Genomic DNA, 288,358 nt, shown 5'->3' with positions numbered 1-288,358 from the left:
CTCTCGTTCTGCACTTCCGCTGCCTGCCCTGACCCAGACCTCTGGCCTTGTCTTCTTCTTCAGTACTTCCATCCTAACCTAAGTCCTGCTGGCCCCAGCACCCAAGGGCTCAACCTGCGGGGAACGAGGGCTGGTATAGGTGAAGCTCCTGCTGGGTTGTCCTCACCAGCTCCACTGCCGGCAGTGAGATCCATTGGGGACCATCCCTCGGTGGTACCATCACTCGTACCGGTCCAAGGGTCCATAGTCATAACAGTTTGCAAAGGCCATTGACTCGGTGGATTTTTCTGATCTACAGGCCATTCCGGGTTTGGCCCAATGCTTACAGCAGCAGCAGCATTGCCTTGATGTTTTGTCCGCTACGGTCGTGCCCTGGCTAAGCGTCTGGAGTCTTCTTCCATGTCTTGGGCCGTTGCCCCTCCCCCAGCAATTTCTTCATCACATCTCCACTCTTACATTTGCCTACTCCTCCTCGTTACGCCGGAGACCTGAAGCAATGCCGAGGGTTTTTAGAACCACTGTTTCATGAGGTTCTACCTCCAACCCCACAATTCCACAGCAACCAGGTAAAGACTACATTCATTCTCTCTTTACTGGATGGCAAGGCCTTGGCCTGGGCCTCTCCGCTGTGGGAACACGGGGATACCATCCTTGGAGACCTGCCCTGGTTCGTCCAAACCTTGCGACAAGTGTTCGATGAGCTAGGACGCCAGTCTACGCCGATTCTGAGTTGCTCCTCCTTCGTCAAGAGGTTTCATACGTTGGCTGAGTATGCGGTGGAGTTCCGTACTCTGGCTTCAGAAATGGGCTGGTGGGAGGATACCCTGCGGAGCATTTTCCTCGAGGGACTGGCTTCACGTATAAAAGACGAACTGGCAGCTCGGAAGCTGCCTGAGGAACTGGAGGCACTTATCGATCTGGCAGGTTGAATAGATCAGAGTCTTCAGCAGCGCTTGAGAGAACTGAAGCTGGCTCGTTGAGCGGTTCCCTTGGCACCATCCTTCTCTCATCCCCTGGTCTCTTCAGCCGCTTCCAAGACTTCACCGGTGCGCAATGAGGAGCCCATGCACTTAGGTAGAAGTCATTTAACCACAGAGGAGAAGCAGTGCTGCAGGTCCCTAGGACTGTGCCTGTACTGCGTCAGCAAGGGCCATCTGTTAGCCCAATGCACAGAGCATCCGGGAAACTCTCGGGCCTAGATGCTACCTGGGAGCTGACCACAGAATGCATCAATCCCGCTCCTCAATGCACGGTACAAGTGACACTCCAGTTTACCAGGGGATCCTTCACAACCCTGACCTTTATTGACACCGGGGCTGGAGGAAACTTCATCCTGGCCAAACTTGTGCATCAATTGCAACTTCCAGTGATTCATCGCACCCCACCATTACTGGTTTCCTCCATCCAGGGTGACCCGCTACCTGGTCGAGTCTCCCTTTGCACTGCCCCCGTGACCCTCCGTACTGGAGTACTCCACGAGGAAGAAATATCCTTCTTCATCCTAGAAAAAGCCATTCACCCGGTGGTACTAGGTCTTCCATGGTTACAAAAACACTCTCCTACCATCAATTGGAAGACCCTACAAATAGCTGCTTGGGGTCCCAACTGTTTCTCTACTTGCATACAACAGGTGCCCCAACCTCAGCTTCTGCTTGCCACCACTACTCTTCCTCTACCTCCACAGTACGCTGACTTCTCTGACTTATTTCCAAAGAGAAAGCGGAGACCGTTCCGGAGCACCGCCCCTTCGATTGTGCTATCGACCTCTTGTCCAACGCACTTCCACCCTGTGGTCGGGTGTATTCTTTATCGCTGCCTGAGACCCAAGCAATGTACCAATACATTAAAGAGAACCTTGACCGGGGTTTCATTCGCCCTTCCACGTCTCCAGCGAGCGCTGTATTTTTTTTTGTAGCCAAAAAGGATGGTTCGTTAAAACCCTGCATTGACTATCAAGGGCTCAATGCCATCACTCGCAGGGATCGTTACCCGCTCCCACTCATTCCAGAACTCTTGGACTGTCTCCAGAGAGCCAGAATCTTCACAAAGTTGGACCTCCGCAGGGCCTACAATCTGGTTCAAATTAAGCCTGGGGACGAATGGAAGACCACCTTCAATATACACAACGGTCATTACAAGTACCTAGTAATGCCTTTTGGACTGTGTAACGCACCAGCGGTCTTCCAAAACCTGCTGAATGAAGGCTTTAGGGACATGCTCCATAATGGAGTGATCGTCCTTCTTGATGAAGTCCTAATCTACTCCAAGGACCTGACTACTCATCGTGCGGATGTTCGTCGGGTCCTCCAGCATTTAAGAGAACACCATCTATTCGCTAAACTGGAGAAGTGTCTCTTCGAACAAGAATCCCTGCCCTTCTTGGGTTTTGTTGTTTCCACCTCAGGCTTCCGAATAGACTCGGACAAGCTAGCCAGCATCCTGGAGTGGCCTCAACTGGTGGGACATCGTTCTTTACAACGGTTTCTTGGCTTTGCCAACTTCTACAGAAATTTCATCCCGCGATATTCCCTTATCGTGGCACCGCTTACTGCTCTAACTAAGAAGGGCTCTGACGCCAGGCATTGGCCTCTTGAAGCTGTCCAAGCCTTCAAAGAGCTGAAAAGGTCATTCATGCAGGAACCCTGCCTCCGTCACCCAGATCCGGCTCGCCCATTCATCGTGGAGATAGACGCATCCAACATAGCAGTGGGGGCAGTCCTCAGGGGGGCTTTGCTATCCTGCTTGTTTTTTCCCCGCAAATTCTCCCCCATGGAAAAGAACTATGGGATCGGGGATAAGAGCTCTTGGCCATAAAAATGGCATTGAGGAATGGAGGCAGTGGTTGGAGGGGGCGCAACACCCCATCACAGTATACACTGACCACAAAAATTTAGAATATCTCAGCAAAGCACAGCATCTGAATCCACGCCAGGCCCGCTGGTCCCTTTTCTTCAGCCGGTTCAACTTTGTACTGCGCTACCGACCAGCAACAACGAATGCCAGGGCAGATGCCCTGTCTAGACTTCATGACGCGGAAGATATACCGGACTTACCTCGTTACATCTTGGACCCTGCCAAAAAGATGGTGGTCTCACTCCGCCTCCAACCCAAGGTCCTAACCAGGCTCACGACTCACTCACTGCTGGACACCCAGGCAGGACTCATAGCTTGGAACTGTTATCCCGTTACTATTGGTGGCCCCGAATGGTCCAAGATGTCAAAGCCTATGTCAGTACCTGTCCAACTTGTGCACAACAGAAACCACTGCCTGGTCGACAGTGGGGACTCTTACAACTTCTTCCAGATCCTCGTGAACCATGGACCCACATCTCCATGGACTTCATAACCAGGTGATATGGGTAGTAGTCGACAGGTTTTCAAAAATGGCGCCATTTCGTACCTCTACCCAAGCTCCCATCGGCTCCTGAGTTGGCATGACTATTCACCCAGCATATCTTCTGTCTTCACGGCCTTTCCCCAGCACATCGCGTCTGACCGTGGTCCCAATTCATGGCTAAGTACTGGCGGCGCCTTATGTAAAAAATTTGGCATGCAATTGGACTTCACAACCGCTTTTCATCCACAGGGGAACGGGCAAGCCGAACGGATCAATCGGGGATTGAAGACCTTCATCTGCTCTTTCGTGGGGATGACTGGGCAATGTTCTTGCCTTGGGCGGAGTTCTCGCACATTCACACGTACATTCAGCTACTGGACTGCTCCCTTCCAAGTGGTTTATGGCAAGCAACCAGACCTCCCTTGCCTTTAACTCTAAAACCGTGCCTTCCCTGGCGGCCCAGCTCATGGCCCAACAACTGCACGAGTTATGATGGGATACTATCAATGCTAACCTTCTAAAGGCCCGCCAACACTGCCAAGCGCGTGTTGTATAGACGCCATTGGTCCTGCTTCACTCTTCCGCCCAGGGGACCGGATTTGGCTCAGCACCCGTCACTTTTGCCTTCGGGTCCTGTCGATGAGGCTGACCTCAAGGTACATTGGACCATTTCCCTGTCAGCGAGCTTTTGGGTTTAGTGATTTACCGCTTGCGTCTTCCTACCAGTCCTACGGATACATAACTCCTTTCAAGTATCCCTATTGAAGCCCTTGGTGCTTTCCTTCGTTCCATGCCACTCCGCCAAGACTCCAGAGGTCATCCTGAAGAAGACCCTGTCTATCAAGGTCCGGGAGATTCTGGATGTTCGTCAAAATCACAGATGCTAGGAGAATCTGATCTCCTGGGAGGGATTTGGTCCTGAAGAAAACTCCTGGGAGTCATCTTCGAATATCTTGGATAAATCTCTGCTCCAGCACTTTCATAACTGTTTGTGTCCGTCGGTGCCCCGTGCCCCTCTCTCCGCCCTCCTTACCTCTCTGGCGCCTCCCTCTCCGTCTGCGGGAAGACTGGCTACCGCGGCGTTCTCCTGCCACATGTCCTCGGGGCGCTCGCGGACTGGCTCGACGCTGCAACCGCCATGTTTCCTGGAGGCCTAGGGGCGCACGCACGGCACGACCCCGATTGAAGTACCGGCATTGGCGCGAAGCTCGGGGCGTCCCCCGAAGATGACGTCACCCCGCGATGGATATTTAAGGTCTCAGAATTTGCTAACACATCGAGTTAGCAAAGGGTTACTCTACCTAAGCTACTCTGCCTCCTTGGACTTACTAGGGGTACCCGCACCTTGGGGGCCTTTTTTTCAGGTGACAGTCTGGAACCGGTACTCGCTCCTCGAGGGCCCCTCATCCAGACTTACTTCATATACTCTTCTGCCTGGAAGTCTTATTACCAACTATCTCAGCTACATCAGTGAGTTACCATCGTTCTCTCTGAGCTTTTCCCTGGAACCAGGTATTCGCTCCTCGAGACCCTATACCTTCCAGCTCCTGGGCTTCATTGGGACATTGTGTGAGTGTTTCATCTGCATACCCTGCCTACTCACTATATATCAGTCTCTCTTCAGCTCAGCCTCCAGGGATCACTATTCCTGTATCTGAGGGACTACAGCCCAGTCGGGCTTGCCAGCTCACTACTGCCATCTCTGGTGGTTCAGTATACTGTCTAATAAAGAACTAGTGTGTGTTTGTCTTCTAACTCTGAGCCTGACCGGTGGTCCCTCTCGGGGTCATTCCCCGGGGGCGTGGTCATCTGCTACTGGTCCAAGGATCCACCCTCAACTATCTGATTGCTCCTCCCATCAGGCATCAGATCAATAAGCTATCTCCAAGCAGACTGTTAACTCCGAAATAACAGATTGCTAACTCCTCACGGAGAACATAACAGATTGCTAACTCCATCGATCCGGCAAAACTCAGTGCTTTACAGGCCATACCGGGCCTGGCCCAACACATTGTGGAGCAGCAAGACGCTTTGGAGAAGCTTACTTCAAGCGTTTCATCAACTACACACACAGAAGGTTCAAGGCACAGCCTCCAACCAAGAAGGTCAGTCACCGGAGGTAACTTTGAAGACTGCTGTACCATTGGCGGCTCCAATTCGCTTTTCCAGAGAAATCCAAAAGACCTGGGGCTTTTTGAACCAGTGCTGCATGCACTTTGCCTTACAGCCATTTCTATTTCCTACCGCTCTCTCCAAGACTACCTACATCCTTTCATACCTGGATGGTAGGGCTCTGTCGTGGGCATCTACCTTGTGGGAACGCAAGGACTCTATTTTGCAGGACAGAGAGGGATTATGGACTTGTTTAAATCCGTTTTCAATGATCCTGCTCGAATGTCTGTAGCCAACTCTGCTTTAGTGGATTTGAAGCAAGGCAGCAGATTATTGGCTGAATTTGCCATAGAGTTCAAACTCTTGTGGCAGAACTTTGCTGGGAACTGCAGAGGCCTGGATAACCGTTTAAAGGACGAGCTGGCCGCTAGCCAAACACCTGACTCGCTAGACGAATTAGTAGCCTTGGCCACTCGGATTGATCAACGATTCCGGGACAAGGTGAAGGAACTCCGGCCTAGGGTGTTACCCGGGTTGAAACAGGCCAGTGCTGTCTCTACTCCTCGGATGGTTCCAGATGAATCCCCTGCTGCTGATACAAAAAGTCCTTCTCCATCCCGCAGGGCTCTCCCTAGGTGTGCACGGGAGACTCCACCCTTTAAAGAGGCTGCAGCGGGAAACCTCGGCCAGGCCCCAATGGATGACATCAATTCAGAGGGGTATTTAAACCCTGCCTCAGTCTCCAGCTCTTTGCCTTTGCACCAGGTCGTCTCCTCAGAGTGCTAGTTGCTATTCCAGATGTCTTCGGTTCCTGTTCCTGATTCTGATCCTGGTTCCGTTCCTGCTCCATCTGAGTCTTGTCCTGACGTTCCAGTTCCTGCTTTCCTGCCCATGCCTCTGTTCATGATTCCGGTCTCCTTCTTGCCCTCCAGTTCCTGTGATTCCTTCCTCAGCTTGAACTCCTGGTTTGATCTCGGCTTGTCTTCTCATCTCTGCCTGCCTACTGCCCATCTCGACCCTTGGCCTGGTTCCTCGTCCTTGCTTGTCTGCTACCTGCCCCAGATTGGACTCTCGTTCTGCACCTCCGCTGCCTGCCCTGATCCGGACCTCTGGCTTTTTCTTCTTCTTCAGTACTTCTGTCCTCACGAGGCAACCCACGCCTAAGTCCTGCCGACCCCGGCATCCAAGGGCTCAACCTGCGAGGAACGAGGGCTGGTATAGGTGAAGCTCCTGCCGGGTTGTCCTCACCAGCTCCACCTGCTGGCGGCAAGATCAATTGGGGGCCATCCCTCGGTGGTAGTATCATCACTCGTCCCGGTCCAAGGGTCCACAGTCATATGTTATAAAACAGGCTACCGATTGCCCATGTGTCGAAGTTTAAGTGGGTGCATATATGGGCACCCACAGCCCGATCCTACCATGTAAATGGGAGAATTTTAAAAAGAGGCACAAGCCCAGGCCATGGCCAGTTTTACTAGTTTGCTCACCAGTTCACCCAGTTAGCAGCTAGGTCCTGCCAACCCCCTAATTATAAAACCTGCATTCTCCCTACTTAGCCCAGACCCTTTTGAACCCTTCAGATCTTGCTATTTTTTTTTTTTTAAACTTACACACCTGGTCGCTAGCAGAAGTAAATATATGTGGCACTAAACCTGGGCACGTGCTCAGGTGCTTACGCTCATCTCTCGCCTGCCCCAGAACACCCCTTTTTGTGTGCTGCAGGAGATACTCGCCTACGTAGGCGCCTTTTAAAGTACACTCGGCACGCACCAGCCCAACATAGGCACATATCTCCCAACTTTGGTATGTATCGGGCTTTTAAAATTCAGCTTTAATACTTTTACAAATATTCAAAAAGAAATCCTGGAGTTCTGTTCCTGAGCAACTTCCAATGACAGAGACCCAAATTAGGGGGCCTGTCAAATCTATATTTGGTGATACCCATACAAGAGGACTAATATGGCAATGGAACAGCTCCCCTATGAGGAAAGACTAAAGAGGTTAGGACTTTTCAGCTTGGAGAAGAGACGACTGAGGGGGGATATGATAGAGGTGTTTAAAATCATGAGAGGTCTAGAACGCGTAAATGTGAATCGGTTATTTACTCTTTCGGATAATAGAAAGACTAGGGGGCACTCCATGAAGTTAGCATGGGGCACATTTAAAACTAATCAGAGAAAGTTCTTTTTTACTCAACGCACAATTAAACTCTGGAATTTGTTGCCAGAGGATATGGTTAGTGCAGTTAGTGTAGCTGTGTTTAAAAAAGGATTGGATAAGTTCTTGGAGGAGAAGTCCATTACCTGCTATTAATTAAGTTGACTTCTAAAATAGCCACCGCTATTACCAGCAACAGTAACATGGAATTGACTTAGTTTTTGGGTACTTGCCAGGTTCTTATGGCCTGGATGGAAACAGGATACTGGGCTTGATGGACCCTTGGTCTGAGCCAGTATGGCATGTTCTTATGACACTATTACTCTAGCATGTGAAGAGCTGAGGAAGAGCACTACCCAGTGAATTCTTGCACTAACTGCAGTGGAGAGTTTAGTCTTCTTTATATCTTTTTACCCTGTGCTTCCTCTGCAGCATGCCATTTGCTGTTATGAAATAAACAGTTCACAGGAGCTGAACAGCAAGCAAGCAGCTCTTATCTGCAGCGGCGGATTCCCGATGAAGACCGGCCCGGGGATTCGCCGCCCAGTCCGGCCCAGGAGATACCACGTGGTCTGCCGAGCGCGGCTCTGTCACGGCCGCGCTCGGCAGACCACGTGACTAGCATGACCAGCCCACAGGGGGATGCCTGATTCCTGATAGGCCAATCCGACCCTGCTTGTCTGTCTCTTTTCTGAAAACAGTATATTTTCTGAAAACAGTATATTCCAATGGTATCAAAATGGATATAAATAATTTGTGTTAGCCACCCATCACATAAACACTTTGAAGTAGAGGTCTCTCTGACCTGCAAGACAAACAAAGACCAGGAAAAGCTCCATCTCCTGTGCAAATTTCATCTGGATCTGGGAAAAAAAAAAAAAAAGTTTATTAGTCCAAGTACAAATAATAATGATCAGCAGCAAGGAGAATGTCCATTCCCTGACAGTTACAAGGTACTTTTACAACAATCTGCTCAACTTACAACTTGCCAAAACACATAAATTACACCAATTTTCAAAGAGAAAATATGAGCATAAGTTGACTTTGAAATTATCTGAAATAATGTTTATAAGTATGTAACTTGTGTGTTAATTTACACGCATATATTTTTTTAAATCAAAAGTATATGCATAAATCCCAGTTATGCCCCCAAACACCTATTTTTTTGTTTGCTTAAAAGCCTACCCAAAATTGGGTTATGTGCACAAATCCCAGACAGTTTTCGAAGGAGTCATTTACATACATAGGTGTGTGTTTTATTCTTATAAATCACTTTTGAAAATGACCCCCCAACGAACCTGACCAAATTTCCCATAGGCAGGCTCTGTTGGAGCAGTTAAGAGAGAGTTACCCTTTCCTAGATCCTGTCTCCTGCACGGTTCCTCCTTCCCTGTGCTCTGGAGATCTTCATTGTGGGGCCTCTGTGGAAGCTCCAGCCTGTCCTCCTGCAGGAGCTTCCTGTTGCTAATTTGATTTTTATGCCATAGCAACCAAATTTATTTCAGGGAAATACCTAAAAAAATGTTCTGAATGGAAAAACTGCTGAGACCAACACTGAGAAATATCAATGTTGCTGTCAAATTCAGTTTTTCATAAATGCCCCTTCCCCTGGAGATGAGATTCTGTATATCCAGCCGCACACATGTACAGTGACAGCTGAGCGCTGACAGTCCTGCAGACCTTTTATTTCTCACTATGCTGCCTTATAATAATAATCAAAGCACTTTATAACACATCACATAATCATAAGTTAAAACAACCACATGCAGGTCAATATTCAAAAGCCATTTAGATGGATAACTCAAAAGCTATGCATCTACATGGCTGTAATTTCGCCAGATACAGAAAGGGTTGTTTCGGGGGAGTTCCAGGGAAGGGTAAAGATCTCCAGGTATATCCTCCTAGGTTTGCTGGATAACTTTAGGCTTGCTCAGAAGCAGCCTTGTGTGGCTGGATAACATGCTACTTAAACTAGGAAGATATGGTATCAGCAAGGCAATCCCCTCCCTCCAGCCAGCAAACTCGTCTACTGCCCAGCCTACTGAATATGGATCTCACAATAATTACACTGTTAAAATGTTAAAATAAAGTCTAAAACAATGCAATAAAATAGTGTTAAAATAAGCACATACAAAACCATGCAAAGAGAAAAGAAGATATGTAACCTGGAATGCATTGAAGGGAAAGCAAGCAGGATGATAAAGCTCTGAAGTAAAACGGTGTAATTTAAAGGCGTCCATGGCCTGTGAGAACCAGGAAGTTTTAAACATTCTTCATATTTTAGCACTGAAAACGTTATAAAAACCGGAGAGCTGTGCAGCTCTGCTACAGACCTGACGCTTTTCAAACACAATGTATAAAGTCAGATTGATATTAAGCACACAAAGCTGTAAGCAACCTCGCTACTCAGAGACGCCTCTGAAGCCTGGCTGAAGGTCCATGGGGCTGGGCTTTAACAGCGCATGGGGGCAACTCCTGGAGCGGCCAGGGGTAAGAGCAGGGATGGGGGCAACAGCTTGCTTCGTACCTGGGGCAGGAGGGAGGGCGCCGGGGGTAAGAGCAGGGCTGAAGCTATAAATCCGGCCAGCAGTGGGAGCTTGCTTCGTACCTGGGGCAGGAGGGAGGGCGCCGGGGGTAAGAGCAGGGCTGAAGCTACAAATCCGGCCAGCAGTGGGAGCTTGCTTCGTACCTGGGGCAGGAGGGGGGGCGCCGGGGGTAAGAGCAGGGCTGAAGCTACAAATCCGGCCAGCAGTGGGAGCTTGCTTCGTACCTGGGGCAGGAGGGGGGGGCGCCGGGGGTAAGAGCAGGGCTGAAGCTACAAATCCGGCCAGCAGTGGGAGCTTGCTTCGTACCTGGGGCAGGAGGGAGGGCGCCGGGGGTAAGAGCAGGGCTGAAGCTACAAATCCGGCCAGCAATGGGAGCTTGCTTCGTACCTGGGGCAGGAGGGAGGGCGCCGGGGGTAAGAGCAGGGCTGAAGCTACAAATCCGGCCAGCAGTGGGAGCTTGCTTCGTACCTGGGGCAGGAGGGAGGGCGCCGGGGGTAAGAGCAGGAGTGCGCGCGCGGGGGAAGTGGCGGTTGGGGGTAAACACTCGCGCGATCTTCGGGAATCTTAAAGGCACAGGGGGAGTGGGAGGCTGTGTCTCCTCAGGGAATGTGAAAGGTTAATGGCGTAAAACGAGGACTGGGTGAGCAGGAGACAAGTTGTTCCTCTCCGACCCTAGTAACAGAAGGGCCCGGGCGCCATTCCCCATACTGGGCCTGTGGGACAGACTTCCCATCCATGAGGAGACGAGCGCCTCTCACACTCACTGGGGACGGTGCAGTACCGCCAGCTTTCTCAATGCGCCGGGGTCACCTCAGCAGGCAGGTGCTGGGGCCCCTTCCTGCCCCGGGTACGAAGCAAATTCCCTTTCCTGACTCCTACCATGTGACAGGGGCCGGCCAATGGCAGGGCTACCCTGTCACATGCCAAGGGCAAAGGGCCATGCGCGCCATTTTTATTAGTGGCAGCCGACGGGCGAGAGCGGGAGATCTCTCCCGGGACCCCCAGGTAATTTTAAGACTTTTTTTTTTGGGGGGGGGGAGAAGCTACGGGAGCTGCTTTAAAGGGTCAGGGTGGGTTTAGGGGTTGTGTTTTGTGTGCCGTTTTTCCCGCCCTCCCCCACAAAAACGATAAGAGAACCCCACGAACAATTTCGTGGGGTTTTCCTATTGGTTTCGGGGAGCCCCCGTTTTTCTGACGACTTTGAAAATATTGTAGGATATTTCAATCGTCAGAAATATGATTCACATCCCTACCTCAGATACTGGAACAGCGATCCCTGGAGGCTGAAATATAGTGAGTAGGCAGGGTCAGCAGAGTTCATGTACTGAACCTGATGGTAACACTCACACACTGTCTCATAGAAGCCCAGGAGCTGGAAAGGGTTAGGCCCTGGAGGAGCGAGCACCTGGTTCCAGGGAAAGCTCTGAGAGAGCGATGGTAACTCACTGGTGTAGATGGCAGTGATGACTTCCAGGCAGAAGAGAGTACGGAGCAAGTCTGGGAACGAGGGCCCTCGAGGAGCGAGTACCGGTTCCAGACTGTCATCTGAAAAACAAAGGCGAGAGCGAGGACCCCGAGGAGCGGGTACCCGGTTCCAGACTGTCACCTGAAAAACAAAGGCGAGAGCGAGGACCCCGAGGAGCGGGTACCCCTGCTAAGTCCGAGGAGGCAGAGTAGCTTGGAAAGTCGAAGCGAGTCCGTAGTCATTCCCTTACGAACCCCATGTGTTAGCAAATTCTTACATATCCATCACGGGTGACATCATCTTCGGGGGACGGCCCCCGAGGTTCGCGCCATCGCCAATACTTCAGTCAGGGTCGCACCACGCACGCGCCCCTAGGCCCCAGGAAACATGGGCGAGTTGCAGCGTCTAGCAGGTCCGGGGATGCCGAGGGCCTCGGCAGAAGGACAACCGTGGCAGCCAATCTTCGCACGACGAAGAGGGGAGGGCCGCCAAAGGGTAAGGAGGGGCATAGAGAGGGTGTCGGGCACCGACGGACACAACAGTGGGAGGGCGCAGTCGGCCTGCCCCGGAGCAGAGTATGCCTCGCCGAGCAGCGGCAGAAGCGACCCGCATCTGAGGAGATAGGGGGGACTGGCCATGTCCTACCACGGCTGGGAGCCACAACAGGTACCCCCTTACGCCCCCTCACAGAAGGACCGGGCTTACTGGGATGAGTGCATAGAAAGTGCTGGAGCGGAGACTTATCCAAGATATTCGATGATAAGAAAATGCCATACTGGGTCAGACCAAGGTCCATCAAGCCCAGCATCCTGTTTCCAACAGTGGCCAATCCAGGCCATAAGAACCTGGCAAGAACCCAAAAACTAAGTCTATTCCATGTTACCATTGCTAATGGCAGGGGCTATTCTCGAAGTGAACCCAATAGCAGGTAATGGACTTCACCTCCAAGAACTCATCCAATCCCTTTTCAAACACAGCTATACCAACTGCACTAACCACGTCCTCTGGCAACAAACTCCAGAGTGCGTTGAGTAAAAAAGAACCCTCTCCGACTAGTTCCAAATGTGCCCCATGCCAACTCCATGGAGTGCCCCCCCACTCTTTCCACTATCCAAAAGAGCAAATAACAGATTCACATCCACCCGTTCTAGACCTCTCATGATTCCAAACACCTCCACCATATCCCCCCTCCCAGGAGTTCTCCTCAGGACCAAATCCCTCCCAGGAGATCAAATACTCCCAGCGTCTGTGATTCCGACGAACATCCAGTATCTTCCTGACTTGGTAGACACATTTTGTTACATCTGTAGTGAGTTTACTCTGAAAGCACAGAAAGGAGTATGACTGTGATGAACGACAGCCACTTTGCAGGTCTTCTGCAAGGTACAGAACGTGGTTGCATGGACGCCTTCAAGAATGTCGTTTGTAACTTTCTAGGCATCTATAAGGCAGCAGACTATGTCAAACAGGATGAAAATTCGCTTCAGGCATACAGTTTGATGAAGTGCAACATGTCATTGAAGATACATTTTCTTCATTCCCACTTGGACTTTTTCTCAGACAACCTTGGCGCTGTGAGTGATGAACATGGTGAAAGGTTTAATCAAGACATTGTCAAAATGGGTGACTATTCTTGGATTCTCATCCGTGAAGCGTCGGACAGTGATTACAGACGAAATCTGCGGCAAAAACATTTTTAGTTTTGTTTTCTGGTGCTTACGTTGCCATTATAGCTTATGCCGCTACAGACATGTGACAATGCTTAATGTATATCACACTTTTCTGGCAAACGGTATGTGATACAGACATAATAAATGCATATGTGTGTTCAGCTTGTTAAAATCTACTTGTTTCACCAAAGGTTATGGAGGAAACAAAATGTTCCCAGCAATTTGTTTACTAGTATAATTTGGTCTCTACCTGTGAATCAATAAAACGATCAGCTTTTCTGGATAAAAAGACTTCCTAATTCCAGTATCATTGGTCAGACTGTGAATCTGAAAGAAAGCTGTGAAAATGAAGACCAAAGAACATTCTATGGAAATTAAAGAAAAGTTGTAGACCTGTACACAATAGGAAAAGGCTACAAAATAATTTCCAGGTGCTTGAATATCCCAGTGAGCACTGTTGGATCAATTGTGAGGAAATGGAAGCTGCATCATATCACACAGACACTGACTAGACAAGGCCATCCCTCAAAACTCAGCATCAGAGCAAGAAAAATTTGTGAGGGAAGCCACAGAGAGGCCAACAATCACTTTGAAGAAGCTACAGAGTTCAGTGGCTGAGACTAGAGGTGCATCAGTCAACCATATCAAGAGTTTGCATACGGTTGGCCTGCATGAGAGGTTGGCTAGAAAGAAGCCATTACTGAAGAAATACCACATCAAAGCACATCTGGAGTTTAGCAGAAAGTATTAGCGTGACCTAGCTAAAATATGGGATAAAGTTTTATGGTCAGTTGAGACAAAAAATTGAGCTTTTTGGCCAAAATTCAAAATGCTATGTGTGGCACAAACTTAACACTGCCCAATTGCACGAGGCACACGGCAAGGCTGCCCTCTATCCCCCCTTCTCTTTGATCTTGCTCTTGAGCCCCTAGCCACTCTAGTCCACCAACACCTGGATATTAAAGGTTTTCAACTCTGCTCTAATAAGCATACCATCTCTTTGTATGCAGACAATATTTTGCTTTTCTTATCAAGCCCACGTACTTCAGATACGGCCTTAATGGACATTCTGGGGGTCCTTAATGACCTTTCGGGATATAAAGTGAATTATATTAAATCAGAAATCTTTCCCATAGGGCCCCGTACAGTTATCCTCCCTTGTATGACAGATTTCCATGTCGTTCAGGATGGGTTCACTTACTTGGGGATCTTTATCCCAAGGAACAGGAATGACTTTTTCTGCAAAACCTATGCCACTCTACTGGCCCAGACTAAATCTAGGTTACATAAATGGGCAGATCTACCTCTCTCCTGGGCTGGGCGTATCAACTTAGTCAAAATTGTGATCTTACCTAAGTTCCTATACTTTTCAGCATATCCCTTGTAATATACCTGCCAAGATTTTTGCTTCTCTATATGGGTTGATATCCCATTTTATATGGAACTATCATCAGCCACGCATTCGACTCAAGCAGCTTTGGCTTCTTAAGTGGCAGGGGGGGTGGCACCCCTCAACTTCAGAATTTACTATTGGGCGGCCAGGCTTTTAGCGCTTAAGGCCTAGTTTCGGCATATAGAGGTAGTTTGGGCGATCCCTGGAACAGTTACAGTCTGATACTGTGGATTTAGCAATGCTGCCCTTTTTGCCACCTACCTCCCTGATGTGTCGTTACTTCGCTCCAGCCCGATTCTCACTCACACCCTTACTGTTTGGCAGCAGGTTGTATGCTACTTGCAGCTAGATGCATAAAGATTCGATTGTGCATTAGTTTCATGCAGGATGTTTCTCCTGTTGGACTCTATGCCATCCCAGACTAAAGCGTCACACTGCCTCCCGAGTGCTCCTCTCTGTCATTGCGATATAATTTGTACCCCGGTATAGCACTGTCCCATTGGTTATCCTCCTTCCACCATGTCTCTGAGAAGCCAATTAAGTCTGTCATCATTCACTGCTTTACCTTCTAATTCTCCTGTCTTCTTAGACTTCTGGCATTAGCATACAAACATTTCAAAGTTTGTTTGTATTTTCATTCTGCTTTTTAATTGATAGGGATAAGTTAGAATTTTTTAGCTCAGGTGAGTTTTTAGTTACAGGCACTTGGACTACTTTTCTTATTATTGGAACCTCACTGTCGGGATGCCCTAATTCTAATGCATCATTAGTATCCTTTGAAGATACCTCCCTCCGAACCATGCGCTGCTGAGCGAGTGTTTGCTTTCCCCTTTATTCTAGTTTAAAAGCTGCTCTATCTCCTTTTTAAAGGTTAGCACCAGCAGTCTGGTTCCACCCCTGGTTAAGGTGGAGCCCATCCCTTCAGAAGAGACTCCCCCTTCCCCAAAAAGTTCCCCAGTTCCTTACAAAACTGAATCCTTCTTCCTTGCACCATCGTCTCAACCATGCATTGAGACTCTGGAGCTCAATGAAGTTAGCATGGGGCACATTTAAAACTAATCGGAGAAAGTTCTTTTTTACTCAACGCTCAATTAAGCTCTGGAATTTGCCAGAGGATGTGGTTAGTGCAGTTAGTATAGCTGTGTTTAAAAAAGGATCGGATAAGTTCTTGGAGGAGAAGTCCATTACCTGCTATTAAGTTCACTTAGAGAATAGCCACTGCCATTAGCAATGGTAACATGGAATAGACTTAGTTTTTGGGTACTTGCCAGGTTCTTATGGCCTGGATTGGCCACTGATGGAATCAGGATGCTGGGCTTGATGGACCCTTGGTCTGACCCAGTATGGCATTTTCTTATGTTCTTATGTTCTGCCTGTCTCTGGGGACCTGCATGTAGAACAGGGATCATTTCAGACAATGCTACCCTGGAGGTTCTGGATTTAAGCTTTCTACCTAAGAGCCTAAATTTGGCTTCCAGAATCTCCCTCTCACATTTTCCTATGTCATTGGTGCCCGCATGTACCATGACAGCCGGGTCCTCCCCAGCACTGTCTAAAATCCTGTCTAGGTGACGCATAGGTCTGCCACCTTTGCACCAGGTAGGCATGTTTACAAGGTGATCCTCACGTCCACCAGCCACCCAGCTGTGTACATTCCTAATAATCGAATCACCAACTATGATGGCTGACATAACCCTTCCCCTCCTGGGCAGTAGGCCTTGGAGACACATCTTGGTACGAAAGGGCAATGCACCACCTGGAGAGCAGGTCCTTGCTACCGTTGTAGCCTACTCGCTTTGTACAATGTTTATCTTTTTGTCATGATTATATTGGGCCTTGAAATTTAGAAATAAGTGTTTTTTTTTTAAACAAAATACTTAACACTGCCCATGCCTCAGCAAACACCATCACAATAGTAAAGTATGAGGATGGCAGCATTATGTTGTGGGGATGTTTTCATCAGCAGAGACTGGGCATCTTGTTAAAACTGAAGGTTGAATAGATGTTGCAACGTCAGGTGTAGGGAGATATCCCATGTTTAACCACTGAAAGCACCAATATGAATTATAATAGCCAAGAAGTATGCTGAGCAGTATGCAGACAGGCCAAAACACTGTCACAGCTAAAGAAAAGAAACTTTGTCCAGAGGAGAACGTTAAACCAGAACTGAAGGATACTTATCAAGATCTGCCTGTTTGTACGCTCCAGGGCAGAGGGACAATGCAGCATAAGAACATAAGAACATAAGAAAATGCCATACTGGGTCAGACCAAGGGTCCATCAAGCCCAGCATCCTGTTTCCAACAGTGGCCAATCCAGGCCATAAGAACCTGGCAAGTACCCAAAAACTAAGTCCATTCCATGTAACCATTGCTAATGGCAGTGGCTATTCTCTAAGTGAACTTAATAGCAGGTAATGGACTTCTCCTCCAAGAACTTATCCAATCCTTTTTTAAACACAGCTATACTAACTGCACTAACCACATTCGCTGGCAACAAATTCCAGAGTTTAATTGTGCGTTGAGTAAAAAAGAACTTTCTCCGATTAGTTTTAAATGTGCCCCATGCTAACTTCATGGAGTGCCCCCTAGTCTTTCTACTATCCGAAAGAGTAATAACCGATTCACATCTACCCGTTCTAGACCTCTCATGATTTTAAACACCTCTATCATATCCCCCCTCAGTCGTCTCTTCTCCAAGCTGAAAAGTCCTAACCTTTTTAGTCTTTCTTCATAGGGGAGTTGTTCCATTCCCCTTATCATTTTGGTAGCCCTTCTCTGTACCTTCTCCATCGCAATTATATCTTTTTGAGATGCGGCGACCAGAATTGTACACAGTATTCAAGGTGCGGTCTCACCATGGAGCAGAAGTCACGGCCAGCCAAGGGAAGTCCAGAGGTCAGAGGGACCCCTACCCTTGGCTGAAGGGGGAGTATTCTGAAATGGAGAAAATGCTGACACAAGCATACAGCTTGCCTGATAGCCTTAGTGGCAGTAACATCCCCCCCTGAAGAAAAGGGGAGGGGGAAAAGACCTGCAATATGGCAAAGACCCTCCGTCTACTACATGATCATGCATGAGCTTATGCATATTTATCAGCTAGAAAGTATAAGATGGGGCAAATAAGGAGAAAGAAAGTGAACCCGGAGGAGCCTAGCACCCCCTGCTATCAAGGAGGGAGAAGAGAGGTGTGGCCAGGAGACCGGAGAGAGGAGATGCCCTACTTGGGGGTCGGATGTTAGCATGGATTCTGAGGTGGTGAGGAGCCAAAAGCAGCCCAGAAGCTTTGCCAGTACCAGAGCTGAAAGCAAGTCCCCAGACAGCCTGGGAGCTCTGCCACTAACAGAACCAGAAGCAAGCCGCCTTCTCTGTCCACGTTCTCCAGACCTTCAGCCAGAGCCTGCTTCAGAGGTAAACAGGGAAATTGCCTGAACTTGGGACCAGGGGTAAGTAAGTTAGCCATAAGTATTAATATATTAGGCAGGCTAAGGGTTATGGCATGTGCTTAATGGCCAGGATGTTATGGACAGGAAGTGTTATCTTCTAAGTGCTAAATCCTGCCAAATCTGATAAATAAAAGTCAAATTCTGAAGAGAACCCGTGGTCTTTTCCTGAACTTAGGATAGTGAAGTGAAGTGGGAGGGGAACTGGAAATGTTCTGTAGCAAATAGGTCCTTGCACCCCTAAACTTACTTATACAGTGAGATACAGCAAGAAAACCAGCTTCCTTAAAATTTGGGAGAAAGTTCACCTTTCAGCAGGAAAATGATCCCAAGTACAAGGCCAAAGCAACACAGGAGTGGTTGAACAACAAAAAGTGAATGTTCTACAATGGCCAAGTCAAACTCCAGATCTCGATCCAATCGAGAATCTTTGGTACTATTTGAAGTTTGCAGTCCATAAGTGTCATCCAGTCTGGAGCAAATCTGCCAGGAAGAATGGGAAAAATCACTCCCAGTGTGCAAAGCTGGTAGAAACTTACCTCAACAGACTTAAAGCTGTTATTGCAGCAAAAAGTGGTTCTACCAAGTCTTCAAGTCTGAAGGGGGTTGAATAATTATCAAGTGGCATTTTTCAGTTTTTTAAATTTTATTTTACAAAAAATGCAAAGAAAGGCTGAAGAGGTTAGGGCTGTTCAGCTTGGAGAAGAGACGGCTGAGGGGGGATATGATAGAGGTCTTTAAGATCATGAGAGGTCTTGAACAAGTAGATGTGACTCGGTTATTTACACTTTCGAATAATAGAAGGACTAGGAGTCATTCCATGAAGTTAGCAAGTAGCACATTTAAGACTAATCAGAGAAAATTCTTTTCACTCAACGCACAATTAAGCACGGGAATTTGTTGCCAGAGGATGTGGTTAGTGCACTTGGTGTAGCTGGGTTCAAAAATGGTATGGATAAGTTCTTGGAGGAGACCGGGGCAGGATGGGGGGGAGGGTTTCGGCACCACATAGGGGGCGGGCAGCATAAGGCAGAAGGTACCTAGGGCGCCTAATCCCCTTGCAAGCGGCCCATCTATATAGAAATATATAGAAACATAGAAATGACGGCAGAAGAAGACCAATCGGCCCATCCAGTCTGCCCAGCAAGCTTCACACTTCTTTTTTCTCATACTTATCTGTTTCTCTTGGCTCTTAGTAACCTTTGGTTCTATTTCCCTTTCACCCCCACCATTAATGTAGAGAGCAGTGATGGAGCTGCATCCAAGTGAAATATCAAGCTTGATTAGTTAGGGGTAGTAACCGCCGCAATAAGCAAGCTACACCCATACTTATTTGTTTACCCAGACTATGTTATTCAGCCCTCATTGGTTGTTTCTTCTCCCCTGCCGTTGAAGCAGAGAGCTATGCTGGATATGCGTGAAATATTAGTTTTTCTTCTCCCTTGCCGTTGAAGCAGAGAGCTATGCTGGATATGCGTGAAGTATTAGTTTTACTTCTCCCCTGCTGTTGAAGCAGAGAGCTATGCTGGATATGCGTGAAGTATTAGTTTTTCTTCTCCCTTGCCGTTGAAGCAGAGAGCTATGCTGGATATGCGTGAAGTATGCTTTTCTTCTCCCCTGCTGTTGAAGCAGAGAGCGGATATGCGTGAAGTATTAGTTTTACTTTTCCCTTGCCGTTGAAGCAGAGAGCTATGCTGGATATGCGTGAAGTATTAGTTTTTCTTCTCCCTTGCCGTTGAAGCAGAGAGCTATGCTGGATATGCGTGAAGTATTAGTTTTACTTCTCCCCTGCTGTTGAAGCAGAGAGCTATGCTGGATATGCGTGAAGTATGCGTTTTCTTCTCCCCTGCTGTTGAAGCAGAGAGCTATGCTGTATATGCATTGAAAGTGAAGTATGCATTGAAAGCCACATAACTATCAACAAATATTGAATAAGCCTAATAATTGGTAATACCTATAGCCTTTGAACTCTCCGTTAATTTACATACTCTTACTACCCACCCCTGGGTTTGTTTTTTTTAATTTGGAGATGGCAGCCCTCCATCCTTCCGCTCCGTGAAGGTGGAACACCACCACTGGCCACTGGCATGCCGCTCCGTGAATGCCTCTGTGGCTACTGCCGCTCCGTGCAGTGTTTTGCTGCCTCATCTTTATACACGTCCTCTAGACCTGATGGACCTTATCTGTTACTCTTGGCTCGTAGTAACCTTTTGATTCTATTTCCCTTCTACCCCCACCATTAATGAAGAGAGCAGTGTTGGAACTGCCTCTAAGTGAAATACCTAGCTTAATTAGTATGGGGTAGTAACCGCCGCAATAAGCAAGCTATACCCATGTTTATTTGTTTACCAAGACTAAATAATTCAGACCTTGTTGGTTTTTTTCTGTATATAGATCTACTTTTCTTCATTCCCCCTGCCGTTGAAGCAGAGAGTTATGCTGAACGTGCATTGAAAGTTAACTATGAGACTTTCTCCCCTGCCGTTGAAGCAGAGAGCTATGCTGGATATGCGTGATGTATCAGTCTTTCTCCCATGCTGTTGAAGCAGAGAGCGATGTTGGATATGCATTGAAAGTGAAGTATCTGACTTTCTCCCCTGCCGTTGAAGCAGAGAGATGCTGAATATGCATTGAAAGTTAACTATGAGACTTCCTCCCCTGCTGTTGAATCGGAGAGCTATGCTGGATATGCGTGATGTATCAGTCTTTCTCCCATGCATTGAACGTGAAGTACCAGGCTTATTTGGTTTGGGGTAGTAACCGCCGTAACAAGCAAGCCGTATCCTGTCTAAACAATAGGTGTTTGTTCCATTAGAAGCAATGTCAATAAAAGTCAGCAGATTTGTTTAGATTATAAATTACACTGACACAAATTGTTCCAGATACTATATTTATTGCAAACCAGTATTCTCTTAATGTAAGTTTTCAAAGTCACAATTATAAGAACATAAGAAATTGCCATGGTGGGTCAGACCAAGTGTCTATCAAGCCCAGCATCCTGTTTCCAACAGAGGCCAAATCAGGCCACAAGAACCTGGCAATTACCCAAACACTAAGAAGACCCATGCTACTTGATTAATAGCCGTTAGTGGACTTCTCCAAGAACTTATCCAAACCTTTTTTGAACCCAGCTACACTAACTGCACCAACCACATCCTCTGGCAACAAATTCCAGAGCTTTATTGTGTGTTGAGTGAAAAATAATTTTCTCCGATTAGTCTTAAATGTGCTACTTGCTAACTTTATGGAATACCCCCTAGTCCTTCTATTATTCGAAAGTGTAAATAACAGATTCACATCTACTCGTTCAAGACCTCTCATGATCTTAAACACCTCTATCATATCCCCCATCAGCCGTCTCTTCTCCAAGCTGAACAGCCCTAACCTCTTCAGCCTTTCCTCATAGGGGAGCTGTTCCATCCCCTTTATCATTTTGGTTGCCCTTCTCTGTACCTTCTCCATCGCAATTCTATCTTTTTTTAGATGCGGCGACCAGAATTGTACACAGTATTCAAGGTGCGGTCTCACCATGGAGCGATATAGAGGCATTATGACATTTTCTGTTTTATTAACCATTCACTTCCTAATAATTCCTAACATTCTGTTTGCTTTTTTGACTGCTGCAGTACACTGAGCCGACGATTTTAAAGTATTATCCACTATGATGCCTAGATCTTTTTCCTAGGTGGTAGCTCCTAATATGGAACCTAACATCGTGTAACTACAGCATGGGTTATTTTTCCCTATATGCAATACCTTGCACTTGTCCACATTAAATTTCATCTGCCATTTGGATGCCCAATCTTCCAGTCTTGCAAGGTCTCCTATAATGTATCACAGTCCGCTTGTGATTTAACTACTCTGAATAATTTTGTATTATCTGCAAATGTGATAACCTCACTAGTCGTATTCCTTTCCAGATCATTTATATATATATTGAAAAGCACCGGTCCAAGTACAGATCCCTGAGGCACTCCACTGTTTACCCTTTTCCACTGAGAAAATTGACCATTTAATTGACTTCAGTGCCAGGAAAAATAGTGGAAAGTGTTCTAAACATCAAAATCACAGAACATATAGAAAGACATGGTTTAATGGAACAAAGTCAGCATGGCTTTACCCAGGGCAAGTCTTGCCTCACAAATCTGCTTCACTTTTTTGAAGGAGTTAATAAACATGTGGATAAAGGTGAACCGATAGATATAGTATACTTGGATTTTCAGAAAGCGTTTGACAAAGTTCCTCATGAGAGGCTTCTAGGAAAAGTAAAAAGTCATGGGATAGGTGGCGATGTCCTTTCGTGGATTGCAAACTGGCTAAAAGACAGGAAACAGAGAGTAGGATTAAATGGGCAATTTTCTCAGTGGAAGGGAGTGGACAGTGGAGTGCCTCAGGGATCTGTATTGGGACCCTTACTGTTCAATATATTTATAAATGATCTGGAAAGAAATACGACGAGTGAGATAATCAAATTTGCAGATGACACAAAATTGTTCAGAGTAGTTAAATCACAAGCAGATTGTGATAAATTGCAGGAAGACCTTGTGAGACTGGAAATTTGGCATCCAAATGGCAGAAATTTAATGTGGATAAGTGCAAGGTGATGCATATAGGGAAAAATAACCCATGCTATAATTACACAATGTTGGGTTCCATATTAGGTGCTACAACCCAAGAAAGAGATCTAGGTGTCATAGTGGAAAACACATTGAAATCGTCGGTGCAGTGTGCTGCGGCAGTCAAAAAAGCCATCAGAATGTTGGGAATTATTAGAAAAGGAATGATGAATAAAACGGAAAATGTCATAATGCCTCTGTATTGCTCCATGGTGAGACCGCACCTTGAATACTGTGTACAATTCTGGTCGCCGCATCTCAAAAAAGATATAATTGCGATGGAGAAGGTACAGAGAAGGGCTACCAAAATGATAAGGGGAATGGAACAACTCCCCTATGAAGAAAGACTAAAAAGGTTAGGACTTTTCAGCTTGGAGAAGAGACGACTGAGGGGGGATATGATAGAGGTGTTTAAAATCATGAGAGGTCTAGAACGGGTAGATGTGAATCGGTTATTTACTTTTTCGGATAGTAGAAAGACTAGGGGGCACTCCATGAAGTTAGCATGGGGCACATTTAAAACTAATCGGAGAAAGTTCTTTTTTACTCAACGCACAATTAAACTCTGGAATTTGTTGCCAGAGAATGTGGTTCGTGCAGTTAGTATAGTTGTGTTTAAAAAAGGATTGGATAAGTTCTTGGAGGAGAAGTCCATTACCTGCTATTAAGTTCACTTAGAGAATAGCCACTGCCATTAGCAGTGGTTACATGGAATAGACTTAGTTTTTGGGTACTTTGCCAGGTTCTTATGGCCTGGATTGGCCACTGTTGGAAACAGGATGCTGGGCTTGATGGACCCTTGGTCTGACCCAGTATGGCATTTTCTTATGTTCTTACTCTGTTTCCTGTCTTTTAACCAGTTTGTAATCCACGAAAGGACATCGCTTCCTATCCCATGACTTTTTACTTTTCCTAGAAGCCTCTCATGAGGAACTTTGTCAAACGCCTTCTGAAAATCCAAATACACTATATCTACCGGTTCACCTTTATCCACATGTTTATTAACCCCTTCAAAAAAATGAAGCAGATTTGTTAGGCAAGACTTCCCTTGCGTAAATCCATGTTGACTGTGTTCCATTAAATCATGTCTTTCTATATTCTCTACGATTTTGATCTTGAGAATAGTTTCCACTATTTTTGCCGGCACTGAAGTCAGGCTCACTGGTCTATAGTTACCCAGATCGCCCCTGGAGCCTTTTTTAATATTGGGGTTACATTGGCCACTCTCCAGTCTTCAGGTACAATGCATGATTTTAATAGGTTACAAATTTTAACTAATAGATCAGAAATTTCATTTTTTAGTTCCTTCAGTACCCTAGGATGCATACCATCCAGTCCAGGTGATTTGCTACTCTTTAGTTTGTCAATCTGGCCTACTACATCTTCCAGGTTCACAGTGATTTTGTTCAGTTTGTCTGACTCATCACCTCCCTGAAAACCATCTCCGGAACTGGTATCTCCCCAACATCCTCATTAGTAAACACGGACGCAAAAAATTCATTTAGTCTTTCTACAATGGCTTATCTTCCCTAAGATCCCCTTTAACCCCTCGGTCATCTAATCGTCCAACCAACTCCCTCACAGGTTTCTTGCTTCGGATATATTTTAAAAAGTTTTTATTATGAGTTTTTGCCTCTATGGCCAACTTCATTTTAAATTCTCTCTTCGCCTGACATTGGTCACAAAGTAGAGGCAGTGGTCTGCAAAGGTAGGATGGTTAGGCAGAGGTGGCCCATGCAGGCCAGAAACAGAGATGGTGGCAATAACAGCCCAAAAGCAACAGCAGCAGCAGAGGTGGGCGGGTTAGTGACTTGTAAGGAAGAGAGATGGCATCTATTAGGCCAGGAAAGAGAGAAAGAAGTAGGATCTGGGCTTGGGAAAGTGACAACAATAATATGCACATGCATTAGCTTGGTGGGGAGAGAATACCTATATAAGCATTATTACATTGTACAATGTATTAAGTACCAGCTTTTAATACTAAGAGGGTCATATCCTATTCTACATAATGTACTGTGTAAAAACTAAAAGCAATGGGCGCGTAACTGGCCTTACGTGTGCCAGACCTATTTTCAAAAGTCCCGGCGGCGTGCATAAGTCCCGGAGCTTGCAAAAAAAGGGCAGTCTGGGGACGGGGGCAGCAGCTCCTGGCACAACTGTTATTTGCCGCTGTGTCAGAGATTGCGTGCCAGCAATCGGCCGGCAGGCGCAAAAGGTAAAAACATTTATCTCCTCCCGGTATGTCACCTACTAGCAGGACTTGGAATCATACATTACTTATACGCAGACGATATACAGCTACTGCTACTGTTGCGATTCCTGGCCATGGCAGCCCCTGGCCAGGATCCCTACCTTCACCCAGGCACCGGAGCGGGACCCCCTCCCGATGCTGCGGACGGCGCGCGGGCCACGGCACGATTCCCCTGGCGTTCCCTCCTGCAGCGTCGGTAAGAGCGTGGCAGGCCCCGCCTCTTAAAGGGGCCACGGCACAAAGACCAGGCCGGCCCCGGAAATTGACGTCAGCACCCAGGGAGATTTAAACCTCTCCCTGGCATTCAACATATGCCTTGTAATTAAGGTTCATTGTGGTTGCCTGATTGTGTACTCTCTGTTTTGCTTTGACCCTGCCTGGACTGCGACTCTGCTTGCCTGCTGCCTGCCTTGACCTTGCCTGGACTCAGACTCTGTTGCCTACCGCCTGCCTTGACCTTGCCTGGACTTGGACTTCGCCTAGCCGTCTGCTTCGGAGAGCCTGAGTGCTGAGGTCCACCCTCGCCTGGACTTTGCTCACTCCACCTCCCGGAGAGTTCATCAGGACTGTTTCGTGGTGAGTACCCTCCGGACCAAGGGTCCACATTCAGTACAGAATTACAAGGCCATGGACCCGGTGGATTTGACTGGTCTCCAGGCTATTCCGGGTCTGGCTCAACAACTCATGCAACAGCAGCAGCAGCAGCAACAGCAGTGCCTAGAGACTCTGACAGCCACCGAACAGTTGGTAAGCCAGCTTGACTCTGTGCGAGGAGCAGAAGCTGCTGCCCCTCCTCCAGCAAGTCCTAATCCATCGACTTCTGTGAAACACATGCCTGCTCCACCACAATTCGCCGGAGAGGCTAAACAATGTCGAGGATTTCTGAACCACTGCTTCATTAGGTTCTCCTTGCAGGAACAACAATTCCCTATGGATCGTGTAAAGACCTCGTTCATCATCTCCTTATTAGTTGGAAAGGCGCTGGCTTGGGCCTCCCCGATCTGGGAACGCGGAGACGCCATCTTAAATGACTTGCCTCGATTTGTTCAGATCTTCCGCCAAGTATTCGATGAGCCTGGTCGTCTATCCACCGCCTCCTCTGAACTCCTCAACCTTCGCCAAGGCACCCGCACCTTGGCTGATTTTGCGGTGGAATTTCGTACCTTGGCGTCCAAGCTAAGATGGCGTACAGATTGCCTAAGAGGTATCTTCCTGGAGGGGTTGACTCCCCGCATTAAAGATGAGTTAGCTGCACGGGAGATACCAGACGACTTGGAGGTATTGATTGATCTCCATTGATCGATTACAACAGCGTGCTAAAGAATCTAGACCAGCCCGATGCATGGTTTCTTTAGCCCCTACCTTCTCCCGCCCCATGGTCAACCCAACCACATCAGAGACATCTTCAGAGGGTAGAGAGGAACCCATGCAGTTGGGGAGGAGCCACTTGACTACCGAGGAGAAGCAGCGTCGACGAAGGATGGGACTTCGTCTTTACTGCGGAAACAAGGGACATCTTCTGGCTCATTGTGCTGAACGTCCGGGAACTATCGGACCTAGGCGTCATTGAGAGGCTGACCCTAGGGAGCAATCTCGCTCCTCACTGTACTGTTCCAGTCATGCTACATTACCACCCTCACAACGTTGGCTCTTATCGATTCTGGATCAGGGGAAAATTTCATCCTAGCTGAACTGGTCCATCAGCTACAATTACCAGTACTTCATCGCAAATCACCCTTATACATTTCTTCGATCCAGGGGGAGAATCTTCCAGGTCAAATCACTGCCTGTACCGCCCTGATAATCCTCCATACGGGGATTCTTCATAAAGAGGAGATATCCTTCTTTATTTTGGAAAAAGCGGTCCACCCAGTTATACTGGGCCTCCCCTGGCTACAAAAACACACACCCATCATCGACTGGAGGACTCTTCAAATTATAGCCTGGGGGTCTGACTGTTTCACGTCTTGTTTGGACCAGAGACCACAACCCAAGGTTCAATTAGCCGCCACCAAACTCCAACTGCCTCCTCAATATGCAGATTTTGCAGATGTCTTCTCCAAAGAAAGGGCAGAGATCCTCCTGGTACACCATCCGTTTGACTGTGCTATAAATTTGCTCCCTAATACCAGTCCACCTAGAGGGAGGGTCTATCCGCTATCTGGCCCAGAATCGCTTGCCATGTCTCAATATATCAAAGAGAATCTTGAACGGGGGTTTATTTGTCCGTCTTCGTCCCCGGCCAGGGCGGGATTCTTTTTTGTTCCAAAGAAAGACGGGTCTTTGAGACCATGCATTCACTAAAGGTCTCAATGCAATAACTCACAAGGATCGTTATCCTCTCCCACTGATTCTGGAACTATTAGACCGTCTGCACGGAGCCAAAGTATTTTCTAAATTGGACTTGCGCGGCGCATACAACCTGGTTCGAATAAAACTGGGAGATGAATGGAAGACCGCGTTTAACACACGCGACGGTCACTATGAATATCTGGTGATGCCGTTTGGACTTTGCAATGCGCCTGCGGTGTTTCAAAATCTAATGAACGAAGTATTTCGGGACTTGTTACATCAAGGAGTAATAATTTACCTGGATGATATACTAATCTATTCCAAGAATTTGGCCACACATCACACCGATGTCCGAAGAGTTCTTCAACGCCTGAGAGAAAACCGGCTATTCGTCAAACTGGAGAAATGCTTGTTCGAAAAGCAATCTTTATCATTTCTGGGCTTCATTGTCTCCACCTCTGGCTTCCGTATGGACACGGATAAGTTAGCTAGCATCCGGGAGTTGCCGCAACCAGTGGGACTCCGCGCTGTGCAACGTTTTCTTGGTTTTGCCAATTTTTACAGGAATTTCATTCCACAATATTCGCACATTGTGGCACCAATCACGACTTTGACCAAGAGGGGAAGTGGCCTAGCGAGGCTATACAGGCCTTCGAGAGACTCAAGACAGCATTCCTACAAGAACCCTGCCTCCACTCGGCCATTTATTGTGGAGGTAGACGCTTCGGACGTGGCCGTAGGAGCGGTACTTAGCCAACACTCCAACCAAGGTACACTCCTCCCATGCTCCTGTTTCTCCCGTAAATTTTCTCAGGCCGAGAAGAATTATGGCATTGGAGGCAAGGAGTTGTTGGCAATAAAGATGGCGTTCGAGGAATGGAGGCAATGACTGGAGGGGGCACAACACACTATTACAGTCTACACGGACCATAAAAACTTGGAATACCTTAGCAAGGCGCAGCGATTGAACCCACGCCAAGCTCGCTGGTCGCTATTCTTCAGCCGCTTTGATTTTGTGTTATGATACCGCCCGGCAACCAAGAACATCCGGGCAGATGCCCTTTACAGGCTACACGAAACAGAGGACACACCTGAAACCCTTAACTATATTATAGATCCGGCTAAAGTGATACTCACCACTACGGAGACAGCGCCACCAGGGCTGACGGTGGTCCCCCTTCGTCTGCGTACTAAAGTACTCTCTTGGGCATATGATTCCCTTACGGCTGGTCATCCTGGAAGAAAACGTACGTTGGAACTATTATATCACTACTACTGGTGGCCCCAGATGGGTCGGGATGTGCGTGCCTATGTTGACTCTTGCCCAAAGTGTGCCCAACAAAAACAGTTACCTGGCCGGCCATGGGGCCTCCTCCAACCCCTTCCACCTCCTCCAACCCCTTCCACCGCCTCAAGAACCCTGGACCCATGTTTCCACTGATTTTGTAGTGGACCTCCCTCCTTCCTCCGGGAATCGGGTAATATGGGTCATGGTCGACAAATTTTCGAAAATGGCACATTTCGTGCCGTTGCCCAAATTACCATCCGCTCCTGAGTTGGCTTGGCTTTTCTCTCTTCATGTGTTCCGCCTTCATGGTCTCCCACGCCACATAACTTCGGACAGAGGCCCACAATTTACCGCTAAATACTGGGGTGCGCTATGTAGGAAATTTGGTGTGCAGTTGGACTTTACCACAGCCTTTCACCCTCAAGGGAATGGGCAGGTTGAATGGATCAACAGAGGATTGAAGTTGTTTCTTCGCCTATTTGTGAATGACCGCCAAGATGATTGGTCCACACTGTTGCCCTGGGCCAAATTTTCGCATAATTTCCACAAGCACTCTGCTATGGGGAACTCCCCATTCCAAATTGTTTACGGCAAGCTGCCACGACCTCCTCTTCCTCTGTCCCTCTCTGTCGCCTCCCCGGCAGCTCATCTTTCTGCACTACAGCTGCATGAACTATGGGAGGTCACCAATGCCAAACTTCTACGTGCAGCTGAGACTACCAAGCGGATGGCGGACAAACATCGTCTACCTTCTCCACTGTTTAACACGGGAGACCGGGTTTGGCTCAGTACACACCACATACGTCTCCGGGTTCCATCCATGAGACTCGCTCCCAAGTATATTGGCCCTTTCTTCATTAGTAAACGCCTGGGACCGGTAACCTATCACCTGTGGCTTCCAGCCAGTCTTCGAATCCATAATTCCTTTCATGTTTCCTTGCTGAAACCGGTGCTTCTCTCTCGGTTCCATGTTGATCGACTGTTGCATCTGAGGATGATCCAATTTATCAGGTACATGAGATTCTGGATGTCCGTCGTAACCACAGGAGGTGGGAATATCTGATTGCATGGGAAAGCTTTGGCCCGGAGGAAAACTCATGGGAGCCATCAGCGAACATCTTGGATAAAGCTTTACTCCAGCACTTTCATCTAACCCATCCTGGGAAACCCAGTCCTTCCAGAAGGGGGCATAAGAAGGGGGTACTGTTGCGATTCCTGGCCGTGGCAGCCCCCGGCCAGGATCCCTACCTTCACCCAGGCACCGGAGCGGGACCTCCTCCCAATGCTGTGAATGGCGTGCGGGCTGCAGCGCGATTCCCCCGGTGTTCCCTCATCCAGCGTTGGTAAGAGTGCGGCAGGCCCCGCCTCTTAAAGGGGCCACGGCGCGAAGACCAGGCCGGCCCCGGAAATTGACGTCAGCACCCAGGGAGATTTAAACCTCTCCCTGGGATTCAACAGATGCCTTGTAATTAAGGTTCGTTGTGGTTGCCTGGTTGTGTATTCTCTGTTTTGCTTTAACCCTGCCTGGACTGAGACTCTGCTTGCCTGCCGCCTGCCTTGACCCTGCCTGGACTCCGACTCTGTTGCCTGCCTGGACTCAGACTCTTGTTGTCTGCCGCCTGCCGTGACCGTTGCCTGGACTTGGACTTCGCCTGGCCGCCTGCTTCGGTGAACCTGAGTGCTGAGGTCCACCCTCGCCTGGACTTTGCCCACTCCACCTCCTGGAGAGGAGTTCATCAGGACTGTTCCGTGGTGAGTACCCTCCGGACCAAGGGTCCATATTCAGTACAGCTACCGATTGTAAACACCATTGAAGAAACAATGAAACTTGCCAATATGTATCTTGAGATAATTAAACAGCTCTTAAATCAAATGGAACTGGTAATAAACCGACAAAATGGAATTCTTACACCTTGAACGCAAAAACATACACCACATTCAACCAACACTCACAATTAAAAATAACCAAACCGTTGAGTTAGCATTAAAAGTACGAAATCTAGGAGTAATAATTGACCCTGTGCTAAACATGAAACAACACATCTCATTGAAAATAAAAGAAGGATATGCGAAACTAATGATCCTGAGAAGACTAAAACTTCTAACACTTAACAATTTCCGCACAGTTCTGCAGGCAATGATATTCGCAAGTACAGACTACTGTAACTCCCTACTTTTAGGACTACCACAATCTACAATTCGGCCACTACAAATATTACAAAACTCAGCTGCTAGAATTTTGACTGGCAAAAAAAAGAATGAACACATTACAGGAACACTCTCTGATTTACACTGGCTCCCAATTGAACAAAGAATTCAATATAAGGCTTTATGCCTAATACATAAACTAATCCATGATGAAAAAGCTGACTGGCTTAACACAGCGCTGCGCGTACATGTCCCGCAAAGAAACCTAAGATCTGCTAATAAGGCTCTACTAACTGTCCCCTCTGTCAAAACAGCACGCCTCACGCAAGTTAGGGAGAGAGCACTGTCACTGGTTGGCCCCATGCTATGGAACACCATGCCACTCGAAATAAGGCTGCAGAGAAATTTCAAAATATTCAAAACCAATCTGAAAACCTGGCTATTTAAACAAGCTTTTTTATAAAGATAAAGAGAAGGAGAAAAGCAGTTGATTGATAAGGAAGCACCAAACTAGAAGTTATTTGTAACCTACAAATACACATTAATGTTAAATTCAATCTGCCTAATATGCTCCCAACAGACAAGCTTATTTTACACACAGTTTATTGAAATAAATTGTTACCGCACTATGATGGCACCTAATTAATTTGTATTCTATACCACTCACATTTTCATTATCGTGCCTTGCTGTAAACCGTTGTGACGGTTATCTAACGTAACGACGGTATAGAAGTTTTTAAATAAAATCAATAAATAAAAAATTTTGGGGGGGGTTTAGGGGGAAGGGAACGGGGAAGTTTTATAACTTGCGTGCGCACATGTACACCCATGCGCATCCTTTTAAAATCTACCCCAATGAGTTTTGTATAATCATGATTTTTTTTCTGTGCATAAGTGCCTGCAGTGTAACTCTAGTCATGACTGAAATGTTTCCTAAGAGCCAGAGGGAAGACTAAGTGAGGATCACACAGCAGAGCTGCAGTCCGTAGAGCACATCATCTCATGGATAAAGCCAGCTTAAAATGTAAAGGTTCCCACCAACCCACTCCGCTCTCTACTTATCCTAATCATAAACTAAGTTCTAATCCCTATTGACCCCTGGTTAATCAGGAGGTATCATGGTTTTCTTGGCTATGTTTGATAGTTTTCATGTTATCTCTTATGATATTTAGAAGTCCCATGTACAGTGCTACAAAGGTTTTGAGACTCATTGCTGTTAGCCTGCACGTTATTATTTAAATGACTGAGGGGAAACGTTTAAGTGGAGATAAATATCAAGACTAAACATTTTCTATGTGGTTTGTTATATTCCTGCAGACTTTGCAAATATCTTGATGGTATGGTTTCTTTGTACCAAAATAAAATATAAATTAAAAATAAAGTGAGAAATAAACAGCTGAAATAAAATACAGACTCTTTATTGAATTTGTGCATCAAGAAAAGTAAAAAAAAAAGGAGAGGAAGAGTTCCCAGGGTGGCCAGGATCATGCCACAGGCAGCACTCACTATAAGGGGAGCAAGGAGTCTGCTCAATGAGCTTTCAGATATGAAATCAGGGTATCCATAGCAACTTGGATCTAGAATTGACAGACACTGGCCCCTCAATCCCTTCAGCAATTGCTGGCACTTCCTGCAGAAAGAAAGAAAACAGACTTCAGCTAGAATTAGAAATACCCAGCCATGTATCAATTCCTTTTGTATAATTGGTGGGAGGAAGGAAGAGCAACATTATCCAAACTATTGACAATCTTTATTTGCACTCTACAACCAGACCCCTTCTATATTACACACAATATTAATTTTTCACATTCTAGTGGTCTCACCTCCTTTTTCTGTAGACTAGGGTAGAATAGGCAGCAGTGATCACATTGTGCCTCTGTAACGCCCTCTCTCTAACAAATTTTGTTACAGAGGGTTCCACCCTCCCTACCTCATAGGAGCTCCACTCCTGCCATTCCACAGAGAGGGATCATTTATTTATTTATTTAAAATCTTTTCTATACCGTCGTTTAGTATTGCACCATCACAACGGTTTACAGGGTGGCACGCATATATGTATTTGATTAAATTCTTACTACCAAAGTGCCAAAACATTTACGGTGGATATCATGGGATATCACAGCCATGTCCACCATCCCTAATGACAGGGGCTCATCCTACAAATGCCTTCTGCCATTCATCATTTCTCACCCAGACCATCTAGGCAGCTTAGAAGATCTACCTTCTTTTTGGAATTAAAAATGTTACAATCCACTTGCACCCTCCCCTCAAAATCTCAGCTTCCAGATATTCTAATGATGGGCTTAGAGCTGGGATGTCCAGTTCCAGTCCTTGAAGACCACATACCAATTAGGTTTTCAGAATAGCCCTAATTAATATGCAAGAGATAAATCTCCATGCACACTCAATTATATGCAAATCTCTGCCATGCATATTCATTAAGGATATCCTGAGAGCTTGATAAGTTTGTGGCCCTCAGACTGGAGTTGGGCATCCTGGATTAGAGGGTTCTCTTTTCTGCTCAAACATTTTGAAATGTTCTTATGTAAATAGTTCGGTTATTGCCACGCACTCAGCCTCAAAGTCCAAACGCTGCTCAAATTCACAAAATGGGAAACATGGGGAGGTATTGGAATATAAACATGACTTATAGCTTAAAATTCACAGCAAAACAGCAGAAGATGAAGGGAGAGAGAGGCTCATTCATTAAATGAATTTTCCCACAGACACCAAATGCGAAAGGCCTTAAGCACTCTTGCTGTGTCCGTCTCGCTCACCTGGTGTGATCAACTGCTGCTGCACCGGTGCTGCCTCACTCCTCCTCCTGTTTTTGGGGAAAAAAACCGTTGCATTAGCGTAAGAACAGCACCACTTGCAAGGAGTTTTACGTGAGCGGTGGCAAGTTTTCTGCAGAATCAGAGTGCCACTTCTCCCACAGAGGTCCCCTTTCACTCCAAACAGCAGATAGAATGGTCAGACTGGTCAGCCTGGAAGTTGTACTACCACAAACCTGACAATCTTATTACCCTGCAACCCATGAGCCTGGGTCTCCATCTCAGGCTTCTCCACCATTGAGGACCCCTTCATTTATTTTACTCAATTTGTTTCCTGCACTCTCCCAAGGATGGAGGCAGGTTACAAGTTAAAACATCCAGAAACGCTTAAAGTATGGAATTTTGAATATTAATCTGGATATAGTATCTGTTAGTGTCATTTGCCAAACCTACCCATTTAGATAGGCCAAGAGTTCCCTAAAATATTTAGGAGTACACATTGGGGCTGATGTGGATGATTTATTTTCCCTAAACTATGGGACGCTGGAAAATATTATTAATAAAGACCTGAATAAATGGGATAGGGAAAATTTGTCTTGGTTGGGCCGCATTGACAGTCAAAACGAATATTCTTCCAAGGTTTTTGTATTTGTTTATAACCCTGCCTATATATCTAGCTTACTGCGACGCTCCAGCGGAAATATGTTTTTTCTTTCCGCTGGAAATGGCGGCCCCCTAGGGTTCCCAGGTCCACACTTTCATCCTAAACGACAGGGAGGCTTGGGAATACCCAATTTATTGTGGTACTATGTGGCTTCTCAACTTCGTGCCCTTAATTTTCATTGAAACTATCATCAAACCATGGGTTACTCTGAGGCAAACATTGTTAGGGGCAATGCCTTAGTCAACACTTCCCTGACAGCCACAATCTACTTGGCTTTCTCTTCATTGTATTTCTTTCTCATTACTCACCATGCTAAAGGTATGATCTCAGTGGAAATTAAAATTTGTGGGTCCTAGTTCTCGTTTTTACCTCTCTCATCTTTTTCACAAGTCTTTTCATTTGGAATTGCACCCCAAGGCGTTTGTGTCTTGAAAAGAGAGAGTGTGGCTTATTGCATATAGAGCACTTCCTTTGTATTGGTGCTGTAGTGTTTCCTATTGATAATTATGGAGAGGATAAGCTTCTTAGAATATGCCCAACTTTGGCATTTTATTGCGGTGTTGCAGACGACAGTGGCTCTATGAGAGGAACAGTCCTTATTTGAAAATTATTGCAATCAGGATGATGCCTTAGTAGGATGTGTTTGCTTAATGGTCCTCTCCTAGACAAAAACTTTCCTACATCTGAGCTTGGGAAACAACTGAGTGATGATGATTGGGACTCCATCTTTTCTTGTGCTAGTCTGTTCTCTCTCTGCTCATCTCCAAGCAAATTGATATAAGGTATTATTCCACTGGCATTTAACTCCTTCTATGCTCCATCGTATTTACTGCTCTGTGAATGCCTTATGGTGGCAACATTGCAGAGAGGAGGGAACTTTCATACATACTTGGTGGAGCTGTAAGGTCATTGCGCCATTCTGGCATCAAATTGCTGGGTGGATATCATCTATTTTGTGAGTGGGGGATGTATATGAAGCTCACTATATTTTGCTGGGGAAACCAATAGATGGTCTTACCATTTCACAACAGTGGTTATGTCAGAAAATGTTTATTGCAGCTGGATGTGAAGTTGCTTTACTCTGGAAACATGCAGATGCCCTCTCTCTTCAGAAGGTCTTATGTCGTTTATGTAATAATTACAATCTAGTTTATCTTACAGCTCTGCGTCAAACGCGTCATTCTTTAGGAAAATCTGGGACCCCCTTAGATAAATGGCGTCAATCCCAATCTCAAGGGATGCATGCCCTTTTGCTTATATCTACGTGGGTTTTGTTTTACTAAGTGTTTCCATGCACCAATTCCTTACACTTGCTCTAACTTTTAGTTCACTGTCTGTGTGTGCTCTCAAGGTGCCTTTTCTTTCTGGTTAAAGATTGGAGTGAAAACTCTTAGCATTTTGTAACTTGGTGGAGTAGAATTTTTGATTATGATAATAAACCCTGTGCTTGTGGTTAGGGGGTGTTTATTTGTTTCTTTTATTGTGTATTTTGTACGCATCCAATAAAAAAATAAAAGCAAGCCAGAAATGCAACAGTGTTTCTCAAGTGGTTTCATTAACCATAGATCCTGTTAAGATTTTAGATCATTTATTTATTTATTTATTTATTAACTTTTATTTACAGACATTCGTGCAGCACATCATGCCGGTTTACAATGAACTCAGGTGGAAAATACAGTGTAACGATAAAACAATATTTATAATAATGATAGTAAATAAATAACTGGCAATAACAATTAACAATTGTTAATTGTTAATTGTTATTCCATTGCAAATCCACCCATATCATGCCATGATATGGGTGGATTTGCAATGGAATGTTCAATGGGATGGTGTTCGAAGTTGGAAATTTCCTGCACAATTATATGAGAATGCTCTAAGGAATTTTTAGTAAAAAAAAAAAAATTGGGAAAAGTTCGAAGAATGTAATCATGAACATAAATCAAACCCAACTCTAGTTCTTTTTCCCCATCTAAGGATGATGTTATTTAAGACTCTCTGATGCTTAGTCACAAAAAAAGAGATCAGTTCACCCCATACCACCTTCGCCTTTTCCCAGAACCCATAAAAAGCGAAATGGAGTTGAATTCATTAATCCATCAGAGAATGAAATAATCAATGTTTTACTCTAAATTACATAAATATGGACATAAGCTGGGCAAATTGTTGGCCACTTTGATTAAAAAGTGAGAAGGGCAAAGATTTTAGCTGTAGTGAAGGATCACAATGGGTCTATAGTTAGTTCAAAGAAGCAAATAAGAGGTTTTCTTAAAATTTTTCAGAGATCTCTAATCCAGGGAGACGGAGGATCCAGTTGCCATGAAGCAATATTTAGATAATATTTGTAAGTCTCAACTTACGGAAGTTCAGTTATGTAGATTGAATGAGCCAATGAGCATTCAGGAAATTCAATATGATACTTAACAGGCCAAGATTTATAAGGTGCCTGGAACAGATGGATTTGGGGTGAATTGTATAAGTTACTATGAGGCCGATGCAATAAGCTGTGCATAAGAATGTGCATCCAATCTGTGCACCCTTTGGTTTTTTTTGTTAACACACTCACAGCTACAGCTCCTGGGCGCACGATGCAGTATGGTAATGAGGTGCCTGTGCTGAGGATCAATTGTGCATTCCTAGCGTGTCCTTGATATCGGGTGCACAGGAGACATGTCTGTGCGCACAGCCACGGGTTAGGAAAACAGATGCTCTTAAATTGAGCATCTGTTTTCCTAAACTGATCACCATCAAGACTTTTTTTTTCATGATGCTGCTTTCTGTGGTACCTACTACTTAATATCGCAATGATACTAAAAGTTGGAGGATCCACAGAAAGCAGGATTTTTTATTTTTTTTTTAGTGAGCCCGGCAAGACAATGCCAGCTCTGGGGATGGCGTTAAATTTGCTGTGTTAAAAAGTGTGCGTCGGGCGCACGGCAAGTTTTTGCATTGGGTGTAATAATGACATTTACATGTGATGAACGCTATTGGCTACGAGCGTTTTGGATGTGCCAACCCCCTTTTTGCATTGGCCTAGCATTTCCAAAATGCGCATCCAATCACTGGTTAAGCTGTGCACTAGCCTAGGCACACAATATTGTATTGGCCCCTATGTGGGCAAGTATTGGCTCCATATTGGAGGGTACTTTTCACTATAGGGACAATCAGGCAATTACTCTGATCCTCAAACCTGGCAAGGATATATATATTTTTATTTATTTAAAAACTTTTCTATATCGTCGTTCAGTGATACACCATCACAATGGTTTACAAATAGGCACATAAATAATTTCAAAATGGGTTGTAATTTAACAAGTAGGTGCCAAAATTGTTCAGTTACATGAATCAAATACTATACGCTATATGTAGTGTGGATTGTAATTCCATTTATGGACTATCCATACATGCGATATACTGTAATTCTTTAAATTAATACTAAGTATGATAAAATAGAAAGAACGCATATGTTATCTGGTGACTTTCCTGTTTGTCTGTGTGTAGGAGTCCTTTTCTTGCTTTAGTACTACCTATTCCCATTCTCACTTTGAAAAGCTTTTTTGAAAAACCATGTTTTTAAGCATTTTTTGAAGAGTTTAAAATCTCTCATTAATCTCATAAACCCGAATCATATAGGCCTATAATTGCTACTTATCTTTGACCTGAAATTACTAGCTTAAATAATGGTCGAGAAGCTGGCTTCTTTGCTTCCTAGACTAATTTTGGATAATCAGGTGGCTTTTGTGTGATATAGGCATTCAGTGATGAACATATTAAAGATTCTGACTTCCTTCATGACATCTGAACAGTCAAATGTAGACTCTCTACTTATCAGTTTTGATGTCGAGAAAGAATTTGATCATGTTAATTGGGAATGCTTGTTTCCTGTCTTGGACAAAGTGGAGATAGAGGGAACATTTCTCCAAACGGTTCAGTTGCTATATTTCTTTCTTAGAGCTGCCCTTTTGAACATTGGTAAACAGACAGACAAGTTTAAGCTTCAGAGAGGAACTCGATAGGGTTGTCTGTTATCTCCCCTATTATTTCTTCTCTCCCTAGAACCCTTATTGAGGATTCATTTTATGACAGAAGCTCAGGGGGTTAAAATGGGGAATTGTTGCATTCGCAGATGATATGCTAGTGCATATTACTAACCCTGTTGGGTCTTTAAAAGCCTTGATGCATGAGTTTTCTCTTTGGATCATTTTCAGGGTTGAAACTCCACTTAGATTAATCTGAGACTATGGGTACATTAGCGCGAGTTAAGACCCTATCGCGTCAGAGTTTTCCTTTAAGTTGGGTGGAGAATGTTTCTGTATTTAGGGTTTGTTCTTTCTGCAGATGTTACTAAACTTTATAATCAAATTCCACCTTTGATTGTACAGATGAGGACTAAACTGTGCCATTGGCAATCTCTTCTTCTAACTTTGGTTGGCAAGGGTTAATCATTTTAAATTAATTATTTTCCCAAAATGGCTATACATGTTACAATTACTGCCATTTAGTATTCTCAAAGAACATTTCCAGGTGATATACTGGGTTCTATCAACATTTTTGTGGCGGGGTATAAACCCTGATTTAATATAAACCAGTTAATGGGTACCTGGGAAAGGGGTGCTATTGGGCTTCCGGATTTAGAGCATGTCAGGTAAGATATCTTAAAAATTGGCTTTGGGACAGAGTAGTATACTCCCTTAGAATGGAAAGACACTTAAGCTCACCATTGCATCTGCAATTTTTATTGTATGCATGCAGTGTGGAATTACCGTTCTCAGTTAAAACTGGGGATTATTATTGATGATGTGAAAAACTTGGCAGATCCTCTGAACAGTTGGGATGTTCTTCAACAATTTCTCCTTATTTACCAAATCATGGTAACCAATCTTTCTTGCCAGGGACATAATATAGAGATTTTGGTATGTGGAGGTCTAACGATATCATTCAGCCATGACAGGTATTGGGTGTGGATGGACAAATGTTTATCTTTTCCAGAATTACAAAAAGAATTTGATGTAAGATCCAAAGATAATTTTGCATACATGCAACATCATTATATTCAGTCTAGGAGCTATATATTTAAAGGAATCCTTCTGTGACCAGTTAGAGGAATTCTTTCAGATCAAAGATTACAGGAGGTTAAGGATCTGTGGGCTTTATAAATCCTTGTTCAAAATTCATTCAATCCTGACTCTGAATCCTCTGCTTGATAAGTGGAATAGAGAACTTTCCATTACACTTACAGATTGAGTGCCAGTTTCAAACACTAAAAGCAAAATGTGGGCTTTAGAGAAATAAAATTTAAATTCTTAAAAGCAGGCTATTATGGCTCCTGCTAGAGCTTATATTTATTTATTTTAAACTTTTCTATACCGACGTTCCTGTAAAAGATACAAATCACATCGGTTTACAATGCAACTGCAACATTCGCTCAGGGGCGATACAAAGAACAGGGGAAACAATTAACCGTGGAACAGGGTCATAACAGATTAACAAAAATAAATTGGTTTTGTTGCCACTGATGTGTGTCAGAAATGCAAACTGGCTAGTGGGATGCTGGGCCATGTGTTCTGGACATGCATCACAATTCAAAAGTTTTGGGAGGGAATTAAAGATTTGTTTGAACAAATTCTTGGACAAAACATCTCCTTTTTCCCCTAAAGGTGTCTTATTTGATGACCCCAATTCTTTTCAAACTTGGGTAAAGATAAGAGGCTCTTAATATGCAAGGCTTATCTAATAGGGGTATGGAGGAATGCTTTTCATAACTTAATGTTAATGGTTTATCCATTTAAAGGAAAGAAATCTTTGTGGAGATGTGGAGTGCCTGTCTTCAGATCCGTAGTGCTGGGGTGAATGCGCTGTCCTGATGAAGAGTCATTGTTATAGGGGAGACGGAATCCTATGTAAAAGGATCTCTTTTGGTCTGACAGGTTTTGTTTCTGCTCCTAATCTGTAACCACCTCTGGAATGTGATTTTGTGGGGAGATGGAAGGGTTCTTGTTTTTATCTTGACTGTATGAACATAAGAAAATGCCATACTGGGTCAGACCAAGGGTCCATCAAGCCCAGCATCCTGTTTCCAACAGTGGCCAATCCAGGCCATAAGAACCTGGCAAGTACCCAAAAACTAAGTCCATTCCATGTAACCATTGCTAATGGCAGTGACTATTCTCTAAGTGAACTTAATAGCAGGTAATGGACTTCTCTTCCAAGAACTTATCCAATCCTTTTTTAAACACAGCTATACTAACTGCACGAACCACATTCTCTGGCAACATATTCCAGAGTTTAATTGTGCGTTGAGTAAAAAAGAACTTTCTCAGATTAGTTTTAAATGTGCCCCATGCTAACTTCATGGAGTGCCCCCTAGTCTTTCTACTATCCGAAAGAGTAAATAACCGATTCACATCTACCCGTTCTAGACCTCTCATGATTTTAAACACCTCTATCATATCCCCCCTCAGTCGTCTCTTCTCCAAGCTGAAAAGTCCTAACCTCTTTAGTCTTTCCTCATAGGGGAGTTGTTCCATTCCCCTTATCATTTTGGTAGCCCTTCTCTGTACCTTCTCCATCGCAATTATATCTTTTTTGAGATGCGGCGACCAGAATTGTACACAGTATTCAAGGTGCGGTCTCACCATGGAGCGATACAGAGGCATTATGACATTTTCCGTTTTATTCATCATTCCTTTTCTAATAATTCCCAACATTCTGTTTGCTTTTTTGACTGCCGCAGCACACTGCACCGACGATTTCAATGTGTTATCCACTATGACACCTAGATCTCTTTCTTGGGTTGTAGCACCTAATATGGAACCCAACATTGTGTAATTATAGCATGGGTTATTTTTCCCTATATGCATCACCTTGCACTTATCCACATTAAATTTCATCTGCCATTTGGATGCCCAATTTTCCAGTCTCACAAGGTCTTCCTGCAATTTATCACAATCTGCTTGTGATTTAACTACTCTGAACAATTTTGTGTCATCTGCAAATTTGATTCTCACTCGTCGTATTTCTTTCCAGATCATTTATAAATATATTGAACAGTAAGGGTCCCAATACAGATCCCTGAGGCACTCCACTGTCCACTCCCTTCCACTGAGAAAATTGCCCATTTAATCCTACTCTCTGTTTTCTGTCTTTTAGCCAGTTTGCAATCCACGAAAGGACATTGCCACCTATCCCATGACTTTTTACTTTTCCTAGAAGCCTCTCATGAGGAACTTTGTCAAACGCCTTCTGAAAATCCAAGTATACTATATCTACCGGTTCACCTTTATCCACATGTTTATTAACTCCTTCAAAAAAGTGAAGCAGATTTGTGAGGCAAGACTTGCCCTGGGTAAAGTCATGCTGACTTTGTTCCATTAAACCATGTCTTTCTATATGTTCTGTGATTTTGATGTTTAGAACACTTTCCACTATTTTTCCTGGCACTGAAGTCAGGCTAACTCGTCTGTAGTTTCCCGGATCGCCCCTGGAGCCCTTTTTAAATATTGGGGTTACATTTGCTATCCTCCAGTCTTCAATGGATGATTTTAATGATAAGTTACAAATTTTTACTAATAGGTCTGAAATTTCATTTTTTAGTTCCTTCAGAACTCTGGGGTGTATACCATCCGGTCCAGGTGATTTACTACTCTTCAGTTTGTCAATCAGGCCTACCACATCTTCTAGGTTCACCGTGATTTGATTCAGTCCATCTGAATCATTACCCATGAAAACCTTCTCCATTACGGGTACCTCCCCAACATCCTCTTCAGTAAACACCGAAGCAAAGAAATCATTTAATCTTTCCGCGATGGCCTTATCTTCTCTAAGTGCCCCTTTAACCCCTCGATCATCTAACGGTCCAACTGACTCACAGGCTTTCTGCTTCGGATATATTTAAAAAAGTTTTTACTGTGAGTTTTTGCCTCTACAGCCAACTTCTTTTCAAATTCTCTCTTAGCCTGTCTTATCAATGTCTTACATTTAACTTGCCAATGTTTATGCTTTATCCTATTTTCTTCTGTTGGATCCTTCTTCCAATTTTTGAATGAAGATCTTTTGGCTAAAATAGCTTCTTTCACCTCCCCTTTTAACCATGCCGGTAATCGTTTTGCCTTCTTTCCACCTTTTTTAATGTGTGGAATACATCTGGACTGTGCTTCTAGAATGGTATTTTTTAACAATGACCACGCCTCTTGGACATTTTTTACTTTTGTAGCTGCTCCTTTCAGTTTTTTTCTAACAATTCTTCTCATTTTATCAAAGTTTCCCTTTTGAAAGTTTAGCACGATGTGTTTGTTGACATCAAAGGTGAGGAAAAAACTCAAGATGTACCTGTTTCACATGGTATATGGCGTGCGTAAGGGTCACCGCACACTACATGCTGTTTCTTTATTGTTAATTTCATTAATAAAGAATTTGAATAATAAAACGTCCATAAAGCTGGAACAAATAATTACAATGTGATTGATACTACAATCATATAAATCATAAAAAAATAGACAAACACAAAACTAATTTGGTACAGGAAAGCAAAAATAATTTGAGTCAAATGTCAGGGTACACTGATCTTACGTGAAAGCATCTTCTTTAAAGGTGTTTCAAATCAGTGAGAAGTCTCCAGGAGAGAATTCCATAGGCACCGGCTTGCCAGGGGAGAAGCCTGAAACCTTGTTTCAGTTAAAGGTTTCACCTAGGCTCCCTCACTTATCGGCAGAGTGAAGAGAGCGAGATGGCCAATAAATTCATAAAACTGCATTAAACCAAGGAACCCTAGCATTAACTGACAGTACTTTAACCATTTAATTCTCCATAGTATTGGGAGCTAATGTGCTCAAATGAAGATGTTTCAGAAAGAACATGGGTAGCTGCTCTCAAAGCCCAGGCAGACCTAAAAAAAGGGGGTCATCATAATTAATGGAAGGAAAAATTAGTGCTTGTAGCACATGGTGAAAAACCTCTGGTCTTAATAAAGGTTTCAGTCTGCGTAGCACCCTTAATTTCAGGAATGCTGCCAATATCAAGCTGTGAAAGAATTATCGACTATTACTCCTAGGCTTTTGGCCTGGGATTGAATATATATTGAACAAGCCGTTAAAATGGGCGAGATGTTTGTTCCAAATGCCAGCTAAGCGTTGTGTGTGCAGGTGTCAGGATGGATACTCTTCCCCATCCACCCTCTCTCCCTTTGTATCCCCTTGCACACAATGCTCCTCTCCCCTCTTACTGTCCTGCTGCCCCATCTCCCCATCCCCTCTTTCCCACTGCTCATCTCTCATTCTCCCAAAGTTCCTCCTTTCTTCCACAGGTCCTCTCCTGCAGCCCCCCTCTCCCCTCATTCTTCCATTACACTCCCCTTGCACTCACTGCGCCTCACCTGCCTAGCACCCTTCTTTTCCTTATTCTCCAATTCCTCCTCCTGTGGCCCTCCCCTTTCCTCTCACTATCCTCCTCCTTCTAGTCCCTTCCTACCTTGGTCTCTGACATCATCTTTGTGCAGCTGCTAGGGCCTGGGATACAGCCCTTCTGCTGCTGGTGAGTCCATGTTTTTTTTATTTATTTATTTAATTTATTTATTTATTTATTTATTTAGAGTTTTTATATACCGGCAATCATGAAAACATATCTTGCTGGTTTACATAGAACGGGGATGCAATAAATACATAGAACTAGAACTGTGGTGACAGAAGGTACAGTTACATTTAACAAGGGTGGCCGAACTTGGAGAAGGAAGAAGAGAGGAGAGGATAGAAATGGTTAAACAATATACAATTTAAATGTAGTATACAAAATAAATGTTATATACAAACGGCAAGGTGTTTTATGTTGTGTTTTGTGTTTTATGTTTATGTTTTATGTTTATGTTTAATGTTTTTTTTATGTTTTTTTATGTTTATGTTTTTTTTATGTTTTATGTTTATGTTTTATGTTTGTGTTTGTTTCCATTTACTGTGAGGCTGACGTGCTCTCTCGCCCACGCATGTGCGGCACGTCCGTCAGAGCCGCTCTGTACTGCACATTCAGCTCTGACAGACGTGCTCTGCGGGTCTCTCTCTCGTGTGCACGCCTCACCGCAGCCCTCCCACGGCTCCATTTCCTCCCGGTGCCGCTCCGCTCTGACCAACGCGCTCCTTCGCCCGCGCATGCGCGGACGGTCGGGCAGAGCTGTGCTCTACTGCGCATTTGCGGGCCGTCTGTCAGAGCCCATTTATATTGTAGATGACCAAAGGTAAATTTAGATACTAAGTCCACTTTAGAATACCTACACATATGAACTAACTCCATTTTTTCAATATTTAGACCAGTCTGTTATCTTCCATCAAAAAGTGGCTTTAAGTAAAGTATTCAAAATTGAAAAGTTAAGGGCCAAGAAGATGTAACTGGAAAAAAGAACTGGGTATCATTTGCATAAGAGACACCTGGGGGCACCTGTTGAGTGGCTAGTTAAGTTAGTCAGATACACCTAGCTTGCTAACTGAACTGGGATATTCATCTAGCTTAAAAGTTAGCTAAACAGCTAACTCCACTCCTCCATGAAACACCTACCACCCACCTCAGGAACACAGATATACCCGGCTACAGACTCTTTCCATCTAGAATTTAGCTGAATACAGCACCAAATATCATGACTAAGCCATTCAGAAGGATAACTTTTCAGTTATCCATCAAAATGGCTTTTGAATATCTACCGGAGGGTCCTTAAAAGCTTGCAGAGTGTGATTAAATAGATATTAAAACTTGAGGCCAACAGTCATGAACCCTGTGGTACACCAGTCTCTATTTGTTGCCATAACAAAAAATTGTCTCCCAATCTGATTTGTTGTGAACGATGACTAAGAAAGAAAACAACTCAAGATCGTACCATACTACCTATTCTTGCCTCATCCAGTCGTGCAATCAAAATGATGGAACTGACTATATCAAACATGGGGGTTAAATCTAATAAAACTAGACTGTAACTTGATCTGGAATCAAAATCACTTTGTATAGTGTCTAAACTAGATAAGTAGAGTTTCTATACTGAAATTCTTTCTGAAACCATATTGCTGAAAATCTAAAATAGAATTCAGTTGGTTGTTTTAACACCACAGATTTAATTATTTTTATGAGATATGGTAATGTAGAAATTGGCCAATAATTAACAAAAATAGTGGGATTAAGTTTAGGGTTTTTTCAATAATGGGTGAACTGTCTTTTTTAGGTCTTTGGGAAATCGCTCTTCAAGTAGAGAGATACATTCACAAGTGATGTAATCAATGGGGCAAGATCTTCTTTACAGGCTTGAAAAAGCACAGTTGGACATAGGTTTCAAAAATGATTGATTCAACTTAGAAATGACCTGGAAAAGCTCAGTGATAGTTGTGGGTGAAAACTTATTGTGTGAGTTGGGTTTAGGTAAGTCTGATTGAAAACTACGACTCAAACTTGTAATCTTATTATAAAAGAAGAAGCCAGCAAAGCATGGGGCAGGTCTGATTGAGAAGAAAAAACCCCACAAACACAGTTCTCAGCATGATTACATCAAGAAGAGCCGGTCAAGAATAATTCAACACACCTTGAATCCCATTCTAATATAATTTTTTTCTTATACCAGCTCTGCCGGAAGGCAGTACAATATATCTAGCACCCGTTCCACTATATGGCTTTTCCACATTTGGGATATTGGCTGTCAACTTGACAGCTAACTCCAGCTGGTTCGTGCTTTTGCAAGGGGGTTCCCCATTCCTAGGCTGAGGACTGTCCTGTTGCAGTAGTGTCCCTTCCCTCAGTGACAGAAAAGCACGACAAAAACCTCAGAGAGTTGCATGTTGACAAAATAGAATGAAAAACCCACCTGTTCTTCTGGTTAAACTTGCAACGGCACTTGCCACCTAAAAGTAAAAAAAAATATTTAATACACAGCAGCAATGTCTTGTAGCAGAGTTGAAAGCTCCTGACCTGATGGGAGTGGGTTCCTCCAATGTAACCTAGTTCTTTGAGATAAGATGTTATTCATCTATCTACTGGAAGAGAAACTTGGCTGAAGGTATCATGTCCTTCTGAAGGCACGCTACACACATGCATCTGTGGTACACTGCTTCACGGCTAGTCTTAAAATTCATAAGCAGCAGCATCAGGTCTTAAAATCCTGTCATTCTTTTCTGAGCCAGGCTGCTCTGGGATCTCTCTGAACCTGGGTGATGTAAACACTGTCTTTCCAGCATCCCCAGCACCCACCAATCTGAGCAGCAGAAGCAGTATCCAGGAACAGCATCTGGACCTGCAGCATTTATAACTTCTTCACAATTTGTATAGCAGAACACAGTTAAGGACTGGTTGGCCTATGCACTCCAACCAGTTGTCCTCTCTGGTTATCTATGACTTTGGATAGATAAGCATATACATTTCTCCATTGCCCCTTGTCTTTCACTTAACCCTGTTCCCACCACTGTTGAGGCTTGCCCAGAATCCACCCACCACTCTCAACTCAAAGTACTTCAAAATCCTCTTCTCTCCTTGGGGCAGATGCAATAAAAACGGGCACTTGTAAGGATCACCCATTGTCTTAATGTGTACACATCCACATCCCCTGTACATGTATGTATTTGATTCAACCGGGAAAGGTATCCAACTGTATGCCATGGAAACACCCCAATGAAATATTTAAATAAGAGGTAACATTAAAAAGGACGTGTTTAAAGAGAATTGTGCATCTGTAGTGCCCAATAGTTTATTGCGTTGGGTGACCAATTGCAATGAGCGCTCAATACGAGTGTCCATTTTCATCATAATTCACTTCAGTAACCTCAGCAAAAATATTAGACATCCCTTGCTATGGACATTTAAATTGTGTGGCCATAAGAAAAGTAGGTTTCTTTTAATCAAGTCAAAATATACATTTTTTTTCTCCACTGCAAGCAGAAAATTAAAGTGTCACAACCTTACTAAAGAGGACACACTTATCACAACACAGGGAACACTATCTTTTTTTTTTGTGTGAGCTCTTGACTGCGAGTTGACTTTACTCCACCTCCAAGGCTGGAGTAAATTTGTCACGTTAAAAAGTGTGCATTGGGTTCCCAGCACCTTCCTGCATTGGGAGTGGGGGCCAATAGCCTCACCTTCATGTGATGGGCACTATGGGCTATGCATTTGTTAGGGCACGAGTTTTGGACATGCTAATCTCCTTACTGCATCAAGTGCTAGTCTAGCGCTTCCTAAACGTGTGCCCAACTGTGCGTAAATCCATGCACTAGGCTGGGCTCACTTTACATCGGCCCCCTTGTGTTTCTGCTGAGGCTAGAGAGGAGATCATGAAGGCAAATAAGAACCAATTGGTCCATCCAGTCTGCCTAGCTATTCCTGTCATGCTCTAGGACTTCTTATATTAACATCCCACACCCCCCCCCCTACGAAGCAAAAATAAATGAAAGGTGGAGAAAAAGCCAGCACTTCCCCTATTTCTGTCTCACCCCTCCTTAGCCTAGCCTGGATCCTGCACTTTGTTTTTGTGCCTCTTCCATGTTAACGTCTCTTCAGCTGCAGAAACGTACGTATTTCATTCACCAGAAGAGGTATCCAACTAAATGCCATGGAAACACCAATTTTTGGTTCTCCCCCAAAAAAACCCTAATTAGCTGGAAAATAAATAGCTACATTGACAAATTTTAAACACCTGCAAATCATAAACCTTAAATATATCGCAGCTGTTCCCTGTAGAATGCTACTCCTTCCCCAAATCAGTTTTTGCCATCTTCCTCTTTGGGTCTTACAAGTCTCAGATTTAACAAAATACCCAACACCCCCTCCCTCCCACTCTTACCACTATCAAAAACTAATAATGCTAGCGTCCTAATATTGGGCAGTCAGCCACATGAGTGTCGATGTTCAGGCTGTACCTATGGCTGCTCCATACAGATTACCAGATACTTTCTACACACACTGTCTTCTTTTCTCTAGGGATAGACTGTTCAAAATGAAATAGGAAATGTTGTTGACATGTCCCATTCATTTCAATTTTGAAATGAAAGAAAAAATGAAATCAAAATGGTCGCCTCCTTTTTGTTTCGTCTCGCCACCAGAGTCACATCTATCCCATTGGTCAACATGATCTGAGTTCAGAAAGGCACAGACACTGCTGCTACTGCAGCCCAATGGAGGAAAAACAGGAAAGGAGGGGCTGAGTTAGGGAGCAGGGTAGCTCCCCCTCCCCTCCTATTCCCTACAAGACATGAAGGGAGGGGCTGACTGACAGCTCGATACAGTAAAGTGGGGCCGCGGTTACCCCGCTCCTAACCCGCTTTCTACTCACTTTCCAGCCGCGTTAGCCCTTCCTGCGATACACTATCCCCTTTAACCCATCCTTACCGCCTCTTTAAATCCCCGGGTAACCCCTTCCGCACGCGGCATGTATATCAGATGTAAATGATCGAATTAGCTATTCCCTCCCATACAGTAACACGCGCCCCGACTATCGCTATTTTACCCTGCCATTTTGCCCCACGTTTAACTTGCTAACTTATCGCCTACCCTTACCCCTGCGTTAGAGGTAGGGGTAATGGTAGACGGCAAACTTTCCCCCAAAAGGAAACCTCTAAAAACCTAAAATCCCCTCCTCCCGAAGCGATTCGACATTACTTTGTTTTCTTACCTTTTGTTGCTTTTCAGCCCCTTCCCTTCTTTGCCGCCCTCCGGAGGGGGCAGCCGGCGGTGAAAGCGGCTCACAGCGGTCCCCCCCGCGCAGGTCCCAGTTCTCCTGGCTCGGCAACAGCAGTACAACAGCTAGGGCTCCATCTACCCCAATCCTTCCTTCCTTCCTGGCTCGGCCAAATTGTGAAGCGGCTTGCAGTGTGTGTCCCCCCCCGCGCAGGTCCCGGTTCTCCTGGCTCGGCGTGAGGTGAGAGCCCACTGTTCTGTGCCCTCTCCGGCACGAGCGGAGCGAAGCGTTCTTTCGTTGGCCGGAGCGCCCGTCAATTTGGGCGCTCCGGCCAACGAAAGCACATAGATGGGCGCACGTGACGCACGCCGTGACGTCCAGCGCGCCCGTCTATGTGCTTTCATTGGCCGGAGCGCCCAAATTGAAGGGCACTCCGGCCAATGAAAGAACGCTTCGCTCTGCTCGTGCCGGAGAGGGCACAGAACAGTGGGCTCTCACCTCACGCCGAGCCAGGAGAACCGGGACCTGCGCGGGGGTGGGGGGGTGGAGTAACGCTGCAAGCCGCTTCACAATTTGGCTGAGCCAGGAAGGAAGGAAGGATTGGGGTGGATGGAGCCCTAGCTGTTGCCGAGCCTGGAGAACCGGGACCTGCGCGGGGGGGACCGCTGCGAGCCGCTTTCGCCGCCGGCTGCCCCCACCGGAGGGCTGCAGAGAAGGGAAGGGGCTGAAAAGCAACAAAAGGTAAGTTGGCACATGTCGAGCCGCTTTGGGAGGAGGGGATTTTCGGTTTTTAGGTTTTCCTGGGTTAAAGTTGGGATCCACTTCCTGGTGCCTGTCATTTCAAATGTCATTTGAAATGACAGGTACCAGCGCACACAGGATACTGTGTGCGTTAGGCCCCCGCAACCCAGTAAAATGGGTTGCGGGGGCCTAACGCTTCGCCTAACGCTTTGCAGACGCGGCTTGCATTTGCAAGCAATTTAAATAGTGTATCGAGCGGTATGTGATCAGAACAGTGCATGGGGCAAACGAGGGTGCGCCCGGCACTGCCACACTCTTTCTAACGAGGCATTACTGTATCGACCCGTTAGGGAGCAGGGTAGCTCCCCCTCCCCTCCTATTCCCTACAGGACATGAAGGGAGGGGCTGAGTTAGGGAGCAGGGTAGCTCCCCCTCCCCTCCTATTCCCTACAGGACATGAAGGGAGGGGCTGAGTTAGGGAGCAGGGTAGCTCCCCCTCCCCTCCTATTCCCTACAAGACATGAAGGGAGGGGCTGAGTTAGGGAGCAGGGTAGCTCCCCCTCCCCTCCTATTCCCTACAAGACATGAAGGGAGGGGCTGAGTTAGGGAGCAGATTGTTTCTATTCCAGCCTCTATCTCACCTAGAGAAAGTGGTAGAGGAAGGAGTGATGGGATAAACTCTGAAAGGGAAGAAAAATGAGAATGTGTGTTTGATAGAATTAGGGACGCACGTGGAAGAGAGAAAACTGATGCATGCACCCCTTTCTCCAGTCCTCACTAAATTTTACAATGACCACTCACAATGTTTGCAGAGAGGTAGCTGGGTGGGGAGGGTTTACTGCTTCAGACTATATACACTGCACACTCAGAGCTTGTGCAAGAGTATTAGGTGCTCTAGGCCAAACTGGTGTCTGCTCCAGCACAGTAGTGCTCCTTACAGCTGGTGGCGTGCGCTCCAGCACGGTGCTGCTCCTTACTGCTGGTGGCGTGCGCTCCAGCACAGTAGTGCTCCTTACTGCTGGTGGCGTGCGCTCCAGCACAGTAGTGCTGATCCTTACTGCTGGTGGCGTGCGCTCCAGCACAGTAGTGCTCCTTACTGCTGGTGGCGTGCGCTCCAGCTCAGTAGTGCTCCAGCTCAGTAGTGCTCCTTACTGCTGGTGGCGTGCGCTCCAGCACAGTGCTGATCCTTACTGCTGGTGGCGTGCGCTCCAGCACAGTAGTGCTCCTTACTGCTGGTGGCGTGCGCTCCAGCTCAGTAGTGCTCCTTACTGCTGGTGGCGTGCGCTCCAGCACAGTAGTGCTCCTTACTGCTGGTGGCGTGCGCTCCAGCACAGTAGTGCTCCTTACTGCTGGTGGCGTGCGCTCCAGCACAGTAGTGCTCCTTACTGCTGGTGGCGTGCGCTCCAGCACAGTAGTGCTCCTTACTGCTGGTGGCGTGCGCTCCAGCACAGTAGTGCTCCTTACTGCTGGTGGCGTGCGCTCCAGCTCAGTAGTGCTCCTTACTGCTGGTGGCGTGCGCTCCAGCTCAGTAGTGCTCCTTACTGCTGGTGGCGTGCGCTCCAGCTCAGTAGTGCTCCAGCTCAGTAGTGCTCCTTACTGCTGGTGGCGTGCGCTCCAGCACAGTAGTGCTCCTTACTGCTGGTGGCGTGCGCTCCAGCTCAGTAGAGCTCCTTACTGCTGGTGGCGTGCGCTCCAGCACAGTAGTGCTCCTTACTGCTGGTGGCGTGCGCTCCAGCTCAGTAGTGCTCCTTACTGCTGGTGGCGTGCGCTCCAGCTCAGTAGTGCTCCTTACTGCTGGTGGCGTGCGCTCCAGCTCAGTAGTGCTCCTTACTGCTGGTGGCGTGCGCTCCAGCACAGTAGTGCTCCTTACTGCTGGTGGCGTGCGCTCCAGCTCAGTAGTGCTCCTTAATGCTGGTGGCGTGCGCTCCAGCTCAGTAGTGCTCCTTACTGCTGGTGGCACCCATTCCAGTACAGTAGTGCTCCTTACTGCTCGTGGCGTCTGCTCCAGCACCGTGCTCCTTTTTTTGGTGGCATTGGCTCTGGCACAGAATCCCCTGAATCTCTTCCCTTACGCTCTGCCCAGCATCCCCCCTGCTCTCTTCCCCTCACATCATTCTCCTCCTTCCCCCCTACACTATACTGAGCATTACTCCAATCTTTGCCCTCTTCCTACCATGCCAGCATCCTCTCTCACAATCTACCCTCATCCACCTAGCATCCTCTTCAACACCTTTCAAACTGCTCAGCACATACTCTCTCCTCCACCCCCCACCTATTTAGTGCCTGCTAGTGGAAGAAGTTTGCTTTGCTGTTAATGAGATCTAATTAGTTTAATATAGTACAAACATAATTTAATAAAAGTAATAAAGGCATGACATTATTATAACTTAAAAGCAAACACTCCCTTTTCAATACCTACTAGATATAACTAATTAATTGGTAGAGAGGTTAAGAATTAGTTCTGGCAGAGGTTAAGGATCACATCCATACAGACCAATGGCCATATTTTTGAGACCAGATTATACTTGTGTCTACTTATAGTTTAGAAACAGCAGCATTATGTTTTAAAAATAAAACTACCCCAGCTTGTGGTGTTGTGTATAAGGCGAGGGCACACTTTTTTTTCACTTTGCCGTAAATGCCAAATTTCCTGGCTATGGTTCTGCTTGCCAACATTAAAAAAGACAAAACCTGGCTGCCATTTTTAAATAGCTTGTACAGCCCTCCCTCCTCGCCCCGGACTCCCTCAAACCTTATGATGGGTCGGCTTCAGGTGCTTCTGTCCCACCTGTGCCATTTCTTATAAAGGTGCCGGCACCATTTGATTGTATAATAAAGCCAGCGCCATTATGGTGAAATGGAACTGGTGGGGCAGGTGCAACCAAGATTACTTCTGCCCCTACGGGACTTACCCCATTGGACAACCTTTGAGTGGGCTAAGTTATAGCCCAAAGGTGATATTTTAAAATGGTGGCCAGGGTCTGGTTGTATTGCACTCTGATTTTCTAATGTGTGCTATTTTATAATAAACAAAAAAGGTTCTCTCCACACCCTCATTTATTCTTCCCTCTTTGGCCCTGACTGAGCAAACACAGGCCCCCTCCCTCCTCTCTTCACGTCCTTACCACTTCACACTGTCTGTCCCAAGCATTTTTACAGAAGAGCTGGCATGCAGAATGGATCAGCCATGCTTCTCTGTAAAACCCCCACAGCTGGGCTGAAACTTAGACCAACCACTGTTACTTACTCAGCAGGACAATAATTCCCATGAGGCACAGCACAGCTGCACAGATCAGTCCTCCAACCCGCAGGGCATGGTAATCTGCGGAGAGGGAAGGGGCAGAATGAGTGAGAAGATCAGCAGCACAAATGGATGCCATAAAATTGCACAACAAGATTTAGTTCCAAAACTGACTGAAATATCTGCATGCCAATTTTTTTGGGGAAAAAACCCCCCTCAGATCTGTTTCTAGCAAATTCCCCCTCTTTTTCACCATTTATTATTTATTTATTCTAAAATACTAATATTCTGCTACTTCCAAGGAATATGTTCAGCACGGATTACAAATGAAAATCCACAATGAAACACAATAAAAACATTACAAACAGCAGAAAAGAAACACATATAAAGCAAACATGGATATTTGGTGGGAATCCTAGTGGCCTTGCTGATTTTAACTATTGTTTTTTCTCTTTTTGCTCAGTTAAATCGATAGATATAAAGAAAACTATTCCCTACCTACTTGGAGCTGCTCTCCACAGGGCAGCACTGGGCACTGTATCAAGAACAGCTTCACTCTATAGCAGTTGGTAAACATCGCCTACTCTTGCTTCTGCTTCTTGGAGAGGAGCAGGAGGAAGCCTAAGTGTTCTGATTACAGAAGTCCTCAGACTTAAGACACAGTTTTCAGGAATCGTAAGTGGACACACGTAAACTGAAACAGATTTTACCATAAAGGAGCATTCAAAATGGTAAAAAGACCAAATGATTGCCAGTTAAGAGAGGACGTGAAAGAGGCTACTGAAAACAAGTGAGCATCTTTCAAAACCTGGAAGGTAGGACCCAATGAAGAAAAAGAGTGATAAAAGCAGTACTAATACAGGTGAAAAGAGGATTTGAAGAGAAGGCTATCAGAAGGCAAAAACTCAAAATAAAAAATTGTTCAAGTATATTGTATTTGAAACCAAAATTTTGCAAGGGAGTCAATTGCACTGCTAAATGAACGCGGGATAAGTAAGATGCTTTCAGAGAAGACAAGGCCATAGTGAAAAACTAAATTCTTTACTTCTCTCTTTACTGAGGAGGGTATCAGGGAGACACCTATAATCAGATGCATTATTTGAAGACAATAATTCAAATGAACCAAATCAAGCCATAGAGAGCCAGGAAAACATAAAACAGAGCAAAATCAATAAACTAGAGTAATAAACCAAAAGAACATAAGATTTGCTCTACTGGGTCAGACCACAAGTCCATTAAGCCCAGTATCCTGTTTCCAACAGTGGTCAAACCAGGTCACAAGCACCTAGCAGGATCCCAAGAGGTAGATAGATTTCAAGCTGATTATCTCAGTGACAAGCAGTGGATTTCCCCAAATCCAGCTTAATAATGGTTTATAGACTTTTCTTCCAGGAATTCATCCAAGCCTTTAAGCCCAGGTAACTAACAGCTTTCACCACATCCTCCAGCAACAAATTACAGAGCTTAATTATGTATTGAGTAAAAAAAAATGTATCCTATTCGTCTCAAGTGTATCACCTAGTAACTTATTTATTATTTATTTATTTGCTTTTTTATGCTGACATTCAATTCAAAATATCACAGCGGTTTACATTGAAACAAATTGTCAACAAATATTATTGAAGACCTAATACAGTATAACGGTTGAAAAACAGCATGTGGAATAAGGAAAAAATAACTTCATTGTATGTCCCCTAGTCTTTGTACTTTTTGAAAAAGTAAACAACCAATTTGTGTTTACCTGTTCTACTCCACTCATTTTATAGACCTCTGTCATATCTCCCCTCAGCCAACGCCACTCCAAGTTGAAAAGTCCTAATCTCTTTAGCCTTTACGCAGGGAAATAGTTCCATCCCCTTTACCATTTTGGTCACCCTTCTCTGTACCTTCTCCAGTGCAACTATAACCTTTTTGAGATGTAGTGACCAGAATTGTAGTGACCTGAAAAAACTCAAGCCACTACTACACTCCCAAGATTTCCGCACTGTGATCCAGGCGTCCCTTCTCTCAAAGCTTGACTACTGTAACTCTCTCCTTCTAGGACTCCCTAACGCTACAATCAAACCCTTACAAATATTGCAAAATGCTTCCGCCAGAATCATCCGTAATGCTCGGAAATCAGACCACATCACCCCAAGCCTTAAGGACCTTCATTGGCTCCCCATACCCTATAGAATAACTTACAAAACTCTTACCATTATACACAAATGTATTCACTCTCACAATTCCCTTTGGCTTGACACACCATTCAGTGCTGTTCATCATAACTGACCCACAAGAACTGTCCTTAAAGGCACTTTGCATGTGCCTTCTCTAAAAATGGCACACCTTTCCTCCACCAGAAACCGCGCCTTATCTATTGCTGGCCCAATACAATGGAACACTCTGCCCACGACTCTCCGCTTGGAAACCTGTGCAATCAAATTCAAAAAGAGACTTAAGACATGGCTCTTTCGGCAAGCCTTTCCCCACTAGTCTCTCTTCCCTCCCTCTTTCATCCCCTTTCGCTGCCCCACTTCTCCTCCTTCAAGTATCCTATCACTGCCTGATCCCTTTTCTCCACCCTCCAGAACCCCGTTCCCATTCCATGCCTATCCCATTTCCCTGCTCTATCCTGCTCAGTCCCTGGTATACTTTACTGCTCTCTGCAGTGAAACGCTCAAACCAGCCCTCTACCTGGAACTCTTCTTTCCTCATTACCGAGATACTATCTTGAAATACTATTTAGTCTGATACAGTATTTTTTAACTTAGTCACTATTTGTAATTTATTGCTCATGCAGTCGTTATGTTGAAGTTGTGTTAGTTACACCTTGTTATACTCATGAGACACTTTTTGTTGTTTATTTCTGAACTGTATTTCTGTGCTTCACTTTGTCGCCCCATCCCTCTTCCCTGTTATAATGTAATTTCAATACCTTTTGTTATAATGTGAACCGGCGTGATGTACCTTTACGAACACCGGTATAAAAAAGCTAATAAATAAATAAAATAAATTGCACACAGTATTCAAGGTGTAGACTCACCATGGAGCGACACAGAAAGAAGCATGACATTTTCTGTTTTATTCTCCATTCCTAGCATTTGCTTTCTTGGCCACTGCCACACAACTGAGCTCATGATTTCAACATTTATTATCCATGATGACTAGATCCTTTTCCTGGGTGGTGACTCTCAATATGGAACCTTGCATTGTCTAGCTATAATTTGGGTTGCTCTTCTCTGCATGCATTACTTTGTACTTGTCCACATTAAATATTGTCTGTCATTTCAGTGCCCAAGTTCCCTTGCAATTTGCACAATCCCAGAATTCTGAAAGAACTAAAAAATGAAACTGCAGACTTCTTACTAATAATTTTTAGCGTCTCATTCAAATCTGGTACCAGAGGATTGTAAGGTGGCAACGTAATGCCCATGTTAAAAAGGGCTCCAGGAATGATCCAGAAAACTACAGACTGGTGAGCCTGGTATTGGTGCTAGGCAAAATGGTAGAAGCTATTTTGAGAGACAAAACTACTGGCCATATGGATAGACAGACAAAATATATATTTAGCAAAAGGAAGTCTTGCCTTAAAATTTTTAGAATTTTTTAAGGCGTTAATAAGCATGTGGACAAGGGCAAGTTGGTTGATATAGTGTATCTGGATTTTCAGACAGCATTTGACAAAGTCCCTTATGAGAAACTCCTCAAGAATGTGCCTCCAATTCCGTGATTGTTCAATGTCCTATTGTGGATTGGCAACTAGCCAAAGGATAGGAAAGAGTAGAACTGAATGGTCATTTCTATCAATGAAGAAAGGCAAAGAGTGGCGTAGCCCAGGGATCTGACATTATCTGGGAGTCACAGGATTCAACGAGTGGAGTAGCCCAGGGACCTGATGTGATCTGGGAGTCACAGGATTCAACGAGTGGCGTAGCCCAGGGATCTGACATTATCTGGGAGTCACAGGATTGAAAGAGTGGCATACCCCATGGATCTGTACTGATCTGAGAGTCACAGGATTCAATGAGTGGAGTAGCCCAGGGATCTGTACTGATCTGGGAGCCACAGGATTCAAAGTGTGGAGTAGCCCAGGGATCTGTACTGATCTTTGAGCCACAGGATTCAACGAGTGGTGTAGCCCAGGGACCTGACGTGATCTGGGAGTCACAGGATTCAACGAGTGGAGTAGCCCAGGGACCTGACGTGATCTGGGAGTCACAGGATTCAACGAGTGGAGTAGCCCAGGGACCTGACGTGACCTGGGAGTCACAGGATTCAACGAGTGGAGTAGCCCAGGGACCTGACGTGACCTGGGAGTCACAGGATTCAACGAGTGGAGTAGACATGAGGATTCTCTGCTCCTGGGGGCCACCCCACTTTATCCACCCCAATCCAATATAACTGGACCCCTTAATAGTGTACAAGTGAAAGAAATTGGGTCATGCAGATGATGAAGTGGGGTGCAGACAGAGTTGCTCAGGAAGACCCATTTTTTAAAATCTCCCCTTCATGAATCCTATCCCTCAAATCTTTTTAGCTGGGCTAGTGGTAGCCATGGTGCCCCCCCCCCAAACACAAAACACACCACATTTTAATCCAAACAAACTTGTTGTTTTCTGGGGTTATCAGCGAGCAACTATTTATAATAGAATAGAGGATATACTTGGGGAATCTCCCCCCTCCCCCCTCCCCCAGATGTCACTGTTCCTGTATTGAACACACTACTAAGGAACCATCCATTCCCCTTCAGCCCTTACCACTTGGATGCTTCAATATTATTTAGCCCAGCCATTTTGGGACTCTGGGATCAGTTTGAAGAATCCGTTGAACAGTAAGGATGTTTAAGTAAGTTTTACACTCTGGCAAGGCCTCCCAGCTTCACCCAGATGGAGTTTCATTTAGATCTGACACCTCATCATGCACTTCCTGCCAGAGGGTCCTTCTACTAATTTACAGAAAAGAGATTTGTACCCTTGATACCTTTTTGGGATGAAAGGGATCTCACCAGAGGACCAAAGACCTGTGAGCCCACTCTAAACCCGAGGTGGGCAAGCACCAGTGATGGTCCTGCTGCAAGAGACAGTGAAGGCAGAAGACATAGCCAGTTTAAACTTTAGATTTTTTGGACCTGAAAAGCGTGGGGAGGTCTTTAGATCCCCCTCTCCACTGGGATTGCAGTGCTGAGGTAGTCTGATTCCACTTCACTTTTTCCCATGAGAAGTCCTCCCAGAAATATCAACTAAAGGAAGAACAAGATCGGGAAACCCCAACCAGATCTCTGCCATGGGACCAGGTCAGGTGGGACAGAGGAAAATATGACCCAAGGTAGATTTTTTGCTGTGAAGTTGGGGTCCCCTCCACTAGGATTCTGGATAGTCACTGGATGAGCTTTCTGTCATATCTCCCCCTCAGAGAGTAGGTATTTGGGAAATTACTTACCTGATAATTTTGATTTCCTTAGTGTAGACAGATGGACTCAGGACCAATGAGTTATGCTCCCCTGCTAGCAGATGGAGACAGAGTCAGGTTTCAAAGGTGACATCACCTTAGATGCACCCCTGCAGTGACCTCAGCCTTTCAGTTACGCTCTGTCTCCTAGCAGATGTGGATGTGCTTTCCCTATGGGGATCGCTGTACCCTTTTAGAAGAAGAAATTCTACTTTTAAATTGCAGAAAGATTGAGCCTCACTCTCCTGCGGTGATATCTAAAGGTCCCTTCCCCAGCTGAGAATTCCTGAGGTGATTTCTGAGATCCCTCAGAAGTGGGCCCTGGTCTGGTAGTTGGTTCCCGGCGTGGACCTTGCTGCTGAAGCAGCTGAAAGGCAAGGGGGGGGGGGGGGGGCCAGGAAGCCGAACGCAACAGAGACGGCCAAAGACCTCTCCCCCTGCAGCCGGAGACTGTCTCTGTACTCAGCAGGTAAGTGATGAGCCCAGGTAAGTGGGGGAAAAAAAGTACTCAGATGTTGGAGGAGTTTAGTAAGACTTCCTCTGGTCTCCCTGCTCGGTATGCCATACCGACGTTGTTCCCGATCCCGTTGTGGTAAAGGGAAGTGGGGTTGAGCGGCCCCCACTAGGCTAGGCCCTGCTTTAGGCTCGTTAGGCACACCATGTGGTAGGCCGCAGCAGCACCATCCTGCGCACATTTTTGTGCGTCTTCCATTGCCCACCATTTAGCATCAGTAGGCGTGATGTGTGCTGGCTCTGTGCGCATAATGCCACACAAAATCCGCACGTAAATCCGGCCGGATTTACGTGCGCCGGCACGCCTATTTTGCATAGGCCGCCGGCGAGCGCAAGTCCCAGGGCTTCGTACAAGAGGCGGGAGGGGGTGTGGTGCCAGCCCGGTGGCGTGGCCGAGGCCTCCGGACCAGCCCCTGGGTTGGGTGATGGCGCGCCAGCAGCCCGCTGGCACGCGCAGATTTACGCCTGCCTCGAGTAGGCGTAAATCTGCCGACAAAGGTAGGGGGGGTTTTAGATAGGGCCAGGGGAGGCGGAGGGAACAGGCAGCGCGCACGGGGTCGGCGCGCGCAGCTTGCACAAATGTGCACCCCCTTTGCGTGCGCCGACCCCAGATTTTATAAGATATGCACGTATCTTATAAAATCCAGCGTACTTTTGTTCTCGTGTGAGCTGTTTTTGAAAATGTACCCCACAGAGTTTAGATAAAGCCGGGTGCATGGGCTGTGTGTGCGTGCCTTGCTGTGGCCCGCATAGGCACCCGAAATCTGTGTACACAAATTCTTTTTTAAGAGCGAGCCGGTTGAACGTGCAGCTACCATCGCTAATGTCTCTGACAACAAAGAAACATAAGTACCATTCTCTTTGCGCTGTTTGTCATATTAGGGCTGCACAGTCTGACCTGGATTCTTACTTATGTCAGCACTATGAGGAGGCCCAGGGGGACTTGGCCTCCCCAGACTTACTAAGCCTGGCTCCTCCCAGTCAGAGGATGGGTCAGCCACATCCTTAACCAGAAGTACCCTGGATCAGATTAATCCCAGGGCTGGGTCTTCCATGGGAGAGGATAATCCAGCGGCACCTAACCCAATACTTTCTGGGCTAGGCATGGACCCAGCTGCCTTCTCTTGGGTGGAATTTTTTCAAGGCCTTCAAATCTTCATACAGGTGCAGTCTGCTTCACTTGCAAATCTCATCTTTGTGTCCCTTTCCTCACTCCAAATCACATCAAATCTTCACTGATGTGTACTGTGCTGTTTGTACCTCTGACTATGCATTTAAACTGCTCCCCAAAACCTCACCCCAAATTACTAGTTGCCCCTCATACAGTGGTATAAAAAGTTGACTAATATGTGTGCCTTCCAGAGCTCTCTCTCCTCCCCCCTCCAAAATGGGATTTGCAATTTTTAACACAAATCCCATTTCAGACATATCGATCAGCATAATGCCAGGAAAAAAAAAAAAGTACTTATTTCCGACGTTAAAAACGTGTGTTACACTGTTGCAAGCCATGCTAAGCACCCCTCATTTTAATTTATTCTGCCTTAACTCCACCCAAATTCCTCCCATTTGGGAAAAATTTAAAACTTGCATACACATCTCGCGATGCGTTATCACGGACATTAGGGACCTATCGCCTGTGATGAGGTCCTAACAAGATTTGATAATGACCCTGTTATCTGGGTATGTCTGCTTCTCCCTGTAACATACTTACTTCACCTGCCAAATTAGCTATTTATGCATATAACTAGTTATCTGGCTGAATGGCCGCCCTTCAGCGGGGCCAGAGATTCAGTCGCAGCTACTTAGCCAGTTAAGTCCTAACTAAATTAAATTAAAACACATAATCATACAAACACAAAATCAAAAGATACGACATGACATAGTCAGTATAGGCTTGTTGGAAAAAAAAAAGTTTTTAATAAATTTTCTAAAATTTTTATGTTCCCTTCTCTTCCCATTGTGTCGCATGAAGTGGAACAAAGTTGGTGAGAGCTCCTTGATAAGAAATTGGGAGCACTGGAAGTTGTAAGAAAGCGCCACTAGGATGCATCTCCTTGGCTTTCCCCCTATATTTGCCTGCATGGGTGGTGCACATCATGAAGGCCAGCAGCATCTCAATTAACGCTCCTGTGTTTTTAGAGAAATCTGCATGTATGTGTATATAACAATATAAATAAAGTGTGCGTGGGAGGGGAGGGACGCTTAAAATGATTTGTTCAGTTTCAATTATCAAAATCTCGGGATCTGAATTCTGGATCTTTTAAGTACATAGCAACACCTCTAGGGACTATCCAGAGTTAGCACCCTGGGTGGGTAAAAATGTATTTCATCACTCAGTGCTGACACCTGCTGGCCATGCTTAGTGCACACATGTAGTGGGGTCTGTGGCGCCTGGTCAAAGATTATCAGTCTAATTGCTGGGGAGTTAAAAGGTTCATGGCACCGTAGCCAATAGGAGGTTCTATTTGGAGGTAGAAGCCCAAAGAACAGGAGGAAGTTATTGGGCCAAACCCCCCCCCCCCTCCAAAAAAAAAAGATATTCCCAGTGTCCATGTGGGAACCATTTTAATAAGTAGAAAACCATTTCCTTTTCAAAAGAGATGGAAAACCTGGAAACCAGAGAGGAACTGAGCTTTGGCAAAACACTCTAAACCTAAAAAGTAAAGCCCAAATTTTATCATCAACCAGGGTAATGAAAGAAACGTATCCTCAGATTGCCAGTGCTATTCTGGACTGGTGCATACAGGATCTGTGCAGTTGTTCAGCTTGGAGAAACCAAGCTATTAAAAAGCAATAGTTCTTCAAAATGTAAACTACGTTTCATGCTCCTCAAGCAACAGTCGGAGCTACAGGCCTGGGGATTGTCTCTTTCTAAAAGGGAATCTCATTTGTTTAACACAGAATAAAGGTTTAACTATTTTATTGTGCTTTTAATAAAAGTGCATTAACAATCAATTCAGGATTATTTAGAAAGGAATTCCAAATCTAGGTATTCTGAGACCATGACAGAGCTGGACCTCTCCAACACTGACCATGGCATAATACAAATGTAAAAAGGCGAGGTGAATGGAAGGCAGGCTCTTACCATAGAAAAATCTGCTGTCCTCATCTGGAAAGGAGACAGAAAATAAAACAATTTAGTCACTGCACACACAGAAGGCTCCAAACACCTCCCCTACCCTCAAATCTTTGAGTCCAGCAGATGGAAAATGTAGCCCAGATCCTATAAACTGTCAGGGACCTTCTATTCCAGTGATTCTCAATCCAGCCCTTGGGGCTCACCCAGCCAGTCTGGTATTCAAGATCTCTCATGCATATCCATTATGAGTATTTGCATATAAGAAAACAATTATTGCAAATACATCTTTATATATACACATCTCAAGACACAGATTTAGAACCACTGCTCTGGTGATTGTATCTGCTCGAGAGAAACTAGAGTCCTTGTAGTTTGTCATCCTTTTTAAGCAAAAGAAACTTTATTGATAAAATTCACAAAAATATTAAAAAGCAATCATTTATTCCACTATAAACACCAGAAAGGGCAGTTCTAATACTAACCGAAATGACTGCAGTGTATCAGATACTTTGCAATTAAAACAAAGAGATCAATTACTTAACTGTTATAAGGAATTTTCATACTGAAGAGTTGAACCAAAAAAAAAAATCAAAAGCATCGGAGACTTCATTTAAGAAAATCAATTAAAAATCTGTTATTAGTGGCAGGGCTTTATAATAAACTTCTTATTCAGTCTCCATTCCCTATGCACAGTTTAATCAAATAGCTTAATTTGGTACTCTCTCGCAGACAGAGACCATTTTTTAAACTCCAAAAACTTTGACAGATAAAACAGAGTTTTACTGTGCAAAAACTGTAAAGAACAGCAACCAGCATAGTCTGGGCCCAGAAATAAGGGCAGGTAAAATGAGAATAATTCTGCAGGATTGGTGAGATTAGTTGCTAATGGCACATTGACCAGAGATTATTGAAAACATAAGGCAAAAACTCTCAGGAACTCCTGGTTCCAGTTAGAAATCAGTCATTAGGAGCCAACTGCACTGGATACAGCAGAAACATTGAACATGCAAGGTGACCACCATGAATGCAACAGAAACAGAAAAGCTGCTCTGGAAGCAGGACACTAATACAAAGCATTTACATATTGTAGATTAGCATATTAACATAGTGACATAGGCTGGGCCAGACCACTACCAATCCAGCTGGTTTCTGAGGTGTTATAGCCTGCAAGTACCAAGCCAGGTACATTTTCATTTATTAAAATTTATTAATCGCTTAACACTGCAATAGGTCTAAGCGAAATACAAAGGAACATTCATAAAGGATACAGAAAACAAAAACAAACAATATCTATATTAAAATTCAAGAAGTCATATAAAAAATAAATTAGAACAAGCAAAATAAAATCAACAATATGATAACTTAAGAAGTTTTTAAAAGGCCCCTGAAAAGTTTCGAGGACTCACATAGTCGCAAGCTCAATGGATAGGGAATTCAAGAGGGCTGGGCCTGCAACTGAAAAAGCGCATTCCCCATAATGTGAAGGAGCGCAACCTTTGGTGACAGACTATCTAAAAAAACCTCTTTCTGAAGAACGTAAACTTATGGAAGGCGGATATATTTTCAGTATGGCATTGGACCAAGGACAGGAGTGATTGTTGATGAGTTTGCAAATAGTCTTGCAAGTTTTGTATTTTTTTCCACTCGTTGATTGAGAGTCAATGCAGATTGATGTGATCATAACGCCTTAGGCCAGCAATGACATGGGCAGCAGAGTTTATAAGCAGTTGCAGTGTTTGTAATGTGGAATAAGGAAGGTCCAGTAAGAGGCTTTTGCAATAGTCAATGATTGTGAAGATGGTAACTTGAATCACAGTATGAAATTCAGAAGAATTGAGAAGCTTCTTAAGACCAGTTAGGACACATAATTTGAAGAAACCCTGTTTGACAACCGATTTGATGTGAGGGTGAAAAGATAAAGTGGAGTCTAACAGAACTCCCAAACTTTTAACATGATTTTTAATTGGAAATTAAATGTCTAGATGAATGGTCTTATCAGAAACAGTAGTGTAAGGACTGTGAATAGTAAGAAATTCTGTTTTGGACATAAGAAATTGCCATGCTGGGTCAGACCAAAGGTCTATCAAGCCCAGCATCCTGTTTCCAACAGAGGCCAATCCAGGCTACAAGAACCTGGCATGTACCCAAACCCCAAGAAGATCCCATACTACTGATGCAACTAATAGCAGTGGCTATTAATTGCATCAGTAGGAAACTTGATTAATAGCAGTTAATGGACTTCTCCTCCAAGAACGTATCCAAACCTTTTTTGAACCCAGCTACACTAACTGCACTAACCACATCCCCTGGCAACAAATCCCAGAGCTTAACTGTGCATTGAGTGAAAAAGAATTTTCTTTGATTAGTCTTAAATGTTCTACTTCCTAACTTCATGGAATGCCCCATGGTCCTTCTATTATCCGAAAGTGTAAATAACTGATTCACATCTACTCATTAAAGACCTCTCATGATTTTAAACACCTCTATCATATCCCCCTCAGCCGTCTCTTCTCCAAGCTGAACAGCCCTAACCTCTTCAGCCTTTCCTCATAGGGGAGCTGTTCCATCCCCTTATCATTTGGTTGCCCTTCTCCATCACAACTATAATCTTTTTTTGAAAGTTTATTGTGATGTAACCAGGGCTTAATGGTAGAAAAGTAAATGTTTAGGTGTTCCTCAGTGTTTTGCCAGGTGGAATGTAGTTGTAAAATGAACTGAAAGTCATCTGCATACACTTTGTAACTATATGAAAGATTATAAAGAATTTTGCAGATTGGAGTTAGGTAAATGTTGAAAAGTACAGCAGAGAGAGAAACTTTGTAGAACATCTGTGTTGATAGAAGAAAAAGAAAAGAAGACACGTCATTCTTGAAATTGATGAATTGTGATTGATTTGAAAGATAGGATTGAAACCATTTAAGAACACACCCTGCCAAACCTAATTTATGAAGATGGTAGAGAACAATGTCATGATAGACTGTCAATTCTTCTTCATAGTGTATCAGTGAGGGACAGTAGGGAGGATTCAGGGCAGAAACCAAAATTGATGAGTCTAAAAGTTCATGCTAATCGAGATGGTCAGTAAGTTGTTTCAGAATGGCATTCTCCAGTACTTTAGCTAAAAAAGGCAAAGATCAAATAGGCCTGTCGTTAGGAATCGAATTGTCCAAATTGCATTAAGTTTTAAGAAGTCTTCATACCTTATTCTGCTTCGGCCAATTGATGTGATACCTTCTCATAGGGCCAGCACAAAAGAGGTTGTTCTACACGAGTTTTTGACTACACATGCGTCTTACTTTGATGTAAAGAAAACTCAAGAACTTTACCTTTTTCTCTGCTGATCTTTTACAAGTGTAGCCCAGAATGTATATTATCCTTATGTGTAGGGACGGGCCACATGAGAAGATACAAATAACAATATGAATTACCTCTGGGTCTATTTCCTGAGAGGGGTAGAGATAATATCCTTATCACCCCGATACCACACCAATATTGATCTTTATAGCCCCTTACTTATTTAAGTACTTATAACATTTACTACACCCACAAGCACAGAGCAACCCTGTAATTTTGGCAGACCACCCCTGTGTTCTACATCATAGTATGGTTCAACATAAGCTTAACCAATAAAACTACCCTGTACCAGTCATGGTCAGTAAGAACCATAACAATGTTATATAGAGAAAGTACAGGTGATTGTAATAATTAAATCATTTACTATTATTATCATTAGCCAGAATATATCCAGCAAGAACCTCAATTCCAAACCTAGGTTTATCCTCAATATTTAAACAGTCACTTGACTGAAAGGTGCACACGAATAGGGAATTCAAAGAAGAGAAAAAGATATAATATCCCATAAAAATTAGGAAAGAAAAGTATGTCTGGTTAGGGACCTTGTAGAGATTGTTGAAGTTGCGGTGTTGGCCACAGGGTCGAGTAGAGTTTTGAAAGGAGGAAGATTGTCTCATATTCCTGGGGAGTTGCAACCCCCCACGAGGATGGTTTCAAGCAAGGCAGTGGGAAGAAAAATCTGATTACACTAACTATTGTCTGAAAGGCTGAGCCTCTTCTAAAGTCGGCTGAAACACACGCCAAAAAGGTAAGCCAACCCTCAGAAAGCCTCTTCTTAAAGGTTGCTTAGATTGTGAGCTAAATATTTTATAACTGTCTTGCAGAAGACCTTACAGTAGAGCAGAGCTTTCCAAACTTTTCATGTTGGTGACACACTTTTTAGACAAACATAATGTCGTGACACAGTAATTCAGTCTACCAGCAAACCAGAAGTTAAAGGTTAAACGAACAAAATGTATTTCAACAATTTATGTATGTTTCCTTAAATATATACATAAATAAAATGTTTCACAACACAACCTATCTCATAATAAATATTTGCAGGCTTCCACTTCCTCCATGCTGATCTCGTACATTGTGAGATCGGCATAGAGAAAGTGCTACTCTTGCACATTCCCAAAGATTACATGTGCCAATCACTAAAAGTAATTTTTTTTTTACCTTTGCTGTCTGATCTTAGTTTTCTAATCGGTTGGTCACAGGCTTTTTTTTCCACCTTTCCTTTCTTGTTTTTTTGCCAATTCCTTTTACAGGGTCTTTTTTTCTATTTCTTTCTCTCCATCTGTCTTCCCTCAAACACACAATCAGGTTCTCATTCTCACACGCTATCTCACACATTCTCACACACACAGGCTCTCACTCACATGCAATCTCACACATCCACAGCTCTCACTCTCACATGCCTCTCTCTCATACATACATACAGTCTCTCTCGTGCACATGCTGTCTCACTCTCACACACACAGGCTCTCTCACTCCTACATGCTCTCTTGCTCAAGCACAGGCTCTCACTGGCACATGCTGTCCCTCTGCACGGGTTGCCGAAGGATGGGCTCTTCAGAGGCCCTGATCTTCCCTGGCCGTGACATGGGATCTGCAGCGGCCCTGCTATCGGGTTTCCTCCTCTTCTCGGGCTGCCGCGACGTGGGATCCGCAGTGGCCCTGCTATCGGGTTTCCTCCTCTTCTCGGGCCGTCGCGACGTGGGATCCGCAACGGCCCATTAATGCTGCTCTTCTTCTATACGCAGCAGATGCTCCTCCTCCTTCCTGCCCACGCGGCTCCGGCAACGTTTTTCTTCCAGGGCTGCACAGGCAGGAAGGAGGAGGAGTGAACGTGACCCTTTTCTTCGGGCCGTGGTGATGTAAGCTCCACCACTGCCCGCCGATCTTCCTGCTATAGTTCCCTGCTTCCGCCGGCCCTGTGGACCGGGCGACACACCTCCACACTACAGGTGACACACTAATGTGTCCCGACACACACTTTGGAAAGCTCTGCAGTAGAGGATCCAGGCAGTGGGATGTTTGGAGGGGAAACTCATGCCCTATGCTGAAAGCTTCTGTCTTCCAAACTCGGCTTTCTGAGACTCTTGCAGGAAAGAACCTGGGATCTCCAAACACTGATCCCCACTTCTGCTAAAACAGAAGGGAACACACCACAAAACCCTCAGAAACTGCTCTGTCTCTGGGCAGGAAAAGGAAACGAGGACAGCAACAAACAATTTCTCTTTGTTAAGACAACTCTCAAAGGCTGAAACATCTGATGTTCCTCCTCAGTAATGGGTCCTGATTGGATATATGTCAGGCACTCTCTAGCCAATCGTAGGGCAGCTTAGTCTTGCAAACCTGTTTGATGGGCAGGTGCAGCAGTGAATCACCGAAGGCGGTTCACCGGGACCAAAACAATAACAGTTTTTCCAATGTCCTACAGGCCTGCATCCAGTGGGTTACTGCACTAAAGAAAGAACACACAGTCTGCTCATCTACACAAATGCCCTGGATAGTTTTTTGGCATTTGGAGGTCCTCTTCTGTATGAATACATAAAGGCTCTCTTTAAACATCCTACCCTGGATAGTGTTTGGGCATTCTGATAGATTCTCTCTCATTGAACGCCCTGCTCATCAGCAAATATGCCTTGGATGGTATTTGGGCATTTGGAGATCCTCTTCTATGTAAGTACTCTATCAATAAGTCTTTATCAGTGTCCAACTAGTCTTCAAGGTGCTTGAACAAGAATCTTCGGGGTGACCCATTGGAATTGGTGCATAGGAAAAGGTTGTTTCTTCTAGATGTGCAGCAGCAGTTGATAGGTAGGGAGAAGGGGGTCAGAATAAAGAACATTCTGGATGGCACATGTGGGAGAATTCTTTGATGATGTTATTTGTGACTACCCAGTAGTGCTCAGTCTGAATTTTAGTCCTAACTTCTGCTTTGAAGATGGGCTCACAGCCACTTATTCTGCCTCCAGCTCTTTCTTCCTCCCTCATGCATCTAATTGTCTGCTTCACAGTGGCAAGGAGGAAGTTCACCAGATGGACGCTGTGTTTTTCTGCTGGAGATTTTCTGATGGGATGACCATAGATGAAGAGGTAAGATAAGAATGTAAGCCAGAACTTCAGGAACAGATTTTTTAGGAAGTTGAAGAAGGGAGTTAACCTGGGGCAGCTCCAGTAGATGTGCTGTACTGACTCTTGGGATGCGCAGAAAGGGTACAGGGTGGGGGCTCCTGAGGTGGCTTCCAACATGCTCTCCGAACATATCGCCCCATGATGGTCCCCACATCTGGAGTGTCAGAATGTCATTAAAAATAAAACAAAAAAAAAACATACCAACTCTTCCATCTCGGCCCTGCCATGTCCTCTAAAATGGGATGCCAGACTGTATACAGTTGAGAGACCAGGGTGAGAAAATTTATGATATGAAAACCAAGTTGTATAGATTTTGCTCGAAATCCCCTCATGATACAGCAGGGATTTCTTGAAGCCTACCGAGGCTTTGGGATAGGGATAAAGGGGTGGACAGGGGAGGGGCTCTGGGGTTGGGACCTATCTGCAGGTCCGGAGGAGGAGGAATGGAAGGAGGGTAGGGACCTCCGGTCTGAGGAGCCTTTCCCAGTAGAGTGGACAGCTTCATGCGTGCCCAGATGTCAATTACCTGAATGGCCCTGGCTATGGACACTAAGTCTCTTTCCCTAGTTTGTCATGTCAGTTCAGTGGGCTACACCCATGAAGTACGGTCAGCTGACCTTTGTGATTCCAGCAGAAGCAAATCGATGGCATACCACAAGGGACTCCCAACATCTCCACGCCTAGAGTGGGTTTGTGAAGAAGAGTCTCTTCCTACTAGTCCTCCGCGGGGACTGCAGACCCCCTGGATGCAAAATTCATATGCAAAAGACTTAAGGTCTCGATAGAAAGACAGCAATGCTGGAAGGTGACAGGTATACTCTTCCAGTTTGATTACAAAAGAGCTGCCTATCATACTGCAACCCACCCACCTGGCGAAAATAAAAATTGGCCAGGGGGTGCCAAGGAGAAGGGTCTGTATACAGAAATCTCTGCAGGGCCTGTAGCCGGAAGGTATGTAGCTGGCACTTCAGGCACACAAGACCCTGTCTGCCTCCCTTTACAGTAAGGGAAAGGGCTCTTGCAGAGACCTAGCGTCTCTTCCAGGTCCAGAAGAAGTCCAGCAGCTTCCTCTGTATGCGGGCGAGGAACTCCTCGGGAGGGCTCAGGGTGGTCAGCAACTGATTCACCACCAAGACTCTCCAAATGGTAGAATAGCAGATGTAGCAGCTTCGACCTTGACCCCAGGCGAGCATCCAGTTCGCTCCAATCTCAGAGCGAGTAAGGAGCCAGACCTCAGAGGCACTTATAAAGGCAGCTTTACAAGACATGTTAGTCCATATGGAGAAGAAGTAAAGACATACAAACAGCACATGGAGGGGGTTAGAGCAGCTTACCTGCAGGATCATTAGCCTTCAGCACTGGAAGAACTTAGAGAGAGAAAAAACAGATGTGGTAAGTTTTCAAACTGCTGGATAAATCCACATTAAACACTTCTATGGCCTCCTCAATCCCCCACTGGTTTTCCTGTCCCAAAGAGAGGCAGGCACCACAGGAAAGAGGAGAAAAGCAGCGAGGGAGGAGAAAAGCTGCTCCTGCTTTCCCCTTGGGGTCCTTGCTGCAGGCGGAAAAATCAGCCAGGGGGCAGCTGTGCTCACCATAAAGAGGCAGAGGACAGAGAGAAGGGTTTAAAAAAGGTAGAATAAGAGGATGACAAGGAACAATAAGAACAAAAGTCAATGGGATGGAAGCAGAGTACGGGATGAGAAGAGAAGGAAAAGAGAAAAAAAGTTAACAAGGTCAAGTACTGCTCTATGTCTTTACATTAGACATTTTTAATATATGTACATAAGATGTAATGAATAGCAATGGTCTACAGTTAACATTTACAGTCCAATTGTCTGTACATTTCTTTTGAGGTGCTGCCCTCTCCCCATAGATTTGGGCTGCCTGCTATATGGATTGCCTTTGCAGACAGAAACCTTTTATCCTACTTGTCATATACTCACAGTAGGATGGGCTGCAGGAGCACTATCCATAGGGGAACTCACAGCTCCTGTAGTCCCAATCTCTCCCAGCAAGAGGAGCACTGGCTGTCATGGGATAGGGGTAGTGGTAAGGGGGCTCTCAGCTCCTGCAGTCTCCATGTCCCCAGCAAGAAGAGCACTGGGGAACGCTCAAGAGCAGTGGTTGTCATGGGATGGGGGTAGTGGTCAGCTCCTGCAGTCACCATGTCCCCAGCAAGAGGCTCTGTAGGAGCTTGGAGGACCATGAAGGATTATTTGTGGGAGAGGCAGAAATGATAGTTGGCTGTTTCTCTTACTTGTTAGAAATAAAAAGAAAGCTCCTGTAACTTTCTGCATCCTGTGAATTCTTGTTGAGCCCTGTAAGAAAAAAAAAAAAGTCAACATTTAGAGAAAATAAGTTGAATTTTGTAAATGTAATCCTACAAAACTCCTCAGAAGTAGTCACGTTTTAAAATGATAGCAGCACTAGTACTGGAAGCTTTCATTCTGCAAATCCTGCAGGCCAGGACTGAGATGCACTGGCAGAACAGGTTAATTCTAGTTAAACATATTTACAAGAACAGGCAAAGCATCCTGAAATCATCATCATCATCATGTAACAATGCAATACTCTCAAGGGCACCGAGGCAAGGTCATAGTTTGAACCTGTGTGCAGGAAATTGTTCTGCATAGGATATGCTATTTCATTTCCTGGGATTTACATCCCCCTATTACATCTTGTGCTCCCCCATGTTCTCCTCCTTTTTTCGGTACCTACTCTTAATGGGCAAAGACTACCTATTCTCACAGACTATTCAGCCTCTCACCTGCCCGTCCTCCTGACAAAGGATCAGTCTCCAGCAGCCATGCCCATCTGGTTCTTTTATTTCCGGTGGCCCCTGCCTCCTCACATTCTCCAGCAGCTGTGCCATGCTGGTTCTCTTATTTATTTGTTTAGCATTTTTATATACCAACTTCCGTTTGCACATCGTATCGGTTTACACATAACTTGAAACTCTGACAGGGGAAACTGTCAGTTAGGCATAGCCTAACTGACATAGCCTCTTATTTCCAATGGATGACCATTAAGCTTGCTGTCCTGCTCACAAAGGATCACGCTCTCCAGCAATTGTGTCACTCTGGATCTATGACTTATCAGCAGCATTTGACAAAGCGATCATACAATGATGCTACAATGTTTAAGAGAAACTGGAGTAGGTGATGTAGTTTTAAAATGGTTTAAGTCTTTTCTTGAAGATTGCAGCTATAAGGTGGTATCTTCAGGTAAATAGGGAGGACGACTAGCCATGGGCTATGAACCAGGAGACCAGGGTTCAAGTCCTGCTGTCACTCCTTGTGACCTTGGGCAAGTCACTTCACCCTCCATTGCCTCAGGTACAAAACTTAGATTGTAAGCCCTCTGGGGATAGGGAAATACCTACAGTACCTGAATATAAACAGATGTGATAGCTCAGATCAAATGTTGGTATATAAAAATAATAAATAAAATATCTAGTTCCTTCAAATTGAAAAAAAGTGGGTGTTCCTCAAGGGTCCTCTCTATCAGCAATTTTGTTTAATAACTGATTGGCCCCTATTGGTCATGCCCTCGCTGATCTGGAGACTGGATATTGAAATTTCACTGACATACGTTCTTTGTACCTGTGAGTGGGACTCAAGAAAATGTGTTTGCTTAAAGTATTTGAATCTGTGCTTGACAAAGAACAAACTTGTCTTTAATAAATGTTGTACCTTGCAAGATAAGCTACATGGAATTTCCAAGAAATTTAGACGTTGATGGGACATCAATTGCTATTAATGATAAAGTGAAAAATCTGGGTTTTATAATGGATACCAAGCTATCACTTTGTCCTTAAGATTTAAAAAGAAAGGTAATACAAACCTCATACTTTAAACTGCAGATACTTAGAAGAATTTGACCCTTTTGGGATGTTTCAGACTTTAAAAGTGAGTCACTCCATAGCTTTGTGCACCATTGATTATTGTAGAGCTCTTTGTTTGGGTTCTCCAAAAATGCCATTCAACAATACGCACAAAACTCTGCCGTGAGAATAATGGAATTTGCTCTATTTTCACATTACGCCATATCTATTAAAACATCCTTGGCTTCCTATGGCCTGGCGGATTACATTTAGAGTTTTAATGATGGCAGACAAAGAGTGAAAGGCATTGCACCTCATAGTATGAATACTGCTCTTAAGATGTACGGTCAGGATCCCAATTCAACCTAGATGTTCCTTCGTTTAAGTGTCTTAGTCTAGAAGAGTCTAGGGATCGTCGTTTTTTGTGTTCAGGGACCAATACTGTGGACTACATTATCTAAACAGTTAAAAAAAAGAAACAGTCTTAATTGATTTTAGGAAGATGCTAAAGGTCTATTTACACAGGCTCATCAGTTATAACATTTAAATACCTCGCATGATTAATTGGATCTATTAGATAAATTTTAATTTTTGCTGTTTTTTTGACTATGTATATTTATTAATCGCCTAGAATTGTAGATAAGCCAGAGCAGGAAAAACTCAGCAACTAAAGTACTTCCCTATCTACTGATCCCTAGCCATCATCCTCTTGCAGAAGGTATCAATTCCCAGCATGTAGAAAGCGGGTAATAAATAGTTTTAAATAAAATATACATTTTGCGATAGTAAAGTTTAGTATTTGAAAGTCTTGGAATTGTGAATTAGCAGAAGTCACGAGCACTGGTTCCTAAGTAAGGAGTCACTGGTGTTTGATGGGAGAGGGTGTTAAAAGGCAAGTGTTATTAGAAAGGAGATTAGACGATAAAGCCAAGTGGTAATATATTTGCAGCGAATCCTTAGAAGCACAGATAAATAGGAAAGCAAAAAACTGAGTAAACCTCAATCTAGAGGGATTGCTGACAGCAGAATCTTCGTCTGCTGGTGGGAAATTAGACTTGCTGGAAAAGAAAAAGTTTAAATTTTGAATTTTCTTTTTTCTTAAAAGGGTTAAACTGGCCTGTATATTGCGTGTTAGTTTTTGGGTTTTTTCCAGAATAATTTTTATTTTGCAGTGCATTCAAAATGAACAGAGTATGTGGCATCATTGAGGTGGAAGACAATGATAGTATAACATACTGTGGGGGAAAACCCCAGAGTACACAAATTGGGAGAACTTCCTCCCCCAAGACACCAGACAGTGTCATAACCTCACGGCAGGTCTCCGTTTTGTAAAAGTCAGACCCCCCCTACCCTTACAAACAAACCAAGCAGACCTCCTTGCTCAGCCATACCAACATACAGTCCACTGACCTCTCACAACACAAGCATACCCAGGCACACAATGCATTCATCCTCTCACTTTCACACGATCCCTACCCATTCCACCCTACCCCTAGAGGCCAAAGGAGACTACTGCCAGGTTAAGTTAACAGAGGAAAGTCGGGTGCTGCAACGGAAAGAGGGCAAGCCCATGGAGCAGCCCCTACACTTCAAATATATTACAGCCAACACATCTTATAACACATCTGTAAGCAGGCTGCAAACATGCCTAGCAAAATAAAAGGATATCAAGGAGCAGAAATGATGACCATTTAGTTTGATACCCAGTAGCAAAGAGATTGGTTTTGTATATCAGAAAGTAGTAATTTAAAACAGATAGCCCAGGGGAGATCTAAGATGGCGCAGAGATGAGAGGATGCTGAATTTAGAGCTCCCACAGGCTGGTTGTTGAAAATTGCCTTCAAGAAATGCCTCATACCAAAAGAAAGGGGAGAATTAGAGAAGGTTCCTCGGCCTCTCAGAATCCTCCCCTAGTTCAAACCACCATCAGAGGGTTTTACTCACCAGCAGAAAGGAGAACCCCGGAGCGTCCCGCTGAAGCAGTTCGTGGAGAGCAGACACCTCTGCTTATGGGAGAAACAACTCTTAGTCCCAGGGCACAGACGCCCTCCTCCCCTCCATCAAATGCCACAGCAGCTGGCCCGGAATCACTTCAGAGACAGATGGCGTGTATTGAAGTGAGGACCTCCGAGGAGGGCCAGGCTGGGAATATCAAGGGTGCTGCTTTGGAGAGGGGAATGTTAACTTCTTTCCCGACGAGGGGAGGGCTAAACATAGAGGGTTAACGACCCGTTGGGGGTATAGGTACCACCCGGAAATAATCATCGCAGGGACCAGTAGTCCAAGTGGATCCAAATATTTCAATGCAAATATTAACTTTTTCTCTTCCAAAACTGTTAGAGAAACCAAATATAATAACTTTAGATTCTCTGTGGTTTGCAATCTCTAGTCTGCAAAATTTGATTGTGAACTTAACTGAAGCAGTAAAAGGAACACAGGTGCAATTTAATACCCTGATGCCTGTAGTTACAACACATACAGAAAAGTTAGAACAAGTGGAAATGAACCTCAAGCAAGTAAAATCTGTTCAAAGTACTATGATACAAGGGGAAATGATACTGAATAGAAGAATTGAGACCTTAGAAAATGAAGCAAGATACCTCAATTTAAGAGTATTAAACTTCCCAAAATGTAAAATGATATCACCTAAAGAGCAATTCAAGCATTATTTGAAGGAAGTTCTATTGATCTCTATGGAAGAACAACCTCCACCAACAAAAGTCTATTTTTTACTTGGATTTAAAGTGGAGTCTGAAAAGCAACAGGATATTAAGGAAAGCACCTTAAATATAACTGAGTTACTGAAGACTTCATTCGAATCTCAAGTAGAAGAAAGGAGCACGTTACTTGTAAATTTTGTGTTACCCTTAGATAGGGATAACAAAAGAGAACCTCCCCATACTTGGGACAGAGAATATGGGTGTACCCATCGAGCTGTCAAGCTCGCAAGCAGGCCAGCTTCACAGTGAAATTATCAACCAGTGAGCCATTCCCCCACAAAACATAATTTCTGGCACCCCCCTGTCTCCCTAGAGCATTCAAGGGTCCGATAATTTAGTCGTGCCCTCTTACATACCCAAATAAATTTCTGGAAGGCAGACTGAAGCTATTGCAAGTCTTTACCCAGTAGCCAGCAAGGGAACATATGTAACTTGTACGGAAGTTTGGGACAATCGTCATTTTCAGAAGGGCACAGCATCCAAATAATGACAGGGGCAGCGATTGCCGTGCCACTAACTGCGCCCCTATGTCTGTGAGCGTTTCCCATATGTGTTCAACTCATAGAGAGCAGTTAAATCTCTGGGTATCTAGACCCCCAAATATTTGAGCTTGTTTGGAGCCCAGGAGAAGGGAAACGTTCCAGTGCAGGTTTGTTGTAACTGGGGGTCTAATGAGTGCTTTCTATTTCAAAAAATTGATGCATAACCCTGCTATGTCATGAAATTGAGAAGACATTTTTATTATAGCAGGAATACTACAGTGGGGACGGCCCACAAACAAAAGGATATCACAGTGAGGGCGAACTCCAGTCCTCGAGTGCCACAAACAGGCCAGGTTTTCAGAATATCTACAATGAATATGCTTGAGAGTGATTTGCATGCATTGCCACCATTGCGAGTATAGTATTCAACCGGGCTGCTAACACTGCCGCTAGGATTTTGATATCGACATCGATTAGCGAAATAGGGCAATAAGACCCTACTTCGTAGGGATCTTTACCTTTTTTGGTAGGAGAACAATAGTGGACTGGTTATCTGTCAGGTTTATGGATTTACTAGAGATAGAGACTATTGTAGTAAGACACTAGTGCCAGCAGAAGAGGGAACTTCAATATTTTGTAAAGTGCAGGCCCCAGACCATCTTGGCCTGCCGCCTTACCAAGCTTCAATCCCTGTATTACTGAGTATATTTCCCCATCTTTAATAGACGCATTTAGTGTCACCATTTGATCACTAGATAACTTTGGCCAGGGGAGGTCATGAAAAAAGGTACTTGAGGTATCGATACCCCTAGACTTCTTGCGGTATAAGGCATTGTAATACTCTCACACACATTCATTCTCACTTGCACCTTTACTCCTCTCATTCTCCCAGTGTTGCAGGACTCAACACCGTGCATTTCTTCTTTAAACCCTTGCGGCTCGATGCATCTCCTTCAGCCGTGTGAGCCCGATGCTGCTGCTTCTTCTTGGCGCACGTGGCTCCATATTCCTTCTTCAGCCGCAGCCCAGGATGGTGTTCACAGCAGTCTTGATTGTCTTGGGCTGCCATGGGATAGAATCTGTGGCAGCTTCTTTGGCCACAGCCCACGCCCACCTTCTGACCTCACAGATGCTGACCCTCATTGCTCCTCCTTCGTGCCTGTGCGACTCCTGCAATCTTCTTCATGGGCTGAATGAGCAGGATGTTGGCCCAGAGATCCAGCAATTTCTCTAGAATTGGGAGAGTTCCCACGTACGACTTCCGGTTGGCAGAATATTGGTAATTACTGTCCCAAGCTTTTTGATTTGCTAGGAGAGGATCTTATCTTTGGTCTCTGTTAGAGAGATAGTTAAAGCCTTTGGTCCCAAGGTAATAAATCAATTTAAAAAAAATGATTAAAACAAAACCAAACCCCACCCAACCTCTTATTCTCCCATCGTGTATGTACTGGAAGTGATCAGGTTGCTGACGTGGGACATCTCTGTTGCAGAAATAAGAATGCAGTTCTGAGGGGGGACAGGGGGAGAAAACACCTGTACCAGATCATTTGGAAAGGAAACATTTTAATTCTCTCAAGCTGGTAAAATGCCCTGAAGTCTCTAAAACAAAAGGATTCACTGACTCACTTTTCATGGAAAGTTGTATATGACAGCGTAATAGGAGCACAGTCCTATCTTACATATAAATAAGTTTGAATTTGTAGCTTTTGTAAGAAGTCTGGTCTCTATTAAGAAGCTGGGAAAAAAAACAATTTGTAGGCAGGCATAACAGAGGAACAAAACTGAAAAAAAAAAAAAAGATTTGAAAAGATGCTGTAATATTTCTCCAGTATTAATGTAATTAGATGTCTTGCTTTGCTGCTTTGTCATCTCTTAACGATGGACTGCTATTTTAACTCTTTATGCACTTTCTGGTCAATAACCTATGCTAATATACTCTGTTACATCCATTTGTATATAAACTTGAATATCTTTACAATTAAAAAAAACAAACAAACTGGAGAGCAGTAGTGAGAGAGAGCTGCATGTTGGAATGGCAGAGCAGCCCTTAAATAGTTTGGGTAAAAGTCACAGTATTTTTGTATCACTTGTTAAATGTTCATTAAAAAGTAATGAATGTCTGAGCTTGGATGAAGCAAATGAAAGAAGGGAGGGCTTCACTGACTGACTAAGAGTCTGGCACATCTGCCCCAGCAGCGGGATCCCAGCCTTGTGCAACACGTTGGGGCCTGCAGGAAGCAGGCAGAGGCAGAGTCCCAGGGCAGGAAGTTGCTCTCACCGGCCTGGACAGAGTTTCTTACATTAGCAGGGATCACATGCTACCATACAGCATTATGCATGATTCACACAACTTTTTCACAGCCTTGGAAGGCACTTAAAGTGCCATTTTGCATAAAGACACAAAAATAACCCAATCCATGCTTTGAAAGAGGAGGAGGAAGGCAGAAGGGTTGAACTGTGCTGCTTATGCAGCCTCAGTGCATGCTGCAAATTGAAATCATAGAAAGTTGTTTCACCAGGGAATTAGTCGTCATTTCATTTATCCAGCACACATTCCCAAACATCCCACAAAAGGAGTTTCAGCAGCTGTGACTGGTACAGCAGGGAGTCCTGTGGAACCGCACCCAGCTCTGGCAGAATCCAGCCTATTCCTCCCCCTCCACCAGGGAGGGAGAACAAAGATGAGAGGCAAGGCCTTTCCCTTAAGCCATTCACACTCAGCCCAGGCAGGGGCAAAAAAATACAATCAAAGCGAGATCATGCATTCAAAACATCTGGGATGGGAGGAAACCTAGTCAAGAGGGCTTTAATTTACCTGTGTCTGCAATTATTTTAAATTTCATAAAAAGAAATACAAACAGCTCAGAAAAGGGAAGTAATTAAAATACGGTGCTCAAATGATTCCATTAAACCTTTTTCAGGCTGCCATTAGCTAGAATTGCACCTCTGTGAAAGGAGTGGTTTTCTATAAAGTTAAGTTCTGTAGGTAGAATATGGCACTGAAAAGTCACTGGGTATAACATATGATGACTGGGCCACCCATTGGGCAATTCTGAGATGGGAAATGCTGGGAAACCTCTGGTGCAGTGAGACTCCCTGTGCAGAACTGCCCCAGTGCTGACCTAGCACCATCACACATGCTCTGCACAGTGCATACACTTTTTCCCACACTGGAGGGAGGCACAATTTTCAGAGGACGCATCTGAGTGGATAAACACATGCGGCAAAAGTCCTTCCAAAGATTGCTGTAAGTTTTAAAGGCACGGGGGAGGGGAATGAGGTGAGGCATGGGGGTATCTTGCTGGTGTGGCAGACAATACCTCGGCAAATGGAGTTGCCTCACATTTTGAAATCTATCATTGCTCACTGCTTCAATGGCAGGGAGAAAAGAGGAAAGGAAGAACGATTCAGACAGCAACCAAAAAAAAAGACATGAACTGTAGGGTCTGGGAAAACACTCGAGCATGGGGGTAACTTGCTTGATGCGGCGGTTTCTGCCCTTAACAAGAGGCTCGATGGAACGCCAACACTGCTCTCTGATTCAGTGGCAAGAGGGGAGGGAAACTGGTCTCAAACAGTAACCAGCGAGAGCCCTGACCTTGGCGGTCTGATAGGAATCGGAAACTGATAACTATCAGGCCGGCATTTGGACGCGCGTTTTCGACGCGCTAGCTTTACCCCTTATTCAGTAAGGAGTAATAGTGCGTCCAACCCCCCCGAAACTAATAACGCCCGCAACATGCAAATGCATATTGATGGCCCTATTAGTTATGCCCGCACGATTCAGAAAGTAAAATGTGCAGCCAAGCCGCACATTTTACTTTAAGAAATGAGCACCTACCCAAAGGCTGGCGTTAATTTAGGCCGGCACCAGGAAAGTGCACAGAAAAGCAGTAAAAACTACTTTTCTGTACACCCTCCGACTTAATATCATGGCGTTAGGGTTAGGACAAGATTCTGAGACCAATGATTAAAAAAACAAGGGAAAAATCATTTAGAGCGGATCTTTGTGAAATCATTTATATCCCTAATCTGAAGGTCTCTTTATAAGCTCCATTACCTTGGGTTTCTTGATTTCTGTTAGTGTGTTTTTCACCTGGGTATTTTCTGGTTCTGATATTTTATAACACGTGCATAAGTTATACATTAGCAGTGTCCCTGGGTGTAGGCCAACGCGCACATGCACCAGTTTGAAAGTTACTGTCCCTAACTCTGGGGTTAATGAAAGGGGATTTGTATCTCTTTCTCTCTCAGGGAGGACCTCCAGAAGGAGCGTGCCCTGGCTTAATAGAAATTGGTGAATTGTGTCACTCTCTCTGCAGTCTGCAAGAGCCTAGCTCCAGAATCAAAGCAGGAGATGCCAGCAGGGAGGAGCTGGCTGCTGAAGGATTAAGTACTCCCTGGCATCTCTTTTCAGGAAGGAACATTCGTTTTTACTTAATATGGTACAGGAGAAGCAGCATAGAGAGGCAGAGCCATTTTAAAAGGATGTGGTGTTTTGTTGGTGTTAATTCGTAGCCCTGTAGTACATGGAAATCCTCCGTAATCAGTGATTTTTAAGACTTTTTCTTTGACTGCTGGAACCCTTGAAACAAAGGTTTTTTTTCTTGTTTGAAGAAGCCACTGAGTGAGGCCCTTCTTAAATCAAGGAGTGGATTTCTTGGAGGCATTTGTCAGGCAGTAGCAGTCAGGCTGGGAAGTGTTTGTGGTGTTGCTCTTACAGTTCAGCATGAGAAATAAGGTCCTTACGTCTGGGCCACCAGCATCTGCTCAGCCCCTACCCAGCAGTGGCGTAGCCACGGGTGGGCCTGGGTGGGCAAGTGCCCACCCAACTTAGACCCAGGCCCACCCAACTAGCACAGGAACTGCAAGGCTGTCGCGGGATCCCATCCCCGCGACAGCGAACAAGAGAACCCACGCCTCGCGCGCCATCACGGCACACGTGGGGAAGCGCTGCTGCGGCCGTATGGCCACCGGTCTTCCTGTCGGTGGGGGGGAGGGAGAAGCGGACGTTGGTGCGCTGCGCTTCCGCTCCCCCCCCCCCCGACAGGAAGGTCGGCGGGCCATACCGCCCGACGCCCGAAGAAGATAGCAGGAGGCCGGTGGCAGCAGGAGAGGCAGCTGATCTTCCTGCTTTGGGGGAGAAAGCGGAAGCTCTGCGCAGCGCTTCCGCTCCCCAAACAGAAGTACGGCTCACCGTTTGACCCGAAGATAGCAGGAGAACGGGTGGCAGCAGGAGAGGCAGCTGATCTTCCTGCATTGGGGGGAGGAAGCGGAAGCTGTGCACGTGCTTGAATGTGTATGTGTGGATGAGAATGGGAGTGTGTGTGGGTGAAAACTGGAGCCTGGGTGTGTATGTGGGTGAGAATGGAAGCTTGAATATGTGGGTGAATGGGAGCTTGAATGTGTGTATATATGGGTGAGAATGAGAGCCTGGGTTTGTGTGGGTGGGTGAGAATGGAAGCTTGAATATGTGGATAAGAATGGGTGCTTGAATGTGTGTATGTGTGGGTGAGAATAGTACCTTAAATGTGTATATGTATGGATGAGAATGGGAGCTTGAATATGTGTGGGTGAGACTGGAGCATGGGTTTGTGGGTGAGAATGGGAGTCTGGGTTTATGTGTGTGGGTGAGAATGGGTGCCTGGATGTGCGTCTGTGTGTGCATAAGAATATAAGCCTGGGGAGGGGTGAGAAAGTGAGAACTTGAATGTGAGCTTGTGGGGGGGGTGGGGGAGAGCATATGAGAGTGACAGCTTGAGTGTGTGAGAGGGAGTCTGTGAGAGAAAGCGTGTATGTGTGTGTGTGTGTGTGGGGAAGGGAAGAAGACAGTAATAGAAGAAAGACACTGAAAAGGAATTAGGAAATGAGCTATAAGGGAAAAAATGGGAAAAAGAGACCAGGACCAACTGATTAGAAAAATACAAAGATCAGACAACAAAGGTAAAAATATATATCTATATTTTGAGATGTTAGCAATTTAAATATAAGCAACACAACCGCTCTCTCAAAATTTATGGACAGGTAGGTGCCGTGTATAAAATCGTAATAATAAGAAGGCTAAAGTACCACAAATCACCGTGAATTATGTTTGTATCATTAAGTAAACCTCATACTTAGGCGTAGATGTGAATGCTATGCTGCATAATTTGCCATTATTTATCAGTAAAAAAACAACTAGTAGACCTGCATGCCTACAGCCCACCCAAAAAATCAATTCTGGCTACGCCACTGCTACCCAGGCATCAGAATCTCTAGCATTTCACGTGCCCCAAAGGGGCTACAAACACCCACAGAACAGCCCTGCAGTACCTGAAGTGGCGGAAAGGTGCACTAGGAATGAAATAAATACAAGCTTGGGAAACTTTCATGTTTTACTTTAGACAGGGCCTTCTGACTAAAAGATCCCAAGCCTTTTCAGATCTTTGCCTGATGTAAGGTTGCCCACGCCTGACAGTCTGACATATTTGTCCTGATAACTCCCAACTTTTTATGCAGGCATCTCTTTTACCTAAAATGTACACCCTTCCAGCCCCCCTACCAGATCCGTAGCGATTTAAGGCACCTCCTAGACACAAATACATACAGCGTTCCCACCAAGAAAGCCTGCGTGGAATACAACGCAGTAAAATATAATAAAACAGATTTTAAAATAAGACAAAGCCACATAACTGTACACAGCTATTTGCTACACTTTAGGATACATCTATTTTTATTAAATTACACAGGCTTCATTCTCCTGAGAGCTTTATTAGAAGCCAAAGCAGCTGCAAAAACAAAAAAACATCTAAAGCAAAGTTTGAGCCAGAAGCCCTAGCAATTACCTCCTGGGGGACGGACCCATGTTTTTCTCCAGGATGTTTAAATCAGCTGAAAGTAAAACATAGTAAAGATCTCATTTAACCAAGCACAGACTTACCCCAGGAAGAGAAAATCCGTGGCACACAAGGCAGAAGGAAAAGATAGATTTGCCAGTTCTAGGCAGCAGAAACAGGCGGGGACACACCCAATGCAAACAGACAGAGGTGAAAACAGGTCTGACTTGTCCCTGTGCCTCCTTCTCCCCCAGGATGGGATTACAGGGCTAGGACAGCCTCCCTCTCTCTTAAAGACACATCCCTGGCGAGTCCTGCATTCTTGGGAAATATTTTCCTTGTCTTAACAACCAAATTTCTCCATCTAAATACAGTTGTCAGCTCAGGCGATGTGAGAGGAATAGGCTGAGCTGCGCCTGCTGTGAGCAGAGGTATTTGTAGAACTGATTTCCCTGGCAGAGCCTGTGCTGTGTTCGCCTTCTGCGCCTGCTGCACAGATTTAAAAAAAAAAATAAATTCAGATATTTAGATTTCTATAAGCAGTATAATTGTGATTTATTTTAGTTAAGTTGTGTTGCAGTATCTGTCTTCATTTGTATTTAATTTTATTTAATTAGACTTTTATATTATTTATTTTATAGGAAGGCAGCTGCTCCATAAGTACTCTTCTCCTCCCCCCATTTAATTTGCTCACTGCTTTGTTTCTGATTATGGACACTTTTTTTTTTTTTTTAGGTTTAGGGTGAGTTTTATTCTAGGCAGGGTTAGTTTTAGGGCACATTTCCTTTGTTTGCTTTGCAGCTTTACATTCTTTTGCACGCTCCTTTTTAGTCTTCCAAAGGAGACTGAAACAAAGTTAACTAAATCTAATTATAGGGGAACGATATAGAATAATGTTTTTACATTTTATTTGAATGTTATAGGTTTAAAGAGCTCTTACCTTTTATTTTCTTGCTGTGCTAATCAATCAGACACCTGCTGCAGCAGCCCTCTCCGTGTAGCCAGGAACCCATGCACATTTTTTAAGTGAGTTTCATTTCTAGGGTTGCCAACTTTTCCACAGACCTGACTGGACACTTGAGTATGCTGGGGGGGCGGGGGGAGAGGAATCACAAGGAGGTGTGTTTGTTCCCCCCTCATTTGCATTAATTTGCTTTTTTTTTTTTTTATCATCCACCTTGATCTCGTATCAGGCCTAGTTAAACATGCATTGTTTATGGGCTTGGCCCTCAGAAAGCCATGAATAAATTAAATTACTATTACAAAATTTTAAACTTCTCAGACAAAAACAGGATGAACTGCCAGCACTCAAACAGTAACAACCTTACTCATAAAAAGGCAACACTACAAATGTTACAGCAAACCTTAAAACACCAATACACTTCCTATTATGGAAAAAGAACAAATCAAGCTGCAACAGATTTCCTGCACAGTAGCTACATGCTAGCATGCTACTGCCTCACTTTAGTCACACATGTGGAGTCAGGTACTTGCCAAAAATAGAATAAAGAGACCATAGTATAAATAAACACATATGACAAGAACTGAACTGGAAATGCAACTCTACATGCAGTGCAATAATGGAACCTCTAATGTGTAAAAGCTCATTTAAACTTAAAAACTTTATAAAATTTCCCAACCACCAATAAAATATTTAAAAACAGCAAACTAATCAAATAACACCCAATATTTAAGGATTTATAAACCTCCAACTCTCTATACCTGGAAACTTTTGATTTTCAATCATTCTGAGATTATCATGGATTACTGGGGAGTGCAAGGAGGCGAGGGGGATGCATAAACTTTCTTCTTTCATATACACACGTTTATTCTCTCATACACACGCTCCCTCTCCCTAATATACACACGTTTGTTCTCTCATACACACACTCCCTCTCTCTCAATGGATGCACTGCCACACAGACTTACTCTATCACAGTTGGTCACCCTACCCTTCACAGGCTCCCTCTGTCCTCTCAATCACACACCCTTACACAGGCTCCCTGTCTCTCGCATACACATGCACCTTCAGATAGGCTCCATCTCTTGTGATTGTTTTATTGTAATCCTTGCTGAACAAATTTTTTCAGACGTGGCAGAGGAGTAGTCTAGTAGTTAGAGCCGCAGGGAGGCCAGGGTTCAAATCCCACTGTCGTTCCTTGTGACTTTGGGCAAGTCACTTTTCTCTCTGGTGCCTCAGGTACAAACTTAGATTATGAGCTTTCTGGGGACAGATAAATAACTAGAGTAGCTGAATGTAATCTGATTTGAAGCTGCAAGGACTTCCTTCCTTCTGAATTCCACTCCTCTTGAAGATGCTTGCTACTCTGTACTTCGTTCCTGAACTCCGGTACTTGGACGCTTTAGGTACCCGCTCCTCGGGGGCCTTGTCACGTTCTGGCTATCCGCTCCTCGGAGACTCCTGCCTGGAGACTCCTTCTACCTGATTGGGACCTAACTATGTTCAGCCTTGTGAGTACGCTCTTCTATTTGCTACCAGTTGCTGACGGAACCTCCGGTGTACCGTGATCACCTCAGCGGACCACCTTCTATATCATAATTGTGAGAATGTTTGAATAAACAGGCTTTTTTTGTTAAAAATAAATTGCTTATTGTTGTAATTTTAGAAATATTAGTGGACTGAGAATAATGTGACAAACTATCCAGTGTGTTTGATTATGTTCATAGATGTCTTTCTGTATTTATTTATTAATATACTATTTAAAAAAGTTATTTAACTTATTAATAATAATTATTCCTAAATTAAATAGTATGGTACTAAATTTCAGAGAGCAGACATGTACATATTATAATCCAACAAATTTCAGTGTTTTTACTAGTATGGCACTCAGTCATACACTTTAATAAAACATTCAGGCTGGTTGAATTAGCACAAGTTGTATACTTGTGAGCAGTAGCGCCAATATCAAGGCTTCAACCATGGCTACTGACCATTCACACATCTTTCAACCTGGCCAATGCAATATTGTGCAGTGCACTGCACTCAGGCTACTGCAATGAGTATACACTTCGATGCCAAAAATTGCTGCATGACCAAGACAGCCATTTGAAGCGGCAAATGTAATGCTTGTGATGCTAAAGTAGGAATAAGAAAGCAGAATCATGAAAAAAAAAATTCTTCAGAAATGTACAACTGCTGGGCGCTCAGTTTTTCTTTTTTTATTATTATTTCTGAAGGTCTTTTGTTTGTTTTGCTTGATTCTGCTTTCTTACCAATAAGGGCTGTATAACATAGTCTGGGAAAAAACAAATAAGCATGGGTGTAGCTTGCTTATTGCGGCGGTTACTACCCCTAACTAATCAAGCTAGATATTTCACTTGGATGCAGCTCCATCACTGCTCTCTACATTAATGGTGGGGGTGGAAGGGGAATAGAACAAAGAGCTAAGAGAAACAGATAAGAATGAGAGAAAAAATGTGTGAAGCTTGCTGGGCAGACTGGATGGGCCATTCGGTCTTCTTCTGCTGTCATTTCTATGTTTCTATGTTTCTATGTTAGTCCTAGTACTTAGTACTTTACTATTAGTATTGCAGTGAAAACAATACTGGGACTGGCAGAATCACAGTATTACAAGCATTAATACATTCTCTGCTTTAAATAGGCTCCTAGGACACAAGGCAATTTTTGGTATCGAAGGGTTTCTGCATACACATTAACAGAACACACACTCCAGGGTGTGTATATTTTTAATTTAATCAATGTATTGTTACAGTGGTGGGATATAACAGGCATAGCTAGCCATTAGTAGCCAGCAAACTCTCTGCACACTGTAAGTGCACTTTATTACATTGGCCTGAAATTCTTTCCTACTTCATTCACACAATTATTTTGTTTTGTAAATGTCTGAGACTCATGCCTCGGAGGTGGATGCTGAGGCAGAGGAACCAAGCGGGGATCTGCCTGCCTCGGAGGTGGACGCTGGGGAAAAGGAGGCAGAGGAACCCAGTGGAGCATTCATGTGTTGTGACTCCCGGACTGGCTTCTTCTGGGGGCCATAAGAGGAAGCAGCAGCAGTGTGGTGGTAGTGGCACTGCCAGGTGCCCTAGCGGGTGGTGCAGGGAGCACAGCTGCGTAGAGAAAAGCCTCTCTTCCAGCCCTCAACCTTGCATCTCGGGTCTGGACAGGAGGCAGGAGGCAGGCAGGAGCAGCGCTCACTGGTGGCAGGCTGTAGTGCACCCCAATGGGCGGTGTTGGGGATGCAGAAGGATGGAGCATTCATGTGTTGTGACTCCTGGACTGGCTTCTGGGGGCCACAAGAGGCAGCAGCGGCAGTGTGGTGGTAGCGGCACTGCCGGGTGCCCCAGCAGGCAGTGCGGGGAGTACAGCTGCTCAGAGCGAAGCCTCTCTTCCAGCCCCCGACCTTGCATCCCGGGCCTAGACAAGAGGCTCACTCCTCTTCCCAGTCACAGGGAACATCCAGTTACCCAAGCAGTGGAAAGTTCATTTTGATGAAAAACCAATTACTCTACTAAGTTTGGAGACAAATGTGCATAGTGTGGACTCACAATGTTCCCTGTTATTGAAAATATTCTTTCACTTTGCACACTGGTTGGTGGTCAGGAAAGAAAGTGCTGTGCTTCTATGGCAAAATCAAGCCACATTGAAGCTTTCTGTGCCCAATATCTCAAGGGAACTGAGTCCATGCTCTGAATTGGCTCAGACAGAAAACTCTTAACCTGAATTTCTGAAAGCTTCTCTTGCAGGTATTGCTGGTGGTCAGCACCACTCACAGTTCTGCCAACAAGTGATGCGCTTGACTAGTACATGATACCCAATTCATGTAACTTGGGATGAGATTGGTCTCTCATGGCAGGGGAGCAGCTGGTGGAAGCAGTTGAGCAGGATGGAGTTGGAGACTAAGAAGAAGATGATCTTAATTCATCATCATCATCCTTAAAACTGACCTTCTTTAACATTATATTTTCAACCATTGCAATCAACTTTTTATTCCAGTGTGTAAGAGCAAAACTACCTTTCACACGTGGGTCACACACAGCGGCTAACATATAGCAATCCCTTTGCATGACAGGTTTCAACCTTTTCTGTACTTGCTCTTTTAAGGATTTCACAAGCAGTAACACTTCCTTCGAGAACTGTGGCTGATGCATACATTTCTCTAATACCTGCTCCAGAAAGTATATTGCAGGGATGACATCACTAACGTGGCTATAACTGAACTCATTGCATCAGACTATTCTTTAAAAGGCTTGAGGACATGCACCATCTGTGCAATGTTTGTCCAGTCCTGACATCCAAGAGGACTTTCCAATCCAATTTCAGATGCCATTGCCAAATCATGAAGAGGTGTCTGCTGTTCACACAACCTGGTAGGCAAATCCTGAACAAGGTTGTGCACAGCTGCCCCAACTGCTATTTGCCTCTCTCTGAGTTGCTTCCCACTTTTCACACTGCGGTTGAAACGTCCAGCTATTTTGCGACACTTTTCAATCAACCACTTCAGGACTTGACTAGTACCACCCTCCTTGGCACTAAGCCCCAAAGCATCCCTCACTACCAGGTGCAGTGTATGTGCAAAGCATCGGATGCCCTTAAATCCACCATCAGCCAGAGCCTTAACAATACTGGCACCATTGTCAGTAATGAAATATCCATTTAAACTTTCCATATCACTGCTTCTAAGTACCCCATTCCATTCCTTCCATCATCCCCTGAATTGCCTGTAAGATATTTTCTGAAGTGTGGCTCTTGTCTAGCACTTGAGCATGCAGTAAAGCCCACCGGTATCCTGGAGAAAGCTTTTTGGAGCTGCTGGTGCTACTGCTGCCACTGCTTACAGGTATTAATGCCTCATCCAGCTGCCACCTGTTATTGTTTGTAAGGTTTTGGGTGGACCCTTGGACACTGTGGCAGCTGACCACGCCCATGGGGGAAGTCCCGTGAGAGGCCACAGGTCAGGCTCAGCTTTGGGACACACAACACAGAGTTATATCTTTTATTAGAGGTGGCAGTAGTGAGTAGAGATGAAGCCCGGCTAGGCTAGGGTTCCTCAGGATACTGGAACAGCGATTCCCTCTATGGCTGTGCTGTAGTGGAGAAAACTGAGATAGTGAGTACAGTGGAGCATACACAGGGTTCTGGTATAGAGACTCATTGGTTGATTACTCACACAGTGGTTTCTCCCGGAAGGTAACACAGAAGCTAGAATAGAGGCAGGCCCTTGAGGAGCGAGTACCTGGTTCCAGGGAACAGCTCTGAGAGAATAAAGATGGTAACTCACTGATGGTGTAGGCAGCGGTTTCTTCCAAGCAGAAGTGAGCTCAGGCAATGAGTCCGGGAACATGGGCCCTCGAGGAGCAAGTACCGGTTCCAGACAGCGACCTGAAAAAAAAGAGAGGCCCCCAAGGAGCGGGTACCCAGGTAGAGTAAGTCCAGTTAAGGAGAGGCAGAGTAGCTGGGTACAGAGAGCGAATCCCATCCATAAGGAGTTCCTTCACCTTCCTAACTTGATTAGCTAGCAAACAGAGTAGGCTTTTGTATCCGGGATGCGGGACGTCATCACAGGGGGACGCCCCTGAGGTTCACGCCAAAGAAGGAATAAGAAGAACATGCACTGGAACCCAAGGGTACCAGGAGATTTGTTGCTGAGGTGCTGGCTGGCTGCAGAGGAGTTCCTTATATATTCATGGAGAATCTGATGTTATGAGCCGGTGCCACTGGAAGTCCAGGAAGGAGATTTATAAGGAAATCTAAGTTTACAGGAAGTTCTATCCCTGATTCTTGGAACAGGATTTGGGTCAGGAGGACCTTGACTGGAGACTGGAGCATAGAGGCAAGATGATGAGAGACATCAGCATGGAAGCAGAAAGACAATGAGACTGAGGAATGGAGGCAAGAGAATGATGAGACAGCAGTATGGATGCTGGAAAATAATGAGACATCAACATGGACTGCTGCAACATGGAGGCAGAAGGACAATGAGACCACAACATAGAGGCTGGAGTTTGGGGAATGCATAGTGGAGGGTGCATAAAGGAGGCTGGAGGACAATGCTTGCAGACACAAAGCTATCTCGGTCAGCAGGCTGGTACAGGGACTCTTCAGCCAGGACAGGCCCAGCAATCTCCCATCTTAATGACACGGCAATTCTTCAGCTAGGACTAGCCTGGCTCAGCACTCCCTATAGTGAAGACCATTTCTTGGTTTCTGCAGTCTCAGGTGCCTTTGCTACCATGAGGCTTCTTGCTGGCCAGTGGCAGTATAATCTTCTCAACCCATCCCCTGACCTGTGCTGACAGATGGGGACTGCTGCAAGAAGTGGGTGATTCCTGCAAGGATGGCAAACTGCTTGGTGCTGGCTGAGGCCTGAGTTGGCATATTTGGCACAGAGTGCTATTTAAATTGTTTATGGCCATTGACAAAAATTGAAGCCTTGGGAGGCTGTCAAGTTCAGCTGTTGGATGGCCCATGTATGCTGCATCTGATCCCTCCTCAATCCAATCATCTCCCCCTGTATTCTGCGGAGGTGGACACCATGCTTTCTTTTAATGTAGTCCAACGTTGCTCTTTCTTCTACTGATGGTGCTGCTGGGAATGTGCCCGCGGTCTCAAGACGTTGCTTCTCTGCCTGCAATTGGTTGCCTTGCTGTTGTTCGGGTGCCAGTGAAACATCATGTGGCAGCAAAAGTGGAGTGTTAGAGCCATCTGCTGCTTCTGGTGCCTCAACATCCAAGCATGAAAGCACATTCTCATCCATAAAAGTAGCAAGGGTTTAGCTGGTGTCTACGGGAAGGGAATCTGCCAGCAAGTCCTCTTGCTCCTCCACCTGCTATTCCTCTACCTTGTTTCTGTGCATCTGTGGGAGAGGCCAATGGAGCATCCCCCTGGCAATGGCTGACTGCATGTATCTATGGAAACAAAGATAAAAACATAAGTATCAAGGATAACAAGTGCAAGTATACAGTTTTGCATGAGATGTTCACAATGATTCCATCACATGTGAGCATCCTATACAAAGGGTGTTAACTTCTGTAGCATACATAATATTTTTGGTTGGTTTCACTTATTGGCTGTGGTGCAAGTAGTGTCCAGGGCCTTGTTCATACCCTAGAAGATGTTAGGCACCATCCATTTGAATAATTGCTCCTCCGGGACAATAAGACAGGGTATCTCTGTAGCGATGGTAGACTTACTTGCTAGTCCTCTATATCCTGCTGAGTCTCGAGATCCTCTGTGCGATGATCTTCCATATGACTTCCTTTGCAGTCCTAGAGGTTTTTGCTGCTTGGATCACAAACAACATGGCATGGATTTTCAGACACTCTGGATCAGTAGGTTGTTCTCTGCCACACTGAATTTGAAGGTGCAAAGCTGCTGCTTCTTTGCTACCTGGCTACCCAATGATTGGATTGCCACTTTCAGAGGGGTTGTGTCACTCTGTTCCTGGCTTTGATTTTCACCCCTAGTTCCCTGCCTTTCCTCCCCTCTAGCCTCAACTACCACACTCTCTGTCCTATGGGCCTGCCCTGATGGCCTCCTCCCTCCAAACACTCCTGCCTAGGCCCCTCCTTCTCCCTCATCCTCCTATCTCTTTTCTCCTACCCCTATCACTCCTGCTCACCTTCTGCCTCTCCTCCTACCTCTACTCCTGCCTCTCCTTCCTATCTCCATGCAAATGCCTGTCATGCCTATGCACACTCCTTTTACCGTCTATGCTCACACCCCTCACACCCACACACTCTCTCTTGAGCTCTCTAAACAGAGACATAAGAACATAAGATATGCCATACTGGGTCAGACCAAGGGTCCATCAAACCCATCATCCTGTTTCCAACAGTGGCCAATCCAAGTCACAAGCACCTGGCAAGCACCCAAACACTAGGAAGTAGAGATGTGAATCGTTTTCCATATCGTCTTAACGATAGAAATCGTGTGGCAGGGCAAGAAAATCGTGTTAGGCACGATTTTTTAGTTAAAAAATCATTAAAAATCGTTTTTTCCGATTAGTGCGCACTAACTCGAGTTAGGGCGCACTAACGGGAGTTAGTGCGCACTAACTGGGAGTTAGTGCGCACTAACTGAAAATGATACAATTTGACACTTTTCAGGTCAGTTAAGGTCAGTTTAGGAATGAATATGTATTCCTATTGGCTGCCCTCTTATTTATTCATGTTACCAAGCTTCCCACTGACAGTATATGGGGGATGGGAAATGGAAACAGTTGGTAGCTTGACAAAACAAGTAATGTGATCAGTTAATGTGACTAGAACTTGTGCCCTAACCCTGATACCAGGGGTATTGTGATCTTCCTGCACACAGTGCCCTATCCCTATTAATACCAGGAGTGTTGTGATCTTCCTGCACACAGTGCCCTAACCCTGGCACCAGGGGTGTTGTGATCTTCCTGCACACAGTGCCCTATCCCTATTAATACCAGGAGTGTTGTGATCTTCCTGCACACAGTGCCCTAACCCTGGCACCAGGGGTGTTGTGATCTTCCTGCACACAGTGCCCTATTCCTATTAATACCAGGAGTGTTGTGATCTTCCTGCACACAGTGCCCTATCCCTATTACCAGGGGTGTTGTGATCTTCCTGCACACAGTGCCCTATTCCTGATACCGGGGGTGTTGGGATCTTCTTGCACACATCCCGGTATCAGGGATAGGGCACTGCATGCAGGAAGATCACAACACTCCTGGTATCAGGAATAGGGCACTGTGTGCAGGAAGATCACAACACCCCTGGTATTAGGGATAGGGCACTGCGTGCAGGAAGATCACAACACTCCTGGTATTAATAGGGATAGGGCACTGCATGCAGGAAGATCACAACACCCCTGGTTTCAGGGATAGGGCACTGTGTGCAGGAAGATCACAATACCCCGGAGGAGTGAGGGTCAGGCAGCTCCCCCCTGTCTGTGAAGCCAGCCTCTCACTAGTAATGCAGGGAGGGAGCTGTCTCAGACTTCACCATCCTCCCCCCCCCTCACCCACACACCATTCACTAGCCTGGACATGGGGGAAGTCAGGAGTGAGGGTCAGGCAGCGCCCCCCTGTCTGTGAAGCCAGCCTCTCACTAGTAATGCAGGGAGGGAGCTGTCTCAGACTTCACCATCCTCTCCCCCCCCCCCCCTCACCCACACACCATTCACTAGCTGGGACATGGGGAAAGTCAGGAGTGAGGGTCAGGCAGCTCCCCCCTGTCTGTGAAGCCAGCCTCTCACTAGTAATGCAGGGAGGGAGCTGTCTCAGACTTCACCATCCTCCCCCCCCCCCTCACCCACACACCATTCACTAGCTGGGACATGGGGGAAGTCAGGAGTGAGGGTCAGGCAGCTCCCCCTGTCTGTGAAGCCAGCCTCTCACTAGTAATGCAGGGAGGGAGCTGTCTCAGACTTCACCATCCTCCCCCCCCCTCCCCCCCCCTCACCCACACACCATTCACTAGCCTGGACATGGGGGAAGTCAGGAGTGAGGGTCAGGCAGCTCCCCCCTGTCTGTGAAGCCAGCCTCTCACTAGTAATGCAGGGAGGGAGCTGTCTCAGACTTCACCATCCTCTCCCCCCCCCCCCCACCTCACCCACACACCATTCACTAGCTGGGACATGGGGAAAGTCAGGAGTGAGGGTCAGGCAGCTCCCCCCTGTCTGTGAAGCCAGCCTCTCACTAGTAATGCAGGGAGGGAGCTGTCTCAGACTTCACCATCCTCCCCCCCCCCTCACCCACACACCATTCACTAGCTGGGACATGGGGGAAGTCAGGAGTGAGGGTCAGGCAGCTCCCCCCTGTCTGTGAAGCCAGCCTCTCACTAGTAATGCAGGGAGGGAGCTGTCTCAGACTTCACCATCCTCTCCCCCCCCCCCCTCACCCACACACCATTCACTAGCTGGGACATGGGGAAAGTCAGGAGTGAGGATCAGGCAGCTCCTCTGTGAAGCCAGCCTCTCACTAGTAATGCAGGGAGGGAGCTGTCTCAGACTTCACCATCCTCCCCCCCCCCCTCACCCACACACCATTCACTAGCTGGGACATGGGGGAAGTCAGGAGTGAGGGTCCGGCAGCTCCCCCCTGTCTGTGAAGCCAGCCTCTCACTAGTAATGCAGGGAGGGAGCTGTCTCAGACTTCACCATCCTCTCCCCCCCCCCCCTCACCCACACACCATTCCCTAGCTGGGACATGGGGGAAGTCAGGAGTGAGGGTCAGGCAGCTCCCCCCTGTCTGTGAAGCCAGCCTCTCACTAGTAATGCAGGGAGGGAGCTGTCTCAGACTTCACCATCCTCCTCCCCCCCTCACCCACACACCATTCACTAGCTGGGACATGGGGGAAGTCAGGAGTGAGGGTCAGGCAGCGCCCCCCTGTCTGTGAAGCCAGCCTCTCACTAGTAATGCAGGGAGGGAGCTGTCTCACTTCACCACCCTCTCCCCCCCCCCCCCCCCTCACCCACACACCATTCACTAGCTGGGACATGGGGGAAGTCAGGAGTGAGGGTCAGGCAGCTCCCCCCTGTCTGTGAAGCCAGCCTCTCACTAGTAATGCAGGGAGGGAGCTGTCTCAGACTTCACCATCCTCCCCCCCCCCCCCCTCACCCACACACCATTCACTAGCTGGGACATGGGGGAAGTCAGGAGTGAGGGTCAGGCAGCTCCCCCCTGTCTGTGAAGCCAGCCTCTCACTAGTAATGCAGGGAGGGAGCTGTCTCAGACTGGTATCAGGGATAGGGCACTGAGTGCAGGAAGATCACAACACCCCTGGTATCAGGAATAGGGCACAGGTTCTAGTCATATTGACTGATCACATTACTTTTTTTGTCAACTACCAACAGTTTTCATTTCCCATCCCTCCAACCATCACCTCAGTTGGAACCTTGGTAACATCAATAGATAAGAGGGCAGCCAGCCAATAGGAATACATATTCATTCCTAACTGACCTTTACTGACCTGGATAGTGTCAATAATTTGTATCATTTTCTGTTAGTGTTCCTGAGTTTCCATTTCCATTTCCCATCCCCCCAACCATCACCTCAGTGGGAACCTGGTTAACATCAATAAATATGAGGGCAGCCAGCCAATAGGAACACATATTCATTCCTAACTGACCTTTACTGACCTGGAAAGTGTCAATTTGTATGCGCACTAACACGATTTAACGATTTTTAACGATAAATCGTTAGAATTTCTATTGTATCGTGTTCTATAACGATTTAAGACGATATTACAATTATCGGACAATAATTTTAATCGTTAAAAAACTATTCACATCCCTACTAGGAAGATCACAAGCTACCAATGCTTGGGAGGGTTGGGAAGGGGGTCCCACTTGAATCTTACAACTTGGAATATCCAGGGGAGGGCACAACTAGGTATTTTTTTTAATGTGGAGGTTCAGACTGCCTGTCCTGTTATATATGGAAAAGAGGGTGGGGAAGGACCTTATCCCGGCTATTTTATACTTTTTGATTGGGTTCAGGTGGGCTCCATCATCACGCAACCTTTGACATATTTTTAGGATTTGGATGTTTGACCCCCCGCACACTTTCTTCTTATTTTTTTTCCAAGGGTTTTTTTTCCCCTGGCCCTTTAAATCTTACATGGGAGCATGGGGATCTGCGTTAGGGTCTCGATGCTCCTGCATTAGATTAACGTTTTCTCAGGTGGTGTAGTTAAATTAATGTGACTGACAAGTTTCTAAGTCAACTGCGTTAATTTATTTACATAGGATTATCTATGCATGGATTTGCAAAATTCATGCATGCAAATCCCATGCAAAACAGCTCATTGGCATAGGGGAATCTAGGCAAAATATGTAAATTACCATGTATATCATGTGATATCACCGTAATAGGGTGTTATCGTGCTATAGCTCTCCCACGGCTTGATACATCACCCTATTAGATGGATAAGTTAGATGTGCCCCCATAGCAGGGCTAAAATTAGCTAGATAAGCTTATCTGGCTAACTTTAATACTTATCTGCAGCATTGTACTGCCACTGAATATCCCATGTGAATTAGCAGGATAAGTCTTTGTGAGGATGGCTGAACAATATCTTGTGGGCTGGATCAATCTTTTTACATCCTTTGCTGGCTTCAGGTTCAAATTCCACCCCGACGGAGTTTTTTGGACTGGCTAGAGGGCATCGGTTGTGAGTTGCTGGCATCTAGTGTCTCCTCTCTAGGATTCCTCTCAGCAGTCTCTGGTCATTCGCCCGCACCGGTTTTACTGGCTTCTTGTTGCTGCCATGCATTGGCTCCACTGAGCTCCCTTTTGCTAGGGACTCTGCTGACTCTTCAGTAATTTGCACCCTACAACACCTTCCTCCGGCCTTGCTGTAGTGCTGAATTCAGGCCTCCCTGCAGCTCCCTGCTCAGGCCTTTACTCTGCTGCATTTCTCAGGCCTTGCCATACTGCCTCCTCCTGGGCAGTCTGTATTGCCCTTCCCAGGGGCTCTTTACAGCCCCATTCTCTGGGCTCGTGGGAGTTGCTTCTTGGCTCCCAGTGGTATTTGGGCACCCTACAGGGTCTGCCTCGGGACCACCTGCAGCTAAAACCTCAGGAGACAGTCAATGCAAAGGCCGCCTGGATTCCAGCCCCAACGCTGCTTTCTGCTACAAACAGCTTCCAGGAACCCTTCTGCCTTGCCTGGCTTTATTTCTGGCAGCTGGGAGTTTCTCTCAAGTCATTCACCAGCATAATGTTCTTTATGGCGAGTTTCCTTAGCTCCCTCTCCATTTGGGACAGCTCTGCTGCAATTTCTTGTACTTCAGTGACCAGCTGTCACCATTTAATTCTGCATTCCTCTCTCCGAGTACCTGTGGCATCTGACTATGGCTCTGCTGGCTCCGCTGGCCCCACTAACCTAGCAGGACTTTCCATTTGCCAGACCTCTAGTCTCAGCTTCTCCTTCTCAGCTGGCTCTTGGTACTGGGGAACTCCCACTACACAGAATTACATGGTTACTCACCTCAATTAAGCACACGGACTTCTCCCTTTTTCACCTGCACTGCAGGAACCTGCATTGGATGCAGATCAGGTTTTCCAGGGTACTGCCAGGCCTTTGGTAGCAGTTTCACTTTCTGCTTGGGCCATGCCCTTGTCCAGCCACAATGCATAACTGCTTTTCTCTCTCTCTTTTTTATTTAAAAGGAAAAAAAAAGTGAAAACAATTCTGCCTCACCAGCTCTGACTAACACAAGCCCTAAACCCCAGACAGAACTTGCCTCTTTAGTTCACAAAACAAACATAATGCTGCCTGTCGTCTAGGCCCCACAGGCCACTCACTAAGCAGAGGCAGTTTCAGTTTTGTTTCTTCTCTGTGCGCTGCTACTCGAGCAGCATTGCTCTCAGAGCCACACCCTTTACCTCCAACTGCCTGGCAGGCTACACGGCAAACTTTCTGTTACTCTCCTCCCCTCTGGAGGCTTTGGGCTTTTCTCTGTACCAAGTGTTAGAGAAAAAAAATCCCACAAATGACACCATATGTGAGGTTGGCTGAACAATATCTTGTGGACTGGAGCAGTAAACACGCTGACTCCAGCCTTTTCTCATTCAATATATCCCTAATGAATTGCCTACCTTTTGCAATAATTTCCCAGGCTAACTTCCCAGAGAGGGACAGCAGCTCCACTTATTCCTCCCCTTCTGGGCCCTGCCCACAGAGCTTTCTCTCTTTAGGGGAATTAAGGTGGTCCTGGCATCTAGCCTGGTCCTGCCCAGGTTTAAGGGGAAAATAGGGGCACTGTGTCGCAGCCTTTTTCAGTTATCTTTAAATATTAGCCTCTGAAAGCGTAATAAACTGCCCATTTCACAACCACCACTTCAGTCACTGCATCTGTTGGTACTTGTGTATAATATCCTGTAACGATAGGCACAATTTCACAATCTTTGCATATAATCTGCTAAACATTCACAATTCAGTAACAACTCCTCAACTCATTTTGGACCATTCAATAACTTTTGCATAGTACTAAATAGCTGTTTAGTATTATTTAAAGATGCATTTATAGTCCGCGAAAAATAATTCTGTCGTCTCCCCCAAACCCTATGTTTATACATATTAAGGCATTTTACATATTTTCTCTGTTTCAATCTTCTTATTTTTTTCTCCATTTCTTTTCTGTATGACAAACATCTGCCCTCAAGTCAGGTAATTTAGTAAACCACAGATTTTTAATCTTCTTCCCTTTTACCTCGTATTTCTTTTTGTGGGGCTACATCATTATAAACCTTATTTATTTAATACACCAATTCCATACTAGTCATTCTATTTCAATATTTCTCATTTCTGACAACCAAATTTCATAAAAATCTCAGAATTGACCTTATTTCTTATTTTCTCTTCTTTCATTTTATTATCATGTGACCTTTGCTTCACTATTGATAGACTAATTACAAAATGATTAGACCATACAATTTCAAAAATATCGTTTATTGTTAAAAGGTGTTGCTGTCATATCTTGGTAGAAAACCAAATAAAAAATATGGCCTTTTTTGTGTATCAGTTGCCTAAAAACTTGCTGTTGTACCACTTTCAGCCATCAAATCAATACATTCTTTCACAAAATTATCTATACATGCATTAAAATCTTCCAATATTATTAACTTAGATGTACTTAAATGCAAAGCTATTAATTGCTCTTCCAGATATAATAGATCATCAACAGAAAATCCCAGGAGTTGATAAATTAAACAGAATGTGCAATCCCCAATCAACAACATCAGTCCTTCAATATTCCCATCTGTATCGGTAACCTAACAACTTTTAACATTTCCCTATATATTGCCAACACTCCCTCCCCTTTTACCAGCCCTACTTCTTTTATTGATTAAATAGGACAAGCCTGTTTAATCAATAAAATACCTTCATCCTGATTCAGTTAAAAATAACACATCACATTGTCTCTGCAGTATCATGCCTAGCTACCCAGATGAAATAATAGGTCTCTTACCCATTCAGTCTGAATCCTGCTGTGGTCAATAGTGCAAATTCATGTACTGCTTGTCAGGTATGCTGGCTCTGCTTGCTCAGGAAGATGGGAAAAAATGCACTTCATACAGGCATGGATAACAGAGTCTTATAGTTTTATTTTTGCTCAATAAAGTCCTTGTATAGATTTCTCTCTATGTGCAGGTCTGATTTTTATTCAGCTCTCAGCAGAAGCATATTTTCTTCAAGCAGGCTAATAATTATGCTGTGGGGAATTGCTCTCCTATCTGTAACAAGTTCCCATCCTTTCCTTACCACAGCTGATGGCTCATTTTGTTTGCTGTACTGTGCTTTGTTCTTTATCATTGATAAGCATGTCCCTAGACAAAAATTCTTGTAGCCGGGCAGTATGCAATGGATGTTCTTGAGATGGTCAGTGTGTGCTATTGTAGAGCAAACATTTTTTCTCTAACAAGTAATTGGCTGTTGTCAGGATGTTAACCAGAAGTGTTCTTGCTGTTGACACAAGCATAAAGATGAGTACTCTAGTTTCCCTTAGGCCTCACTGTGCTAACTTTTTAAAATTCTGAAGCAATTATATGACAAATGTGCAAAATTTTGCATAGATTCACACCTCCCACTCTGCAAAAACAGTCAATTTTTATTGAAAACCAGTCATGTTGTTTGTTTTTAAGCAATATTTAAACTATATACAAATATACAATTTACTAATTATAAAAAATCAACAATTTATTAAGATATAGGGATGGTAACTTTCGAACTGATGCAACGGTGCACTTTGATGCATGTATATTGGCGTGCGCCCAGATACACGGCCATTTTATAACTTGCGTACATTGGGGTACATTTTACAAAACAGCGTGCATGTGTACTTTTGTTCGTGCACCAGGTGCAAACAAAAGTACGCTGGATTTTATAAGATACGCGCGTAGGGAGGAGGGAACATTCCTTCCACCCCCCCCCCCCCCCCCGCTCCTTCCCTTCCCCTACCTAACCCACCACCCCGACCGTATCTAAACCCCCCCTTACCCTGACCTGGGGGCTCTTCCGGAGGCCTTGGCCGCACCCCCGGAATGCCCCCGGGCCGGGACCACACCCCCCGACATGCCCCCGGAATGCCCCGAACGTCGTGCCGCCCACCTGACACGCCCCCTAGCGAAGCCCCGGGACTTATGCGCGTCCCGGGGCTTGCGCGCACTGCCGAGCCTATGCAAAATAGGCTTGGCGTGCGCAGGGGCGTTTTAAAAGGGTTACACACGTACCTTATGCGCGTAACCCTTTTAAAATCTACCCCATTATAAAATAGCCTAGGCTTGCATACATCTGAGCAAAGTTTTAAGTGGGCGTGCTCCTGGGTGCACAAATCCCGATTCTATGCTCAAGTCAGGGTATTTTAAAACTGGCACATGTCCATGCATTGCCAGTTTCATCAGTTCGTCCACCAATTCGCCAGTTAAGAGCTAGGTCCTCCAAAATGCCTGGTTTGATATCTTGCACTCCCCCAGTTAGCCCAGACAGAAATGGCCAATTTGTTTTACTTATTAAGTTACAGCTCTTCCATAGCAGAAGTAAAGTTACATGACAGGAGACTGAGCAGTGGATCTGGGCATGTGCCAGGCACATAAGTATTTATTAGGGATGTGCATTCGTTTTGAACGAATGCGCAATCTGCAACATATAGGTCCCTATTCGTTGCATTCGTGGAGTTCCGAAATGTATGGCGAACCCCCACGAATGCAACGTATCATTAATGAATAAAACCCTCACCCTCATGACCCCCCCAAGACTTGCCAAAAGTCTCTGGTGGTCCAGCGGGGGTCCTGGAGCATTCTCCTGCACTCGGGCCATCGGCTGCTGGTATTCCAAAATGTGCCGATAGTCTTTGCCCTTACTGTGTCACAGGGGCTACCGGTGCCATTGGTCGGCCCCTGTCACCATTGCTCCTACCATGTGACAGGGGCCGACCAATGGCACCGGTAGCCCCTGTGACACAGTAAGGGCAAAGGCTATCAGTGCCATTTTGAATACCGGCAGCCGACGGCCCGAGTGCAGGAGATTGCTCCAGGACCCCCACTGGACCACCAGGGACTTTTGGCAAGTCTTGGGGGGGTCAGGAGGGTGGGGGGTTGTAGTTAATTAAATTTAAAGGGTTGGGATGTTTTTTTTTTTTTTTTAAACTTTAATGGGAAACGAATACCATATGTAACTAATGAATGAATCGGAGTCCCCCGAAAACGGATGTAACGGATTTGGGTCCCGCTGAATACGAATACCGAATCTAACGTATCCGTCCCTGCTGCACATCCCTAGTATTTATGCACATATCTCACTCAGGTGATACCCAGACCACGCCCCTTTTTGAATCAAAGTGAGATGTGCACGCTGCAGAAGATACGCACACATCTGGGAGGCTTTTAAAATTCAGTGACTTGTGTGTGCCTCTCCCGATATTGGTGTGCGCCAGGCTTTTAAAATTCACCTTAAGGATTACAAACTTTTAACTATGAAATGTCATTTTTGTTTTGAATTCAAACAGTCCTTGTTGTCTTTTCACATATATTTATTTTTTATTTAACTTAGATTTTTATATTCTGCTTTTCAGCACTTCAAAGTGGATTACATTCAGGTACTGTAGGTATTTATAAGGTCTGTAGATGTATATAAGGATATGTATGCATCTGCAGATAGTCAGAATAAGTGCACATATATTGGGTAACAGATACATCCAGGAATAATATCAAAATCATCTTTGGTTTGATTTAAGAGATCTTTGAGGGATCTCTGTATCGCTCCATGAGTATTGTGTGCAGTTCTGATCTAATTTCAAAAATTTCAAAATGATAAAGGGGATGGAACAATTCCCCTATGAGAAAAGGCTAAAGAGGTTAGGAGTCCAACATGAAGAAGAGATGACTGAGGGGAGATATGATAGAGGTTTATAAAACAATGAGTGCAGTGGAACGAGTAAACGTTAATCAGTTGTTTACTCTTTCAAAGAGTCCAAAGACCAGGGGACACACAATGAAGTTACTGGCAATACATATGAAACTAATAAGAGAAAATATGTTTTTTACTCAACACATAATTAAGCTCTGGAATTCATTGCCAGAGGATGTGGTAAAAGCTATTATTGTAGCTGTGTTTAAAAAAGATTTGGACAAGTTCCTGGAGGAAATGTCCATTAATCATTGCTTATTCTTGGGATAAGCAGCTTGGAATCTCTCTCCCCATGGGATCCTGCCACGTACTTGTGACCTGGCTTGCACACTGTTGGAAACAGGATGGACCTTTGCTTTGACCCTGTATGGCAAATCTTTTGTATTTATGTATATATCCTGCTTTCTTAGTCCACTCCAACTTCACCCCTCCCCTCTTGATCTCTTTAGGGCAGGAGGAGAGGGAGCAGAGTACCTCATCTTTCATCTCCAGCCTCACAATCCCCTTTCTATTCCTTGCTTGTTTGTGAAGGGAGGGGCTGGAGGCAGGCATCCTATAGTGTTCTTCAAATGACTGGAGAAGCTCAGGAATGTTAATTGTGAGGCAGGTTATAAATTATGCAATTTCTCCCATGGCTGCCAGGAGCCTGGGGGCACTGCCTTTCATGTCCATCCCAGCATTACATGCTATACTAACATTTATACTAACTTATACTATATCTTTTCATTGGACTAACTTTATGCATTTCTTGACTAGTTTTGCAGCTTTTACCCGCTTCATAAGGTCAAGAAATGGCAACTATACTACTTTAAACTTCCAGTTGATCATACAGCTAGCATTTTCCAAACGTACTGTGTAGATTTACTCCCTCATTCCCTGTGTATGCTCTCCTTTGCATGGGTACTGGCCTATATCTTTTTATACACAAAATAAACTTTATTGATATAATTTTTACAATGATAATCATTAATGCAGCATCAGATACATCACAATTAAATCAAAAGGGGTTATTTTAATAACTATTGCAACTGGGAGATTGCTTAAGGCATTTCCTTACTGAAACAGTTGAAATGAAAAGTTAAGCAATCTGTAGCATTCAGTATCAGGGTATCAGATTCTTACACTTTAAAAAAAATCACATCTCTGGAAGATAATACAGGGTGGCCCATGGAAAAGTAGCCCGCCTCCAATACCAGCGTAGTTTTCCATGGGCCACCCTGTATACGGCATTTTCAAAATGTAGATTACCACATTAACTAACACTCGCATTATTACACCACGATCCAACCAGCTGAGCTAACTAGCCACCTCTTGGCTAATTTTGACTTTTCAGTTCATTTCATATTTTACCAGGCTCCGACTCAGGAGCAATGCCACTGAGCTCCAGGTTTGTGTCTGTTTCATACCCAGCAGTTCTCCCTGCTCCTTCTGAGCTTCTGGGTCAATCACAGGGCTGGGATCCAGCACCATGACCCTTGAGGTTCCTATCAAGCCGTGCGTCAGCCACAGAAGAGGAGAAGCAGTGGCAGGAAGAGAGGTAACCAAAGACACACCCAGCTTCTTCCACTCAACAAGTGGGCATCTGGGAAAAAAAGGAAAAAGGTGTTGGGAATGATGGCAACATGCTCTCATGACCTATTGTTTTGGCCTGGCCATGTTCTCCCTCAGTAGCCAGGGCCAGAGTTAAGATTATGGCGCCTGTAGGCCGAAGACTGGAGGTGGGGGATTTGTCCCCAGAAATTAAAGAGTAGCAAGGGGAATCCCAAGTTTGGGGTGCCTTCAGAATCTGGCGCCCCAATGCTTAAATCTGACCATGACAGTAGTCTGCATTCAGGGAACGTATACATGGCTGGCAGGTGTTTAGAGTCATTTACTTCATGCAGCTACCTCTAGGGTAGAAAGTCTTCTGCTGAGCTATTTTGGTGCCTTGAGCTATATAACAGTTTCCAAGGCCTTGGGACTGTAACCCGCAGTCATTTTCAAGGAGAATTACCTGTCACTGCACCATCATCTCTCACAAAAGGGCCGACTGACACGACATTAGAGGGGTCTTCCATTCCCACAATGGAGACCTTATCCCTTCCGCAATGCTGCAGATAAAAATAGAGGAATGAAAGATTCCTTTATCACTGGTACAGATTAAACAAGACATCTGATAAACAATTCCCTTTGCTTTCACATTTCATGCTCGTTTACGGCCGGATTTTAAATCCACCGTGCACGTAAAGGCTGGTACGTGCATATATGCTGGCCTTCCTGGAAGGGGCAGGGCCGGGGGCCATGTTCTAGGCGGGGCCGGGATAGCGGCATTGTCCGCTCTGCTGGCGCGCATAACTTACTTCAGCTCGGAAACGGAAGTAAGTTGCTCAACAAAGGTAAAAATAAAAAAAAATTGGATTTAGGGGTTGGGGAGGAAAGGGGAAGGGGAAGGGAAGATAGGTAGGGGTAGGGAACTGGGAAGCCTGGGATGCATTGCTGCGCAAAATTTGCAAAACTGTACCACCCCATGCACGCGCAAATTACAAAATCCAGCACGCATGTTATAAAATTGGCACATCTATGTGTACGTGCCGGGAAGCACACGTGCACCTTTCAAAATCTACCCGTTAGTAAACTTTACCAATCATACCTTTTTATATACAGTGTCATCTTCCGCAGAGCCAGCCTAGCAGAAGATCAAGCTGTGTTCAATCATCTTTAGAGCATTGCCATTCTAGAATAAGAATTTTGTTTCTCACTAATGTGCTAGGGGAGGGGACTTTTCAGAATCCAGAAGAAATTTAAAAAAAAGTTTTACATTTATAAGCTATGGGGTCAATTTGCAAATGGTTTAGCTGCCTAACGTTCAAATCGACTCATATGAAAACCAAGCCAGGCTATACCCATCCCTACATCTAACCATCTAAGATTTTAGCTTAGCTAGATTTAGGACTTCTCAAAGTGAAGCAGCTAATCTTAGACAGTTAATGCTAAAATTCAGCACTAGCCAGACAACTCCTCCCCCCAACCCTGGGAGCACCTTTCCCTTATCCTTCTAATTATCTGTTGTATCTGGAAATATTTTATTGGTATTTGCAAAATTTATAATTTTTTTAAATTAGAAGTTATTTGGAAATTTTTTATTATTAAATGTTTTATTCATTAGCTGTTTTGCAATATTTATTCTTTTCATTATTATGATTTTATTATGATTGATGCTTAATATTTCTTAATTTTGTTTGATATTATGTGAGGAGTTGTAATGTTTCTGTTTTTCTGTTGTTACACTGCTTACAGAGTCTGGCTTGGGCGGTTTCTAGTTCAGGTTGTTTTTTTTTCAATATCTTTATTCAATTTTAATATAAAGGATACAGAACCAACAGCTGAAAAAAATCACTGTCAATGTTACAATTTCAAGGTGCCCACCCTGCAGAACTGTGACATAAATTCCCACTAACGAAATCAGAAAGGGGGAACACCGATGCGACCAGTTGGTTCCCTCCCCCTACCCCCCCCCCCCAACTCAGTGCAGAATTACAATATGATAAAAACACAATACTAATGAAGGAAACATATTACAGTAAACAGCTTAGTGGTTGAAGGATGCAGAGAAAGGACTCATGATGACGCGGTTACAGATTTTGGCCCCACTAAACCCCAAGAATCTAGCTTGTCTCAAATGGGGTAAATATGCTATAAATGGCCCCCAAATAGACACATTTTTTTAGCTCACTTGCCCCCCCATACCCAAACACCATGATTTGTAGTCCATCAATAGAAGGTCTAACATCTCTGCGCGCCAAAAGGCCAGTGTAAGGAGGGGGGGGTCCCCCTCCATCCACCTGGCTAGAATACAGCACCAAGCAGCACAGAGGCCCCGAGTGAGTAAAGCAACTTCCAATTTAGTGCAAGAGACAACATCAGGTATTACCCCCAATATACATAATCGTGCCTGAGCTGAGATACAGATATTCAAACGATCCAAAAAAAAAAAAAAAGACCAGATATCAGTCCAGAATTGTTGGAGAACCGGACAGTCCCACACACCATGGCTGAGGGTTGCCCTAAGTTCTGGGCACCTCCGGCAGTTCATATGGGGCACTAACTGCATTTGATAAGCACGATATGGGGAAATTATCAGCCTATGAAGTATTTGCATATGTTGTTCCCAGATAAGAACAGAGGTTACATTGCACTTGAGCATAGTTAGGCTGTCTTGCAAATCTTCCCCATCTATCTCAGTCTCCAAATCTGCTGCCCATACCAAGGCCAGCGTTGATAATGTGCGATAAGCTGCTGTAGAATGAAGAAATTTATAAAGGTTGGCTAGCAACTGTTTCCCCTTTGTATAGAGTTGTTGTGTCCCGGAAGTGGATCCTTAGGCCGACCGGCGAAGAGAGACGGTCGGGAGGCAGATCATGCACAGCCGAAGAAGGATCTTCACCTGGAAACCCGAGACGCCCCCAGAGGAGCTGTCGACGCCCGGGTCGCTAGGGCTTAGGTGGCTTCGCCCTGGAAGTCCGAGGTCCCCCCAGGAGGAGCCCGTAGGGACCCGGACCGCTGGGACTTAGGTGAGACTACGAGCCGAGGTCACAGCAGGCAGCAGAAGACAGAAGCATGGAAACGTACCGAGGTCAAGGCAGGCAGCAGAAGTCAGAAGCGTGGAAACGTACAGAGGTCAAGGCAGGCAGCAGAAGTCCGAAGAACAGGAACAAGAACAGGAACAGGAACGCTGAAACTGGCAGGCAGGATCAGGAACAGCAACTAACACTCAGAAGCGACCACGTTGCAAGGCAAAGCAGGAAGGAGCACTACAGGCTTAAGTCCCCCGCCGGCGCTGACGTCAGGGAGAGGGCGGTTCAGCACTTCCGGGTGCTGGACCTGTAAAAGGACGGCCCTCGCGCGCGTTCCCTGCAGGGGGGAGGAGTCGCGATCGGGCCTTGGCAGCGTCGGCAGCGTCTCCCTCGTGGAGACGCCGCTGCCATGCGGCCAGGCCGGCCCCGAATCCCGCGGCTCGCGGCAGTGCGGAGAGAACCCCGGTGGAGGTAAGGACCCGGTCGCTAAGGCGGCGACCGGGGCTGCAACAGTACCCCCTCTCCTACGCCCCCTCCGCAGGGGTCCCGGCTTCCCAGGGTTGTCCTGATGAAACTGAACTAGCAGTGACTTGTCCAGAATGTTCCGAGCAGGTTCCCAAGAATTCTCCTCGGGTCCACATCCCTCCCATGCTAGAAGGTACTCCCAGCGGCGGGCATGGAAGCGTACGACCAGTACTTCCCGTACCTGATACGTGGGTTCCTCGGTAGAAGAGGTTGATATGGCATCTGTTGTCGGATGATGAAAGCGTGAAAGCACCACTGGCTTCAACAGTGATACGTGGAACACGTTGTGTATGCGAAGAGATGAAGGAAGACGAAATCTGTAGGACACTAGACCTATTCGTTCCGCTACTTGGAAAGGACCACAGTATCTAGAGGCCAATTTCCGAGATCGGCCCGGCAGCTGAAGATTTTTGGTACTCAACCAGACTTTGGTACCAGGTAGGAATACTGGTGCAGGACGGCGGTGGCGATTGGCACATCTTCGTGCCCTCTCTGCAGATGTGATAAGTCGTTGCTGGATTGTCTTCCAACGGTGATGAATCTGATGGGCTACTGTTAGTGCTGCTGGTGAGGGAACGGTAATTGGAACAGGTACTGGCGGTCTTGGGTGGCGTCCAAACACTATCTGAAAGGGGGACTGACCAGTGACAGAGTGAGTATGATTATTATAGGCGAACTCGGCCCAGGGAAGAAGAGGAACCCAATTATTTCCCTTCTCGGAGACGAAACTTCGAAAAAAAGTCTTCAGTGACCTGTTCATCCGCTCAGTCTGTCCATTACTCTGCGGATGGAAGGCAGTGGATAGATTTAGCTGTACTCCGAATTTCTTGCAGAGAGCCCGCCAGAATCGAGCGGTGAATTGAGGCCCCCTGTCGGATACTATACTTTGCGGAAGTCCGTGAGTCCTGAAGATTTTATTTATATTTATTTATTTAAAGGATTTATATACCGGAGGTTCCTGTATAATATACATATCACCCCGGTTTACAATGAACAGTAAATATCGCTTCAAGTTAGAGGCTTACAATGAACATTGTTCATGCGTGAACAGGATTGCCAGTTCAGGCGCCGAAGGAAGCTTGGGTAAGGGTACCAGATGCACCATCTTGGAGAACCGATCCACGGTGACCCATATCACAGAATGTCCCTCAGACAGTGGCAGGTCCACCACAAAATCTGTGGCGATGTGAGCCCACGGCTTGGTGGGAATGGGTAGTGGTTGTAAGAGGCCCCACGGCTGGCCGCTAAGAGGCTTTTGTCTGGCACAGACTGGACAAGAATCCACGTACAGGCGTACATCTTGCCTCACCTTGGGCCACCAGTAATAGCGGTTCAACAGATCGAGCGTCCTCTCCCTGCCGGCGTGGCCCCCTGAGAGGGAGTCATGGGCCCACCCGAGGACCCTCCTGCGATCTCTGCGGGGAACAACCACTCTCCCAAGAGAGGATACAGAGGTACTGGCTACTTGAATCTTGGCGGGATCAATGATGTATTGAAGGGGTTCCACCTTTTCTTCCTGAATGTCATAACGAGACAAAGCATCTGCTCTGACGTTCTTAGAGGCCGGCCGATACTTGAGGACGAAGTCAAACCGGCTGAAGAAAAGCGACCAACGCGCCTGTCTGGGATTGAGTCGTTGGGCCTGATTCAGAAATTCCAAATTCTTATGGTCTGTGTAGATTGTGACAGGATGAAGAGACCCCTCCAGCCATTGTCTCCACTCTTCTAGGGCTAATTTAATTGCAAGTAACTCCTTGTCTCCTATTCCATAGTTGCCCTCGGCGGGTGTAAACTTCTTGGAAAAATAGGAGCAAGGTAGTAGATGTCCGGAACTAGAATTCTGAGACAGGACCGCCCCAACGGCTATGTTGGAGGCATCCACCTCCACGAAGAAGGGCCGTGTCGGGTCTGGGTGACGTAAACAGGTGTCATGGAGAAAAGCCTCTTTCAAGTCCTCAAAGGCTTTACATGCCTCGATAGGCCATAGTCGAGCGTCCGCACCCTTCCTGGTAAGAGTGGTGAGCGGCGCCACCAGCCGTGAATACTGGGGAATGAAATGCCGGTAGAAATTTGCGAATCCTAGAAAGCGTTGCAAAGCTTTCAGACCCACCGGCTGGGGCCAATTTCTGATGGCAGATACTTTGCTGGGATCCATGCAAAACCCTGTTGCGGACACAATGTACCCTAAAAAGGGCAGTGACTCCTGCTCGAAGAGACACTTTTCAAACTTCGCATATAAGTGGTGATCCCGGAGAATCTGAAGCACCTGTCGAACATGTCGCCGATGGGAGATCAAATCGGGGGAGTAGATGAGGACATCATCAAGATACACAATTACACAAGATTGTAGTAGTTCCCGAAGGATCTCATTCATTAAGTGTTGGAACACGGCAGGAGCATTGCAGAGTCCGAATGGCATAACCAAGTATTCATAGTGCCCGTCCCGGGTATTGAAAGCGGTCTTCCATTCATCCCCGGGACGGATACGGACTAAATTGTAGGCACCCGGTAAGTCCAACTTAGTGAATACTTGTGCTCCCTGGAGTTTGTCTAATAGCTCAGGAATTAGAGGTAACGGGTAGCGATTCTTCTTAGTGATGGTATTGAGTCCTCGGTAATCAATACATGGCCTCAAGGACCCATCTTTTTTGGCGACAAAGAAGAAACCCGCCCCTGCGGGAGACTTCGAGGGTCGGATGAATCCTTTGGTGAGATTTTCGGTGATGTAGTCCGACATGGCTTGAGTTTCAGGTTGAGACAAGGGGTACACTCTTCCCCGAGGCGGAGTAGAACCGGGAAGCAAATCAATCGCACAATCAAAGGGGCGATGTTGAGGTAATAATTCTGCCTTTTCTTTAGAAAAAACATCGGCAAAATCTGCATAAGGTGACGGCAGTAGAGGCCCAGTATGTGCCAGCGGAATTCGTTGCTCCTTCTGGGATTGAATGCAAGAGCGGAGACACTTAGGACTCCATCGAGTGATCTGTAGATCGTCCCACCGGATCTCCGGAGAGTGTTGCTGCAGCCAGGGTAACCCGAGAACCACTGGGTGGATGGACTTCTCTAAAACCAGGAACGAGATTTTCTCGGTATGGAGCAGACCAGTCTGGAGGGTGAGTGGCGAGGTCATGGATGAGATACTGCCGGACAGTGGTGTACCCTGGATAGAGGTGACTCGTAAGGGCGGTTCCCGGAGTTGCGTGGGGAGCTGAAGTCGTTGCACTAAATCTTTCGTGATAAAGTTCCCTCCGGCCCCCGAGTCGATGAGAGCCTGCGTTTTGAAGGAACCACGTGGGTATCTCAAAGTTACTGGTACTACACATTGAGGAGCAGCGTTAAGACAACCTAGGGAACACTCCTCTCTTAACCCTAGGCGCGGGAGTTTTCCGCCCGTTCCTTGCACTGAGCCAGGAAATGGCCCTTACCACCGCAGTACAGGCATAGCCTCAGATCATGACGGCGTTGTCTCTCCTCAGGTGACAACGAGGACCTGCCCAGTTGCATGGGTTCCTCCGTGGAGGTCTCTGCAGAGTTACTGGGGCTACGAGGGCTGGAATTCGATGGTCTGGAGAGGACTGCAGGTAGGGGAGCCATTCGACGAAGAGGACGCCCCTCCTTTGCTCTTTGTTGTAAACGTCGATCAATGCGACCTGCCACGTCGATGAGGGAGTTAAGATCCTCCGGGAGGTCGCGAGCAGCCAGCTCGTCCTTAATCCTAGCTGCCAACCCCTCCAAGAACACGCCTCGGAGGGCATCATCTCACCAACCAACCTCTAGGGCGAGCGTACGGAACTCCAACGCGTAATCAGCTAGCGTCCGTGTTCCCTGCCGGAGTTGGAGTAACTCTGAGGTCGCTGAGGTCTGGCGTGCAGGCTCGTCAAAGGCTGCTTTAAAATCCTCCACAAATCTGTTCAAGTCACTCAAGGCGGGGTCATTCTTTTCCCACATGGGTGACGCCCAATTCAGTGCCCGACCGTCTAGCAGCGAAAAGATGTATGCCACCTTGACGGCATCCGATGGAAACTGATTGGGCAGCAAGGCAAAGCGTACGTAGCATTGGTTCAAGAAACCGCGACAAGCTTTGGAATCCCCGGCGTACCGTGATGGAGCCGGAAGCTGAGTAGGAGCATGGATTGTTACCACTGGCGCCGGTGCGGGTGTGGGAACTGGTGCAAGGGGTTCAGCGTCCATGCGAACCGCCAACCGTTCCACAGTGGCAGCCAGCGAATCCAATACCTGTTGCTGCTGCACCAGGCGTTGGGCAAGTCCGGGGATGGCTTGCAGGCCGGCGAGGTCTGCCGGATCCATGGCCTTGCAAACTGTTGTGTCCCGGAAGTGGATCCTTAGGCCGACCGGTGAAGAGAGACGGTCGGGAGGCAGATCACGCACAGCCGAAGAAGGATCTTCACCTGGAAACCCGAGACGCCCCCAGAGGAGCTGTCGACGCCCGGGTCGCTAGGGCTTAGGTGGCTTCGCCCTGGAAGTCCGAGGTCCCCCCAGGAGGAGCCTGTAGGGACCCGGACCGCTGGGACTTAGGTGAGACTACGAGCCGTGGTCACAGCAGGCAGCAGAAGACAGAAGCGTGGAAACGTACCGAGGTCAAGGCAGGCAGCAGAAGTCAGAAGCGTGGAAACGTACCGAGGTCAAGGCAGGCAGCAGAAGTCAGAAGCGTGGAGACGTACCGAGGTCAAGGCAGGCAGCAGAAGTCCGAAGAACAGGAACAAGAACAGGAACAGGAACGCTGAAACTGGCAGGCAGGATCAGGAACAGCAACTAACACTCAGGAGCGACCACGTTGCAAGGCAAAGCAGGAAGGAGCACTGCAGGCTTAAATCCCCCGCCGGCGCTGACGTCAGGGAGAGGGCGGTTCAGCACTTCCAGGTGCTGGACCTGTAAAAGGACGGCCCTCGCGCGCGCGCGTTCCCTGCAGGGGGGAGGAGTCGCGATCGGGCCTTGGCAGCGTCGGCAGCGTCTCCCTCGTGGAGACGCCGCTGCCATGCGGCCAGGCCGGCCCCGAATCCCGCGGCTCGCGGCAGTGCGGAGAGAACCCCGGTGGAGGTAAGGACCCGGTCGCTAAGGCGGCGACCGGGGCTGCAACATAGAGTACCAGTAATCTTTGAAAAGGCCCAGATGTATAAGGCCCGTGCAATCTGAATCTGCTTAGAGAGCTGGAGGTACAACAAGAAGTCTTGGGCCTGAAACTGAAAGTTCTCCTGACCAATTTGGAAAGAGAACATGCTCTTGCTGGGATGATCAATGAAGTCAAAGAAACATATTTGTGCTGCGAAAGGCCACTGAAAAAATAATTTACTTGATGCTCCCACCGGGAATCTTGGATTCCCGCAAATCAGCAGCCAACGGGTAACTTTCCACAGCAGCTTCAGCAACTTCCTCAATGAACGCCAGCCATATTGCATGTATTAGACAAGAATATTACTGGCGATGCTGTTCGGACATGCTCCCTTCCCTGCATGTTTTTATTTATTTATTTGTTTTTATATACCGATATTCAAACATAGGTATCACATCGGTTTACATAATAACTTAAGTGATAGTGTGACAACAGGTCATATTATCTTTACATTGTAACATAGTAAAAACTGCATCTATGTATTGTTCTAACAATTATAACATTATTACACTGAATAACAAACACGTCTTAATTCTTACCATTATAACGGCTAACATTATTGTGAAAAGTATGGACCTTTGGTTGGAGATGTTTTGAGTTCTCTAGTGGGTTATGTGTGGGGTTATAGAGCTGGTTGTTTGGGGTTGGATCTCGGTGGCGAGGGTTAATTGTTGGCGGGATAGGCTTTTCGGAAAAGCCAGGTTTTTAGTGCTTTCTTGAAGTTTTGTGATGAGGATTCTGTTCGGAGTTTTGCTGGTAGTTTGTTCCACAATGTGGGGCCTGCTATTGAAATTGCGCATTGTCGTGTTGAGGTGAGGTGGGCCTGTTTGATGGAGGGGATGGTGAGTAGTCTAGTGTTTTTAGAGCGCAGGTTTCTTTGTGTGGTTATGGATGAAGGGTGTCCTTTAGCCAGTCTGTTTTTTCGTTGTTGATGGATTTGTGCATGAGGGTGAGGGCTTTATATTGAATTCTGTGGGTTATGGGGAGCCAGTGTAGGTCTTTTAGTATGGGGGTGATGTGTGTGGAGCGCTTGCAGTTTGTGAGGGATCTGGCTGTCGCATTTTGCAGTAGCTGGAGTGGCTTGAGGGTGGAGTCTAGGAGTCCGAGGAGAATGGAGTTACAATAGTCGAGTTTCGATAGGATGAGGACCTGGAGTACTGAATATATAATAAAAAGCTGAGTCCAAATGGGTAAACGGATACAGCTTCCTCATCCACATATGCAAAACTGCAGGTGGCCTCCAGCCAGTCACCCAAAGCTTGCAGGGAGCACGCCAAGTTATAGTAGCGGACATTTGGGAACCCCCAGTCCCCCTCCTCCCTGGGGATCATTAGTTTTTTTGATGACACTTGTGCTCTATGCTCCCGCTAAACAAATTTGGAGCAGATATGTTAGGATTTGTGGGTTTCATGGACCCTTGGCCTGAGGTGGAGGTTGATACTAACTGAGGGGTGGAGCCCCACAGGTCCTCACCGTAGGGAGGCGAGGTCAGCTGCAGCAGGGGTCACAACTGTAGTTCAGTAGAGTGCGAACGTCCTGTGTCACTGCACGTGATCGCAGGTACCTGCACTGAGATATACTGTGAGGCGTCCCGAGGAGCAGGGCGAAGAGGCACAGTGCAGAGGAGTCACAGTACTTAGGCAGGATTGAGGAGGCAGTGTAGCAGAGCAGGAACCTTCAAGTCAGAGGAGCGCTAGGCAGGCCCCGAGGAGTGGGGAGCACAAAGACAGGAACTTCTGGAGGAGTGATGCGGAGACTGTCCCGAGGGGCAGGACAGCGTAGCAACAGAATCTCTGGTGTGACGACATAGGGGCTGCCCCGAGGAGCGGGGAAGCGCAGAGTAAGCCACTAATGCAAGATGTAGATACTGCCCCGCGGAGCAGGGAAGTGTAGAATCAAGTCTCAGATAAAGTGACGTAGAGGCTGCCGCGAGGAGCGGGGAAGCATAGAGACAAAGTCTCCGGTGTGGTAAGGTAGAGACTGCCCCGAGGAGCGGGGAAGCGTAGAGATGGAATCTCTGATAGGCAGTTCTTGAGGCAACCTAGAGAAGCGAAGAAGCGAGCAGGCAGGACCTCTGGTGAGAAGCGCAGGAGCTACCCCGAGAAGCAGGGAAGCCTGGAAACCAGGTCTCCCATAGGAAGCGCAAGCAGGCCCCCGAGGAGTGGGTACCCGAGCCAGAGTCCAGAACAGCAGATGGAGATCCAAGGCAGGAACCACGGGTCCAGAGAAACAGGAACAAGCACCAGTGAGGCGAAGGAACTCGTTGCCAAGTCGGTTAGCGTAGGCCAAGGGAGGTACTTATGAATCCCAAACTTGTTAAGTCATCAGTTGGGGATGCCCGGTGGCATGCGCATGCGCCTAGGAAAGCCCGGAGTTGGCGTGAGGGTCGGCAGTATCCCAGCCACCATGAGGAGTCCCGAGAGCCTGGAGGTACGCGATGGTTCACCCGGAGAGAAGAGCAGGGCAATACATGACGTGAGTTGGGTTAGCTGCGGCCGACCGCGGCAGACGGTCATAACAGTACCTCCCTTCCTAAGGCCCCCTTCCCGGGGGTTTCGGTTTTAGAGGATGTGGCATGGAACTGCTTGATGAGGTCCTTATCAAGGATATTGGTGGCAGGCTCCCAACTGTTCTCTTCTGGCACAAAGCCCTCCCAAGACAGGAGGTATTCCCACTTCTTTCCACGTTTCCTCACATCAAGGATGTCTTGGACTTGGTATATCACATCTGCTTCAGATGACAGTGTTGAGGCTCTGGTGGTTTTTTGGAGAAGCCGGACAATACCAAGGTTTTAATAGCGATATGTGGAAGGTGTTGTTGAGAGAGTAGGGCAGCTGCAGTTTGTAGGTGACTGGACCTAAATGGTGGAGCACCGGAAAGGGGCCAATGTACTTGGGAGCAAAGTGAGCCGAAGGCAGCTTGAATCAAATAAACCGGGTGCTGAACTACACCTTGTTGCCCAGTTTAAACTAGGGAGCTTCACGATGATGTGCATCAAACAACCTTTTTGACCTTTGGGCTGCGTGCTGTAGCAGCTGCTTCGTGCTGTTCCAAAGTTGATGCAACTCCTGGGCAGTCGACTGGGCTGCTGGTGAGGGAACAGATAGTTGAAGCAGAAGCGGTGGCAGAGGCTGATGTCCATAGATCACCTGGAAAGGTAATGAGCCGGTGGATGCGGACTGATGAGAATTCAGGGCGAACTCCGCCCAGGGAAGGAGGTCAGCTCAATCATTCTGGTCTAGATTAACGTAGGCCTGCAGAAATTGTTTCAGAGTCCTATTCGTTCTCTCTGTCCATTGGCTTGAGGGTGATAAGCCAAGGTGAAATCTAACGAGATGTTGAACTTTTTGCAGAGATATCTCCAAAATCTGGCAATAAACTGGACTCCACGGTCCGAGAGAATATGTATGGGAAGGCCGTGGAGCCGGAACACATGACGAATAAACAATTTTGCGAGCTGTGGTGCCGAAGGAAGACCAGGCAGAGCCACGAAGTGGGCCATTTTTGAAAAACGGTTGACAGTGACCCAAATGGTGTTGTTGCCACCGGAGGAAGGAAGGTCCACGATGAAATCCGTCGTGATATGGGTCCATGGCTCACTCGGAATAGGCAGCGGTTGCAAGAGTCCCCAAGGGTGACCCACTGGAGGTTTAAGGCAGGCGCAAGTGGGGCAAGACTCTACATAGGCCCGTGTGTCCTTCTTCATGGTAGGCCACCAGTAAAACCACTGGAGTGTGGAGAGCGTTCTAGACTGCCCTGGGTGTCCTTCCATCAGAGAGTCGTGAGCCCACCGGAGGACCCTCCGGCGTAATTGACGAGGGACCACAGTCTTCCCAGGTGGCACCGGAAAGGTGGCAGACAGGATGACCTTAGCGGGGTCAATTATGTGCCGTGGAGTGTCTGGGACATCCTCCGGAATGAAGGATCTGGAGAGAGCATCGGCTCGGCAATTTTTGTTGGCAGGTTGGTAGCACAGCAGGAAATTAAATTGGGTAAAAAAAGAGGGCCCAACAGGCCTGACGATGGTTCAAGTGATGAGCACGGTGTCAATACTCGAGGTTGTTGTGGTCGGTACACACTGTGATCTAGTGTTGGGCTCCCTCGAGCTAGGGGCGCCATTCCTCAAAGGCTAGCTTAATAGCTAGCAGCTCCTTATCCCTGATTGCGTAATTCTGTTCCGCCATAAAGAAACATTTGGAAAAAAGGAGCATCGATGTAAGGTATGGGTAGTTGAGTACTGGCTTAGAACTGCCCCTACTCCCACGTCAGAGGCATCGACCTCGACAATGAATGGGCGTCTGGGATCCGGATGGCGGAGACACAGCTCCTGGAGAAAGGTGGTCTTAAGGTCCTGGAAGGCGGTCATGGCTTTGGGCGACCACTGGGAAGGGCTGGCCCCCTTGCGAGTCATGGCTGTGAGTGGTGCGGTCAGAGTGGAGTAATGGTGAATAAAAGACCGGTAGTAATTGGCAAAGCCAAAGAATCTCTGTAAGGACTTGAGGCCCATAGGCCTCAAGTCCTTACAGAGATTCTCAACTTCTGGGGGTCCATTCTGAACCCTTGACTGGAAACCACGTAGCCAAGGAAAGGGAGTGTCTCCTGCTTGAAAGAACGCTTTTCGAGTTTGGCATAGAGTTGATTGTCCCATAGACACTGGAGGATGCGAGAGACATTGTGGCGGTGGCTTTGTAGGTCTTTGGAGAATACTAAGATGTTGTCAAGGTACACCACAACACATTGGTATAACATATCCCTGAAGACCTCGTTCATCAAATTCTGGAAGACTGCAGGGGCGTCGCAAAGGCAAAACGGCATCACAAGGTATTCAAAGTGGCCGTCTCGAATATTAAAAGTGGTCTTCCATTCATCGCCTTTGCAGATACGAACCAAATTATAGGCTCCTCTGAGGTCTAATTTGGAGAATATTTTTGCTCCCTGAAGCCTGACATGGTTATTGCTCAAGGATAATACATAGAGACTGGATTCAGAGACTCTGATTGGAGAGTCCGGAAGAAGCCCTAGTCCATGGTTACTACAATTACTAAGTCATATTTGTTAGTGGGGATACTTGTGAATGAAGGCTCATGGCTCCAAGTTCCCAGCTCTGGTTTTGACTAACCTGGAAGCCCCAAAGGAGATAAGGAAAGTACTAGGTTTAAAAGAAAAACCATGAGCAGTTGGTAGGTCTGATATGTATAGCACAAAGGTAACTCTTTTTAATTAAAGACCACAAAACATGAATTTGTAGCTTTGGGGGCTAGTCCCAAGCTGTCCCATGTATTTCCCAGATGATCCTCTGACATGACACTTACCCTCATGCACTCTCTCTCTTGGGCATGGCAGAGACGGATCTGGCAGTGTAGATGCACCTGAGAGGCTTCTGAGAGGAAGCGGAAAATATTAAAGGAGAATCGTCCTATGGTGGAGACTCCATCCTCCTGAATCTGCACTGATGTATCCTGGGGATGCGGACACCTGGATGAGAGAAACAGTGAAATGGAATGTAGGATAGCTCCTGGCCAGTGCTGCATAAACCCATCTGTATGGGCCATACAACACTAATGCACTGTTATTTTACTTAATGTTCCATGAGTTCTGTAATAAATTGCCATTATATCATTGCACTCTTTGTAAACTAGAAGAGGTAAGTCTGTACATCCATCATAGGCACCAAGTTATAATTTCATTAATTCAGAAAGAAAAATAAGTCTATGTCGGATCACGGCATCGGGCCAGGGCTTGGGCTCCAGCCTAGACCCAGGCATCAGAACCCACCTCCGTGTTGGATCACGGCATCAGGCCTGAGTCCGGGCTGAGGCCCTGGCACCGGGACCCAGCCTCTGGGTTGGGTTGCAGAGTCGAGTCTGGGTCTAGGCCAAGGCCCTGGCATTGGTTACCCGGCCTTCATCGGTTACTCAATGGATCAGGTAAGCTTTTTTTTTTTTTTTTTAATTTTCAGGTGTCTCGGCTGAGGTCACAGATCAGCCTATGCCTCTGCCGAGACCCCGACGTTGCACTTTGGCCTAGGCTGTGGTCCCTGTTTTGGGCCTTGGCCTAGGCCCTAGTCAAAGCCCTAGTTTCAAGTCTAGGCTGATGCGCCGGCATCGCACTTGGGTATAGGCCGCAGCTCCTGCTTTGGGCCTGGGCCTCTGCCCTAGGCGAGGCCCCGGCTTCGGGCCTAGGTCTTGGTCCAATGAAAACAAAACAAATGAATAAGGTTAGTTTCATTTGAATGGGGCCCGATTCGGTTTGGGGCTCCCAAATGAAATGAATTAGCATTATTTGTCACAATTTACACTTTCATTTTAAATAAATGCACATCTCTACCAATAATCTCAAGAGCCGCACCTATCTGCCACTGTTTCAGTTTTAAAAAGTAGACTGGAAGGGATTTTCACAACATAGTAACATATAGGGCTTTATTTACTAGGATTTTTCCCCCCATACTGTATGTAAGGGAAAAAAATGCTTAATAAATAAGGCCCATAGTAAATAATAGCAGAAAAAGATCATCCAGTCTATCTTACTCCTCCACTAGACATAGCATTGTAAATTTGTAAGATTGTATATGGTTACTAGTGTTATATGTACATATCCTGTGATGTTATTGTAGTCACATAATAAGGTTATGCTCTGTCTCTCTCCATATCATTGTTCCTATTTATTTTCCCTTGCTATCTCATTATTCTCTCTCTGCCTCTTCCACCTACTCCTTCTAGCCTGCTCCTCCTTTCCCCCCACTCCCTGTTCATTGTAATTTTCCATCCTTTATAGTTAATGGTAAACCGGCGTGATGTTTCCTATGAATGTCGGTATATAAAAGTTTATAAATAAATAAATAAATAAAATATTGCTAAGGATATATCCTAATTGCCATCTACAGAATGCAAGATTTTCTTCCTGCTGAGGAAATCAAACAAGACTTGAAAAATTGGGAGCCCTTGACTATTTAGTGGACAGGGAGAATAAAAAATGAACGTGCTTTACTTGTTTCAGCACATTCCTTATACTATCCCAGCTAGTGTATTTGATGACCTTAATGGCACATTTTTGAAATTTATCTGGCAGCATAAGCAGGCCAGAATAAAGCTGAGTTATTTATGGATGCCCAAGAGAGATGGGTGCTTGACTCTACCCAACATGCACCTCTATTACTAGTCCACATGTTTATTATGTCTGAAGACATGGTTTGGCCCAGTTGAGGACCCCTGACTTGTGATGGAAAAAGAACAAGCAGAAGGGGTAAACTTGGCAATGCTTTCCTTTTTACCATCTGATTCCCCATTTTGGAGAATCTGTAGAACATACCCTAGTATCGCTCACACCCTCCAAGAGGGGGGTCAAGTTCTCAAGTACCTGGACAAAGATAGAGAAGTCATAGTCCCCATTGCTTCTAACTATGAAAACCTCCTCTATTTCTGAGTATACGTTTGCTCCTGTAATTAAACAATGGAGAGACAGCGAACCTACTTAGTCTACCTGTGGGGTGATTTTGGGTTTTAGAACTTTCAGTCTCTTGTGCAAGTATTCGAGCTGTCTCCTAGTTCACATGCTTTTTATTTACAATTAAACGCAACCCTAGAAGCTTGCTTTGATTTGACTAGGCCCTTAAGACCCTTGAATGGAATAGAGGACTTCCTATGTGATATAGATGCTTCTACTAAGTTAATTGCAGTCATTTACAGGGGCATACTCACTGATAAATTTGGGGTTACTAACCCACAAATGCTTATAGATGCCTGGAACTCTAATTTGATTATTAATCTAGATCCTAAGACCTGGGAATCTATATGGGTGGTAGCTCATCACATTTCCATATGCACCAGACGGACCAAACGTATGATTAAACTATTACATAGAACATATTGCACTCCCATTTTTTACTTCAAAGATTTCCTAGGTGCCACCGCTAATTGCTGACATAGCTGTGGGGAATCAGGTACATATTATCACATGTGGTGGAGCTGCTGGGTTACACAGCAGTTTTGGTTGCAATAATATAGAAGACTACTGACATTTTGGGCTTCTCAATATTTATCAGCTCTCTTGGGCCGAAAGGCTGGTTCTGACATTTTGGTTAAACATAGACCCTTTTGTGAACCAGCTCCTTTTGGCAGCCCGATTCTCTATAGCCACTTTCTGGAAGTCCAGTCCTAGGGTGGACTATTTGTTAACTCAGATCCATGATATTGATGACTTAGAAATGTTGAGATATGAGCTAAAATGTGAAACTTTCAAATATGATAAGAAATAGGGCTCTTATTGTATATTTTCTGGTTTGTCTTAACCTTTTTTGCTATCTTTCAGACAGTTTTAACCTATGTCAGCTTTCATTTATTTATTTATTTTATTTATTTAACGTGTTTTGTATACCATCATTCGGTTTTGCCATCATAACGGTTCACAATAATTACATTAGTTAAACAAACGTTGAGTCGTATTAGAGAACATTGTTACATCATATTTTTCATCGATAGCCACATCCAATGGGCTAGCTTAACTACCTAAACTATATAGTAATCAGGATGCAAATTCTATGTAATTCTTGGGTTGTCTTAGATGCTTTTATGTTTCTTTGAGGCTGAGGACTTTTCTTGGTGGAAGTTTGTGTGGAATTCTTGTCGTGTTGATGGATGAGATCATTTGTGTAGGCTCTTGTAAACATCCATGTTTTCAAGTCTTTTTAAAGGTTTTGATATCAAGTTGTGTTCTTATTTCGCTTGGTAATGCATTCCAAAGGGCGGGGCTGGCGAGGGAAATAGCTCTCTCACGAGTTGTGTTCAGATGAGTGGATCTTACATGAGGTATTTTGAGGAGGCCTTTGTTCGTTGATCGAAGGTTCCTTTTTGGTGCATGGGGTATGATGTGTTTGTTCAGCCATAGATTTCGTTGTCCTGTGATTATTTTGTGAAGGATTGTTAGAACCTTGTATTCTATTCTGTATTTTATTGGGAGCCAGTGTAGAGAGATAAGGGGTGGTGTGATATGCTCGTGTTTCTTTGTTCCTGTAAGAATTCTGGCTGCTGTATTCTGTAGTATTTGGAGTGGACGGATGGTGCATGTTGTATTTTCTTTTCACTATATGGCCTGTTTCTGCCTCTGTACAATTAATACATTTCCATTGATGTAAAATGTAATATGGTTGTATGTCCAAAACGTTTTCTAAATAAAGAGTTATATTAAAGTTGTAAGGAGAAATAGGTAGAGGCTAGAGGGGCCTAGAGGTCTTCAGCTGCTAGCACATTCTGTGCTTCTATATTTCACCAGAATAGCTGAATGTAAGCCTGGGTTTCACAGGAATACTTACTGGTCTCTGATGATGTTCCACCGGATGCTAGAGGAAGAGTCCCAGCCAGGTGTGGCCCAACAAGCTGCTAGTGTCAGCACAAACCGAGTGGCATCGATGCCCCAGACACTGAGCCCCACGTAGACTTTATCGATCACTTCAAGCTGGTTGGAAGTTTTGGTGAACTGCTGCCTATATTGTGGGTCTCCATAGACCATCATGATGGTCTGGTAGGTTCCTTGGCCAGAAGGAAAAGTTGTGTTGACAGAGCTGAGAACAAAGAAGAAAATAAGCCCATGAAATCTCTCATGCTCACATTCCCTCCAGTGCAAGGCCCTTATACTCTCTCTGCTACATCCCAGGAGCAGCAATGCTATCCTGTGGCTGATTTTCCTCTAGTGAGCAAGAGTAGGCAATGCTAGTCCTCAAGATTCACACGCAGGATATTCACAAGTGTTCATCAAATACATTGGCATACAATCACTGTGAAACTCAGACCTCAGGACTGCTCTAAAGCAGTGATAAAGAACCCAAGGAAGAAATGCCAAAAATGGCAGTAACAGCCAAGGGTCTTGACTGCCAGCTGAGAAAAATTAAGTCCAGACTGGTGACTCCACATGGTTGTCATTTGAGATCATAGTTCAAAAAGGATCCTCATTAGGCTATAGCACTAAATCAAAAGGATGGTCATTTGGTTCACTGGGACAGTAAAGTAGTCCTCTCCCTCTCCAGAAGCTGCAAATATATATTTACTCCTAGAGGGGCTGTGAGCCCACAGTTACTCAGTCCTGGAAGAGCCATGAGTATATATCTGTATGCTCATCCCTATATACTCATTTCTGGAAGGCCTTGAGCACATTGTTTCTCATATTCTGGCTCCTGGAGAGACTGTGAGTATATGGTATCTCTTTATACTCACTCCTGGAGGGCCCATAAGTGCATGGTATCTCTGTACACTTACTTCTGAAGGGGCTCTGTGTCCCAGGGGTGTAAGATGTTGATGCTCAGGGGATACGCACAGGAAAGCTGTAGGTAAAGATCCTGGCTCTTGCTGGTCTTCCCTCGCTGACTTTGTACTGCATTCCAGTAGATGGTATGTGTGGCATTCACCTGGAAAGCAGACGAGAGTTAGTAGTGTTCCCCAAGATTAAGCAGAATTGCTTACCTGTAACAGATGTTCTCCTAGGACAGTAGGATGTTAGTCTTCATATACGGGTGACATCATTGGATAGAGCCCGGCACAGAACTTTGATCTCAAAGATCCTAGAGCTTTCAGCATGCCCCACTGAGCATATGTGGCTGTAGTTATCATCCTGTCCACTAGGCAAAGTCCCTTAGTCCATGATATAGCTCATTCATGGAGAAACCAACTCCCAGGGGAGGCAGTAGGGTTTCGTGAGGACTAACATCCTGCTATCCTAGGAGAACACCTGTTATAGGTAAGTAACTTTGCTTTCTCCTAGGATAAGAAGGATGGTAATCCTTACATATGGGTGAATACCAAGCTACAGGCTGTCCGAGCAGGACAAAGCGGTAAACCGCATAGTGCTGGAGCACTACTCACTCCTTTGCCTGAAAGGCAGCTGACCCACCATGGGTGCAAGCTGGAGAAGAGTTGGGTTCTACAGAGAAAGCCAAGAAAAAGACTGAAACGCAAACCCTTATATGTAGCAGGGATGCCTGAGGCAGGGGAGTGATGCGAGCGCACACAGAAGCAACAGTGCATCATGGAAAACAGTATAAGCAGGGTTTCTGACAAAAAAGTGGATCTAGATCCTTCTGGATACAGGAAGGAACCAGAAATGTAAACAAGAGAGACTCTAGAACAAAAACCGCAGTTTCTTCGGTGTGAAAAAAAAAACAACCGAAAAAACAAACTGGGGTCTGAGAGCCCTCCAGAAAGAGATTGTCGACCATTGACAGCCAAAGGTCTGGAAAAAAGAGTGCTCAGGTATGGCTTGGAGGCCGAATGGGCAGAAGAAACCCAAGTCATGCTTGAAGAACAAGCAGTAAATCACAGTGGGGCCGGGGACAGAAACTACATGCCGAAGCATCAGACCTAGCATTAAGGGTTTCAGGGGTTGAGAACAATCCCCGAAACAGATCAGTAGGCTAAAGCCTCCCAGCAGGGAGATAAAATAGGTCTGGAGCTCACTCAAGAGCACCTGCCAGAACCGGTTCATCCATCCTGTCACAGGATAGCAAGGGGAGCAGGAAGACCCTTTGGGCAAACCAGAGAATGAAAAAAAAAAGGTAGTATCTCTCCCTGCAGGTATACGGAGAGATACCACGGGTTTCTTAGCTTCATCTCCACTCCCCTCGACAAACCACTCAGAAGTCGGAAGGAGCAAAGAACACAAGGAGGCAGACTGCTGTGGCAAGCACAATTCTCCTGGTTGTCTATCAACCCCAAGCGAACAACTCACTGCTGAAGACAGCAAGGAGTATCCCACTGAAATAGAGCCCTCAGTCTTCTTGAAACGGTGGAAACTGAGAGCAATTGCCCCAGGGGAGAAGTCCTGAAGGCTCTACCAGGAGATGGGAAGCCAGAGAGTCCCAAGTGCAAACCCCAGTAGAACCTGATTGTGTTACCAGCCCGGAAACCCAAAGGGCATCAGGACAGGCCCAGGGCGATCTCGGGATAGAGTACCAAACCAACTGGGTGCGGTATCATTACCCCAGCCATGAGTGCAAATACTTCCCCTCCTAAGGGAGCACGTGGCCCAGCAATGGACAACATTGTATGACCCAGGATTGCTCTGCCCACAGACAGGATGATCCTGAAAACAGGGGAAGAATAGCTTCAACGCTACTGAGAGCAGAGGGTAGTGCCCCTCATGCGGGGTACTCGGCCCCCAACTCCCTCTACCATGGACAAGGCAAAAAAAGGTGAAAGTCACGATTGCCTAGCTGATGGACCAAAACACTCTTCACAGAGGACGGTCCCTCAGGCAAGAATGACTGGCGATAGCAATCCGTAAGAAAGACGCCCACAAAGCCCAACAGATACCAAGGTAACTCCCGAACCGGGGGAAACCTGGAGAACCACCGGGGAGCAACACTGGAAAGGTTCCCTCAAGGTTAGACATGCTGCACCTCAAAGCGTCCAAGGGAGAGTGCTACTCTCGACTATTCTTGGGACTGGCCCCAGTCAGAACAGTGGCATCCCTTGTCTGGGAACAGAAACATAGGAACACCCCTCAAATGGGTGCACAGTGGGGCGTCCATAGGGGAACTCAAAAACCTAGTTGAATCTTTCCTCCAGGGGGGAGAGGGAAGCAGTAGAATTGGGGCCTCCCAATACTGAAAGACTAGCAGCTCCCCAAAGGAGAGTTGAGGCACAATCACTGCTCACTGAGGCACCGACGCAAACAACTCACCACAGGCAGCCAGCCTCGGATAGGGGAGGTTGCCACTGCAATCCCCAGAGGGGCCCCAGCTGAAGAAGGTCCAATGACCACCGCTGCCACTCCCCAGCCCTGGCCTCCAAGGAGATGCACCGATTCAGAGGATCAGGGCTCTGGATCAGAGAAAACAATTGCTCAGAGACATGGTAGAGGGCGAGACATATTCCTCTGCTGAGAAAGGAAAGGACACGAGCCATTCTAGCCACTCCCGCGATGTCTACTCACCTCAGGATCTGACCAGGAGTGCAGTGCTAGGTCAGTCCTGTGGCTACGGAACACAACCTGTTGTGATCACCCAGAGGGAACACACACTAACCCCCAGGCTACAGGGCAACTGGAAGCCCTTCACTGCAAAAGCATGCTGGGTAGACTCATGCAGTGGTAACCCATCCACAGATGGTTGCACACCCCTGATCCTGAGCATTGTGCATGTGGGAGAAATCCCATGCCCCAGCAAGGACAGAGAACCACGTGCTAGAATCAGTGGCTACACGCTGCCCAATGACCAAGCAGAGTGTGTAACGACAGCTCGTCTGCCAGTGCTCCTCAGTGCTATACAGTACGGATTGACGCGGAGGCTGAGACTATGCCAAAAGATGGCAGAACCCTAGTGTGGCTGAGGACTGCACAGCCAGTGAGAATGCCACCTGCCAGCGTCCGAGGCCCTTGGAACAGATGCCTTATCTGTCCCAACAGCATAAGCTGCGCATCAATGCCACAATAACTGCAGCGGATGATGGTGACCCTAGCACCACTGGTGCTCTGGGCAAGGCATGATGGTGGGTGGTGGTCTAAGGCTTGCCCCCTTCATTACCTGAGAACGCTCCAAGAGACAGGTCATCGAAACTGTGTCGGAACTGACTCGCCTGCAAGTCCCACAAGGACTGTAGCGAAGTCCCTGGCGAGTGCTTATGGAGGATTGCAGACAAGTCCTGTGATCTATAAGCAGTTTGCTGGTAATTAGCACCATTCCTGGCACCACAGGTACCCACAGATGTCGACCGCCTGGGGGCTCCGACATCCAAAAGTATGGACCAAAGGTGCCGTGGGCATCTGCAGGGAGAGGCCCCAGAGCCCCCTGATATCAAAACAGCACCGACAACAGCCAGTGCAGCAAACTCCAATTCCACTGATGTCGACAGCAGAGAAGGCCACTATGACATCATGGGTGGTCACACACCTCGATGACAATGAGGGTGACCCTGGACCTTGACAGCGTCAAGGGGATCACAGGATGGGTCCTGCCCCTGAAACGGTCCTGACATCAATGCATCGGACGAATGGTGCGCTGGTCACAGCTGTGCACAGGCAACTGTTCGCTGGCATGGCACCAAGGTGTGGCAGCAAATTGCTAGCCCAGGCTCTGCTCACCCTCTCTCCCAAGGAGATTGCATTGCCAAGCGTGGCAAGCAGGAGGGAAGGCAACATCATCCAGGGCTCCCGCTCATGGAGACTAGCTTCTTGAGGCATGGGGAGGATGAGCTTTCCCCCTATAGGAACAGCATGGTCCTCGATCCTTCCACCATCTGAATCCATCGATGCCTAGCAATTGGTGAACTGCATGGAACTCCAGCCCGGGTAGAACTCAGGCGAGTCCCCAGGCTCAGTGGCCTACACGGAACATCCTGGACTGCATTCTGTCAGTCCTGTCAACACTGTGGAAAAAAAGAAAAACAGACAGAGCAAAGAGGACACAAATACAAAATCTGCAGGAGCAGTTTTTTTTTTTTTTTATTAACAGACTCTGCCAGGCTGCACAGGGGAGAACCCACTATGCAGCCGGCAGACATTTGGAAAAAAGAATATCTACCAGAAAGAAAAGCTGCAGCTCTGGAAAAACTCACAAACTGTACATAAGAACATAAGAAATTGCCATGCTGGGTCAGACCAAGAGTCCATCAAGCCCAGCATCCTGTTTCCAACAGAGGCCAAACCAGGCCACAAAAACCTGGCAATTACCCAAACACTAAGAAGATCCCATGCTACTGATGCAATTAATAGCAGTGGCTATTCCCTAAGTCAACTTGATTAATAGCCGTTAATGGACTTCTCCTCCAAGAACTTATCCAAACCTTTTTTGAACCCAGCTACACTAACTGCACTAACCACATCCTCTGGCAACAAATTCCAGAGCTTTATTGTGTGTTGAGTAAAAAAGAATTTTCTCCGATTAATCTTAAATGTGCTACTTGCTAACTTCATGGAATGCCCCCTAGTCCTTCTATTATTCGAAAGTGTAAATAACCGATTCACATCTACTCGTTCAAGACCTCTTATGATCTTAAAGACCTCTATCATATCCCCCCTCAGCCGTCTCTTCTCCAAGCTGAACAGCCCAAACCTCTTCAGCCTTTCCTCATAGGGGAACTGTTCCATCCCCTTTTATCATTTTGGTTGCTCTTCTTTGTACCTTCTCCATCGCAACTATATCTTTTTTGAGATGCGGCGACCAGAATTGAACACAGTATTCCAGGCGCGGTCTCACCATGGAGCGATATAGAGGCATTATGACATTTTCCGTTTTATTAACCATTCCCTTCCTAATAATTCCTAACATTGTTTGCTTTTTGACTGCTGCTGCACACTGAGCCGTGGATCTTTTTCCTGGGTGGTAGCTCCTAATATGGAACCTAACATCATGTAACTACAGCAAGGGTTATTTTTCCCTATATGCAACACCTTGCACTTGTCCACATTAAATTTCATCTGCCATTTGGATGCCCAATCTTCCAGTCTTGCAAGGTCTTCTTGTAATGTATCACAATCCTCTTGTGTTTTAACTTCTCTGAATAATTTTGTATCATCCGCAAATTTGATAAACTCACTCATCGTATTTCATTCCAGATCATTTATATATATATATATATTGAAAAGCACCGGTCCAAGTACAGATCTCTGAGGCACTCCACTGTTTACCCTTTTCCACTGAGAAAATTGACCATTTAATCCTACTCTCTGTTTCCTGTCTTTTAACCAGTTTATAATCCACGAAAGGACATCGCCTCCTATCCCTTGACTTTTTAGTTTTCTTAGAAGCCTCTCAAGAGGGACTTGGTCAAACACCTTCTGAAAATCTAAATACACTACATCTACGGTTCACCTTTATCCACATGTTTATTAACCCCTTCAAAAAAATGAAGCAGATTTGTGAGTCAAGACTTCCCTTGGGTAAATCCATGTTGACTGTATTCCATTAAACCATGTCTTTCTATATGCTCTACGATTTTGACCTTGAGAATAGTTTCCACTATTTTTCCGGGCACTGAAGTCGGGCTCTCTGGTCTGTAGTTACCCGGATCGCCCCTGGAGCCTTTTTTAAATATTGGGGTTATATTGACCACCCTCCAGTCTTCAGGTACAATGGATGATTTTAATGATAGGTTACAAATTTTAACTAATAGATCAGAAATTTCATTTTTTAGTTCCTTCAGTACCCTAGGATGCATACCATCCTGTCCAGGTGATTTGCTACTCTAGTTTGTCGATCTGGCCTACCACATCTTCCAGGCTGACAGTGATTTCGTTCAGTTCGTCTGACTCAAGCTGAATATTGTGATAAACAACAATTTCTGATAAAAAAAAAAAGAAGAACACAAGCTCCACAACCACGAGATGACAGCTCAGTGGAAAAAAAAAGAGACTGAGGGACTGTGCCTAGGGGGTAAGAACATAAGAACATAAGAAAATGCCATACTGGGTCAGACCAAGGGTCCATCAAGCCCAGCATCCTGTTTCCAACAGTGGCCAATCCAGGCCATAAGAACCTGGCAAGTACCCAAAAACTAAGTCTATTCCATGTTACCATTGCTAATGACAGTGGCTATTCTCTAAGTGAACTTAATAGCAGGTAATGGACTTCTCCTCCAAGAACTTATCCAATCCTTTTTTAAACACAGCTATACTAACTGCACTAACCACATCCTCTGGCAACAAATTCCAGAGTTTAATTGTGCGTTGAGTAAAAAAGAACTTTCTCCGATTAGTTTTAAATGTGCCCCATGCTAACTTCATGGAGTGCCCCCTAGTCTTTCTAGTATCCGAAAGAGTAAATAACCGATTCACATCTACCCGTTCTAGACCTCTCATGATTTTAAACACCTCTATCATATCCCCCCTCAGCCGTCTCTTCTCCAAGCTGAAAAGTCCTACCCTCTTTAGTCTTTCCTCATAGAGGAGTTGTTCCATTCCCCTTATCATTTTGGTAGCCCTTCTCTGTACCTTCTCCATCGCAATTATATCTTTTTTGAGATGCGGCGACCAGAATTGTACACAGTATTCAAGGTGCGGTCTCACCATGGAGCGATACAGAGGCATTATGACATTTTCCGTTTTATTCACCATTCCCTTTCTAATAATTCCCAACATTCTGTTTGCTTTTTTGACTGCTGCAGCACACTGTACCGACGATTTCAATGTGTTATCCACTATGACACCTAGATCTAAGGTGATGACTACAGCTGCACATGCTCAGTGGGGACTGCAGAAAGCTCTAGAATCTTTGAGATCAAAGTTCCATGCCGGGCTCCATCTGATGATGTCACCGATATGTGAGAACTACCATTCTGCTTGTCCTAGGAGAAGTGCTGTTCTTGAGCTTAGATTCTGTAGTCTTCATCCAGATCCCTTCAGGCAAAAGTAGAGGGGAAATGCAATGGAACATAGGAAGAGACAAGAAAACCCACTCTTCCAGGTACTGAGAGATATAAAGAAGCATCACTATCTCTTTCTGTGATCTTAAGCAAATAACTTTAACTCCCTCTGCCTTTAGGATCCAGCTGAAAAGCACTTGCTGCTTAACCTAATTTTCTCATTTACAATGATTTATTGTGATTTTTATTAGATCTGTAACTGTACTAACAAACAGCAAATAATGGAAAACCACAATCTGATTTTATGTCCCAGAAACTATGCTTCAAATCTCCTACCTCCCTGCAAATCCTCATTCCCTTTACCTCTGCAGAGCTGGCTGCATCCCTTCATCTCTGTCCCTTCAGTGCCTGCTGCCTATAATGGGGGCTCTTGGGGGAATCTTGCAATCCCAAAGAAGAACAGTTCTTCTTTGGGATTGCAAGATTCCCCCAAGAGCCCCCATTATAGGCAGCAGGCACTGAAGGGACAGAGATGAAGGGATGCAGCCAGCTCTGCAGAGGTAAAGGGAATGAGGATTTGCAGGGAGGTAGGAGATTTGAAGCATAGTTTCTGGGACATAAAATCAGATTGTGGTTTTCCATTATTTGCTGTTTGTTAGTACAGTTACAGATCTAATAAAAATCACAATAAATCAAACAAATGCTGTAGTATTTGTTAGCAGGAATCAACAGTTGATTCCTGCTAACAAATACTACAGCATTTCTTCTTAGGGCTCCTGCCAATATCTTCCTTTAGCGCAGGCTCTACCAACTCTGAGGCAGCTTCACAGATATTAAGAAGTAAAACTGTGCATTTATTTATTCTATTGAAGCTTTAATGAGGTGAATCAGGAGATGAGCCTACATCCAGCACTCACATGTAGGGCATGGGTGCTCCAGGGCAGGGCCAAGAGACGTGCAGACCAGTACCTTCCTGCCTAGGCCCAGTGCTGCGTAACTTTATTTCCGCTATGGAGGTGGTGTAAGTTGAAAAAAACAAACAACCCAGGCATCCCTGAGTGGTTTAAGGGGTATGGAGTAATGGGGGGAGTGCAGGCTAAAGAATTGAGGGGATCTAGAGGACCTAGCTCTAGATTGGATGAACTGGTGAAATTGGTCATGGCGTGGATGCACTTGCACAGCTCCTACCCAACTTTACGCGTCTCTGAGCACCACATACACACACCTAGGCTATTTTATAACATATGCGCATACCGTCTAAGGGAGTACATGAGGCAATGGGAGATTAAGTGACTTGCTCAAGGTCACAAAGAGTGTCAGTGAGAGAAGCGGGATTTGCTACCCTGCTTCTCAGCCTTTTGTTATAACCACTAGGCCACTGTTCCTTTCAGTGGCTGACTTTAAAGAGTGTCCATGATATCACTGACAAATTCTTCTTCAGGCTGATTCATGAGTTAAGTGTCACACTATGGTGAAGAGGGGAGGAGGGGAAACATTGCATACTGTAACTTCCGGGAAGAATCATCCAGAGTCTGCACGTTCACATCTTTTCCTTACCTCTACTCTGGTCCCACAGGTTCTCCTAGCACTGTCGAAATTGAGAACCAGCCTGTCCTGGATAGTGGTTCCTGTACAGGCTGCGTCAGCCAGATGTACCATCCAAAAGTTCTCTGTGAAGAGCAGGCACCGTGAGAGTGACACAGTGCCCCTACTGCCACTGCAGGCAAGGTCATAATCTGAAATCGAAAAAATATTACATCTTAACACTGGCTCCTGACTGCTTGATAAAAACATGTTCATTTTTGCATGTCCACAACTGCAAGTTATTTGGATGATCAAAATCACCCAAACAATCACAGTATGCATGCCAGAATGTTCCTTTATCATGATCTGCTGAAGACAAAAGATGCAATAGTCCATCTCTCGACACAATATGCCTCCATTTTATGGCCCTCAAAGGCCCGATGGCATTAAAGTCCTGGTCAGAGTCGTAAAATTGCCCTCCCCCTCTGTGGATAAAGGAACCTGTATTGTACTGTGGAATTCCTGACATCCTGAAATGCTTTACTACTCACCTCTCTGGCCAGTCTTTTCAGGTGGAATGGGACAATGAAATTTCAGACAAGGCTCAATGCTCCGCAGGGTTCCATTCTTACTCCACTATTATTCAACATCATCGTGTCCCCATTGGCCAGTGGCCACCCCTATTCAGGACTGTAGTTTCCCATGCTGATGATATCCAGATAATTTGGTATTTATGAAAGCAGTTAAGTTTAACTATTGTCTTCATTGAGTAACCCAATGGCTCTTTGATTATGGGTTAAAAATCAATCCGACTAAATCTGAGGTAATCTGGTTTACTGATAAGGCATCAGCTCCAACTCTGGCTTGTGAAATGTGTGGCACTCTAATTTTTCATACTGACACTGTCACTGCTTTAGATGTCCAGTTAGATGCGGATATTTCCAGGGTGCACTACATTTCATCCATAGTCCAGAAATCTTTCTTCTTTTTATAAAGATACATTCATCATCTCCCTCCTTACTTCACCATTTTGACTTTAAATTCTTAGGGCCGGATTTTATAAATTAGCGCGAGCGCGTACTTTTGTTCGTATCCTACGCGCGTACCCCTTTGAAAATCTACCCGTTAGTGCATGCCTTTATTATTTGCTGAATTGACTACGGCAACTCTCTTCTACTTGTTCTTCCTAATTATCAGTTGAAACATTTGCAATTAATATAGAATACAGCTGCTAAGAAAAGTTGATCAAGTCACTCCATCATTATAGTTATTGCATTGGTGCCAGTCAGTTTTCAAATTAGATTCAATGTCTTATGTCTAACCTGCTTATTCAGCAACAACAACAATACAATCTTTAACCCAGATAGTAGCACTATCCCATAATCTTAAAACTTAAGTTTCAGTTTTGATGTATTTTTCCCCAGCCAGTATTATGGCAAACCTGTCTGTTAGTTTGAGATCCTTCGGCTGTAGGGATACTCCCGCTCTCCCATTGCTGCAATAAGTTTTGTCCCAGAGTTCAGAATCAACATGACCACTAGCATACATTGAATATACTGTCACGGGAGCCCCTTCGGGAGCCGCTGCAGCTAGTCTCCATTCTAATCGCTGTTTGTACGCTTTATGCCGCTGCGTTTCTGGAAGCTCAGTTACCCGGTGGAAGCCGGGCCTAAACTGTTGGTAAGTCTGTTGGTAATGCATTCTCTCATGGAGAGTCACCAAGGAAAGCGGTAGACCCCGGCGTTCCCAGGGTATAACTTATGGGGTCAGAAAAACAAGTGAGAGCCTCATTCAAACTCGTTAGATCTCAATGTGAAGGACATTGTTGGTTAAGAGCCATTGAAAGAGGCCAGAGTCGTCTAAAAATATCTTATTTGGCTGGCTTTACATACTGGCTATGAAAGGTTTCGCCGTTTCCACTTCAGTAAAGACATGCTCTTTGCCACCATGCTGAAATTTTAAAATGGCCGGGTATGCGAGTTAAAATCTGATATTCTTGTTATAGAGATCGGTGCACAGTGGGCTGAATTGTTTGCGTTTCTGTGTAAGTTGTGCAGAAAAATCTTGGAATAGTCGTATCTCGGCGTCTTTATATTTTAGACCAGTGTGCGCTCTATATGCATGCATGATTTTTTGCTTTTGTGACCAGTTAAGCAACGTTGCAATAATTAGTCAAGGTCTCTGATCCCTTCCTTCCTGCGACCCAGCCGGTGTGCTCGTTCAGTGTGGAAGGTCGGCCCCGTGTCAGGCATGTCCAGGGCCTCAGGAAGCCATGCTTCTAAGAGCGCTTCTAAATTGTTTTCACCTACTTCTTCTGGAAAGCCCGCTAGACGAATATTATTCCGGCGAGCCCTGTTTTCTAAATCATCTATTTTTTTCCAATTGAGTAGAGACAACTTTTTCCAGCGCTGTTACTTTTTGCTGTGTAGTAAGGTGAACATCTTCTAGGTCAGAGACGCGGCCTTCCACTGTTTCTAGGCGTGGGTGGAGCTCCGCAAATTTTTCTTTAAGCTCTTTAAATTGTGAGGATAATTCATTAAATCTGCAATCGAGGGCAGCAACGACCGCATTTGTGACATTGATAGTAAGTTCCTTTTGCAGAGCTGCAGCAGTCGGTGTAGTTGGTGGCGAAGGCCACCCTGGGGTGTCCGCCATTTTTGTTCCCGCCCCTCCGATTTTTTTTTCTTTTTCTTTCCTTTCAGGGGCATATTACTGTCTCCCTTGAGCATAAATTGGTCTATCGACATGTAGCTGTAACACCTGGTATAGATATTAATTTTAGGTGGTCAGATGCCTGAGATTGTTGATGATGTCAGGAGGGCGAGGCATGGAGCCTGAGCTGGAGACATCTGCTTCACTGCATCACGTGACCCCACAGTTACTACTCTTAACAGAAGGTGATGGGAGAACCGGCACGGAGCTGCAGTTACTACCCTTAACAGAAAGCACTGGGATCAACCTTCATAGAGCAGCAGTTACTGCCCTTAATAGAATGCATGGGAATAACATGCACAGAGCAGCAGTTACTACCCTTATGTCATGGGAGTAACTTGCACAGAGCAGCAGTTACCACTCTTAACAGAAGGCAAGGGGAGAACCTGCATAGAGCAGCAGTTACTACCCTTAACAGAATGCACAGAGCAGCAATTACTACCCATATGTCATGGGAGTAACTTGCACAGAGCAGCAGTTACCACTCTTAACAGAAGGCAAGGGGAGAACCTGCATAGAGCAGCAGTTACTACCCTTAACAGAATGCACAGAGCAGCAATTACTACCCTTATGTCATGGGAGTAACTTGCACAGAGCAGCAGTTATCACTCTTAACAGAAGGCAAGAGGAGAACCTGTACGGGGTGACAGTGACTATCCTTAAAAGAAGGCATGGGGATAACCAGCAGGGAGCAGTAGTCACTACCCTTGACAGAAGACGTGGCTTCACCTGCATAGAGCAGCAGGCACCTCCCTTAACAGAAGGTGACGGGAGAATCTGCACAGAGCTGCAGTAGCTACCCTTAACTGCACGGATCTGCAGTTACTACCCTTAACTGAAGGCATGGGAGCAACCTTCACAGAGCAGCAGTTATTACCATCAAGAGAAGATGAGAGGAGAACTTACACAGAAAAGCAGTTACCACAATTAACAGAAGGATTGGCATTTACTAGCCTTAATAGAAGGCTTACTACTGTTAACAGAAGGTGAGGTGAGATACTGCACGGAGTAGTAGTTACTACCCTTTACAGAAGGCATGGGAGTAACCTGCATAGAGAAGAAGTTACTATTCTTAAATGAAGGTGAGGGGAAGACGTGCAGAGAGCAGCAGTTAGTGCTCTTAAGAGAAAGTAAGGGGAGATCCTGCACAGAGTGGCAGTTACTACTCTTAACAGAAGTCATGCAGAGAACCTGCAAGGAGTGGCAGTTACTACCCTTAACAGAAGGCATAAGAATAACATGCACGGAGTGGCAGCTACTACCCTTAACAGAATGCATGAGGGTAACCTGCATAGAGCAGCAGTTAATACCCTTAAGAGAAGGCATGAGAGTAACCTGTACAGAGTAGTAGTTTCTACCCTTAAGAGAAGGCATAGGAGTAACCTGCACAGAGTGGCATTTACTACCCTTAATAAAAGGCAATGGGAGTAACCTGCACAGAGCAGTAATTACTACCCTTAACAGTTACTGCTCTTATTAGAAGGCTAGGGGAAATCCTGTATGAAGCAGCAGTTATTACCATTAACAGGAGGCAGGGGGTAACCTGCATGGAGCAGCAGTTAATTCCCTTAACAGACGCCATGGGGAGAAACCGGCCCCGTCACACGGTAGGAGCACTGGATGGCCTGCGCCATTTTTAAAGATGGCACCGGCCATCCATTACTCCTACCATGTGACAGGGGCCGGCCAATGGCACGGATACCCTGTTTATTATTTTTTTTATTTAAAAACGTTTCTATACCGTCGCTAAGTTATATACCATCGCAACGGTTTACAAATAGGCACATAGACTAAGGTAAGTAAATGTAGGATATCGTACATTCTGACAGGTGCCAATAAAGTTCGGTTACAATTTCATAAATAAAATCATTATTTGAGTATTGTTGGTCAAGTCCAGGTATATTATTGAGTTACTATCTCTTTGAGATATTACTTCTTAAATGTAGGATTGAGTAAATTAATTCTCATCTGCATTACCCTGTACTTTCATTCTCTACCCTCCACACTCTTTAGTGAAGGTTTTTTAAAGAGCCATGGTTTTAAATTTTTCTTAAACGTTTTGAGATTATTCTGTAATCTGAGTTCAGGGGGTATCGTGTTCCATAGTATGGGCCCAGCCAATGATAAAGCCCTGTCACATTGTAAGGGCAAAGGGCCATCGGCGCCATTTTTATTAGTGGCAGCCGATGGCCCGAGAGCGGGAGATTGCTCCCGGGACCCCCACTGGACCACCAGGTAATTTTAAAATGTTTTGGGGAGGGGTCGGGAGGGTGGGGGAACCTAAGGGAGCAGTTTTAAAGGGTCGGGGTGGGTTTAGGGCTTGTTTTTGTGTGCCGTTTTTCCCGCCTTCCCCCAAAATGATAAGAGAACCCCATGAACAATTTCGTGGGGTTTTCCTATCGGTTTCGGGGAGCCCCCATTTCTGACGACTTTGAAAATATCATACGATATTTTCAATCGTCAGAAATACGATTCCTATCCCTAGCAGTTACTACCCTTAGCAGAAGGTGAGGGGAGAACCTGCAGAGAGCAGCAGGTACTACCCTTAGCAGAAGGCATGGGGGTAGCCTGCACGGAGTGGCAGTTACTACCCTTAAGAGAAGACATGGTGATAATCTGCATAAAGCGGCAGTTACTACCATAAGCAATTTGCTGGGCAGAGTGGATGGACCTTTAGTCTGTATCTGCTGTAATTTAGTAGGGATGTGCTTCAGGTGCCCTATCGTTTGCGCTCTCGGGTTCGTGTGGCCGTGGGAAAATCTCGTTTTCCCGCAGATCTGCATTTTCTTTTTTAGTAAAAAATCATTTTTCGGCTTAGTGCGCGCTAACGGGGAGGTAGCATGCACTAACAAAAACTAACAAAAATAAATGTTTTTTTGTTAGTGCGCGCTAAATCCCGTTAGCACGCACTAACCTGAAAAACGATTTTCACGAAAATTCGGGGGAAAAAGTGTTTGTTTCTTGTTTTAACCGATATATAACAAATTAAGAAATATTGTACCATATTTCAATTCGTTATAAAAGCGATTCACATCCCTATAATTTAGTGTTGCTATGTTAAATTGGTGTAAAACTTGGAGAAAATGTGCTTTATAAATGTGAGACAGTAATATTATAAAGTACTGACCATAGGTCCCTTTTCGGTCATACTTCTTGTGGCAGTAACAGCCGAACCTGCCATCCTCTTCCCCACACCACTCACTGCCCATGCATGCCGCTTCCTCACATGGATCTGTCAGAGCTGTAAAGAGATTAGAACAGGCTGCCTCATGCAGGAGAGAACAAAATACAAACAAAACCAACATAATGTAGGAGTCATATATATATATAACCAAAATCTAGTAGCACTAAAGCGCAAGGGTTTAGCATGATGCTAGAAAATCTGTAACATATTCTCAAATTTCATATAGCTGAACCTTGAAGCTCATAACTTATCTGACTAATCTGCTTCCTCCCAGAAATGCTCCCAGAATGCCCCGACATTATCAAGCCAAAATATTCCAAAATTAGCAGTTAGCCAGCTACCAGTAGGGAATTTTACTTTCTCCATACTGGAAATCTTAAGAGATCATTTTGTGCCAGTCGGACGATATTCAGGGGATTTGGTAATTACTCTAACTCAGTTGTGCAAATGTTCTCCCCCAGCAAACCTTTGCAGATGACCTGGGAAGTGTGGTTTTCTGCCTAGTCTCTGGGAGATCTGGTGGATGACTGTTAATTAAGACATTAGTGGCCGGGTTTTACTCCTTCCCATGAAGAGTAGCACTGGGTACACATGGGCTTATCATTTCAGACTTCTGTGAACCTGGTTCCAGACTTGGCTTAAGTCTAAGATGCTAGAGGGTCTATAGTGCTCTAATACTATTATTATTTATATGATTTATATTCTGATTGCCTTGGCTAAGGGAAATCTCCTGTCTAATATGCTTTTGAAAGATTTTGCTTCTTAGACCATTTTCCCTAGCAGGTGGCAGTAGTTTCAGCTTTTCCTTTTAGATGTCGCTTCTGTTCTGGATACAGGAGGTAGCGAGAGAGCTGAATGCCTGGGATAAAGAAACTATTATTGTTTCATCTGATGTTCCCCTAAGAGCACTTACACTTTTCAGCTTTGTTTGGAGAGGTTGGGGGATGGGGGACTAGGGCCAGCATGGACTGGGGGTCGGGAGATCGAGCCACAGGCCCAAGAGGCTGGGTTTTTTGGTTTTACAGCTTGATCGTTAATTAACTAGCTGTATTCTTTTGAATATAGTCAGTTATGGTTATTGGGTACCCAGATAACTTTGAAACCTAACCAGTGATACTCAAATATAGCCAATTAGACTTCAAAGTTATCTGTCTACATATAGCTAGATAACTTTTATCTGCAAATATTCAGCAGGTCGTTTAGCCCAGGGTTTCCCAACCGCTGTGCTGTGGCACACTACTGTGCCGTGGCTGACGTGCAAGTAGGCTGCGGTTCCAATCTTTATTTTGCCTTTCCTGCTGGGCCTGCAGGATGTCCTCCCAGCAGCAGGGGCACTGGACAGCAACGCTTATCGGCTCCTGCTTTCCCTCTGCTGGCTCTCTGTAATGGAAACCGGATGGAGTCCTATAGTATTGTGATACCTGCTGGCCCCATGCACTTCAGATTGCAGAGGGAAGCTGGCAAAGGAGGAGGAAGCAGCACTGGGTAAGCTGCTCCCAGACTTCGGCTGTTCAAGGGGGTGGGGAATGGGACAGCAGAATGTGCCATTGGGGGGAGAAAGAAGGGAAGTTGATGATGCCATGAAAAAGGGGAGAGGGTAGATGATGATGCTTCAAAGAGGTATAGATGTAGAGGGAAGATGATAGTGCCGGAGGGTGAGGTTGAGGGAAGGCAATGTCAGGGGATAGAAGGAAAAGGAAGAGAAGGTGATGACAGGGGATGGGGGAGATGGAAGTTTATGATGATGATGTTAGTGGGGGACATTAGTGGGAAGCGAGAGGGAAGGTGATGATGCCAGGAAGTGAGAGATGAAGGTAGGTGATTCCAGGGGATGGAGGGAAAGGGAAGAGAAGATGATTGGCATGAAGGGGGTGGAGAGAGAGGGAAGTTAATGATGATGCCAGGGGTGAGGGACAGGGGTGGAAGGAGAAGGATGGTGATGATGCCAGGTTGTGGAGGTAGAGGAAACTTGATGATGATGCCTGGGGGTGAGAGAAAGGGGTTGAGCCAGCTGGAAGGTGATGAGTAAGCCAAGAGGAGAAGGATAGGGATGAAGGCAGAGGGAAGATGATGACGTTGCCAAGAGGTGAGGGAGAGGAGTGGAGGCAGAGGGAAGAAGATGATGTCAGGTGGAGGAAGATGGAAGTTAAGGATGATGGGGTGAAAGGATAGGGAAGGTCATGATGATGATGTGAGTGGGTGGGGGAAAGAGATGATGGAAGGTGATGATGATGCCTGGGGGTGGGGGAGAGGGGGCAAGGGGGAGAGGGGTGAAAGGGAAGATGGTGATGATTCCAGGAATGAGGAGGTGGAGAGAGAAGGTAATGATGCCAAAAGGTGAGGAGAGGGATGGAGGGAAATGGGTAGGTGATGGCAGGGAGTGGGGTAGAGGAGTAGAGGAAAAAGCATAATGATGATAGTGGAGGAGGAGCAGAAGATAGGGAAGGAGAGAGAAGGTAGTGAATCCAGGGAGGGAAAGGGAAGGTGGTAATGATGATGCCGGGGCAAGGAGAAAGATTGAGGGAGAGAGAGGGAATGTGATGATGATGCCAGGGGGTGGGAGAGAGAGGTAGAAGGAAAGGAAAGATGATGATGGTGCCAGGGTAGGAAGGTGGAGAGGGAGGATGATAATTCCAGGGGTTGGAGGAAAAGGGAAGGTGTTGATGATAGGGGTAGAAGGAAAGGGATGGTGATGATAATGCAAGGGGAGCGGAAGAGATGGTGAGAGAGGGAAGGTGATGATGAAGATGATGCAAGGGGATGGGGGGGGGGGGGGGGGGGGGAAGAGAATGAAGGCTAGAGTTCAGTGATGATGATGCCAGAAGGTAGTGGAGAGGGAAGAGAAGAAGATGATGATGCCAGGGGAGAGGAATGATTATGATAGTGGGGAAAGAGAGAAGGGAGAAAGTGATGATGATGTCAGTGGGATGGGGGGGGCGAGGGAAGAGACGAGGAAGTGGTTGGTGTGAACGCTGTGCCAGAAAATAAAAATGATTGGGAAGCACTGGTTTAGCCCATTGTCTGGCCGATGCAATACCGATGCGTTAAAAACGTGCGTCCAAACTGGACAAACTTTTTTTTTAACATGCGCACAATCACCTCTCCTGGATGCTGGATGTTAAAGGAACATGAGCAGCTACGCTAAAAAGGTTGCACTAGGGTTAAATTGTGCATCAAGCGCCCAGGAGACACGGCTGTGTGCAGGTTAGGAAAATGGACACTCGGAAATTGAGCATCTCTTTTCCTAACCTGACTGCTTTAAAGAATTTTATTTATTTATTTTTTGCTGCTTGTCTGGTTCCTCCTACTTAGTATTGCGACAATATTGAGGAACCACAGAAAAGCTTGGGGCGCCTCAAAGCTTAACGCCAGCTCTGGGGCTGGCATTAATGTTTGAGCGTAAAATTGTGTGCGTCCAGCACGCAGTAACTTTTTACATCAGGCGTACTAGTAATAAGCTTTATCAACGCGCATTTACATGTGATGAGCGCTATTGGCTACGCACTGGCTTGGACGCGCTAATTCCGGTATTGCATCGGGCATAAGTCTACCGCATCCAAAACATGTCTAACCGCGCATTCAGCAGCACGCCGACCTTAGTGCCTGATATTGCATCGGCCAGTGAATATCCCCGATAACTTATCCAGCTAACTTTAGGCAACTTATCTGGGTTTTTCAATACTGGCCTGTAACAAATTAAGGTAAAGCAGCATCTGCTTAATCTGCCTTCATCCTCTTTATCCCTGGTCATCAGCTAGTAATTATCACCTCTGCCCTGGACTCAGTCCCTATGTCAGCTTGAGGCTTCCCTCAGTGCTGCTCATACTGAAAAATTTTTCCCCTCGGTCTTGGGCTTGGTTTCCGCCCAGGCTGGTTGTGGTGGAGCAGAAACCTTCTTGGAGTGGGTTTGCGGTGGAACTGAGCCTCTTCCTCAGAACCTATTACAGTGGCAGGAGTTTCTCTATGCGCTCCGCACCACCTTCTCGCTCTCTCTCTCCTCAGTTGCTGGCTTTCTCTTATGGCGCCCAGCTCAAGCACCACCTTAACTGTGGCTTCACTTCCAGGTTCACATTGCTGGCCAACACCACTGCCATTGTTCAGTCCCTACAGCCATAATAGCAGCAGGAGCAAATAGGATTGGTCCTGCTGCCTATCAGTGGTTCCTGTCTCTGCCTCTTCCACTTCCACAGCAGCTCTGCTCTACTCCTACTCATGGGCCCCTCCACTCCTACACCTCCTGAGACTCCCAACAGCAGCATCCAAGGGCTCCCCTTCAACAAGACGCTCCCCCCTAACAAAGGTAAAGAAAAACAATAGTTTCCTTCTAACTGGTTACATATGCCTCTTACATTTAAGACTAATCGGAGAAAGTTCTTTTTCACTCAACGCACAATTAAGCTCTGGAATTTGTTGCCAGAGGATGTGGTTAGTGCAGTTAGTGTAGCTGGGTTTAAGTTCTTGGAAGAGAAGTCCATTAATGGCTATTAATCAAGTTTACTTAGGGAATAGCCACTGCTATTAATTGCATCAGTAGCATGGGATCTTCTTAGTGTTTGGGTACTTGCCAGGTTCTTTTGGCCTGGTTTGGCCTCTGTTGGAAACAGGATGCTGGGCTTGATGGACCCTTGGTCTGACCCAGCATGGCAATTTCTTATGTTCTTATGTAAGATCACAGTGTATGACATTTAAAGGTGAAATACATTATTAACTTACGGCATAGGGCTTCTGGTCTCCAGTTGGGGATTTGCACTCCATACATGTCACAGGCCTCCTCATACGCTGCCAAGGCTGCACACAGTGCCCCATCAGCTGACCCATAGTGACACAGGTCATAGACGCAGGAGGTATAATAAGGGTCCGGGCTCTCATGCCAGTGACACTCCGCAAATGGGCCCCAAGGCCTGGTTAGAATCCCACACAGTTCCTTGGATCTCTCCAAATTGGAACATTTTGGGAGGGATCCAGCATCATCCTTACACCTAAGGGAACAAAGATTATTATTAGCAGACAGACAAGTTTGCAATACTGACTTCAGGGAGACCAGGGTGGGGCTATTCAGTGAGTGATCCTCAACAGAAGTCCCCCCCCCCCCATCACCAAACCACTGCAAAACATAGCCCCTTTGAGACATTTAAATTGCAAATACTAAGTAGAGGAGACAGCACTAGCAGGCAGATTAGGAGCACTGTCATTTCCTATAGGCAGACTTTTATGGAGAAGTACAAATGAACTGCTGTTATTAACACATTTTCATGCCTATTTGATTATGGTAAAATTGTAGGTAAATATTACTAGGCATGAGCAGAGTGCCGCAAGGGTCAGTGTTGGGACCGGTCCTGTTCAATATCTTTGTGAGCGACATTGCGGACGGGGTAGAAAGTAAGGCTTGTCTATTTGCGGATGATACTACGATCTGCAACAGAATGGACACGCCAGAAGGATTGGAGAGAATGAGACGGGATTTAAGGAAGCCCGAAGACTGGTCGAAGTTATGGCAGCTGAGAAGAGCGACAAAAAAGGTGGATGGTCTTCATAAAATGACTTAGGAGAGATTGAAGAACCTAAATATGTATACCCTGGAGGAGAGGAGGAGCAGGGATATGATACAGACTTTTAGATACTTGAAAGGTTTTAATGATCCATGGTCAACAACAACCTTTTTCATTGGAAAAAAATCAGTAGAACTAGGGGTCACAATTTGAAACTCTAGGGAGGAAGACTTAGAACCAATGTCAGGAAGTATTTCTTCACGGAGAGGGTGATGGATGCCTGGAATGCCCTTCTGGAGGAAGTGGTGAAGACTAAAACTGTGAAGGATTTCAAAGGGGCATGGGATAAACACTGTGGATCCATAAAGGCTAGAGGATGGGAATGAAGAGAAGATCCATGGGGGTGCTTGCTGGAATGGTGGCTACTACCTGGTGATTACTACCTTTACTCAATAAGCCTTCACATGGTTAATGCAACTCCAACATTGCTCTCTGCTTCAACAGAAAGGGGAAATGTGAAAAAGAGGATTTGCATTCAGCCAGCAACCAGCAAGGACTGAATTACACAGTCTGGGTAAACAAATAAGTGTGGGGTAGCCTGCTTATTGCAGCGGTTACTACCCTAAACCAATTAAGCCTGATACTTCACTTTGAATGCATATACAGCATTGCTCTCTGCTCCAATGGCAGGGGGAAAAGAGGATTTACATTTAGACAACATCCAACAAGGCATTGATCTGTGCAGTCTGGGTAAACAAGCATCGGGGTAACTTGCTTGATGCGGCAGTTACTGCCCTTAATCATTAAGCCTTGAATACACCTTGAATACTGTGTACAATTCTGGTCGCCGCATCTCAAAAAAGATATAATTGCGATGGAGAAGGTACAGAGAAGGGCTACCAAAATGATAAGGGGAATGGAACAACTCCCCTATGAGGAAAGACTAAAGAGGTTAGGACTTTTCAGCTTGGAGAAGAGACGACTGAGGGGGGATATGATAGAGGTGTTTAAAATCATGAGAGGTCTAGAACGGGTAGATGTGAATCGGTTATTTACTCTTTCGGATAGTAGAAAGACTAGGGGACACTCCATGAAGTTAGCATGGGGCACATTTAAAACTAATCGGAGAAAGTTCTTTTTTACTCAACGCACAATTAAACTCTGGAATTTGTTGCCAGAGAATGTGGTTCGTGCAGTTAGTATAGCTGTGTTTAAAAAAGGATTGGATAAGTTCTTGGAGGAGAAGTCCATTACCTGCTATTAAGTTCACTTAGAGAATAGCCACTGCCATTAGCAATGGTTCCATGGAATAGACTTAGTTTTTGGGTACTTGCCAGGTTCTTATGGCCTGGATTGGCCACTGTTGGAAACAGGATGCTGGGCTTGATGGACCCTTGGTCTGACCCAGTATGGCATTTTCTTATGTTCTTATGGTTCACCTTTGATGCAACTCTAACATTACTCTCTGCATCAACGGCAGGGGGTGGCAGGAAATTCGAATCAAACAGTTACCAAAAAGGGCCCTGAATTTGGTGGTCGGTGAAACAGATAAGTATGGGAAAATAAGTGTGGGAGCTTGCTGGGCAGACTGGATGGGCCTTTTGGTCTTTTCTGCCGTCATTTCTATGTTTCTATGAGTGAACCCTGCCGCAGGCCTGCCATGGCTGGGCTGCGCAACACTCCCCACAAGACCATTCACCGGACAGCTCAATGGGAATCCCCTCTGATGCCCCAGAGGAACCTCCGGACCACTCTTTTGCTCTGGAAGATCTCACCTATTCAAAATTTGTGAAAAAAATGTGCAATCTTCTGGGAGTAGAGATTCATAAAATTCCCAGCCCATGCCAGGAGGTGTTCAGCTTACTAAAAATACTAGATGTTCCAGCAGAGCTATCAGCTCTCCCATCTCATAAACTACTAGACTCACTCCTATCCAAAATGTGGGAAACTCCTCAATCCATTCTACCAGTATCCAGAAAATTAGACTTAAAATTCAGACTTCAGAAGACAGCTGAATACGGTGTTGTCCAGCTTCCTCAACAATCCTTCGTAGTAGAATCTGCCATGAAAAGGGCCAAAAAAGCAAGACTTTATGCTTCTAGTGCTCCAGTTAAAGAACATAAAATCCTGGACGTCTATGCCAAGAAAACTTTCAAAGTGCTATTATAACTTCAAGGATTCAACAGCACCTATTTTATATTTACGAGACCTTACAGCTTCTAAAACCATTTTTACGATCTGAACCAGGTCAACCAATCATCCCTCAACCATTCTATGACCTACAGGAGGCCCTAAGACATCTCCTTAGAGCAGTATATGAATCTTTTGAAACATCCTCACGAACAACCAGCGGCACGTCGAATGGCCTGGCTTGCTCTAGTTTAATAAGAGAAGATGTACACAAAAAGCTGGCCAATCTTCCATGTCTCCCAGACAATTTTTTCGGTGAAAAACTCAAAGATACTGTAGTGCAATTAAAAGAACAGATCATGGCTGTTCAATCACTTTCAGCGTTTTCTGACACTAACACTTCTAGAAATTATTATCAACAATACAGAAAATCATATTAGAACCAGAGGAAACCATTCAAATACTTTCCACCTTATAAGCAGCAACAGTATCAATCTTTCCAACAAACTCACACTCAAAGTCAACCAGTTCTGTCCAAAAACCATACGAGACAAAGGAAACAACAAAAACCATCCCAACCCTCAGTTCAAAAAAACCCCATCGTCTTTTTAAAAAAGGCCGAGCCACAGCCTCTTCCAGTAGGAGGCAGAATAAAATCCTTTGCCACACAATGGAATCAATCACCACAGACCAATGGGTCCTTCACATTGTTCAAGAGGGTTACCAACAGAATTTCCTTTCCTACCCACCTCTTCCACATTTTGTACCCCACTTCCAAAATGCTCAGTCATCTCTACTGAATAAAGAAATACAATCTCTTCTTCATTAGAATGTCATTCAACTGGTACCCAGGAACCAGATAGACATGGGTTACTATTCACAATACTTCCTCATTCCCAAACACTGGGGGGGTCTCCGTCCGATCTTGGATTTACGCTCACTAAACAAGTATATTTGGAGAGAGAAATTCAAGATGACATCTCTCAAACTGGTACTCCTTTTCATACAGAAGAATGACTGGATGTGCTCTTTAGTTCTCAAGAATGCTTACACACACATCCCGATACATCTCTCTGTTGGCGATTCCTTTGCTTCCAGGTCAACTCCATACACTACCAATACAAAGTTCTACCCTTTGGTCTATCCTTGGCTTCCAGAGTCTTCACCAAGTGTCTAGCAGTAGCTGTGGCTCACCCAAGCCGTCAGGGGATCCACCTTTTTCCATACCTCGATGATTGGCTGATAGTATCTCCCAAACAGATGTCTCTCTGTCAGGATCTAGAATCCACAATCTCCTGCCTGGAGTCCCTAGGTTTCCTCATAAACTATGAGAAATGGGTACTCAAACCAACTCGTCTTACAATTCATAGGAGCCAGAATAGACTTGATCCAATCTCGAGCCTTCCTTCCGTAAGAAAGGATCGATAGTATTCACCACTTCTGCAAGGCCTTGCTCCTCAATTCGAAGATCATGGTTTGTCAAGTGTTAGCATTACTCAGTTACATGGCAGCAGCTATCCATGTACTACCTCACGCTCATCTGCACATGCGCCATCTTCAATGGGGACTAAAAACACATTGGACACAATATCTGCAACCAATGTCCTCTCAAATAACCATATCAAACTCCATGAAGAAAGACATTCTTTGGTGGCTAAATCTGGAAATGCTAACCATGGCATCACCCCTTCAGGATCCAACCCACAATCTCACAAATAAATCTTTTGGAACTCAGAGCCATGAGGTATGCCCTAATGGCCTTTGCACATCTCATACAAGGACATACAGTCATGATTCACATGGACAATCAAGTTGCCATGTTTTACATAAACAAGCAAGGAGGGTCAGGTACCTGGATCCTTTGCAGGGAAGCAGTATGGATCTGGGAATGGGCCCTAAACAAGTCGATAATCATAAGAGCCAAATACTTACTGGGAATAGCCAACACCATAGTCGATGGGCTCAGCAAACTTTTTCACCCTCACGAATGGTCTCTCAACCCATCAGTAACAAACAGAATCTTTCTTCACTGGGGTCAACCTTGCATAGATCTCTTTGCCACAGAACAAAACCAGAAAGTTCCTCAATTTTGTTCTGTACACCCAACCTGTCTCAGGACAACACAAGATGCCTTCCTAATGTCATGCTTGATGGGTCTCCTTTACACGTTTCCTCCGATTCCTCTCATTTCAAAAACAGTACAGAAAATGATAATAGACAGAGCCCGTATGATTCTTATAACTCCAGCATGGCTGAGACAACCTTGGTTTGCTTATCTAGTTTAGTACTCCAAGACCAAACCCTTATATCTAGGTCAAAATCTAGATCTCCTGACTCAGGAGGAAGGATCTCTTCTACACCCTCTCCACTCATCCCTCCATTTCACAGCTTGATATTGAACGGGAAGTTTTACAATTATAAACACTTTCTTCAGATATCAAAGAAATTATAATAGCAGCTAGAAAAACATCAACCAGACGTAATTACTCTTTTAAATGGAAAAGATATGCCAACTGGTGCCCTTTCTGCTCTGAACCATCAGAAATTCTTTCCTACCTACTACATCTATCTAAAACAGGATTAGCAATATCATCAATTAGGGTTCATCTAAGTGCTAGTGCGGGTTATCACGAAAGAATAAAAAATTTCTCAATAGCTTCTCACCCGTTGGTCTCATGCTTTATGAAATGATTCTAAATCTCCATCCTCCAATCCACAAACCTCCAGTACCTCGGGATTTGAATGTGGTTTTATCAGTTCTAATGAAATCTGCTTTCGAAGTGGCTTTTCTGATAGCAGTCACCTTGGCCCGAAGATTCCGTGAGCTACAGGCATTAGTTGACTTTTTTCCCTACTTACAATTTTACCATGACAAAGTAGTTCTCAGAACTCATCCCAAGTTTATACTGTAAGTAATTTCATCTTTTCACATTTATCAAGACATCTCTTTTCCTATCTTCTTCCCTAAACCTCACAAGAACAAAAGGGAATCTATGCTCCATGCCTTGGAGAATAAAAGAGCTTTAGCTTACTATAAACAAAGAATTCAACCTCACCGCCAAGCTTCACAACTATTCGTCTCATTCAACCCTAACTCGTTAGGAATAGCAGTTTCAAAGAGAACAATTTCCAACTGAATCACGGATTGCATTCAATTCTGTCACTCCTCAGCAGAACAACCCTTATTTATTCCAGTCACTGCTCATCAGGTGCAAGCCACAGCATCCTCTGTGGCACATTGCTGTAATGTCTCCGTAGAAGACATTTGTAAAGCAGCTACTTGGTCATCAATGCATACTTTTACCACACATTGCTGCCTAGACCAACTGTCAGCTTCAGAATAACGTTCTGGGAAAAGCAGTACTATTAAATGTGCTTGGTGGAACATATATGTCCACAGAGAAATAACAAAAAAAACCAGATGGCATTGACATTTTATAAAATCTCAAGCTGCCCTCACTATAAGGAACATAAGAATATAAGAAAATGCCATACTGGGTCAGACCAAGGGTCCATCAAGCCCAGCATCCTGTTTCCAACAGTGGCCAATCCAGGCCATAAGAACCTGGCAAGTACCCAAAAACTAAGTCTATTCCATGGAACCATTGCTAATGGCAGTGGCTATTCTCTAAGTGAACTTAATAGCAGGTAATGGACTTCTCCTCCAAGAACTTATCCAATCCTTTTTTAAACACAGCTATACTAACTGCACGAACCACATTCTCTGGCAACAAATTCCAGAGTTTAATTGTGCGTTGAGTAAAAAAGAACTTTCTCCGATTAGTTTTAAATGTGCCCCATGCTAACTTCATGGAGTGTCCCCTAGTCCTTCTACTATCCGAAAGAGTAAATAACCGATTCACATCTACCCGTTCTAGACCTCTCATGATTTTAAACACCTCTATCATATCCCCCCTCAGTCGTCTCTTCTACAAGCTGAAAAGTCCTAACCTCTTTAGTCTTTCCTCATAGGGGAGTTGTTCCATTCCCCTTATCATTTTGGTAGCCCTTCTCTGTACCTTCTCCATCGCAATTATATCTTTTTTGAGATGCGGCGACCAGAATTGTACACAGTATTCAAGGTGCGGTCTCACCATGGAGCGATACAGAGGCATTATGACATTTTCCGTTTTATTCATCATTCCTTTTCTAATAATTCCCAACATTCTGTTTGCTTTTTTGACTGCCGCAGCACACTGAACCGACGATTTCAATGTGTTATCTATCCACTATGACACCTAGATCTCTTTCTTGGGTTGTAGCACCTAATACGGAACCCAACATCGTGTAATTATAGCATGGGTTATTTTTCCCTATATGCATCACCTTGCACTTATCCACATTAAATTTCATCTGCCATTTGGATGCCCAATTTTCCAGTCTCACAAGGTCTTCCTGCAATTTATCACAATCTGCTTGTGATTTAACTACTCTGCACAATTTTGTGTCATCTGCAAATTTGATTATCTCACTCGTCGTATTTCTTTCCAGATCATTTATAAATATATTGAACAGTAAGGGTCCCAATACAGATCCCTGAGGCACTCCACTGTCCACTCCCTTCCACTGAGAAAATTGCCCATTTAATCCTACTCTCTGTTTCCTGTCTTTTAGCCAGTTTGCAATCCACGAAAGGACATCGCCACCTATCCCATGACTTTTTACTTTTCCTAGAAGCCTCTCATGAGGAACTTTGTCAAACGCCTTCTGAAAATCCAAGTATACTATATCTACCGGTTCACCTTTATCCACATGTTTATTAACTCCTTCAAAAAAGTGAAGCAGATTTGTGAGGCAAGACTTGCCCTGGGTAAAGCCATGCTGACTTTGTTCCATTAAACCATGTCTTTCTATATGTTCTGTGATTTTGATGTTTAGAACACTTTCCACTATTTTTCCTGGCACTGAAGTCAAGCTAACCGGTCTGTAGTTTCCCGGATCGCCCCTGGAGCCCTTTTTAAATATTGGGGTTACATTTGCTATCCTCCAGTCTTCAGGTACAATGGATGATTTTAATGATAAGTTACAAATTTTTACTAATAGGTCTGAAATTTCATTTTTTAGTTCCTTCAGAACTCTGGGGTGTATACCATCCAGTCCAGGTGATTTACTACTCTTCAGTTTGTCAATCAGGCCTACCACATCTTCTAGGTTCTAGGGTATTCTTGTTTAAGCTTGGGACTCCCAAACAGCATGGCTAAATCAGCTTGCTTATCGACAGAAAAGAAGCAGTTTGCTTACCATTAACGGTGTTTTCTGAGGATAGATAGCAGGATGGATAAGCCATGCGAACCCTTCCTCCTCTGTGGACATGTATCCTATTATAAATTCCATCTACTTTTCTATCTTTCTTTCTAACAAACTGAAAAGATCGGGCTCGCACTTTGTGCGGGAAGTGCCACACAGGCACAGCAAATCAAAAACTTTGACTTGGAGAGACTTGGAGACTCAGATGTCTGCTGGGTGCTGCCAAGATGATGTCACCCAAACAGCATGGCAAAGTCATCCTACTATCTATGGAAAATACTGTTTCCGGTAAGCAAACTTCCAAAGGATGATGTGTCCTCCAAGTAACTATTAAATCTAAATTCTGGCACAGATATTCTTCTTTCCCCTTAACAGGATTTCTACTTTGTGATAAAAATTCAGAAATCTTACCATCACTGGTCTGGGCCACCCCTGACTCATGGCTTGAGCTCCCAGATGATCTGAGACCTCTATCTGAGGCATGCTTTGCATAGATCTTGCTCACCAATATTTTCCGGAAGCCCGATCAGCTGTAAATTATTTCGACGTGAGCAATTTTCTAAATCTTTTAGCTTTTGGTCCTTTTTCGCAGCCTCTGCTTTAATTTCCATCATATCCCAATCTATTACCTACACTCTCTCATCCACCCATGTGAGGTATGTCCCAACCTCTGTTCTTTTCAAATTATTCATCAACAGGCTTTTTAAGTCATCAAAGCACCCATGAATTTTCTCAAGTTTAACAGCCTAGCTGTCAAAATTTGGGCCTCCATATCTCCCATTTCTCCTGCATCAGAAGACAGAGATGAGGGATAATTAGGGCCATCCGCCATTTTGTTTAGCACTGGTTTGCTCTTCTCTACATACCATTTTTGTAGCCATCTGTGCATTTAGAAAACAAGTATCTGAGCAAAGCCTTTTTTTCAGCTACCGCAAGATCTGATGGAGAGCAATACAGGGAGTGGGGCCCCGGAGCTGCAGAGGATCACATACTCATGCTCTCACTATATCACGTAGTTTCAAATTAAATTGTAATAATCTCTTGTATTGGGAATAATATTGATTGTTTGTTTATTCATTGTATTCTCACAGTCTCCTATTGTTGTTTTTTTTTATTAGTCTTGCTGGCAGCTATCATGTTCCTGTGTGGTTAGTCCTTCTAACTCTATGGCCCACACTTCCTGCTGGCAGCCATCTTATTCCTGTCTGGCCAATCTGGAGATCATTTTCAAAAGGTTCAATGTGCATAAATGGACTTTAGAAAATTCCTATTTTACATACATAACTTCTTAGAAAATTCACACCATAGGGCTGGGACGAGGGATGATTCTAGACACAGGCTTGGACAGGACACTGAGCAGGGACTGGGACTGGATATGGACACAGGCTTGGGCAGTATACTGAGTAGAGACTGGGACTAAATACAGACTGGAGCAAGGCAATAGTAAGGTAAGAATGGATACTAGGAACTGGACTGGGCAGGGCAGGGCTAGACAAGACAGACCAGGACAGGACCGGACAAGGACTAGATATCACAGAACAAAGAACACTGAGGTCTGAAGGTAGCAATACAGAAGGCCCATAGGCTGCTATACATAAGGTCTGGAGGCCACTAGGTAAGGCCACAGAGCAAGGTACAAGTTAAAAGCAGGCCCAGAGGCCTCAAAACAAGGAAAGGCCTGAGTAGGCCACAAGCCTAGGAAAAGGTAAGCGTGACAGGTCAGAGAACCAAGGTTGACTCCATGAAGAGGTATCTAAGTTCTAGAAAGACAGGTTTAAATGGGGCTGGAGCTTGGGTGTGGTGTGAGCAGCTATGAGGATCAGGGCACATTGAGGCTGCACAGCAGGTGAAACTGTGACACTCTGCTTTGGTGGCTTGGAGTTGGGGATGCTGTGAAGGCAGTATTCATCACAGCCCCTGAGTGGTGGGGAGGGAGTTTTGGTCATCACTCAAGGGTGACAGTGGCCAGATCCAGGGCCCATGCTTACAGGGTTCTTCCAGTAGGAATGCAATGCCCTAGCTGAAGGACTGTCGCTGTAATGCCCAAGCTAGGTATGTTGGGAGAGAGGATGTTATAAAATAAGGGGGCAAATGCCCAGATAGTTGTAAATGACAGCCCATGGTGCCAGGCTCCAACCCTGGTTCCCAGTGAGTTGGAGACTAAAGGAAGAAGAGAAAACTGCCAACTAAAAATAATCCAGGTTTTTAAAAAATCTGTAAGATCTCTACGGGAGGACTTCTGCTCCTTAGCACTACTTGTCAGTTCTATAGTGCTACTAAACGTACAATGTTATACCCAGATTTATTCCCTAATCTCCTACCCTGCTAGACTGGTGTCCAATTTCCAAGCGTTACCAAACTCTGCATCGCTCATGGCAGCTTCCCCGTTGGGCAGGGCCTTATCATCCCTGGGATCCCTGTTGAAGTTTCCACACATCCCACATAGCTGGTTTTGGTACTCCTCGCCCACTCTAATATGCAAGGAGCCAATTCCATTGTATCGGACTTCCAAGCTGCTCATTGTCTTCACAACTACCATGTTGTTCTTCTTGGAGATGTTAACCAGTTCTTTCAGGCTTTGCGGTAGAGATATCTTCTCTCCATTTACCTGCAACAAATGATAATAATGAGCAGCGGACAATCATATTTTCAACTGCAGTGTCCCTTAGCTGTGTCAGTTCCGGGGGTGTAGCCAGAACTGTTTTTTTGGAGGGGCCCAAGATTAACATAAGTGGGCACTAGGCATACAGGTCTGAACCCTATTAATTGTATTCTTATCGATAAATAATGCCTTAAAAGTGAATTTTAAAAGCCCAGCGCATGCCAAAATTGGGAGATGTTCACGCATATAGGGCTTACACACACTTGCCGTATTTTAAAAGCCACATACATGCACGCATATATCCCACTGTATGCACATCTCACTCAGAATAAAAAAAGGGGTGTGGTGTGGGTGGGGTCAAGAGATGTGCATGCAAATACTTACGTGCTTGGGCACGCACCCAGGTCTAGTGCCACATAACTTCTGCTATGGAGGAGGTGCAAGTTTAAAAAAAAAAGCCATGCCCGAGGGGTTTAAAGGATCTGGGGGAACCGGCAGAACTGCAGGTTATTAAACCAGAGGGGTTTGGAGGACCGAGCTCTGCACTGGGCAAACTAGTGGGTGAACTGGTGAAACTGGTCTTGGCGTAGATGCACACAGGTTATAAAATTCCCTGATTTACGTGGCCAAAATCCAATTTGCTCAGTTGGGCGTGCCTACTTGCAAAATTAGGCGCACACATACACTCCCCAAGGCTATTTTATAACACACACGTGTATGTTATGAAATTGCCGGGTCCCTGGGCGCACGTGTCCCTTTGAAAGTTAGCGGTAACACACGTGTATGTTATGAAATTGCCGGGTCCCTGGGCGCACGTGTCCCTTTGAAAGTTAGCGGTAACACACATGTGTATGTTATGAAATTGCCGGGTCCCTGGGCGCACGTGTCCCTTTGAAAGTTAGCGGTAACACACATGTGTATGTTATGAAATTGCCGGGTCCCTGGGCGCACGTGTCCCTTTGAAAGTTAGCGGTAACACACATGTGTATGTTATGAAATTGCCGGGTCCCTGGGCGCACGTGTCCCTTTGAAAGTTAGCGGTAACACACATGTGTATGTTATGAAATTGCCGGGTCCCTGGGCGCACGTGTCCCTTTGAAAGTTAGCGGTAACACACATGTGTATGTTATGAAATTGCCGGGTCCCTGGGCGCACGTGTCCCTTTGAAAGTTAGCGGTAACACACATGTGTATGTTATGAAATTGCCGGGTCCCTGGGCGCACGTGTCCCTTTGAAAGTTAGCGGTAACACACATGTGTATGTTATGAAATTGCCGGGTCCCTGGGCACACGTGTCCCTTTGAAAGTTAGCGGTAACACACGTGTATGTTATGAAATTGCTGGGTCCCTGGGCGCACGTGTCCCTTTGAAAGTTAGCGGTAACACACATGTGTATGTTATGAAATTGCCGGGTCCCTGGGCACACGTGTCCCTTTGAAAGTTAGCGTCCCTGAGGGTATCTGACAATGAATATCCAAATAATCTGCAACATTTGTCATGCATAATGAGTGGCACTTTAAAATATTTGAACTCAATTATTTCAAGCACTTACCAACACTAAACCATATACACACTTATAGAAACAATTTAGTTATATTTAAAAGTGTCTCCAGAAACAATGCCCCACAACTTAATTTAAAGTTGACCATACACAAGTTTATTTTAAAGACAATCTCAATACACATCACGATATCCTGCAAAGTATTCTAAAACTCCACCTGATGTTATGACAAAAGAATTTCTATAATTTAGCATATATCCTTCAACTTTGTTTTATGACAATAAAATGGGTATTTGTATTACTAAAACAGGTAAATACCTTTGAAGTCTTATTTTATATTTATTGCAGTTTATAAAAGAATATCGTTAAAAATACAAAGAACACATTACAGAGCTATCAGATCCAATTAATCATATAATAAAACAAATGTCAATGTCTTCTTTTCTGATTCCCCTTTCCAGAAAGGCAGAGAATATTACAAGTACAATAAAATAGCAATAATAATTATAAGAACTTTAAATTTCAAATGGGTGCAGAACAGCATCAGGATAGTTCATATTATAACTCAATATGAAAAAATATATATATTCAATTCTGGTGACACCTCAGTAACAGCAAAACAAACTTCCCCCACTGCCAAACACTTTGTGAAGTATCACAAAACCGGCAAAAAAAAAAATAAAAATAACCCTTACGATACCATAACAGCACTCCCAGGATTCAAACAGCAGCAACATTATCTATGAAAAGGCAGCAATATAAATATTCCACTAGGCTCTAGAACACCAATACACCTCCTACTGGATAAACAGAACAGGCCAAACTGCTACAAATCCCTACATGGAAACTACACACTAACAGAAATACTGCACCTCAGTTGGACTGCACCTCTAGCAGCACATACCAACCCTTAGCTAATACATAATAAGGAACCACGCATTAGAAACAAAAACATGCAGACAAAACTGAAATGGAAAGCCTGAGAAACAAAACTATGAGCAGTGGAATACTGAAGAAAGAACAAAATACAAAAATATAAGAAATGCACATTCTCAAATATGGCATATTCCAGTTACTAAAAACTCAAAATAAAAAGCTTTTTTGTACCTTTGTTTGATTTTTTTATTTTTCTAATCAAGTTGGTCCTGATCTCTTTTCTCAAGTTCTTTTCAGTGTCTCTTTTCCATTTTCGGTTTCTTCTCTCTCTGTTGCGGTCCCAGTCGCAGCGCTGGCAACCGGAACCTTACCTTGTCTTCCAGGGCTCTGGGTCTGGGGTCCGTCAGCCGGTGCGCCGCATCCGGGCGGGCCTGCACGGCCCTCATGGAGACGCCGCCAAGTCTCCGAACATGGCCCCTCCTAGGCGCGCACGAGGGGAGGCAATTTAAAGGACTTTTCCCGCCGGATCGCGGGCCGCCCCTTTCATGACGTCAGACGCCGGCAGATATTTAAAGCCGGCGTCTGCCCTCAATCGGGGCCTTGCAACAAGATTACCTGCCTTCTTGTTGCTGTGTGCTGTGGACGTTGTCTGTGTCCTCTTGGGATCCTGTCTTCAGTTCCAGTTCCAGTTCCTGGCTCGAATCCTTGTCTTCAGTTCCAGTTCCAGTTCCGGGTTCAAATCCTTGTCTTGAGTCCCAGTTCCAGTACCAGGTCCAGACTCTCGTCTTCAGTTCCAGTCCCAGGTTTGAACCTCCATTTCAGTTCCAGTTCTTCTCCTCCTGCCCCGATTCCTGCCTTGGTTCCAGTTCCGGGCCTTCCTGCTCATTCCGGCTTGCTTCTCCGGTAATGACTTCTGCCTGTCTCTGACTCTGCTCGCCTGCCGCCTGCCTTGACCTCGGACCGCCTCTTCGGATTGCTGCTCGCCTAAGTCCCAGCGGCCCAGGCTCCTCCCGGGGGAGCCTCGGGCTTCCAGGGTGAAGCCTTCTTCTTCGATCACCTAGGTCCCAGAGGCTCGGATCTTCAAGGGCTCCTCCCAGGGGGATCCGGGCTTCGAGGGCGAAGAGCTCCTGCTCGCTCAACCAGCATCCGCCTCCCGGCCTGAGACTCCTTCTCCCATCATCCTCTCTCTCCGTCAGGCCGGCCCAAGGGTCCACTGCTACTCGTGCAACACTCTCCACCTGTCTTCTTCCCTTCCTCCCTGACATCTGTCTCTGACAATGATTTTCCCTTACTTCTTTTTTCTCCATTTCTCTCATTTGCTTTTCTATCCAACCATAGCTAGATTTTATTCCTTCTCCTCTTCCCCTTCTCACTTCCAGTCTTCAATCTGCATTTACCAGTTTTCCATCTCCAACTCTCACCTCCCTAATACTCTCATTCCCCCTCCATATTTTACTCCTTCTCAGACTTTTATTCTCCCTCTTTCACCTGCTCTCAAGTTCACCATTCCTACCCACTGTACTAACCCCCACCTGAGCCATCATCCACCTTCCTTTGCCTCTCATCCCCTCACCAGCTCCAACTCCTACCCTTCACTCATCTACTCCCCTACAGCCTGCCCCTCTATTCTGTCTTTTACCTCCTTCCTAGTCTCCTATTCTCCCTTTCACCTCCTCCATTTCCACCCTCTCTCATCCCCTTCATCAGCCTCTTCCTCCTATCCCTCACTTCCTGTACAGTTGTGCATCTTTCTATTGCCTCCCAATTCTATCCTAGCTTCTCCAGATCCTTAACGCCATTTTCCCACCCCTCCCCACTCATCTCACACAACAGTCCATCTAACAAAACCCTACACATACCCCACCTAAGTGCCTAGTGCTCACTGTCTTCCCAATCACAGAAATCCCACTCAAATTCTTAGTCACCACTCTTTCACCCTACATAGTTTTCACCCAAGTCCTGATTTCCCACTCTCCACCCAAGCCTCAATTCTATGCTCTTCTCACACAATTTCTGAGTCCCCACATAACCCTGAGGCCCTGCTCTTCCTTCATCTCATTTCCCTAGTATCTGCCCTCCTGCCCCTTGCCTACTTTTCCAGCAACCTTTCTACCTTTCTTGCTCTTCATGCACAGACCAGGAGAGGGGCCTTGGGGTGATTGTATCTGGTGATCTGAAGCAATGTGACAATGCGGTAGCTAAAGATAGAAAGATGCTGGGCTGCATAGAGAGAGGTATAACAGGAAAAGGGAAGTGATAATGCCTTTGGTGAAGCCTCACCTTGAGTATTATATTCAGTTCTGGAGACCGTATCTCAAAAAGGATAGAGACAGGATGGAAACGGTCCAGAGGAAGGTGACCAAAATGGTGGCGGCGGGGGGGAGGGGAGGGGTCTGTTTCAGAAGAACTGTGAGGAGAGGCTGAAGGATCTAAATTTGTATACCCTGAAGGAAAGGAGGTACAGATCTTCAGATATCTGACAGGTATTAATGATGCACAATCGTCACACCTTTTCCATTAGAAAGGAAACAGTATAACTAGGGTCATGAAATAAATCTTCAGCGGGAAGGCTCAGAACCAATATCAGGAAATATTTCTTCACTAGAAGAGGGGTGGATGAAGTGACGTCACGCTCCTATGCACGCAGCCTAACTCCTGAGGCTCCGTGCCCCGCGGTCCGCGAAACGCCGAAAAATATCGGAGAAAGCTTGAAAAAATACTGGTACCGCAACCCGAAGTCCTGCTGACCTTTTTTCTGATGGCAGCCAAAAGAAAAATCCCGGACTTGCGCCGCTATTCGTATTTGAAAGATACGGAGGAGGACCCCCACAAAATGGCGCCCGAGGCAGAGTTGGAGGAGACGGAGGGGGCTGCTAACACGGCGCGGGAGCGGGACTACGACTGCCCTTCTAGGGCTGAGATGAGAAGCTGGTTTTCTGAGCTGAGGCAAGACTTAAAAAATTATAAATTGGAAGTCACTGAAATGATTGCAGATCTTAGAGAAGAGTCTGCAGAGCAGGGCAGGAGAATTGATGAAATGGATGTGCGCCTTGATACGCAGGGAGAGGGCTGGCTGCAGTTGCAGCGTGACCACGAGGCCTTGCAGCTACAATCACAAGCCCTGACGGACAAGCTTGAGGATATAGAAAACAGGAGCCGGCGATCCAATATCCGCATACGGGGAGTGCCGGAGTCCGAGGATTTCAGTGATTGCCTGGCTTTAGTTGAGCGGATCTCCCACTTTTTTCTTGATCAGGCTGACCCAGAGAGCGAGGAAGAAAGACCTACTGTGCAGATTGACAGAGCTCATAGGTCGCTGGGGCCTAAACTTCCTAACCGACCTCGAGATATAGTAGTTTGTTATCACCACTATGTCCAGAAGGAGAAAATCTTTATGATCACAAGGAAACAGCGTTCATGGAAATGGGAAGGTCATGAGATAGGGGTGTTTGCAGATCTGGCGGCTCTGACGCTGAAGAAAAGGCAGGAGTTTCGATGCATCACCACTAAGCTCATAGCAGCCAACATACGGTATCGCTGGCTCTTTCCCGGAGGCATATCTTTTCAAATCCAGGGGGTGACCCATCGAGCAAATACAGTATCTGACGCGGCAGGAATACTGGGCGCTAATGGCATTGCTGTGGAATTGCCAACTCCAGCCGCCAGCACAGCTAATCCTGCAAAACAAGTCAACTATCTGCGCTCCCGGTGGCAGAGGGTCCAGAATGGGAAGAGGAGGCTGCAACGCCATTCAGCGGGACGGGAACAGCCGGAGGCGCCTGCATGAAGCTTATTGGGTGCACAGAGGGACACCAGATGAACACTGCCAGTTTTGGTTCCGTTGTGGATTCGTGTTGGTTCAATACCGTGAGATTGCTCCTTTATAGAACTTTAAAGTTCATGTTCTAAATTGTTCATTGGCGGGTTATGTGACATTCAGATATAAGACCGCGGAGGGAGGAGATGGGGGGTGATTCCGCTTCCTCCTACTTTAATTTTTGGGATGAAGTTTATCCCTGGAAAGTGGTGTATGGGAGGGGGGGAGGGAGGGAATAACTTGCTTACACATATACTATTCCTTTTCATTTGGGGGATGGGAGGATTACATGGTTTTGTACAGGTAGTCCCGGCACACTCTCGACGCCTATATGCCTATGGAGGCGTGACCTCTTGGGACTCACTGCGGTATGCTTCCATTTCTAGAGGATATGTCCGGTGCAGCGTGAGATGGGATAGGGACCTTTTGGGACTTTCTGGCACAGGACGGGGAGGGGTGTCAATAGATGGCGTCCCTTAAGTTTATATCTCTGAATGTGAAGGGGCTGAACACGCCCCGCAAGCGCCACCTATTGTTTAAGGAACTAGGGCGCCTCCGAGCAGACGTGGTATTTTTACAGGAGACCCATCTGAGAAAACATTATCAGAGATTACTAAGGTCCAATAAATACCAACATCAATTTTGGGCGGCTGCTACCCCTACTTCCAAATACACAGGGGTGGGTATTCTGATACATAGAGATGTACATTTTGAATTTATTGACTCGAAGCTGGATACAGAAGGGAGATATGTCTTGGTAAAGATAAAGATAGGGGGAGACTTACTTTCCCTAGTTTCGATTTATGGGCCCACAGTGCATAAAGATACCTTTTACACGAACCTGAACGCCACGTTGTCCACTGTACTGGAAGGTCAGACGGTGGTGGGAGGGGATTTTAATATTATGGTAAATCCAAGATTAGACACGTCTAGAGGCCAGAGTGCTGATTCTAAGTCCGCCAGACAGGCGTTGAAAACATTCATAAAGGACCAGGGGCTGGTGGATGTCTGACAGAACAGACATCCAACAGACAGGAATTATACCTTTTATTCCCATCCTCATGAGAGTTACTCCAGATTGGATATGATTCTGAGTAATAGGGACATGTGTACCAGGGTGGAGGGAGCAGACATTGAACCAATAGTATGGTCTGACCATGCACCAATCTGGGTGACGTTTCGCTTATCCGACATAGACAAGGGCTATAAATTTTGGAGGTTTAATGACTCCTTGCTTAATGATGATCAGTTTATCTCCCAAACGCAAGGCGAAATCATGGATTATTTAGCTCTCAATGAGACTGGGGAGGTGAGTGCGCTTACTTTATGGGAGTGCTTGAAGGTGGTACTCCGAGGGCGTTTTATAGCGCGTGCAGCTTTCCTCAAGAAGGAAAGGGAAAAAGCACGGGCTAAGCTCACCCTCCAACTCAAGGAGTTGGAAAAACTGCATAAAGGTCAGGGCTCCCGGAAGGTGTCTTATACCCAGATTGCCACCCTTAAGAATCAAATAGAGGCTATAGATACAGCAACACTAGCTTACCAACTGGAACTTATGCAACAAAAATACTTCGAAGGGGGCAATAAGGCGGGGAGACTGTTAGCACATGCTCTTAAGAAGAGACAGGCCCAATCGATTATCACTAAGGTTAAGCAAGCCAATGGTTCCATAGTGGGGGACAATAAATCTATCCGACAGCGGTTTCTACAATTTTATGCTGATCTATATGCTCAGGATGATGCTATACCTCCGGAGGGTATTTCAGAGTATCTGGCTTCCGTGACTCTACCGGAGTTGACGGCGGCCCAACAATTCATTCTGGATAAGGAGGTTTCGGAGATTGAAATACTGGCCGCCATTAAAGCCCTGAAATTGGGAAAGTCACCGGGACTCGATGGCTATACGGGGCGTTTTTATAAGGTCTTCGCTAGGCAACTAGCCCCGGTATTAGCCAAATATTATTCGGCTCTAAGACAGGATAGGGCCCTGTCTTCGGAGGCTAATTCTGCGGGTATTACAGTATTACTCAAGCCAGGGTGGGACCCCACACTCTGCAGCTCATATCGACCAATTTAATTAATCAATTTGGATTTGAAGATATTGGCCAAGATATTGGCCATGAGAATGAACGGTTTTATTTCTGAGCTGATACATCCTGATCAGGCGGGGTTCATCCCAGGGAGACAAGCTAGTGATAACATTCAAAAAATTATGGACCTTATTTGGTGGGTGAAAAAACAAGGTTTGTCTGCGTTGGCGCTATCTGTGGACGCAGAGAAAGCTTTTGATCGGGTCCACTGGCCCTACCTTTTCTCAGAATTGAGAAAAATGAGATTTGGGGAGCCCTTTCTAAGGTGGATAGAGCAATTCTATACCCAGCCATGTGCCCGCATTAAAATTAATGGTGGTTATACGGATACCTTTGCGGTGCGGAGAGGTACGCGGCAAGGATGTCCGTTGTCACCTATTTTATTTGTCATCTTTCTAGAACCTCTGGCCGCTAGGATACGGAGCTCTGCCAATATCACGGGAGTCGAAGTGGGTCAATTTTCGTCAAAGATGTCTTTATATGCTGACGATATTTTGTTCACGATCTTGGACCCGGTATCCTCGCTCCCTCATCTACTGGATGAGATGGAGGCTTTTGGTAGGATCTCTGGTTTTCGGATGAACTGTGACAAATCCGAGATCTTGAACATAAATGTGGACCCCTCAATAGCTACTAGGCTTAGAAGCCGGTATAAATTCAAGTGGGCTCAACAAAAAATAAAATACTTGGGCATATACCTCAGCGTGGATCTGAACATGTTTCAGATAAATTACGATGCTTTATGGGCTAGAATTGCTCTGGATCTGGAGGAGTGGAACAGATACCGGATCTCCTGGCTGGGCCGTATTGCAGCCGTCAAAATGATGGTGGTACCCAGGATGTTGTACTTATTCCAGTCGCTGCCTATTCCAGTACCGAAACTGACTCTCATTAAATGGCAAAACCGGCTAATGAGATATATATGGGGAGGTCGGAGACCTAGGGTTGCGAAATCCACTCTGTATCGGTTTCGAGGGCAAGGAGGATTGGGGGTACCACATCTGGAACGATATTATGTCGCAGCTAAGTTTAAACTTATTGTGGATTGGCATAGGACCCAGGAAATAAAACCCTGGATACAGTTTAGCCAGCAACTTTTAAATGACATTCCCCTTACTAGTTTGGTGTGGCAACCGCCCTCTTCCTGGCAACGGGGGGCAGGGGAGGTGTTACCACCTTCCATGGTATTGTTACTGCAGGTGTGGGAAGCTCACAGACACTTACTAGTAGGTACAAAGGTTTATCACCAAAGTACATATTTATATGCTAACCGTCAGTTTCCAGCTGGATATACTAACCCAGCTTTTCGGGACTGGAGAAGGAAGGGTATCTCTACATGGCGTTCTCTGTGGGGGGGCCGGATTATGTTAACATTTCCAGAGTTGCAGCGTAAATTTGGTCTATCCACAGAGGGCATTTTTCCTTATCTCCAATTGCGCCATTTTGCACACACCTATAAGCTACAGGACACTTTTGAACAAGGAAAATCTGCCTTCGAAGAATTATGTGAGAAGGCGGATCAAGCTCCGCATTTACTGTCACAGATTTATTCTTTATTGGGAACCCAACCTTTTCATAAAACTAAACAAATGCTAGCGTGGGAAACCGACCTTCAATGCTCGCTCTCCCAGAAAGAATGGGAAGGGATATTTGGGGGGCTGGGCAAAGGGCTCATAGCGGCATCTATGATGGAAAATGCGGTTAAACTATTATATCGCTGGCATTATTGTCCAGTTCAGCTGTATAGAATGAAGCGTCAAGCCTCGGATTTATGCTGGAGAGGGTGTCACCAGAGGGGGGATTATCTGCATATGTGGTGGACCTGCCCGAGGATTGTGGAATTCTGGCGACAACTCGAGGTGTGACTGGGACGGGTTTTTCAAATTACACTTAGACTCACGCCGGGTCAAGCATTATTAGGGCAAGGGGTCACACTTTTGGGAGCTTATGACAACCGCCTGGTATCTTTCATTCTCACAGCAGCCAGACTACATGTGGCACAATTATGGAGGGCAGATCAACTCCCTTCCTTGGAGGGAGTACAAGATAAATTAAAGAAAGTTTACACTTTGGCTGAAATTACGGCGTTCTTACATAAGACATATGGGAAGTTTTCGCAAATTTGGCGTAAATATAGACAGTGGCTAAATCAACCTCGGATAACTATAGTATAGACAGCATATCAGGTATCTGTATAGCAAGTGAATTGAATAGTATAGAATAACGGAGTCATGCTGGGGGGGGGGAAGGGGGGGGAGGGGCGAGGGATGGGGGGGGATATGCTGTGCGCAGCTGGTGAGTTGTTACCTATTTTGAAAGTTTAGGAGTGTTCAACCTGCCAGTAATGCAAGAGATATACTGTTGATGTTATAAGATTTTATTGCATAATTTCAGTGCCTACCATTTCTTAAACATATGGAATGTATTCTTTTGGTTAACATTATTGTAGTTCATCTTCAGTTTTCTGTTTGTTATTCATATATAATATGTACAATAAACATTAAATAAAAAAAAAAAAAAAAAAGAAGAGGGGTGGATACCTGAAATGCCCTACCAGAAGTAGTGATGAAGAGAAGAGGCAATGGCACAAACACTATGGATCCCTAAATGCTTGATGGTGTACATTTCTGCATGGAGCGGCAGTTACTACCATATGCAAATTGTTGGGCAGACTGGATGCACCATTTGGGCTTTATCTGCTTTCATTACTGTGTTAATCCATTCCCACTGCTTCTCCCTTCCTCAGCACTTTCCACTGCCATTCCCCCCATCTCCCCTTGACTCCTTTCCCAGCATCCTTTCCCCACCTTCCAACAATCTGCCTCTTCCTTTCCATGTCCCATCTGTCCTTCTTCTGCCAGTATCTTCCCTTACCTCAGCATCTGCCCCACCTCTTCCTACCTCTCCACCCTCCCTCAGATGAATGAAGCAGCTCAAACCTGTCCCTCCCCAGCACTCATCTTTATTATGGTACTGGCATCACCAGCCATTCAATACTTGTGTGGCAAAACAGGGGTTTTGCATGCTTTGTAGTTTATTGTTCTGCTCTGTTACATTTTTCCCCAGAGTCCCATTTTTGTGTGCTGGCCTGCAGGTGGTGTTTGACCTCTGCACTATAGTTCAAGAAGAGGGTTTGGATGCTGCTTTGATTGAAGGTGGCTTGATCAGCATACACATCCCAGCATCCCTGAGTTCATGCAATATTGAAACACCCTGCAGTGCCATTGGCCGGAAGGCTCTTACTACTGCATGCCCTGATTGGCCCTGGAGACAGAGAATTTGCCCTGAGGGTTCTGGAACTCTCCAGTCTGGGCTGGGAGTGCAGAGGGAGCAGATCTCTGTGCTGAGATTCTGTTCAGCTTCTGTGGACAGCTTTTTCCTGACCTCCCCAGGCACTAGCTCAATAGTGAAAAGTGTTCAGTTAACTTTTGCTATATAATCCTTGTTGTTTTACCTGTTTCTATTTGCAGTTTAAATCTTTTATCTGTTCACTGTACCTACTTTTCTTAATAAACTTATTAGCTCTGCCTGTCTTGGACTGACTAACGATCCTGATATTGTGTATATTTGGTCTGTGGGTATATTCTAGGTACTGTTTGACTCTTGGTCATGAGGGGTCTCAGTGTCCCTAGAAACCACCAGGTGATTGCTTGTGAGTAGGGAACTTGTCCCGAGGCAAGCAGAGACCCAGTTGATGGGTGGAAGGTTGCCAGTGTAGAAGCACGTGTGCAGGTAGGCTTGTGCAATGCTTGACAGGACCCTCCAAGTGGCCGTAGGGTTATCGTGAGTGGGTACTAGGAGTGGTACTGTGGAGTTACATGACAGCTTGTTAGCAGCATTTCCTGTTGTGGACTTGGTGAGATTAGAAACAAGATGTTCTGCCTGCAAATTTTGAATATGATCATTGTGCAGATAGCATAACAGTCAGAAAAGAAAAAGTGATAGGGTGCGGAGAGAGAGGCTCCCAGTGCTCCTCCTGCACAGTGTGCACTAACCAGGGTGACAAAAGGAGGTACACAAATGCAAGCTCTGATACCTCTACTTGTGGTCCTGTGGCCTCTTCTTCTTTGGCTGCACAGCCCTGAAATAGCTCTGACCCTTCTTCTTGATGGCCGGTGACCTCTTCCCCTTCAGCCCGCGCAGTGCTCTTGCCACCTTTTCCCTTTTCAGTGCTCCAAGGTGCCAACACCAGCACCTCCTCCTTCTCCCAGGAGAGCCAGACACACAAGTTGACGCCCAGGGCAGGCAAGTAATTTTGCGCCCCCCTCCCCTAGTAATTTGGTACCCCCACTAAAAAAACCCACTTCAGAATAGCATAACTTCTTTCTTTAAATTCCAGTACTAATGCAAAGAATAAATATTTCAAATAGAACATAAGATTTGTTATACTGGATGAGACCAAAGGTCCATCCAGCCCAATATCCTGTTTCCAACAGTGGTCAATCCAGGTCACATATTCCCGGCAGGATCCCAAAGGATAGAGAGATGATAAGCTGCTTATCCCAAGAGTAATCCTGCAACATCCAGGAATTGAAAACTCATACAAATGTTTACATTTTCCCAAGCGCTGGTTATTTATTTATTTATTTATAATTGTTATATACCGAAATTCTTGTATTGGATACAAATCAGTCCGGTTTACATAGAATGGCAAACTGCCCTGGTCTTAAGAGACCGACCGGGGCTTAATACAAGGAACAGTAAGCAGTGGGTTTATAACAGTGGTTATAACTTGTATGGCTAAGGGGTCGATTTTAAAAGGCGCACACATTATAAAATACAGTTCCCACGCACACATGAGCACCGGATTTTCATGTTCACGTGCACATGGCAGGCAGGTGGCTCCCTCTGCACGCGGGGGGGGGGGGGGGGGGGCGGATTTTTTAAAAATACCCACAGTGATGCGATCAGGCCTAGACCAGTTCCCTAACCCTAACCTTACCCTTCCCATCTTTTCCCGACCCCTAAACCCATCCTAGTTATCTCCCAATTTTTTTTATTTGATACTTACTGCTCCTCTGGAGCAGACGTAGGCTGGCGCGTGCTTCCCCGGGACAGCGTCTAATGGCGCAATCCCAGCCCGCCCCTTTTCTTTAGCCCGGCACGTCTGCGTGTATCAGGGGTTACGGGAGTGGCCGAGCCGTTTTGAAAATGCACACAGCGAGCGCAGGGCCCAGCCACACACATAACCTCCGACTTTTACACACGCAGGGGTTTTAAAATTCGGGCGTAAGCGAGAATATATACACGTGTATTCAGTGGCTTAGCTGTGCCACTGAATATACCTCGTAACTTATACGGCTAATGGGGTTATTTTCTAAAGACTTATCGCATGCGATATGTAAATTAGGGGGAGGGAGGAGTCGGCGGTGTCTCTGCTGCCGGCGATAATGTAACCAACATTATCGTCGGCAATAGCGCGCCGAATTGCACCACCTTTCTCGGTGGAGCTATTCGGTGCGAAAGTCAGCAGCCGGCGCACCGTGGCCCCCGAAATTGTACCGCCATGGTGCGAAGGCTGCAGGCTTTCGCAGGCCCGCCCCCCATTTTCTCAGGATTCATCATTCTGCGAAGAATGATGAATCCTGGCCTAAGTTACTTAAACATCCAGCTTTGAATACTGACCTCTAGCTTTCCTCTAGTGGTTCCCAAAACAGTCCTTTTGGCACAGCTAACCAGATTGGATTTTTGACGAGCCACAATGAATATCCATGAAATACATTATATGGAAATAGATTATACATCTTTACTATGAATATCCTGGAAACCTGACCATTTAGGTGTGCCTCTAAGACAGGATTGGGGACCACTGCTCTGTCTAGCACCAGTCTCTAACTCAGAACGTCCTGATGACCTCACAGACAATTGGGTTTTTGGGATATCTACAGTGAATGTGCACTAGATGAATTCACACATATTGGATCTTTCATGTGTGCAGATTCACCCCATTCATATTTATTGTGAATATCCTGTGGAGTCACTAGAGCAGGTTTTCTAAGGTCATCTGCCTAATGTCTGGACATCCAGGGCATTCCTCACCTGCACAGCTTCCTTCCCATTTAGGACCACGTGCACGGTGACATTGTGACTGTTTATCCAGATGTCCACGCGGGATACAAAAGAAACTCTGGTGCTCCTCTGGTATCTGTGTTCAGCCACCACTCGGAACGGCAACTCTGAAGTGGAGTTGCAGGTGTGAACGACCTCATAGGTGCACGTTCCCTGGAAATGGGCAATAGCTCCATCAAAGGTGATATAGTGAGGGTCTCCGGTCACAGTGCAGACGGCTGTGGAGCTCTGACAGCCCAGCTTCCCATTGTTCACTGTGCACCGCTGGCCCTGCTTACAGCCATCACTGATACAGCGGAAAGTGCTGGAGGAGTCACAGCGACACCGCTGAGTGCAGCCAGAGAGCCAGAGCAGGTCCCCCACCTGAGAGAGAGAGACAAACACACAAAGGATTTACTGGCATCAAATAAGAGAAAACTATTTTATTATTTATTTATTTATTTATTTTTAATTTTTATATACCGGAATTCCTGTATGCAATACAAATCAATCCGGTTTACATGTAACGAGAAGGTTGCCCTGGTCTGGGAGGTTAGACCGGGGTTTTTTTTACATAGAACATTGAAACAATAACAATCAACCATACTTAGTTCTGGGAAAAGATGCCAGACTGAGGACACCTGGAAATCATCCACTTAAGAAAAGAATGGGACCAGACTGACATTTCTCAAGCACTAAAGATGCCCTTTTATGTCTGAAGCAGGGCAGAGGTTTCAATGGATTTGAGATTCTCCTGGGCTCAATCATCTCTACCTGATGTGGTTTGCCAGACCCTGAGCCCACCCAGACGACTCAGGTTCCCATATTCTGACTTTGATCCGGACACTCCCTGCACATTATTATTGTATGAGCACTGCCAGAAGTCACACGTGAGTTGGGAGATGCCATGGTTCCCGTAGACTGGAGGGTGGCCAATGCAATTAAAAGGGTTCCAGGTCTGGGAAACTGTAGACCAGACAGCCCAATGTTGATATCAGCAGAGAGCGGAGAATTAGAATGTATAGCAGTAAGTGATGAATTCACAATCAATTCCCCCTTTAGAAATGCTATTTATATCGATTCTATCAATTTTAGAAGTTTGCTAATTGCAAATCATTTCAATGATGCCGTGTTTTTATTGGGAGACAGTCAAGCCTAATGTGCTGACTCAACTGGCTACCCATATAACTAAGACAGAGAAAATTTTTAAAGGAGTAGATGGAGGGGATGGAGGAGGTCTGGTTCATGATTATGCAGACATGAATTGAGTTCACCCTGGTTGGGGTTTTAAACTCAAACATATGAAACCCCTCCTCTACTCCTTTAAAAATTTTCTCTGTCTTAGTTATATGGGTAGCCAGTTGAGTCAGCACATTAGGCTTGACTGTCTCCCAATAAAAACACGGCATCATTGAAATGATTTGCAATTAGCAAACTTCTAAAATTGATAGAATCGATATAAATAGCATTTCTAAAGGGGGAATTGATTGTGAATTCATTACAGTTAGTATAATTTCCCTAAAAAACAATTTTTGGTGCTGATTGCTGATTAGCAGTAAATGATGACATAGACTTAATTGGCATCTCAGAGACATGGTGGAAAGAGGATAACCAATGGGACAGTGCTATACCGGGGTACAAATTATAATCGCAATGACAGAGAGGAGCAGTCGGGAGGAGGTGTGGCGCTTTATGTCCGGGATGGCATAGAGTCCAACAGGATAAACATCCTGCATGAGACTAAATACAAAATTGAATCTTTATGGGTAGAAATCCCTTGTGTATCAGGGAAGACTACAGTGATAGGGGTATACTACCGTCCACCTGGTCAAGATGGTGAGATGGACAGTGAAATGCTAAGAGAAATTAGGCAAGCTAACCAAATTGGTAGTGCAGTAATAATGGGAGACTTCAATTACCACTATCAAGACGTTGTGTAATAATATTTTTTATTTTTTTATTTTTCTTAAAGGTGCTATTATTGTTGTCTAAAGAGCCATCATAACACCTGCAGGCATACCAGCATATTTTGCTTGAAGGTTTTGCCACCTCAGGTCATTTTTAATCATTGGCCCCTGTCCTTTATTTTTCACCGATTTTTTGGGTTTTTTGTTTTTGTAAAATTCAATATCGGGGTAAATACGCTCGTTGAAGTTACTCGGAAATTTTTATTTAAAGCCCAGTCCGACACGCGTTTCGCTCCGCTTCATCAGGGACTGAAACAAATATCCTCCGCTTTTATTTCTGGAGATAAATTGCCCCGTTACTCAGTTGTTGGCTTACTTCTAGCCTTCTGTGAAGGACAAACAACTATTATTTGATAAACTGTGTAGCACGCTCGTAATTTAAAATTGGCACGTACCTGGGTAGAACTGAGTAGAACTGTAATGCACTCACCCAACCTTGCCGCCGTGTTTCTCTCTCTGGCGTCCAAGCAGAGTTGCCGCGAGATTCTCGCTGATTTTAAATGATTTTTCATTCGGCAGCTGTGTGAAATCAAGCTGGCATTGAATGATTTTTCATTCAGCAGCTGTGTGAAATCAGGCTGAAGTCGGCTGAATAAGTGACATTTACATGAAATGCACCCATTCTATGTCTTTATTTAATCCAGTTGGATGTACTGTATTGAGTGTAACTTCAACGAGCGTATTTACCCCGATATTGAATTTTACAAAAACAAAAAACCCAAAAAATCGGTGAAAAATAAAGGACAGGGGCCAATGATTAAAAATGACCTGAGGTGGCAAAACCTTCAAGCAAAATATGCTGGTATGCCTGCAGGTGTTATGATGGCTCTTTAGACAACAATAATAGCACCTTTAAGAAAAATTAAAAAATAAAAAATATTATTACACAACGTCTTGATAGTGAGATTTGCACTCGTTGTGCTTCATTATAACTGTTTATAGTGTGTAGACTTCAATTACCCCAATATAGACTGGGTAAATGTATCATCGGGTCACGCTAGAGAGATAACGTTCCTGGATGGAATAAATGATAGCTTTATGGAGCAATTGGTTCAGGAACCGACGAGAGAGGGAGCAATTTTAGATCTAATTCTCAGTGGAGCACAGGACTTGGTGAGAGAGGTAACGGTGGTGGGGCCACTTGGCAATAGTGATCATAATATGATCAAATTTGATTTAATGACTGGAAAAGGAACAGTGTGCAAATCCAAGGCTCTCGTGCTAAACTTTCAAAAGGGAAACTTTGATAAAATGAGAAAAATTGTTAGAAAAAAAACTGAAAGGAGCAGCTACAAAAGTAAAAAATGTCCAAGAGGCGTGGTCATTGTTAAAAATACCATTCTAGAAGCACAGTCCAGATGTATTCCACACATTAAGAAAGGTGGAAAGAAGGCAAAACGATTACCGGCATGGTTAAAAGGGGAGGTGAAAGAAGCTATTTTAGCCAAAAGATCTTCATTCAAAAATTGGAAGAAGGATCCAACAGAAGAAAATAGGATAAAGCATAAACATTGGCAAGTTAAATGTAAGACATTGATAAGACAGGCTAAGAGAGAATTTGAAAAGAAGTTGGCTGTAGAGGCAAAAACTCACAGTAAAAACTTTTTTAAATATATCCGAAGCAGAAAGCCTGTGAGGGAGTCAGTTGGACCGTTAGATGATCGAGGGGTTAAAGGGGCACTTAGAGAAGATAAGGCCATCGCGGAAAGATTAAATGATTTCTTTGCTTCGGTGTTTACTGAAGAGGATGTTGGGGAGGTACCCGTAATGGAGAAGGTTTTCATGGGTAATGATTCAGATGGACTGAATCAAATCACGGTGAACCTAGAAGATGTGGTAGGCCTGATTGACAAACTGAAGAGTAGTAAATCACCTGGACCGGATGGTATACACCCCAGAGTTCTGAAGGAACTAAAAAATGAAATTTCAGACCTATTAGTAAAAATTTGTAACTTATCATTAAAATCATCCATTGTACCTGAAGACTGGAGGATAGCAAATGTAACCCCAATATTTAAAAAGGGCTCCAGGGGCGATCCGGGAAACTACAGACCGGTTAGCCTGATTTCAGTGCCAGGAAAAATAGTGGAAAGTGTTCTAAACATCAAAATCACAGAACATATAGAAAGACATGGTTTAATGGAACAAAGTCAGCATGGCTTTACCCAGGGCAAGTCTTGCCTCACAAATCTGCTTCACTTTTTTGAAGGAGTTAATAAACATGTGGATAAAGGTGAACCGGTAGATATAGTATACTTGGATTTTCAGAAGGCGTTTGACAAAGTTCCTCATGAGAGGCTTCTAGGAAAAGTAAAAAGTCATGGGATAGGTGGCGATGTCCTTTCGTGGATTGCAAACTGGCTAAAACACAGGAAACAGAGAGTAGGATTAAATGGGCAATTTTCTCAGTGGAAGGGAGTGGACAGTGGAGTGCCTCAGGGATCTGTATTGGGACCCTTACTGTTCAATATATTTATAAATGATCTGGAAAGAAATACGACGAGTGAGATAATCAGATTTGCAGATGACACAAAATTGTGCAGAGTAGTTAAATCACAAGCAGATTGTGATAAATTGCAGGAAGACCTTGTGAGACTGGAAAATTGGGCATCCAAATGGCAGATGAAATTTAATGTGGATAAGTGCAAGGTGATGCATATAGGGAAAAATAACCCATGCTATAATTACACGATGTTGGGTTCCATATTAGGTGCTACAACCCAAGAAAGAGATCTAGGTGTCATAGTGGATAACACATTGAAATCGTCGGTTCAGTGTGCTGCGGCAGTCAAAAAAGCAAACAGAATGTTGGGAATTATTAGAAAAGGAATGATGAATAAAACGGAAAATGTCATAATGCCTCTGTATCGCTCCATGGTGAGACCGCACCTTGAATAATGTGTACAATTCTGGTCGCCGCATCTCAAAAAAGATATAATTGCGATGGAGAAGGTACAGAGAAGGGCTACCAAAATGATAAGGGGAATGGAACAACTCCCCTATGAAGAAAGACTAAAGAGGTTAGGACTTTTCAGCTTGGAGAAGAGACGACTGAGGGGGGATATCATAGAGGTGTTTAAAATCATGAGAGGTCTAGAACGGGTAGATGTGAATCGGTTATTTACTCTTTCGGATAGTAGAAGGACTAGGGGACACTCCATGAAGTTAGCATGGGGCACATTTAAAACTAATCGGAGAAAGTTCTTTTTTACTCAACGCACAATTAAACTCTAGAATTTGTTGCCAGCGAATGTGGTTCGTGCAGTTAGTATAGCTGTGTTTAAAAAAGGATTGGATAAGTTCTTGGAGGAGAAGTCCATTACCTGCTATTAAGTTCACTCAGAGAATAGCCACTGCCATTAGCAATGGTTACATGGAATAGACTTAGTTTTTGGGTACTTTCCAGGTTCTTGTGGCCTGGATTGGCCACTGTTGGAAACGGGATGCTGGGCTTGATGGACCCTTGGTCTGACCCAGTATGGCATTTTCTTATGTTCTTATGTTCTTAAATGGCAGAATTTATTCTTTAAAACCAAAATCACTGGCCATATAGATAACTATAGCTTAATGGGGAAGAGCCAACAAGGTTTTAGCAAAGGGAAATCTTGCCTTATGAGGGTGTAAATAAACTTGTAGATAAAGGTGAGCTGGTTGATTATAGTATATTTATGTTTTTCAGAAGGCATTTGACAAAGTCCCCCATGACAGACCTCATGAAATTTAAGGGCTGAATTTTAAAAAGAATTACCCTAACACACATAAAACCTGGTTTATGCATGCATAAAAGTATGTTTTCAGATTTTTGATGGTTGTAGAGGACAGTGGTAAATGCTTGAAAAAGCAGGACAGGGGCTTAGACGTCTGAATGTATCTTAAGGACATCTTAGATACATTCAGAAAACTCTGACAGTCCTGAACTCAGCAGCAGCACTTTGTCAAGGGGCACAGTAGTGATCATGCCCATACTGACGAAGGGCTGCCACTGAAATATACCTTAAAGATAAATGAATTAAAAATCTTCCTGAAAGACTGCTCAGGTCATTTAGTGAAGCCTTCCTCTGGAAACCTATTCCAAGGCTGGACAGAACGCTCAATACTCAAAGCATCCCTTTCTTATGCAGTATCTGGTTTAAAAAAGGTTTGGACAAGGTCCTGGAGTGTTATTAGCCAAGTAGACTTAAAGCTGAATTTTTAAAAATTGCATACATAAAAATCAACATATACATGCATAAATTGCATATACTTGTGCACATGCTATTTTAGAAACCTACAACGTACACATGTACATAAAGGATGCACGAGTAAATCTATGCATCTAAAAAAAGGAGCAGGCGCAGAGTGGTCTCAGGTGGGCCCGACATTTACATGCATAAGTTGCTATTTTATAACAGATTTATGTGTGCTTTATGCCTATTATTTATCTGGAGTAATGATCACAAAGGTCTTAAAAGTGAAAGGGTCTGGGTGAAATGGAAGAGTTGAACCTGACGAGCCAGAAGTATCTCGATGATCTGCAGATGGACTGGGTGACCTGGTAGACAAATTAGTAACACTGGTAATTTCATTGCTGTACACTCTTTAGAAAATCTCCCAATTTACAGGCAGAAAATCCAACTCACAGGGGTTAAATGCATGTAAATTGTGCAAATAAAATCTCCATGCGTACATTTTTAAAGTTACAAGCAAAAATATGCAGGTATCGTAGTTGCACACCACTTATCCAGCTACGTTTTGGCTTTGCCATCACTCATCCAGATAATATCAGACTTATCCAGCTAAGTAGCAGCTATTTAGCTGGATATGTCTTAAAAGTGCTAATAATCTGCTTAAGTCAGTTAGCTGGATAATCTGAAAAGTACAACTCTTCCGCCTATGTAAGATATAGAGCGACTTATCCCCATAAGTAACATTATTTATGTTCCTATCTTTAGAAGTAATTCTGTGTGTGCAGGGGCAGAGTTTAGGCAGGGGCAGCGTGTGCATGAATCTACTTAGACACATTTGCACTAGTTAATGAGCAGATGTAAGGGCATGGGTCACAGTGGGCACTCTGCATACTCTGATTTTCAAAGTGGATGAACACGCCTAAGGAGGCTTTGAAAATTCAGGCTGTGTGTACTTTCTACATGCAGCCCTAACTGCGCTGTTATAATTACTCTCTAAAAATCATGGGATAGGAGACAGTGTCCTATTAGCAACTGGTAACTGGTTTCACTGAGCCCTATAACCCCAATATGCCTTCTATTAGAAAAACAAAACAAGGCAAGCTGCAATAGATTCCTACGCAGAAACTACACGCTAGCAGAACACATCTGAGATCACAGGCAGACCCTCACCAAATACAGAATAAAGACACCATAAAGTATAAATAGCAATTGCCAGACAAAAACTGATCTGGAAACCGCAATAATTGCCTGTTAGAGGGCCTCCTCGCAGATTTTCTGCTTCCTGAAAGTAAGAGTCTTCTTTTAGCCACATTAAAAAGGCACATTTTGAAAGCCGTTTCAGGAGGGGAGGGGGAAGAATAGTTGGAAGCTTTGCATGTGCATTTCACATTTGTACATGTCATAAGCATGCAATTAAGCCTGTGTACTTCATGCCATCTTTTAACACTATGTCAGTGTACACACATGTACCAAGCCAGAACTTGAACATTTATTTTTATTTATTTATTTATTTAAGGTTTTTTTATACCGGCATTCAAGAACTCGTTCTCATCATGTCGGTTTACAGAAAACAGGGGTGCAAAAATATAACCAAAAACATAAATAAACATGGAGAAGAGAAGCAGTTACAATTAACAAGGGTTCATGAACTGGGACTATAAGAAATAAAAGAGATAGATGAGGATAATTATATACAAGTGTACAATGTAAATAAGGAGTCCTCTATAAATACAAGAGAACAAAATAAATATGGAGCATGGGACGTGATTACCTCATTTTGAAAATTGGTTGCATTTGTGCAGGCTGGAAAGCGCCTGAGTACAGTACAGTTAGGTGCCCTACTGAAAATGCACAGAGATGAGGGATTGGCTCTTCCCCATCAACACTAATGGGTTTAAATTATAGTGGGGAGATTTAAGTCAGATGTTAAAACTATTAGGATAGTCAAGCAGTAGGGAAGAGAGGTGTAATTCCTGTTCCCTGTACGTACCAGGATCAGTCCAGACTGCTGGGTTATGCCTCCCGTCCAGCAGATGGAGTCAGAGAGAAACTGAAAAGGCACCACTCATATACCCTGGTGCGCCCCCTGCGATCCTTCAGTATATCTCTGACTCCAGCAGATGAGAGAGCATAACCTGCGGTCCTGATCTCCTGTAAATTGGGAGGGGGTTTTCCCTATCAGGTTTGACTTACGATTTTCTGAGGAATCCTGTGACTGGATCAATTTAATTACAGGCCTAGTTTAACACTGTTATTTTCTGAGGAATCCTGTGACTGGATCAATTTAATTACAGGCCTAGTTTAACACTGTTAATAGGAGCAGTAGCAGGCAAGGCAGGGCACTGCCCTACAGCCTTTTCCCGGAGTTTCTCTCTGCCCTGCCCAGTGAGAGGAGGGGAGAATTAATCGGTGGGCCGGTCACTCTCCCTCTCCGCCTCCTGAGAAGTTTAATTCCTCGGAGAAGTTAGTCAGATGGGTATGCTACACCCTCTGCAGGCTTCATTGTATAATTGAATTGTGAGGTTTTTCATAGCTGCCGGTAGCAGCGCTATACACGTTTAAAAAAAAAAAAACAAAAAAAAACGAGGTAATTTATTTTTACTCTGCCTGCCTTACTCACTGTGGTCTCCGGAAGGGGTGGCTTGTCACCCGGCCCCTTTTCGCGCCGTTTTTTCTTCTTAAAAAAAAAAAAAATGCCCAGAGGGTCAGTTTGTACTGCATGTGGGGAGCCGGGCCGCCGGCTCTCCCGCGAGGGCCTTTGCTCCCGGTGCCTTCCCGGGGGTGAGGGCTCCTCGCGGGGGCCAGCCGTGGCCGGGAGCTCTCCCTCACCGCGACTTGGGGCTCAGGCAGCGTCGGGCAAAACGCGGCAGTCCTCGCTGCCGGTATGAGGGAAAATTCGGCGGCCATTTTAGAAGTGCCTGATTGCGATGCCGTTTCGTCGGAGGAGGGAGAGGACCTCCCACCGCTGTCCCCACCGGACCTTAGCCCCCACAGACCCCGCGGTTTATCGGGGCTTCTAGATTTGCCACCTATGGGAGCCAAGGGAGGTTCTTTAAAAAGACCTCATCCATTTACCTCACAATTTGTTCTTTTGCTCCATAAGGCCTATATGGAGGCCGAAGCTGAATGGGAGCAGGGTGCTCCTGCCCCAGATAAATGTGGCAAAATTTCTACTAACTTGGGAGGGGATCCAAATCCAGACCCTCCTCCTCCTAAACCTTTACGGCATATAGCTCCGGACCCTATTTCACCGGACCCACCCGTTCCGGATTCTGGTATGGAGGTGGGGGGTACGGACCCAGCTGACCCAGTTGAAGGGTTTCATTCTTCGGTTATTTCATAAAGAAGAATTAGATCCCTTGATCATTCATGTTCTTCAAGAACTAAGAATTCCGGTACCCCAGATTGAAACGAATTCCCAGCCAGGGGATTTTGAGTTAGACGGGCTTGCACACCCTCACATGCTTTTCCTTTTCACAATAAACTGTTTCAGCTTGTATCCAAGGAATGGGATAATCCGGAGGCTACTCTGAGTCAGCCGCGCTATGGATAAGCTTTACCCACTCCCTGCTGATTCTTTGGAGCTCCTTAGGGTGCCAAAGGTGGATTCGGCGGTCACTGCCATGGCAAAACATACCACCATCCCCGTAACTGGGGGTACGGCCCTTAAGGATCTTCAAGATCGGAAGTTGGAGATGTTGCTTAAGCGAATCTTTGAGGTTTCAGCATTGGGAGTACGGGCGGCCGTATGGTACAAAGGGCTACCCTTCGCTGGGTACAACAGTTGTTGACATCTCAGGATCTGCCTCCGGGGGAAGCTGAGCAAGCAAACCGCATAGAATCCGCGGTGGCCTACGCCGCGGATGCCTTCTATGATCTCCTCCGCACTTCGGCATGGTCTATGTCTTCAGCAGTGTCCGCACGGCGGTTACTCTGGCTGCGTCACTGGGCAGCAGACTCTTCCTCCAAGGCCCAACTCGGTTCCTTTCCTTTTCGGGGCAAACTATTATTTGGCACCGAGTTAGAAGACCTTATTCGATCTTTGGGGGAGAATAAGGTGTTCAAGTTGCCAGAGGACAAGCCGAGATTTTTTCGTACTTCGGGTAACTTTCGCGGGCGATTTCGCGGGCAGCGCCGTTTTCGATCGGGGAGGGGTTCCTCTTACGCTTCAAGACAGCCGTCTACGCGTTCCCAAGCATGGACTCCTTCCTTGCGTGGTAGAAGGCCAGCCCGCACAGGGGCGTCTCATACCTTCGCCACCTCTAAGGCGGCTCAATGAAGGGACGCAGGTCCATTCCTCCGTCCCAGAGGTCGGAGGACGACTCTCTTACTTTCGGGAGGAATGGGCCGCAATTACCACCGACCAATGGGTCCTCGACATTATAACTCACGGATACGCCTTAGATTTTGCACGGCCCCGGCGCGATTTCTTCCTTATCTCTCCCAGCGGTTCTCTGGTAAAACAACAGCGGATTGCTCAAACCCTGCAGCGGTTGCAGGCGATGGGAGCCATAGTGCCAGTACCGCCCGCCGAACAACGCACAGGCCGTTATTCCATCTATTTCATCGTTCCCAAAAAGGAGGGCACATTCCGCCCTATTCTGGATCTCAAGCGGGTCAACAAGGCATTGCGCATTCCGCGGTTTCGGATGGAAACCCTGCCTCAGTCATCGCTGCGGTCCACAAAGGAGAGTATTTGGCTTCCTTAGATCTCACAGAGGCTTACTTGCACATAGGAATACAAGAGTTCCATCAACGATTTCTCCGCTTTATGGTCCTGGGATCTCATTTCCAGTTCTGTGCCCTTCCGTTCGGTCTGGCGACCGCTCCGAGAGTATTCACCAAGGTAATGGTGGTGGTGGCAGCGAGCCTCCGGAGGGACGGAGTATTGGTCCACCTGTATTTGGACGACTGGCTCATTCGGTCAAAATCGCGTCGTCTCTGCAAGGTCGCAATTCAGACAGTACTCCACCGACTACACTCCTTGGGTTGGGTAGGCAATTATCCCAAGAGCCAACTGATTCCCTCCCAGAGTTTGGAATTTCTGGGCGCCTCGTTCGATTCAAGAGTGGGAAAAGTTTTCCTGCCGCAGGCAAGGATGGAGCGTCTGATGGCGCACGTTCGTCGTCTCCTAGCCCTTCCCTTGCCAGTGGTATGGGATTATTTACAGGTTCTTGGTTATATGGCGTCCACCCTGGATTTGGTTCCGTGGTCTTTTGCGCATATGCGGCCGCTACAGAGGGCGCTTCTGTCGCGTTGGGATCCCAAATCAGAGGAGTTTCAGATATCTTTGCCACTCCTACACCCAGCAAGGACCAGTCTGCAATGGTGGTTGGATCCGGTCCACTTGCTCCAAGGCATCGATTTGGAACCACCCCAATGGATCATTGTCACGACCGATGCCAGTCTGACGGGGTGGGGAGCAGTCTGTCAGTCTCAATCCGCTCAGGGACGTTGGACGCTTTCTCAGGCCAAGTGGTCTATCAATCGTTTGGAAACCAGGGCGGTTCGCCTAGCGTTACAGCACTTCCTGCCTTTGATTCGGAACAGAGCGGTTCGGGTTTTGTCCGACAATGCAACCACGGTGGCGTATATAAATCGGCAAGGCGGTACAAGGAGTCTTCCGGTAGCAACTGAAGCCAGCCAACTGATGGATTGGGCAGAGGAGCACCTGTCTCGGATTGCTGCGTTGCACATCGCCGGAGTCGACAACATTCAAGCAGACTATCTCAGCCGGCAGCGATTAGATCCGGGAGAGTGGGAACTATCTCCCGAGGCACTCAGACTCATCTGTCACCGGTGGGGGACCCCCCGGTTGGACCTCATGGCGACTCGTTCGAATGCCAAGGCGGTTCGCTTCTTCAGTCGCAGAAGGGAACACGGGTCGGAAGGCGTGGACGCGCTAGTTCTTCCCTGGCCCGCGCAAGTTCTTCTGTACGTGTTTCCACCGTGGCCATTGGTGGGAAAAATATTGCGTCGGATCGAATCCCACACAGGACCCGTCGTTCTGGTAGCTCCGGAGTGGCCAAGGAGGCCATGGTTCGCCGACCTCATCAACCTAGCGGTGGACGGCCCCTTGCGTCTCGGTCATCTGCCTCGTCTCCTACGGCAGGGTCCAGTATTTTTCGACCAGGCCGATCGCTTTTGTCTAGCGGCTTGGCTTATGAGAGGCGGCAATTGAGAAAGAGGGGATATTCTGAGTCGGTCATTACTACTCTTCTACAGGCTCGGAAGCCCTCTACCTCGGTTGCTTATGTCAGGGTATGGAAAGTTTTTGACTCTTGGTGCCAGGGTTTGAAAGTGTCGTCACGGCAGGCTACGGTCTCTCATATTCTGGCTTTTTTGCAAGAAGGTCTAAAGAAAGGTTTGTCCTATAATTCTCTTCGTGTGCAGGTGGCAGCCTTAGGCTGTTACCGCGGTAAACTTGACGGACTTTCCATTGCCATGCACCCGGATGTTGCACGATTTTTAAAAGGAGTTAAACATTTGCGACCTCCGGTACGCCCTATCTGTCCTTCTTGGAGTTTAAATTTGGTTCTCCGGGGTCTATGTACTTCTCCGTTTGAACCGCTACGAAGGGCTACTCTCAAAGATCTCACTCTCAAAACAGTTTTTCTTGTCGCTATTTGTTCTGCTCGCAGAATCTCTGAACTTCAGGCGTTATCCTGTAGAGAACCTTTTCTCCGTATTTCTGACTCGGGGGTTTCTCTGCGTACCGTTCCTTCCTTTTTGCCTAAGGTAGTTTCCGCCTTTCACGTCAACCAGACTGTGGACCTACCGGCCTTTGCGGTGGATGGTGCTGAGGTGTCTCGGCACCCGGAGCTTCGCAGGTTGGATGTTCGAAGGACACTCTTACGGTACCTGGACATTACCAACCCTTTTCGGTTGTCTGATCATCTTTTTGTCTTGTGGAATGGTCCAAAGAAAGGCAATAAAGCTTCCAAGGCTACTATAGCCCGCTGGTTGAAGGAGGCGATTGTTTCTACTTACATTTCTCAAGGTCGCGCCGTTCCGGACGGTCTTAAGGCTCATTCTCTGCGTTCCCAAGCGGCGTCTTGGGCTGAGAGTGGTTTTATTTCCTCTCAGGAAATTTGCCGGGCGGCTACTTGGAAGTCGTTGCACACTTTTGCTAGACATTACCGATTGGACGTCCGCGCTCCGCCGGTAGACTCGTTTGGCAGTGGTGTGCTTCGTGCGGGACTGTCAGGATCCCACCCCGTTTAGGGCAGCTTGGGTACTTCCCAGCAGTCTGGACTGATCCTGGTACGTACAGGGAAAGGAAAATTATGTTCTTACCTGATAATTTTCGTTCCTGTAGTACCAAGGATCAGTCCAGACGCCCGCCCATGTCAGTGCAGAGTCCCGCGTCTGTCGTGTTTCCTTTTCAGATTCCATTGTTTTTTCCGAGCACTTGTTCTATTTTTCATATGGTTATGTTTCATGGCTTTTGCCTGGTTTCCTCGTTTTCCACATGTTCATATTTATCTTGATCTAGTCACAGAGTTTGCCATTGTTCCTAAATTCATACTGCTTTGTTATGGATTATACCGAAGGATCGCAGGGGGCGCACCAGGGTATATGAGTGGTGCCTTTTCAGTTTCTCTCTGACTCCATCTGCTGGACGGGAGGCATAACCCAGCAGTCTGGACTGATCCTTGGTACTACAGGAACGAAAATTATCAGGTAAGAACATAATTTTCCTTTTCTGGTTAGACGGCCATATGAATGGGATATTTATGCTGCCTGGAGCCAGGGTAATGACCTCTTGAATGTCCCTCCCAACCTCACATAAAGGTGTCACAAAGAGACATCAGCCACTGAATGATGAGCTCATAGGGGTCCCTGACATTCCCCAGTGGAAGTGTGTTTCACTTTGCTGTTGTCCTACAAAGGTGGCCTGGTCTCAAGGAAGGAGTGCACAAGATTTTGGAGCTTCTTGGGGCATAAAAGGATCCTTAGAGTGGAAGAGGCAATTAGGTAAAGAGTAGTGAGAGGGGAGTTAGTCCCAGGCACCTTGCAATTTTCAGACTAAGACTTGCCAGACTGGGAGATCCACTTCTGAGTTGCTGTTTAGATAGGGTCTGCAGGAGCTGGATTGTGTCTGTTCTTGTTCCACTTTGTCTGCAGAGATCTGCAGGTGCCAGGTACCAATAAGAGCAGAGTCCCTCTGCTAGGGAGGGGTTGGTGAAGAAACCCCCCATAGTGTATAAATGTTTGCATTGACTGAGCTTCTGGACCCTGTTCTGCATTCTCTTTTCTGTATGGACTGCATCAAATACTTCAGTAAAAAGATTTATTTTTGGAGAATATTATATGTGGACTGTGTGTTGCTGAGCAGGTCTAACGAAATCCGTATTGTGTGGCCGGATAACTGCTACTTAATCAGATATCTTTAAAAGATATCCAGCTAAGTAGCACCAACATCAGAAATCGAAAGCTGGAAAATAAAGGGGCCTGTGAGCCAATCCCCTCACGCCATGCAATAAACAAATTAGGGGGTCGCGCTGGCAAGGAGGCGCTAGGGTCGCTAGCGTGACCTTAGCGCCTCCTTACTAACGCGACCCCACGGTTACCGGAGGACTGCCGGTTATGAACATCGATGCCGATAAACTCATTCCTGCAGCCGGCCGGTTATGAAAACTGACGGCGAGCCTATCAGCGTCGGTCTTCACAGCGGCCGGCAGAGGCTTTTTTTTCTTTTTTTTTTTTAACTTTAAAAAAAGTACAGAAAAGCAGTTTTTTCTGCTTTTCTGTACTTTTTTCAGTGCCCTCAGCTATTAACGCCTGCTCCAGGCGTCTGAGACGCACATTTATTTTTTAGCATTTTCATGTGATGAGCGCTATCTCATTCCCTCCACGTTGGACGCGCGTTAAATAAGCGCTAAACCCCCTATGGCATTAGGGGTGGATTAGTGCCTATTTAACCCGCATTTGACAGCAGCTTAAACAGTGCACTCGGCAGAGCCCTCTGCATTGCATCGGCCCTAAGACCCTCTTGGGCCATGATCTTCTCATCTCCCAAAATCTTTTAATGGCCACAGGCCACTAACCTATTTTGTAAAAACTGACCTATCAGCCTGCCCCCTCCCTTCCCTCCCCCCCACCTGCAAAGATTGTGCCAGCACAGATCCCACCCATTACTAGAGCAGTGCTGCAAGCACTAGGAGCAGGGTCCCTTGCTCCCAGCAATAGTTATTTAAGCAACTTGTATTGCACCAATCCACAAACCTTGGTAGATAACAGTAATACATACATAGAAAGGAGGAGCATGCAGTAATACATACACAGAAAGGAGGAGCATGCAGTAGTACATACATAGAAAGGAGGAGCATGCAGTAGTACATACATAGAAAGGAGGAGCATGCAGTAGAAAGGAGGAGCATGCAGTAATACATACATAGAAAGGAGGAGCATGCAGTAGTACATACATAGAAAGGAGGAGCATGCAGTAGAAAGGCGGAGCATGCAGTAGTACATACATAGAAAGGAGGAGCATGCAGTAATACATACATAGAAAGGAGGAGCATGCAGTAGTACATACATAGAAAGGAGGAGCATGCAGTAATACATACATAGAAAGGAGGAGCATGCAGTAGTACATACATAGAAAGGAGGAGCATGCAGTAATACATACATAGAAAGGAGGAGCATGCAGTAGTACATACATAGAAAGGAGGAGCATGCAGTAGTACATACATAGAAAGGAGGAACATGCAGTAGTACATACATAGAAAGGAGGAACATGCAGTAGAAAGGAGGAGCATGCAGTAGTACATACATAGAAAGGAGGAGCATGCAGTAGAAAGGAGGAGCATGCAGTAGTACATACATAGAAAGGAGGAGCATGCAGTAATACATACATAGAAAGGAGGAGCATGCAGTAGTACATACATAGAAAGGAGGAGCATGCAGTAATACATACATAGAAAGGAGGAACATGCAGTAATACATACATAGAAAGGAGGAGCATGCAGTAGTACATACATAGAAAGGAGGAGCATGCAGTAATACATACATAGAAAGGAGGAGCATGCAGTAGTACATACATAGAAAGGAGAGCATGCAGTAATAGACAGTGTACAAAATATAAGATGGAATTAAAAATAACTCTGTACAATAGAAAAGAAAGGGGGGCTCTGCGCTGGTCACCATCCTTGCACGTGGGTGAAAGGGAAGGGAGGGAGCAAGCTGATACGGCAATTTTTAAAAAACTGGGACAGGGGCCTCTGGGCCATTAAAAGATTTTGGGTGGTGAGGAGACCATGGTCCGAGAGGGTCTTAGTTAGATATTTGGGGGAGGGGATTAACCCATTGGCCCCTTGGCCACTTTATTTTCCAGCTTTTAATTTCTGATGACAGCGCTACTTAGCTGGAAATCTTTTAAAGATATTCGGTTAAGTAGCAGTTATCGGCCTCACAAGGTCAATCATAGCCGGTTAGGTTTTTTTTCTTATGCAGCTATAAGTCGCCGGATAACTTTAAGCTGGATAACGTGTCCACTAATCGGCTTACTGAATATGGACCGCCACAAATGTAAGGGCGTTGAAAGAACGCCAGGAACATGGGTCACAGTCTGGCCCCTAAACTGCCCCGTGAGCCCCTGCATGTAACCGGAGGCTGGAGCAGGAGTTACGCCTGGCTTTCTGTGACCCTAAATGACCTCTTTCACTTTCTTCTCACAGTACTACTTTTCCACTATTAAAACAGGACTAATTGACGAGGTGTGCTTACCTGATAATAGCGGCCCTGGTGCGTGCAGCCACATTGTGCTGCCGGGATGCAGGCATTCCCACTCCTCAATAGCCCGGGCTTGCAGAAGCAGCCTTCAGTGCAAACAGAATCACAGAGCAAATGCACTAAGGAGGAAGCACAGACATCCTGACATGGGAATCCACAAAGCTCATAGTGACTGTGCACTGGGCACTGAAGCGCTAGAAAAAGACAAGAGTGGTTTTCCTTAGAGCAGCAGCAAAGAAAATGCCCAAAATGTGGACTGGTCCACCATGTCCTAGATTGAGTAGAGCCAACTGAGAGTCCTAGAATTAGGTAACTTAAGTCAAACTAGACCTTTCCAACCCTGATGTAGGATGCCAAGCCCAGTCAAATTTTCACACAATGAATCTGCATGAGAAACCCAGGATATGCAATTTTATCTCAGGCATATTATTTATTATGGGTGTCCTGAAAACCCAGTTAGCTTGGGAAGCCCTGCTGAATAGTAAAGGGATCATCTCCTGGGGCTGGCTGCACATGAATTCTTCTCCATCAAGGTTTATTTTATAAGACCAAGAGTTTAGCCAGGCTGGACAGCATGTGTCTCGGGGCTGCACCTCTGAATTTTGTGATATTGCCATCAGGGACTACTGTTAATGTTTATCTTTTCTATAGCGATACTAGAAGTCCACGGCTCTGTACGGGCTGATCCAGGCTTGCTTTGACCCTTACTGCTCTATGGACGTGTCAATCCTATTTTTTTTTTGTTTTACGATGCTGGAGCTACAAGTCCACGTATGCACCTGGATAAAACCAGAACTAGCTCAGCCTATTGCTCCTAATCTGGGCTTTCTTAGCAACTCTACACCAGGAATTCTTAGCTGTACACTGGCTTGGTGAGTAATGGTAGCGTTAATAAATAATAAAATTAATTTGCTGCCTCCAGGCCTTGTGAATGCTTCTTGTTAACCAGCAGAAGCTGTGTCACGTCTTAAAGGTAGGGCAGCTCAGGAACCACTTGGGTTTATTGGCCTGTCAAAAGGGGTATATTCACCTCAACCGAATAATGAGCCACCCTTAAATTCTGAATAAGAAATTAGCCTTTTATGTTCTTGCTTACCACAGAAAGAGTAATTTCTCCAGGGGGACAGGGTCACATTGCCTGCCTGGCACACTGCGGCATAGGTCTCAATGGCGTGACATAGGATGCTGCTGTCCCCTCCTGAGAGACAGAAATTGTAAACACAGTCTGAGAAATAGGGGCCCGGGTCGACACGTGAGTGACAGGAGGAGAAGGAGCCCTCGGGATCCCAGATCATCCAGCAGAGGGCCTGAGAATGAACAATGTCCTGCTTTCCGCACGCAGGATTAGCGTCATTGCCACAGCTGCTGGCATCGTCTGTCTCCCAGAAAGAGTTGCCAGCCAATCCATCATTGTGATCAGTGAAGGGAGTAGAAGCCGCGCCACTGGCGTTCCCGCAGAGCCCGCAGACCTGTCCCCTGTACTGCACAGGAAGGGACAGGAAGAGGCCGTAGTCCGTGTTGTAGCTCACAGTCAGGCCAAAATCTGTTTTCAGCACTATGTAAACTCCTTGCTGATATATAAATGTTTTATTGTTGAGGTTTACTGGAAGAGTTTCTGTCACACTGTTAATCTGTCATAATTAGAAATACAATTTGTTGGAGAAAGTTCATTTTTTTTAACAGTGAGCTTCAGATGTATGAACAGGTTCGAAATGTCAATTCTAAAAATAATTTGAAAATGAGGGTTATTGTTAAGCATACTGATTATACACTCTTGTAGCCAAAGCATTGTAAAAAATAATTAAAAGACCAATCTAGTAACATAATAATGATGGCAGAAAAGGCCAAATAGTTCATGCAGTCTGGTCAGTAAGTTTCTTATGGCAGTAACTGCTGCTCTGTACAGGTTTCCCCCATATTTAAGGACAGTAACTGCTGCGCCATTCTGTTATCTCCCAAGACTTATATAAAAGAGTAGTAATATTTACAAACAAAAGCAAGCGATTCCCAAACCCATAACACAATTACTGCTATCTATACATATATATGGGGTAAGCAGTCTTTTTTATAATTCTTTCACTTAGACAGTGCTGCTTGAACATGCTTTGCTTTTGGACTCTTGTACATCTTCCCTAATGTCTATGTATCAGTACCCCAGACTGTAAAAGTGGGGGCCCAGGTTTGGCTGTCATCTGAATCCAATTCCCCTTTTTTCTACAACAGAAAGAGGCAGAACTGGATTCCTAATACACACAGCTCCTCCAGAGAGCGAACACTGATGAGCGGCTGCAAAGATACACACACGCTTTTACAGGTCGCGCTTCCTAGCAGGCTTTCATGAGGAAAGTACCCAGGTTAACGTTCAACCCTCTTCTCTAATACTTCTGTCAGTTTCAGGATATACACAATGAATATGCATGAGATAGATTTGCATACAACAAAGCAGTCCCTTCAAATCTATCTCATGCATATTCACTGTGCATATCCTGAAAACCACCTGGCTGGGGGTAGTTGAGGATAAGACTGAACACCCACATAGACAGGGACAGATACACGCCAATTTTATATCCTGCACCCACATACTCGTGCATGTATGCTCCTAATTTTGAGTGTACCACACAGCAGGGAAATGTCGGCTTTGGGACTTGCAATTAAGGGAAGTTTATAACATACACATGTCTAGGCCATGAGGACTTTCACCAGTTTGGCCACCAGTCTGGCCAGTCTAGAGCTAGGTCCTCCAAACCATTCTGGCTCTTTAGCCTGTACTCCCCCCAGTTAACCCAGAACCCTCAAGCTCGTCCTAAATGCCTGGATATAATTTTATTCAGACTTACACCTCCTCCATAGCAGAGGTAAATTTGCCAGAAGTCTAAGAAGTAAGATGGGAGAGTTAGAGTGTATAGTAGTAAATGATGAGATTGACAGAGACTTGGTGGAAGGAGGATAAACAATGGGTCAGTGCTATATCAGGATACAAATTATATCGCAATGATAGGGAGGATTAACTTGGTGGGGGTGCGGCACTTTATATCCAGGAGGGTATAGAGTCCAATAGGATAAAGATCATACAAGAGACTAAATGTTCAGTAGAATCTTTATGGGTAGAAATCCCATGTGTGTTGGGTAAGAGTATAGTGAGAGAAGTATACTTCCATCCACCTGGCAAAATGGTCAGACAGATGATGAAATGCTAAGAGAAATCAGGGAAGCTAACCAATTTGGCAGTGCAATAATAATAGAAGATTTCAATTACCCCAATATTGACTGGGTAAATGTAACATCAGGACTTGCTAGAGACATAAAGTTCCTGGATGTAATAAATGACTGCTTCATGGAGCAATTAGTTCAGGAACCAACAAGAGAGGGAGCTATTTTAGATTTAATTCTTAGTGGAACGCAGGATTTTGTGAAAGGGGTAACAGTAGTGGGACCACCTGGCAACAGTGATCATAACATGAGCAAATTTAAACTAATAACTGGAAGTAAATCTACAGCTCTAACACTAAATTTTCAAAAGGGAAACTTTGATAAAATGAGGAAAATAGAAAAAAACTGAAAAGTGCAGCTGCAAAGGTTAAAAGTGTTTAACAGGCATGGACATTGTTTAACAATACAATCCAAGAGGCACAGTTCAGATGTACTCCACGCATTAAGAAAGGTGGAAAGAAGGTAAAATGATTACCATCATGGTTAAAAGGTGAGGTGAGAGGCTATTTTAGCCAAAAAAAAATCCTTCAAAAATTGGAAGAAGGATCCATCTGAAGAAAATAGAATAAAACATAAGCATTGTCAAGTAAAGTGTAAAACATTGATAAGACAGGCAAAGAGAGAATTGGAAATGAAGTTGGCAATAGAGGCAAAAACTCATAATAAAAAAAACTTTTAAAAATATATCCGAAGCAAGAAACCTGTGAGGGAGTCGGTTGGACCATTAGATGACCGAGGGGTTAAAGGGGCTCTTAGGGAAGATAAGGCCATTGCAGAAAGACTAAATGAATTCTTTGCTTCCGTGTTAACTAATGAGGATGTTGGGGAGATACCAGTTCTGGAGATGGTTTTCAAGGGTGATGAGTCAGATAAACTGAACCAAATCACTGTGAACCTGGAAGATGTACTAGGCCAGATTGACAAACTAAAGAGTAGCAAATCACCTGGACCGAATGGTAGGCATCCTAGGGTACTTAAGCACTCAAAAATGAAATTTCTGATCTATTAGTTAAAATTTGTAACCTATCATTAAAATCATGCATTGTACCTGAAGACTGGAGGGTGGCCAATGTAACCCCAATATTTAAAAAGGGTTCCAGGGGCGATCTGGGTAACTATAGACCAGTGAGTCTGACTTCAGTGCCGGGAAAAATAGTGGAAACTATTCTAAAGATCAAAATCATAGAGCATATAGAAAGACATGGTTTAATGGAACACAGTCAACATGGATTTACCCAAGGGAAGTCTTGCCTTACAAATCTACTTCATGTTTTTGAAGTGGATAATAAACATGTGGATAAAGGTGAACCGATAGATGTAGTGTATTTGGATTTTCAGAAGGCATTTGACAAAGTCCCTCATGAGAGGTTTCTAAGAAAACTAAAAAATCATGGGATAGGAGGCGATGTCCTTTCGTGGATTACAAACTGGTTAAAAGACAGGAATCAGAGAGTAGGATTAAATGGTCAATTTTCTCAGTGGAAAAGGGTAAACAGTGGAGTGCCTCAGGGATCTGTACTTGGACCGGTGCTTTTCAATATATTTATAAATGATCTGGAAAAGAATACAACAAGTGAGGTTATCAAATTTGCGGATGATACAAAATTGTTCAGAGTAGTTAAATCACAAGCAGATTGTGATACATTACAGGAGAACCTTGCGAGTCTGGAAGATTGGGCATCCAATTGGCAGATGAGATTTAATGTGGACAAGTGTAAGGTGTTGCGTATAGGGAAAAATAACCCATGCTGTAGTTACACGATGTTAGGTTCCATATTAGGAGCTACCACCCAGGAAAAAGATCTAGGCATCATAGTGGATAATACTTTGAAATCATCGGCTCAGTGTGCTGCAGCCATCAAAAAGCAAACAGAATGTTAGGAATTATTAAGAAGGGAATGGTTAATAAAACGGAAAATGTCATAATGGCTCTGCATCGCTCCATGGTGAGACCGCACCTTGAATACTGTGTACAGTTCTGGTCACCGCATCTCAAAAAATATATAGTTGTGATGAAGAAGGTACAGAGAAGGGCAACCAAAATGATAAAGGGGATGGAACAGATCCCCTTTGAGGAAAGGCTGAAGAGGTTAGGGCTGTTCAGCTTGGAGAAGAGACGGATGACGGGGGATATGATAGAGGCCTTTAAGATCATGAGAGGTCTTGAATGAGTAGATGTGAATCGGTTATTTACACTTTTGAATAATAGAAAGACTAGGGGTCACTCCATGAAGTTAGCAAGTAGCACATTTAAGAGTAATCGGAGAAAAGTCTTTTTCACTCAACGCACAATTAAGCTCTGGATTTTGTTGCCAGAAGATGTGGTTAGTGCAGTTAGTGTAGCTGGGTTCAAAAAAGGTTTGGATAAGTTCTTGGAGAAGTCCATTAATGGCTATTAATCAAGTTTACTTAGGGAATAGCCACTGCTATTAATTGCATCAGTAGCATGGGATCTTCTTAGAGTTTGGGTAATTGCCAGGTTATTGTGGCCTGGTTTGGCCTCTGTTGGAAACAGGATGCTGGGCTTGATGGACCCTTGGTCTGACCCAGCATGGCAATTTCTTATGTTCTTATATCTGGACATGCGCGTAGCTACTTGTGCCTATAAATCTTGGCCCCGCCCCTGGAACTCCCATTACCCGCCCACATTCTGCCCCTTTTTTCTCTGACGCGAGATATTAGTGATCGGTACTTGTGCGCATTTGATAAAATTGGGTGGACATGTGCCAGATGCGTGCACATCTCCCAATAATGGTGCTGACAGCTTTTAAAATTCACCTTTAAGTAAGCAGAAAGTGCCTTTATATTTTGCACTTGCTCTATGAGAGGGCAGGAGGAGCATTTGAAAATGGAGCGTCCTTATACTGTTTCCTCTCCACCCCTTCAGCACTATGGGAGCTCGTACATACCTTTAGCTGGCAGAGGGGCGCAGTTTTATGTTATCCCTTTTAACTGGGTAAATACCTTTGATAATTATCCTCTGAATAACTTTAGAATTTAGTCCAGACACTGGGATGAACAGCTGGAATCTAGTGATAGTGCTGGGGCTCAGAGATAAAAGTACCCCAGCACCACATTGGGGCATGAGGTTAGTACTCGATCAAAGGGAAAAGGGTCCCCACTGGATCGGTACTGGCCCAGAAGGAAGCATACTCCTTCCACCATGCTGGCCACCAGGGCAGCACTGGTTCACAAGGAAGTGTCTACCCCTACCCCTGCTGCAGCATTAGGTCAGAACTGGCTCAGAGGGGACATGCTAGGACATTTGTTCACTTCCAAGCATGCATTAACATAGCATTATTATCTATAGCTTACTATTGTACGCCCCTAGCAACAATAGAACAAGCAGCTGATAGGCCTCTAACTCTGACTACCAGAACAGTTCACTTGTTTGACAAAAGCCACGTGGTCAGGTAATCAAACGTTTTGCTCTTTGCTCTCTCTCCACTTTACCTTAGCAGTCTCATGTTGTCCTCTTTGAAGCTGTATCCGCATGCTGTTCATCTGGATAAACACTTTTGCAGCCACCGAGACAGGAATGCCTGGGATTTTATCATTCTCAACTTCCACTCTAAAGAAGGGTAAATGCTGTGATTCTCCACACGGCTCGGCCAGAGTGTATCTGCAGGAGCCCTGGAAAGCATATCTTTTGCCATCAAAGGTGGTGTAATACAGGCCTCCAGAAGCTTGGCAGATGTCATCTGGTAGGACATGACACCCGTAAACACCACTGAAGATGCCACATGATTCACCCTGTGCACAAGTGGCTTTGGAGCACAGAACTGCTTGGGTTATTTCATCACATCTGCAGAACATTTCACAACCGTCTCCATCCCAGAAGGTTTCTCCTGCCCGGTAATATCTGCCTTTGTGGCTGCAACCACACTGATGCTGAGGCACACAGTCAGCAGCACTCAGTGCGTAGCCACTGTCACACTGGCATCCTTCTAAGCAAGCATTGAGGCAGTTGGCGGGAAGCGTTGGCTTGGAGCAAGATGCAGAGCAGGAAGAACCACAGAGCTCATAGTGTGTGTTTGCTGGGCAACTCATTTCTGTAAGAAGTTTGGAAACACATACAAATGTATACAGCATGCAGATTACTCAAAACTCACAAGGAGGCAGAAAAAGACAAGAAAACAGCTGGATGAATGACAACGGAGAAGGATGTGTACAATGGTAAGACAGAAAGAATGAAGACTAAACTGGAGATGTTAAAATAAGTGTTGGGATGAGGATATCTGCAAGAAATTGAAATGGAAATATAATCGGAGAAAGTTCTTTTTCACTCAACGCACAATTAAACTCTGGAATTTGTTGCCAGAGAATGTGGTTAGTGCAGTTAGTATAGCTGTGTTTAAAAAAGGATTGGATAAGTTCTTGGAGGAGAAGTCCATTACCTGCTATTAAGTTCACTTAGAGAATAACCACCGCTATTACTAGCAATGGTAGCATGGGATAGACTTCGTTTTTGGGTACTTGGCAGGTTCTTATGGCCTGGATTGGCCACTGTTGGAAACAGGATACTGGGCTTGATGGACCCTTGGTCTAACCCAGTATGGCCTGTTCTTATGTTCTTATATGAATAGAAATGAAAGGATGAGTTGAAGGTTTGAGGGCCATGTGGGATACATGGACCAGAGATGTGCAAAATGATAAGAGATATCATGAAAATTAATGTATTGTATAGCGAGAAGTGGAATGAGTTGGGTAAGGAGATAAAAAAGAAATGGATAAGAAAGACAAGTAAGAAGGAAATGGATAGATGGATGCAGAGAATTAAGATAGATCAGCGCATGCGACCTACAGATGACAGCTTACCACAGCCAGTTACGTTTCTCCAGTGATGAATGGCTATGCCGTGCCTCTGGCACTCTTGAGCATACCTCTGAATTGCTCCACAGAGGGTCTGCTGGTTGCCGTCTGTCAAGCATGCATCATGCATACAGTTATTGAGGTAGACCTGAGGGTCTAAGGTTTTAGCACAATCTCTGAAAGGACCTTCTGCACTGGCGATGACCCCACAGTATCTCAGAGATCCATACTGGGCTTTCCTTTCCTCACTACACGCAGACAGATGAAGAGTGGCTGCACAGATGAAAGAGAAGCCGCCCTGCCACCAGCTGTTTCCGACACTGGCTGCATCACCAACCGCAGGGGCATCAGGAGTCCTGAGGTCATCATCACTCTTATAGCCACTGAAGTCCCCGCAAAGCCCACAGAGGAAGCCAGAATAGATCCTGGGTATATTCACTGTCAGGAAGCGATTCCAGTCATACAAAACAGAGAAGCCAAAATCCGTCTTGACCACTGTGGAGAAGCTACTATAATAGACCTGCACTTTTCCTGAATGAAGGGTAATGGGCAAATTATAGTAGGTTCCATTCACCTGAAAAAGTCAAGGATGTATTTGTGAATTTTATAATGAGCTACTATGAGTTAATGTAAATGTTTTATTTTATGTATTCCTCTATTTTTCAGTTTTTGTGCTATCTGATATTGTACTATGTGTTATTTCTGTAAATTGCTCTGAGCAATTTTTTAAATCTGGAAAAGGGGATTCATAAATAATTATAAATAAAAAAAAATCTGGGCAGGGGTAGATGGCTCAGTGGTTTGAAACAGGTTTAGAGCCTTCACTGCCAAGTCCCTGGTTCAAATTATATTTTGACTGATAGTGACTAAAGTCCTCATTATCTGATAGCTGCCTGGCTTTTGTAAAACCCAGTGCTTCAGTCCAAATCTCCACTAGACAGGTATCCACATTGCCAAATTACTACTTGTGTTTGCAATCTCAGTAGACAGGCGAAAACTGCTCATTCATGGAAATTTAAGGATAATCCCTTCAGAGCAGGAATGAGGCACATTGGCAAGGTAGGCTGTGAGAAAAACATATACTGCTGTTGCCTGTGCTGTACTTATTCTGTGGTGAAGCTGTGTGTGTGTGTGTGTGTGTGTGTGTGTGAGAGAGAGAGAAGCTTGCACTACTGCTGCTGCCTGTACTGTACTTATTCTGTGGTGAGGCTCTGTGTGTGTGTGTGTATGTGAGGGAAGCTTGCACTACTGCTGTTGCCTGTGCTGTACTTATTCTGTGGTGAAGCTGTGTGTGTGTGTGTGTGTGTGTGTGTGTGAGAGAGAGAGAAGCTTGCACTACTGCTGCTGCCTGTACTGTACTTATTCTGTGGTGAGGCTCTGTGTGTGTGTGTGTATGTGAGGGAAGCTTGCACTACTGCTGCTGCCTGTGCTGTACTTATTCTGTGGTGAGGCTCTGTGTGTGTGTGTGTGTGTGTGAGAGAGAGAGAGAGAAGCTTGCACTACTGCTGCTGCCTGTGCTGTACTTATTCTGTGGTGAGGCTGTGTGTGTGTGTGTGTGTGCATGCGTGAGAAAGGGAAGCTTGCACTGCTGCAGCCTGTGCTGTACTTATTCTGTGGAGAGGCTGTGTGTGTGTGTGTGTGTGTGTGTGTGAGGGAAGTTTGCACTACTGCCTATGCTGTACTTATTCTGTGGTGAGGCTGTGTGTGTGTGTGTGAGAGAGAGAGAGAGAGTGAAGCTTGCACTGCTGCAGCCTGTGCTGTACTTGTTCTGTGGTGAGGCTGTGTGTGTGTGAGAGAGTGAGAGTGAAGCTTGCACTGCTGCTGCCTGTGTGTGTGTGTGTGTGTGTGAGAGAGAGAGAGAGAGTGAAGCTTGCACTGCTGCAGCCTGTGCTGTACTTATTCTGTGGTGAGGCTGTGTGTGTGTGAGAGAGAGTGAGAGTGAAGCTTGCACTGTTGCAGCCTGTGCTCTACTTATTCTGTGGTGAGGCAGTGTGTGTGTGTGTGAGTGAGAGTGAAGCTTGCACTGCTGCTGCCTGTATGTGTGAGAGAGAGAGAGAAGCTTGCACTGCTGCAGCCTGTGCTGTACTTATTCTGTGGTGAGGCTGTGTGTGTGTGTGTGTGAGTGAGAGTGAAGCTTGCACTGTTGCAGCCTGTGCTCTACTTATTCTGTGGTGAGGCAGTGTGTGTGTGTGTGTGAGTGAGAGTGAAGCTTGCACTGCTGCAGCCTGGGCTGTACTTATTCTGTGGTGAGGCTGTGTATGTGTGTGTGTGTATATGTGTGTGTGTGTGTGTGCCTGTGCTGTACTTATTCTGTGGTGAGGCTCTGTGTATGTGTGTGTGTGTGTGAGTGAAGCTTGCACTGCTGCTGCCTGTGCTGTACTTATTCTGTGGTGAGGCAGTGTGTGTGTGTGTGTGTGTGAGTGAAGCTTGCACTGCTGCAGCCTGTGCTGTACCTGTTCTGTGGCGATCATTGTGTGAGGGAAGCTTGCACTGTTTTCTACTTGCATTGTACTTGCTATGTAAACAGAGGATGTAAGGTTTAAGAGTTTTCAGTAGCCTACAATACTTGTTTGGAAAGGCTGTAGATCATAGTGTATCCACAGACTTTGTAGCTAATTGTCAAAGGAAAACTCCCTGTGTATCCTCCCTTTCAATCCTGCCTATCAGGTAAATGGGTACAAGAGTATCTGCTGGTGGTGGTATAGAGGCAGAACCCCATGCAAAGATTTCAACACCACATTTCTACACCTTGTTTCCATCCCCGGGATATGGGTAAATCTAGCAGTGGAGTGAAACTAGGTGGGTAAAGTTATCTGATGTGAGGGGGACTCTCTTCATCCGGGTAACTATTATCCTCTCTATGTTACCTGAACTTTCCCATGCCGCCCCACGGCTATGGAGATGTCTGTGTTGTAGACTTCTATTTGCACCCGCCATGTCCAGGACAGTCTTGTTGAGTTCTGAACTTCATTCTCCACCTTGACATTGAAGAAAGGAAGGTTCCCACTGGTGCCACAACTATTGCTGAGCGTGTAGGTGCAGGCTTCCTGGAAAGTGAATGTGTGCCCATCGAAGGTGTGATAGTGGGTACCTCCTGTTATTAAGCAGGTCCCATAGGGGAAAGGATAGCAACCCCTAGTACCATTCATCACCTTACACAGCTCATATAGTCCACAGGTATAATCGTAGCACTCCATCCCATGGGCTGGCTCCCTGCAGACACAGTGCCTGCTGCAGGTTTCTGTCAGGATGACCTCATCTCCCAGGTTATAGTAGTGACCATCCATGGTGCAGCCACACTGGCTGAGTGGGACGCAGGCTCCACCACTGAGGATATAGCCATTGTTGCACACACAATTCTCCTTGCAGGGCAGGGTGCAATAGTGAGGCGCGGTGGATTCGCTACAGCTGGCAGAACAGGCAGGGGCACAGGGAACATAATGGCTGTTCTCTGGACAAGTGATGGCCTCTAATTCAAATGGAAGAAGATAGATAAATGCATATATTGTTACAATGCAGCACCACACCTGGACCCAGTAAGCCTGGCTGGCAGATTGTTTTGGGATTGAACTGCTGTCTCCTGAAGGACAGAAAGAATTTGGATTCCATGAGTGGCCTCTTTCAGAGGTTCTCTTGGAATATAATCATTCATGTCCTGGGTACAGATAGGGTGTGCAATGCTGATCCATTACATGGGGAGATTGTACCTCAGCTCTGAGCACTGTGCATCTCTGGTAAATATCATCACCGACCCCCAGCTGAGTGCAACCAAATGCACCACAAATGGGAACCCTCCCAGTATCTGCCCTCCCCCACACACCCGTCAGCTGATTGAAACCTTAGCTACCATCCCATAATGACTTCTTTAAGCCACTGAAGGCCCACCCTTCCTCACAAGGACTCTGATAAAGATTTATCTGCAGATAGCTTTTGGATCAAGCAACGGAAATCATGGGAATTCACAAACAGGTTCCTCATCCTAAACCCCACAGCAAGCATGGTCCTTGCTAAGCAGTGTTCAGTACAGGCAAAGAGCATTGTGTAGCCACCCCCAGAGCCAACAACCCATGGAAATCATGGGAATTCACAAACAGGTTCCTCATCCTAAACCCCACAGCAAGCATGGTCCTTGCTAAGCAGTGTTCAGTACAGGCAAAGAGCATTGTGTAGCCACCCCCAGAGCCAACAACCCATGTCGCACATTACACAGGATGGTCTCCTCTACAGACAGAGGGGATTAGTAACTTTGAACGTAACTAAATAGGAAGCAATTACCAATACAATCCGTCCGTGCCCTGACATAGCAGACTGGGCGCTTGCTGCTCCCTGTTTGGGGGGTTTACAGGGCTGGGCCCAGAGTCCTCTGCCTGCACATTTTATGTTGTTGTACACCAAACAGTATGGGCCATGTCTAGGAATCAGGCAAAAAAAGCCTGCACTCAGTTTGTTACCAAATTTCAAAATGCCTCATTCTTTGCCCAGTTTTTCCATTTAGGGCCTTGGAAAGCAAATATCCTCAAGCACTTTCCCTACAGAAGTTATTGATTGCCCAATTATTTTCTCCTTCCAGAGGTTGCAGTCAATTTAATCCTTGGGCAAAAGGTAAGCCATTTCCTAGGGCAATAGTAGAACAAGAAATAATTTCATGACTTGGCACCTCAATTCTGCTTATCTTTCCTTCACGTTTGTTGGGATACTGGGGAGATGGGACTATCTTACATATGGGAAAACAATCGGTCGATCATCTGATTCATGCAACTTCCTTAACTATTGCTTTCCTTTGTAAATCTACACTGTACATTGAGTTTGGGAAAAATGACAAATATTACATCCGAGATGCATCACTTGAATTCCTTATTCATAAAAGCAAAACAAAGTGTCCATGATAATACCTGGAAAAATGGACTTGGCATTAAATGAGATTTAGTCTGCTTTGGAAACAAGAACGTGGGCTGCTAACTGCTTCCTATTGTGCACCAAGTGTTTATATTAATGTCCAGTTGTGCTTTAAAACTGAGATATCTATGTTATACCTAATTATTTCTTCCATGCATTAAAAAAAAAATAAAAGATGCACTATTTCAAAACTGTTTGGCCAACCAGCATGAGGGGACTGACCACCTCTTGGCTTGATCTTTAAATCTGGGCCTTTATGAATTACAATGTACTTACCACAGAAGCTGGCTTTTCTCCATTGTGTAACGGTGCTGTTTGTGTTTTCGCACTGATCCCTATAGGTAGCCAATGCTTGGCAGACCACTCTCTGATTTCCTCCTACCCTACAAAGATCAGAGACACAGCTGTGGATGAAGTTCTCAGGGGATAGGCTGGAAAGGCAAGCAGAGAAAGGTCCAGAGGTGTTCCTCATCCCACCACAGTGCCTGCTGTCATTGTACAGTGCCTGCTGCACAAGAGGACAAGGAGGGGGCAGGTGAGTATCGCTGCATTGGGGGTCGTCATCGACTGCCTGCCAGCTCTTCCAGAAGGCCACTTCCAAGGAAGCCAGTGAGCCTCCAGGAGTCTGGAGAACTTTGCTGGGGCCACTGCACAAACCACAGGTGGAGCTGTAGTACTGGAGGGATACGGTGACTGCCAAACGGTGATGTCCATCATAAGCCACCTCCAGACCAAAGTCAGTGCTGACACGGATGAAGAAACCACTCTGGGAGGCTCTGAGTTTCCCCTCAAGAAGAGTCACAGGGAGCAGGTTCTGGATCCCATTAACCTAAAACATTGCACCAAAATAACATAAATGTATATGCGCACATTTGGAGGGGTTAAAAGAATCTCCGGAAAATATCGAATTTCATGCTCCCCATTAAATAATGCAGGCAACAGACTCAAACTCTGAAAGATTCAGAAATACTCTGCCCTGTTCTATAACATTGACTGCATCTCTACATTCAAAGACTTCAAAAATTCAGCCTCTCTTTCTCTTACACATCCCTCCCCCACCTCAGTCACCTCAGTGTCATCTCAGTGAGCTGCCCTTGGAGGGACAAGAATGATGTTACTGACGTTAGCTGACTCTGCTGATTCTCACTCTAGCTACTTTATACAACTCTTAACCTCTCAAGCTCTTCTTATTTTTTCTGGGGGTGTATTCTTCCTTATTGGCTGCAAGGCAGTCTAGTACCAAAGGTGGAAACCCTTGTCATTTAGGTGGAGTGCTGCAGACTTCCCCACCATGCTCAACCCCTGAGCTGTGACAGATGCCAAGGCCGGCTCCACATGCAAGGGAGCTATCCTGGGCTTACAGGAACACAAGGGGGAACCTTTGATCTATAGGGCCAGAGGATGCCTCACTCCTTGAGAAATGGCTCTGCTATTCAGCTCTGTGCCGAAGCTTAGGGCCCTTACTGGAGGGAGGTCAATGTAACCCCAATATTTAAAAAGGGCTCCAAGGGCGATCCGGGTAACCATAGACCAGTGAGCCTGACTTCAGTGCCAGGAAAAATAGTGCAAACTATTCTCAAGATCAAAATCGTAGAGCATATAGAAAGACATGGTTTAATGGAACACAGTCAACATGGATTTACCCAAGGGAAGTCTCGCCTAACAAATCTGCTTCATTTTTTTGAAGGGGTTAATAAACATGTGGATAAAGGTGAACCGGTAGATGTAGTGTACTTGGATTTTCAGAAGGCATTTGACAAAGTCCCTCATGAGAGGCTTCTAAGAAAACTAAAAAGTCATGGGATAGGAAGCGATGTCCTTTCGTGGATTACGAGTGAGGTTGTCAAATTTGCGGATGATATAAAATTATTCAGAGTAGTTAAATCACAAGCGGAATGTGATACACTACAGGAGGACCTTTCAAGACTGGAAGATTGGGCATCCAAATGGCAGATGAAATTTAATGTGGACAAGTGCAAGGTGTTGCATATGGGGAAAAATAACCCTTGCTGTAGTTACACGATGTTAGGTTCCATATTAGGAGCTACCACCCAGGAAAAAGATCTAGGCATCATAGTGGATAATACTTTAAAATCGTCGGCTCAGTGTGCTGTGGCAGTCAAAAAAGCAAACAGAATGTTAGGAATTATTAGTAAGGGAATGGTTAATAAAACGGAAAATGTCTTAATGCCTCTGTATTGTTCCATGGTTTGGATAGGTTCATGGAGGAGAAGACCATTAATGGCTATTAATCAAGTTTACTTAGGGAATAGCCACTGCTATTAATTGCATCAGTAGCATGGGATTTTCTTAGTGTTTGGGTACTTGCCAGGTCCTTATGGCCTGGTTTGGCCACTGTTGGAAACAGGATGCTGGGCTTGATGGACCCTTGGTCTGACCCAGCATGGCAATTTCTTATGTTCTTACCCACTGGCCCCTTTCTCCAGGCACAGTACTGCTGAGCCCTGAGTGACATGTGACCACAACTGCAGCAGGTGAGACTCCCAATTTAACGACACATTTGGAGGGATATCTTAGAATAAATGAGGCTCCGAGAGCCAAGACTTCCGAGCGCAATACTCGAAATCAGGAAAAATCCTAAGCCCCCCAAAAAAGGAACCTTTAAATTCAAGAAATAAGACTTCATTACAAAAAAAGCAACATCTTGTACAACAAGAAATGTAACTGACGACATTGACCTTTCAATGTCTATTGCTAGCAGCGGTAACATGAAATAGACTTAGGGCCGAATTTACACACGTAACCCTTTTAAAACCTCCCTGCGCGCAAGCCCTGGGACGCGCGTAAGTCCCGGGGCTTCGCAAGAGGGGCGTGTCGGAGGCGTGTCGGGTGGGCGGTGCAAATTTTGGGGCATGGCGGGGGCGTGGCACTGGCCCGGGGGCGTGGTCGAGGCCTCCGGACCAGCCCCCGGGTCGGGTGATGGCTCGCCAGCAGCCCGCTATCACGCGCAGAGTTACGCCTGCCTCTGGCAGGCGTAACTTTAACAACAAAGGTAGGGGGAAGGTTTCGATAGGGCCGGGGGGGGGGTGTAAGGGAGGGGAAGGTGCGTGGGGTAGAAGGAAAGTTCTCTCCGAGGCCGCTCCAATTTCGGAGCGTCCTCAGAGGGAACGGGCAGCACGCGCAGGGCTCGGCGCGCGCAAGTTGCACAAATGTGCACCCCCTTGCGCGCGCCGACCCCGGATTTTATAAGATACGCATGGCTACGCGCGTATCTTATAAAATCCGGCGTGCTTTTGTTCGCGCACGCGCGTGCGTAGATTTATAAAATCTACCCCTTAGTTTTTGGGTGCTTGTCAGGTTCTTATGGCCTGGATTGACCACTGTTGGAAACCGGATGCTGGGCTTGATGGACCCTTGGTCTGACCCAGTATGGCATGTTCTTAATGGTCTTATAATCACTTCAATATTAGCAATGTCCAATATAAAGATAGATTAGGAACATCAATATTGGTTTGCGGATGAACTTCCAGGTTAGCACTTGGCTTAAAGGGAAGAAACAAAGCTTTATCCTCAGAAGGAACTTTCTCTGCTGGTATCTTAAGAACTTCAAGGAAGGAATGTCTAAGATGAGGAATTTCACCCATAACCAAGGGGAAATTTAAAAATCTCAGATTTAAATGCCTAGCCTGATTTTCCAATTTTTCCATTCTCCCACAAGGGAAAATATGCTCACGAATTAGAGTGGTATTGAGAGCTTGAATATCCTTCTCTAGGGATAAGCAAGTCTCTGGGTGCTCCTGCTTCTGGGAGATATCCTCCACCTGAAGGGAATGAGCACTAAGAATTAGACAGATTCACAATCAAGTCCCAGAGAGAATCTAGCATAACCACTGCCGGCTTCCTGAGCAGAACGCTCACCTTCCAAACTTGCTCCAGCCTGCAGCACGTCCGAAACCGATGGAACCATTATACAAAATACACCAATCCCGGTGACATCAACCTTCTCTGCAGGGAGCAAAAAGTGTACCATGGAGAAGGGGAGCTCAACCCCTCTCCACACCCTCCGAGCAGGGAGCTGAGATGATGTCATCAACACGCGCCCCTGCTGTGTCAGTGCTTCCCTGGGCAGGCACAGGCAGTGGAAGGCACGAATCTGGTGGGCTGAGAGTGACATCCCCAGACGAGGACAGAGCTTTCTTCTCTCTCTCTTGCCAACAGGGCTCGAAGCTCGCAAAATGGGGGAAGAAATGGCTTATTCAGTGATGGTCCACTGATCCATGGGGAGCGAGGGTTCACAAGGGAAAACTCTCATTCTCCCCTTCCTTTTGTGCAACATAGTTCAGATGGAAGTAGCAGAAGAAAACCAGGTATGAGGAGAACTCCTGAATATGTGACTGCTCATGCATTTTTTTGTTGTTTTTTAAACTTACACCTCCTCCATAGCAAAAGTAAAGTTATACGTCACAGGACCTGGGCACGCATCCACATCTCTTGGCCCCATCCTGGAACACCTATGCCCCACCCAGACCACTCAACCTTTTGATTCTGAGTGAGATGTGTGTGTAGTGGGAGATACAAGTGCATATAGGTGGATTTTAAAATACGGAGGGCACACGTAAGCTCTACATGTGCGTGCATCTCCTAATTTTGGCTCAAGAACACAACCACATGGTAGCTCAAACAAAGTAAGACAGGTGCTCAAAAGACAGCACGCATGATAACTCCTGTGCATGCTGAATAAAACTATTAAAGGAGAATTTTAAAAGCCAGACACGTGCCAGACTCGTGAGATGGACATGCATCTAGCACATGCACATCCACCCAATTTTATAAGCCGGCCACATGGGCGCACAAGTACCAATATGCAAATATCTTGCATTGAAAAAAAAAAGGGAGCGAAATGTGGGCGGGTCATGGGTGTTCTGGGGTGGGGACAAGGGATATGCAGACATGTAACTACACATCTGGGTGCACTTTACTTCTGCTATAGATGAGATGTAAGTCAAAACAATTTCTAACCACATATGAAGTGTTTAGGGGGTCTGGCTTAACAGGTCGGAGTGCAGACTATAGACTGGGCAAACTGGTGGACAAACTGGTGGAACTGCTCATGGCCTGGATGCGCGCCTGTTACAAAATTCCCTCACTTGCACGCCTCAAAGTCAACATTGCCTTGATGTGCACACACACTCTTAAAATTAGGAGCATATATACATGCTCTTAGCCTATTTTATAACATGCACGATATAAAATTTCAGCACATCTGGCCACGTGCCTATATACATATGTATATGAGTGCTCGTTTTAAAGTTACCATCTTCCTGAGCTAAGAGAAAGGGTCTGTGTCAGTGCGGACAGATGACATCACCCAGGTGTAATGCCTAATTCAGCCTTTATAGGCACTAAAAACAGACAAATTTATTTTCTTCTTTTCTTTTTTTGTGATATATTTTACAGTATGACAACCTTTCGGGATCCTCATTATAAGGCCCTAGAGCTTAAGTCGTAGGTCAGTGATGGTGAGCTCCAGTCCTTGAGTGCCACAAACAGGCCAGGTTTTCAGGATATCTACAATGAATATGCATGAGAAAGATTTGCATGCACTGCCTCCATAGTGTGCAAACCTCTCTCATGCATATTTATTGTGGATATCCTGAAAACCTGGCCTGTTTGTGGCACTCGAGGACTGGAGCTCGCCATCGCTGTGCTAAGTATATTTAGTGGAGGGAGGGGAGCACTATATTTAGAGCAGCTCCTCCAGGGAGGTTGCTGGAATGATCAGCCCCTCACATCAGAACTAGGTGTGGTTTTCTAACAGGCCGATACAGTAAAGCGCGGCCATGGTTACCCGGTTTTTAACCCGCTTTGGACGCATGTTTTGGATGCATAAGGCGGACCCGCGATTCAGTATCGGCTTTTACACGTCCTTACCGCTTGCCGAAAAGGACGCGTATCCCTTTCCGCCCACCGCATGTATATGACATGTTAATGATCGGATTAGCTATTCTCTCTGATATAGTAACGTGCGCCCAAAATATCGCCCTGTTAACCCGCTCATTTACCGCGTCTTTAACCTGAATATTTACCGCCTACCCTGTCCCTGGCGTTAGTGTGGTGTTCAGTCAGCTTCATACCGGACAGCGGTTGAGAAATGCGAGGCCCGCCCTTGTGTGTAGTGGTGCGTGAGCATGCTGACATGATCGCCCAGCATCCCTAATACTTTTATAATATAGAGAGACTAGCGGATTCGCTCGCCAGCCTCGGCTTGGACGTCCGAGGTCGGGCGCTGAAGGCAGCGGTGCCTACAGGCAGGAAGGTCCATGAACGGACGCCGCGACCTCGGACATCCAAGGTCGCGGCATCCGTTCATGGACCTTCCCGCCTGTATCTGGGCGTCCATGATCGGAGGAACCGCTGCCTTGAGCGCCCGGCCGGACGTCCAAGGTCGCGGCTTGGACATCCGGCCGGGCGCTCAAGGTAGCGGGGTCTGTAGAAAAGAACCATCCACTTACCTGGTGGAATGACATTTCAAATGACATTTCAACCCTGGATACTGTATAGGCACTGCATACCACTCTATACAGTAAGATGGATTGCGCACGCCTACCGCTTCATTGACACACTTTGGACGCCGCTTGGATTTGCGTCTAATTTGAATACTGAATCGAGCGGTATGCGAACCAAAATATGCGCGCGGAAAACGAGCGGGCACCCAGCACTGCCGCACTGTTTCTTACGCGTCCTTACTGTATCGGCCCGTAAGTTGGAAGTCAGAGGTGAATGTTTCCCTCCTGTTTGCTGTTTGCTCCTGGTATAGTAGGACCCAAAGCCTGCAATCCCGCACTAAGTAGGAAGGAGGGAAGTGCTCTCCGGGCCTATGGGACAGAAAGAAAGGATGAAGTGGCCCCGGGTCCCCGTGTGCTCCTGCTCTGTAGGCTCCAGAACCAGAACAGTATAAAAAATATCCTTCTAATACTATGGAAACCTGATTCATTGGATTGGCCAGTGGTTCTGTTCCGATTCTTAATATTCACAGAATCTTTCTTACCAAAACACGTCCCATGCTCTCTTTGGTCAATGTTATCTCTGTACCATAAACTGTTATTTGAACCAACCAGGTCCAGGCTTCTGGCACATTGCCATTGACCTCTTTTTTGGCTTGGACCTTATAGTGAGTCAAGCTGCTGCTGCTGCTGTCTTCACACAGTTGTGACAAGGTGTAGGTGCAGGTGCCTGGAAAGTGTAAAAGCCTCCCATCAAAAGTTAAGTATTGAAGCTCTCCAGCAGCCATGCAGGTTCTTCTCTGAAGAGGCTGGCACACATGGAACCAGAAGGATGGCCGGCAGGACTCGGAGGAAGAACAGGCTTGATGATGGCACCTAACATCACCATTGGATGGGCACCAGCATTTCCAGCCACAACTACTGTCATTCCAGAAGATAGCTCCATATGGGAGATAATTACCTGTGAAGAAAATGGGACTTTAGAAGGGTAACTTTCAACACTGAACCTAAATCAACATGTGCACTTGCAGGTGCCTGCTTGCAAAGTTATGCCTGCATTTTATAAACTGTCTAGTGTTTATACATTATCTGAGTCCCGCAAGTACCTGTGTATGTTTCAGTGCATGCAGATGTTTTTTTAAATAGCTGTATTCTTTCTATACTTATTTTATAAAAGACATGCTAATATTTTACTTATGAAATAATTGTTAACATGTGCATGCATTTACTGCACTTAATGCTCAAAGCAAGTATTTTATAAAGTATGCATATACTTTACTTATGAAAACACTGACACTGCTATCAGTTCACCTTGACCCTCCATCACTTAACCCAGATCTCTCCCCAAAATTGCAGACAAAAGAACTATGATGTCATTTCCACAACTCAATTAGCAAGTGTAAAAAGGTGTGTATACGTTTGGTAATGTATACACATATAAAGGTGAATTTTTAAAATGCTATGTGCATAAAATTAGCACTTGTGCATGCAAAGAGGCATATAAATGAAACAAGAAAGCAGGTGTGTTGCAAAAAGAACTTGCATATTGTTGCGTGTCCCGTCCACGCTAGGCCTGCGCCCAGGCCTGCTCACCTTACTCCTGCACTATGGGACCCGGGCTGTCCTCTCCTGCTGCCGCTGCCAGCACTGCCCATCCACGGCGTTCTGCAGCGGCGTCTCCTAGGCCCTCCACATCGGGCCTAGCTCCACACCGAGGCACGGCGCCCTCTCCAGCACCAGCCCCGCGCATGCGGACCGCCCGGACCTGGTGGACCAAGGGTGGGAACCAGCTCTGCGGCACAGCCCGATGACGTCACCTGACTTTGGTATATAAGCAAGGCTCTCTCCCGCCTTGGAATCAGGCCATAAGAAAATGCCATACTGGGTCAGACCAAGGGTCCATCAAGCCCAGCATCCTGTTTCCAACAGAGGCCAATCCAGGCCATAAGAACCTGGCACGTACCCAAAAATTAAGTCTATTCCATGTAACCATTGCTAATGGCAGTCGTTCCATTCCTGCCTGACGAATGCTTGCCCTGGATCTCGACCCTGGCCGTCCGTTTCCGGAGTACCATTCCGCCCATTGGCTTCTTTCCACGGACGATGGAGTCTTGGTCCGGCAGGACGCCCACCACCGTGGTGTAGTAAGCTTGCTTAATCCTGTTCCCAGCGTCTCCTTGTTCCGTTCCAGTATCTCCTTTTTCCTGAGTCTTCGTGTGTTCCTGTATCCTTACTCAGGTAGTACCTCCTCGGACTGATCTCTGGTACTGACTTCTGCCTGCCTGACCATTCTCTCATCTGCTGCCTGGAACTGACCACTGCCTGTCTGACCATTCTCTCATCTGCCTGGAACTGACCACTGCCTGCCTGACCATTCTCTCATCTGCTGCCTGGAACCGACCCTCGCTTGCCTTGACTACGCTCGGATTGACCTTGTTACTGACCTCTGCTTTGGCTGATCATTCTGGACCGATTCTCTGTCGCTTCACTCGGACACTCTCTTCTGGCCTACTGTGACCTCCAGACCAACCTGCTTGGAAACCACCCGCGGCCTTCACCGGACTAGACCCGCAGACACTGCCTGTCTCGCTCAGAGAACCTTCCTGAACTGTGACCTCCCTGAGGTCTCCGGAGATTCCAGTTCGGGTCTGGTCCATCCTCTCTGCATCAGCTGCGTACCCTTGCTCGTGGTGGGCACACCCCTCCACTACCTCTCCGGGAGACCATCTGAGGCTGACCTAAGTCCAGGCGGTCCAGGTACCCAAGGGCTCAACCTGCGGAAACCCCGGACTGTTATTGGTGAAACTCCAGCTAACCTCTGTCTCCTCATGTGCTCCGCCTCCTGGTGGCAGGTGTGCTCCGCCTCCTGGTGGCAGGTGCTCTTCTTGGTCTCTGTACATAGCAAATTTTGAAGGCAGCATTTTCTCCCTTTTTATTTTATTGTATCCACCTACATTGCCAGGTTTATGGACCATATGTATGTTCCATTTGCAACACATCTGCTCTCTTATTTTAAAAACCCAAACATATGCATGTATATAGGCATTCGCGAGCAAAAAAAGGGGTGGTCAAGGTTCATTGCCCAGGTGGAGCTAACTTTTACACTTCTAAATTGCTATTTTAGAACCTCCCAAAGCAAGGCAGGTAAATCTGTTACCCCAGATAATTAGCAGGTGTAAATATACACATGCAAGTGAGAATTGCCTCATACAGACTGGGAAAGGGTAAACTGGGGGCAGTTCAGACTGAAAAACCAGGAGGTTCTTGATGACCTGAGATGGATGGGCAAACTAGAAGACTAATTGGTAAAATGAATAATTTCATTCCCGCATGCTTATTACAAAATATCGCCACTTCAGCAGGGTAAAAGTGCACAAATTACACAGGCAGAATCCACGTGCACATTTTTAATGTTGGACGCAAAAGTCCAACATTATCTAGATAAAATTCAGATTTATCTGGCTAAATAAAGTTTTTATTTATCCGGATAAGTGGCGACAAAGGCGTTACTTAGCTGGAGCCATCCTTCATTGCTACTTATCTGGCTATCTGATTTAGCTGGATAAGTAAAAAGAAAACGCTACTCACGGGTTGATTATAAAAGCATTGGCCACATATGTGCATATGCGGGCCTTGCACAAGCAACGCGCATTTTAAGAAGCTGCAAAGTACGCACTTACGTACTCGTGCGCGCGTCAAGAAGAAGGGGGCGGGGAATGAGCAGAGCATGGGAGGCCTGCAGTAGGGCCAAGACTTACACAGGTAGGAAAGCGACCATGGCATTGGTTATCCACGTTACTTTACTTCTGGCCCTAATAAGGACAAAGTCTGAGGATCTTAATTTTTGGGGAGTTTAGCACAGAGTGAGGGTTCAGGGTCAAGTGGATGGGCTCAAGGGATGAAGAACCAGAGGAGACTTGAAGACCGCGACATGAACTGAGCAAACTGATGGACTACTTGCAAAAACTGGTTTTTCCCTCGCATGAGCATGAAATCCACCTAGCGCTTAAAAGCCACTAAAGCCCTAGTCGAAATAGGCGCAGGAGGGATACTTTAAATGATACTCGTGCCCTTGTGAGCACAATTTCAAACTGCAGCATGTCTCCACTCGCGCACCACGTGATCATTTTAAAATTAGCTGGATAACTAAGATAACTAAGTAGCGTTTTAGGGCTTATCCAGCTATATTCAAAATACATTCTGCTTATCTTGTAGATTCACGAGAATGTTGTAGGCTAGATTTACATGTGTTTCAAACTATGCACATGCATTTGTGCGCATAATATAAAATACTGGAGGATGAGTACGCACACCCATATACATGGGTATATGGGCACACACATACGTTTTAAAGTTATCCCCATACTGTTTACAAAATACTAACCTATGTGCGAACTATGGAACCCTGCCCTGGAATCCCCTAAATTGCACCTGTTTTGTTGTTTACGTTTAGTTAGCATGCACATACTTCAGGCATGTACAAAATACTACTTGTGCACATAAATGCTTAGTTTAGTTTAGTTTATTGGTTTTTTATATACCGACACATCAGACAAGCCTTCACATCGGTTCACACATGATAAAAAGATTAGAAATACAATGATCATAAATAGTAACAGCTAAAAACTATATAGGGTAAAAGAATAAATTAGCTGTTAAGAGAGATAAAATCATAGATTAATTAAATAGCATAATCATAAAACATTAAGATAGAAATTAAACTAAAAATATACAGGGAATAGCTCATCAGGGTGGTTTGTTTCCAGTTTTATGCCCTGGAACCTTTTGAAAACTACCTAAAAGGTGAATTTTCAAACATTGCATGCATAGAAATTAGGACCTGTTCCTCATAAAATAGCATATATGTGAGGCATGCAATTTCAAAACCTGCAACATGCATGTGTAAATCTGGGTCCATGAGCAAATTTGCACATGTAAAACGGGGGTGGGCTGGGGTGTTCCGGAAAAGGGCCAAGATTTATATAAGTAATTTGCTATTTTACAACCTGCCAAAGTGATGCATGTAAATCTTTTATTTGCCTAGATTTACTCCTACTCAATATCTGGTGTAAGCGATTGTAAAAATGAAAAAAAACACTGAGTATGAGATCCGGATGAAATGGGGAACTTCAGGCTGAGGAGCCAGGAGGACCTTCATGAGCTGCAGACAGACTAATTTGTAAAATGGGTTATTTAATTGCTGAGCACGTTATAATATCCCCTGACTTATACCTATAAAAGCCAACTTACAGGGAATAAAAGCATCTAATTAATGTGAGTAAAATCTACTCATGTATCCTTAAGTACAAATATACAAGGATATCATTTGCAAACACTTATCTAGCTAAATTCCAACTTATCCGGCTAAGAAGCACCTCTACCAGTACTTGGACAAATTATAAACTTATCTGGATAAGTAGTGGCACTCCTCTGGCTATATTCCAAGTTGTATAGCTAAGTAGCAGCAGGCGCTGCTTAGCTGGATAAGTCTGAAAAGTGCTACTTATCCGTCTTCTAAGTAGTACTTTTCAGACCTGTCTGTATAAGTGCTGCTACTTAGCCAGATAAATTGGTATTTATCCAGATAAGTCTGAACTTATGTGACTCGTGGTTTTTGCACGCACAAGCGTTTGTATGTGCATGTGCTCATTTTTATAACCTGTGCATATTGATTCCACACAGGTTATAAAATACAGTAGCAACTTTGCACGCGCTCATATACAAGCATAAATGGTTGCACGCAAGCAAGCTGAAAGTTATCCTCTCTCTGCAGAACACCAATTTGCTTTTGGGTCATCTTTATTTTGTTGTCAGCAGAATGTGGTTCCTTTTATTAGACGAACTTAACAATTATCCAAAGACATTGTTGTTAACGGTTTGTAAGATCACAGAGGGCCTTTCTCCTGACATGGCCTGAACAGGATCTTTTTGCAGTGTGTTTAAAGAGTCAGAACTGGTAGCCACATACCATGGTACACACATCCATTGGGGACACTGAATTCATCCACTCGGAAAACCCAGCGACCTGGAGTATTGATATTACTTGTGGATCCAACCTGAAGAATTTCGGGAGTCATTGCTCCAGGAACACTAAAGTATCTCTTTAAGTCCCCACTGTCAAAGCCAACCTGAGGAAGGAGGGCAGAAGATTTGTTTACTTTTTCTTTATTTCATTGTATATGAATGGTATGCATTTAATAAAATATAAATTAAATTTGGTAAAATTAAGCTGATAACTTTCTTTCCTTCACTCCAGCCAGACCAGTCCAGATGTATTGGTTATAACCCCTAACCACCAGATGGAGACAGAGAGCTGAATATTTGTTAACATCACCCCTAATAAGGTCCCTTGTTGCACTTGGCCTGCCAATATTCTATGTAACAAGCTAAGAATATATATATAATATATATCTATATCTATATCTATATATATATATATATATATATATATATATATATATAAATAGCCCTGCTAGGGTCACCAAGTAATGCGCTGGAAATTTCTGGAGAGTTCCAGCTCTCCAGGGTCAGTAAGGAGAATGTATAGAAGGATCCTGCTCTCTTAGAGGTCATTTAAAAGGCAATGAGTTCTGCTATTGCAGAGCTCTTGCAAACTGCAGGGCTGGTGTACTTTGCATTCAGCCTTCCTGTTGGGGGAGGGTAATTATAAGGGTATATGAGAATGGGTGCTGGAGAAGGGTGATGCAATGATAGTAATAATAGGAGGTACATGCCCTCTAAGGGAAGGGGATGTTATTGGGGAAAGGTTATTTAGGATGCTTTTCCAGATATCTTGAGAGGAGAAGAATAGAAGTTTTGGGAGTGTAAGGCCTCCTGAAGTAGAAATGTTGCTTAAGCTTTGAAATGTGAAAAGTACTCCTACAGCCATGCAGCAGGAGGAGGAAGTCTAAAGCCAAAGGGGAAGCTCCAGGAAAGACGTTTTCTGACCTAAGTTACCCTGAAAGCCTTAGGGCTAACTTGTGTAATTCCTTCTTCAGATAAAGCTGTTTGAAGGAGGCGGTTTCAGCTGATCTTGTCTGAATTTTGGACTGCATACTGTGACTCGACTAAAGATTTTTCCCTGTGAAGAAATTTTTTTTTTTTTTTTTTTAATTCTTTATTTATGGTTTTTCAAATACAATAATATATACATTGTATTAAGGAAATACATAAGCTGGATATCAAAGAAAAAGAGACATTTTAAACATATTTTCTCCTCTAAACATCATAAGAAGATTCCAACCTATTAAGTGCCATTACAAAAGGGGAGCTACTTATTCTCCATCAACAAATGGGAGAAAAAAAACATAATATTAAACTAAATACATGACATACGTGGTAATTTCTATCTCTATTTAAATTATTGCCCTGTGTGGTCTATAGGAGAAGATGTCGCAGGTTGTTGTCTCATCCGTTGTTCAAGAAATACTTTTAGGTGATCAGGAACGAAAAAAATATATGATTCTTCCTCTTTACTAATATAGCATTTACAGGGAAACCTCAATTTATATGAGAAACCCAGTGACAACACCTCTTGGCGAAAGGACAAAAAAGCCCTTCGCCTTTGTTGTGTTGCAACTGCTAAATCAGGGAAAATTTTTACAGGTTTCTCCATAAATGAAACAGGAAATTTGTTAAAGTACTTTTTCATGATCTTATTCAGATCATTTACAGTGAAAAAGGTAACGAGGAGAATACCCCAGTCGATTACCCTTTCATTTGAATTTTCTAAAAATCTCGTAAGATCCCCCTGAAACATCTCTTGGGAAATATTCCTATTCCTCGTTGACTTAGGTAGGAAATAACAGTTATTCACAACCGGTACCTCCCCAGGGACAATACCAAGCGTTTCTTGAAAAAAATTTGTCAAAGTGATTAGGGGGGTTTCCCCTGTCACTCTGGGAAAATTTATAATACGCAAATTAAAGCGCTTGGTAGTGTTTTCTAGGGCCTCTAATCTAACTGCAATTTGCTCTCTATCCTTTGCAACAGCAATATTAAATTCCTGACATTTCACACCATTACTTTCCAATTTAGTAATTCTTTCATCGGATCTTTTAATATGATCTTGAATTTGAACCGAATCCTGGGTATACCTCAAATTATACATATCCATTTTCCCTTCCAAAACTTTGATATTAAGAGACATTGCTGCGACCATTTCCCATATAGTCTCCAAAGTAACCAGTTCAGGACGTATAGGCAGAACAACTTCTTTGCTGCTAGATGCCAAAGCAGCATCAGATGTAGGTCCCAGGACCTCCTGTGCTACAGCTGGATTTAAAATACTTCCAGCTGTGTCCAGGTGGCCACTGATTTCATTTGGGGTCAAATCATTGCTTAGTCCTGATTTTCTTTGAACTGGAGGGAGTCCAACATTTGGGCTTAAAGAAGCCTCCTCTGTAGAAGTGGGCAATCCTCCCACACTACCCAACTCACCAGATTCTTCGGCTTTCTGAGATTGTGAGATAGATGGAACGAGAAAGTTCGTGATTGCCTGTTGGATAGGCGACGCTAGGGGGGCGGGTAGGGCAGGAAAAACCCTAACCCTTCCCTTCCTTTTGGCCGGCATGATATATACTCTATCTCATAGGCAGTCACTATCTCTCAATTTACCACTCCTTCAAATGGAGATAAGTAGAGGGGAGAGAATTGAGACCATCAATTAAGAAAAAAAAAATTTTTAATACCTGAAAGCGATGGCTATGGCTATGTCCGGCTGAGTCCGGCAGAGTCTGATGGAGCGCACGCCCCTTTAGCGCACGCGGCTTCAGCGACGCGCCGGCTCTGCTGCGCGCCGCTTATTCTCTGGTTTTAAAGGCAGCTACTTCCTCCTTCCGGTCCGGGGCTCCGCCCACTGCCCTCGGCTTCGCCCTCACTGCACCGTCGAGGCTTGGCCACCCCCGGAGGCAGGACACACAGGTTAGCAGGCAAGCGATTTTATTTCACAGAGCGGTCTCCTCTCACCCTTCTCTCCCGCTTCTGGTTGCTTGTTCTCTGGTTTTAAAGGCAGCTACTTCCTCCTTCCGGTCCGGGGCTCCGCCCACTGCCCTCGGCTTCGCCCTCACTGCACCGTCGAGGCTTGGCCACCCCCGGAGGCAGGACACACAGGTTAGCAGGCAAGCGATTTTATTTCACAGAGCGGTCTCCTCTCACCCTTCTCTCCCGCTTCTGGTTGCTTGTTCTCTGGTTTTAAAGGCAGCTACTTCCTCCTTCCGGTCCGGGGCTCCGCCCACTGCCCTCGGCTTCGCCCTCACTGCACCGTCGAGGCTTGGCCACCCCCGGAGGCAGGACACACAGGTTAGCAGGCAAGCGATTTTATTTCACAGAGCGGTCTCCTCTCACCCTTCTCTCCCGTCTGTGAAGAAATTTTACTTATTTGGGACCAGCAATTGATGTGGACATTGGACTTTGTTGTTTGTGGGAGGAAGACGTCGGAGCAATGTGTTAATCTTTAAGACTTGACATTAATAGGTCTGCAACAGGCTGCAATTTTAGCATTTCTATTCTCACTTCCAAATGCATGACAGCAGGCCTTGACACTGATAGGAGTTGGAAAGCAGGCTCTTTTTTCAGGCGTCTGTATTTATCGCCTTAATAAGTTGTGTTCGGTGAGGACTTAATGAGCTGGGAGTTTTTAAGTTACTTGTTTGCCTGTTGTTTTGTACCACACATACTGTTTTCTTCTTACTATGTAACGGTGCTTAAAGTAACAAGAAGCAAAGTGGCAAAACGAGGATCCCTGTAAGAGTTTACTAGAGTTAATAAAATAAGCTACACCATTTTATATTATTTCATGTATATTCCTGCAACTGTTAGTCCCCTGTTGTCTTTGCAGTTCTGTTTCATTTTCCATTGTCTATCCACTATATACGTAAATATAATTCTGCTGAATATATAGTAGTATGATTGTAAACATGGCTTGTATGTGGTCTTTTGGTGGTAAATATGGTGTGGTAGGCATTGTTTTTCTGATTGTATATATTTAAGTTTCTATGTATCAGTATTTAGGAACATTTTGATAAATGGTAGAGGGATAATATATATGAATTGCTCTCTTTACATGTGTTTTTAATTTTTGTACTCAACTATTTAATTCTAAAAATTCCTTGAAAGTTGACTGACTAGAAACATAAGACATTAGTGTCTATACACACATACTAACTCCCTCCGGATTGAACTAAAGGAAGCAAAACAACAATAAACAAACGCAATCCTTTCACATGATCAGAACCAAACAGGTATATTCCAAATTGTCATGATTCGGTCTGCTATGCAGCCGCCTCAGCAGCAGAGATCATCAACGAGCCTCGCTCACAGCTGTTCTAGCCAGCCTATTGCTTATCCCATAAGGCTGTAACTCCAGGCCTACTTAACCCAGCCTGTCCATTCTTTCAATGCCTCTTCAAACTGGCCTCCTGCCTTGCTCTGTGGCATTTCAGGCCTATCTGCCTTGCTTTGGGCCCTTCCAGGCCTCCTGCCCTTGCTTGTGGTCTTTCAGGCCCACCTGCCCTGCGCGGTACCTCTTGGTACTACCTCTAGTACTACCTTGTGGCCTTCAGGTCTTCTAGATTCACCTAGCCAGCCTCGTGCCCTTTTGGGCTTTGTCTGCTGTTTGCTTTCTGTTCTGTGCTTTCTAGTGCGAATTTGCTAGTTATTCTAATTTCCAAGTCTGTTATTGAATGGAGGAACTCAGAATACAAGTTTCGACAAGAGATTTTGGGGTGCTTTGAATCTAATTGGAAACTATAGCACAGTTGAAGGTAGGCAGATTCTAGTTTGAGCCAGTAACTCCCAGCACATGTTCTACCTGGTTGGTCCTTTAGCTTATACCTCAGTCCTACTGGGCATAGAGCTTTGTTCCTGAGTCCTGCTGCTGCAAATCTTAAAAAGATTTCTTTATATTTTCCCAAAATATATAGCTTTCTCTCTGTTCTGAATCTGTTATTCTGGTGTAGAATTGTAGAATTGTGCTCTTAGTATTTGACTAGTGTATGATATTAAGCTAGAAGGGGCAAAAAAAAAAAAAAAGAGGTAGAATAATATTTCCTAGTTTTTGCTCTAATTTCTGTTCTGTGCTTTCTAGTGGAAACATAAGAATATAAGAAAATGCCATACTGGGTCAGACCAAGGGTCCATCAAGCCCAGCATCCTGTTTCCAACAGTGGACAATCCAGGCCATAAGAACCTGGCAAGTACCCAAAAACTAAGTCTATTCCATGTTACCATTGCTAATGGCAGTGGCTATTCTCTAGGTGAACCTAATAGCAGATAATGGACTTCTCTTCCAAATTAATTTGCTAGTTATTCTAATTTCCAAGTCTGTTACTGAATTGAGAAACTCAGAATACAAGTTTCTTCAAGAGATTTGGGAGTGCTTTGAATCTAATTGGAAACTAAATTGCCCACTGTTTAATTCCCTCCCACCTTACCCCACCACCCACCCATCCCATGGCTTATTTTTCTAATATAGTTCACCTGGATAAAGAATTGTAAACAAGATAATTTAGAAATTTAGCAATTCCTTAGCTGTTCTCCATCATAAGAACATAAGAACATATCATACTGGGTCAGACCATCAAGCCCAGCATCCTGTTTCCAACAGTGGCCAATCCAGGCCATAAGAACCTGGCAAGTACCCAAAAACTAAGTCTATCCCATGTTACCGTTGCTAATGGCAGTGGCTATTCTCTAAGTGAACTTAATAGCAGGTAATGGACATCTCCTCCAAGAACTTATCCAAAACTTTTTTGAACCCAGCTACACTAACTGCACTAACCACATCCTCTGGCAACAAATTCCAGAGCTTTATTGTGTGTTGAGTGAAAAAGAATTTTCTCCAATTAGTCTTAAATGTGTTACTTGCTAACTTCATGGAATGCCCCCTAGTCCTCCTATTATTCGAAAGTGTAAATAACCCAGTCACATCTACTCGTTCAAGACCTCTCATGATCTTAAAGACCTCTATCATATTCCCCCTCAGCCGTCTCTTCTCCAAGCTGAACAGCCCTAACCTCTTCAGCCTTTCCTCATAGGGGAGCTGTTCCATTCCCCTTTATCATTTTGGTTGCCCTTTTCTGTACCTTCTCCATCGCAATTATATCTTTTTTGAGATGTGGCGACCAGAATTGTACACAGTATTCAAGGTGTGGTCTCACCATGGAGCGATATAGAGGTATTATGACATTTTCCGTTTTATTAACCATTCCCTTCTTAATAATTCCTAACATTCTGTTTGCTTTTTTGACTGCTGCAGCACACTGAGCCGACGATTTTAAAGTATTATCCAGTATCTACTATGATGCCTAGATCGTTTTCCTGGGTGGTAGCTCCTAATATGGAACCTAACATCATGTAACTACAGCAAGGGTTATTTTTCCCTATATGCAACACCTTGCACTTGTCCGAATTAAATTTCATCTGCCATTTAGATGCCCAATCTTCTAGTCTTGCAAGGTCCTCTTGCATTTTATTACAATCTGTTTGTGATTTAACTACTCTGAATAATTTTGTATCATCCGTAAATTAGATAACCTCACTCGTCGTATACCTTTCCAGATCATTTATATATATATTGAAAAGTAAGGGTCCCAATACAGATCCCTGAGGCACTCCACTATTTACCCTTTTCTACTGAGAAAACTGACCATTTAATCCTACTCTCTGTTTCCTGTCTTTTAGCCAGTTTGTAATCCACGAAAGGACATCGCCTCCTATCCCAGACTTTTTAGTTTTCTTAGAAGCCTCTCATGAGGGACTTTGTCAAATGCCTTCTGAAAATCCAAATACACTACATCTACCGGTTCACCTTTATCCACATGTTTATTAACCACTTCAAAAAAAATGAAACAGATTTGTTAGGCAAGAATTCCCATGGATAAATCCATGTTGACTGTGTTCCATTAAATCATGTCTTTCTATATGCACTACGATTTTGATCTTTAGAATAGTTTCCACTATTTTTCCCGGCACTGAAGTCAGGCTCACTGGTCTATAGTTACCCGGATTGCCCCTACAGCCCTTTTTAAATATTGGGGTTACATTAGCCACCCTCCAGTCTTCAGGTACAATGGATGATTTTAATAATAGGTTACAAATTGTAACTAATAGATCAGAAATTTCATTTTTGAGTTCCTTCAGTACCATAGGATGCATACCATCCGGTCCTGGTGATTTGCTACTCTTTAGTTTGTCAATCTGGCCTACTACATCTTTCAGGTTCACAATGATTTCGTTCAGTTCGTCTGACTCATCACCCCTAAAAACCATCTCCGGAACTGGTATCTCCCCAACATCCTCATTAGTAAACACGGAAGCAAAGAATCCATTTGGTCTTTCTGCAATGGCCTTATCTTCCCTAAGAGCCCCTTTAACCCCTCGATCATCTAATGGTCCAACCGACTCCCTCACAGGTTCCTTGCTTCAAATATATTTTTAAAAGTTTTTATTATGAGTTTTTGCCTCTATGACCAACTTCATTTCAAATTCTCTCTTCGCCTGTGTTATCAATGTTTTACACTTAACTTGACAATGCTTATGTTTTATCCTATTTTCTTCAGATGGATCCTTCTTCCAATTTTTGAAGGATGTTTTTTTGGCTAAAATAACCTCTTTCACCTCACTTTTTAACTATGACGGTAATCATTTTGCCTTCTTTCCACCTTTCTTAATGTGTGGAATACATCTGGACTGCGCCTCTAGGATTGTATTTTTAAACAATGTCCATGCCTGTTGAACACTTTTAAACTTTGCAGCTGCACCTTTCAGTTTTTTTCTATTTTCCTCATTTTATCAAAGTTTCCCTTTTGAAAGTTTAGTGTTAGAGCTGCAGATTTACTTATTGTCCCTCTTCCAGTTATTAGTTTAAATTTGATCATGTTATGATCACTGTTGCCAAGTGGCCCCACCACCATTACCTCTCTCACCAAATCCTGTGTTCCACTAAGAATTAAATCTAAAATAGCTCCCTCTCTCGTTGGTTCCTGAACCAATTGCTCCTTGAAGCAATCGTTTATTACATACAGGAACTTTATGTCTCTAGCAAGTCCTGCAGATGAGCCTTCTGGTCCTCTATTGTTGGAAAGAGTACGGGGTGTAAACTGAAGCCTAGATGGCTTGCAGTGTCTTCTGGATCCTCTGCTGGTGCTGCTGGGAGAAGTATTCAGATGAGCTTTCCTTCAAAGCATATGCAAGGATTGGAACTCCAAAATGAACTGATTAAATATCACTGCATTATTCACCAACAATAGGTGACGCTCTTGGATTTAAGAATATCATGAGTGATGTTGTGAATGCACTTAATTTAATTATATCTCATAGATTAAATTACACTCAGTTCAAAGCATATCTTTGATGAAATCAAAGTAGCTTATAGTGACATTATCTGAAGCTCATTGGCGGTTACTGCAATGTTTCTTGTCATTATTCAAAGAAATAGAAGTTTTCTTTAACTGAGAAAGGAAACCCAGTAGTAGATCACTTTGACAATGTATATAATTATTTGGCTTTGTAGGTGACATTTCTGCTCGTTTAAATGACCTGAATCTCAAACACCAGGGGAAAGATCATCTCATATCACAAGTTGCTGGAAACGTGGCAGCCTTCAAATCAAATTAGCATTATTTGATTCACTGTGTTTAAATAACACCACTAGTCGCTTTCCATTATTGTAAGAAAATATGTCAACTCTACATTCATTCTTGGCCAGTGCAAGGAGACCCTGAAGAGCAGCGCAGTGATTTATCATCAGAAAATGATTAAGACAAGAGTATGACGTGGCGTACATACCTGAGCTGGCCTGCCACCCAAACCAGTGAGATCATTTCCACCACTTGATTTCCCAGTGGTCCACGTAATGTCACCATAGTGAAACATGACGAATGCCAGATCTCCATCAGTGGTCAGAACAACTTGGAACGTGTTCACCTGAAATGAACAGCAGCAGCAGTAAATTGAAATAACTTTGCGAGAAGCATGCACAGTCATGCCTCTGTGACTGCTGCAGCTGTTCTGTGAGTGACTGGAGGACTCAGACAGCCCCTTCAGAAACACTAAAAGAAGTCTCTAACAACCATAAGTAAACATAAAATGTCATGGCTGTTTGACAAAAGTAAATCAAACAATGTGAGAGAGTTGGTCAGCTGGCAAGGAGTGGCCACTAGTGTGGAGGGCAGGGCTAGCTCACACTGTTGTACTACGGAGGAGGATACTCCAGAAACTGTGACTTCTTGCTGTTCTTTTGGCATAGGTGCATGGACTCTCCCCTTGGGGCATTTGTTCTAGCTGTGATATCACTTTTCTCACATGGATTCTCCTCTTTTTTTTTGTCCAAGTATAACATGTCCAGACATGGCCCTTCTCCACTTTTTGCACAATTTCACTCGTCTCTGCAACAGCCTTCTGTAAACAGGTGCCATTGTAAAACAGGTGCCATTGTAAAATCTTGGCTCAATTGCTAGTATTTTGCCTGACTGGCGTGCTAGAAATAGATGTTTTCCATTTATCTAAACAACAGGAATGACAGTAGTGCAAGCTTCCCTCATACCCATGGCCAAAGCATAGAGCATGTACAGCTCAGACACTTTCCTAGCACAGAACAAGTACAGCATAGGTAATGGCAGACACACAAACACATTGTCCGACCACTGAAATGGACAGCACACACAGCAGTAGTTCTCGACTCCCCCACTCAAAGAAGGATAAATAGCTCAAGATAGCACCAATGTGATATGAAAAGCTCAGGAACATTTATAAAATGTTCTTCTATGTTCAATACAAAAGCAACACAATTTGCAAACAATACAATATTAATCATGTTAAATATATCATTCTTCCTTTCCTTATTCTGCTAAAGCAGTGACTCCCAAACCTGTCCTGGAGGACCCCAACCAATTAGATTTTCAGAGAACCACAAATGAATATGCATGAGATAATGTTGCATGGAATAAAGGCAGTGCACACACGTTTGTCTTTTGTATATTCATTGTGGATAACCTGAAAACTCAACAGACAGGTTTGGGAACCACTGTCCTAAAGCATCCACAAAAGTACCTTGGAGGATTTGGACCCATAATATGCCACTCTGTTCCACGTTGCCACGAACACCCAGCTGGCAGTGAAGTACAGGCTTGGGAAGTATCTGTTGATGTCCAACGTTGCTCTCTTTAGGAGCTGCTGATCCTGGCTCTCTCTGTATGAGATAACGCCCTCAATTTGGTTGTTGATATCAGCCCAAAAGGGGGCTATGATGACATAATCATTCTCCAGGGGAAAAGGATGTGGTGTGTAGTGTAACATTTGTTTTTCCAAAGACACAACCCCATTATTGTTTACCTGGAAAGACATGAATTCAAATGTATTCAAGAACATTAAACTAATAAAACGAGAGCACGATGGTAACAGAGAATCAAGAAATCTGGAAAGAACTCCACAGGAAAATACTAAAATTTAACTACATGAGAGTTAGGGATGGAAAGAACCTCAATAGCTCATGTAGTCCAAAAAAGTCCTATGCCTCCTCCCACCCGCCAGTCGGGGTTTCAGGATATCCCTAATGAATATGCATGAGAAATATCTGCATGCACAGGAGGCAGTGCATGCAAATAAATCTCATGAATATTCATTGGGGATATCCTGAAAACCCAACTGGCTGGGAGGGCCCGTAGAACTGGTTTGAGCACCCCTAATCTACTCTATGATCCTAGACAACCTTTTGATACCCTCTCCCAGTCACTTCACCTTCAAAATCATAAGCTATATGTTTATTTATTTTATTTATTTATTTATTTATTTAAGGTTTTTATATACCGGCATTCATGAAATGATCTTGTAGGATTTGCAATAGAATTGTAAATGGGAAACCAGGATTCAAATCTTTCTGCTATTTCTTGTGACCTTGGGCAACTCACTTAATCCTCAAGAACAAACTTAGCCCTAAATTCATCATTTTGCAATAAATACAGCAAGAATAGCACTTATGATAAAAAAAAAAAAAGGGGGCACAGTTAGGGTAATTTTTCTGTAATGCTGGAGAGTGAGAGAGAGAGAGAGAGAGAGAGAGAGAGAGAGAGCGCCTCTGTAGAAGGTCACAAAAAAGTTTACCACTGTAAGAGGGGGCACTAGTAAGTCAGGGTGATCTTTGTGGGATGGGGTAGGGTGAGTTCTGCTTGTTTGCAGCTAGACAGATAGTGCATCAAGCTAAGTAGAAAAAACATGGTACAGATCTACTCTTCTTTCACCTTTCATCCCTCCAAATCACATAAAATCACTGTGCTGTTCATATATATATGACTGTGCATGTTAAACTGCCCTCTAAAATCCAACTCACCCCCACAAACTCACTCAAAGTTACTAGTGCCCCCTCTTACAGTGGCATAAATAGCTAAAAAATCATCAGGCCTCCATAGAGGCTCTCTCTCTCCCTCTCCCCTCCCGACACAGGATTTGCAATTACACCCATTCCAGACATAACCCATAGCTATCACAGGCATAACACTAAGAAAAAAGGTGTAGTATTTCTGGCATTAAATCCCACAATAGCAGGCATTACATCATCGTACACAATCCTATTCCAGACATATCCCATAGCTATCACAGGCGTAACACTAAGAAAAAAGGTGTAGTATTTCTGGCATTAAATCCCACAATAGCAGGCATTACATTATCATACACAATCCCATTCCAGGCATAACACTAAGAAAAAAGGTGTAGTATTTCTGGCATTAAATCCCACAATAGCAGGCATTACATTATCATACACAATCCCATTCCAGACATAACCCATAGCTATCACAGGCGTAACACTAAGAAAAAAGGTGTAGTATTTCTGGCATTAAATCCCACAATAGCAGGCAGTACATCATCATACACAATCCCATTCTAGGCATAACACTAAGAAAAAAGGTGTAGTATTTCTGGCATTAAATCCCACAATAGCAGGCATTACATCATCGTACACAATCCCATTCCAGACATATCCCATAGCTATCACAGGCGTAACACTAAGAAAAAAGGTGTAGTATTTCTGGCATTAAATCCCACAATAGCAGGCATTACATTATCATACACAATCCCATTCCAGACATAACCCATGGCTATCACAGGCATAACACTAAGAAAAAAGGTGTAGTATTTCAGGCATTAAATCCCACAATAGCAGGCATTACATCATCGTACACAATCCCATTCCAGACATAACCCATAGCTATCACAGGCATAACACTAAGAAAAAAGGTGTAGTATTTCTGGCATTAAATCCCACAATAGCAGGCATTACATCATCGTACACAATCCCATTCCAGACATAACCCATAGCTATCACAGGCGTAACACTAAGAAAAAAGGTGTAGTATTTCTGGCATTAAATCCCACAATAGCAGGCAGTACATCATCATACACAATGTTAAACAGCACTCATTTCCATTTACTCTGTCCAAAACCCTCCCACTTGAATAAAATGTTCAAATTTGCATACACAATTCACAATGCAATATTTATTGCATGCATTATGGCGTTATCGTATGTTAGGACCCCTGCAATAACGCCCAAACATGTTTTGATGAATGACCCCCTTAAATTGTGAGCCCATTGGGGAGTACCTGAATGCAATCCCCTTTGAAGTGCCAAAATACAGAATATAAACAAATAATAATAAGCCCAAGATTAGGGTTTTCAGGAAACAAAATTGTCTTGGGATGCAAGAGTGACCTTATTTTATTGTAAAGCACTGCGATGGTAGCAGCATGCAGTATAGTAAAGAATACATTCCTGAGAAGTACTAGTGTGAGAGGTCTGAGCTCTGGAGATGCAAGGAAGAGGATTACAGAAACATGCAGAATCAGAGGCTTCTCCTTTGGGTGCTCATGTTCAGAGAGAAATTGCCTGGCGGAGAAAGGCCCTATCAGCCAGAGGGAGAGCTGCTGCGGATGTGTCAGGAGAGGAGGCTTCCTGTCCCACACAACTTGCCTAGTTGGTGTTTCGGACTTTGCTTTTCTGAACTGGATTCTGTTTTTGGAGTCAGTTTGGGGCTGGTATGCAGAAGATGCCATTGTTTATGCTCAGGCTTTTCTAAGGCCCGTAACAGGCAACGATTCAGCAAAGGGAGCATTAAAACAGTGAAATATAGTAAAAATGAGAACAGCTTAAGGCCCCTAAAGAAAGTAATCTTTTCCCTCATATGCAGGAATCCCAGAAGGTTATGGGGTGTGCCTGCGCCATGATGCTCCAGTGAGCCCCTGTGCCCACGAGCTGACCAGGGCTATAAATCTGTCTATGCTTCTTACAGTACTATATATTACTTATATTTTATGTTGGTGAAAATAGAGTATTGGGTCCTGCTGCTGGAACCAATTTCCTATTTATAACATTGCTTTCACGGAACAATCTATGTCAGCTTGCAACATTTTGACTTAAGCTACGTTTTTCCGGAACCAATGCTTTGCCTGAAAACTTCCTGTATCTGCTGTACAGGATAAGCTGACTGGGAGGGACAGATTGCTTGAAGCCTGGGTCATTGTTTATGAAGGTAACATGCCTGAGATGGACAGGCTGGTTGTGGGCCTGGATTTTTCTGTCTGTAGGGTAACTTGGCCAGGAAAGGCAGGCTGCTAGATGCCTAGGTCACTGTCTTTGGGGCTGATACAAAAAAGTTGTGCTGAAAGCGGGCGCTGAGTGTTCAGCGCCCACTTTCCTAATGGCCCCCAGGCACCTCTCCTGGGGGCGCAATGCAATATTTAAATTAAGCTCACGCTGTTGAGGAGGCACTAGGGGCGATTGCGTGCGCCCGAGAGGTCCGCTGTCGGCAGCTGTTCGCCAGTTAAGAAAACGGACGCTGAATTTACCAGCGCACATGCACAGGTTAGGAAAATGGAAGCTGATAAATTCAGCGTCCATTCTCTGAACCTGACTACCGGCACCTAAGGAGTCTATAAAATCAATATTAAAGTGTTGGGCACTTAATATTAATTTATTCACTCTTCACTTATTGCCCATTGGTCCTTTCACTGTCACATGTCAGTGAAAGGACCAATCACCTTTCAGAAGGCTGTCCTGAAAGGGGATTGGTCCTTTCACTGTCAAATGTCAGTGAAAAGGACCAATGGGCAATAAGTGAAGGAGTGAATAAATTAATATTAAGTGCCCGACACTTTAATATCGATTTATTCACTCCTTAAAGTGCGGGCAGTCAGGTTCGGAAAATGGACGCTGAATTTATCAGAGTCTGTTTTCCTAACCTGTGGATATGCCAGGGGTTGAGGAACCAGATGCTTGTCAACCGAGCATCTGCTTCCTGCACCCGACTGCCGGTGCTTTTTTTTTTTTAACGTTTTATTTTTTTAAAGTGTTGTTCCTCCTACTTAATATCCCAATGATATTAAATAGGAAGCATTATAGAAAAGCAGTTTTTTCTGCTTTTCTGTACTAGTTTTAGGAGCGCTCAGCAATTAACGCCTGCTCCAGGCAGACATTGATTTCTGATTGCTAAAATGTGCATCCTAGACGCATATTTATTTTTTTGCATTGGGAGTGGATAGCTAATAGCTTCATTCATATGCATTTGCATGTGATGAGCGCTATTAGTTTCATTCCACATTGGACGCGCATTGTAGAGGCGCTAATCCCTTTATTGCATAAGGGGATTAGTTAGCACCTATTCAACCCACGTCCGACTGTGGGTTATACAATGCGCTCAGCTGAACGCACTGTATGGCATCGGCCCCTTTGTATGGTAATATTGCCTGGAAGAGACATACTGGCTTGTGAATCCTCCTCTTCTTGCTTGGCACTTAACTATGCAATCCCCTTGTCACTAGTTGGTGCTTACTTTTGTAGTTGGCATCTTACTTCAAGTTGATAATCAACATAGTAACATAGTAAATGATAAAAGAAAAAGACCAAATTGGCCCATCCAGTCTGCTCAGTTGAGATTCATCTATTTGGGATAGATGAGCTTATAAATTCCCATATGCAACCCAATACCAACTTTCCAGTCCACATTTTGACTTTTATCTGAACTCTTGCTGCTTTTACCACTATCATCCTCCATATCCTTCCCAAAGTATGCCTAGAATCTGTTAAAATACTATGCGCCTCTATCTCTATTTGTTGGTCACTTTTTAATTTTTTTTATTGTTTTTCAGTGAGCATGATCAAATATTGTTTGTTTTAATAATGTTTTTATTATTTTTGTTTTATTTTTACTATTTATTGATTTGTTATGTTGCTATAACTGTTAATTTAGGATGTTATATTATACATCATCCTGGGCTTCAGTAGTAGCAGTATATAAGCAATAAAAAAAAATTATACTAGGGAGCTATATCATGAAGCCTATGGTAACACCAGAGGTTAATGTCTAAGGGAGAAATAATAGCATACATTTTTAAACCATTCTTGACATCTTCAAAACTGCTAGATGTGACAGAACCAGGGTAAAGCTATCAGTCATATCTCCTTGAAAAAATAAATGGACAACAAGAATTCAGTAACATCAGCATCTTGTAAGGAAAACTATACATTTCATTCTTTTTAAGTAGAAATGGAAACTCAAGCAAAACAGAAATAACACATACATATAGGGAAGTGTACTTTTTCTGGAGGAAAATGAATGGCTCAGAGATGTTGATCCTCTCAGAGCTGCCATCGTCTGCCTGTGGGTTCAGGATGTCTTGGTGTGCCAGTCCGTATGGATACAGGAGAGCCTCTATGAAGAGATACAGCAGGGGTCAATATAGCGCTAACACGTGGAAGCTTTCTGTGAGATTTCCTAGGTTTGCCACAGTGAGCAGCGACTGCCCAATGCTGATCCAAGCCATTTGTGCAGGTAAATAGTGACTTACACTCTGAAACCGACTGCCTGACAAGCCAGCTAAGAGCAGCAACACGGGTTCTTTTAGCCACATTTAGGGGAAGCATTCCCGGTGTGTGCTTTGGGCAGGATTGGAAAATAACACACACAAATTATACTTTCAAGAAATCTAGCCACACAGAAAAGCAAGTAACAGTCCACTTTTGCAGTAAAAGCACGAGCCTGCTTTTTTTGTGAAACTCACGCAGCGTGCTCACAGTCTAAAGGCTGCTCCCTCAGAGGACAATTTTTCAAGTCATTTGTGCAGGTATTTGATGATTTACACTCACAGACCGGATGTCTGAACACTGAGCACCCTCAATCCAACTAAGAGCAGAAAGAAAAATTGTACTTGCAAGTTTAACAGGCCTTCCTGAGAGGGTGTTTTGGGCCTCATTTTCCAATATCGCAGTGGTAACGCATGAGGGGGCGTGTCCCATGCAAATAAGGCATTTTTCGTGCAGCGGGGAAACATCGCGTGATGCGGTTTTCGCCATTTGCGGACATGGATTCGCAAATCGCGAAAACATCGTGCACCGCGATAAAACAACCAATGAATCTTCGCAATACACAAAAGTGTCCAAACAGCCTATTTCCACTCTTAGGTGCTGCAAGCAACATGTTATATGAAACGGAGCACTTGTCTCACACCTCGGGGGACGGGGGGAGGGAGAGAGAGAGAGAGCCTTGCTAAGTAGCCCTATGGGAGGGCCACCTAGTAACTCGAGGTGGGGATTAGGTATGAGCGTAGGGGGTTGGGGGCCACTTTCACATTCAACATGAGACGTACGGAAAGAACAGTGGTCTCTAGTGAAGATTTGCTGGCCGTCGGAGTGAGGAATCTCACTCCAAGAAGAGATTTGGGCAATGTTCTCTCCACCTTGTTGCCCAAATCTCTTCTTGGAGTGAGTTTCCTCACTCCGACGGCCAGCAAATCTTCACTAGAGACCACTGTTCTTTCCGTACGTCTCATGTTGAATGTGAAAGTGGCCCCCAACCCCCTACGCTCATACCTAATCCCCACCTCGAGTTAGTAGGTGGCCCTCCCATAGGGCTACAAATACCTGTCTAGGGCATAGGCATGATAGCAAGTCTCTCTCTCTCTCTCTCTCTCTCTCTCTCTCTCTCTCTCTCTCTCTCTCTCTCTCTCTCTCTCTCTCTCTCTCTCTCTCTCGCCGTTCGGAATTGTCGTGGGCCGCGATAACCCTTTACTGACCTGTAGCACACAAGGTAACGCAAATGAAAGTGTTGTAGCTATGAGCCGCGCTAACACTACCTGTTTCCCGTTTTACATATACTCCGCCCCCTGAATATAAAATTACAAATTTGCATTCGCAAATCGCGTTAACGGCTGTTAGTGCGATTTGCGAATTTATCTCTCGCGATAATACCTTGGAAAATGACCCCCCTTGAGCAAAATTGGAAAATAAATTGTATTTTCAAATCTCCATACGTTATTTTCCACAGAAAATCCACCCAGTGCAAAGCTATGCAGTGACAAACTTTCAAAGGAAAAGTGTGCGCATATTCTCTCTTTGATACTTGGTGCAAGGAATCCATGGACTTCATCCCAGAGTGGACAGTCAGATAATGACCACCTTAACATGAATAACATTGCCACCCCAGCACCAGTAAGCAAAGCCGTAGTGTGCCAGAGCGCCGTCATGTGGGTCCTCAGTGAGTTTAAAAGCAGCACAGCCTACTGGCCATGCTGATGACTCTGGCGGGGGCGGTGCTACTTTTTCCATTCAGAGGTGTCAGAACAACTGGAGAAGCCTCATTGGTGGCAATGGCACGACGCATGATTTTCTTAACGTTGCTCACCCTCGTGGTGCTGCCGCGATCCCCTCGCTCACCCTCCCTGCTCCTGAACAAAGGATCATGGCCTTGCAGCATGGGCTGCTTCTTCCTCCTTGGCTGTTGGCACCTGACAACATCATTCGGGCACCAGCAGCCGGGAGGGTGGAAGCTTCACGTGCTGCAAGGCCATGATCCTTCGATTGTTCGGGAGCAGGGAGGGTGAGCAAGGGGATCGCGGCTGGACCGCACTAAAATCATGCACTGGCCGCCTGCGGTGAGGGGATTGTGGGTGAGAAGGTGTGGGAGGGGGATAGGAAGGGAGAGGGGACTCCAGAACAAAATTTCTGGGGAGTAAGCTGCTGCAAAGTGGAGGTCTGGCAGGGGGCTGAGACTATTCAGCAAGACTGTGGGGAGTGGGGTGGGGAGAGGAGGAGGCTCTGGAGTACAACTTCTGGGGGGTGGGGGTTTCTGGGATGGGAGAGGGGTCTGGAGAGCAAGACCTGGGATCTGGAAGGGGAGAGGTGGCTGGGGAGTGGGATATCTGGGAAAGGAAAGGAGAGGGGAGCAAGTCTGCTGGGGAGTTGGGGGTCAGAGGGATAAGAGGGTTGGGATCAAGAGTGCTGGGGAGAAGGGGAGCAAGACTGCTGGGGACAGGGGGCTTGGGAGCAAGAGTGCTGGGGAGTGGGGCTCTAGGAGGGGAACAGGGGGCTGATAAGCAAGACTGCTGAGGATGGGTGTACGAGAGCCAAACAGCCTGTCTTTGGTGTGCATGTGTATCAGAGCCAGAGATCCCTTGTGTATGCATATGAGAACCAGAGCCTGTATGTGTGTGTGTGTGTGTGTGTATATGAGAGTAAGAAGCCTGTGAGAGAGCGAGAGGTTTTCTGTGTGAAACAGAGCCTGTGTGAATATGTATGAGAGAGAGAGGAGGTATGAATGAGAGTCTGTGTGTGAGAGAGGGGCTATGGAATTTCCACTTACTAAGGCCCTGCCAATCACGCTGTCGATTTCAGCAAGGCCATGCTGCTTCAGAGGAGGAGGAGGTGCACACCCTGCCCTGCCAGAAGGAGCCCAAATCAGAGTTAGGTTGGCCCCCATGGCCGGAAGTTGTTCACTTGGCCTTGGGAGCTGAAGAATGAGACTGCTGCTGCCTGCTACTTCAGTGGAGAGTGAGAGAGAAAGAGCATATGTGTGGGAGCATGAGAAAGAGAGCATGTGTGTATGTGTGTGGGAGAGTGAGAGAACATGGGTGTGGGAGAAAGTGAGAGAGAGAGCATATGTGTGTATGTGAGAGAGAGAAAGCATATGTGTGAGAGAGAAAGCATGTATGTGGGCTGACTCCACTTCCTCTCTGCCTACTAATCCATGGTAATTTTAGAGCATCTGGAAATCAAAAGTTCCCAGGTGTGGATAACGGGGAATTTTTAAAAATCTTATAGTTTTAACTATTGGGTATTATTTGATGTGTTATATGAAATATTTTATTGGTATTTGGAAAATTTGTATGTGAGTTTTAAATTATTGAATGCTATTCTATTCATTAATTTTAAATTATTCTTTTTATTTGTATGGTTTTACTAATTTTATTATTTTATGAGGAATGGTAATGCTTCTGTTTTTCCATTGTTGCAGTGCATATAGAATTTGGCTTGTTGCAGTTTCCAGTTCAGCTTTTGACTGTACATTTCTATTTATAATTTATGGTTTCTTTATTCTGTATTTGAGTGTCTATCTGTGTTTTGCATGTGTCAATGAAGTGAGGTATCCCAATAATTGGTAGTTTTTATATTTGGATCTGTAGCAGCTTGGCTTGTTCTGTTTTCCTAATAGGGGGTGTATTGGTGTTTTAGGTCTGGTGTAATATTTGCAGTATGAACTTTCATAGGTAAGAGTTGTTGCTGTTTGAGTGCTGACAGTTAATATTTTGAAATAAACTTTCTATTTCATTGTAATTCTGTTTTCCTGTGGTTCTCTAAGGGTCATGCCCATGCCCAGGACTCATTATAGTAGGCCTAATACCATATGAGTTCCAAGTCTTTTGCATTTTTGCAGGGTTTTCTGGTTGGCACCACAGCAGTGCATATAAATATAATATACATATTATAAGTGATATTTTGCCATTTTTCATGTCTGTGAGGAGGGTGTGATGGCGTGGTGGGTACAAGGCTTTAAGGTTTTCCTAGGGTACCTAATACCCTTGCACCAGCAGTGGGCATTGTTGTACAAATCATTTAACAGAATCTCCCAACTCATGGTGTCCTGTGTTGTGTGAAGGGTGAGGCACAGTTTTTCACTTGGCCATAGGCCGCACATTGCCTTGCTATGGCTCTGCCAGTAAGAGCCACCAGCGCTGATTCAGTACCTGATTCCTGGAGACCTGCCAGTTCTTCTAGCTGGACAACCCCCTGGCCTTTATCTCAACCATTCTCCTTTCAATGCGTGTGTCTTATTAATAACCGTATGACCTGCTGAATGGTTTCCAACTGTTTTGTGAACTGAGTTTTCCTTTTTAATTAAAATTTACTTTAGCTGGTGTAGCAAAAGTCAATAACCAAACAGGATGCAGAGTGAGAGATGCCAGCATTTAATGGTAGTCTCCAGTGATAAATATGACAGCTAAGAGCAAGCAGCTGCCAGGAAGGATTCCCCCTGCATTTGAGTGAGAGGCAGACAGTTCATGAGAAATGCAAGCCTGGGATGGATAAGACCATGAGGGTGCCTCAGGCAATCATCACTCAGATTTCGAGTACTGACCTATAGTCAGGGCCACCTGCAGGGAGAGGGGTGAATCAAGGTTTTCCCTTTTCATGTAAGCCCCAAGCCTTGCTGCACCAGTTGGCATTAATTCCCATTCCTGGAACGGGCCTACAGGTCAGGAGCCATAGTGGCCCGCATAGCTGAGACATCGGCAGTCAGCCAGGATACGCAGTGGCAGACTGTTGCCATCATTGTAACAGGTTATGGGCACACTTGGGATAGAAATGGGTGGCAGTGGTAAGAAAAGGATTGAGAGGTCAGGAAACAGACATAGAAAAAAGGGGAGTTGTACTCTAGTTATATCTGAGAATTCATATGCACATCTACTTAATGAGGATAAATCTCATCAGGCCATTTGATAAGAACATACTGGGTCAGACCGAGGGTCCATCAAGCCCAGCATCCTGTTTCCAACAGAGGCCAATCCAGGCCACAAGAACCTGGCAAGTACCCAAAAACTAAGTCTATTCCATGTTACCATTGCTAATGGCAGTGGCTATTCTCTAAGTGAACTTAATAGCAGGTAATGGACTTCTTCTCCAAGAACTTATCCAATCCTTTTTTAAACCCAGCTACACAAAGGGGTGGATTTTCAGAGCCCTGCTCGCCTAAATCCGCCCCAAAACCGGGCGGATTTAGGCGAGCAGGGCCCTGCGCGCCGGTAAGCCTATTTTACATAGGCCTACCGGCGCGCGCAGAGCCCCGGGACTCGCGTAAGTCCCGGGGTTTTCGGAGGGGGCGTGTCGGGGGGCGGGCCCGAACCGCGCGGCGTTTTCGGGGCGTCGGGAGCGTTCCGGGGGCGGGCCCAGGGGCATGGCTACGGCCCGGGGCGGCCCGGGGGCGTGGCCGCGCCCTCCGGACCCGCCCCTAGGTCGCGTCCCGGCGCGCAGGAGGCCTGCTGACGCGCGGGGATTTACGCCTCCCTCCGGGAGGCGTAAATCCCCCGACAAAGGTAAGGGGGGGCTTAGACAGGGCCGGGTGGGTGGGTTAGGTAGGGGAAGGGAGGGGAAGGTGAGGGGAGGGCAAAAGGAAGTTCCCTCCGAGGCCGCTCCGATTTCGGAGCGGCCTCGGAGGGAATGGGGGTAGGCTGTGCGGCTCGGCGCGCGCCAGCTATACAAAATCGATAGCCTTGCGCGCGCCGATCCAGGTTTTTAGCAGATACGCGCAGCTCCGCGCGTATCTACTAAATCCAGCGTACTTTTGTTTGCGCCTGGAGCGCAAACAAAAGTAGGCCTATTCGCGGAGTCTGAAAATCCGCCCCTAACTGCACTAACCACATCCTCTGGCAACAAATTTCAGAGCTCTATTGTGCGTTGAGTAAAAAAGAATTTTCTCCGATTAGTCTTAAATGTGCTACTTGCTAACTTCATGGAATGCCCCCTAGTCTTTCTACTATCCGAAAGAGTAAATAACCGATTCACATCTACCCGTTCTAGACCTCTCATGATTTTAAACATCTCTATCATATCCCCCCTCATCCGTCTCTTCTCCAAGCTGAACAGCCCTAACCTCTTCAGCCTTTCCTCATAGGGGAGCTGTTCCATCCCCTTTATCATTTTGGTTGCCCTTCTCTGTACCTTCTCCATCGCAACTATATCTTTTTTGAGATGCGGTGACCAGAATTGTACACAGTATTCAAGGTGCGGTCTCACCATGGAGCGATACAGAGGCATTATGACATTTTCCGTTTTATTCATCATTCCTTTTCTAATAATTCCCAACATTCTGTTTGCTTTTTTGACTGCCGCAGCACACTGAACCGACAATTTCAATGTGTTATCCACTATGATGCCTAGATCTCTTTCTTGGGTGGTAGCTCCAAATATGGAACCTAAAACTGTGTAACTACAGCAAGGGTTATTTTTCCCTATATGCAACACCTTGCACTTGTCCACATTAAATTTCATCTGCCATTTTGATGCCCCGTCTTCCAGTCTTGCAAGGTCCTCATGTAAAGTATCACAATCTGCTTGTGATTTAACTATTCTGAATAATTTTGTATCATCCGCAAATTTGATAATCTCACTCGTCGTATTCCTTTCCAGATCACATATATATATTGAAAAGCACCGGTCCAAGTAAAGATCCCTGAGGCACTCCACTGTTTACCCTTTTCCACTGAGAAAATTGACTATTTAATCCTACTCCCTGTATCCTGTCTTTTAACCATTTTGTAATTCACGAAAGGACATCGCATCCTATCCCTTGACTTTTTAGTTTTCCTAGAAGCCTCGTATGAGGGACTTTGTCAAATGCCTTCTGAAAATCCAAATATACTACATCTACCAGTTCACCTATATCCACATGTTTATTAACCCATTCAAAAAAATGAAGCAGATTTGTTAGGCAAGACTTCCCTTGGATAAATCCATGTTGACTGTGTCCCATTAAATCATGTCTTTCTATATGCTCTACGATTTTGATCTTGAGAATAGTTTCCACTATTTTTCCAGGCAATGAAGTCAGACTCACTGGTCTATAGTTACCCGGATCGCCCCTGGAGCCTTTTTTAAATATTGGGGTTACATTGGCCACCCTCCAGTCTTCAGGTACAATGGATGATTTTAATGATAGGTTACAAATTTTAACAAATAGCTCAGAAATTTCATTTCTGAGTTCCTTCAGTACCCTAGGATGCATACCATCCAATGGTGATTTGCTACTCTTTAGTTTGTCAATCTGGCCTACTACATCTTCCAGGTTCACAGTGATTTCGTTCAGTTCGTCTGACTCATCACCTCTGAAAACCATCTCCGCAACTGGTATCTCCCCAACATCCTCATTAGTAAACATGGAAGCAAAGAATTCATTTAGTCTTTCTGCAATGGCCTTATCTTCCCTAAGAGCCACTTTAACCCCTCAGTCATCTAATAGTCCAACCGACTCCCTCACAGGTTTCTTGCTTCGGATATATTTTAAAAAGTTTTTATTATGAGTTTTTGCCTCTATGGCCAACCCTCTTCAACATTTATCTTCTCCCCCTCTGCCAACTGTTATCGGATCTCAACTTAATTCATTATCTGTATGCAGACGACGTGCAGATTCTAATCCCTATAACAGAATCTATCTCAAAAGCTCTTACCCATTGGAATAACTGCCTTCTTTCCATCACCAATCTACTTAACAGCTTAAACCTGGTCCTCAATGCCTCAAAGACAGAGCTACTCCTCATCTCCTCAAATGAAAACAATTTTCCGCCACCATCACCTCACAATTCTCACATTACCTGTAAGCATGTTAGAGACCTTGGGGCAATACTAGACAATCGACTAAACTTAAAGAAAATGGTCAACACAACCTCCAAGGATTGCTTCTACAGACCACAGGTTCTAAAACGTCTTAAACCATTACTATTTTTCCAGGACTTCAGGACAGTCCTACAAGCGCTACTATTCGCCAAAATAGACTACTGCAGTGCACTCTTCCTAGGCCTCCCCAAATCTACCACCAAACCACTGCAGATGTTACAAAATGCGGCAGCGAGACTGCTGACCAGCACCAGCTGCGGTGAACACATCTCACCCATCCTCAGTAACCTTCATTGGTTACCAGTAAATTTTAGAATCCTATACAAATCAATCACCCTAATTCACAAAACCATCCACCATCAACTTCAACTCGACTTGGAAATCCCATTCAACACTCCTCTAACAGACCAACTAGAGAGGTTCTCAAAGGCACTCTACAATTTCCTCCGACTAAGGCCACACGTCTCTCCACGACCAAAGACAGAGCTTTTTCGATAGCAGGCCCATCTATTTGGAATAACATCCCTGCAAACCTCAGATTGGAACCCTGCCTCTTAACTTTTAGAAAAAGACTCAAGACGTGGCTCTTCCACCAAGCCTTCTCCGATCCTCCAGACAATCACTAATGGCTTCCACTCTCATCCGGCCTTGGCTTTTATTTTCATGAACTATGGACTCTGGTACCTCCAGGTTAAAGCACTTCCAAGCTTTAACCTGTTCTCTCTATCGTATCTTTCATAATTAATACTTGCCTTTATCTTCCTTCCAGCTTGTTTTAAGCTTCCAAGTTCTTGACTCCCGTTGATTGTAACTTTGACTTATTCCTATCTATGGTTATTTATTGTTTACCTGAATTGTTCCTTCAGTTATACCCTATGTTACATGTAAACCGATCCGATATGGTTATTTACTATGAAGGTCGGTATAAAAAACTGTTAAATAAATAAATAAATTTATTTCAAATTCTCTCTTCACCTGTCTTATCAATGTTTTACACTTAACTTGACAATGCAACATCTTATAAGACACTACACAATATTATGTAAATTATTAATGTAAATAATTCATCTTTACTACTCAACTATCTTACTCTAATTCTCTCCCCAGTTTTATGACCCTGTGGTAATGTAACTTTTATTTCTTTGCACTTGTTTATGTTCTGTTTTTGTGCACACCCTCTTGTTATTTGTAAACCGGCATGATGGGGTTCCTAATCTTGAATGCCGGTATAGAAAAATCTATAAATAAATAATAAATAAATAATGCTTATGTTTTATCCTATTTTCTTCAGATGGATCCTTCTTCCAATTTTTGAAGGATGTTTTTTTGGCTAAAATAGCCTCTTTCACCTCACCTTTTAACCATGACGGTAATCATTTTGCCTTCTTTCCACCTTTTTTATTAATGTGTGCTTCTGGACTGTGCTTCTAGGATGGTATTTTTTAACACTGACCATGCCTCTTGCACACTTTTTACCTTTGTAGCTGCTCCTTTCAGTTTTTTTCTAACAATTTTTCTCATTTTCTCGAAGTTTCCCTTTTGAAAATTTAGCACGAGAGCCATGGATTTGCTTACTGTCCCCCTTCCAGTCATTAATTCAAATTTGATCATATTATGATCACTATTGCTAAGCGGCCCCACCACTGTTACCTCTCTCACCAAATCCTGTGCTCCACTGAGAATTAGATCTAAAATTGCTCCCTCTCTTGTCGGTTCCTGAACAATTGCTCCATAAAAATGTCATTTATTCCATCCAGGAACTTTATATCTCTAGTATGTACCGATGATACATTTACCCTGTCAATATTGGGGTAATTGAAATCTCCCATTATTACTGCACTACCAGTTTGGTTAACTTCCCTAATTTCTCTTAGCATTTCACTGTCAGTCTCACCGTCTTGACCAGGTGGACGGTAGTATACCCCTATCACTATAGTCTTCCCCGACACACAAGGGATTTCTACACATAAAGATTCAATTTTGTATTTAGTCTCATGCAGGATGTTTATCCTGTTGGACTCTATGCCATCCCGGACATAAAGCACCACACTTCCTCCCGGGTGCTTCTCTCTGTCATTGCGATATAATTTGTACCCTGGTATAGCACTGTCTCTTTGGTTGTCCTCCTTCCACCATGTCTCTGAGTTGCCAATTAAGTCTATGTCATCATTTACTGCTATACATTCTAATTCTCCCATCTTACTTCTTAGACTTCTGGCATTAGCATACAAACATTTCAAAGTTTGTTTTTTGTTTGTATTTTCATTCTGCTTTTTAATTGATAGGGATAAGTTGGAATTTTTTAGCTACTGGCTCTTGGACTACTTTTCTTATTATTGGAACCTCACTGCATCATTAGTATCCTTTGAAGATACCTCTCTCCGAACCATGCGCTGCTGAGCGACTGTCGGCTTTCCCCTTTGTTCTAGATTAAAAGCTGCTCTATCTCCTATTTAAAGGTTAGCGCCAGCAGTCTGGTTCCACCCTGGTTAAGGTGGAGCCCATCCCTTCGGAAGAGAATCCCCCTTCCCCAAAATGTTCCCCAGTTCCTAACAAAACTGAATCCCTCTTCCTTGCACCATCGTCTCATCCACGCATTGAGACTCCGGAGCTCTGCCTGCCTCTGGGGACCTGCCTGTGGAACAGGGAGCATTTCAGAGAATGCTACCCTGGAGGATCTGGATTTAAGCTTTCTATCTAAGAGCCTAAATTTGGCGTCCAGAACCTCCCTCCCACATTTTCCTATGTCATTGGTGCCCACATGTACCACGACAGCCGGTTCCTCCCCAGCACTGTCTAAAATCCTATTTAGGTGACGCATGAGGTCTGCCACCTTCGCACCAGGCAGGCAAGTTACCAGGCGGTCCTCACGTCCACCAGCCACCCAGCTGTCTACATTCTTAATAATTGAATCACCAACTATGACGGCCGACCTAACCCTTCCCTCCTGGGCAGTAGGCCTTGGGGAGATATACTTGGTGCGAAAGGACAATGCATCACCTGGAGAGCAGGTCCTTGCTACAGGATCCTTTCCTGCTGCACCAGGTTGATGCTCTCCAATCATGAGGCCTTCTTCCTCCAAGGCAGCACCAGGGCTGCCAGTCTGAAATTGGGACTTGGCTACTATGTCCCTGAAGGTCTCATCTATATACCTCTCTGTCTGCCTCAGCTCCTCCAGGTCTGCCACTCTAGCCTCCAGAGATCGGACTTGTTCTCTGAGAGCGAGGAGCTCTTTGGATCGCATGCACATGTACAACTTCTCACCGGCCGGTAAAAAATCATACATGTGACGCTCGATGCAAAAGACTGGGAAGCCCCCCTCTTGCTGCTGGACTGCTGCCTTCATCTCAATTTTGATCAGTTCCTAGTTACGTTTTAGGTTGCTATGGCAGTAGGAATATAATTAATGTCCTTTAAATGTGTTAGTGAATTCACTTTTTTTCTAGTAGTTTCCTACAGGGGACTGATCAAACTCTCAATAAGGTTTTGTTTTGTTTTTTTAAAGTGGCACCTGCCACTGGGTGGGTGAGGGGTGGGAGGGTTGGGAAATACAAACAGTCTAACTTCAGTTAGTCAGCCAGAGTGACTCACTGCTCTCTGACTAACTATCAAATGTTGGTACCTAATCAAACCAAAACACACTACCTCAACACTTTCCATGGTGAGTAACTGAACTGAACTTTTCAAACTTTTTACTTAGGTATACACTGCTCCTAGCTTATTTCTAGCTTCTGGCTACTTTTTTTTGTTTTTTTGGGGGGGGGGGGGGGTTTGTTTTTAATATACAAACACTCTAACTTCTGCTTACTAGCTGCCTTAAAGACTATTAAAAATAAACACACTAGCTACTGCTTATTAGCTGCCTTACTGACTGACTATTTAAAAATAGAAACAGAGAATTTGTTGCCAGAGGATATGGTTAGTGGAGTTAGTGTAGCTGGGTTCAAAAAAGGTTTGGATAAGTTCTTGGAGGAGAAGTCCATTAATGGCTATTAATCAAGTTTACTTAGGGAATAGCCACTGCTATTAATTGCATCAGTAGCATGGGATCTTCTTAGTGTTTGGGCAATTGCCAGGTTCTTGTGGCCTGGTTTTGGCCTCTGTTGGAAACAGGATGCTGGGCTTGATGGACCCTTGGACTGACCCAGCATGGCAATTTCTTATGTTCTTAGACCTTATAAGTGATGAAAAGGAGTTGATTTGTGCAATGTAGCTAGCAGAGCAGTGTACAAATCAATTTCTCGTTAGAATTTTCATTACTTTACTGATATCATCGCCAAGGCATACACCTAATTTCTCCCTTCCTCTCCACTGCCCACCCTTCCTCTCCTCTGCCCCCCTCTTCTGGCCCTCTATCCCCTCACTTCGCCCTTCTCCTACCTTTTTCTCCCCCCCTCACCTCATACACTTTTTCTCCCCCCTCACCTCGTTCCCTTCCCTCTGCTCGCCACTCCCCCCTCTCCTCCTAGCACTCCTAAATTGCTTATCTCTTAGTGTCTTCCTTTTGTACATATGTATATATTTACAAACCTTGTTGATTATTTAATGCAAATTTCCCCTTGTTATTCACACCCTCATTTATTCATTTGTTAACTTGTTTTATTTGTTCAATGTAAAGCGCCATGCCTGGCGTTTGTTTGTGTTACACTGTAAACCGATGTGATATCCTGGATGAATGTCGGTATATAAAAATTTTAAATAAATAAATAAATAAATAAATAAATATCAATTTTACAATGGATACCCCTGTATGTGTCTGTAACATCACCCTCTCTAACCCCAAGCCACCTCCCAAAAACTCACCCCAAATCAAAGCACCCCCTTATAATGGTCCATATATAGAGTATCAGACTGAGCCTTATAAAGAGATGCTTGCTCTCGCGCTCTCTCATTAGGCCTACTAAGAAGCTGTAACAAAGTGGTGCAGGTAAGATACGCGCAGCAGCTGAGGAAATTGAGGGGTTACACGCATCAGTGCTGGCCCCACCTCTGGAATGCCCATGCCCTGCCTACTTTTCCTGGGCGTGTGTACATCAATATATGCGGGCCCTTCCCAGCTATTTAAAATTCGTGAAGCTCCCATGCGGCCCACTTATGAGCGCAAGTGGCCGTTTTTGCTCCACGAGGTTTTTAAAATCTAACTCTGCCATGAGAATAGTGGAGCCAATTCCATTATATTATCCATATCTGTTGAAACACAATTGCCTTCCTGTGGCTTGGCGGATTAAGTTTAGAGTTTTAATGTGAGTATACAAAGCAGTGAAAGGCTTCGCACCTCATCGTGTGAATGCTGCTCTTAAGCTGTATTGCCCAGCCAGAAGCCTCCGGCCAGGGTCTCAGTAGAACTTAGATGTCCCTTCCTTTAAACATGTACGCCTGGAAGATGCTAGGGAACGTCTTTTGTGTGGAATGCATTATCCCAATAATTTAAAAATGAAACAGTCTTTAGAAAGATGTTAAAGACCTAGTTATCTACACAGGCTTATCAGCTATAAGATTGGAAGTACTGTAAGTGTAAAATGATGCTGTTTGAAGAGCATTCTGAAAGAAAATAAGGCTGCCAGTTATAATCTATTGGTGATGCTATTCATGATTTCATTCTATCATCTATTGGCCAATTGTATATGTTTCATTAATTTAATTGTTGTTGTTTTGATCTGTTATTAGTGTGTATATTAGATTAGACTATATATTTTTATAGTAAATCGCCTAGAATTGTAATTAGGCAATACACAAATTTATAAATACTATAAAGAACAGCCAAGTTAATTTGCATATATTGATTAACCTGAAACCCTTTTTTCCCTTTGCTGGCTGAGAGCTGAAAGGGAATCTCCCCTGAGATAGCACCTCCTATAGCACTAACAGTTCCCTCCCACAATCACTGGGGCCTAGGTGAATAGGGATAGTGATCCAGCTAGGTTTGCTCTCTTCCATGCAAATTTTCTTACAAATATTACACTGAATAATTTTGTGAATTCTGTCCCATGTTTGTAAAACCTTTCACAAAATGAAAGTATTATACCTCATATACCCTTAGCAGGAGCAGCGGGACAGGAGAGGGCGACCATCCAGTCGATGGTTACATGGGAAGTTACTCGCTTCAGGGAATCTCTCTCCTCCAATATGCTCTCTGCTCACTCACGCAAAGTTTCATTCATTTCACGCAACTTCCCCTAGAGCAGTGATTTCCAAACCAATCTGGTTCTCAGGGTCTCCATATGCATGAGATAGATTTGCAGTCATCTTACTGGCTAGGTTTACCTTCCATCACCTATAAGATCCAGACAATTCACTGAAGATTTTTACCTGAAGCAGCCACGACTTTATGCAGCAACAGAGACAATGCTGAAATCCAAAGAAAACATCAATGTCACCATACAAAAACAGAAAGAATAGCAAATAGGACAGCTGTCCAGCATTCAGAGACAATTTAACATATTCTATCAGAAGTATGCATTCCTTATTCTGTTTCTGCAATGGGTTTAAACAGCTTAACGTGGTCCTTGCTTGCAGACAGAGGAGGCCACCTTTTCAACTCCAGACTTTATTAACAGCCGAAATGAAGTCTTATTGGTCGATTTTAAAAGCCTTGCGTACACCAAAGCTGGCAGATACGGGCGTCTCCGGCCAGTACACGCTGAATGTATTTTAGAAAGTGGCCGAGTACGCATGAATCTCTCAGTATACGCATCAAGCCCAGCATCCTGGGCTTGATGGACCCTTGGTGTGACCCAGTATGGCATGTTCTTATATCCTTATGTTCTTACTGTTAATGTGTATAAACTGAAGTTAACAGTGACCAGCATACTCTGAGCCACAGAAATAAGGACAGGTAAAATGTGAATAATTCTGCAGGTTCGGCCAGGTTAGCTACTGGTGGACTGATCAGAGCTGACCAGAAATGACTGAAAACACGAGATGAAAACTCCCAGGCACTTAAGTTATCCCTTTAGAGCCAGCTTTATTGAATACAGCAGAAACAATGAACGTGCAGGCTGAACATCAGTTGGCAGCATAATGGTAAACACACAAAGCATGCAAAGCAAAGCATGAACAGCAGCATTAGCAACAGAAACAGAAAGGCTGCTGTGGAAGCAGGACACTGTTAAAGCAAAGGACAAGAGAGGTTAAGATATCACAATGGTGCCACAGGAACAAATGGAGCAGTACAAAAAAGATTGACGGGTAGATTTTAAATGCCCGGCACGCATACATCCCAGCCTTACGTGCACCGGGTGAATGTTCAAATTGGCCTGGCCACACGTGTAAACCCTGGTACGCAAATAAGTGCCAGGCCCTGAAAAGGGGGCAGGCCAGGGGGCGGGGAGGGGCGAGGTGGGGCAGGATGCAGCCTGGACGGGTCAGTGGTCATTAGCCGCTGTCCTGAAAAAACGCACGCTGGCAGCCAGCCGGCGCGCATAAATTACTTCTGCTCCGTAGAAGCAGCAACTAACAAAATAAAAAAAGAAGCAAGGTAAGTTAGGTATAGCAGGTGGGGAGGAGAGGGAAAGTGGAAGGAAGGTTAGATAGGGGATTAGGGAATTGACGATTGCATCGCCGCGAGGCCTTGCAAAAGTACACACCCCCCCCTTGCCTGCGCCGCGCACATGTTATAAAATTGGCGCGCACGTATTAAAATCTACCCCAAAATGAATTAAAAAAATTATAAATTAAAAATATATATAATTGTCTCTCTATATATAACTATCTAAACCATCCCGGCACCCATCAATTTAATAGAGTTATCACAGTAAAAACTGTATTCAAAAAAATGCACCCTGTATCAAAACCTTATTACTTAGGAAAAATATATTTAAGCCCATAATTAATGTCAATTTATTAATATTTCAAAAATATTCCTGCTGGCACTGTTGCTGTAGCAAAGTTACACCGGTAACATACGAGCATCAGTGCTGACCCCTGTCCTTTTCTGGACGCGCATACATGAATGTGTGCAAGTCCTTCCTGGCTATTTAATATACACATAGCTCCCACGTGGACCACTTACGCACGTATGTGGTCGTTTTTGCGCAAGCAAGGCTTTTAAAATCTACCTCTAAGCTTTTTAAATCTAAAATGTGTATTTTACAACATGTGAATATTTAAATGTTTTTTATTATTGTGTTTGTTGTCTAGATTTATGCAAGCTATGGAACATAAGAGAATACGTATAAGCAGTGTTTTTGAAGAGACACTGTGGACTCTTGAGTTTCAATACTGCAGCATCAGGTAGTGGTCATTTTGATCTTCTAGTTTAAAAAAAACAAAACATTGCAAAATTAGTGTCTCACGCTATATATATATATTTATATTTAGTGGAATGGTCCTTGGCACATTTCTATTTCCTGAAGAAGCCTGAATAAGGTAAAACAAAGGTCCTTTTGTCGAGCGGAGACCTAGAAGGGAGAATCACTACATGATGTTAGTTTTATCATCAAGCAGAAAGGCTAGTGATTACAGGAACATTGTTCAAGGCTTCATGTGATACGTTCATGTAATTTGTGGATTAGAACATGAAGGAAATGGTGCCTAACTGCAGTACCATGACATATTCTGACGCAAACAGATGAAAGAGTGCTTTTATATTGCATGGGACATTTGCATTCATATTCAATTATGGTCGAATTTTCAAAACACCGCGTGTGTAAAATCCGGGAGATACACGTGTGGCCGGGTCGGGCGTGCCAACCACATTTTAGAAATGGCCAGGCCACGCCCGTATCTCCAGTTATGCACAGAAGTGCTGGGCCATCCAAGAGCGGTGGGCGGGGAGGAGCAGGGCATTCCAGAGGTGAGGCCAGCACTGTTGCGTGTAACCCCTAAATTTCCTCAGCGGGTGGGGGCGGGAAGGAGCAGAGCATTTGTCCCTGACCCTGCAAAGCACGCACCGGCAGTTGGCTGGGGCATGGAAGTTACTTCTGCTCAACAGTAGCAGTAAGATTTAAAACAAAATAATTTTGGCTAGCTAGCTAGGGGTTAGGGGTTAGGGGTTATGGATGAGAGGGGGAAAGGTAGGAAGGGTAGTTAGAGGGAACTGGGAAAGGCCTCCTTGCATCGGCGCACGTATTTTTTAGAAATCTCCCCCATTGCGTGTGTGACACGACAGCTGTCCACACATGCACGTGCCGATATTAAAATCGTATTTTATAACATGCGTGGCGTGTCTGGGAACCGGACGCACGCCCACGTTGTCAAAAACCAACCCCTTATTTACTATTGTTCTCATGTGGTTTTTAAATGCGTGCCTAAATCTATAATAAAATTATTTGCATATCTATCTTACATTTATAAATCTCACTTGAGTAATCATTGTTGATGTTAAATAGCTACTAGCACTAGTGTTCTATTTCTCTTTTCTCTCTCTCTTTCTCTCTAAATATATATATATCCCACAGAAACTACCTAAAATATATACAGTATATCTATTAAAAAGGCCTTTATTCATAAAAATACCAATATAAAAATGTATTTTAACAAAAACCCGACAGGATCATATTTCGACTTAATGCCTGCCTCAGGCGTATATATTTATTTATTTATTTTTGGGTTTTTATATACCGATCTTCTTGCATTGGATGCAAATCAAACCGGTTTACAGTAAAACAATTCAACTTGCCAAGTAGCATTACATGGAACAAAGAACATGGAACAATATAATAGTGCTTACGAGCATTACATAGAATACTAGTAACAAATTAAACATTTGAACCTTTAGAGACCATTAGTGACAATTCTTATAGCGAATTTGATTAAATGTGCCTTAAATGATAAAAACGGAAAACAAGGGGAAAAGATTGATTGGGATACAATAAAATATACAATAAATATACAATAAAATTGCAATAATGTTGGTACACTGTGAGGGTGCCTATAAAAAAAAAGCAGAGTACAAATAATCAAAACAACCTCATAACACACTTCATACATTAAGGGGTACATTTTCAAAACTTATGCGCACGTCCATAAAATGCAGGGTTGGCGCACACAAGGCGGGGAACAGATATAAAAGTACGCGCGGTCACTCTTTGGGGCCTTCCCCAGTTCTCTTCCAGTCCGCTCCAATTATAGAGCGGACTGGGAGGGAATTTCCCAACCCCCTAATCTAACCTCCCTCTCCTATCATAGCCTCCCCCCCATTTCTTTAACTCATGTTTTGCTCCTGCCTCGGAGCAAATGGCCGCTGTGCGGGCGCCTCTAGCCCCGCCCCTCGGACCACCCCTTTTTCAAGCCCTGGGACTACAAGTGTGGTCAGGTCGATTGAAAATTGGCACAGCGCGCATAAGGCCTGGCCACGCGCCGGGGTTTGAAAATCTACCCTTAATTAACACAACACAGAAAAACAATAAAACAAATTTGAGATGAGCCAACTTTACATTAGTAAAGAAGAGCAGAACCGAATAACCTTAAGAAAATATATCCCTGTGGTTCTGTAACCAATAAAAAACAGGAAGCATGGCTGAGGTAATGCCGGCAGACTCGAAGAGAAGGAAGTCGGGCTCCAAGCAGAGATTTGAAGGGTGTCCCAATTAATGAGTGGCGAGTGTTTCTGGAGCCAGGGTAGGCCCAAGACAATGGGGTGAATAGCCTTCCCAGGACAAAAAAGGAAATCTCCTCTTCATGAAGAACCCTGGCGCGGAGGATCACCGGGGCCGTTGAGGTAGAGACACAGCCTGGGAGCAGGGTATCGTGGATGGAAGATATCCGTAAGGGCAGGGTGTGCGGCAGTACCAGAAGTGGCAGCTGTTGCACTAGGTCTATGAATACACTGATGTCTTTTCCAAGAAGAAGGCAGAACTCCTTCCGGAACATCGCCCCTTTGTGCAATTGATCTACTACCTGGAACCATGCCTCCTCGAGGCCGTGTTTACCCTCTGTCTCTACCAGAGACACAAGCTATGTCCCACTATATCCAGAACTTGGACCCTGGGCTTATTTGACCCTCAACCTCACCATCGGGAGCCAGCTTCTTTTTTGTCGCTAAGGATGGCTCTCTTAGACCTTGTATAGACTATCGTGGTCTCAATGCCATCACCTGCCAGGACAGATATCCTCTTCCACTCAGCCCAGAACTCTTAGATCGTTTAGAAGGAGCTAAGGTCTTTACTAAGCTCAACCTTCGAGGGGCCTACAATCTAGTACAAATCAAACCAGGTGATGAGTGGAAAACCGCATTCAATACTCGTGATGGGCATTATGAGTATCTAGTAATGCCCTTTGGATTGTGTAATGCTCCAGTGGTTTTTCAAAACCTTATGAATGAGGTCCTCCGAGACATGCTCCACTCATCAGTAATCGTCTGCCTTGATGACGTGCTCGTGTACTCCAAAGATATCAATACCCATTGACGGCAAGTAAAACAAGTATTACGACTCCGGGACAACTGTTTGTTCGCCAAGTTAGAGAAATGTTTGGTCAAACAAGAATCTCTATCATTCTTGGGGTACATTGTATCTTCTACTGGATTTTATATGGACCCTGAGAAAGTGTCGGCCATCAAAGACTGACTCCGTCCAGTGGGGACCAAAGCTCTTCAGCGCTTTGTCGGATTTGCAAATTTCTACCGGCATTTCATCCCCCAATACTCGCAAAAGGTAGCTCCACTCACTGCCCTCACTAAGAAGGGAACGAATGCCAAAGATTGGCCACCAACAGCACTCCGGACCTTTGAAGAACTAAAACAAGCTTTCCTCTTGGATTCTTGCCTACATCACCCGGATCCCCAACGCCCTTTCATTGTGATCCTGTTCCACCTCCTGCTCCTGCTTCAGCTTGATTCTCAGGTTTTCGACTTCGGCTTGGCTCCTGGTATTCTCTGTCTGCTACCCATCCTGACCCTTGGCTCATTCTCCAGCTTCGCTAGTCATCTGCCTGCCCTGACCTCTGGCCTGGTTTCTCGTCCTGCATCGCTGCTGCCTGCCACAACTTCTGGATCATCTTCATCTCCCCAGTTTTTCTGCTTGCCTCGACTTGCCAGCCCAAGGGTCAACGATCACAATAATTTCCCAATTTCGTGCTTGCCCGGCTTTTAAAATTCATCTTTTTATGTGGCTTATAGATATAAATATATGTATATTTTTAGGATGGTCACTTTTTAGTCTTAATAGCAGGATTTTATTGTACTTCTCTCAGGGACAGATTTAGGATTTTGCCACCTCTAGGCACTTTTGGTGCTTTCATCACTCTACCTTCTGCAAGGTCTGTTCAGGGTAGCAGAGGGCTGTTCTCTGCTGAATGGCAACAAATCTTAGCTAGACTGCTGCCCCTAAATCTTTGCCACACTAGGTACAGAGATATAATGGATGCCTATTGACAAATCCAGGGGTGAGGGTTGTCTTACATGTTCAGAGCTTTAATTTGTTTTCTTTTGTTTGTGCAATATTGTGGAAAGATAATTTTAGACAGTAAGCTAGATCTCTGGAAGACTTTGTACCGCAAATAGACAGCAATGGTCAGAACAGGCTTTAATGATTGTTGAGTATGAATCAATATATTGCATGGGATTTGAGTGCAGGGATTGTATAAAGGCATGACGCTATCTCCATTTGTTACCTGCATTCTTGAGACATTCTGGCAACAATGAGTTGATAAAAATCTGGGATGGCCCCAAGGAACATCTGGTATCTCTGGGGACATCAAAGACTAAGATATATTTGGTATTCGTTATCACCTGGGAAGATCAAATGCTAAAGACTAGTACCCAAAGCAATGAGCTGATAATAACAAACAGCTGGTTATTTTTACCAAATGGGAGATCAAAAGACTGGTGCTGAAATGCCTTGGAAATACCTAACTTGTGCGATGATACAAGGCGAAGCGCACTGTTAGCCCGAGTTTGGACGTGCGTTTTCGATGTGCTAGCTTTACCCCTTATCCAGTTAGGGGTAATAGCGCGTCGAAAACGCACGTCCAACCCCCCTGAAACTAATAGCGCCCGTAACATGCAAATGCATATTGATGGCCCTATTAGTTATTCCCACGCGATCCAGAAAGCAAAATGTGCAGCCAAGCGGCACATTTTACTTTCAGAAATTAGCACCTACCCAAAGGCTGGCGTTAATTTCTGCCGGCGCCAGGGAAGTGTACAGAAAAGCAGAAAAAACTGCTTTTCTGTGCACCCTCTGACTTAATATCAAGGCGATATTAAGTCGGAGGCCCCAAAATTTAAAACTAATTAAAAATTTTAAAAAAAAAATTTAAATCGGCCCGCGGCTCACAGGTTGAAAACCGGACGCTCGATTATGCCAGTATCCATTTTCCGAACCTGTGGCTGTCAGCGGGTTTGAGAACACATGCCAGAAAAATTGAGTGTTGGCTGTCAAACCCATTGACAGCCGCCGCTCCGGTCAAAAAAGAGGCACTAGGGACGCACTAGCATCCCTAGCGCCTCTTTTTACTGCGGGCCCTCATTTACATACTAAATCGTGCGCACAGGAGAGCGGCCGCTCACCTCGGAGCCTTACCTTCCCACCCCTAAAAGACAGGAAACAGAGAGTAGGATTAAATGGGCAATTTTCTCAGTGGAAGGGAGTGGACAGTGGAGTGCCTCAGGGATCTGTATTGGGACCCTTACTGTTCAATATATTTATAAATGATCTGGAAAGAAATACGATGAGTGAGATAATCAAATTTGCAGATGACACAAAATTGTTCAGACTAGTTAAATCACAAGCAGATTGTGATAAATTGCAGGAAGACCTTGTGAGACTGGAAAATTGGGCATCCAAATGGCAGATGAAATTTAATGTGGATAAGTGCAAGGTGATGCATATAGGGAAAAATAACCCATGCTATAATTACACAATGTTGGGTTCCATATTAGGTGCTACAACCCAAGAAAGAGATCTAGGTGTCATAGTGGATAACACATTGAAATCGTCGGTGCAGTGTGCTGCGGCAGTCAAAAAAGCAAACAGAATGTTGGGAATTATTAGAAAGGGAATGGTGAATAAAATGGAAAATGTCATAATGCCTCTGTATCACTCCATGGTGAGACCACACCTTGAATACTGTGTACAATTCTGGTCGCCGCATCTCAAAAAAGATATAGTTGCGATGGAGAAGGTACAGAGAAGGGCTACCAAAATGATAAGGGGAATGGAACAACTCCCCTATGAGGAAAGACTAAAGAGGTTAGGACTTCTCAGCTTGGAGAAGAGACGACTGAGGGGGGATATGATAGAGGTGTTTAAAATCATGAGAGGTCTAGAACGGGTAGATGTGAATCGGTTATTTAGTCTTTCTACTATCCGAAAGAGTAGGGGGCACTCCATGAAGTTAGCATGGGGCACATTTAAAACTAATCGGAGAAAGTTCTTTTTTACTCAACGCACAATTAAACTCTGGAATTTGTTGCCAGAGGATGTGGTTAGTGCAGTTAGTATAGCTGTGTTTAAAAAAGGATTGGATAAGTTCTTGGAGGAGAAGTCCATTACCTGCTATTAAGTTCACTTAGAGAATAGCCACTGCCATTAGCAATGGTAACATAGAATAGACTTAGTTTTTGGGTACTTGCCAGGTTCTTATGGCCTGGATTGGCCACTGTTGGAAACAGGATGCTGGGCTTGATGGACCCTTGGTCTGACCCAGTATGGCATGTTCTTAAGATGAGTTTGCCGCACACACGGCCTGGCCACAAACGTATCCCCCGGTTTTTGTGCACACCAGCCTTTTAAAATTTGGGCTTATATTTATATACACTTTTTCGTTATCCTAACTCCAGAGTCTTGGCTTCCTAGCCTATGCCCCTGTGAGGAATTCAAGGGTTTCCCCTTGGTCAGGTCCTTTGGTCTTACTTGGTTCGGCAAGCTAGGTCAGAAGGGCTCCTTATTGACATTCGTTATATATATTTTATTGTGTATTTTGTTGCAGTTGGGTGCTGCAGGCAGGATAGTGGACCCTTGGGCCGGTCTACCCAGGATGACAGGGTAGGCCGGGAGGCGGAGCCACAGGCTGGCGGTGTTCACCCGGGAACCAGGAGCCCCCCAGGAGGAGCCCGTAGGGTCCTGGAACCTTGGGACTTGGGATATCAGCTCAGAGTCAAATAGCAGATAAAGCCTGGGCAGGAGGTGTAGTAAGAAAAGTCCAAAGAGTGAAAGATAGTCTGTAGGCCGGCAGTGCAGGTCGAGGGCCAGCTGATGACAGGACAGCGGGCGGCAGCGATACCTGTAGTAAGCCGGACCGTGAGGCAGGGTTTGTAGAATACTGGACCGGGAACAGGCTGAAGGCTGAGGTAGAATCGATAGCAGACTGTGGACTGGAACAGGCTGTAGACTGGAGCAGGCTGTAGACTGGAACGGAGTCTGTAGCTGGCTGTGAACTGGAGCAGGCTGTAGACTGGAACGGAGTCTGTAGCTGGCTGTTGAATTGGAGCAGGCAGTAGACTGGAACGGAGTCTGTAGCTGGCTGTGAACTGAAGCAGGCTGTAGCGGAGTCGGGAACGGACCAAGGTCAGAGGCAGGCGGCAGGCTGAAGCGAAGTCAGGAACGGACCAAGGTCGGAGGCAGGCGGCAGGCTGAAGCGAAGTCAAAGGCAATCCAAAGGTCAAGTCAGGAACGAGGAACAGACAAAGCGCAACTCAGAACTACTAGGCAGTAGTGAACCTCGTTGCAAGGCAAAGAGAAGGCTTCCGGACGTCGGTTATATCAGGCTTAGGGCGTGGCGTCATTAGCACAGGTGGGGCCCGACTTCCGGGAGCTGTGCGCACATAGTGTGCGTCCTCGCGCGCGCGCGAGGCAGCGGGAAGACAGGCAAGCAATAGCGGACGCCACGTGGAACCGGCAGAGCCGCAGGAGTCCCGGGCATGCGGAACACGGCGTTTCCAGTAGCGGAGGTGAGCACTGTTCAGAACTAAAGAAGGGGAAGCGGTGGAGCAGCTGAGTACTTGAAGTAGACGCAGGTGGAAAATAGGCTCGGTGCGCGCAGGGGAGTTTTAAAAGGGTTACGCGCGTAACCCTTTTAAAATCCGGCCCTGTATTTTTTCATCGAACTGATTCGTGCTCACTGCGCTATCGGTATTGAAGGTATGTCGGGTATTTTAATAATTGTATATGTGGCTATCACAATTATAGCATGAAATTGAATTTCTGAGTGAAATAGAAATGTATTGGAAATGCTGAACATAATGTATACAAGTATATTTACAAGAAATAGCATGAAACAATCTTTAACATTTGTCTTGAAATACCAACAATATGTTACTAAGATTTCCTATATTTCCGTTTTTCTCCTGCTACGGATTTCAATTCACTGTGAGGTATATCGGGGACTATAAATTATTCTGTATGTGGATATCACAACTGATGATGAAGTACTTTTAAATGACCTCCCGAGAGCAGCTGAAGCATCAGATAGGCACGGATTTCAATTCACTGTGAGGTATATCGGGGACTATAAATTATTCTGTATGTGGATATCACAACTGATGATGAAGTACTTTTAAATGACCTCCCGAGAGCAGCTGAAGCATCAGATAGGCACAAAAAAATAGTATTATGATCGGTACACCACTAACATAACATAACATAACCACTAACATAACGCCTCTGTAATATGTAGGACTCTTTATATTTCCATTTCTGTCTTTAACGCGATATAGAATAGAGTTCACTTATCCAAATGACGCATCTTTATAGCAGCTACTTTAAAGGTCCTTTTTTGCTCACTAGTGGTTTATCCAAATGATGCTTCCCTATAACAGCTATTTTATTTTATTTTTTTATTTTTTTATTTTTTTTATTTTTCAAATATACAATCAAGAATAACTTGGTTAGGATGTATAGCCATCAAAACATAATAACATAATAACCACATGTCTATCAATGAAAAATTCATCCCATAGGCCGCGGCGGTGCAATTGCTGCTGGCTAGCACAGGACCGCTCCCCGCTTCGTGCCCCCCGCCCCCCCCCCCCCGCCAGCGCTGGAATTCACTAAGCCTTGTGACATTAGTGAATCCAGACCTTGGTTTGTCTAATTCTCTCTCTTAGGGCCTCTCCTAGTTATTTACTGAGGAGTTGTAGCTCCTTGGATCCTCTCTAGTTGTTTCTCTGTAATAAACTTTATCAGGTGTGATGTCTGGAAAAAACAATATTTTGCATTCTGGTATGTGATACAACATTTACAGGGAAATTTTTAATTTATACAATGCTCCCATTTGTACTAATTTAGGCCTTAAATTAAGAAATTCTTTCTTCCTTCTCTCGTTTCTCTAGTTACATTTGGAAACATTCTGACATGCAACTGAAGAAATTTCTCTTTAATATTTCTAAAAATAATTTCTGAACCCACTTTTTATCTGAGTTTAGTAAAAAGGAAATAATAATTGTAGCTGGTTGAGCTAATTATATATTCGTGGATTCCAGAATTTCAGTAAGGTTTTTTTTTTTACTTACTAGTAATTAATATAAAAATTTTTGGGGATCCTTTGTCCTGAAATAACATTGACTATATTTTTATGACAGCTCTATGTTCTATCGCGTGAAGTAAGACTGCAATACTACATTGCATATACTTATCGCGGACAGAAAAACTCTGGCAGTCTATACCACTTAAACGTGGATATTGTTCAAGGTAATTAATTGTGATGTAACATTGACATTATATAGAACATATATATTTGGTTTACCAATAATAAATGGTTTAATAAGAAACTTTTACATTCTGAAATGTAAGTCATTAAATATTAAATACTTTTATCATTAAAGGGTTCTAAGAATTCTATATATAAGGAATTTTTTTTAAAATTGTTTAACACTATATGAACATTCAGTGAATTTTTATGATTTATCCAAATAAATAAATAAACTTTACAAAATATGATTCAATAACCTATTCCATATTTACTTCATAAAATTGCATCAGGTAATCTTATTTTTCAAATTGATGATATTGTTCTATTGATCTATTCATGACCTAATATATAATTTAAGTATTTACCTTACTTTACAGTATACAAATTTGAACACTAGTGTGCCCAAATACATAATCTATTGCTAATCCGATTTCCAGGTAATAGTCTCCCCTATAATTGTAATTTTTAAATTTTAAAAAATATTTTTTGAAGTATCTATTCTCTGTTCTTAAATTTAATACCTGGCAAATTCTCTTTTATTTATTTATATGTATATATGAAGATTTTATTTTTAATTTTATTTTCCTGATTTTATTGTTTTAATTATCATGGGTTGTTTTATATTTATATTAAAGTAAATGTTGATTGTATTTTTTAGAGCCCCTGATGTAGCCCTATGGGCGAAACTCGGCCAGAGTCGGGCACTTATTACTATATTAAAAATCTTTCCAAGGCATCAGTCTACTTTTGTTTTCCTCACATCTCTGGCTAGAGAGTAGTCTTTAAATCCTGCTCTGAAATTTTCCCAGTTGCTACTTCATGCCTTGAGGGGCAGAATGTGGTTAGCAGCTGCCATGATTCAGAAATGCTCTTGTGCTTCAGCATCCATAGGAGGACACATATGTAATTCTAAGACAATCAATATCACTGCAAGCCTTACCTTCTGCCCACAGTTCCTGAGCCCACTGCACTAAGGAAACTCTCTACTTCAGATGTAGGGAAGCCATGTAGGTTTAGATACTGCTGACACCATGTTTCATATGTAGAAATAGACAAATGAAAACTGCTAGTGAATTGTTGTCATGCAGGGCCAGCATGTCCCAATAGGTGAACTAGGTGGTCGCTTAGGGCACCAGTCATTAGGGGGTGGCAAAGAGCAGTCATGTGGGGCCGCGAGCAGGGGCCATCCCCTCACGGCTGAGAGAAGCAGACTTGTTGGGCCACGAGCAGTACCTATCCTGCTCACGGCCAAGAAAAGAGGTCAATCAGTGGGCCTTGAGCAGTGCCTATCCTGCTCGTAGCCAAGACAAGAAGAGTCTCGGCGGGCTACGAGATTCGCCTCTTTGTGTGAGGGTGTATGAGTGAGAGGGATTGTGTGTGTACGAGAGAGTAATGATGTTAGTGAGTGAAGGAGGGAGCCTGTGTAAGGGTGCATGTGTGAATAAGGATCTTAAGAGTGTGTAAGAGAGGGGGCCTGTCTGAGTGACTGAGGTCGGGGCCTGGACTGGGGGGAGTGGGGGGGCGGGCACAAGGCAGACTGTTCGCCTAGGGCGCTTAATACCCTTGCACTGGCCCTGGTGCCATGTTATAATGTATTACCAAGCAAGCAATGCACAGAAAACAGTAAGATATAACAATCAGCCACAAAATAACAGGTTCCTTCTCCTTCAGTTTCTCAGCTGGAAACATTATGGGTCAAAAGTTTCCTTCAATTACCTGGGATGTTGTAGTGGGCAGGAAAATTGGTGATTATTTTGACATAGATTATACAACACACTTATTTATAAGCATAGAAGCTTTACTTATAAGTCTGAGAATATGCAATAAAAGCATGCAAGATTAGAGTTTGCATTAAAGAATAAATTTTCAATTTTGGGTTATCTGGCTAGCTCTGAATACGGAGTTATATGGAAAACTTATCCAGCTAATTAAACTCCACCCTGGCAAGCCTCTGGATCACCCCAGATTGCCCCTCACTCATCTGGCCAAATTCTAGCTAGTCAAATAGTTATCCAGTGTAATTTAGCCAGATAAATGGTCACATTTTCATTTAGCTTATAACTTCTTAGGTATCCAGTTAAAAGTAATTAAATATGGACTTCCCAATTTGTAGTGGGGCCCAGTGGAGATCTTATGTGCCAGTTTCCCCTCCCTTATTATCTGAGAGGGGTGCTACTTTCAAAGTCATACTTCTTTCTAAAATTCATGCTGATTGTCCATGGAATTCACACTTTATTGGCTTTTTGGGTTTGAATAAATTTGCTTCATAGATCAATTTTAACCGTTAGAAATAGAGAAGCATAGAAGATCAACAGAAAAGGACCACTTGGAAAGTATTTTTGATGGCACCTGTGTAAGAGTTAGAATTCCAGACACTATGCAAAATAGTTTTTGTGCCTTATTGTGAACCGTTGTGATGGCACCCGCTTAACGACGGTATAGAAAAGATTTTAAATAAAATAAAAATAAATAAACCTAGTCTACCCAATGGTGCCTGCCTACTGTGGTTTCACAGGTCTTATTGAATCAATGTTCTTCTCCTTCCCTTCCCCTGCCAGTTTTCTGGTGCTATTTACTGTCTATTCATGACCTTCTGGCAGATTGGACAATTAGTTTTATTTGTTATGCTTTATAACTTCATTTGCATTTTTAACATTGTGATATCAGTAAAAGGTACTCACCCAACAACAGTGAAAAGGCAGCAGTGTGTTCTTTCCAGATCACTACAGTCATTTCTTCATGAGATTCTGAGCAAAACTGCAGTAGCACCAACATGCAAAAAAAAAACAAACCACAATAAGGGACAAGAAAGAAAGGAAAAAGCAAAAAAAGCCAGAAAATAAAAAGTAAAGAAAAATAATTAAAAATTTAAAAAAAGGAATTAAAATAAAGACAATAAAAGACAATGTAATAAAGGATCCTGGGGAGGGAAATAAAAACTGAAGCCCAAGAGCATTAGCCCAAGCCTGGGAGAAGGAAGCTCCAGGGAATATGCTAAGACCTTAGAACATAAGAACATGCCATTCTGGGTCAGACCAAGGGTCCATCAAGCCCAGCATCCTGTTTCCAAAAGTGGCCGAACCTGGCAATTACCCAAACACTAAGAGGTAGATCTTAAATAAGTACGCGTGCGCGAACAAATGTACGCCGGATTTTATAAGATACGCGCGTAGCCGTGCGTATCTTATAAAATCCGGGGTCGGCACAAGCAAGGCTGCGCAAAATTGGCAGCCTGCGTGCGCCGAGCCGCGCAGCCTGCCTCCGTTCCCTCCAAGGCTGCTCCGAAATCCGAAATTGGAGTGGCCTCGGAGGGAACTTTCCTTCCGCGTCCCCCCACCTTCCCCTCCCTTCCCCTATCTACCCCACCCCCCAGCCCTACCTAAATCCCCCCTACCTTTGTTGTGCAAGTTACGCCTGCTTGAAGCAGGCGTAACGTGCGCTCACCGCCTCGGCATCCCCCGGCACAGGCCGCAGTGCCGGGGGACACGAGACCACCCTCCCGGCCCACCCCCGAACAGTCACCACGCCCCCAGACCCACCCCTGACCCAGACACACCCCGGACATGCCCCCTCCCACCCCTTTTATGAAGCCCCGGGACTTACGCGCGTCCCGGGGCTTTGCGCGCGCCGGCGAGCCATGCAAAATAGGCGCGCGAGTGCCCTGCGTGCATAAATCCAGCAGGATTTATGTGCTCAGGGCTTTTAAAATCTAGCCCTAAGTCTATTCCATATTACTGATGCTAGTAATAGCAGTGGCTATTTTCTAAGTCAACTTAATTAACAGCAGATAACTTATCCAATCCTTTTTTAAACACAGCTACACTAACTGCACTAACCACATCCTCTGGCAACAAATTCCAGAGTTTAATTATGCGCTCAGTGAAAAAGAACTTTCTCTGATTAGTTTCAAATGTGCCACATGCTAATTTCATGGAGTGCCCCCTAGTCTTTCTATTATCCAAAAGAGTAAATAACCGATTCACATCTACCCGTTCTAGACCTCTCATGATTTTAAACACCTCTATCATATCCCCCCTCAGCCGTCTCTTCTCCAAGCTGAAAAGTCCTAACCTCTTTAGTCTTTCCTCATAAGGGAGCTGTTCTGTTCCCTTTATCATTTTGGTCACCCTTCTCTGTACCTTCTCCATCGCAACTATATCTTTCTTGAGATGCGGTGACCAGAATTGTACACAGTATTCAAAGTGCGGTCTCACCATACAGCAATATAGAGGCATTATGACATTTTCCGTTTTATTCACCATTCCCTTCCTAATAATTCCCAATATTCTGTTTGCTTTTTTGACTGCCACAGCACACTGAACCGACGATTTCAATGTGTTATCCACTATGACGCCTAGATCTCTTTCTTGGGTGGTAGCACCTAATATGGAACCTAACATTGTGTATCTACAGCAAGGGTTATTTTTCCCTATATGCATCACCTTGCACTTATCCACATTAAATTTCATCTGCCCTTTGGATGCCCAATTTTCCAGTCTCACAATTCCAGTCCAGCAATTTATTGAAATTGGTATATTTAATACAGCACTTCACTGGTTTGAATCATACATGAAAAGGAGATCATATAGAGTAAAGATTGGGATTTTTTAATCAGATCAGGTGGACCTCAACACTGGTGTACCGCAAGGGTCATCCTTATCTGCTACACTTTTCAACATATATATGTTGCCTCTATGCAAATTACTCTCTGGATTAGGATTAATGTTACGTTTAGGGCAGTGGTCCGGTGTTGTGAACACCACCTTCAGGAGTGACTCCAGGTGGAGAGAGACAGAGACAGCTGGAAGGTCTGTGATGAATGGCTGGGAAGGAATGAGATGCAGGCAGGAGTGAATGGAGCTGGGCGATGGCTGAGATATGGAGCAGAGTACTGGCTGGGAACAAAGTCAATGTTCAGGCAGGGTCAAGGCAGGCGGCAGGCAAACAGAGTCAATGTCCAGGCAGGGTCAAGGTAGGCGGCAGGCAAACAGAGTCAATGTCCATGTAGGGTCACAAGAACCTTATAGCAAGACAGAGAGCCCGAAGGCCACACACACACACACACACACACACGACTAGGCAGAAGGCCCAAAGGCCACACACACACACAGCAAGGCAAGGCAAGGCAGAAGGCCCGAAGGCCACACATCCACAGCAAGGCAAGGCAGAAGGCCCGAAGGCCACACACACACAGCAAGGCAAGGCAAGGCAGAAGGCCCGAAGGCCACACATCCACAGCAAGGCAAGGCAAGGCAGAAGGCCTGAAGGCCACACATCCACAGCAAGGCAAGGCAAGGCAGAAGGCCCGAAGGCCACACACCCACAGCAAGGCAAGGCAGAAGGCCTGAAGGCCACACACACACAGCAAGGCAAGGCAAGGCAGAAGGCCCGAAGGCCACACACATGGCAAGACAAAGCAAGGCAGAAGGCCCGAAGGCCACACACAGCAAGGCAAGGAAGGCTAGAGCAGGGAGCCCAAACGAGCTCGATGCTGAAGCACTGGAATCTAGGGTAGGCAGGGCTATAAAGGAATATCCAGGACATAGAGCAGATGGATTGGGCCAGCCCGGAGAGCCTGCTCTAGAAGGACCCCTGGTGGTGAGGCGGTTGCACAGCAGCCATAGCCGTAACAATTAACCTATTATATATCCTAGGGAATATATATTATATATCCTAGGGAATATATGCATCCTAGGGAATTCCTGATTTTGTAAATTTGTTAATTTTTTATTCTCAGTTTTTTTTTTTTAACACAGTTCCTATCAATTTCTCTCTCCCCTAGCACTTCACTACCTTTCTCCTTCCCGCAACTTCTGCGCTTATTGTCACCTGACCCCCATCCTCTCCTTTTTCCTTCACTGCTCCACCTCCCCCCTCCCTGTTATTTGTAATTTCCTCTTCCTCCTTTACAATGTTGATTGTGAACCGGTATGATATGTCCTATGAATGTCGGTATATTTTAAAAGCATTTAAATAAATAAATAAATAAATAAATATATATATATAGATGATGTCCAAGTTTTGCTTCCTATTACAGGCTCTCTTGAGAACTCTCTCAAATTATGGGACATATACCGTGCCTCTATAAAACAGCTCTTAACCCATATGTGTCTATCTTTAAACCAAGACAAAACAGAAGTACTCCTAATGTGCAATAAAATGGACGATAGGAGAATACTGGACATAAAAAATGTTCAACCTAAGTATACTATAGTCAATGAAGTTAGAACTTTAGGAGTGATTATACATAGCGAGCTGAATCTAAAGAAATGTATTAATACACTGATCAGAGATGGATTTTTTAAACTTAAACACAAAGGATTTTAGAACCATCCTACAAGCACTGATTTTTGTGAAAACAGATTTTTGTAATGCTCTTTTGTTAGGCCTTCTGGTATCTACCATCAGACCTCTCCAACTCCTCCAAATTACAGCTGCATGAATACTAACTAATAGTAGAAAACATGATCATATTACACCAATTCTGAAAAAATTGCACTGGCTACCAATTACATTCCGAATCCAGTTTAAAGTTCTTTCATTAATTCACAAAACGATATTCAATGATAAAATAGAACGATTCAACGCAGCCCTTCACTTCCATACACCGCAGAGGAACTTGCGATCAGCAAACTTAGGTCTGCTAACAATACCATCTCCAAGGCTAGCACATTTAAATACCGTAAGAGAAAGAGCTTTATCCCTAGCAGGACCCAAAATATGGAACTCATTACCATCCGAACTAAGACTAGAGGCGAACCTGCAAACATTTAAAAAGAAGTTGAAAAACTGGCTGTCCGAGAAATAGGGGTCACGATTTGAAACTCCAGGGAGGAAGGCTCAGAACCAATGTCAGGAAGTATTTCTTCACAGAGAGGGTGGTCTGGAGGCCGTGGCCACGCCCCCAGAACGCCCCTGGGTGGAACCACACCTGCGGCCCCGTCCCCGGAACACCCCCCGATGACGCGCCGACCGTGTCACGCCCCCGACACGCCCCCTCAGGAAAGCCCCGGGACTTACGCGCATCCCGGGGCTTGCGCGCAACGCCGAGCCTATGCAAGATAGGCTCGACACACGCAGGGGGTGGAAGGGGCAGCTTTTCGGGGGTTACACGCGTATCTCACATGCATAACCCTTTGAAAATCTGCCCCTTAGTGTAGCTAGGTTTAAAAAAGGTTTGGATATGTTCTTGGAGGAGAGGTCCATTGACTGCTATTGATTGGGTTGACTTGGGGAATAGCCACTTCTATTGCTGGCAGCGGTAGCATGGGATCTACTTAGTGTTTGGGTACTTGCCAGTTACTTGTAGCCTTGATTAGCCACTGTTGGAAACAGGATGCTGGGCTTGATGGACCCTTGCTCTGACCCAGTATGGCAATTTCTTATGTTCTTAAGACCCAGAGACCTCCAGATACTGTACGACAAGACGCTTGACATCCAAGGAGCGCAAAAGGCAAAACTCCTCCACATCCCTGACCTTATCCAGGGATGGCAAGGAGATGGACTGATTCAAATGAAAGGCCAAGACTACCTTGGGCAGGAAGGATGGGCAGTATGCAGCTGTAATACCCTTGGAGTAACCCGAAGGAATGGCTCCTGGCAAGACAATGCCTGCAGCTCAGAAATCCAACGCGCAGAACATATAGCTACCAGAAATACAGCCTTCAAAGTCCACAAGTGTTTTTTTGTGGAACGTGTACTCATAAGGCTATGTTTAGCCAGCCTGCTTCTTTATCATATATTAGTTTGTGTATGGTGCATAAGGTCTTGTATTTTATCCTGTATTCGATGGGTAACCAAGGTAAGTCTGCTAGAGTTTCGGTTATATGGTCCCTCCTCTTTTTTCCCGTCAGTATTCTGGCTGTAGTAGAAGACAGCGCTGAAGTGGACACATATGCACCCTTGCCCACGGCACCATTTCCAGGGTAGCTGCCATCAAACCGAGTACCTGTAGGTAGAACCACACCATTCATCAACTGACGCATTTGAGACATCAATCTCTGGATCCGAACTTCCGGTAGGAAAATTCTGTCCTGTCCGTGTCAAAATGGACCCCTAGATACTCCAACAACTGGGATGGTTGAAGATTGCTCTTGGTCAAGTTCACCATCCAACCGAGCTCCTGCAATAAGGAGATCACCTTGTGTGTCACCAGACGGCTCTCTTCCTGAGACTTGGCTTAAATCAGTCAGTCGTCCAAATACCAGGATTCCTTCTTTTCGCAAGGCCGCTGCTACCACCACTATAATCTTGGAAAATATTCTGGAAGTGTGGTAAGACCAAAAGGCAGCGTCCGAACTGATAATGGCACCCCAACACCGCAAAGCGTAGAAAGCATTGGTATTCCAATTGGATGGCAATATGAAGATAACCCTCTGACAGATCCAAGGAGGTCAGAAATTCCCCTGACTGCACTGCCATTATTATAAAGCATAAGGTTTACATTAAAAAATGAGCCACCTTCAAGTGACGGTTGACCCTCTTGAGATCCAAGATGGATCGAAAGGAGCTCTCCTTCTTGGGCATAACAAAATAAATGGAATATCGCCCCATACTTTCTTGAGATGTGGGCACCAGAACCACAGCCCTCAGTCTGAGGAGCCTTTGAAGCGTGAACTCCACTGCCTCCTTCTTCTGTGGGGAGTGGCAAGGGGACACCATGAACACGTCCCAAGGAATACTGCGAAATTCCAGTGCATTCCCTTCGTGTATCACCTCCAGGACTCACTGGTCTGACGTAATCTCAACCCACCTCTGATAAAAGAGAGAGAGATGTCCCCCTATTTCCTGTTCTGGAAGGTGGGTCGGCAAACTTTCATTGGGAAGTTCGGGAAGTCCACCACCCATGCACGCTTCTGTCTTGGGCTGCCGGGGACTAAAGGACTGAGACCTACCGAAAGGCTGAGTTCGCTGAAAGGCCATCCCTCTGTAGGGACAAAAATGCCTGGACCCCCAGAAACAACATACCAAAAGGGCACTAACTGTTTCTTATCCTCTGGCAATCAAGGCACCGGAGACTCACCCCACTTACTGGCCAGTTTCACGAACTCGCTCCCAAAGAAGAGCGAGCCTTTAAAGAGCATCTTGGTAAGACTGGCTTTGGAAGATGTGTCAGCCGACCAATTTCAGAACCAGAGTTGACACCTGGCAACTATCACTGAAGCCACTCCTCTGGCTGAGGTTAGACCAAATCACAACCTGCGTCTGCTAAAAAGGCAGCAGCAGGCTCCATAACTGCTCTGGTATTCTCTCCAGACTCATCAATTTCCTGAGATAGACGCAGACAAAATCTCACCACTAGGCCGCAACAGGAGGCAATCTGTAAATTCATCGCCACTGCCTCAAAGGTTTGCTTAAGAATAGCCTCAATCCTTCTATCATGTACATCATTCAAGGCTGCACCTCCCTCTACGGGGATAGTCATCCTCTTAGACACGGCGCATACCAGAGCATCCACTTTGAGAAACCACAAACGCTCTCTCACAGCTGGATCCATGGGGTACAGGCCTTCCAATGTCCGAACCCTTTAAAATTTGCCCTTGGGGCATCCCATTCAAGATCAATTCCATTGCTGGTAAAAATCAAGAGGCTTTACATAAGGAAACCAAAATGGGATTCTTCCTCTGCTCTGACATACTATCTGAACCAGGGACACCCAGCTGTTTCAAGGTTTGGGAAATCAGGGCCGCAGTTCATCTCTATGAAAGAACCACAACATGGTTCATTACGGTTCCAGCCCTGAAGGAATTTCCCCATATTCCAGGGAATCCGGAGCAACCTCATCATCAGTGCCATCCAGATTCCTGTCGGGAACACCCGCAGGGAGCAGATACGAGCCCCAGCGCTTAAGCATAGGACTGGAAGAGGTAGGAGCCACCGGCTAAGAGTCCGACTGGACAGAAATGGGGGAAGCGGAGGACTGCGCCTGAAGAAAAAGGTTTGTAAACCTTGAAAACATTCCAGCCAGGAAAAAGCAGCTGCGTCCAGAACAAGCCCATGTTGCAGAGGTAGACCCTTGGCCCGAGGTGGAGTTGGCGCCACCTGTGAGGAAACCCCCACAGGTCCCCACCATCAGGAGGCGGAGTAGACCAGGAAGCGGAGGCTTCACTCCGCCTACCTTTCTTTTTCTGCGACTCCTCCTGCTCCCTGTGGACGTCTGGCTACCGCAGCATCTGCCCGCCATCCTCTCCAGCATACGTGGACCGGCTTGGGCGCTGCCTCCCGCCATGCTCCTCAGGTACCTTAGGGCGCACACGCCGCACGGCCCTCATTCTTATTTCCTCATTGGCGCATTCTTCAGGGGCGTCCCCCTGTGATGTCGTCACGCTGCCGGGAGTTGAGCCGTTGAGTTAGCAAGGGTGATCTTACGGATGGGATTCGCTCTCCGTACCCAGCTACTCTGCCTCCAACTTCTATTTGGACTCTTATTTATTTGTTTATTTTTATATACCGACATTCACACTGAATATCACATCAGTTTACATGATGTATGAGAGATAGTGTGATTATAGGCCACACTATTCTGTATTACAATACATAGAGTAATTTTATCAAGGTGAGGTTTAGATACCTATACATACATATAAATATACATTTTGTGTGCTTATAGGTCACACTATTTTACAGAATAATTACAGTGAGGTACGGTTTTGTTACATATATATATATATATATATATAATAATGAACAAAGAAAGATAGAAGTAAACTATTGTTCATCTTGTCTATTATAGTGAAAGGTTTAAAGGTTAAAAATGTTTTGAGAGCGTTATGTCATTTGGGGTTTCAAAAAGATCGCACCAATATAAAGTGGTCTAACTAATGTAAGCATGATAAAAACAATATAGAGTAAACTAGACTACTGTAAGCGTTATATCATTTGGATAGTCGGTTGATTTTAAAAGATTAATGAGGGCGGGCTGAGGTTTGGTTTGTGGACTTGGTGAGAGAGGTAACGGTGGTGGGGCCGCTTGGCAATAGTGATCATAATATGATCAAATTTGATTTAATGACTGGAAGAGGAACAGTGTGCAAATCCAAGGCTCTCGTGCTAAACTTTCAAAAGGGAAACTTGATAAAATGAGAAAAATTGTTAGAAAAAAACTGAAAGGAGCAGCTACAAAAGTAAAAAATTTTCAAGAGGCGTGGTCATTGTTAAAAAATACCATTCTAGAAGCACAGTCCAGATGTATTCCACACATTAAGAAAGGTGGAAAGAAGGCAAAACGATTACCGGCATGGTTAAAAGGGAAGGTGGAGACGGACATCGGAGATGGACCGCCGTGCAGGCATCCATCTTTGCCGGCAGCTGCCGGAGGCAGCTGCCGGCAAAGATGGATGCCTGCACGGGCGAAAGCGGCCCCTGTGCGTGCAATTGGGCCGCTCAAGACGTGACGTCACATGCCGTGACGCCAAACGTCGTGACGTCACGCCTTGAGCGGCCCAATTGCACGCACAGGGGCCGCTTTCGCCCGTGCAGGCATTCATCTTCGCCGCAGCTGGAGGCAGGGGAGCCGCGGTCCGTCTCCACCGATGTCCGTCTCCGGAGGGGGGCTGCAAGAAGAGTAAGTCGCTTCGTTGCTTTACACTGCCAGTCCTCTCTCCCCTCCTCCCGAAGCAAGGCTGCTTTACGCACCTTGCTTCAGGAGGAGGGGAGAGAGGACTGGCAATCCCGAGCGTAGGAGAACCGTCCACTTCCTGGTACCTGTCATTTCAAATGTCATTTGAAATGACATTTGAAATGACAGATACCAGCATGTCCGTGAAGCGTTAGGCCCGTGCACCCAGGATACTGTATAGCGCTCTATACAGTAAAATGGGTTGCGCGGGCCTAACGCTTCACGGACGCTTCTTGGACGCAGCTTGCATTTGCAAGCTATTTAAATACAGTATCGAGCGGTAGGTGAGCCGGACTGTGCGTGCGGCAACCGTGGGTGCGCCCGGCACTAACGCAGCTCTTCCTACCGCTCCTTACTGTATCGGCCTGATGGAGAGGATTTATTTCTGCTTCCATCTTTTTAAACTTCCCTGGGTAATATCCTGCAATTCCTTTAAAAACAAATCTATGTACCCTGGTACTTTATAAAATTTATATTACAGCTTCCAGAAGAGGAATTGCTGTAAAGTGGCGATCTGGATCTGCCTGCTTGGGAACCTGACTAAATAAATAAATAAACAGACATAATTAAAGGTAAAAGTCTAAAGATCTTGTAATGCAGTCTTCCTATGAATATTGGATGGATAGCAGATGCATAATCTCCCAACCCCTCACAGCAATATTACATTACAAGTGACAGAGCCGATACATTAAATATTGTTTGTGAATGAAACGCCATCTGTGGGGTTAATGTCTCCAGACGGACTAGAACAGCAATCAGCCTCATAAGAGCCAGGATATGCCAGCTACGATTTCTCTCTCTCAGATTTCTTGCTTGTGCTTTTCTTCCCTGTGCTATTTCAGTATTTCATGCTGTGTCCCCATATTTCAGTAAAATATTGATAAAATATATATTGCTAAAAAAAGACCATGTTATCATTTCAAATCTTCCCACCTGTCTGTTACTGTCCAGTGGATCCTTTGCCGATCACTACCAAGGAGGTCAGAAGCCATCGCATGATCTGAGTTGGAGAGAAGCCTGGGAGCTCGGCACCTGTGGCCTCCTGTGCATCACGTCCGAGTACTGCAGTTTTCAGGTGCAGGGTCTGCTATGATCCCGGTGCGCTGCTTTGGGATAGAACTACGTCTCTGGCTGTCCCAGGGAATCTTGGCTTCCTAGGCTAAGATCCTCCTCTCAGAGGGCAGGCTCAGCGTTTCGGGATCTTCTCTTTCCTCCTAAAACCGCTCAAACTATGCCCAAACTCACTAACCCTCAATCCTGTCTGTCACCTTGGGCCTGTTTGGGAATACAAAGTTAAATAAAAATAGAAATAAACAAATCATGTCCCAGCAGGGTTAGAGAAACTGGAAGTAGCAAAGCAGTAAATAATAAAAGGAACTAGAATGTGTGAAATGATCAGCGGAGGCAGGAAGGAAGCCCTGAGGTGCTAAGAGTGTTTACCTTCCTTATTGTCAGCAGGGACATGCAGTCATTTGCTCTGAATATTGACCACAAAGGGAGACAGAGTTGGCCAATGGGAGAGGCAAGTAGTTGGTGAAGCTGGGACTCCCCAAAGTCCACTGTAACTGAAAATGGGAGTCACTTAGCTTAGGGGGTCTTGAATAGGGTGCTTGTAACTCATTTCATGATGGGAACTGGGCTTCTGATGTCATTGCAGGAATGCAGCTCCATATGTGGAGGTTATGCGCTTACTGCAGGTAGAAGTATTGTGATGTCATGACAGGTACATGCATCCATACATGGAGACGGTCGCTGCAGGCGTGTGCTTTATATAGGGAACTCTTATTTATTTTATTTTATTTGCATTTCTTATATACCGGCATTCGCGATGGGAGTCGCATCATGCCGGTTTACAATTAACAGGGTGTGACAAAAGAAGAAATACTTAGAACATTAACATGTGATAGAAGAGGAAATAGCAGTTACAATAAAACAGGGACATAATGCAACTTGGAATGTAAAGAAAGCGATAGAGAAAATTAACAATGAGGTAAAAGAAAATTAACAATGAGGTAAAAGAAACAATGCAACTCCTCTTAGAGGAGTTGCATGCATAAAATTCATTTACAAAGTCATGTTGCTACTTCTACGGGATCCCAATAAACTCTCACAAAGAAGGAATCCTGACTCCAAAATCCCAGCCTCCTAAGGCGAGTGATCCTAGGTTCATTCCTAGTAGACCTCCTTTAAATTCATAATGCTGGAGGAGCTGTCATCAGAGAATTACATAAAAATCAGAACATTTTCCTGTGGTTTAACAGCCAAATTAAACAGCAAACAATCCCCCTCATTTATCAAAATGCGCCAAGGTGTTTTTGCATGCGTTAAGGGCTTATTGCATGTGATAGCACCATATCGTATGCTGCGATGCAAATCTGAAAAAGAGGAGGAGTTAGGGGTGGGAGTGCTGGTTTTGGTAGTTTGAAGCTAAGGGAGAGGCCATGATGCCCTCATACTAGATAGGTATTTATATCTCTGTGGGAGGCCCACCTATTCACTCGTGGTGAGGTTTAGGTATTAGTGTAGGGAGATAGGGGCCACTTTGACATTCAATGTGAGACATACGAACAGAACAGTGCTCTCTTGTGTAGATTTGATGACCTACGGAGAGAGGAAACTCACCCAAAGATGAGATTGGTGCAATGTTCTCTCAAACTAGCTTGATGGACTCTCTACCTGGGTAACATCAAGCTAGGTTGAGAGAACATTGCACCAATCTCATCTTTGGGTGAGTTTCCTCACTCCAAGGGTCATCAAATCTTCTCAAGAGAGCACTGTTCTGTTCGTACGTCTCACTTTGAATGTCAAAGTTGCCCCTAACCCCTACACTAATACCTAAACATAACCTCGAGTTACTAGATGGGCCTCCCACAGAGATATAAATAACTATCTAGGGTGATGGCATTATGGCCTCTCTCTCTCTCTCATATTGTATGTAGGACATACCACATTCTGGAACTTATCTCAAAGTGCAAAAAGGTTATCCCAGTTTGCGGTAACTTAGCTCTTCGCACAGGTATTAGAGCAAATTGCAATAAACTCCCTGTTACCATAAAACACACCCCTTTTCCCATCACATGTGATATTTACCGCATTTTGATAAATCCAGGCCAATGTTTGGATTTCTTTGCTAATAGGAGAATAAGGGTTCCTTGTTCTTCTATTCTTTAAAATAGAAATTGGGTATAGTGAGCAGTGAAAACAGCATACAAAGATGAGATGTGTTTGCTTTTCTCAGACGCTGCGGTCACCTGCTAATGCTTATCCCAGTATTTGATGACATCAGCAGCAGGAAAATCACTTCCTGGCCTTAATGTATGTCCCTTTGCTTCTGTAGTAAAATAATAAAAAGTTACTTACTTGGTAAACAGTGCAGATGTAATTTAGAACTCATGAACAAACTAAAGGCTCCATTAGTACACAGGGACTTCATCACAGAGTTGCGTTGCCAACTGGCACCATCTCAAAAGGAGCTGCATAATCCAATCCTGACTTTCCCCACTCGAGAGAGGCTGTGTGCAGATCAAGCTCTTGCTGCAGAGAATAAAAACCTTTAAGGTGAATTTTAAAAGCCCAGCGCACACACAATTAGGGGATGTGCGAAGAAGTGGCCTCATTTATGCACATAAATGCCGCAGCATGCACATCTCAAAAATATCTAAAAAGGTGGGGGGCGTAGGACTGGTCTGGGTGAGGCATTGGGAATTTGGGTCCTGGCCATGAGATATGCACGCCAAGTCCCCTGCCATGCAATTCTACTTCTGCTATGGATGATATGTAAGTCATAAATAAAAGGAGCAAGCCATTTCTAAGAGGTTTAAAGGATCTGGGGTAACTGAGGAGAGTGTGGGGACTGGAGGACCTAGCTATTAACTGGCCCAACTGGTATTTTTATTTATTGGATATTATATTCAGCTGTTTAAAAATATTTATTATTTTTTATTAGTATGGTTTAATTATTAATATTTCATGATTTTATTGTTTGATGTTTTCTGAGGAATGGTGATGGTTCTGTTTTTTCATTGATGCACTACATAGAGGGGTCAGTATTTAAAAGCTAGCTGAATATCCCTGTAGAAATCGCCACTTAGATGGATAACTCTTATCCGTCTAAGGCTGAACATTGCTACTTAGCTGGATAACTTATGCACTCATTGCCCAACCATAACTTATATGGCTAACTAGTGGCTGCTGAATATGACCAGATAATCTCATCCTTTCCCATCCCTCACATCAGTTACTGATAAAATAAAGCACTGCCTGTTACGAGCGCGCGCGGGCGCGGTCGCCGTAAGCGGGTAGTGAGCCCTTGGGCCACGGCGAAAGCTAGGGAGGAGCCCCAGCCACACCGTGGGAGGTGAGCCGAGCAGGCATGGTGAGCCAGGCAGGCAGGAACAGAAGCAGGGAGTCCGACCCTCAGCCGGACCTGCACGCCCATGGTAGCCAACACTAGGAAGTTGACTAATGAACGGTCCTCCGACTGTTCCCGGCCCTTTCGGACCTGCCGTAGGGAACGGCAATGGGCAGCAGGCTGGACAGAGGCGAGGGCAGACAGAGTCCTTAAACAGAAGACATCAGACGGGGCAGAAGCAGGCTGAAGCAAGACGGAGACATCAGGACAAGGGCTGAAGTGAGACACAGGAAAGATCCAGGCGAGCAGGAACTCCGATGCTGGGATACTCATATCCGAAGCCCCTTCGGCTGGCAGAAGCTCAAGAGCCCGTGGGACGAATCCCTCCTGTTGGCCACTCCAGGGCCCAACAGGACAGAAGGCTCAGGAACCAGACGAGGACGTAGGTCAAGGCAGAGACAGGAAGACATCCGGGCAAGGGCTGAAGCAGACACTGTAGACAAGGCTGGACGGAAACATGGCACTGTCCATCAGGGCGCCCTACTCAGCCCACCCGTGGGACTGAGTCACGGACCACCCTGTCCCAGACGCGCCCTACACAGCCCAGGAAGGCTGGTCGCGGACCACGCTGAGAAGGAGGGTGCAGGGAAACTCCAGGCGAACAGGAACTCCGATGCTGGGATACTCACATCCGAAGTCCTTACGGCTGGCAGGCACAGGAACAAACATCTAGGCAGAGACACTGGACAGGGATCCATCAAAGCATATGTGATCACGGAAGACCTGGATCAGCAAGGATACAGACAACTGTAGGACCTGATCCGAAAGCCCTTTGCAAGTGAACAGAAAGTCCTTAAATACTGGAGGTAGAAGGCAACTCCCTGGGAGGAGCTTGCCAGGACCGCCCACCGCTGGTCCTATAAGTCAGGTGGAGAGCTGCGGGCCAGCCCCTAGGAGAAGGGCGTCGCCAGACAGGAAGTCCAAACGCTGGCAAGCAAGCCACAGGCACAGCTAGGCCTCTCAGGCCCTGGAGCAAGTCCCGGATGGAACACAGGCCCTGGAGCTGTGTCTGCTAGGCCTCCAGTCCTGTAGTGCTGTCTCTCTTGGGCCTCCAGCCCTGTGCCTTTGAGTCTCCTGGGCCTCCAGCCCTGCTGCTACTCCTGAGCCCTGCTGCTGCCTGCTGGTTCCAGCTCCTGCTGCTTCCTGCTTCCGGCCTCCTGCTTGCTTTTTCGGCCACGTGTGTCCTAGTGGCCTCTTGTTTTGTCACCCCTCCTACCTTCCCTTCCTTTGTCCCATGCTGGTAGTCTCCGGCGCCCTCGCAAGGGGGCGCTGGGGTGCTATGGATTCTCCTTCCCTTTCTTTAGTTGTCTGTTTCTCCCTGTTTCTTTAGGGGGCGGGGCGGCCAGAGGCCATCCCCGCCTCCTCCCCACCCACAATAGATGGCAAGCAAGCCACAGGCACAGCTAGGCCTCTCAGGCCCTGGAGCAAGTCCCGGATGGAACACAGGCGAGGCCCAGGCTTCAGAGCGGCCTCCGGAGGAAGGTAAGAGACCTCCTGTAGCGCAGCAACAGGGGGGATCGCAACACTGCCTCCCACAGCCTGACATCATCATTAAAGGCCGGCTCAGTGTGCACGGGTTAGCAGGCCAGAAGAGACATTTTAGGCTGGGCCTTTATTGATTATGTCAAAGGCCGGCTCAGTGTGCACGGGTTAGCAGGCCAGAAGAGACATTTTAGGCTGGGCCTTTATTGATGATGTCAAAGGCCGGCTCAGTGTGGATGGGTTAGCAGGCCAGAAAGAGACATTTTAGGCCGGGCCTTTATTGATGATGTCAAAGGCCGGCTCAGTGTGCACGGGTTAGCAGGCCAGAAGAGACATTTTAGGCTGGGCCTTTATTGATGATGTCAAAGGCTGGCTCAGTGTGCACGGGTTAGCAGGCCAGAAGAGACATTTTAGGCTGGGCCTTTATTGATGATGTCAAAGGACGGCTCAGTGTGGATGGGTTAGCAGGCCAGAAGAGACATTTTAGGCTGTGCCTTTATTGATGATGTCAAAGGCTGGCTCAGTGTGCACGGGTTAGCAGGCCAGAAGAGACATTTTAGGCTGGGCCTTTATTGATGATGTCAAAGGCCGGCTCAGTGTGCAAGGGTTAGCAGGCCAGAAGAGACATTTTAGGCCGGCTCAGTGTGCACGGGTCAGCAGGCCAGAAGAGACATTTTAGGCTGGGCCTTTATTGATGATGTCAAAGGCTGGCTCAGTGTGCACGGGTTAGCAGGCCAGAAGAGACATTTTAGGCCAGGCCTTTATTGATGATGTCAAAGGCCGGCTCAGTGTGCACGGGTTAGCAGGCCAGAAGAGACATTTTAGGCTGGGCCTTTATTGATGATGTCAAAGGCCGGCTCAGTGTGCAGGGGTCAGCAGGCCAGAAGAGACATTTTAGGCTGGGCCTTTATTGATGTCAAAGGCCGGCTCAGTGTGCACGGGTTAGCAGGCCAGAAAGAGACATTTTAGGCCGGGCCTTTATTGATGATGTCAAAGGCCGGCTCAGTGTGCAGGGGTCAGCAGGCCAGAAGAGACATTTTAGGCCGGGCCTTTATTGATGATGTCAAAGGCCGGCTCAGTGTGCACGGGTTAGCAGGCCAGAAGAGACATTTTAGGCAGTCACCCTATGCCCCTGTATGTAAGGGATTGTTTTGATCCCATTACCTACATTAAAAATAATATAAACATCAGGACAATGGGGGAGAAACAGCAGCAAACAGGCTCCAGTAAAGCTGGTGGGAAATAAATGTGCCCGCTGAAAACAAATCATCGGAGACTTTCTAGCTGACACCCATAAAGCTGCAGCTGCCCCTCCAGCACATCCTATACTGCACCCCGTCAAAGTGAAGTATCTACTCCAGGGGCAGCTCTGCTGCTGCTGGGCACTATCCCTCGCTGGGGCATGGCCAGCCACATCAAACAGCATTCCTGCCTCAGTCCCATCCACTATGGCTGGCAAGAACCCCTTCCACCTCAGAGATGGCTGCATTGCCAGCCAGTGAAGGAAACAGTACAACTGCTGCTGCTGCTGCTGTAACACCTCAAACCACCACAAATGAAATGCTATGCAGAGCAAGTATCAAGTGCATCACATGGTGGCCCTGCCAGGACACAGGGAGGGTGAGCACAACTGCCAGGTTTGGGCCATAGGCCACCCCACCCAATAGGATATGCCTATCATTTCCAAGGGCTAACCCGGAGTCATGAGGTCGTCGAGGACGACATTATGGCACTAGCTGATGTGATGGATCCTACAGCCATTGCATTTCATGAGATCCTGTTTATTTCTTATTGTATTGCTATAAGAACATAAGAAATTGCCATGCTGGGTCAGACCAAGGGTCCATCAAGCCCAGCATCCTGTTTCCAACAGAGGCCAAAACCAGGCCACAAGAACCTGGCAATTACCCAAACACTAAGAAGATCCCATGCTACTGATGCAATTAATAGCAGTGGCTATTCCCTAAATAAAATTGATTAATAGCCATTAATGGACTTCTCCTCCAAGAACTTATCCAAACCTTTTTTGAACCCAGCTACACTAACTGCACTAACCACATCCTCTGGCAACAAATTCCAGAGCTTTATTGTGCCTTGAGTGAAAAAGAATTTTCTCTGATTAGTCTTAAATGTGCTACTTGCTAACTTCATGGAATGCCTCCTAGTCCTTCTATTATTCGAAAGTGAAAAGAACCGAGTCACATCTACTCGTTCAAGACCTCTCATGATCTTAAAGACCTCTATCATATCCCCCTCAGCCGTCTCTTCTCCAAGCTGAACAGCCCTAATCTCTTCAGCCTTTCCTCATAGGGAAGCTGTTGCATCCCCTTTATCATTTTGGTTGCCCTTCTCTGTACCTTCTCCATCGCAATTATATCTTTTTTGAGATGCGGTGACCAGAATTGTACACAGTATTCAAGGTGCGGTCTCTCCATGGAGCGATACAGAGGCATTATGACATTTTCCGTTCTATTAACCATTCCCTTCCTAATAATTCTTAACATTCTATTTGCTTTTTTGATGGCTGCAGCACACTGAGCCGACGATTTTAAAGTATTATCCACTATGATGCCTAGATCTTTTTCCTGGGTGGTAGCTCCTAATATGGAACCTAACATCGTGTAACTACAGCAAGGGTTATTTTTCCCTATACGCAACACCTTACACTTGTCCACATTAAATTTCATCTGCCATTTAGATGCCCAATCTTCAGTCTGGATGTCCCTTCCATTTTATCTGCCCTCAAATTACTGTTTTGGTTACGGTCAATCTGTAAGAGCTCAGAACACAGGTTGCAGGCAATGCCCTGTTCACCTCCAGGCAAACTGCATTTTCCTTCATCACATGCTGAGCTCATATGTTTTGTGTTGCATTGGAGGTGGACCCTTGGTCCAAGGTGGGGCTGACACAACCCGTAGGTGAGGATCTATGGGTCCCCACCGTCGGCAGGTGGAGTGGGCTGAAGGTAGAGGCCGCTGAAGCTTCACCTATACCAGCCCTCATTCCTTGCGGGTTGAGTCTTTGGGTGCCGGGGCTGGCAGGACTTAGGTGGGCATCGAGGTAGGCTAGTGAGAGAAGTTGGTTCATAGAAACATAGAAACATAGAAATGACGGCAGAAGAAGACCAAATGGCCCATCCAGTCTGCCCAGCAAGCTTCACACATTTTTTCTCTCATACTTATCTGTTTCTCTTAGCTCTTGGTTCTATTTCCCTTCCACCCCCACCTTTAATGTAGAGAGCAGTGATGGAGCTGTATCCAAGTGAAATATCTAGCTTGATTAGTTAGGGGTAGAAGCCACCGCAATAAGCAAGCTGCACCCATGCTTATTTGTTTTACCCAGACTATGTTATACAGCCCTTATTGGTTGTTTTTCCTTCTCCCCTGCCGTTGAAGCAGGGAGCTATGCTGGATATGCGTGAAGTATAAGTCTTCTCCCATGCCGTTGAAGCAGAGAGCCATGCTGGATGTGCATCGAAAGTGAAGTATCAGGCACATTTGGTTTGGGGTAGTAACCGCCGTAACAAGCCAGCTACTCCCCGCTTTGTGAGTGCGAACTCTCTTTTCTTCTCCCTTGCCGTTGAAGCAGAGAGCTCTGCTGGATGTGTGAAGTATCAGTTTTTCTTCTCCCCTGCCGTTGAATCAGAGAACTATGCTGTATATGCATTGAAAGTGAAGTATCAGGCTTATTTGATTTGGGGTAGTAACCGCCGTAACAAGCCAGCTACTCCCCTCTTTGTGAGTGTGAATCCTTTTTTCCACATTTCCTCTTGCTGTTGAAGCTTAGAGCGATGTTGGAGTCACAGTAAGCCTGTGTATGTTTATTTAATAAGGGTATTGACTCCAGGCAGTAGCCATCATTCTGGCGAGTCACCCACTCTTCATTGGCAGCCTCTTGACTTTATGGATCCACAGTGTTTATCCCACGCCCCTTTGAAGTCCTTCACAATTCTGGTCTTCACCACATCCTCCGGAAGGGCATTCCAGGCATCCACCACCCTCTCCGTGAAGAAATACTTCCTGACATTGGTTCTGAATCTTCCTCCCTGGAGCTTCAAATCGTGACCCCTGGTTCTGCTGATTTTTTTCCTTCGGAAAAGGTTTGACGTTGTCTTTTGATCATTAACACCTTTCAAGTATCTGAAAGTCTGTATCATATCACCTCTGCTCCTCCTTTCCTCCAGGGTGTACATATTTAGATTCTTCAATCTCTCCTCGTACGTCATCCGATGAAGATCCTCCACCTTCCTGGTTGCCCTTCTCTGTACCGCCTCCATCTTGTCTTTGTCTTTTTGAAGGTACGGTCTCCAGAACTGAACACAGTACTCCAGGTGAGGCCTCACCAAGGACCTGTACAAGGGAATAATCACTTCCCTTTTCTTACTCGATATTCCTCTCTCTATGCAGCCCAGCATTCTTCTGGCTTTAGCTATCGCCTTGTCGCATTGTTTCGCCGACTTCAGATCATTAGACACCATCACCCCAAGGTCCCTCTCCTGCTCCGTGCACATCAGCCTTTCCCCCCCCATCGAATACAGTTCATTCGGATTTCCACTCCCCATATGCATGACTTTGCACTTCTTGGCATTGAATCTCAGCTGCCATATCTTCGACCACTCTTCCAGTTTCCTTAGATCCCGTCTCATTCTCTCCACTCCTTCCGGCGTGTCCACTCTGTTGCAGATCTTAGTGTCATCCGCAAAAAGACAAACCTTACCTTCTATCTCGTCTGCAATGTCGCTCACAAAGATATTGAACAGGACCGGTCCCAACACCGATCCTTGCGGTACACCACTTAAAACCGCTCTCTCTTCAGAGAAGGTTCCATTTACCATCACACATTGTCTTCTGTCCGTCAACCAATTTGCAATCCAGGTCACCACCTCTGCACTCACTCCCAGGCTTCTCGTTTTATTCACCAGTCTCCTGTGCGGAACCATATCAAAAGCTTTGCTGAAATCCAAGTATATGATATCGAGTGCTCTTCCTCTATCCAATTCCTTGGTTACCCAGTCAAAAAAGTCAATCAGATTTGTCTGACAGGATCTTCCTCTGGTGAATCCATGCTGCCTCTGGTCCATCAATTCTCCCGACTGTAGATAGTTCACTATTCTCTCTTTCAACAGTGACTCCATTACTTTTCCCACCACTGAAGTGAGGCTAACCGGTCTGTAGTTACCAGCCTCCTCTCTGTTCCCACTCTTGTGAAGCGGGACCACCACGCTCTTCTCCAATCACTCGGCACACTCCCGTTTCTAGGGATCTATTGAACAGGTCGCACAGTGGTCCCGCCAGCACATCTCTGAGCTCCCTCAGTATCCTTGGATGAATCCCATCAGGCCCCATGGCTTTGTCCACTTTCAGATTCTTTAGCCCTTCCCATACATTATCTACTGTAAATGGATTTTCCTCTGTTCCGCTTCCCTCCAGTTTCTTGTTGTGTAGAGATGGTCCTTCTCCAGGGTCTTCTTTAGTGAACACAGAGCTGAAGTATTCGTTTAATATTTCTGCCATTTCTTCGTCTCCCTCCACACATTGATCATTTCCACCTTTCAATTTCACTATACCACTTTGGACTTTTCTCTTTTCACTGATGTATCTGAAAAATGTTTTGTCACCATATTTTATCTCCTTCGCAATCCTCTCTTCTGCTTGACTTTTTGCCAACTTGATTAATTTCTTAGTGTCCCTCAGTTGAATCAGATATTCTTCTTTGTGCTCCTCCCTTTGGGAGGAGCACAAAGAGACAGCAGTCGATAAATGGCGTAGTCCAAACCTGGACTGGGAACAGTACTGGAACTTGGGTACCAATAGAACAGAGAGTAGCTGGAGGCGCTCAAGCAAATATAGGCAGAAGCCTGATAAGTCCACGTCCAGGGAGTAGGCTAGGATAGGCGTCAATGACAGGCTTGGATCAGGGCCGGTGGTAAGTGGAGGTCATGGCAAGCAATGTAGAATTCTGAACACGGAGAATTCTATAGTGTAGTCAATCAAGGTGATGGTCTGATCAGGGAGAAGTCAAGCATAGTTAGGCATAGCAGAGGTCCAGGTCTGGAGATAGGCTGAAGTGTAGTCAAACAAAGCAAAGTCGATATCCATAGAGTCAGTCCAACACATAGACAAGGCAGGAACAATGAAGACAGGAACCAGGAACAACGAAGGTCAGGAACAAGGATAGAGAGGATTCTCTATCAGCAACAAGTACTCGGAGTGCGAGGAGACCTGTTGCAAAGGCAAAGCTATGGAGCGAGGCATGAGCTTAAATACACTGGAGAGTCTGACATCATCATCCGGGGCCACGGCCAGGTTCCCGCCATGGGCCCTTTAAAAAGATTACCGATGGGCGAGCGCTTAGGGAGGGGCATGGCATGGGTGGCAGCATCTCCCTGTGGACCACACGGAGAGGCCCGACGAACAATGGCATCTTGACTGGCAACACTGGGGACCATGGCAGAGCTGGAGGGTACCGGGGCGGCCCGAGGTCAGAGCCGGCGGCCCACCGCCGCTAGCGAGGAGGAACCAGGAGCTGGAGTCCGTGTAAGAAGATGAGGGGGCTGTGCCGCGAGTCTCTGTGACCTCTTGGAGGTCGGGGTTTGCCCGGATGGGCACGATGGTAATTCAGGAGGAGAGTTTTGTCCAGGATGTTCTGAGCTGGTTCTCATGTATTCTCTTCGGGTCCGTAACCCTCCCAGGAAAGGAGGTATTCCCACCGGCGGTCCCTACGGTAGACGTCTAGGACTTCATGGACCTTGTACATCGTATCAGTTTCTGCCACCAATGGAGGTGGCTCAGAGGCTTTTCGGGCAAGCCAAGATAGGATCACCGGTTTTAAGAGCGATACAGGGAATGTGTTATGTATTCCCAGTGTAGGAGGCAGCCAAAGCTGGTATGTTACGGGTTCAATGCGTCGAGTAACAGAGAAGGGACCGATGTATCTGGGAGCGAATCTCTGAGACGTAATTCAAAGTCGGATATACCGAGTACTTAACCAGACTTTCTGGTCAGGGAGGAATTCAGGAGCTGAGCAATGTCGACTGTCAGCAGTTCTATTGGCCTGAGAAGCGGCCTGACACAAGCGGAGATTTGTCAGCTCCCATAACTTTTTAAGGGTGTCCGCAGTAGCCTGTGCCACAGGGGATGGCACTGATAGAGGTATGGGCAGTGGTGGTCGTGGTTGTTTCCCATAGACAACTGAGAATGGTGATGTTCCAGTAGCAGTGGTGATAAGAGAGTTGTGAGAAAACTCTGCCCAGGATAGGAAGTCTGACCAATCATCTTGTCGGTCATTGATGTAAGCATGCAGGAAGGCCTTCAAGGAGCGATTCATTCACTCAGCTTGACTGTTGGCTTGGGGATGATAGGCGGTCGTTAAGCTGATGTTAATACCGAATTTTTGGCAGAGGGAGCGCCAGTACCTGGCATCAAATTGAGGACCTCAATCACAAACAATGTCCTTGGGTAAGCCATGCAGTCTAAAGATATGGTGCAAGAATAAATGTGCTACCTCTGGAGCAGATGGTAGGCCCGGTAGAGGGACGAAAGGGGCCTTTTTCGAAAATCGGTCTATGGTGACCCATATTACGGTGTGACTCTTTGAAGGCGGCAGATCCACGATGAAATCCATAGACAAGTGAGTCCACGGTTCTTCAGGTGCTGGAAGTGGTTGTAAAAGACCCCAAGGTCGACCAACCAGGGGTTTTTGCTGTGCACAGATTTCAACGTATGCTTTCACGTCAGAGACTATGGTGGGCCACCAGAAGAACTGCTGGAGCAGTGCCAAGGTTCATACTCATCCGGGTGACCAGCGAATTTGGAATCATGTGCCCAGTAGAGAACTCTTTCTTGGAGTCGTCGGGGCACGACTGTCTTCCAGCAGGAACTGGATGAGTGGCAGATAAACAAATACAGGCCAGGTCTATTATATGAGTAGGTTCTTCCAGAGTGTCTTCGGGCTTGAAGGATCATGATAAGGCATCAGCCCAGAGGTTTTTGTCAGCTGGGCGATAGCGGAGTTCGAAATTGAATCTGGAGAAAAACAAGGCCCATCAGGCTTGACGGGCGATGAGGCGTTGTGCTTGACTCAAATGTTCCAGATTCTTATGATCGGTGAACACAGTAAATTTGTGTTGTGCGCCCTCTAGCCATGGGCACCACTCTTCAAGAGCCAATTTTATGGCGAGCAGCTCACGATCCCCGATGCTGTAATTTTGCTCTGCAGTTGAAAATTTGTGGGAATAAAAAGAACAGGGAACTACAGTACCAGAGGTGGTGCGTTGACTCAGGACTGCTCCAGCCCCAATGGCGGAGGCATCATCTTCAACCAGGAATGGATGGTTTGAGTCAGGATGGTGCAGACAGAACCCCTTCTGGAAGGATTCCTTCAGGCGATGGAAGGCTGCGAACTCAGGAGGCCAATTTCGCGTGTCTTGACCCTTACGAGTCAAGGCTGTCAACAGGGCAGCCAGGGTTGAATAGTGTGGGATGAAATGACGATAGTAGTTGAGGAATCCCAAGAAGCGCTGGAGTGCCTTGAGGCCCACCGGCTGTCACCAATCCCGGATTCCCTTTAGTTTGGCTGGATCCATGGAGAACCCTTGCCGAGAGATTATATAACCAAGGAAAGGTAGGCTGGATTTCTCGAACAGGCATTTGTCCAATTTCGCAAACAGATGGTTTTCAGGAAGGCGCTGGAGAATGGTTCGAACGTCAACGCGATGAGTGTCAAAGTCTTTGGAAAAGATGAAGATATAATCCAGGTAAGCCACGACTTTGGTGTACAGTAGATCTCTGAAGATTTCGTTCATCATTCGTTGGAATACTGCGGGCACGTTACAGAGGCCAAAAGGCATCACCAAGTATTCGTAGTGCCCATCCTGGGTTTTAAAGGCAGTTTTCCAAACGTCATTGGGGCAGATTCTTACCAGGTTATGCGCCCTGCGCAAGTCCAGCTTCATAAATATGGAGGCACCCTGGAGGCGATCAAATAATTTGGAAATTAACGGCAAGGGATATTTATCCTTATGGGTGATGGCGTTTAGGCCACGGTAGTCAATACACAACCTAAGTGACCCGTCTTTCTTGGTCACAAAAAAGAATCCTGCCCCAGCGGGAGACGTAGAAGGGCGAATGAATCCCTTTGCGAGATTTTCCTGGATATATTCTGTCATAGCCTTCATCTCGGGTAGAGGGTAGGTGCATCCTTGAGGAGGCATGGTTCCTGGAAGGAGGTCGATTGGACAATCAAACCTTCGGAGAGGCGGAAGGAGGTTGGCCTTTTGTTTGGAGAACACGTCCTCAAAGGCTGCATATGGAGCAGGTATGCCAGAGGATGTAGTAGCCAGAGGGACCACAGGTGGCAGTATCACTTTTTGAAGACAGGACTGGTGGCAGGTGGGACCCCAATCCACCAGTTGCAATGAAACCCAGTTGAATTGTGGAGAATGTTTCTGTAGCCAAGGGAGTCCAAGAACTATAGGATGGATTTCTCCAACACTAGTAATTCGAGTTCCTCAGTGTGTAAGGCTCCAGTGCATAACTGGTCAGGTTCCCTAGTCAAGGAAATTCGGCCGGGTAACGGCTCTCCGTAGATGGAAGCTATACATAGTGACGTTTCAAGCGAGCAGGTCTTTATGCCCAAAAGCTGAACAACGTCCTTGAGAATGAAATTCCCTCCTGCTGCGGATTCTACCAGAGCGAACCGGAAAGGACCAGGAAACCCAGATCAGGGTAACTGGTACAGATAATCGAGGGGCTGGAGAAGTTGCCCCCAAGTTCAGGATCCCTACTGAACTCGGGCCAAGGAGTTTCCTGGACGGATAGGACAAGTCTGTAGATGGTGGACAGGTGCTCCTCAATACAGACACAGACCGGTTTGTCTCCACTGGAAGTGCTCTTCCGGTGTCAGCCGCCCACGACCCAACTGCATAGGCTCTTCTGTCTTGACCACCCTGGTGTCACTGCTGACAGCAAACGGGAATGGACCCGCAAAGACTTCTTGGGCATCCGACTCTCCCGGTGGCACTCTTGAAGATGATGGTCGATTCAACCTGCCAAGTCTATAATGTCTTCTGGAGAGGAAGGGAGCTCCCGTGCAGCCAGCTCATCTTTCAGCTGCGGGGAGAGTCCATCCAGGTCAATAGCTCAGAGGCAGTCTTCCTGCCAAGCGAGCTCAGTAGCCAAAGTTAGAAACTCAATGGTATAGTCGAAAAGACTTCTTTGACCTTGACGGAGAAGTAGTAAACTGGTGCTTGCCACGGCATGTCGCCCAGGATCATCGAAGGTCCATCTGAATACAGCCACAAACTGAGCCAGTTCTTTCAACAAGGAATTTGAGCATTCCCACAGGGGGGAAGCCCAGGCCAGCGCTTTTCCTTCAAGGCGGATAACATGAAGGTTTCTCGTCAAATTGTCCTGGAAGATGGAAGGCTGTAGAGCGAATTGCATATAACATTGGTTAATAAACCCTCTACAGAGTCTGGAGTCGCCATTGAAGCGTGGGGGCACTGGAAGTGCCAACAAGAGGCACTGATAGAGGTGGCTGTGGATGAGGAGGAGCTAGAAGAGGAACCGGATTATTAGTAAGGGCATCAAGCCGGGCGTGAAGATGATCCATGGAAGAGGCCAGTCTCTCAAGAAACTGCTGTTGTTCTTGTACCTTGGAGGCCAGGCCTGGGATGGCCTGGAGGGCACACAGCTCCACCGAGTCCATGGCCTTTGCAACCTGTTGCATCAGAGGTGGACCCTTGGGCCGAGGTGGGGTTGACACAACCCGTAGGTGAGGACCTACAGGTCCCCACCATTGGCAGGTGGAGTGGGCTGAAGGTAAAGGCCACTGGAGCTTCACCTATACCAGCCCTCGTTCCCTGTGGGTTGAGTCTTTGGGTCCTGGGGCCAGCAGGACTTAGGTGGGCCTCGAGGTAGGTTAGTGAGAGAAGTTGGTTCAGCCCAGAGACAGCAGTCGATAGATGGCGTAGTCCTACCCTGGACTGGGTACGGTACTGGAACTCGGGCGCCAATGGAACGGAGAGTAGCTGGAGGTGCTCAAGCAAAGATAGGCCAAAGCCTGATTGTTATGTTTTGTAAAAGTGTGAACCCCTGGGCCAAGGTGAGAGGTGTCTCCGCAAAGTCAGACACAGCTGTAGAATATGTCTTTAATAACAGAAGAGAAAGGCTCAACCCACGGAGTGGGAGATGCAGTAAAGTTCAGAGTAGAAGTGTATACCCAAGGGTGATACCTTAGATGTGAAGATCCGGTAGTGGCCCACGGAGCGGGGTATGCCAGGAAGTCTTGTAGTAGTGTAGAAGTACCCCGGACGTGCAGATCCGGTAGTGGCCCGCAGAGCGGGGTACGCCGGAGATCTGTCTCTGCAGGTGATGAAAAGGTAGTCCGAGGTGCAGGAACCCTGACAAGATTCCTGTAGCGGTAGTGCAGTAATAACCTGCAGGCAGAGTATACCGGAGTGGGTCCTTCTGGGATGAAGCGGTAGTGGCCCGAGGCACGAGGTACACAGTCGAGGATCCCACAACGAGGCTTGGTAGATGAAGTCCGTAGAAATAGGTACTCACAGGAGGTCCTGGGGAGGTCCTAGGCACCAGGGGAGGTCCTGGGGAGTGGGACAGACAGCAGTCCAAGGCAGAAAGGCCCTCCAAGGAGCGGATAACCAGAGATGAAGTAGGGCCCCCAAGGAGCGGGAACCCAGAGTGTTTCATGCCGAAGATAGAATCTGGAACCGGAAGTCCAAGGATAAAGCGGAATTCAGCAAGAGGGAACTCCTTGCTAAACTGTCACAGTGAAAGGCCAGCCAGCTTAAGTACAAGAGACGGGTGACGTCATCCGGAGGGGATGCCTCCGAGGTTCCCGCCATGACATGTGCAAATGTGGCCCGCGCGCGTCTAAGTAATACCTGGAACAAGATGGCGGTCGGCAGCGCCCACGCCATCTCAGGAACACCAGGCTGGTCGGCAGTGGTTGGTGGAGGCCGCCACTCTTCCAATGGATGACAATGCAGCAAAGAAAGAGGTGAGCATTAGTGGTTGCAGCCGTCTGCGACCGACAGGCTTAACACTGATAAGTCCACGTCCAGGGAGTAGGCTAGGAGAGGCGTCAATGACAGGCTTGGATCAGGGCCGGTGGCAAGTGGAGCTCGTGGCAAGCAATGTAGAATTCTGAACACGGAGAAGTCTATAGTGTGTTACGCTTGGGCTCCGGTCAGGAGTCGTGAACACCACCCAGCAGGGTGGCTCCAGGTGGAGAGAGACAGGAAGCTAGAAACAGTGTCAGGTTCCAGGCTGGGTCAGGGCAGGCAGCAAGTATCAGAGTCTGGGTTCAGGCTGGGTCAGGGCAGGCGGCAAGTAGCAGTGTCTAAGTACAGGCTGGGTCAGGGCAGGCAGCAGTAGCAGTGTCTAATTACAGGCTGGGTCAGGGCAGGCGGCAGTCAGCAGTGTCTGGGTCCAGGCTGGGTCAGAGCACAGTAAGCAGGGCAAGGCAGGTCAGAAGGCCCGTAGGCCACACACACACACACAGAAGGCCCGTAGGCCACACACCAATAGCGGGGCAAGGCAGGTCAGAAGGCCCGTAGGCCACACACACACAGAAGGCCCGTAGGCCACACACCATAAGCGGGGCAAGGCAGGTCAGAAGGCCCGTAGGCCACACACATACACACAGAAGGCCCGTAGGCCACACACCATAAGCGGGGCAAGGCAGGTCAGAAGGCCCGTAGGCCACACACATACACACAGATGGCCCGTAGGCCACACACCATAAGCGGGGCAAGGCAGGTCAGAAGGCCCGTAGGCCACACACACACAGACAGAAGGCCCGTAGGCCACACACCGTAAGCAGAGCAGGCAGGTCAGAAGGCCCGTAGGCCACACATACACAGAAGGCCCGTAGGCCACACACCGTAGTCAGGGCAAGTAGGTCAGAAGGCCCGTAGGCCACACATACACAGAAGGCCCGTAGGCCACACACCGTAGTCAGGGCAAGTAGGTCAGAAGGCCCGTAGGCCACACATACACAGAAGGCCCGTAGGCCACACACCGTAAGCAGAGCAGGCAGGTCAGAAGGCCCATAGGCCAGGTAAGAAAAGCGAGGAAGAAGGCCCGAAGGCCGCGCAAGGAAAGGCCCGAAGGCCGCGCAGGGCTAGAGCAGGGAGCCCAGGTGAGCTCGATGCCGAAGCACCGAGGCAACTGTCAGGCAGGGTTATAAGGGCACACCCAGAGCATAGAGTGGACAGAGGAGATGGACTGGGCCTGTCAGGAAAGCCAGCACTAGAGGGACCCCTGGTGGTGAGGCGGTTGCACTGCAGTCAAAACTGTAACATAGTGTAGTCAATCAAGGCGATGATCTGATCACAGAGAAGTCAAGCGTAGTCGGGCGTAGCATAGGTCTGGATCTGGAGATAGGCAGAAAAGTAGTCAAACAAAGCAAAGTCGATATCCGTAGAGTCAGTCCAACACATAGACAGGGCAGGAAAGATGAAGACAGAAACCGGGAACAACGAAGGTCAGGAACAAGGAATCAAGAGGACTCTCTATCAGCAACGAGTACTCAGAGTATGAGGAGACCTGTTGCAAAGGCAACGCTATGGAACGAGGCCTGAGCTTAAATACACTGGAGAGTCTGACGTCATCATTCGGGGATGCAGCCAGGTTCCCGCCGCGGGCCCTTCAAAAGGATTAGCGATGCATGCGAGCGCCTACGGAGGGGCGCGGCGTGGGTGGTGGTGTCTCCCCGCGGACCACATGGAGAGGCCTGACGAACAATGGCATTTTGACTGGCAACACTGGGGACCATGGCAGAGACGGAGGTACCGGGGGCAGCCTGAGGTCAGAGTAGTTGGCCCATCGCTGCTAGCGAGGAGGAACAAGGAGCTGGAGTCCGTGTAAGAAGGTGAGGAGACCGTGCCATTGGTCTGCCGCGGATAGCACGTGTAACATTTTATAGAGCTATATTTATGTCAAAATGGTTGACTGCTGCTGCCTGTGCTACTCCTATTCTGCAGTAGGATAGTGTGTGTGAAAGAAGATTGTACTTTACTTGTTAATGGTGGGGAAGTGTGTTTCTCTAAAGGAAGCTTGCACTGCTGCTGCCTGTGCTGTACTTGTTCTGAGGTGGGGTAGTGTAAGTGTGAAGGAAACTTGCACTGTTACTGCCTGTGTTGTACTCATTCTATGTTGGGGCAGTGTGTGCATGAGTGTGAGGGAAGCTTGCACTGTGCTGCCTGTGCTGTACTTGTTCTGAGGTGGGGTAGTGTGAGTGTGAGGGAAGCTTGCACTGCGCTGCCTGTGCTGTACTTATTCTGAGGTGGGGTAGTGTGAGTGTGTGAGGGAAGCTTGCACTGCTGCTGCCTGTGCTGTACTTGTTCTATGGTGGGGCAGTGTGTGTGCATGAGTGTGAGGGAAGCTTGCACTGCGCTGCCTATGCTGTACTTGTTTTGTGACTAAGTTTATCTCATTACCTTTCAGGATCACTAAATTCTCTGGAGAACTGTTAGGAATAACATGATTTTTAAAATTGTTTGTCTTGGATACGATTGACAGCAGAAGCGAGTGTGCGTGTGAGAAGTCAGGGGTTAATGTTAGACTCTGATGTTTACTCTGAATGCATCCGGAAGAGGGAGCCGGAAGGCATGCTGTTTATTGCCGGTTCCTCAGCCAGGCTTGGTAAATAAGATCTCATCCCTTGATGAATGGACTAAGATCCGTTAATGATATTTTAATGTTTTTTTCCTATACTGGGCCTCTAGTCCATGGGAGGGTCTGATGTGTCTTCCTAGTGCTGGACTAAGTTTAATAACACTAAATAATTAAAAAACTGTATTTGTTGGCTCTAGCCCAACCCACAAGGACAGCTCCCCCCGACTTCTTAAGCCTTTGTAGACTGATGCAGGTACAGTGCATCTCCTTCTATCATGCTTAGTCTGGTCCACAGCTTTTGCATCTTTAAAACCCATTGCTGGTGTCTACCCAAGGCCTTCCTGCACTGTTACCCACAAAGTCCTCAGGGAGCTTGGCCCAAGGTCTGAGAGAAACATGAGGCCTTTCGCATCCATCTTGTCTTTTTTTGATATTTGCATAGTGCTTTTAATTGTGTGCAGTGAGCATTAATCTCTGCTTTCTGCTCCTCTGGGGAGTATGTGGGAGTGCACATCACTGCCAGCCATTATCATCGCATCTCGGTAGTTTTGTCCTAAAACACAGGCTGATCCAGGACTGCTTTTCACCGTACCAAATAACTTGTCTGGTATCAGAGGTGGTTTATGCTTTGAGTGAAGCCATTGAGAGGATGCATTAGAAGCACCAGGAGCAGGGATATGGATACCTCGCTCACAGTTGGAGTACGGCAGGTTCAGGGGTGAGCCAGGAGCAGGGATATGGATACCTCGCTCACAGCTGGAGTACGGCAGGTTCAGGGGTGAGCCAGGAGCAGGGATATGGATACCTCGCTCACAGCTGGAGTACGGCAGGTTCTGGGGTGAGCCAGGAGCAGGGATATGGATACCTCGCTCACAGCTGGAGTACGGCAGGTTCAGGGGTGAGCCAGGAGCAGGGATATGGATACCTCGCGCACAGCTGGAGTACGGCAGGTTCAGGGGTGAGCCAGGAGCAGGGATATGGATACCTCGCGCACAGCTGGAGTACGGCAGGTTCAGGGGTGAGCCAGGAGCAGGGATATGGATACCTCGCTCACAGCTGGAGTACGGCAGGTTCTGGGGTGAGCCAGGAGCAGGGATATGGATACCTCGCTCACAGCTGGAGTACGGCAGATTCTGGGGTGAGCCAGGAGCAGGGATATGGATACCTCGCTCACAGCTGGAGTACGGCAGGTTCTGGGGTGAGACAGCAGCAGGGATATGGATACCTCGCTCACAGCTGGAGTACGGCAGGTTCAGGGGTGAGCCAGGAGCAGGGATATGGATACCTCGCTCACAGCTGGAGTACGGCAGGTTCTGGGGTGAGCCAGGAGCAGGGATATGGATACCTCGCTCACAGCTGGAGTACGGCAGGTTCTGGGGTGAGCCAGGAGCAGGGATATGGATACCTCGCTCACAGCTGGAGTACGGCAGGTTCTGGGGTGAGCCAGGAGCAGGGATATGGATACCTCGCTCACAGCTGGAGTACGGCAGGTTCAGGGGTGAGCCAGGAGCAGGGATATGGATACCTCGCGCACAGCTGGAATACGTCAGGTTCAGGGGTGAGCCAGGAGCAGGGATATGGATACCTCGCTCACAGCTGGAGTACGGCAGGTTCTGGGGTGAGCCAGGAGCAGGGATATGGATACCTCGCTCACAGCTGGAGTACGGCAGGTTCTGGGGTGAGACAGGAGCAGGGATATGGATACCTCGCTCACAGCTGGAGTACGGCAGGTTCTGGGGTGAGACAGGAGCAGGGATATGGATACCTCGCTCACAGCTGGAGTACGGCAGGTTCTGGGGTGAGACAGGAGCAGGGATATGGATACCTCGCTCACAGCTGGAGTACGGCAGGTTCTGGGGTGAGCCAGGAGCGGGATATGGATACCTTGCTCACAGCTGGAGTACGGCAGGTTCAGAGGTGAGCCAGGAGCAGGGATATGGATACCTCGCTCACAGCTGGAGTACGGCAGGTTCAGGGGTGAGCCAGGAGCAGGGATATGGATACCTCGCTCACAGCTGAAGTACGGCAGGTTCAGGGGTGAGCCAGGAGCAGGGATATGGATACCTCGCTCACAGCTGGAGTACGGCAGGTTCAGGGGTGAGGCAGGAGCAGGGATATGGATACCTCGCTCACAGCTGGAGTACGGCAGGTTCTGGGGTGAGCCAGGAGCGGGATATGGATACCTCGCTCACAGCTGGAGTACGGCAGGTTCTGGGGTGAGCCAGGAGCGGGATATGGATACCTCGCTCACAGCTGGAGTACGGCAGGTTCTGGGGTGAGCCAGGAGCAGGGATATGGATACCTTGCTCACAGCTGGAGTACGGCAGGTTCAGGGGTGAGCCAGGAGCAGGGATATGGATACCTCGCTCACAGCTGGAGTACGGCAGGTTCTGGGGTGAGCCAGGAGCGGGATATGGATACCTCGCTCACAGCTGGAGTACGGCAGGTTCAGAGGTGAGCCAGGAGCAGGGATATGGATACCTCGCTCACAGCTGGAGTACGGCAGGTTCTGGGGTGAGCCAGGAGCAGGGATATGGATACCTCGCGCACAGCTGGAGTATGAGAGGTTCTGGGGTGAGTTAAGGGCAGGTCTGCGGGTGGGTGGGTCGCTTGGGCGGTGGAGTTGCCAAATAGTTATAATTTAGCCAGATTAATGGCTGAATATACCAAATTTGCGATTTAGATGAATAATTTTTGAGTAATCTTTCTAAATAGCTTTTGAATATGAACCTACTGGATGTTTTCCAAAAAGCAAAATGTATTGTTTCTATGCAGTTGGGTATTTCCTCTGCTTCTTGCTTTAGGGGCGGTAGGAAGCTCAGGATGAGCTTAAATGGGCAGTTTTGTGCTAGGGACCTGGGGCCTGGGAAAGTGTGGGGGTCTGGAGTTACTTTCCGTGTAGGCTGGATTTAAAGTCCCACCTTATCTAATTGAAATCAGCACTGCAGGTCCCAGAGAGCAGCAGGAATTGCTCGCTCATCAGTACTGTCTGTTACAGTGATAGGAACTGACTGCAGGTCATAAGGAACAACTCATTCAGACCTGGTATGGTCTGCAGGGTATCTCTTCTTCTCCTAGGGAAATCAGAGCTAGAATCGTTTTATGCACTACACAAAAGCCAGGCTTATTTTAGATTGGTTTCCATCTAGTGCCACCTGCTGGGAACTCAGCTCCTCTTTTTAGGGGAATCAAGAGAATAAAATGATCTAAACCAATTTTAACAATCACCATTGTAACATGCCTGTAAATGAAAGATGAAGAACAGTGCACGGAGATAAATGAATGAAGGAGATAATCCATGGGGGCATTGGTAAGCAGAGCTCACTATTCAATGGCCACTGGCCTATGAAAGCATCTACCAAGCATCTACATTTCCTACGTGAAGCTATTCAAGTATTATAGTCCAACTCAGAGCTGAGAGTGTGGGTGAATAATTCATTTTCTCAGTCCTTTCCCTTAACTGGGAGTACTAGACAGGGGGGTCCGCTGTCCCCTTTATTATTTATTTTGATCCTTGAATTTTTCGTGTTGATACTTACTGATATGTTATCCGTAGACGAGACCCTGAATACATTTTCCTTTTGTAAGGTACTATTATTTGCAGATGATATTTTGCTTTTTCTACCTAAGGCTCGAGAGTACTTGGCCTCATACACTGGAAATATTTACTCTTTTTGGTAGCTTTTCTGCACAAATCAGAAGTCCTGGATCTCTCAGGGGCCCTTCAACCTCTTTGGCAGAATTCCCCATTAAAATGGGCTTCAGGAACCCTTAAATATCTCGGGTTACATATCCATAAACATCCGGATACATGGTTCTCTTTAAATATTATTCCTCTTATCACAAGGTTTAGGAAGTCATGTGACCAATGGATGCACTTCCTGTTTCCTTCTTGGGGTGTATAGCACTTGTACAAATGATACTTCTTCCTAAATTACTCTTTCTCTTGCAAATGCTCCCAAATGTTTTGTTGATTTTGCACATTTGACTGAACTTTGTTTAGAAGGGGAAGAAACCCCGAATGTCCCACATGAATCTTACGATCCTGAAGGAGGATGGGGGCTGTTCCCAATATTCGTTTTTATCATATTGCTTGTAATCTGTGGCAGTAGGGGATTGGATAGATAATGTACGATTGTTCAAAGCATTGGTTACTCCCCTCTAATTAATGTATGTTCTCTGTACTCCCCAAACATCTCTTTTGTCACACTTGCTCAAACTGTTATGGGTTAAAGCAGCTTGGGCTGCTTGGACATTCATAAGGGTCTTATTGTCCTTACCTTGGGAATAGTCATTTTTAATCCCACTTACAGGCATCCCTTGTTTCCCTCCGGGGGACGCAGTGGTGTTTTATAGAGAACTTGAAAGATCTCAGAAGGTCTTGTTACAACTTTTTATAAATATCGGTACTAAAATGATTCATGCATTCTCTTACTGTACCTCTCATTTAGGGGCAGATTTTTAAAAAGTACATACACGCGTACTTTTGTTCGCGCAACCGGCGCAAAGAAAAGTACGCCGGATTTTAAAAGATACGCACGTAGCCACGCGTATCTTTTAAAATCTGGGGTTGGTGCGTGCAAGGCTGCGCAAAATCGGCAGCCTGCATGCGCCGAGCCGTGCATGCTTGCCTCCGTTCCCTCCGAGGCCGCTCCGAAATCGGAGCGGCCTCGGAGGGAACTTTCTTTCCGGCGCCCCCCAACTTCCTTCCTTCCCCTAACTAACCCCTCCCCCAGCCCTAACTAATTCCCCCCCCCCCACCTTTATTTCAAAAGTTACGCCTGCAAGGCAGGCGTAACTTGCACGCACTGGCGCGCCATGTTCCGGTCCGGAGGCCGCATCCACGCCCCCGGAACACCCCGGGCCAGAACCACACCCATGTCCCCACCCCCGGAACGCCCCCCGATGACGTGCCGGCCACAACACGCTCCCCCAGGAAAGCCCCGGGACTTATGCGCGTCCCAGGGCTTGCACGCGCCGCCGAGCCTGTGCAACATAGGCTTGACGCATGCAGGGGGTGGAAGGGGCAGCTTTTCGGGGTTATGCGCGTACCCCTTTGAAAATCTGCTCCTTAGGGTTTACACTGCACCATCTCCTTTATTATTTGCAAATTTATAGTTATATCATGTCCAATTTTCATTTGCAATCGGACCAATATTCTTCAGGGGCTTTTCAACGTTTTTATTTGGTAATGTCTATGTAACAAGCATACTTTGTCGGGACTGTATAGATTTTTACATTCTGTTCAATCCTATGGGGTACTGGACTCTTTAGCTACTGCTTGGGGCAAGGAGTTACGAATTACCATAGATGAGGACGATTTATTTGTTTGTGTTAATTCTTTATACCGTTCCTCTGAAGGGGTATTGTTTTGAGAACTTCTATTTAAACTGTTGAACCGCTTGATATATTTGTCTGCCCATTTATTTAAGGCTGGTATTACTGCTCATGATAAATGTCTTACATGTGGGCATATAGCAGCAACATTGAGCCATAGTTTTGGGGAATGTTCTTATATTCAGAAATTTTAGGCGGCTATATTCCACCTTATGGGACAGTGGTGGGGACACCTATTATCAGTTCTGCTGAGCTCTGGCTCCTGGGCATGCCTTTGGAGAATGGGTGCTTGGGGAAAGCTGTCAACCTTTTTATATATAAATGTTGGCAGTGTATCCTTTTACGGTGGCCGGAGATATTTCCTCCCATGGGTGACTTGTGGCATAAAAAATTGGTTGATTTACTGTCAGGCCAATACAGTAAAGCACGTCCGGGCTTGCGCGCTTTTTAACGCAAATTAGATGCTCGTTTTAGGCACGTTAGCCGGATGCGCGATTCAGTATATGATCTAACGCATCCTTAGCGGTGCCGAAAATGACTCGTTACAATTAGCGCCCGCCGCATGTAGATGGATGGGTTTCTTTATTTGTGTGTAATCTGTTTATTGAACTCAAAACCGCAGATCGCAACAATACCTTTTCCAAATTGAAACAAACAGAAATACAAACAGAAACGGAAAATGCAATTGTTTCTTTTACATGTACCATGGGAATTACATCATTGCATCCACTTCTCCCCGTGTAAGCGAAGTGTGGCCAACGTATAGCAGTGTTTCTATTGCCTCCACACTCATTTGAGAGGGAGCTACTCCTATATCCTGGTGCAATAGGTGCCATGGTTGAATTGAACTGTCATTTTTAGGATTTTTTTCCCTCCCCCCCCCCCCCCTTCGTTGCCTCCTGATAACAATGGGTTTATATATCAGTAACAAAGGTAAAACAGGTAACATAGGTAACACAAGTAGCTTAAGTAACTGATCCGGTATGCATACCTGAATATTCCAGCGTACATACATACATATCGGAGTCCCTGCAAATCATGAAATACAGACGGTATCTAAGATGGCTAGAGAACAGAAAGACCGGACGGTGAGCCCCAGGCTGCCGGGGTATAGGTGGATGAGGGTGCTTTCTAGCCTGCACGAACTCTGTGATCCAGAAAAAGTGACTAACAAGGGGTCCCCCCCACATTTGTCTTCTCTATATTTAATAGGGATGTGAATCGTTTTCCATATCGTCTTAACGATAGAAATCGTGTGGCAGGGCAAGAAAATCGTCTTAGGCACGATTTTTTAGTTAAAAAATCGTTAAAAATCGTTTTTTCCGATTAGTGCGCACTAACGGGAGTTAGTGCGCACTAACTGAAAATGATACAATTTGACACTTTTCAGGTCAGTTAAGGTCAGTTTAGGAATGAATATGTATTCCTATTGGCTGCCCTCTTATTTATTCATGTTACCAAGCTTCCTACTGACAGTATATGGGGGATGGGAAATGGAAACAGTTGGTAGCTTGACAAAACAAGTAATGTGATCAGTCAATGTGACTAGAACTTGTGCCCTAACCCTGATACCAGGGGTATTGTGATCTTCCTGCACACAGTGCCCTATCCCTATTAATACCAGGAGTGTTGTGATCTTCCTGCACACAGTGCCCTATCCCTAATACCAGGGGTGTTGTGATCTTCCTGCACACAGTGCCCTATTCCTGATACTGGGGGTG

The 288,358-nt window shown here is 45.4% G+C and overlaps 2 protein-coding genes across 3 annotated transcripts; both read right to left on the bottom strand.

The window, feature by feature from the left end:
• Nucleotides 1-32,114: 32,114 nt before the first annotated feature.
• Nucleotides 32,115-82,142, bottom strand: LOC115075853 (FXYD domain-containing ion transport regulator 3-like). Its single transcript, XM_029576710.1, has 8 exons — nt 82,121-82,142; nt 70,529-70,589; nt 69,603-69,635; nt 61,795-61,818; nt 52,773-52,847; nt 45,983-46,019; nt 33,495-33,541; nt 32,115-32,347 (listed from the first exon to the last, which is right to left on the bottom strand). The coding sequence occupies exons 2-8, from the start codon at nt 70,566-70,568 to the stop codon at nt 32,328-32,330; spliced, it is 276 nt and encodes a 91-aa protein (XP_029432570.1). The 5' UTR covers nt 70,569-70,589; nt 82,121-82,142; the 3' UTR covers nt 32,115-32,327.
• Nucleotides 82,143-101,303: 19,161 nt separating this feature from the next.
• Nucleotides 101,304-262,108, bottom strand: LOC115075917 (alpha-tectorin-like). 2 transcript variants are annotated; one of them, XM_029576867.1, is made up of 24 exons: nt 261,702-262,108; nt 251,833-251,908; nt 237,890-237,928; nt 223,501-223,631; nt 217,982-218,263; nt 216,719-216,856; nt 207,900-208,059; nt 202,477-202,892; nt 195,744-196,296; nt 193,439-194,040; nt 190,578-191,145; nt 189,213-189,811; nt 183,646-184,180; nt 182,544-182,743; nt 165,671-166,063; nt 151,071-151,357; nt 140,597-140,862; nt 135,827-135,940; nt 130,021-130,199; nt 121,429-121,577; nt 120,489-120,737; nt 116,494-116,656; nt 102,966-103,062; nt 101,304-102,554 (listed from the first exon to the last, which is right to left on the bottom strand). In XM_029576867.1, the coding sequence occupies exons 2-24, from the start codon at nt 251,882-251,884 to the stop codon at nt 102,472-102,474; spliced, it is 6,255 nt and encodes a 2,084-aa protein (XP_029432727.1). In that variant the 5' UTR covers nt 251,885-251,908; nt 261,702-262,108; the 3' UTR covers nt 101,304-102,471. The 2 variants fall into 2 exon arrangements, with proteins under 2 accessions (XP_029432727.1, XP_029432728.1); XM_029576868.1 differs by having other exon boundaries at nt 182,544-182,668.
• Between the last annotated feature and the right edge of the window lie 26,250 nt (nt 262,109-288,358).

Source organism: Rhinatrema bivittatum, chromosome 14, assembly GCF_901001135.1.
Source record: "Rhinatrema bivittatum chromosome 14, aRhiBiv1.1, whole genome shotgun sequence".
Classification (NCBI taxonomy): domain Eukaryota; kingdom Metazoa; phylum Chordata; class Amphibia; order Gymnophiona; family Rhinatrematidae; genus Rhinatrema; species Rhinatrema bivittatum.
This window is presented reverse-complemented; position numbering and strand designations above follow the sequence as displayed.

Excerpts from the sequence above, each read along its gene's own strand:
- LOC115075853 (XM_029576710.1), bottom strand. The coding sequence starts at position 70,568 with ATGCAGAAAGTTACAGGAGCTTTCTTTTTATTTCTAACAA. Across the intron at positions 61,819-69,602 it reads GAAGGCTAATGATCCTGCAG|ATGAGGACAGCAGATTTTTC; the intron begins GTAAGCTGCTCT and ends TCTCCTTTCCAG. Across the intron at positions 33,542-45,982 it reads AAGTTTAACCAGAAGAACAG|GAGGAGGAGTGAGGCAGCAC; the intron begins GTGGGTTTTTCA and ends CCCCAAAAACAG.
- LOC115075917 (XM_029576867.1), bottom strand. The coding sequence starts at position 251,884 with ATGACTGTAGTGATCTGGAAAGAACACACTGCTGCCTTTTCACTGTTG. Across the intron at positions 120,738-121,428 it reads GACACAGAGCCCCTTCAGAA|CTCTGTCAACACAACTTTTC; the intron begins GTAAGTGTACAG and ends CTTTGTTCTCAG. Across the intron at positions 102,555-102,965 it reads AGATGATGGTGCAGTGACAG|ATGCCCACTTGTTGAGTGGA; the intron begins GTAATTCTCCTT and ends TTTTTTTCCCAG.